The sequence below is a fragment of the Anomaloglossus baeobatrachus genome, chromosome 5 (genome assembly GCF_048569485.1).
Source record: "Anomaloglossus baeobatrachus isolate aAnoBae1 chromosome 5, aAnoBae1.hap1, whole genome shotgun sequence".
NCBI classification, from domain to species: Eukaryota; Metazoa; Chordata; class Amphibia; order Anura; family Aromobatidae; genus Anomaloglossus; species Anomaloglossus baeobatrachus.
Window position 1 is genome coordinate 382,099,407 of NC_134357.1, and position 288,358 is coordinate 382,387,764.

At 48.5% G+C, this 288,358-nt stretch overlaps 1 protein-coding gene and 1 long non-coding RNA gene across 2 annotated transcripts; one reads left to right on the plus strand and one right to left on the minus strand.

Annotated features, from left to right (window-relative positions):
• Positions 1-19,717: 19,717 nt before the first annotated feature.
• On the minus strand, positions 19,718-158,640 carry CALCOCO2 (calcium binding and coiled-coil domain 2). Its single transcript, XM_075350039.1, has 17 exons — positions 158,546-158,640; positions 158,230-158,449; positions 119,488-119,566; positions 118,106-118,248; positions 110,090-110,248; positions 106,608-106,693; positions 105,582-105,672; positions 96,932-96,996; positions 87,513-87,603; positions 87,001-87,096; positions 72,650-72,718; positions 69,884-69,991; positions 67,610-67,705; positions 51,734-51,829; positions 51,050-51,145; positions 39,011-39,116; positions 19,718-22,874 (listed from the first exon to the last, which is right to left on the minus strand). The coding sequence occupies exons 2-17, from the start codon at positions 158,407-158,409 to the stop codon at positions 22,816-22,818; spliced, it is 1,620 nt and encodes a 539-aa protein (XP_075206154.1). The 5' UTR covers positions 158,410-158,449; positions 158,546-158,640; the 3' UTR covers positions 19,718-22,815.
• Positions 134,416-140,070, plus strand: LOC142310158 (uncharacterized). Its single transcript, XR_012754095.1, has 3 exons — positions 134,416-135,530; positions 137,844-137,972; positions 138,978-140,070. It is a non-coding gene; the product is annotated as an uncharacterized LOC142310158 (long non-coding RNA).
• Positions 158,641-288,358: the final 129,718 nt, after the last annotated feature.

The following is a 288,358-nucleotide window of genomic DNA, read 5'->3' on the forward strand; positions in this document are numbered from 1 at the left end:
ACACGTTATATTAATCTTCCATGTTTTTCATTAGTTCTGCGTAGATATTAGTGATGTCCATATCTGTATGGTAGAAGGAGCACAGATTGTGCCACAGACCCTGCTCTTCTGGGGTCCTCTGTTCCCTAGGCTCAGCCACCATTACACAAAACGCTGAATGAGTCCTGTTAACCCCTTCTTCTGCTGACACTTTTTAATTTCTTTATTTTTATTAAAGATAACCTTTGTCCTTTTCTGTGAGCAGGAACGTGTGAGGATTGTATAGGACGAGCTGCCTTTTAATAACGACGCCTTATCATTTCCTAAGAAACAGAAGCAAGTCTTTGGTGTTGGGATGGCAAAGATGGCTCATCCTTTCCAGCATTTGTTTGGGGGTATCCGCTGTCTGCAGACTCGCACTCCAAATTCTCTATCAGTGTGACATGGGGGTGCCCCGCTCTGGGGAGTGTGGGACCAGAAGATCACAACACCTTATTGTACACAGGTCTATATTTTTGTATTTGAGTGAATCTACTTTCCTTCAGTGCTGTAGGGGGTTAAGGACTCTTTCCTGACTGTCCTTTGTAGCCTTAATCTCAGGTGCAGCTCTTTTGTGACTACTCCCCTGCTCTATAAAAAGTCTTACCGTCTGATGCCAGTTATAGAATCTCATTCTTATGCTGACCACTTCTGGAAGACGCTGAGGAGTTGTGACTATTGCAGCTGTGGTGTTTAGCTGCATTGGAAGAGCTTGGAGTGTTTTTTTCTTTTTGTGTCTATCTTCCCTCTGTCTCCCTTACCACATGTTGTATTATAGCAGTGGTGAGACTAGTGCTCTTGCCGGCCTTCTGACTAGCCAGGGTAAGTTCAGGGCAAGTGATGGCTTAGACCTGTGACGTCTGTGGAGGGATAGACCGATATAGGGATGTTAGAGAGTGCAGGGATGAGCCACAGGTGAGTTGCAGGAGGTCTCCCCTCTCCCTATTGCCAGGTCTTTCCTTGTATACATTTCCCGTTGTTACATTTTGTGTTGTGCTGCATGTTGAGCGTCGGTATGCTCCGGTGTGACACAGTGTGTCTCTGGATAGGATAGGTCATTAATAAGAGATCCCTGGGGGCCCTACACCGAACACCCCCGCCAACGATCTGCAGTCTACTCCAGCAGCAGCATGTGATGGAGCTGTGGTTTTCTGCAGCAGTGCTTGAGCAGAAAGGACATCAAAATGTTTTTCCTGGAAAACTCCTGTAAACTTTTATATTTTGATGGGGGTTTTTATGTTTCCGTAAAAAAAATGTAACATTGTTATTTCTTTTAGTCCCACTAAAACCCTTGAACCTGGGTATTGCCCGGTCAGTATTCTATTCACCATTGGATGTAGCAGCACCTAATAGAAGAAGGTGACGGGAATGTGCTACTCAGTAGGGTGCGATACAAATTATCATGGAGGTCACAAATATATAGCTTATCCCTCCAATTGGGCCATCAATATTACAGAGAACCCCTCTAAATTGCTATTTGCTCTGTTTTCAGACCATGAAAACTTTTTTCCAATTCTTACTTAAGAATGTAACTGTCTGTTGTAATCCGTCTTTTCTAGTGAGCCATCTTATGTAATCTTCCTGAGTCGACATTAAGAAGGTCGGTGTTCACATTCTGGACCTTTATCCTTCCACAGCCTGGATGACATCTAGAGCTTTCTGCAGAGAAGATGGCCAGCAGCTCCGGGGAAGACCACAAGTCCCAAGCTCAGAGTATCGACCCTAATGTGGACAGTGATAAACCTGATGAGCACATGGATCATACGTATTCAGTGACCTGTAACCTCCGAGACAGTGATATCCCTTACTCTGCTCTCAGCCCAGACACCATTGAGCTTAGAAAGAAAATCCGACGCTTACATCGACGGGCGCAAAGGCAGAAGCATAAAATTAAATGCATGAAACAACTAATTAAACAGCTAAGGGCCTGCACGTAAAGGGCCCCATGTACAGATTAGTAAGATATTGTAGTGTTCAGTTTTCTGAACTTCTTGCTTGTAATCCCATTGGGGAACGCTACCCTCAGCCTCTTCATGCTCTGAGTGTTTACAGGGAAAAACAGATGACCATAAACTGCTCTGCTTATTAAAATAAAATAGGTTAATGTCCCTTTACATTGACATTTATATTGCAAGAGTGTGATTGATTATAGGCGTTTAAACTTTGTTATACCTTTTTACATTTAGGATTAAATATAATAGACATAGATTTTGGAATTATTTACTTATTGATCTTTGCCAGGGCCGTAACTCCAATAGGTGCAGGGGTTGCAATGGCACCCGGGCTCCAGAGCCTAAGGGGCCCAAAAAGTCAATTTGACCTATATGGAAAGAGCAATGCTAATAAAGATATGCGATAATTGGGAGTCCCATTGAAGCGTTTGCATTGGTGCCACTGAGCTTCAAGTTTCCCCACTGTTCTTTGCTGACCTTATTCTTTATAGATATGAGTGTTGGGATCAGTCAATGATGCTCACATTACTGTCGGGGATAGGTTTATACCCCATTGCCAGAATTGGTTCCTGTGAGGAACAAGCGTAAAGGTGCATTTACAGTGCAAGATTTTATATATTTATTTACACCGTCTTTTTCACCATAACACGCACCCTGGTTTTAGAGGAGGAAAATAAAATTTTAAGCAAAAAATGTGGTCATTACACTGTTATGGGGCGAGGATCTGCTGCTGACACTGTTATGGGGTAATGTCCCGAAATTCTCTACTAAGGTACCCCATCCTGGTAATGATCCTCCTGCCTTGTATACGATCCCCATCCTTGTATATATGTACCCCATCCTGCTTCTATATTGCCATCCTGGTATAGCCCTCATCCTGCTATATACTGCCATCCTGCTATATACCCTCATCATGCTATATACCCCCATCCTGTTATATACTGCCATGCTGGAATATGCCTCCATCCTGCTATATACTCCCATCCTGCTATATACCCCCATCCATCCTGCTATATGACCCTCTACATGTGGCACACAAAAAAAAATAAACGTTTATACTCCCCTTTCCTCGCTCCATGCAGCATCGCTCTTCCTCCCGTCTGTGCCAGCAGCAATGCTGCTGACCTGTGTGGAGCTGTCCACGTTTCTCTACAGCATCACTCGTCCTCCTGTCTACCTGTCAGCTGACCTGTGTGGAGACTAGCGGTGCGAACAGCGATGACGACATCGCTGTGCTCACCGCTCTCTACACAGATCAGCTGGCCGGCAGACAGGAGGAGATCGCGATGCTGCAGGCAACGGTGACGGGTGAGTATACTTATTCACTGCCCCCCTGCACTGATGATGATGATGATGATGCGCGGGGGGCAGTGAATACAGCTGCACATGATCACTCCAGGCTGCAGTTGCCAGGGGTGATCATGCGGGCTGGCTGTTTACTATGCGCGCACCCCCACCCATCATCCCGCCCACCTGTCAGTGCCGGCTTCAGCGCTGACAGACGTTGGGCGGGAGGATCGGCATGCATATGAAATGAGCGGGCCCACGTGGTCACGGGAGGCTGCTACAGCCTGCTCATACCCCCGATGACCCGCTCCACCGCAGCACCCTCATTCCGCGCAGCCACATTCAGAGTATAAGACGCACCCCCCACTTTCCCCCAACATTTCCCCCCAAAAAAGTGCGTCTTATAGTCCAAAAAGTACGGTATATATATGTGTGTGTGTGTATGTATATATGTGTGTATATGTGTGTGTGTGTGTATATATCACAGTGGGTACAGAAAGTATTCAGATCCCTTTAAATTTTTCACACTTTGTTTCATTGCAGCCATTTGGGAAATTCAAAAAAGTTCTTTTTTTTTCTCATTAATGTATACTCTGCACCTCATCTTGACAGAAAAAAGCAAATGTAGAAATGTCTGCAAATTTATTAAACAAGAAAAACTGAAATATCCCATGGTCATAAGTATTTAGACCCTTTTCTCAGTATTGAGTAGAAACACCTTTTGAGCTAGTACAGCCATCAGTCTTGGGAATGATGCAACAAGTTTTTCACACCTGGATTTGGGGATTTTCTGCCATTCTTCCTTGCAGATCCTCTCCAGTTCCGTCAGGTTGGATGGTGAACGCTGGTGGACAGCCATTTTCAGGTCTCTCTAGAGATGCTCAATTGGGTTTAGGTGAGGGCTCTGGCTGTGCCAGTCAAGAATGGTCACAGAGATGTTCTGAAGCCACTCCTTTGTTATTTTAGCTGTTTGCTTAGGGTCATTGTCTTGTTGGAAGGTGAACCATCGGACATATCTGAGGTCCAGAGCACTCTGGAAGAGGTTGTCTACCAGGATATCCCTGTACTTGGCCACATTCATCTTTCCTTCAATTGTAACACCCCCATAGCATGATGCTGCCACCACCATGTTTCACTGTTGGGATTGTATTGGGTAGGTGATGAGCAGTGACAGGTTTTCTCTACACATACAGCTTAGAATTATCACCAAAAAGTTCTATCTTCGTCTCATCAGACCAGAGAATCTTATTTCTCATAGTCTGGGAGTCCTTCATGTGTTTTTTTTTGGAAACTCTATGCCGGCTTTCATATGTCTTGCACTGAGGAGAGGCTTCCTTTGGGCCACTCTGTCATAAGCCCCGACTGGTGGAGGGCTGCAGTGATAATTGACTTTGTGGAACTTTCTCCCATTTAACCAACTGCATCTCTGGAGCTCAGCCACACTGATCTTGGGGTTCTTCTTTACCTCTCTCACCAAGGCTCTTCTACAATTGCTCAGTTTGGCTGGACGGCTAGGGCTAGGAAGAGTTCTGGTGGTCCCAAACTTCTTCCATTTAAGGATTATGGAGGCCACTGTGCTCTTAGGAACCTTGAGTACTGCAAAAAATTCTTCTGTAACCTTGGCCAGGTCTGTGCTTTGCCACAATTCTGTCTCTGAGCTCCTTGGGCAGTTCTTTTGACCTCATGATTCTCATTTGGTCTGACATGCACTGTGAGCTGTGAGGTCTTATATAGACAGGTGTGTCCTTTCCAAATCAAATCCTATCAGTTTAATTAAACACAGCTGGATTCCAATGAAGGAGTAGAACCATCTGAAGGAGAATCACAAGGAAATGAACAGCATGAGACTTAAATATGGGTGTCTGAGCAAAGGGTCTGAATACTTATGACCATGTGATATTTCAGTTTTTCTTGTTTAATAAATTTCCAAAAAATTCTACATTTCTGTTTTTTTCAGTCAAGATGTGGAGCAGAGTGTATATTAATGAGAAAAAATGAACTTTTTTGAATTTACGAAATGGCTGCAATCAAACTGAAAAATTTTAGAGGGGTCTGAATACTTTCCAAACTCACTGTATATCCATCACGATAATCTCGCAGTCTAAAGAGGCTGCTGATCAGACGATGAATGAGACAAAGGCTCATGCATCGGGTAAAATGATCTTTTTGCTTACATAAAAGATCATTGTTCTCAGCAGCACATTGTCCTCTGTAGACAGCACTTCCACTGCCAAGAACAATGGCAGCCAATGTGGAGTGAACGATCTAGTACAGATCACTCAGTGCACATTGTAGTCCAGTCTAATTGTGGAAACAGGGCATTACCGTATTTTTCGGACTATAAGACGCACCGGACTATAAGATGCACCCTGGTTTTAGAGGAGGAAAATAGGAAAATAAAACTTTAAGCAAAAAAATGTGGTCATGACACACTGTTATGGGGCGAGGATCTGCTGCTGACACTGTTATGGGGGTAATGTCCCCAAATTCTCAACTAAGGTACCCCATCCTGGTAATGATCCTCCTGCCTTGTATATGATCCTGCTATAAACCCCCATCCTGCTCATATACCAGCATCCTGCTCATATTCCCCCATCCTATTCATATACCCCATCCTGTTCATATACCCCCATCTTGTTCATATACCCCCATCCTGTTCATATACCCCCATCCTGTTCATATACCCCCATCTTGTTCATATACCCCCATCCTGTTCATATAGCCCCCATCCATCCTGTTCATATAGCCCCCATCCTGTTCATATACCCCCATCCTGTTCATATACCCCCCATCCTGTTCATATACCCCCCATCCTGTTCATATACCCCCCATCCTGTTCATATACCCCCCATCCGGTTCATATACCCCCCATCCTGTTCACATACCCCCCATCCTGTTCACATACCCCCCATCCTGTTCATATACCCCCCATCCGTCCTGCTCATATACTCCCATCCTGTTCATATACCCCCATCCTGTTCATATACCCCCCATCCATCCTGCTCATATACTCCCATCCTGTTCATATACCCCCATCCTGTTCATATACCCCCATCCTGTTCATATACCCCCCATCCATCCTGTTCATATACTTCCATCCTGTTCATATACCCCCCATCCCTCCTGCTCATATACTCCCATCCTGCTATATGCCCCCATCGTGCTCATATACCATCCTGGTATATGGCCTGTATCCTATAGCACAGAGAAAAAAAACAAACGTTTATACTCACCTTTTCCTCACTCCCTCCAGCACCGATCATCTTCCTCTCTGCGCCGCTGACCTGCGTGTGTGGAGCCGTTCCCCTGCAGCACGCGATGTCTTCCTGTCTGTGCCGATCAGCTGATCAGCACAGATCAGCTGACCGGCACAGACAGGAAGACATCGCGTGCTGCGGGGGAACGGCTCCACACACGGGGACGGGTGAGTGTACTGATTCACTGCACCCCGCGCTGATAATGATGTGTGGGGGGCAGTGAATACAGCCGCACATGATCACTCCAGGCTGTAATTGCCAGGGGTGATCATGTGGACCGGCTCTTTACTATGCGCGCGTCCCCGCTCGTCCTCCCGCCCACCTGTCAGCGCCGGCTTCTGCGCTGAGAAATGGGCGGGAGGATGGGCGTGCATATGTAATGAGCGGGCACACGTGGTCACGGCAGGCTGCTATAGTAGCCTGCTTGTGCCCCCGATGACCCGCTCCACCGCAGCACCCTCATTCCCCGCAGCCACAGTCAGACCATAAGACGCACCCCCAACTTTCCCCCAACATTTGGGGGAAAAAAAGTGCGTCTTATGGTCCGAAAAATACGGTATTTACTGATCAGCAGTTGTTTAACAGTGTCAAATCGGGTAATGTAAACCCCCCCCTCTAAATATGTTCCAATCCAGTATGCCCCCCAACCTCTGCCTTCTGAGTATATTGGGCTGCCCTCTTACTTTATAATCTCAGTTTGCCTTTACAAATAATTGTGGAAGAATGGCTCGTCATAAGTATTGATCAAGGTACTGTCATAGGGCGTCAACAGTGTAATAAATTTATTACATTTCTTCCCTCTTAAATATTCCACCATCACCCATGAACAATATTATGTTGAAAAGGGGAAGCATTTAAGAACCTCAGCAACTCAATGATGAAGTGAAGACCACGTAAAGTTACAGACCGGGGTCACCGACTGCCGAGTATAGTGCATAAAAGTCACCAACGCTTTGCTGCCTCCATATCTGCAGAGTCCAATTCTCCATCAGCAGAAATCTGTGCACTGGAAGCTTCACATGATGGGTTTCCATACCCGAGCAGCTGCATGCACGCCTTACATCACCAAGCACAATGCCAATCATCGGATGGAGAGTGAAGCACGTCACCACTGGACTCTGGAGCAATATGAGCCAGATCAATTTGCCCTACAGACTTGACTAATGCTCTGGATGAATGGGCAAAAATTCCCACAGATGCCTCCAAAATCTTATAGAAAGTCTATCCAGAAGAGTGGAAGCTATTATAGCTGCAAAGAGGGGACCAACACTATATTACAGTGCTGGCCAAAAGTATTGGCACCCCTGCAATTCTGTCAGATAATACTCAGTTTATTCTTGAAAATGATTGCAATCACAAATTCTTTGGTATTTATTATCTTCATTTATTTTGCTTGCAATGAAAAAACACCAAAAGAGAATGAAACAAAAATCAAATCCTTGATCATTTCACACAAAACTCAAAAAATGGGCCAGACAAAAGTATTGGCACCCTTAGCCTAATACTTGGTTACACAACCTTTAGCCAAAATAACTGCGAACAACCGCTTCTGGTAACCATCAATGAGTTTCTTACAATGCTCTCCTGGAATTTTAGGCCATACACTGGGCCCTACATTATGCTGCAAAATTTGTTGGTAGTCTTCAGACTTCATAATGCCATGCACACGGTCAAGCAGTTCAGTGCCAGAGGCAGCAAAGCAACCCCAAAATATCAAGGAACCTCCGCCATGTTTGACTGTAGGGACCGTGTTCTTTTCTTTGAATGTCTATTTTTTTTTTCCTGTAAACTCTATGTTGATGGCTTTTCCCAAAAAGCTCTACTTTTGTCTCATCTGACCAGAGAACATTGTTCCAAAATGTTTTAGGCTTTCTCAGGTAAGTTTTGGCAAACTCCAGCCTGGCTTTTTTATGTCTCTGGGAAAGAAGTGGGGTCTTCCTGGGTATCCTACCATACAGTCTCTTTTCATTCAGACGCCGACGGATAGTACGGGTTGACACTGTTGTACCCTCGGCCTGCATGGCAGCTTGAACTTGTTTGGATGTTAGTCGAGGTTCTTTATCCACCATCCGCACAATCTTGCGTTGAAATCTCTCGTCAATTTTTCTTTTCCTTCCACATCTAGGGAGGTTAGCCACAGTGCCATGGGCTTTAAACTTATTGATGACACTGCGCACCGTACACACAGGAACTTTCAGGTCTTTGGAGATGGACTTGTAGCCTCGAGATTGCTCATGCTTCCTCAATTTGGATTCTCAAGTCCTCAGACAGTTCTTTGGTCTTCTTTCTTTTCTCCATGCTCAATGTGGTACACACAAGGACACAGGACAGAGGTTGAGTCAACTTTAATCCATGTCAACTGGCTGCAATTGTGATTTAGTTATTGCCAACACATGTTAGGTGCCACAGGTAAGTTACAGGTGCTGTTAATTACACAAATAGGAGAAGCATCACATGATTTTTCAAACAGTGCCAATACTTTTGTCCACCCCCTTTTTTATGTTTGGTGTGGAATTATATCCAATTTGGCTTTGACAATTTTTTTTATTTTTTTTCATTGAAGACAAATTAAATGAAGATAATAATACCAAAGAATTTGTGATTGCAATCATTTTCAAGAAGAAACTGAGTATTCTCTGACAGAATTGCAGGGGTGCCAATACTTTTGACCAGCACTGTATATCTAAGGATTTTGAATGGGACGTTATCAGGTGTATGTGTAGGGGACAATACTGTTGTCTGTATACTGATTGTAGGATCATCTTAATTTACTGTGTCTTAACTTCAAAGAATCTCTAAAGGTGGTGTCACACACAGCGACAACGACGTCGCTGCTACGTCACCATTTTCTGTGACGTTGCAGCGACGTCCCGTCGCTGTGTGTGACATCCAGCAACGAGCTGGCCCCTGCTGTGAGGTCGCCGCTCGTTGCTGAATGTCCAGCTTCATTTTTTGGTCGTCGCTCTCCCGCTGTGACGCACAGATCGCTGTGTGTGACAGCGAGAGAGCGACGAAATGAAGCGAGCAGGAGCCGGCGTCTGGCAGCTGTGGTAAGCTGTAACCAAGGTAAATATCGGGTAACCAAGGTGGTTACCCGATATTTACCTTCGTTACCAGCCTCCGCCGCTCTTGCTGCCAGCGCCGGCTCCTGCTCTCTTCACATATAGCTGCAGTACACATCGTGTAATTAACCCGATGTGTACTGTAGCTAGGAGAGCAAGGAGCCAGCGCTAAGCAGTGTGTGCGGCTCCCTGCTCTCTGCACTGTGACATGTAGCTGCAGTACACATCGGGTTAATTAACCCGATGTGTACTGTAGCTAGGAGAGCAAGGAGCCAGCGCTCAGTGTGCGCGGCTCCCTGCTCTCTGCACATGTAGCGACGTTATGATCGCTGCTTCGGCTGCTGTGTTTGACAGCTAAGCAGCGATCATAACAGCGACTTACAAGGTCGCTGCTACGTCACAGAAAATGGTGACGTAACAGCAACGTCGTTGTCGCTGTCGTTTAGTGTGACCCCAGCTTAAATCGGTGTAGGAAAAATGTATCTTTGTACTGTGATAGCCAGTAGATAGAAAAATAATACCTTTATAAATGTCTATTGTCATCTTTGCAGTTCGCCATTGGAAAGTATCAATCTTTGGGGAATCTTGATTTTTATTTTTTAAAGCTGCATACACAGGAAACAACCAGCAGGGGTCACACATATACAGAGGATTGTGCTTGAAAACCTTCCCATCTGGGCACTGTGTACTCATGAACTGGGTCACACGATGTTACATCATTGTTGAAAGGACAATTGAAAATGTCTTCTCCTAAAAAAAAAAAAGTGTAACTCTAGGAAAAAAACGTGAGTGGGGTCACAGCTCCCTGCCTTTCCAGAGGAGCTCCTGCATTATTTTTTATCACACATCATTGTTGGGTTAGGATATTGCTTCAGAGTGGAGTTCTCAGGAGGGACTGGATATATGCAATGCTTGTTTTATGTTTTTACCGGCAGATTTCCAATCAATGCTTGAACTTGTGAAATTAGAGCAATTCCAATGACAGCCTCTTAAAGTGTCAAACTCACGCAAAGAAAACCCCTCCTGCGGAGTCACATGATCCCTCTGAGCCAGTTAGCAGCTCTGATTATTAGGCGTTTGTTCTGTAGAACTTCTTTATATAATATCACACATCCAAGCCGTCTTCACCTCCTGCCGACTACAACTCAAAAATATCTCCTGGATTCGTGCATTCTTTAACCAAGAATCAGCAGAAACACTAGTGTATGCCCTCATCATCTCCCATCTCAACTACTGCAACCTCCTGCTCTGTGGCCTCCTTTCTAACACTCTTGCACCGCTCCAATATATCCTAAACTTTGTGGCCCAATTAATCCACTTCTCTCCTCGCTATTCCCTGGTCGCACCACTCTCCCAATCCCTTCACTGGTTTTCCATTGCCCAAAGACTCCAGTTCAAAACACTAACCATGACATACGTACAAAACCTTCCACAACCTGACTCCTCTGTATATATATGACCTAGTCTCCCGATACCTACCTGCACGCAACCTCAGATCCCCACTTATCTCCTCTTCCCACAATCGCATACAAGATTTCTCCCGTGCTTCCCCCATACACTGGAACACTCTTCCCCAACATATCAGACTCTCGTCTACCATGGAAAGCTTCAAAAGGAACCTGAAGACCCACCTCTTCCGATAAGCCTACAATAACCCTTAGAACAATACACCATGGTGCAACCAGCTGCCCTCACCTAATGTATCCTCACCCTTCACCTGTAGACTATGAGCCCTCGAGGGCAGGGTCCTTTCTCCTCCTGTACCAGTCTGTTTTTGTATTGTTATGATTATTGTACTTGTTTTGTATGTATACCCTTATCACTTGTAAAGCACCACGGAATACATAGCGCTATAATAAATATAATTACCAGTGTGTGCTCATTTGTAACATTACAATAACCTATAGTGCAAACAAATGAAAAACCTTTCACCTTGAATTTGTATGTATCTTCCAATATTGGATTTATAACACTGACAAAAAGTACCCCAGATTCTGTTTCGAAATGTGTTGCTTTTTCCCCCCTTTAGTCTTTAAGTGGAATTTTTTAATAATGCTTAAATAACGTTTGGAACATATTTATTCAAGAGTTGAAACATTTTTGCATTTTACAAACGTCTGGTTATTTCTGGAGAACTGGTTTCTTTTTTTTCCCTCAATTTCTCGCATATACAGTTGAAACTAAAAGTTTACATACACTATCTTATAAGGCACATATGAATGTTTTTCTCACTATCTGACTTGAAATCACAATAAACCTTTCCCGTTTTAGGTCAATTAGGAACCAAAATTATTTATATTTACCAAATGTCAGAATAATGAGAAGGGGAGAATGTTTTAAGGCAATTTTACTCCAAAACATTGACTTTGTTATCCTGATACTTTGTAACCAGTTTGGCAGTATGTGTTGGGTCCATTTGGAAGACCCATTTCCGCCCAAGCTTTAAGTTTCTGTTACGTCACCGCCAGAGTCTGCTCCAGCGACTTCTGCTCCGATCGCCAGGCGACGCCATGTTCCTGCCGTGGATGGTGCTGGTGATGGGAGAGGAGTCGATGCCAGCGGCACCGGTGGGCGCAGGCTCCGATCATCCACTGGGCTGGGTTATCTTGGGATCTGCAGTACTGCTGGCTGACTGTGGATGGCATGTGTCTTCCAGCTGAAGTTGCCAGTGTTCAGCTACAGCCAATGGGAAGACACCACACCCTTCTTATTCCCCCTCCTGTCACATGACCACTGCCAGAGATAGTTCTGTACTCCTGGCTCATGTGCTGTTTGTATTTTGATTCTTGTGATTTCTGCGTGTTTCCTGACTACCCTTCTGCTTGCTGTTTTTGTACCTCGCTGCCCGACCGGGATCTGACCAATGCTACGTTTTCTGTTTACGTCTTTGCCTGCCGATTCTGTCCCTGTTCTGCTATTCCTGGTTTGACCCTGCCTGACGACTACTCTCTCGGACTGCAGCCTTCCACATGTAGAAATCTCCAGTACCCTGTGTAATTCCAAATCCCTGTATAGGGGTTAAAGGGTTTCAGGGTTCTGGGGGTCCTGCTTGGTGAGTGGCTTCCCCCTAGTCTGTCCATTACAGCCTGTCTGAGTCTGTTGATCCAGGCAGGTGTTACAGTTTCTGGCTGATGTCTTGAGATGTTGCTTCAGTATTGGCACATAGTCTTCTTTCCTCATGATGCCGTCTATATTGTGAAGTGCACCAGTCCCTCCTGCAGAAAAACAACCTCACAACATGATGCTACCACCCCCGTGTTTCACAATTTGGATAGTGTTCTTAGGCTTCAAAGCTTCTCCCTTTTTCCACCAAATGTAACAATGGTCATTATGGCCAAACAGTTCAATTTTAGTTTTGTCAGACCATAGGGCAGGTCTCTAAAAATTAAGGTCTTTGTTCCTGTGTGCACTTGCTAACATTAATCTGGATTTTTTTTATATTTCTTTTGGACATTCATCTTTGGTACACAGAACCCATCTCCTTCCTGAGCGGCATGATTGTTGGACATTCCCATCTTATTTGTGCTTGCATATACTTGTTTGTATAGATGAATGAGGCACCTTCAGGTATCTGGAAATAGCGCCCAAGGATGAATCAGACTTGTGCAAGTCCACAATTCTCTTCCTGAGATCTTGACTGATTATTTTTTTTACTTTCCCATGATGCTATGCTAAGAAGCAGTGTGTTTCAGGTGTGCATTAAATTACATCCAGAGGTGTGTCTCTAATTAACTCAGATGTTGCCAATAAACCTATCAGAAACTTCCAAAGACATAACATCATCATATGGGCTGTCCTATATTGTTTAAAGGCATAGTACTCTTTGTGTTTGTAAACTTTTGACTTTGCAGAAAGTAATAAAAATGCCTTAAAACATTTTCTCTCTCTCATTATTCTGGCATTTGGCAAATATAAATAATTTTGGTAATCCGAATTGACCTAATACGAGAAATGTTTATTCTGAGTTCATGTCAGAAAAAAACATGCGTATGTGTCTTTTTAGATGGTGTATATAAACTTCTGGTTACGAGTGTATAATATTAACCTGGTATCCCTTAAAATAAGAATTACCAAGAAAATAAGCCCTAGTAGGATTTCTGGGTGTCATGGTTCGCCTCCCCGTCCACATGGCTAGGGGGCGGAGCCTTCTCCCGGGCCTCACTTCCGGAGCATGGATGCCTGAAAAGCTGACATTTCCAGTGAACCAGCGCTGGCTATAAGCTTAGCACTGCTTTGCCTGTGATTGCTGGTCCTGTGAGTGATATCCTGATCCGTCTGTTCCTGTGCCCCCGTGCCCTTGTCTGTGTTCCGTTCCCTGGTCGTCCCTCCAGTCCTCTGTCCCCTCCCCTACCTCCCCACTCAGTTACTTCCTCTGGTACTGACCTCGGCCTGACTTTGACTCCGCTTCTGCTTGTTCCTCCGGTCCTGCTTCTGCCCGTACTGTGTTTGACCCAGCCTGCCTGACTATTCCTCACACGCTCCGCAGCTCTGCTTCCCAGCTGTGCTGTGAGGCAGTGTACGAAAACACTGTATTTACTTCCTGGTTCTTGTTACTCTGTGTAGTGTCTTCTGCTGCAGAGCTCCGGCTCCCCCTGGTGGCAGCTTGACACTGGGTTTTTTTTTTGAGTATGCTTAAAATATAAGCCCTACTTCAAAAATAAGAGCTAGTTGCAGTTCCATAAAAAAGGTTAAAAGAAAATATAATCTGTCCACTGAAAAAAGCCCTAGCGCATCTTTCAGAGTAAAAAGCAATATAAGACCCTGTCTTATTTTTGGGGAAACACGGTATACAATGCCATATGATATGATATAGTAGAAAATGACAACAAGGAAGGAGGAAGACAATCATATTGAACCCAAAGGTCACTTCATTAGTGATATGGAATAATTAAGTCACGGAGAGTAAAAAAGATGAATGAAGAAATCACTAACACATGCAGGCAACAAACAAGATCTGTACATCAGTATTAATATTTGGTTCTATTTATTAAGATATGTATAATTAAGATAATCACTTTATTAACTTGAATACAATTTTGTAAATATAATGTCAAATCATATTACTTCCACATATTAGCAACTGATCTGTATGTAGTGTACAATAACCAGCGGGACATTAAGGGGTACTTTGCACGTTGCGACATCGCTACTGCGATGTCGTCGGGGTCAAATCGAAAGTGATGTACATCCGGCGCCAGTAACGACGTCGCAACGTGTAAAGCCTAGATGCACCGATAAACGATCGCAAAAGCGTCGTAAATCGGTGATCTGTGTAGTGTCGGTCATTTTCATAATTTCGCTGCAGCGACAGGTACGATGTTGTTCCTCGTTCCTGCGGCAGCACACATCGCTGTGTGTGAAGCCGCAGGAGCGAGGAACTTCTCCTTACCTGCCTCCACCGGCTATGCGGAAGTAAGAAGGTGGGCGGGATGTTTACGTCCCGCTCATCTCCTCTGCTATTGGCCGCCTGCCGTGTGACGTCGCTGTGACACTGCACGACCCGCCCCCTTAGGAAGGAGGCGGGTCGCATGTGCGACGGGGGCGGGTACTATCGCGCTCAGCATCGCTACCATCGGCTAGCGATGTCGCAGCGTGTAAAGTACCCCTAACACTTCGAGGGCATAATTTCTAGATTCTGGAAATTGTCTCATGTACTCCATCCTATTGCACCTAAACGATAGGGCATCCACATAGGTGCATGTACCTTAACTGTAAATTTGTGTGTCTGCAGTTTAATACAGATATGTACCTATGCCTTTATATCTGATCCTGTGTGAATTTGGAGCAAAAAAATCTCTTTGCACTGTTTATAACCGAAAAAAGCTTCATTTTAGGAATGCACAGGAGTCTGCCATGTACATGAGGCCTTAGAAAGTATATTGAAAACAAGGTCTTAGAGGACCTGTCAGCACTATTGGTTTGTTTTATTAAATACTTCTGTTCCGTATGAAATGTGCCGTCCCTAAGTTATTCTTCCTAGACATGTATAAATAAAATTACTTTGTTTCCCCAAAAAATATGTCCTACCCCGAAAATAAGTCCTAGCATGACTTATTGAAGTATGCTTGAAATATAAGCGCTATTTCAACAATAAGCTCTAGTTAGGCAGGGCCGACATTAGGGTAGTCAAACTGGGCAAATTCTCAGGGCCCCCACTCTTAGGAGCTCCCAGCATTGCTATTCTGAGGTTAACACTGCTTAAGGACCTGTGGTGACTTCACAGCCATGTGCCCATGATGTCACCAAAGGTCTCTTAACTGCAGGAGCCTAGAGCTGAAGTGGAGACAGACTTGTATGTATGTGCAGCATGTGTATATAAATGTGTGTGTGTGTATACAGTGTGTCCACCCATATCCTGTCCACCTCCATTAACTTGAGAACGGCGTCAGCTATAGGCATTGAAGTGGTGTCTAGGTATAGTAAAGTAGCCATGCGCTACGCAATGAAACCACCTATAGCGCCACCTGGTGGTAAACAATGGAGTTAAAAAAAAATTCTCGAAAACGGAAAGAGATACAGAAAAAAAGTGAATTCCAAAGTTGTAGGGCATCATCAATTCAATATGAATCGACACCTTGCATACAGAAATGCTATGATTAGAACGTGTAAAACTCACAAGGCGGCGGACGTGAAGCGACACCTCATGGAGACCTTCCTACAAGACATTGGGTATGGTGGCTGCGTGGAGTGGCCTCCACGCTCACCTGACCTGACCCCATTGGACTTCTTTCTGTGAGGTCACATCAAACAGCAGGTGTATGCGACCTCTCCACCAACATTGCAGGACCTACGACGACGTATCACAGATGTTTGTGCAAACGTGTCACCTACCATATTGCACAACGTGTAGCAACATACAGTATGCTGTCCAGAGTCCAGATGTGCATTGCAGCTGACGGTGGCCACTTTGAGCATCAAAGTTAAATGAGCACTTTATGCGTGACCAGCATTCAATGTTTTGGGGGGGTCATGGGTTCATATCATAGCATTTCTGTATGCAAGGTGTCGATTTGTATTGAATTGATGATGCCCTACAATTTTTTAATTCACTTTTTTTCTCTATCTCGTTCCGTTTTCGAGATAAAAACGCTAACTCTGTTGTTTTCCATCAGGTGACGCTATAGGTGGTTTCATTGAGTAGCGCATGGCTACTTTACTATACCTAGACACCACTTCTATTCCTATAGCTGCCGCCGTTCTCAAGTTAATAGCGGTGGACAGGATATGGGTGGGCACACTGTATAATGGCTCACTGGTGGTGGACGCAGCTTATAGTCACTAAATCTGGTGATTTAAATGCACCGTTGAATTAAAAGGACACTCCTGCAAGATTGATTACACTTTGTAATGCCGAGTGCAAGACGTGTGGAGTGGAACATAACACAGACACTATCATTTTGTTGTTTACAGGATATGGGTGGACACATTGTATACACAGTATATATAGCAATCAAAGAAAAAAAGACACTCCAGCACTACTGCTTAAAGCCTTGCCTAGCTCCACTAATCCACTATTAGGGTATGTGCGCACTAGGCGTTTTTTTCACGCTGCGTTTTTATGTGCGTTTTTGTCTAAAAAACGCACCCGCGGCTAAAAAAAACGCGGCAAAAACGCATGCGTTTTTGCCGCGATTTGGTGCGTTTTTTGCTGCGTTTTTGCTCACTGCGTTTTTAATCAGTGCACAATGCCATTAAAGATTGTTGATGAAAAAAAAAAAAAAAAAAAGGTCTGATGTCATTTCCTTCTTCAAAATGTTCATTGTATGCAGGAGAGCAGACAGCTGCAGAACTAGTGTATGCAGGAGAGCAGACAGCAGCTGCAGAACTACAAGTCTCAGCATCCTCCATTCACTAGTGTATGGAGGAGAGCAGACAGCAGCTGCAGAACTACAAGTCTCAGCATCCTCCATTCACTAGTGTATGCAGGAGAGCAGACAGCAGCTGCAGAACTACAAGTCTCAGCATCCTCCATTCACTAGTGTATGCAGGAGAGCAGACAGCAGCTGCAGAACTACAAGTCTCAGCATCCTCCATTCACTAGTGTATGGAGGAGAGCAGACAGCAGCTGCAGAACTACAAGTCTCAGCATCCTCCATTCACTAGTGTATGCAGGAGAGCAGACAGCAGCTGCAGAACTACAAGTCTCAGCATCCTCCATTCACTAGTGTATGCAGGAGAGCAGACAGCAGCTGCAGAACTACAAGGCTCAGCATCCTCCATCCAGGACTGTATGCAGTTTTTTGCCCAAAAAGAAAAAAAAAATGACGTGGGCTTCGCCATATTTTTGTATGCTAGCCGGGTACAGCAGGCAGGTACGGGCTGCCCCCAACCCCCAGCTGCCTATTTGTACCCGGCTGGGAACCAAAAATATAGAGAAGCCCTTTTTTTTAATTATTTCATGAAATAATTAAAAAAAAAAAATGACGTGGGCTTCGCCTAATTTTTGAGTCCAGCCGGGTACAACTAGACAGCTGTGGATTGGAATCCACAGTGCAGGGTGCCCATGCTTTCTGGGCACCCCCACTGCGAATTGCAGTCCGCAGCCACCCCAGAAAATGGCGCTTTCATAGAAGCGCCATCTTCTGGCGCTGTATCCAACTCTTCCAGCTGCCCTGAAGCCGGGTGGCTAGCTAGGTAATAATGGAGTTAGGGCTAGCTGTATATTATCAGCTGGCCCTAAGCCAGAAATTCATGGTGTCACGCCAATATTAGACATGGCCACCATGAATTTCTAGTAATGATAAAAAAAAAACACAACACAGAGAAAAATATTTTTATTAGAAATAAAACACAACACAATTAGTGACTCCATCTTTATTGAAATAACCCCCCCTCCGCAGTAATCCTGGGTCAGGGTCCCGCGCCGTCCAATCCGGATCCAATATCATCTGATCGGTTTGCTGGAAGGCAAAGCGATCAGATGATCTGTCAGGATCAAGTGCCTGAATCACATCACACATCAGCTGATTGTATAAAAGCCGATTATACAATCAGCTGATGCATCAGTGCAAAAAAAATAAATAAATAATACTCACTTATGTGCTGTGCTGATTACCGGCAGCTCCTGGAGCGATCGATTGGACAGGAGTCTGATCCCGTCCGATCGCTGCAGCAGCTGCCGGTAATCAGCTGATGAAGTCCCCTGACGGCAGGATCAGCTGATAGCCGGCCGGGCGCGAAAAAGCCGGCGACACCGCGATCAGCTGATGCGTCAGGTGACTGCATCAGGTGATCCACCGCCAGGTCCTGAAAGCAAGGTCCTGCCCAGGGGAGACTGCACACCGCCAGAGCGGCGGGACCGGGAGGAGATGGGAGCGGGCATGGCATCGGGACCCTGCAGACAGGTGAGTATATGACATTTTTTTTTTCTACTGTTCACTTTGTTTTTCGCCGCTGCCTCCACCTCCTGCCTGTACATGGCGCCGCACGGAGCTGACATGCACAGGACGGGAGGTGGACGCAGCGGTGACGGTACCGGGAGGATTCCTGCTTCTGTGTTTACCAACAGAAGGAATCCTCTTCCTGTACACGTCACTGTAGTGCCCACCCCTTGCGTTTATAGCTGCGTTTTTAGTCATAGAAACGCGGCTATATGCGTTTTTCATTGCGTTTTTAACATCTCATTGAATTCAATGAGTGAAAAACGCAGTGGAAAACGCAGAAATAATTGACATGCTGCGTTTTTGTGGTCACCACAAAAACGCAGCTAAAAAAAAACGCTGTGTGAGGACAGCACTTCTGAAAACCCATTGACATTGCTGGGGAAGCAATGTCACTGCGTTTTCAGCACAAAAACGCGGTAAAAAACGCCGCTAAAAACGCGGCAAAAACGCCTAGTGCGCATCAGGCCTTACAGACACCTGTTGCTGGTTCCTGGTGGTGCTCAGCCCGTCAAATGAAGAAACTTCACAGCATAGAAGGAAAGAACTGAGAGGCACTCACTGGAGAGAATTTAAACCTTTATTCTTTATTCTATCCAAAGATTCAAAATAGACCAGGAAAGGGTAGCAGGGAACGACTAGACGACGGTCATTTCGCAAGTGTCGCAGAGCTTCAATACCTCCTGCTGAAGAGCTACTACACGCGCAAAACGGCCATCGTCCAGTCGTTCCTCGCTCCCCTTCTTGTCCTGTTTTGCATCTGTGGATGGAATAAAGGTTCAAATGCTCTCCAGCGAGTGCAGCTCAGTTCTTTCTTTCTATATTTGAGATATATATGCACACACATGTGCCCTATTCAGTGTGCATAGGGACCCCCAACTGGTGACATCCACTGGTCCATTTAATCATAACATTTCTAGGAGGAATAACAGAGGAACTAAATAATGTACTGTTATAATAAAAGGTGCTCCAGAATACTAATTCCCCTGCCAACGATTGCAATATGCTGGCTGGGAACGGTGTAGAAGAGCACCACAAGTTCACCCTCAAGTCAGTACAACGAGAAGAAATTTACCTTCAAGAATTATAGAATGAATATAAACTGTTAGCAACTAAAGAGAAATGATCAACTTGTCACCACACATATACGGAGCCAAATAAGTCACAGAAAGGAGTTTGGAGAGCCACTATAAAAAGATTGTCCCCTTTCAGAAAACATTGGGCTTTAAAGAATACCTCACCCGTCTCTGTGATTTTTCATATTTAGCAGGCACTTGCATTGCTTATGCTTTCTATTGGATCCAATTGTGTATGCTTACACAGGTGCGCTCCTGTCTACTGAGCGGCACATTTCTCGAGCGGGGGATTCTCGTGCAATCAGTGGGGGTATCAACTATAGGCAATTCAAGTGCCTGCTCAACATGAAAAATCACAAAGTTTAGATATTAGACATTAGTTAGATGTTTAAGCTAGGTTAGTTCTAAGAGATGGAGTATGACTTACCTCGTGTCCAGTGCCAGCTCTCCACCACGGCTCCAGCCTTTGTTGTTTGTAGCACTGACGTTATATCGACAGTGTTGCAGCCAATCCGAGTTCAGTGAAGCAGCACTGGATATGTATATGGCGCTGGCCTTTACGCTCACTGATTAGCTAGAATGCTGTTGACTTAACGAGCTGGAGGGCCAGCGCTGGATCAGGGGAGGTTAGAAGATACTCAGTTTGTGTTTTTTGGTTTTTTTTTTATAAATATCACAACTAAAAGCAAAGTTTTCTGAAAGGGGACTACACCTTTATGGAAAACGTATAGGCCTTACAGTTTTATTTAATGTGAACTAGATATCTAACAATCTATTTTAGGGATTGAGAAAGCAGCGCTGTGTTCAAAACATTCATTCCTGCAGATGTTTAGAAACTGTTTCCACCCCTCTCTTTTAATTAACATGTTTCCCATCTGGCCATTAACTAGCTGCAGCGGTCATACACCAATCAACCCAGAAGAGTAGAGATCGGTTGGGAATGCATCCAACAACAACATAGGAGCACTGGGGGATCGGATCCATCCAACAGGGCAGATGACCTCTGGGGGATTGGATTTATCGAGCAGGGCAGAGGAAAACCGGGGATCCATCCAGCAGGGCAGAGGAGCATCGGGGAATCCATGCAGCAGGGTAGAGGAGCACCGGGGGATCCATCCAGCAAGGCAGAGGAGCACAAGGAGATCCATCCAGCAGGGCAGAGAATCATTGGGGGATCCATCCATGAGGACAGAGTAGCACCGGGTGATCCATCCATCAGGGCACGGGATCCATCTATGAGGGCAGAGGAGCACCAGGGATCCATCCAGCAGGGCAGAGGAGCATCAGGGGATCCATCCAGCAAGGCAGAGGAGCACCGAGTGATCCATTCAGCAAGGCAAAAGAGCATCAGGGAATCCATCCAGCAGGGCAGAGGAGCATTGGGGATCCATCCAGCAGAGCAGAGGAGCATAGGAGATACATCCAGCAGGGCAAAGGAGCACCGGGGGATCCATGCAGCAGGGTAGAGAAGCACAGAGGGATCCATGCAGCAGGGTAGAGGAGCACCGGGGAATCCATGCAGCAGGGTAGAGGAGCACCAGGGATCCATCCAGCAAGGCAGAGGAGCACAAGGGGATCCATCCAGCAGGTCAGAGAAGCATTGGGGGATCCATCCATGAGGGCAGAGGAGCACCAGAGATCCATCCAGCAGGGTAGAGGAGCATCGGAGAATCCATCCAGCAGGGCAGAGGCGCACCGGGGAATACATCCAGCAGGGCAGAGGAGCACTGAGGGATCCATCCAGTAGGGCAGAGGAGCACTGAGGGATCCATCCAGCAGGGCAGAGGAGCACTGGGGGATCCATCCAGCAGGGCAGAGGTGCAACGGGGATTCATCCAGCAGGGCAGAGGTGCAACGGGGATCCATCCAGCAGGGCAGAGTAGCACCGGGGGATACATTCAGCAGATCAGAGGAGCACCGGGGGATACATTCAGCAGATCAGAGGAGCACCGGGGGATACATTCAACAGGGCAGAGGAGCACCGGGGGATACATTCAGCAGGGCAGAGGAGCACCGGGGGATACATTCAGCAGGGCAGAGGAGCACCGGGGGATACATTCAGCAGGGCAGAGGAGCACCGGGGGATACATTCAGCAGGGCAGAGGAGCACCGGGGGATACATCCAGCAGGGCAGAGGAGCACCGGGGGATACATCCAGCAGGGCAGAGGAGCACCGGGAGATACATCCAGCAGGGCAGAGGAGCACCGGGGGATACATCCAGCAGGGCAGAGGAGCATCGGAAAATATATGGGAAATGTATGTGCCATTTTTTAATAACACAAAGAAAAGGGGTGGAAAATTCGCACCATTTCTGTAACAAAATCATCAGCAGTATTTACAGCTGAGTATTTCTTTGTGGATATTCCACAGTGGCAAGTCCACAGGAAAAGGACCTGTGTGTACATAACCTTCCCATAAATTGCTGTTTTGCGATGTGGTACCTGGCTGCATTGATTTAAAAGGTAAACCTTCATGTGAAATCACAAACTTCCTGAACTTGGTTATACACAGCAGAAGAAATCTCTACAATATTTCATACATGTTACATGCTTTCAAGGTCAAAATCATTGAGGACACAAATTTATACAGAGAGGATCATCTCAAATCTCGCATGTTTTATATTTTATCTTTTTTTACCGAAAATCAGAATATTTCTAGAACTGAAGTTATTCTATAGGTCAGTGCTCATCCGGAGATGACAGTATGATACGATCCGGCTTCACACTAATTAAAGTGGCATTCTACATGATCATTCAATATTTGTTCAGATGAAAATGTCTGATCACATAAGGGACAAGAGAAAGAAATCGATTGCCCTCCGCTTCCCGAGCTTGCTCCATGCTGTCAATGAAACGAGAAGACATGACGAGTTATTTACATGTGTCATCGACCACATTACAGTGTATGGCACAGAAGATGTGACTGTACCCATGCATTCACAATAAGGAATGGAGGTCTTGTAAATGAATCAGCATTGAAGAAATGAATCCCATGTGGATATTATTTTAATGATTTATTGCATGCATTACATGATTGATAAGGCAAACTTGTTTGATTTCATGATGTGTGCAAAATCCATGCCAGCATGCCAAGCTATTTTTTGTTCCTTTTGTCCTGCAAGATATGTCAGTGTAGGCTTTTTCATTATCATAGTACAGCACAGTAGAGTTAGACAATGTTGTTTTATGTAGAAACATACATGACCTGCGGGCAACATATGGCTCTATATGCTTCTGTTGTGGCATTGGAAGTAATTCACAACATATTTTCACTGTGTTTTGCAAATGCACATGCCAAAAATTCTTAAAGGGAACCTACGAGCAGGATTTTCATATAGAAAATAAAACCAGTGCCACACTGGCGCTAGGATGGTGAATCAAATCACACTTTCAGTTGAGAGATCGGATGTTTCATTGCAGAAAATAATATTCTCAAAGGTTCAGAAATGAGATTGGTTGAGTGGCGTGTGCATTGGGGAAGGACTATGTGGGTCGGGTCTTCAGCAATGATTCCTCCCCTGGCTGCCTGCCTCCACTCGATTTAAATTTCTCACCTCTGCCACCTTGATTAAAGGGGGCTTTACACGCTACGACATCGCTAATGCGAACTCGTTGGGGTCACGAAATTGGTGACGCACATCCGGCCGCATTAGCGATGCCGTTGCGTGTGACACCTATGAGCGATTTTGCATCGTCGCAAAAACGTGCAAAATCGCTCATCGGTGACATGGGGGTCCATTCTTAAAAATCGTTACTGCAGCAGTAATGAGGTTGTTCCTTCGCTCCGTGTGACGCCGCAGGAACGAGGAACCTCTCCATACCTGCCTCCCGGGCGGTATGCGGAAGGAAGGAGGTGGGCGGGATGTTACGTCCCGCTCATTTCCGCCCCTCAGCTTCTATTGGGCGGCGGTTCAGTGACGCAGCTGTGACGTCGCTGTGACGCTGAACGAACCGCCCCCTTAGAAAGGAGGTGGTTCGCCGGTCACAGCGACGTCGCCGAACAGGTAAGTCCGTGTGATGGGTCTGGGTGATGTTGTGCGGCACGGGCAGCGATTTGCCCGTGTCGCACAACAGATGGGGGCGGGTACGCAAGCTGGCGATATCGGCACCGATATCGCAGCGTGTAAAGCGGCTTTAACACTACGGTCGGTAAGTGCACAGTATTATTTGTTACGTTTTTATCCAACTGTTCAATAAAATGGCGTTGGAATCTGCGCATGTGCATACCGTGATCTCTAGCGGCATTTTACTTGGGACATTGTGGCGATGACTATGAATGGCGGCGCATGCGCTGACAAAAAAATAAATAAATTTGCACATGCGCTGCTGCCACTCATTTATATTAACAGTGTCTTCAATAACATGGCGCTGGAGATCGCGGTGCACGTATGTGCTAATTCACCATTTTATTGAAGTTGGATAAAAACTTGAAAATAGTGCCATGCATGCGCCGGCCATAGTGATAATTGCAGCAGAGAGGAGAACTTAAAACATGGAGGCAGCCAGGAGAGGAATCATTAATGAAGTCCCGACCCACATTTTCCCACTCCGATGCACATGCCAGTCAACCAATGCACTAATTTTTGGACCTTTGATAATGTTTTTTTCTGCAATCAAAGATCCAATCTCTAAACTGAAGGTATGATTTGATTCACCATCCTAGCGCCAATGTGGCACTGCCTTTACTTTATATGGGAAAATCTGGCTGGTTGGTTCCCTTTAAGCATTGACTTAAGGGCACTTTACACGCTGCGATATCGGTACCGATATCGCTAACGAGCGTACCCGCCCCCATCGGTTGTGCGTCACGGGCAAATCGCTGCCCGTGGCGCACAACATCGCTAACACCCGTCACACGAACTTTCCTTCCCTGCGACGTCGCTCTGGCCGGCGATCCGCCTCCTTTCTAAGGGGGCAGTTCGTGCGGCGTCACAGCGACGTCACACGGCAACCGTCCAATAGCAGAGGAGGGGCGGAGATGAGCGGCCGGAACATGCCACCCACCTCCTTCCTTCCTCATTACCGGTAGACGCAGGTAAGGAGATGTTCGTCGCTCCTGCGGTGTCACACATGGCGATATGTGCTGCCGCAGGAACAACTAACAACATCGTACCTGCAGCAGCAACGATATTTGGAAAAGGAGCGACGTGTCAACGAGTCGTTAATCGTCGCTCCTTGGTGTCACTAACGACGTGACCCCGACGATATATCCTTAGCGATGTCGCAGCGTGTAAAGCACCCTTTAGTCATGTCAGAATAGTTTGAAAGTGATTGTATACTACATTTTCATTATTTACACTAAGGAAAATCGGTGAGACTTTTTAGGAATGCACAATGCACTGAGAGCAGCATAATCTAGAAACCGAGAACCTGATTCCACAATTTGTCACTTACTGGGCTGCTTTGTGTACTTTTGATAAAATTAGTATTTTATCAGTAGGAGACCATCACTAAAAGGACTAGTAAACCTGCTGCAATGTTGTCCAGCTCCGCCCCCACCACTGATTGGCAGCTTTCTGCCTATGCATAGTGTACAAATAAAGCAGTCAATAAGTGGTCTGGGCAGTGTTAGACAGAGCTCAGCATTCAGAGAACTGGTAGATCTGCTGCAGAGAAAACAGGGATGTCATCAAACTGCAACACACAGTAACGTAAGTGATCCATCACTGGAATCAGGGTCTCTACCCATGCATGATGCTGCTCTCGGATGGGGTAGAAACAAAATTGCAACAGATTCCCTTTAAGGGAAATTCCCATCCTATAAAGTGATCGCCCATCAGAATGCTGATTGTATGCCATCACTTTACAAAAAGGGAATGACCTGTTATGTTTCATTATATTATATTATAATATTATTATATTTATGCTGTCCCAACAAAGAGCAGCATAAGGGAGAGGCAGAGATCCTGATTCTTGTGGGGCCCTTCACTGGGCTTCTTACTGTACTTTTGCTAAAACATTGTTACATCTGCTGCAGCTCTGCTAGTCCTCTCAGTGATGAGCGTCTGCTATAGTAAGCTCAAAATTCATGCACTCCAGTTATCCCGGCTTCCGACACGGATTGCCACCTTTATGTTTATAGACAGTGTAACCATAAAGCTGTCAATCAGTGGGTAAGGTTAGCTGGGGCTTATCATTGAGAAGCCTAGGAAATAAAATGGTGATTATCAAAACTACAGCATGGAACCCAGTAAGAGATCCAACCCTATTTTATTCTGGCTTCAGATCAAGAAGCATAAACCTAATAACAGATTTTCTATAAACATGTTATCTCATCATATACTCTCTGGGGGCATATGTGCATCACAGAAAAGCCCCCCCTGGTAAAGGACCCCGATTATTATTATTATTATTATTATTAATAAGAGTTATTTACAATATTGCATATTATATCTCTAATATTAGTAAAATTGGCTTTGTCTGAAAATTAGTATAAATTATATAGTATATATTGTCATATTTAACTTAAAGAGAGTCTATTAGCGCAAGCTGACAGTATAAACTAAGCTCATAGCCTTGCAGGGGGTATAGCCTATGTAAACATTGTGCTTTTAGTGATCTAATCATGGCTTCTAATCTTCAAAAACTAAAATGTAATCAAATATACTAATTGGGGAGCTCGGTGCACCCTTGGTGTGGCCAAGAAGCTCAGTACATTGTTCCACCTATAGGTTTTGCATATCCAGCCTCTGTCACTTGTGATTGACAGAATTTGCCTGAGCCTTCTCTGCAGACAGTGATCACTCCAGGCAAGCCAGTGCTGTCAATCATCAGTGAGTGAGGCGGGGCATGCCAATCCGGTGGGCGGAGCTGTGCACTGAGCCTCTTGGCCAATCACAAGTGCACTACTCTGTTTCTGCAGACCAGAGGCATGGATTAGAATGCTAAAGGCATTGCTGATGGGTTTGTGCCGCAATATATAAGAAATGGGTTCTTTCCCTTTAGGCTATGTGCACACCATGCGTTTTTCGGGTGCGTTTTTGGGCTCAAAACTGCATGACTTTGCTTCCCCAACAAAGTCTATGAGTGTTCATTTTTGCTGTTCGCACACAACTTTTTTTTTAAGCTGCGTTTTTGAGCTTAAAAAAAATGGACATGTCAATTCTTTCCTGCGTTTTCCCCCAATGCAATGCATTGGAAAAACGCAAAGATCAAAAATGCAGCAAAACGCAGCCAAAAATGCACCAAAACACAGTAAAAATGCATGCGTTTTTACCAATGTATTTTTTACGCGTTTTTGCCGCGGGTGCGTTTTGGGGCTTTTTTAGCGGCCAAAAACGCAACGTCAAAAAAACGCAGAGTGCGCACATAGCCTTACCCTTCCCCCTTCTTCTTTTCTTTATCTTCTTTTCTTTACTGAGGGGATTTCTTTTTGATATCTCCTTTTTTTCTTGGAGGAGTATAGTGCTTTAATAGCTCGATCATCTGATTCATTTCCCAGAATTGTTGGCTTTTTGATGATCATTTATTTGAAGCTGATTATTTGGGTTGTGCATGCCCATTGATATAACTGTGCACTTTACCAATGTTGTTTTGCATTACTGTACAATAACTTGTTGTTTTCTTCAATAAGAATAGATTGCACATAGAACACGACAGGTATAATATGTATAGGGACTATATCCTTTACTTAGTTTATACTGTAAGTTTGGGCGGACAAATTCCCGTTTATGATTTTCTATGAAGTATTTTCTGTACTCACCACTGTAGGTAAGGTTTCAGAGAAATGGGACATAAAAAAGATCAATGACAGTTAGTTAACAAAATGTGTAATTATAAAATAAGTAATCTGTAATCAAATACTGAAGAAATGGAGATATCGAAGGGTACCGTCACACTTCAGCGACTCTCCAGCGATCCCACCAGCTATCTGACCTGGTCAGGATCGCTGGTGCGTCACTACATGGTCGCTGGTGAGCTGTCAATCAGGCAGATCTCACCAGCGACAAGTGACCAGCCCCCAGCCACCAGTGGAAGCGACGCTGCTCTTGGTAACTAAAATAAATATCGGGTAACCAAGCAAAGCACTTCGCTTGGTTACCCGATATTTACCTTGGTTACCAGCGCACACCACTTAGCGCTGGCTCCCTGCACTCCTAGCCAGAGTACACATCGGGTTAATAAGCAAACCGCTTTGCTTATTTACCCGATGTGTACTCCGGCTACGTGTGCAGGGAGCCGGCACTGGCAGCCTGAGAGCGGCGGACGCTAGTAACCAAGGTAAATATCGGGTAACCAAGCAAAGCGCTTCGCTTGGTTACCCGATATTTACCTTGGTTACAGCTTACCGCAGGCTGTCAGAAGCCGGCTCACTGCTTCCTGCACATTCAGATCATTGCTCTCTCGCTGTCAAACACAGCGATGTGTGCTTCACAGCGGGAGAGCAACGTCCAAAAAATGAACCAGCACTGTGTGTAACGAGCAGCGATCTCACAGCAGGGGCCAGATCACTGCTCAGTGTCACACACAGCGAGATCGCTAATGAGGTCACTGGTGCGTCACAAAAAACGTGACTCAGCAGCGATCTCGCTATGTGAGAAGTACCCCTTAGGGTATGTGCACACTCAGTGTTTGTAAGAAACAGGAAGTGGACTAAAGCCACCAACATATTGTACACTTGCACGCTTTAACGTCTTACATGTAGCAATAAAGGGTGTTTTAGCCTTGTTTAACATAATCTATATATATAATTGCCTTATTCTGTCTGTCTGTCTGTCTGTCTGTCTGTCTGTCTGTCATGCTCCAAAATTGTGTCCTTACGGTGACACAAAGCTGATTGGCCGCTGGGCTCGCCATGCCCCCCCCCCCACACGGATTGGCCTCTCGCCCCGGCTCTCTGCAGGCCCCGCCCCCCTCACGCAATGCACGCTCGCTCTTGCCCAACTGACACGTAGCTCCGACTCCCAGGTAAGTACACACACACACATCAGATCACACTCACTCTCACACACACCTCACACATCACATCCACACACTCACAACATCCTGGGATATCGCTTGCTTCTACACCGGCTCCGTCAGGATCCCAGCAGCGCCAGACATAACCTTGCGATGCTGGGATCTTCACGGAGCCCGTGAACGCTGTTAACCATTATACACATCGGGTAACTAAGGTCCCTTGGTTACCCGATGTGTATCATAGTTAACAGTGTACACCGGCTCACACTCACTCTCACACACACCTCACACATACATCACATCGCATCCACACACTCACAGCATCCGGCGATATCGCTTGCTTCTCGGCCTCGATACTGTGCTGTTGTGACCTTCCAGGACCTGTCGGAGGATCACATGGCCAGAAGCATGTGGTATCTCCGGATGTTGTGAGTATGAGCGCGTATGTGCAATATCGTCAATGTGTGTCTGCGTGAGTGTATGCGATCGGGTGTGTGTGAGTGTCGGCAGAGGAGCATGGCGTGCTGGGGAAGGCTGGGATGGAGAGGCTGATGCTGGGGACAGAGAGGCTGATGCTGGGATGAGAGAGGCTGATGCTGGGGACAGAGAGGCTGATGCTGGGGACAGAGAGGCTGATGCTGGGATGAGAGAGGCTGATGCTGGGGACAGAGAGGCTGATGCTGGGGACAGAGAGGCTGATGCTGGGGACAGAGAGGCTGATGCTGGGATGAGAGAGGCTGATGCTGGGATGAGAGAGGCTGATGCTGGGATGAGAGAGGCTGATGCTGGGGACAGAGAGGCTGATGCTGGGAGGAGAGAGGCTGATGCTGGGGACAGAGAGGCTGATGCTGGGGACAGAGAGGCTGATGCTGGGGACAGAGAGGCTGATGCTGGGGACAGAGAGGCTGATGCTGGGAGGAGAGAGGCTGATGCTGGGAGGAGAGAGGCTGATGCTAGGGACAGAGAGGCTGATGCTGGGGACAGAGAGGCTGATGCTGGGGACAGAGAGGCTGATGCTGAGGACAGAGAGGCTGATGCTGGGGACAGAGAGGCTGATGCTGGGGACAGAGAGGCTGATGCTGGGGACAGAGAGGCTGATGCTGGGGACAGAGAGGCTGATGCTGGGGACAGAGAGGCTGATGCTGGGGACAGAGAGGCTGATGCTGGGGACAGAGAGGCTGATGCTGGGGATAGAGAGGCTGATGCTGGGGACAGAGAGGCTGATGCTGGGGACAGAGAGGCTGATGCTGCGGGGAGAGAGGCTGATGTTGGGAGGAGAGAGGCTGATGCTGCGAGCAGAGAGGCTGATGCTGCGGGTAGAGAGGCTGATGCTGGCGCAGCATGGCGGATGGAGCACGATGGGGAGTGCGCAGCATGGCGGATGGAGCACGTTTGGGAGTGCGCAGCATGGCGGATGGAGCACGTTTCGGAGTGCGCAGCATGGGGGATGCAGCACGATGGGGAGTGCGGAGTATGGCGGATGGAGCATGTTTGGGAGTGCGCAGCATGGCGGATGGACCACGTTTGGGAGTGCGCAGCATGGCGGATGGAGCACGTTTGGGAGTGCGCAGCATGGGAGATGGAGCACGATGGGGGGTGCGCAGCATAGGGGATAGAGCACGATGGGGAGTGCGCTGCATGGGGGATGGAGCACGATGGGGAGTGGGGAGTATGGCGGATGGAGCACGTTTGGGAGTGCGCAGCATGGTGGATGTAGCACGTTTGGGAGTGCGCAGCATGGCGGATGGAGCACGTTTGGGAGTGCGCAGCATGGGAGATGGAGCACGATGGGGAGTGCGCAGCGTGGCGGATGGAGCACGTTTGGGAGTGCGCAGCATGGGGGATGGAGCACGATGGGGAGTGCGCAGCATGGCGGATGGAGCACGTTTGGGAGTGCGCAGCATGGCGGATGGAGCACGTTTGGGAGTGCGCAGCATGGCGGATGGAGCACGTTTGGGAGTGCGCAGGATGGGAGATGTAGCACGATGGGGGGTGCGCAGCATAGGGGATGGAGCACGATGGGGAGTGCACACCTCCCCCCAACACACACACACACGCGCGCGCGCACTGCACAACACACCACACACACACACACACACACACACTGGGAACCACAAACAACTGCCCTACACAGACACCCACACACAGACAACGCTGCACACACAAATATACGCACATACCGCACAACACACACATTGTACAAAACATACCTCCCCCCAAAACACACCACATACACACAAACCGCGCAACACACACACAACGCTACAGACACACAGCGCTCCACAAACAACGCAACACACACAACACACATACAACACCGCTCTCACCCCCCGCCACACCCAGACAACACCCAGAACATGTACAGCGCCCTACACAAACACTTGGTAACTACACACAACAACATCTATATATATATATATATATATATATATATATATATATATATATATATATATATATAGCAAAAATCATACATGAACTACACAATACGTAAATTCTAGAATACCCGATGCGTAGAATCGGGCCACCTTCTAGTACATAAATAAATAAGCTAGAACAATGACATGGGTTCCCCCATTTTTGCTTACCAGCCATGGTAAAGCAGACAGCTGTGGGCTGATATTATCAGGCTGGGAAGGTTTATGGTTATTGGGCCCTTCCTAGCCTTAAATACCAGCCCACAGCTGCCTCAGAAGTGGTGCATCACATTAGATGCTCCAATTCTGCTGCTTCACCTGGTCTCTTCCCGATTGCCCTGGTGCAACCTATGTATTTTTATGTCTTTCATGTTTTAATTTATGGACTACGTTGGATTTGGTGGACTATTTCGAATCTCATATTTTTTTTTGTAAAATGGTGAACCAAGGCATGAGTTGGGGGGGGGGGGGTTTGTCGTCGTTTTTTCTTTTAATTTACTGGGTTAGTAATGGGGGTGTCTGATAGACGCCTCTCCATTACTAACACCAGGACTTGACGCCAGATGTCACTATATAGCTGATATCAACCCTATAAACCATTACCCCGATTAAAACTGCACCAGGGCAATCGAGAAGATCCAAGGCAAAGCGCCAGCCCGCGGCACTTCTGGGGTGGTTGCGGGCTGGTATTTTTAGGCTGGGAAAGGCCCAATAACCATGGACCTTCCCGGCCTGATAATATCAGTGTTACGAACCGGCGCCGCCATAGCCGCAAGCAGCCTGCCGCGGTTCCTGTTGCGCCCAGGCGCCGGCTGCCGTTCTTGGTCGTGCCTCGGGTCATCCAGTTGCGTCTGCCTCTGCGTCATCCATTAGGGTGACGTTTCCCGCGTCCATTTACTTTAAGGGGTCAACATGGTCCACAAGGGCAAGTGTGGACACAGGTGCTGGGGATAGTTTCATCTCCTCCTCTTTTGCCCGGCGGCATGCCATCCCGCTGGTGCAAATGCCAAGGCCAGTGAAAGTCCGTGTGGTGGATGGGTCCTTGTTGCCCAAGGTAATTCACCAGCGGACAGTGCCCATTACCCTTGCCATGTCATCTGGGCATAGGGAGACCATTTCATTTCTGGTTCTCCCTAAGGGTGCAGATGATATTCTGCTGGGTATTCCTTGGTTGAAGCGGCATTCCCCACATGTCGACTGGTCGTCTGGGGTGATTACGCGGTGGAGCGAGTCTTGTAGCTCCCACTGCATGTCTCCATCTTCCGCCCGTCGCTCAGTGGTATCTGTGGCGACTATAGACCATTCGAGTGGGAGGGCCGCTAGAGGGGGGGGGTACTGTTACGAACCGGCGCCGCCATAGCCGCAAGCAGCCTGCTGCGGTTCCTGTTGCGCCCAGGCGCCGGCTGCCGTTCTTGGCCGTGCCTCGGGTCATCCAGTTGGCTGTTCCTTCCACCACGTCTAAGTGTGGAGAGGCGGCTAGTGCGCATGCGTGCGCCGATTTACCCCAGCCAGAGTTTAAGCCCGGTGTTTTGCCTAGTGAGCATGCTCAGCCTGTTTGTGTTATGTCTGAGACTAAGTCCTCAGTTCAGGCTACTGAGCATGCTCCCACAATTAACCCTAACAGCCTCTTTGCACAGGTACTTGGACTTCGTGCTGTGTCTAAGTTCTGGGATGTGCCTACTGAGCATGCTCAAACTGATAGTCTGCTTTCTAAGCCTGTGGCTCAGGCTACTGAGCATGCTCAGGCACTTAGTGCATCAGAGGCTAGGTCCGGTAAGGACCTCACTGAGCATGTCCGTGAGGTGGCAGGCCCTGATAGGGCAGAGGGTGTCAGGTGTCCTGATGACGTGGCAACTCCGGACTGGCTCGCAGAGGCCCGCCCCTATGATCTGGCACCTCAGTATTGGTCGTCAGACGATGACTGGTGAAGTGTTTGGGGCGTGGCTGCCATGAGGTCATCAATGACGTGGCGGTTCCGGATAGGTCGCATGTGACGTCACTGATGACATGGCACTCTGCTATTGGACCTTGGTGGTTCCACCCTGGGTTTGAGGCGGACCCAGGTTATATAAGGGGCTGGAGACAACATGGAGGTGCGCAGTCTTCACTTTTGCTCAGTCAGAGCACACCTCCATGTTAGAGCCTCATTGCGGCATAAGCCTATGTTGGGAAGCGGTAGGTAGGGTTAGGCGAACGGTGCCTGTCACGCCAAGATTCGTGGCTCGGCACATCAGGGTCAGGCGCCGTGCTTCCCTCCTGCTGTTACAGTCTTGCTATAGCAGCCCAGTGGCGTTAACTGGGCTGCGGCTGCTGTGCTTCCTGTCCGATTGTGCCTCCTACGCACACGGACAACGCACCTGCTGCGCCACCTGTCCGATTGTGCCCCCTACGCACACGGACAATGCACCTGCTGCGCCACCTGTCCGGTTGTGCCCCCTACGCGCACGGACAGCGTACCCCAGGACCCCTGTGGAGTTAACAGGGTGTTCCTTATCCTCCTCGGCTTCCCGGTCAACGCTACTGGTGTACCCATCTGGCCTGACGTGTCCTACACACACGTGGCCAGGCGAGAGGTGGCCAGAAACGGTAATCGGAGGACCGCTCGGCCTGACGTGTCCTACACACGTGGCCGACAGGGCGCTTTCGTGGCGGTCTTCCGGTCAACGCTACCTGGTTACCACCCGGCCTGACGTGTTTCCTGCACACGTGGTTGGTGTAGCGCTAGGTGCACCAAAACGCTAATCGGGTTGTTGTCCGGTCTGACGTGTCCCAACACACGTGACCGGTTCCCAGAGTTCCTGGGTTATCTCAGAGCCATCCAGCTCTATAGTCTCCGCCTAACCCTCAGGTGCCAGCAGCTCCTTTGTCATCTGGAGCACGGTGGGCCCCGACTGGCGATTAGGATATATACCCCCTGGTCCTAATCTGCTGGTCCCCCCGTAACAATCAGCCTGCAGCTATCTGCTTTATCTTAGCTGGTTATCAAAAATAGGGGGACCCCACATAGTTTAAGTTATTTATTAAATAGGTTAAACAAGGCTAAAAACCTTTTAATGCCACAAGTTCACAATACATAGGGGGGGGGCATTACTTTGCTTTTATCAACCTCCATTTTCGTCTGCTTCCTATATTTCAACCAACTTTATTGATACCTCAAATGCGTAAACCCACTTAACAACACGTGCTTTTGTTTAACTGCGGATTGACCACATCTAATGCAAGTGTTTAGGGAAAATCCACACAGACGACTCGCAGTCTCCGCAAGAGAGAAAACTTACACATTAGGTGAGTTTACACAGCATAAAAAAGAAGCACATTGGGCATGGAAATTCTATTAATCCCACCCACTGTGCTTGTAGTGTTCAATGCAGCATTTTGGATTCAGTGAAAATACGTGGCGTCCAGAACATTAGTAATCCAGATCATGGACATGCAGCCTAAATGTTCTCTATTCGAGCTCCTCTTACTGTGGTAACTAACAAGACAATGGTGAAATTCTTATAAACACTATCGCCTACAACTATGGTCTACAGTGCTGGCCAAACGTATTGGCACCCCTGCAATTCTGTCAGATAATACTCCGTTTCTACTTGAAAATGATTGCAATCACAAATTCTTTGGTATTATTATCTTCATTTATTTTGCTTGCAATGAAAAAACACAAAAGAGAATGAAACAAAAATCTAATCATTGATCATTTCACACAAAACCTCAAAAATGGTCCAGACCAAAGTATTGGCACCCTAAGGCGGGCTTTGCACACTACGACATCGCAGGTGCGATGTCGGTGGGGTCAAATCGAAAGTGACGCACATCCGGCGTCACTTGCGATGTCGTAGTGTGTAAATCCTAGATGATACGATGAACGAGCGCAAAATCGTCGTCATCGTATCATCGCTGCAGCCTCCGACATTTCCATAATGCCGGGGGAGCGACAGGTACGATGTAGTTCCTCGTTCCTGCGGCAGCACACATCGCTGTGTGTGAAGCCGCAGGAGCGAGGAACTTCACCTTACCTGCCTCCCGGCTGCAATGAGAAGGACGGAGGTGGGCGGGATGTTTACATCCTGCTCATCTCCGCCCCTCCACTTCAATTGGCCGCCTGCCGTGTGACGTCACTGTGACGCCGCACGACCCGCCCCCTAAGGAAGGAGGCGGGTCGCCGGCCAGAGGGACGTCGCACGGCAGGTATGTGCGTGTAAAGCTGCCGTAGCGATAATAATCGCTACGGCAGCTTTCACTATATATCGAACGTGCGACGGGGGCGGAACTATCGCTGCAGCATCGGTAACACATTGTTACCGATGTTGCAACGTGCAAAGCCCGCCTTAGCCTAATACTTGGTTGCACAACCTTTAGCCAAAATAACTACAAACAACCGCTTCTGGTAACCATCAATGAGTTTCTTACAATGCTCTGCTTGAATTTTACACCATTCTTCTTTGGCAAACTGCTCCAGGTCCCTGAGATTTGAAGGGTGCCTTCTCCAAACTGCCATTTTGAGATCTCTCCACAGTTGTTCTATGGGATTCAGGTCTGGACTCATTGCTGGCCACTTTAGTAGTCTCCAGTGCTTTCTATCAAACCATTTTCTAGTGCTTTTTGAAGTGTGTTTTGGGTCATTGTCCTGCTGGAAGACCCATGACCTCTGAGGAAGACCCAGCTTTCTCACAATGGGCCTAAATTATGCTGCAAAATTTGTTGGTTGTCTTCAGACTTCATAATTCCATGCACACGGTCAAGCAGTCCAGTGCCAGAGGCAGCAAAGCAACCCCAAAACATCAGGGAACTTCCACCATGTTTGACTGTAGGGACCGTGTACTTTTCTTTGAATGCCTCTTTTTTTTCCTGTAAACTCTATGTTGAAGGATTTTCCCAAAAAGCTCTACTTTTGTCTCATCTGACCGGAGAACATTCTTCCAAAACGTTTTAGGCTTTCTCAGGTAAGTTTAGGCAAACTCCAGCCTGGCTTTTTATGTCTCGGGGTAAGAAGTGGGGTCTTCCTGGGTTTCATACCATACAGTCCCTTTTCATTCAGACGTCGACGGATAGTACGGGTTGACACTGTTGTACCCTCGGACTGTAGGGCAGCTTGAACTTGTTTGGATGTTAGTCGAGGTTCTTTATCCACCATCCGCACAATCTTGCGTTGAAATCTCTCGTCAATTTTTCTTTTCCTTCCACATCTAGGGAGGTTAGCCACAGTGCCATGGGCTTTAAACTTCTTGATGACACTGCGGACCGTAGACACAGGAACTTTCAGGTCTTTGGAGATGGACTTGTAGCCTTGAGATTGCTCATGCTTCCTCACAATTTGGATTCTCAAGTCCTCAGACAGTTCTTTGCTCTTCTTTCTTTTCTCCATGCTCAATGTGATACACACAAGGACACAGGACAGAGGTTGAGTCAACTTTAATCCATGTCAACTGGCTGCAAGTGTGATTTAGTTATTGCCAACACCTGTTAGGTGCCACAGGTAAGTTACAGGTGCTGTTAATTACACAAATTAGAGAAGCATCACATGATTTTTCCAACCGTGCCAATACTTTTGTCCACCCCCTTTTTATGTTTGGTGTGGAATTATATCCAATTTGGCTTTATGACAATTTTTTTTATTTTTTTTCATTGAAGACAAATTAAATGAAGATAATAATACCAAAGAATTTGTGATTGCAATCATTTTCAAGAAGAAAGTGAGTATTATCTGACAGAATTGCAGGGGTGCCAATACTTTTGGCCAGCACTGTATGCACCTCTCACTTGCCATAAATATGTATTTTTTTACCGGGTGTTAATGCTACTGTTCTCCTGAATTTGGCTTGGTTTTTCTTTTGTTTCAATACCTTTCCTCTTCTAAGATATCACCCTTTCTTCCATGTATGTAAATCTAGTCTCCATAGCCAAGTGATCATCAACCCTCATCTGTGGAGGTTTCCTTCAGGGCCACATCCAGTTGACTACAAATACTAGTTTTCTATATTGGTTGTATCTTAGGAATGGTAAAGGACCGGCATAAAACAAAAACAACCCCAGATTCAGGTGAACAGTTTAAAAAAATAAAATGTATAGCTTGTGGCAGGTCATCTGTAAGCCAGAGTTTTGGTACCATAGCTAATAGGCTCATTGTAGTAAATCACCGTGCATAATGAGGATAAAACATTAAATGTCAGCACTCACATTGAAAAGACACAGTTAAATTTAAAGGTAATCTGTCACCTACTCACCTCAGGAGTGGTCCGATGGGCGTCGCTGTTCTCATGTCCGATGCCTCCTCTATTCTTGCTGTTCTCGGTCTGGCGCCTCCTCTCTTCTATCCATCTCCGTCCTACTTGCTTTGTGTAGATAACGTGTCCTACGTCATCCCCAGAGTGTTCTTAAATGCGCTCTAGCGCACGCGCACTTTGCTCTGCCCTGCTGAGGGTAGAGCAAAGTACTGTAAAGTGCTGGCGTTCTTAAACTTTTCCTTAAAGGGAACCTGTCATCAGAAATTTCGCCCAAAAGCTAAAAGATTCCCCCTCTGCAGCTCCTGGGCTGCATTCTAGGAAGGTCCCTGTTATTATTGTGCCCCATGTGAGACCAAAATAAAGCCTTTATAAAGTTCTACCTTTTTGTATGCAGCTTCTGTAAATCTGACACGGGGGCGGGCTCTCTGCCGTCCGTTATTCTGCCTCCTGGTCCTGTATGCCGCCCCCATCGCTCCTTTCCATATCTGATGCACCGCCCACTGCTCCAGCCATCCCCGCGCATGCCCAGTGCCAGTCTCACGGGACTGAGCAGTGTGACCGCTGGTGACGTGTGCGCAGGCAAGTGATTATGGGCGGGACTGTGACTGTTATCAGCAAGTACCCGCCCATAATCTCGTGAGCGCGCAAACCTCTCCAGCGGTCACACTGAGCTCAGTGTAGATGCTAGACTGTATGGGCTGCTTCCAGGGATGACGTCCCTTTGTCATGTGATAGTATTTTGAACACGCCCCTATCACATGACAAAGGGACATCATCCCTGGAAGCAGCCCATACAGTCTAGCATCTACTCTGAGCACAGTGTGACCGCTGGAGAGGTTTGCGCGCTCACGAGATTATGGGCGGGTACTTGCTGATAACAGTCACAGTCCCGCCCATCATCACTTGCCTGCGCACACGTCACCAGCGGTCACACTGCTCAGTCCCGTGAGACTGGCACTGGGCATGCGCGGGGATGGCTGGAGCAGTGGGCGGTGCATCAGATATGGAAAGGAGCGATGGGGGCGGCATACAGGACCAGGGGGCAAAATAACGGACGGCAGAGAGCCCGCCCCCGTGTCAGATTTACAGAAGCTGCATACAAAAAGGTAGAACTTTATAAAGGCTTTATTTTGGTCTCACATGGGGCACAATAATAACAGGGACCTTCCTAGAATGCAGCCCAGGAGCCGCAGAGGGGGAATATTTTAGCTTTTGTCGAAATTTCTGATGACAGGTTCCCTTTAAGCCGGCCTGTGTGGATGACATACAACAGTTCAACCACAAGAAGCAAGGAGGATGCCAATCGCAAAGTTAGAGGAAGCACCAGACCCGAGAGCAGTGACTCCCATCGGACCTTACTGTATCGGATTGCCCCACAGGTGAGTAGGTGACAGGTTCCTATAATGATGAAATAATCTGGAAAGCAAAAAATTGGATACCTTCATATGGATTCCCAAAAGCCAAGCCTTGCTGCTGAGTCATGAAAGAGGAAGGTGCTCTGCCTAACAAATGGCTGTGGAGTTCATCTATTGTATTACGATCGCTCTAGAAATAAATATACACATGAATTAAAGGAGTATACATGTTAGGCCTTGGAGGTTCCTAATAGAACGTTAACCTTACCACTTCTCTCCAAAAAGAATATTGCTGCCCATCTGCTAATGATTACCTGGACCAGCCAGAAGGCTATTGGAACAAGGATTTGTGGACAAATTAGACCAAAATAGGGGTCTTTTGATTTAAATGAGGAGTGTTATGCCTGTGAGACATGGAGGTGGTGGTTGTATCATTGTTCGGGCCTGTTTTTCTGCACCTGGGTCAGGACAGTTTGCCATCATTGGTAGAATAAGGCCCTGTGCGCAATGGAAAACGGAATTTTCTTAAGAAAATTCGTCAGGGTCTGAAAGATTACCGCACCCGGTTTTACCGCGGTATTGTTCGCGGTATTGCCGCGGTTTTGCCGCATGCGGGTTGGTACATGTGCTTTAATGCATTCAATGCAATAAAGCACATTTAAAAAAAAAAGAGAATTTTGTTTACTTACCGTAAATTCTTTTTCTTATAGTTCTGACATGGGAGACCCAGACCATGGGTGTATAGCTTCTGCCTCCGGAGGACACAAAGTACTACACTAAAAAGTGTAGCTCCTCCCTCCGAGCATATACACCCCCTGGATGACCAAATCTAGCCAGTTTAGTGCAAAAGCTGAAGGAGGACATCCACCCACAAGTAGAGATAGAGTAAAACCCGGAATAACCGGAACCTCTGTCTACAACAACAGCCGGTGAAAACACACGGAACAAGAACTGCCAACAGGCAACAGGGAGGGTGCTGGGTCTCCCATGTCGGAACTATAAGAAAAAGAATTTACGGTAAGTAAACAAAATTCTCTTTTTCTTCATCGTTCCTTATGGGAGACCCAGACCATGGGACGTCTCAAAGCAGTCCATGGGTGGGAAATAAACAGAAAACTGAGAAGTAGGCAAAACCTAACTTCACAAATGGGCGACAGCCGCCTGAAGGATGCGTCTGCCCAAGCTCGCATCTGCCGAAGCATGAGCATGCACTTGGTAGTGCTTCGAAAAGGTGTGCAGACTAGACCAAGTGGCAGCCTGACAGACCTGCTGAGCCGTAGCCTGGTGCCTGAAAGCCCAAGAGGCACCGACAGCTCTGGTCGAGTGCGCCCTAATCCCCGGCGGGGGAGGCACCTGAGTACATTGGTAGGCATCGGATATGGCCGACCTAATCAAACGAGCTAGGGTCGGTTTAGAAGCCGAGAGACCCTTGCGCTGACCTGTGGTCAGCACAAAAAGAGAGGTGCACCGCCTAAGAGCAGCGGTGCGTGACACATAGATCCGGAGCGCCTGCACCAAATCTAAAGTATGCAACGCTTTCTCAAAGCGATGCACAGGGGCCGGACAAAGGGAAGGCAATGAAATGTCCTGGTTAAGGTGGAAAGGAGACACCACCTTAGGGAGAAAGTCCGGAGTCGGACGGAGAACCACCTTGTCTTGGTGAAAAACCAAAAAGGGTGACTCCGAAGAGAGCGCAGCCAAATCAGAGACTCTCCTGAGAGAAGTTATGGCCACCAGAAAAACCACTTTCTGTGAAAGTCGAAACAAAGAAACCTCCCTAAGAGGCTCAAAGGGGGGTTTCTGTAAGGCCGTGAGGACCAGATTAAGGTCCCAGGGATCCAAGGGCCGCCGATAAGGAGGAATGATGTGAGATGCGCCCTGCATGAAGGTGCGCACCTGGGCCAGTCGGGCGATACGCCGCTGGAACAACACTGACAGAGCCGAGACCTGTCCCTTGAGGGAATTGAGGGATAGTCCTAGCTGCAGACCGGACTGTAGAAAGGACAGAATGGTCGGCAAGGAAAAAGGCCAAGGAGCATGGCCGGAAGAGCGACACCAGGACAGGAAAATTCTCCAAGTCCTGTGGTAAATCTTGGCCGAGGAAGACTTCCGAGCCTGAGTCATAGTGGAGATGACCTCCGAAGGAATGCCTGAAGCCGTCAGGATCCAGGACTCAAGAGCCACGCCGTCAATCTGAGAGCCGCAGAATTCTGGTGGAAAAACGGACCTTGTGAGAGAAGGTCTGGGCGGTCCGAGAGATGCCACGGCACCTCTACGGACAGACGGAGCAGGTCTGGGTACCAAGCTCGCCTGGGCCAGTCTGGAGCAATGATTATGACCCGACGGCCCTCCATTCTGATCTTGCGCAGGACTCTGGGCAAGAGAGCTAGAGGGGGAAACACGTAGGCCAGACGGAACTGGGACCAATCCTGAACCAGCGCGTCCGCTGCCAAGGCCTGAGGATCGTGGGAGCGAGCCACGTAAACCGGGACCTTATTGTTGTGCCGGGATGCCATGAGATCCACTTCCGGAGTGCCCCACTTGCGGCAGATTGACCGGAACACTGCCGGATGCAGGGCCCACTCGCCGCTGTCCACGGTTTGACGGCTGAGATAATCTGCCTCCCAGTTTTCTACGCCTGGGATGTGGACTGCGGATATGGTGGACTTGGAGTCCTCCGTCCACTGAAGGATACGTTGAACCTCCAACATTGCTAGGCGGCTGCGAGTCCCGCCCTGGTGATTGATGTAGGCAACTGCTGTCGCGTTGTCTGACTGGACTCGAATGTGCTTGCCCGCCAACAGGTGGTGAAAGGCTACGAGAGCTAGGAGCACAGCTCTGATTTCCAGCACATTGATCGAGAGGGCTAATTCGGACGGAGTCCAAGTGCCCTGTGCTCGGTGGTGGAGAAACACTGCTCCCCAGCCGGATAGACTGGCATCCGTGGTGAGAATCACCCAGGACGGGATCAGGAAGGAGCGTCCCTGGGATATAGAGAGGGGCCGAAGCCACCACTGAAGAGAGCTCCTGGTCTGTGGCGACAGAGCCACTAGCCTGTGCAAGGAAGAGGTCCGCTTGTCCCAACAGCGGAGAATGTCCAGCTGCAGGGGACGCAGATGGAACTGGGCAAAGGGAACCGCTTCCATTGACGCCACCATCTGACCCAGCACCTGCATGAGGTGCCTGATGGAATGACGGCGGGGCCTCAACAGAGAGCGCACCGCCAGATGAAGGGACTGCTGTTTGACTAAGGGCAGCTTCACAAGTGCCGGCAGAGTCTCGAATTGCATCCCTAGGTACGTAAGTTTCTGGGTCGGGGTCAGAGTGGACTTGGGCAGATTGACAAGCCACCCGAATTGAACAAGCGTGGCGAGAGTGAGCGAGACACTCCGCTGACAGTCTGCACTGGATGAAGCCTTGACTAGAAGGTCGTCCAGGTAAGGAATCACTGCCAACCCCTGGAGGTGCAGAACCGCAACCACTGCTGCCATGACCTTGGTGAATACTCGAGGGGCCGTGGCTAACCCGAAGGGGAGAGCCACGAATTGGAAATGTTCCTCTCCGATTGCAAAACGTAGCCAACGCTGATGTGAAACTGCAATTGGCACATGCAAATAGGCATCTCTGATGTCGATGGATGCTAGAAAATCTCCTTGGGTCATTGAGGCAATGACTGATCGCAGAGATTCCATGCGAAAGTGCCGCACCTGAACATGCTTGTTGAGAAGCTTGAGATCTAGGATGGGCCAGAAGGAACCGTCCTTCTTGGGGACTAGGAAGAGGTTTGAGTAGAAACCTCTGAACCGTTCCCAGGCGGGAACCGGTACAATTACTCCGTTGGCCTGCAAGGATGCCACGGCCTGAGAGAAGGCGGCGGCTTTGGAGCAGGGGGGAGTGGACAGAAAAAATCTGTTTGGCGCGCTGGAAGAGAATTCTATCCTGTAGCCGTGGGAGATGATATCCCGCACCCACTGATCGGAGACGTGTTGAAACCACACGTCGCCAAAGTGGAAGAGCCTGCCACCGACCAAGGACGTTGCTGGCGCGGCCAGATAGTCAAGAGGAGGCTGCCTTAGTGGCAGCGGCTCCTCCGTTCTTCTGAGGACGCGGCTTCGTGCGCCAGCTGGGTTTTCGATCCTTGGCTGAGTTAGTGGACGAGGCTGAGGGCTTAGAGGATGACCAGTTAGAGGAACGAAAGGAACGAAACCTCGACTGGTTCCTGCCCTGGACAGGTTTCCTGGTTTTAGTTTGTGGCAAGGAAGTACTCTTCCCGCCAGTAGCTTCCTTAATAATTTCATCCAGTTGTTCAGCGAACAGCCGGGACCCAGCAAAAGGGAGCCCAGCATGGTACTTCTTGGAAGAAGCGTCTGCTTTCCACTCTCGAAGCCACAAGATCCTGCGGATCGCGAGGGAATTAGCGGAAGCCACTGCCGTGCGGTGAGAAGCCTCCAGAATGGCAGACATAGCATAGGATGAAAAAGCTGAAGCCTGGGAAGTTAAGGCAACCATTTCGGGCATAGAGTCCCTGGTGAGGGAATGCATCTCCGCCAGAGAAGCAGAGACGGCCTTAAGAGCCCACACTGCTGCAAAAGACGGGGAGAACGAGGCCCCTGCCGCTTCATATACAGATTTGGCCAGAAGGTCAACCTGGCGGTCAGTGGAATCCTTAAGTGAGGTGCCATCCGCCACAGACACAACTGTCCGGGCTGAGATTCTAGACACCGGAGGATCTACCTTTGGTGAATGAGCCCACTCCTTGACCACCTCTGGTGGAAAAGGAAAACGGTCATCAGAACTACGCTTTGGAAAGCGTTTGTCAGGACAGGCCCTGGGTTTGGTCACAGTGGCCTGAAAACTGGAGTGGTTAAAAAACATACTCCTTGCTCTCTTAGGTGAGGTAAACTGGTGTTTTTCTACCAGAGAAGCTTGTTCCTCTGACACTGGTGGATTGAGGTCCAGTACGGAATTAATGGACGCAATCAAATCACTAACATCTGCATCACCTTCGGTTAGATCAATGGGGTACATAGAGGTAGCGTCTGAGCCCACAGTAAAGGCATCCTCCTCGCCCTGCGATTCAACTCGTGAATCAGAGCCGTGGGACGAGGAAGGAGAAGAGTCCCTGCGTCTCCGTTTAGGAGGACGGGGTCTGGGAACAGATGAAAAATCCTCTGTGAGCTCTGCAGAGCGAGTCGGAGCAGCAGAGGCGCCCTGAGAAGGGGGCTGATGCATGGTCAGCAGAGTCCGGGACAGCTGTCCCATGGAGTCGGCAAAGGACTGGGAGATAGCTTTAGAAAACGATGCTACCCAAGCCGGGGGTTCAGCCACCGGGGCTGGAGCAGCCGGAGGGACCCCTGGGGAGACTCCAGGCTGAGGCACCACCATGTTAGAGCAGGCATCACAATGTGGATATGTGCTCGGTTCAGGCAGTATGAGCTTACATGCAGTGCATATAGAGTAAAGCCTTGCAGCCTTGCTCCTAGTGAGAGACATGCTGCTGAGGTGGAGGCTCTGCAGTAAAGAACACACTCCTTCAGAATGACCCCCAGAGAGTGTATAAGAAAGTCCACAACCAGAGGTTGTGGCTTACCAGACCGTTTTGTGTGCCCTCCGGATTCCCAGCTTGGACCCCCAGACAGATTGCAGAGCTGCAGCAGCCAGCGCCGATCAGTGTGTGAACGCTGATAAAATGGCGATGGAGTGAGGAGGGGGGGCGGGGTTTAGTCCAAGAGCGGGAACCGGAGGGCCAAGGAGAAATACAGGGGAGGGAAACATCTCCTCAGAGAGGAGTGTCCTCCCCTGTGCTGAACGGCCGGTGGGCGGCGCCGCACTGTCCCCCTGCATGACTGACATGCAGGGACAGTGAAAACGAAAGTAGGCCGCAGCCGAAGCCGGGGCCTAAATTTTTCCATGCGGCCGACGAGCAGGCACCCTCGGCGCAGTTCTCAGGAAAAAACCAGAGAACCGGCCGGAAATTACAGCAAAGTTAAATAACACACTCTCCCCACAATAAATGTACAAGGGACCCCTCAATAACGTCTCAATACTTAGCTTATGAGACGCAGGGCCAGTTCTCTGAGGGATGAGCGCTCTGTCCGGCAGGGTCCTGAAAGGGCTGCGGATGGAGACCGGTCTCCTGCAAAGCAGTGAGAACCGTGATGGCTCCCACTTCAAGCCAGAGCCCGAGGGATGGTGAAGGAGCGCGGCATGTAAGGCTCCAGCCTTGTAAAATCAACCTTAACAGCACCGCCGACACAGTGGGGTGAGAAGGGACATGCCGGGAGTCCAGGTTGCACCCGCTTTTCTTCCAACTCTTTAAAATCAAAAATCAAAAGAGAATGCATGTGTGTGTGACCTCCTGAACACAAAGCATTGAACTGGCTAGATTTGGTCATCCAGGGGGTGTATATGCTCGGAGGGAGGAGCTACACTTTTTAGTGTAGTACTTTGTGTGTCCTCCGGAGGCAGAAGCTATACACCCATGGTCTGGGTCTCCCATAAGGAACGATGAAGAAAAAGTAATTTCCTTTTGAGATAGATAGCAGACAACTAGACAGATAGAAGAATAGAAGACAGATAGAAGAATAGATCGAAGAATAGATAGAGGGATAGATAGATAGATAGACAGAGTCCCTGTGAGCACACGCTGCATTTCTCCCGAGCGGTAATGTGAGTTCACATTACCGGCCGTGAGAAATGACCGATAATTACCTCTGCTGTCTCGCTGCGAGGCTGCATTCAGCAGTGTGTCAGTGTCAATCGCGGCTGGATGCAAGCATCGCAGGACGTGGATTACGCCGGAGCTTTGTTTTGGGAGGGGTTAATAAAAGGGTGAACCAGGGGCTTTTTTGTGTTTTATTTAAAATAAAGGATTTTTTGGTGTGTGTGTGTTTATTCACTTTACTTACGGGTTGATCATGTCAGCTGTCTCATAGACGCTGCCATGATCAAGCCTGGACTTCGTGGCGGCGATCCGCCGCAATAAACTCCTTATATTACCCTGATTTGCCACCGCATCACGGTAACAGGAAGAGCCGGGGACACTCCGGTACTGCCGCATAATGGATGTGACAGTCCCGGGGCAGCTGCGGGCTGATATTCTCGGCTGCAGGAGGAGGGGGCATTAACCCTGGCCCTCGCCCTCCTCAGCCTGAGAATACCGGGCCGCCGCTGTGTGCTTACCTTGGCTGGATGGTAAAAATACGGAGCCCACGTGTTTTTTTTTCTATATGTCCGTTTGCTTTCTATGTGTATTCTATATGTCTGTGTCTGTGTATGAGTGTGATCTGTGTGTGTTCTATATGTCTGTGTCTGGTATGTGTGTGTTTACTCTCTGCTCCGCTTCCTCTTCCTGTCATAATGACATCACTTCCCTGCAAACCGCAGGGCAGTGATGTACATTACCGCAGGTAACCCGTGAAATACCGGAGGGAATAACGCAGGAAAACGCAATAAACCGCACAGAATTTGCTGCCTGCGTTATTCCCTGCAGGATTTCACGATTACATGACAGTCAATGGAGTGAAATGCAGCAGCGACGTGCGGAAAAGAAGTGACATGCAATTGTTTTCGCTGCGGGAATCCCGCAGCAAAACATGCAGCTGTCAAAATCCGCATAGTGTGCACAGCATTTTTTTTTCCCATAGGTTTTGCTGGTGAATCACTGCAGAGATGTTATGACCATAACATGCAGCGAACATGCAGCAAAACCACAGGAAATCCGCAGCAAAAACCGGCAAGTGCGCACAGGGCCTAAGACAGGAAATATTAAAAAAAAATCAGGACATCTGTCCATGAACTAAATCTCAATGGAACAAGTGTTCTGCAGCAAGACAATGACCCAAAAAACACAAGACATTCTACACAATAATGGTTAACCCCTTCAACACTCGTCTGTTTTCACTTTCCTGGACAGGCCAATTTTTACAATTCTGACAAGTGTCACTTTAGGATGTAATAACTCTGGAACGATTCAACAAATCCCAGTGATTCTGAGACACATTATACTTCATGTTAGCTGTAAATGTTGGTCAATATGATTTGCGTAAATTTAGGAAAATATCAAAAATTTGACAAAAATATTGAAAATTTTGCAATTTTCACACTTTGAATTTTGATCCCTTTAAACAAGATATGTATATAGTACAAAATAGTTAATAAATAACATATCCCACATTCCTACTTTACATCAGCAACATTTCTTTATCAATTTATTTTTTTTTGTTTGGATGTTATAAGGGATACAATTCCTCTAAGTCAATGTGCAGGACTAATCAGTGATTACCAAAATGTTTAGATGCAGTTATTGCTGTCTAAGGGGCGCACACCAAATACTGAAAATAAGGGTTCACAAATATTTGCAACTCATAGGATGGGTTATTGGATCATTTTCTTTATTAAAAAAATTACTAAGTCTAATACTTTTGACTCATTTGTTTCATTTGGTTCTCTTTATCTACTTTTATGACTTGTGTGCAAATGTGAAGCAGATTTAGGTCAAATTTATGCAGAAATATGGAAAATGTGGAAGGGTTCACAGACTTTCAATCATCACTGTATCTATGTATGTGTATATACATATACTGTATGTACAGTGTATATACAGTGGGTACGGAAAGTATTCAGACCCCTTTAAATTTTTCACTCTTTGTTTCATTGCAGCCGTTTGGTAAATTCAAAAAAGTTCTTTTTTTTCTCATTAATGTACTCTCTGCACCCCATCTTGACTGAAAAAAATAGTAATGTAGAAATTTTTGCAAATTTATTAAACAAGAAAAATGGTCATAAGTATTCAGACCCTTTAGAAGCACCCTTTTCAACTAGTATAGCCATAAGTCTTCATGGGAATCATGCAACAAGTTTTTCACCTGTGGATTTGGGGATCATCTGCCATTCTATCTTGCAGATCTTCTCCAGTTCCGTCAGGTTGGATGGTGAACATTGTTGAACAACCATTTTCAGGTCTCTCCAGAGATGCTCAATTAGGTTTAGGTCATGGCTCTGGCTGGGCCAGTCAAGAATGGTCACAGAGTTGTTCTGAAGCCACTCCTTTGTTATTTTAGCTGTGTGCTTAGGGTCATTGTCTTGTTGGAAGGTGAACCTTTGCTCAAGTCTGCGGTCCAAAGCACTCTGGAAGAGGTTTACTTTCAGGTTATCTCTGTACTTGTCCGCATTCATCTTTCCTTCAATTGCAACAAGTCATCCTGTCCCTGCAGATGAAAAAGACCCCCATAGCATGATGCTGCCACCACCATGTTTCACTGTTGGGATTGTATTGGGCAGGTGATGGGCAATGCCTGGTTTTCTCCACACATACTGCTTAGAATTATCACCAAAAAGTTCTATCTTCGTCTCGTCAGACCAGAAAATCTTATTTCTCATAGTCTGGGAGTCGTTCATGTGTTTTTTTGCAAACTCTATGCCGGCTTTCATATGTCTTGCACTGAGGAAAGGCTTCCGATGGGCCCCTCTGCCATAAAGGCTTGACTGGTGGAGGGCTGCAGTGATAGTTGACTTTGTGGATTTTTCTCCCATGTCCCTACTGCATCTCTGGAGCTCAGCCACAGTGATCCTGGGGTTCTTCTTTACCTCTCTCACCAAGGCTCTTCTCCCACGATTGCTCAGTTTGGCTGAACGGCCAGGTCTAGAAAGAGTTCTTGTGGTCCAAAACTTCTTCCACTTAAGGATTATGGAGGCCACTGTGCTCTTAGGAACTTTGAGTACTGCAGAAATTCTTTTGTAACCTTGGCCAGATCTGTGCCTTGCCACAATTCTGTCTCTGAGCTCCTTGGGCAGTTCCTTTGACCTCATGATTCTCATTTGGTCTGACATGCACTGTGAGCTGTGAGGACTTATATAGACAGGTGTGTGCCTTTCCAAATCAATGCCTATCAGTTTCATTAACACTAGAACTACTGAGGTAGTCATTTTGACTACTTTGCACCATGTATTTCTATATAGGTGTCACGAGTCCAGTAGTTCTAGTGTTAAACACAGCTGGACTCCAATGAAGGAGTAGAACCATCTCAAAGAGGATCACAAGGAATATGAGTGCCTGAGCAAAGGATCTGAATACTTATGACCATGTGATATTTCAGTTTTTCCTGTTTGCTAAATTTGAAAAAAAATTCTACATTTCTGTTTTTTTTCCTGACAAGATGGGGTGCAGAGTGTACATTAATGAGCAAAGGAAATAACTTTTTTGAATTTACCAAATAGCTGCAATGAAACAAGGAGCAAAAAAATGTAAAGGGGTGTGAATACTTTCCGTACCAACCGTTTGTGTGTGTGTGTGTATATATATATATATATATATATATATATATATATATATATATATATATATATATGTGTGTGTGTGTGTGTGTGTGTGTGTATATACATACAAGCACACACATACAGTGCCTACAAGTAGTATTCAACCCCCTGCAGATTTAGCAGGTTTACACATTCGGAATTAACTTGGCATTGTGACATTTGGACTGTAGATCAGCCTGGAAGTGTGAAATGCACTGCAGTAAAAAAGAATGTTATTTCTTTTTTTATTTTTTTTTTTTTAAATTGTGAAAAGTTTATTCAGAGGGTCATTTATTATTCAACCCCTCAAACCACAAGAATTCTGTTTGGTTCCCCTAAAGTATTAAGAAGTATTTCAGGCACAAAGAACAATGAGCTTCACATGTTTGGATTAATTATCTCTTTTTCCAGCCTTTTCTGACTAATTAAGACCCTCCCCAAACTTGTGAACAGCACTCATACTTGGTCAACATGGGAAAGACAAAGGAGCATTCCAAGGCCATCAGAGACAAGATCGTGGAGGGTCACAAGGCTGGCAAGGGGTACAAAACCCTTTCCAAGGAGTTGGGCCTACCTGTCTCCACTGTTGGGAGCATCATCCAGAAGTGGAAGGCTTATGGAACTACTGTTAGCCTTCCACGGCCTGGACAGCCTTTGAAAGTTTCCACCTGTGCCGAGGCCAGGCTTGTCCGAAGAGTCAAGGCTAACCCAAGGACAACAAGGAAGGAGCTCCGGGAAGATCTCATGGCAGTGGGGACATTGGTTTCAGTCAATACCATAAGTAACGTACTCCACCGCAATGGTCTCCGTTCCAGACGAGCCCGTAAGGTACCTTTACTTTCAAAGCGTCATGTCAAGGCTCGTCTACAGTTTGCTCATGATCACTTGGAGGACTCTGAGACAGACTGGTTCAAGGTTCTCTGGTCTGATGAGACCAAGATCGAGATCTTTGGTGCCAACCACACACGTGACGTTTGGAGACTGGATGGCACTGCATACGACCCCAAGAATACCATCCCTACAGTCAAGCATGGTGGTGGCAGCATCATGCTGTGGGGCTGTTTCTCAGCCAAGGGGCCTGGCAATATGGTCCGCATCCATGGGAAGATGGATAGCACGGCCTACCTGGAGATTTTGGCCAAGAACCTCCGCTCCTCCATCAAGGATCTTAAGATGGGTCGTCATTTCATCTTCCAACAAGACAACGACCCAAAGCACACAGCCAAGAAAACCAAGGCCTGGTTCAAAAGGGAAAAAATCAAGGTGTTGCAGTGGCCTAGTCAGTCTCCTGACCTTAACCCAATTGAAAACTTGTGGAAGGAGCTCAAGATTAAAGTCCACATGAGACACCCAAAGAACCTAGATAACTTGGAGAAGATCTGCATGGAGGAGTGGGCCAAGATAACTCCAGAGACCTGTGCCGGCCTGATCAGGTCTTATAAAAGACGATTATTAGCTGTAATTGCAAATAAGGGTTATTCCACAAAATATTAAACCTAGGGGTTGAATAATAATTGACCCACACTTTTATGTTTGAAATTTATTAAAATTTAACTGAGCAACATAACTTGTTGGTTTGTAAGATTTCTGCATCTGTTAATAAATCCTGCTCTTGTTTGAAGTTTGCAGGCTCTAACTTATTTGCATCTTATCAAACCTGCTAAATCTGCAGGGGGTTGAATACTACTTGTAGGCACTGTATACACAAAAGACAGAGATGCAGGAGGAAGAAATAAATAAGCTGACATGGAATAAAATATCGGATCCTTATACAGTCACATACTATCAGAACCCACTATATAAACTATACATCTATAACTATATTACCCTATGTGTTTCCTTCAAGTTCTCTACTTCCATATTGCGGACATCCAGAGTACTTCTTAACACAACTAATTCTTCCCCCTGTTGTCTGCTTGCGTCCTGTATACAACACGAAGAACAAGTATTGTTACCGAGCTCAATGATGTACCCCAGCAGTCCTTTCTGAAACAATGTAAATCCACATGGTCCAGCTGACGCTTACATTACAAGTCCCATACAGTTTTACGTCTTTATCACCATAACAGTGCTAAGTTTCATCATTGAAATGGCATCTAAATTGCACGACATAGTCACATATTACTGTCATTTTACTTTCCCCAAAAATAAGAAAAATGAGTCTCTGGTGCCATATTTTGGAAGCAGCTACTCTGTAAATGAGTGTCAGACCGTGGCAGTTGGTAAAAGCTGGGAGCAAATGTGGGGTTTCCCTTAGATTTGGCAAAGGGTGGTCTATCCCCTGACCCTTGTTTTTTGCCTTCTGGTCCTAAGGGATGTGAAAATATTTGTTGGAGGCCCTTTTTCCCATGGAGAGGGCTCGCACAATATCTTATGCTTTTCCAGTTTTTTTGCACGGCACACTACATTTGCACTTGAATGAAGAGCGCTTGACCTCGGGCTTTACAAATTATATATAAGTACACCCTATACCTATCCTTCTGATGTGAACCCCATATAACAGACATTCACCTGCTGCTCGGCCAGTTGCAGTTCCAAGCCCAGCATCCTATCTTCAGAAGACGCGAGTTGTTCTCTCAGATCTTTCTCTGCTTTTTCGGCTGCCATCTTTCTCCGAAGAAATAATGAAATCAATAAGTAAACATTGACATGAAGCTCATATTTTCTGCTGTGTTAAACTCAGATTACCGTTAATGACAGCTAAACCTCTACCTGGGATGACTACGTGACATCATCAGCTACACAGGGGCTATCAGTCCAAGGATGGATGAATATTAGTAACTGCGGATTTTGGATTATTTCTATTGATGTCTATAAAATGTATTGTTAAGCAGTAAAAATTAGTTTCTGTACTAGATTATTCAATCTGTAGATTCTTCAATATTGTACCATAAAATGGTCCTCCATGTTCTCATGGTTTAGACCTCCTCTTCCATGTTATGCACACGGAAAATTCTATTTCTTGTTAAAGCAACACTTGTAGCATAAAATACCTGCAATAATTAAACCAGGCCGCAGCCAATGAGAAAGGGGAGGGAGTCAGAGAAACCAAAGAATAATCCCCATTAAAAAATAGCTTTTAATATTACCATTAAAAGGTAAAAAAACCCACAATAACAAAACACACAATATGGTATATGCAAGGTGTATAATAACAAGGGCTAGGAGGGAGAAGGGAATATACTATCCCTATGTATCCCTAAATAAGCTCTCCCTACCTAGCAATGGAGGGTATGACGCCCTAGGGTTGTAGCGCCCCCATTCACCGACGGGAGACCCTGAATGACCCTATAAAACCCTGCACAGGTCAAACAAACACCAAATAATTACAAAAAAGCCTCATCAATATAAGATGGAGACATCAAAAACGTATCTGGAAAAGTCCACAACAGAGTCCCGATGTGTTTCCTCCCAGAGATGTCAGGGAATCTTCAGGGGACAGGTCCCAAGGAGGCGCTTGCATTGGTAGGTATTTTACCTCCTGGGCCTTTCCGCTGATGATTCCCTGGCATCTCTGGGATGAAACGCGTCGGGACTCTGTCGTGGACTTTTCCAGATAAGTTTTTGATGTCTCCATATTATCTTGATGAGGCTTTTTTGTAATTATTTGGTGTTTGTTTGACCTGTTCAGGGTTTTATAGGGTCATTCAGGGTATCCCGTTGGTGAATGGGGGTGCCACAACCCTAGGGCGTCATACCCTCCATTGCTAGGTAGGGAGAGCTTATTTAGGGATATATAGGGATAGTATATTCCCTTCTCCCTCCCGTCTCTTGTTATTGTACACCCTGCATATACCATATTGTGTGTTTTATTATTGTATTTTTTTGACCTTTTAATGGTAATATTAAAAGTTATTTTTTAATGGGGATTATTCTTTGGTTTCTCTAGCATAAAATAAAGAGAATTTTGTTTACTTACCGTAAATTCTTTTTCTTATAGTTCCGTCATGGGAGACCCAGACCATGGGTGTATAGCTACTGCCCCCGGAGGACACACAAAGTTACTACACTCAAAACGTGTAGCTCCTCCCTCCTAGCATATACACCCCCTGCTAGCCAGTTCTAGCCAGTTTAGTGCAAAAGCTGAAGGAGGACATCCACCCACAAGAAGAGAGAGTAAAATCCGGAAGAGCCGGAACCTCTGTCTACAACAATAACAGCCGGTGAAGACACACGGAACAAGAAACCTGCCAACAGGCAATAGGGAGGGTGCTGGGTCTCCCATGACGGAACTATAAGAAAAATAATTTACGGTAAGTAAACAAAATTCTCTTTTTCTTTATCGTTCCTATGGGAGACCCAGACCATGGGACGTTCAAAAGCAGTCCATGGGTGGGAATAAACAGACAACTGAGAAGCAGGCAAACCTAACTTCACAAATGGGCGACAGACGCCGGAAAGATGCGTCTGCCCAAGCCCGCGTCTGCCAAAGCATGAGCATGCCTTGGGTAGTGCTTCGAAAAAGTATGCAGACTAATTCGAGCTGCAGTCTGACAGACCTACTGAGCCGTAACCTGGTGCCTGAAAGCCCAAAAAGGCGCCGACAGGTCTGATCAAATGTGCTCTGATCCCCGGCGGGGAAGGCACTTGAGTACACTTGTAGGTCTCCGAAATGGCCGACCTAAGCCAACGAACCAGGGTCGGCTTAGATGCCGAGAGACCGCTACGCTGACTAGCAGTCAGCACCAGAGAGAGGTGCACCGCCTAATAACGGCGGTGCGAGACACATAGATCCGGAGCGCCCGCACCAGATCCAGGATATGCAACGCTTCCTCAAGCGATGAACAGGAGCCGGACAAAAGGAAGGCAGGAAAATTGCCCCGGATAAGGTGGAAGCAGTAACCACCTTAGGGAAAAAAGTCCGGAGTCGGACGGAGACCACCTTGTCTTGATGCAAAGACCAAAAAAAGGGGGTGACTCCGAGAGAGTGCAGCCAGAACTCTCTGGCGGGAAAATATAGCCACTAGAAAGACTACTTTCTGTGAAAGATGAAACAAAGAAACCTCCCCAAGAGGCGCAAAGGGAGGTTTCCGGGAACCGGGAGGACCGGATTAAGGTCCCAGGGCTCCATAGGCCGCCGGAAAGGCGGAATGATGTGAGATGCGCCCTTAAAGGAGCGCACCGGAGCCAGCCGGACGATACGCCGCTGGCACATACTGACAGAGCCGAGACCTGTCCCTTAATGAGGGATAGTCCTAGCTGTAGACCGGACTGTGGAAGGGACAGGAGGGTCGGCAAGGCCAAAAAGGTCAAAGGACACTTTGGAGCTCGAGTCATAGCGGAGATGACTTCAGGAAGGATACCAGAAGTCGCCAAGATCCGGGACTCAAGAGCTACGCCGTCAATCTGAGAATCCAGAATTCTGACGGAAAAAACGGACCTTTTGAGAAAAGGTCTGGACGGTCCGGAAGATGCCATGGCAACCCAACGGACAGAAGGAGCAGGTCAGAGTACCAAGCCTGCCTGGGTCAGTCTGGAGTATGAGAATGACCCGACGGCCCTCTTTACTGATCTTGCGCAGGACTCTGGACAAGAGGTAGAGGGTAAAATACGTAAAGAGACGAAGCTGGGGTCAAACATGAACCAGTGTGTCTACCGCAAAACCTGAGGATTGTGGACCACGGTTGGACAGCTGAAATAGTCTGCCTCGCAGTTTTCACATCTAGGATGTGGGCTGCGGATACGGTGGACTAGGAGTCCCTTGTCCACTGAAGAATGTTGAGCCGCCAAGATTGCCAGGCGGCTGAGTGTCCCGCCCTGGAAGCTGATGTAGGAAAAACGCTGTCACGGTGTCCGACTGGACTCGAATGTGCCTAGCCGCCAACAGATGGTGAAGGCTTAGAGAGCTAGAATACAGCTCTGATTTCCAGCACATTGATCCAGAGGGCTGATTCGGACAGAGTCCAAGCGCCCTGCGCTCCACGGTGGAGATATACTGCTCCCAAGGCGGATAGACTAGCATCCTGGTGAGGCTCACCCGGGACGGGGCCAGGAAGGAGCGCTCCTGAGACAGAGTGGCCGAAGCCACCACTGAAACGAGCCTCTGGTCAGTGGCGAAGCCACCACCCCGTGGGAGGAGGGAGTTCGCTTGTACAGCGGAAAACATCCAATCTCAGAGGACGCAGGAGAAACTGGGCAAGGAATCGCTTCCATTGATGCCACCGTCTGACCAGCACCTGTATATGGTGTCTGATAGAACGACGCCGACCGCCAGCGGAGGGACTACTGATCGACTAAGAGCAGCTTCACAAGTGCCGATAGAGACTCGAATTGCGTCCCTGAAAACCTCTGGTTCGAAGTCAGAGTGGACTTGGGCAGAAAGACAAGCCACCCGAATAGGTTAGAGTGGCGAGAGTGAGCGAAGCACTCTGCTAAGAGTCAGCACTGGATGAAGCCCCGACAAGAAGGCCGTCCAGGGCAAAAGATCACTGCCAATCCCTAGGGGTGCAGGACCCTATTCACAGCTGCCCCAATGAGAATACTCGAGGGGCCGTGGCTAACTCCAAGGGAAGAGCCACGAATTGGACCACTCCGATTGTCAAAACGTAGTCAACGCTGGTGTGAAACTGCGATTGACCCCTGCAGATAGGCATCTCTGATGCCGATGGCTGCTAGGGAATCTCCTTGGGTTCTTGATTGATCCGGTGAAAAACACACGGAACAAGACCGAGACTCCATGTGAAAACGCCACACCTGACTATGCTTGAAAAGCTAAAGATCCAGGTCGGAAGGCACCGCCCTCTTCGGGGACTAGGAATAGATTTAAGCAAAAATCTCAGAACCGTTCCCAGTCGGGAACCGGTACAATTACTCCATTGGTCTGCAAGAAATGCCACGGCCTGTGAGAAGGCGGCGGCCTTGGAGCCGGGAGGAGTTGACAGAAAAAATCTGTTTGGCGGGTGGACAGAATTCCATCCTGTAGCCATGGGAGATATAATCCCGCCCCCACTGAACGGAGACGTGTTAGAACCATACGTCGCCAAGTGGAGAGAGCCTGCCACCGACCAAGGAGGTTGTTGGCGTGGCTAGATAGCTCGGAGGAAGCTGGCTCAGTGGCAGCATCTCCTGCGGTCTTCTGAAGACGCAGCTTCGAGCCATTTGGTTCTATGAACCTAGGCCGAGCTAGAGGACGATCAGATGGAGGAACGGAAACCACCGAAACCTCAACTGATTCCTGCCCTGGACAGGTTCCCTGGTTTAGGATTGTGGCGAGGAAGCACACTCCCCGCCAAGAGCTTCCTTAATTTCACCCAGCTTGGTTCCGGGGAAACTGGGCCCACCAAGGGGGAGCCCAGCCAGGAACCTCCATAGAGGCATCTGCCTTCCAATTTCGAAGCCACAGGAGCCTGCGGATAGCGAGGAAGGTAGCCCAGACCACCGCCGTGCGGCGTCTAGCATGGCAGACCTGGCAGAGGATGAAAAGACTGAAGTCTGGAGTTCAGGCAACCGTTTTGGGCATAGAGTCCCTGTGAGAGAATGCATCTCCTCCAGAGAAGCAGAGAAGTTACAAAAAACCGCACTGCTGTAAGCTGAGGAGAACAAGCTCCTGCCGTTCCCATACCGACTTGGCCCAAAGGACAACCGGGCGGACCGCAGAACCTTAAGTGAGGAGCCATCAGCCACTGACATAACGGTCCGGGCTGAGCCACCTGAAGTGAATGAGCCCACTTCTTGACCACCATGGGTGGACAGGGGAAACACAGTCCTCAGAAACACGCTTCATCTCAGAGCGGAGTGAGGTCCAGTACAAAATTAATGTACGGTAGAATCCTATAGAGGTGCCGTCAGCCACTGATACAACTAACCGGGCAGTCTAGACCGGAGTGGCTACCCTCTCTGAAGGGAGGGGGAGACAGGCAGCAGAACCCCGCTGTGGGGTCTGCAGGATAGGCTGTGGGCTTGGACGCAGCGGCCTGAAAACTGGAGTGGTTAAGTAACACACTCCTTGACCTGCTAAAGGTAAACTGTGCCTTTCTGCCAGCGGGGAATACTCCCCTGATCAGGCGGACACAAGAATAATGGACGCAAGCCAATCATTCGCATCTGCGTCACCTACGGACGGATCAATGTAAATAAAGTAGCGTCCGTGTCCGCGGTAGAGACATCTTCCTCGTCCGGTGAATCAGCTCGTAATCGGAGCTGCGGGACGGGGAGGACAGGGGACCCTGCGTCTCCCTGTCAGGAGAACGGGGTCTGAGCCCAGAAGGAGAGTCCCTTGTGAGCTTGGCCGAGCGAGCAGAAAACGCCCTGAGAGGGGAACTGCATGCTCAGCAGATGCCGGGACAGCCGACCCCTGGAAATAGGAATCCTATGGGGGTCAGCCACCAAAACCGGAGCAGCTGGAGGGACCATTAATGAGCCCCCATGCTGAGGGGCCACAGTGGTTAGGAGCTCGGTATAGCCATACGAGACTACCTGCAGTGGATAATAAAGAAACAGCCTGCAGCCTCGCTCTGTGAGACATGCTGCAGAGGTGGGGGCTCTGTCCAGCATGGGTAGAATACCCAAGACAGGGGTTCAGCCTGGGGGGACTCCCACCTAAGAACCATTACAGTGTGCCGGTTCAGGCAATATGAGGTTACATGCAGCACATGTAGAACCTTGTAGCTTAGCTGCTAGAGTGAGACATGCTGCTGAGGGGGAGATTCTATGATAAAGAATTAACTCCTTCAGAATGCCTGAGAGTGTATAAAAAGTGCACAACCAGGGGTTGTGACTTATCAGGCCATATTATGAGTGCCCTCCGGATTCCAAGCCTGGACCCTCAGCCAGTATTCCCTCCCTGTGCTGCAGGGCAGCCAGCGCCGACCAGTGTACTAAGACGCTGGAAAATGGCGCCAGAGTGAGGGGGGGAGGCGGGGGTTAACCCAGGAGCGGGAATCGGAGGGCGAAGGAGATGTACAGGGGAGGGAATCATCACCTCAAAACGGAGCGTCCTCCCCTGTGCAGAGCGGCCGGCGGGCGGCTCTGCAGCGTCCCCCTGCATGCCTGACATGCAGGGGAACGAAACGAAACTAGGCCGCGGCTGAAGCCGGGGCCTAAAGTTATGCATGCGGCCGAAAATCAGGCCTCATCGGCGCGGTTCTCAGTAAAAACTGTGGAACCGGCCGGAAACACAGTAAACAAAGCAGCATTATTCAGCAATCACTGTCCCCCCCCAATAAAAGTGCCCCACATGCAGAAAGACCCTCTGAATAAACGTCTCTATACTTAGCTTTGAGACGCAGGGTCCAGTCCCTGTGGGGTGGGGGTCAGTGCTCCGTCCAGCAGGGTCCTGCACAAGGGCTGCGGATGGAGGCCGGTCTCCTGCAAGGCAGTGAGAACCGTGTTGGCTCCCACTTCAAATCAGAGCCCCTAAGGGATGTTGAAGGAGCGCGGCATGAAGGGCTCCTGCCCTGAAGTCAACCTTAACAGCACTGCCGCCAGGGGAGTGTGAAGGGACATGCCGGGGGTCCAGTGGACCCGCTTTTCTTCCAAATCTTTGTAAAAAATGAAAAATCAAAAAGGGATGCATGTGTGTGTGTGGATCCTCCTGACACAAAGCAAGAAACTGGCTAGAACTGGCTAGCAGGGGGTGTATATGCTAGGAGGGAGGAGCTACACGTTTTGAGTGTAGTAACTTTGTGTGTCCTCCGGGGGCAGTAGCTATACACCCATGGTCTGGGTCTCCCATAGGAACGATAAAGAAAACTGCCAATTTCTCACAAATTCTGTATGACACCCATTGCAGTCTGTCCTGAGTAAAAAGTCAGAACTAGGCTGGTACCATAATATTTTGATTTGTACTAAATCTAATGACCCACTTAAAGAGCTTTAATAGACTATATAAGTTTATGGACATTAGTCTACTGCTCTGTTTACACAGGCCAACAAAATCTGATGGAAACAGAACCATTATTACAATCATGTTGTTCCTCATTTATGTCAGGCGATATGCTGCCCATAACAATTATTTTTATACCGTCATAATCTAACCTGTTTCCCTTAGTAGCATTTTGGGGCTTTTTTGAGGATGGTTTAAATAGAATCCCTACTCCAAAAAGAAGCCCTAGTTGCAGTTCCATAATGAACTGTCCAAGCAGCTAAAAAGAAGGGAATTTTGTTTACTTACTGTAAATTCCTTTTCTTCTAGCTCCTATTGGGAGACCCAGACAATTGGGTGTATAGCTTCTGCCTCCGGAGGCCACACAAAGTATTACACTTAAAAAGTGTAACCCCTCCCCTCTGCCTATACACCCTCCCGTGGATCACGGGCTCCTCAGTTTTGGTGCAAAAGCAGGAAGGAGAAAACTTATAAATTGGTCTAGGGTAAATTCAATCCGAAGGATGTTCGGAGAACTGAAAACCATGAACCAAAAGAACAATTCAACATGAACAACATGTGTACACAAAAGAACAACCAGCCCGAAGGGAACAGGGGCGGGTGCTGGGTCTCCCAATAGGAGCTAGAAGAAAAGGAATTTACGGTAAGTAAACAAAATTCCCTTCTTCTTTGTCGCTCCATTGGGAGACCCAGACAATTGGGACGTCCAAAAGCAGTCCCTGGGTGGGTAAAAGAATACCTCAATAAAAGAGAGCCGAAAACGGCCCCTTCCTACAGGTGGGCCACCGCCGCCTGAAGGACTCGCCTACCTAGACTGGCGTCTGCCGAAGCATAGGTATGCACTTGATAGTGTTTTGTGAAAGTGTGCAGACTAGACCAGGTAGCTGCCTGACACACCTGCTGAGCCGTAGCCCGGTGTCGCAATGCCCAGGACGCACCCACGGCTCTGGTAGAATGGGCTTTCAGCCCCGAAGGAAGCGGAAGCCCCGAAGAACGGTAGGCTTCAAGAATCGGTTCCTTGATCCACCGAGCCAAGGTTGACTTGGAAGCCTGCGAACCCTTACGCTGGCCAGCGACAAGGACAAGAGCGCATCTGAACGGCGCAGGGGCGCCGTGCGAGACACGTAGAGCCGGAGTGCTCTCACTAGATCTAATGAATGCAAATCCTTTTCACATTGGTGAACTGGATGAGGGCAAAATGAAGGTAAGGAGATATCCTGATTGAGATGAAAAGGAGATACAACCTTAGGGAGAAATTCCGGTACAGGACGCAGAACCACCTTATCCTGGTGAAAAACCAGGAAGGGGGCTTTGCATGACAGCGCTGCAAGCCCCGACACTCTTCGGAGTGAGGTAACTGCCACTAGAAATGCCACCTTCTGCGAAAGACGTGATAAAGAGACATCCCTCAGCGGCTCGAAAGGTGGCTTCTGAAGAGCCGTTAGCACCCTGTTAAGGTCCCAGGGTTCCAGCGGACGCTTGTAGGGTGGAACTATGTGGCAAACTCCCTGCAGGAACGTGCGGACCTGCGGAAGCCTTGCCAGGCGCTTTTGAAAAAATACTGAGAGCGCCGATACTTGTCCCTTGAGAGAGCCCAGTGACAAACCCTTGTCCATTCCGGATTGAAGGAATGAAAGAAAAATGGGTAAGGCAAAAGGCCAGGGAGTAAAACCATTATCAGAGCACCAGGACAAGAAGATCCGCCAAGACCTGTAATAGATCTTGGCGGACGTTGGTTTCCTGGCCTGTCTCATAGTGGCAATGACATTCTGAGATAACCCTGAAGACGCTAGGAGCCAGGACTCAATGGCCACACAGTCAGGTTGAGGGCCGCAGAATTCAGATGGAAAAACGGCCCTTGTGACAGCAGGTCTGGGCGGTCTGGAAGCGCACACGGCTGACCCACCGTGAGATGCCACAGATCCGGGTACCACGACCGCCTCGGCCAATCTGGAGCGACGAGAATGGCGCGACGACAGTCGGATCTGATCTTGCGTAACACTCTGGGCAACATCGCCAGAGGAGGAAATACATAAGGGAGTCGAAACTGCGACCAATCCTGAACTAACGCGTCCGCCGCCAGAGCTCTGTGATCTTGACACCGTGCCATGAAGGCCGGGACCTTGTTGTTGTGCCGTGACGCCATGAGATCGACGTCCGGCGTTCCCCAGCGGCGACAGATCTCTCGAAACACGTCTGGGTGAAGAGACCATTCCCCCGCGTCCATGCCCTGACGACTGAGAAAATCTGCTTCCCAGTTTTCTACGCCCGGGATGTGAACTGCGGAGATCGTGGAAGCTGTTGCTTCCACCCACAGCAGAATCCGCCGGACTTCCTGGAAGGCATGACGACTGCGCGTGCCGCCCTGGTGGTTGATGTACGCGACCGCCGTGGTGTTGTCCGACTGTATACGGATCTGCCTGCCCTCCAGCCACCGATGGAAAGCCAATAGGGCTAGATACACTGCCCTTATCTCCAGAACATTGATCTGAAGGGAAGACTCTATCGGAGTCCAGGTTCCCTGAGCCCTGTGGTGGAGAAAAACCGCTCCCCACCCTGACAGGCTCGCGTCCGTCGTGACCACAGCCCAGGTTGGGGGCAGGAAGGATTTTCCCTGCGATAGAGAAGTGGGAAGAAGCCACCACTGAAAAGAGGTTTTGGCTGCAAGGGAAAGAGAGACGTTCCTGTCGAGGGAAGTCGACCTCCTGTCCCATTTGCGGAGAATGTCCCATTGGAGTGGGCGCAGATGGAACTGCGCGAAGGGCACTGCCTCCATTGCTGCCACCATCTTCCCCAGGAAGTGCATGAGGCGCCTCAAGGGGTGTGACTGACCCCGAAGAAGAGATTGCACCCCTGCCTGCAGAGAAAGCTGTTTGTCCAGCGGTAGCTTGACTACCGCTGACTGTGTATGAAACTCCATCCCGAGGTAAGTCAGTGATTGGGTCGGTGTCAACTTGGATTTTGGGAAGTTGATGATCCACCCGAACTGCTGGAGAGTCGCCAGAGCGACGGTCAGGCTGTGTTGATACGCCACCCGGGAGGGTGCCCTGACTAGGAGATCGTCTAAGTAAGGGATCACCGAGTGGCCCTGAGAGTGTAGGACCGCCACAACAGATGCCATGACTTTGGTGAAAACCCGTGGGGCTGTCGCCAGGCCGAAAGGCAGTGCCACAAACTGAAGGTGTTCGTCCCCGATGGCGAAACGCAGGAAGCGTTGATGTTCGGGTGCGATCAGCACATGGAGATAAGCATCCTTGATGTCGATCGATGCTAGGAAGTCTCCTTGTGACATCGAAGCGATGACCGAGCGGAGAGATTCCATCCGAAACCTTCTGGTGCTCACATGCCTGTTGAGCAGTTTGAGGTCCAGAACGGGACGGAATGATCCGTCCTTCTTTGGCACCACGAACAAGTTGGAGTAGAAGCCGTGACCTTGTTCCTGAGGGGGAACGGGAATCACAACTCCTTCTGTCTTCAGAACGCCCACTGCCTGAAAAAGTGCGTCGGCCCGAGAGGGGGGCGGAGATGTTCTGAAGAAACGAGTCGGAGGACGAGAGTTGAACTCTATCCTGTATCCGTGAGACAGAATGTCTCTCACCCATCGGTCTTGAACATGTGGCCACCAGGCGTCGCAAAAGCGGGAGAGCCTGCCACCGATCGAGGATGCGGTTCGGGGAAGCCGAAAGTCATGAGGAGGCCGCCTTGGAGGCAGTGCCTCCGGCGGCTTTTTGGGGGCGTGACTTAGACCGCCACGCATAGGAGTTCCTCTGGCCTTTCTCCGGCCTGTTGGACGAAGAGGATTGGGACTTGGCTGAGGGCCGAAAGGACCGAAACCTCGGTTGTATTTTCCGTTGCTGAGGTCTCTTCGGTTTGGACTGGGGTAAGGAAGAGTCCTTTCCCTTGGATTCCTTAATAATTTCATCCAATCGTTCGCCAAACAATCGGTCGCCAGAAAACGGCAAACCGGTTAAGAACTTCTTGGAAGCAGAGTCTGCCTTCCATTCGCGCAGCCACATGGCCCTGCGGACTGCCACAGAATTAGCGGATGCCACCGCTGTACGGCTAGCAGAGTCCAGGACGGCGTTCATGGCGTAGGACGAAAAAGCCGACGCCTGAGAAGTCAAAGACGCAACTTGCGGAGCAGAGGTACGTGTGACCGCATTAATCTCAGACAGACAAGCTGAGATAGCTTGGAGTGCCCACATGGCTGCAAAAGCCGGGGCAAAAGACGCGCCTGTGGCTTCATAGATGGATTTCACCAGGAGCTCTATCTGCCTGTCAGTGGCATCCTTGAGCGATGAGCCATCTGCAACTGATACTACAGATCTAGCCGCCAATCTAGAGACTAGAGGATCCACCTTGGGACATTGAGCCCAACCCTTAACTACGTCAGAGGGGAAGGGGTAACGTGTGTCATTAAGGCGCTTAGTAAAGCGCTTGTCCGGAAATGCTCTGTGCTTCTGGACAGCATCTCTGAAGTTAGAGTGATCGAAAAACGCACTCCGTGTACGTTTGGGAAACCTAAACTGGTGTTTCTCCTGCTGAGAAGCCGACTCCTCTATAGGTGGAGGCGGGGGAGATAGATCTAGCACCTGGTTGATGGACGATATAAGATCATTTACTAAGGCGTCCCCCTCAGGTGTATCAAGATTGAGGGCAACGTCAGGGTCAGAGCCCTGAGCTGCGACGTCCGCCTCGTCCTCCAGAGAGTCCTCAAGCTGGGAACCCGAGCAGCGTGAGGAAGTCGGGGAAGATTCCCAGCGAGCCCGCTTAGCCGGTCTGGGACTGTGGTCCGTGCAGGAGTCCTCCACGTGAGACCTAGGGGCCACCCGGGAGCGCGCTGCGGCGCGGACCGAGAGGGACCTGGAGGCGATGATCCAACAGGGCCCGGGGCCTGTGTAAGGACCGGTCTGGACTGCAAGGCTTCTAGTAGCTTGGCAGACCATTTGTCCATAGACTGAGCCATGGATTGTGAAAGTGACTCAGAGAGTTTCTCAGCAAAAACTGCAAACTCTGTCCCTGCCGCCTGGACAGTGGAAGCAGGGGGGTCTGCCTGAGCCGAGGGGCCCACTAGTGACCGAGGCTCCGGCTGAGCAAGTGAAACAGGGGTCGAGCATTGCTCACAGTGAGGGTAGGTGGAACCCGCAGGTAACATAGCCCCACAAGAGGTACAGGTTGCAAAAAAAACCCTGTGCCTTAGCGCCCTTGCTCCTTGTGGACGACATGCTGTTGTCTCCTAGGAGGGTGATCACTGAGGGTATATGGGAAAGGGTAAACAACCCGGCCGAACAGAAAATATATATATCTATATATATATATATATTCCGGCACCCTAGGGGGACCAGCACCGGGTGACCGGTGTGGCTTACCGACCGCCCAAAGCGGAGTGTGTGTCCTCCAGATTCCCTGCCTTAGGTCTCCCAGAGCTGCAGAGCTCGTTCCTGAAAATCCTCCACCGGCAGAATGTGTAGTAAAAATGGCTGCCGGAGCTCTCAGGGGAGGAGGGAGCCGTGGGCGGCGCTATTAAAGTGCGGGAATCTGGGGCCCCACAGTGATCAGTGAGGGGGGAGGAAACATACAGGATGCTCCAGCCCTCACCACCGACGTCAGGTCGGCCGTCCCGCCCTTACCCCTGACTGGCAGGCCCGGGGGCGGGAGTTATGCTACTAGGCCGCAATGAAGCCGGGGACTAAATTTAAGACCGCGGCCGACAAACAGGCTCGGTCGGCGCGGAAGTCCCGGTCTTCACAAACCAGCAGCTGCTGCAGCGTCCGGGAAACAAGCGCTCCATGCACAGTCCCCATGGGGACACAGAGTACCTTATAGATGCAGGGCCCGGTCCCTGAGGATACATAGACTCCTGTCCGGCAGATTCCCACAGGGGCTGCGGAGGGAGCCCGGTCCCAGTAAATGGATGACCGGTCAGGATCCCACTTCTCCCAGAGCCGCTAAGGGATGGTGAAGGAAAACGGCATGTGGCTCCAGCCTCTGTACCCGCAATGGGTACCTCAACCTTAACAGCACCGCCGACGTAGTGGGGTGAGAAGGGAGCATGCCGGGGGCCCCGTGGGGGCCCTCTTTTCTTCCAACCGATAAAATCAGCAGCTGCTGCTGACTAAAATGGGAATGCATGAGTGGATGTGTGCCTCCTTCCACACAAAGCATAAAACTGAGGAGCCCGTGATCCACGGGAGGGTGTATAGGCAGAGGGGAGGGGTTACACTTTTTAAGTGTAATACTTTGTGTGGCCTCCGGAGGCAGAAGCTATACACCCAATTGTCTGGGTCTCCCAATGGAGCGACAAAGAAAAGATAAAGAATACAGTAGGACTTTTCATCAATGAAAGCAGACACCCCTAAAAGAAAGCACACACCATTAAAACAAAGCAGACCACCCACCACCCCTAAAAATAAATCACACTCACCAAACCCCAAACAATTACATTTAGCAAGCACCGATGGTGGATGGGCGCTCACACAGAGATGTGTTTCATTGTCAGGTCCCTTGTCGTTCCAGCTACATTGCACTGCAGCTCTCACAAACAGATCGGTACCAGTATCACTTTGCATGAGTGATGCGATTTTGCTGTAGAATACAAGGGGACTTGACACAGACGCAGATTTGTATGTGAGAGCCCATTCACTTGCCAACTCCAATTGTTTGGGGTCTAGTAAATGCGATTCTTTTAGGGGGTGTCTGCTTTCTTTTGGGGGTAAACTTAGCAGTACATACAGAATAATAACTGTAAGCAGGTAATTTAAACCTTTGTAAATATGATATATATCCACCACCGTAGGACTGGTTCTGCACCACAAGAATAGCAGATCGGATAAGAAAATGTGCATCTGAAACAGTAATAGGATTAACACAAAATGTTGATGTTTCAGAATGTGATGACTTCTGAATAAATGTTAATTTTGTTGTTCAAGAATAAATGTGGATTATTGTTTATGGGAAAATATAAGACACCCCTTGATTATAAGACCTAGCGCAACTTTCAGAGAAAAAAAATAATATAAGACCTTGTCTTATTTTTGAGGAAACATGGTATCTAATCACCCGACAATCAAGCGTTTGTTGGGTGATCGCTGACGGCAGGTTTACATGGGCTGATAAATGTGAAGGATCATTCTTATAAAAGCTGGTTAGAGGATTATGGACTGGACTAATATCTGAAACATTGCTGGTTGTGTTTATGAATAAAACAAGTAAGTTTGGGACATACAGATATTTAAACCCAAGCCTGTATTCATGAGATCTACTGATGGTCAGATAAAACAATCAGCATTTCAAGGTGCTCATGGATTTAATAAAACTTGGTCTAACACACTGATTTTAGTCTGATGTCAGCGGTCGGGAAAAAAGTAATTTGGCATGTTGGATTTCTACATGCATGATCGTTGGTTCTCAATGGAGATAAGACATGTTACTGTAGATATTTACATTCCCATTTGCACATTTCATTTGTCACTTCAGACTAGAGGGACAGACAAATGGGATTCTTGTGATAAACAGAGCCAATGTATAAGTGATGTGAACTAAACCTGAGCGAACCTATTGGATATTATGGGGTCCATCTGAGTCCTGTTTTGTGTCAGTTTCTAAAAAGTTCTGCTTGTTCCTATTTTTCTCCATTTTGAAAACTAACAAATAGGAACCCAGACGAACCCTATAGTAATCAACAGTTTATGCATTGGATCCTTTTTTACACAAAATTGCATTTATCTGTCCCACTAAATGGAAATGTGAATGTAGTCTAATGGCCACTTTACACGCTGCGATCTTGCTAGCGCGATCGCTAGCGTGCGTAACTGCCCCCATCGTTTGTGCGTCACGGGCATATCGCTGCCGTGGCGCACAACATCACGCGGACCCGTCACACGTACTTACCTGCATAACGACGTCGCTGTGACCGGCAAACTGCCTACTTTCTAAGGGGGGCGGTTTGTTCACAGCGACGTCACTAAGCGGCCGCCCAATTAAAGCAGAGGGGTGGAGATGAGCAGGACGAACATCCCGCCCACCTCCTTCCTTCCTCATTGCGGGCGGGACTTAGGTAAGGAGAGGTTCCTCGTTCCTGCGGTGTCACACATAGCGATGTGTGCTGCCGCAGGAACGACGAACAACATCGTTACTGCAGCAGCAACGATAATTGAGATTGGGGGGGGATTTCACCGATTAGCAATTTTGAACGTTTTTACAACGTTTCAAAATCGCTAATAGGAGTCACACACAACGACATCGCTAAAGCGGCCGGATGTGCGTCACAAATTCCGTGACCCCAACGAGATCACTTTAGTGATGTCGTAGCGTGTAAAGCCACCTTAACAGTTATTTAGTGTCCGTATCACCTTAAAGCGATGATTCATGGACACTTATGGTCTCCAACAAATTATTTAATGACCAATTTACCCACACTGAAAGTAAATATAAAGCCAAACCACACTGAATGCCGACAATGTCTAGCTACTGTAATGCTAGATATTATGGCTCTTCTCTTCCAATTATGTTTCTTCATTCACAAGAAGCTCTGTAATAATTTATCATTATACAAATGGACGTACCTTGGCCGCATCTTTCATTTGTTTCACCTCACCCTCCAAATTACCAATAGTTTTATGGAAAGTTTCTATCTGTATGCTTTTATTTTTATTGTCACCCTGGAAAAAAAAATAATAGAGATGTTTTCATTATTTCTAGTCAATCAGTAGTATAAGTGTGCGACGTAGCGTCGTCTGTGTACACACTGCACCCACTGTCCGCCTGCGTGTAGTGCGATCAGAGATGAGAGTACAAGACGTATTGCTCACCATAGAAATACACTGCAAATATGAACGGGCTTCATGGGCTCTTCTGTACTGTTAAATCAACCATATACAGATCCAGACCTTCAGGACAGAGGCCAAAAAGCTGCAATGTGATTGACTACACCGGGCCAAGTGTGCAGACAGTGTGCGATTCTCATAGTCTGACTGTTGATTACACTTCTCGTCTCTAAGAAGGGCTTAGAATTGAGTTTGTCCCACCGCTGGATGTTCAATGCACTTGCAGCACAGAAAATAAAGCAGTAGGTAGTGGCCATTGATACCACTGCACAGATGTGCCAAGTCCTCTAGAGAAAGAAATTCACGGGCAGCATGAATCAGGCACTAGTATTATTATTACAGCCAGGTATGTTTTACTCTGAAACAGTGCGGCGTTTCAGAGGGAACATACTTTTAAATGTTTGTTAATAACGATGCATACTGATGACTAGTCCAATCCCCGGTGGTTTGAACCTGCTCTGCACCCCTGATCTGACTGATCTTTCCCTATTTGAGTATATAAGAGGAGACATGCCGCAACGTATCAGAGTAAAACATTCACAATATGTCGGTCTATGAGTCATGCTGCCATGGTTCTAGCATGAATTCATGAATCTGTTGTCGGGCTCACTTTAAAGGGGTTGCACACTACTAGGACAACCCGTTCTGAAACCACATGTTTCCCACAGGTAAAATAATAAAGCCTAAAGCCTATACAAACCTCCCGTACTGGTGCCCTCCCAGCATGGTTGTGACCTCACGTGAGCCCAGCGTCCACACGAGCAATCAAAAGGAAGTGAGCATGTGGCACCCCTGAAGCCATCAGGAGCTACAAGGTACTGCATCCTGTCAAAGATGCAGGGCCTACCCTCAGTAACCCAGAAGACCAGTGCTGGTAACACCAAAACACATGTATAATCCCTGTTTTTCCCTTCTCAAGGACTGGTGACAGACTAGGGTTGGACCCAATGGATGGCCACCTAGGGGCGGAGCCGATCCAATCCACTAGACGACAACCAGGGAGGAAGGGTCAGACAGTCAGTAAGTGGAAGGGAAAGGAGACGGACGTAACCGTACTGAAGGGAGTGTGTAACAGTGACCAGTCAGGCACAGGCGTGTGGTTGCCGAAGGAGTACGGTGGAGTACTCTCGGAACCATAGCACCAACAGGGTACAGAGCCCTAGGTCAGGCAAACGCTCCAGGCAGACCTGGGGCGAGTCAAGCACAGCCGAAGTACTCACTTCCTGTTGATTAACTTGTTTGGTCTGAAGGCGGGGAGATAGAAGCCGGCGCTTATGGTACGCAGTAATTGCGTGACGTCACAACCCTACATGAGCCTGGACACCGCTGGAAAATAGCCGGTACGGGAGGTGAATATAGACTTTATTATTTTACGTGGGGGAAACGTTGAATCAAAAGGGCTGTCTCCGCAAATTCAACCCAAATGAGTTAACAGGAAATGAGCACTTTGGCTGCCACTCACTTCCTGTTGATTGCTCGTTTGGTCCAAAGGCTGGGAGAAGGAAGCCGGCACTGATTGGATGTGGGTCTCGCATGATGTCACAACCACGCTGGAAGGGCACAGGTACAGGTGAGTATAGGCTTTATTATTTTTTTTCTATTTAACATTTTTATTGATTTTAACAAAGCCATATCATAGAAACAATAAGTTGGAAAATTGATACATCACAGGATCATGGTAGGTTTTATTATTTAACCTGGGGGAAACTTGTGGAATCAGAAAGGGTTGTCCTAGTAGTGGACAACTCCTTTAAGTTTCTAAGAGAAGACCTTCTTCTAGTAACTAATATGCAGGATTTGAAAATGAGTTTCCTAAGCCAGACATCCCAATGACAGAATCATTACCATAGACAATTCCAGTTTTTACCATCCATGGCGCTGTGTTTCACATCGTACACAGATCCTACTAAGTTGTATTATCAGAGCAGCTTCAAGAGGTTGAATGAAAAATACTTAATGTTTCTGACAGAAATGTACTGTTTTATTGGGTCTGCTACATATCACATTATTTACCTCCAAAACATCCACCTCCTTGATCAATGTAGCCATTGTTTCTTCTGCAGATCGAAGCTCTTCATTCTTCTGCTTCAACATACGCTCTACACTCAAAACCTTATTGAACTGGTAAAAGATTAAAGATACCTTAAAAATATCTCCGATATGTCCTGCATTACAATCAGCATTAAGGCAATTATTTCTAAATATACTTATTAAAAGAGAGCTATACGGGCACGTTCCCACGATCAGTGTTACTTGTGTTTTTGACGCTGCGTATTTTTGCCAAATCCAAAACACAATACAAGCACAGTGGATGGGATTTATAGTAATCTCATGCACACTGTGCTTCTTTTTTACACTGCATAAACTGACCTGCGGTGAGTTTTTCTAAGCCGCAGCATGGCAATTTATCCTGTGGGAACGCTCAGTTTTCTGTGCGGATTTTCCCCATAGACTTGCATTAGATGAGGAACATTCGCAGGTAAAATACACACATGAGTTTTTGGTGCATTAACAAGGCGGAAATACACCAAAAAGGCATGTAATCCACACCTAATAATATCAGTATCAGGAAGTTTAACAAACAAAACAGACATAAAAAATGCAATAAAAATGCAGGTAAGAAAATAAAAGTAATTAAGGTGCGGAGCTGGTGCAGAAATTCTGCAGCATCAAAATCTCAACTGATCATGATAGTGGGAACGTAGCCTAACTGGTTGTGATTGGCATCACCAATGGTTTTATTGAGAAATACGGTTATATATGTATATACTGTAACTATCGTACTAATGTCACTGCCAGATTCTTTTTATAGGGAAACTGTCACCCGGTTGTTGCTACCCCCATTTAAAAATAGCATGATGTAGGGATAGAGATCCTGATTTCAACTCTGTTGTAGAGCCGGTACCCCTACAGAGACGCCAACTTACTCACCTCCGGGTTGCGTTCTCCCAAGCTGCCCTGCGGCCGTCCACATGTGCTCCTGCTTCCTTCCTTCTCCTGCAGCCTATGCACACAGCTCAGGTCTGCCGGGAGTGTGCTTAGGGCAAGCGCGCGCACATCATCCCTCCTGTTAAAGGGCTGCTATTTCCACTAAATGCCTCTCAACCTATGGCTGAGAGGCAATATGTATTTAAGGCATCCTCCCATTAGGGGAGTTGCCTGCGCAACGTCCTTAGTTAGTTTGTTTACCAGTCTGCTAGCTAATTGACAGGTCCCATTATCCTTGTGTCAGTCACCTGTACCTGCCTTCCCATACCTATCTCTCCCTGCTGTGCTCACCAACCCTGCTGTACTCGCCTGCCTGTCTGCCCCAGCCATCCCGCGTGTAGTTGCCTGCACCTGTGCCTACACCTGACTCAGTCTCCTGTCCTGGGGTCAGCTGACACAGTCTTGGTCACTGCCCTGGTAGTGATACTTGGCATCTGCCTCGCGATAGGCACTTAATTAAGCCCCTTCCACTAAAGGGTAAGCACAGGTCCCTCCTGTGGTGCAGTTGGTCCGCTACTCCCGGTCACCGGCTGTGAGCATTACAGTTATATGACTTACTGGGCTACTTTCTGCATCTTTTTTTTTTTTTTTTTTATAAAATCACGGTTTTACCTGCAGCAGACCTACTAATTCTCTGAATGTTGAGCTCTGTATACTCCATATCACTCCGCCCACACCCCTGATTGGCAGCTTTCTATGTACACTGTACATAGGCAGACAGCTGCCAATCAGTGTTGGGGGCAGGGTTATATAGAGCTCATGAATATGCTGGAGTACCAGGCAGCAGGATTACTAGTCCTCTAGTGATAATCTCATGCTGATAAAACAGTGATTCTATCAAAACTATAGCAAGCAACCCAGTAGGTGACACATTACTGGAATCAAGGCCTCTGTACCTACATCATAATAATCTCAGATTACCTGGTGACAAATTCACATTTCTTATTCTTTATGTTGCTTTTACTGTATTTCATTTTATGTATGTTTTTATATCTGCTATGAGATGCGACTGATCTTGCACTACAACCCCAGTCCCCTGAATGAAAGTAATCTGCAACATCACTGACAAAACTGAAGGTAAATCTTGGCCAAATGCTTCAAATTACATGTCTCATCATATCCATTTTATAAACTGATAAAAAAATGGAAGGCTAGTTTTTATATATTTTTATGTTTTTCACGTCACCATTATAACAACTGGTTGAGAAGTGCCCTTAATTACAATGGGCAGTCCAGATCCCAAGATCCTATCCTAATATGTAGTAGGTGTAACAATAACCTTAGATATCTAAGGTCCTGCAATGCCCTGAACATGAAGTAAGTGACATAGTAAATCAGGAGAACTATACTACATTTCTAACATTGTTATTATTACACCTACTACATATTAGGATAAGATCTTGCAGATGGGAATACCCCTTTAATTCCTTCGCCATTGTATATTTATAGAGGACACCCACATCTATCAGACATTTTGCCACATTGAGTGGATATGCCATAAATGACTACAGGATAAATATGTGTATTAATGCACGTCTATATGTGTACCTGGGCAGGTTATTATAATGTGTCCGTGTACACGGTACTCCAGCAAGTCCCCAAATAACTGGCTTTACTATTTCATGGGTTCTGAGTGTACCAGACGTAATTTCTTTATTATGGCTTATATTTGCTTCTATCTCATAGATCATCATGGAGTAAAGTGGTAACAGACACATATAACTGATCTGCCATAGCGACGTCTCGTCCTCACAGGGTGACTATGTGCGTATACCATGTGCAGAGCGTTACCTCTTTATGCAGCGATTGCTTCAGATTCTCGTTCGCACTCTTCTCTTTTTCCAGCATACTCGTCTGCAACTTAAGAATCAGTGTTAGCGCTGCCGGATCTTTTCTTACTAAGACTCTAAAGGGTGCTTTACATGCTGCGACATCGCTACCGATATATCATCGGGGTCACGTCGTTACTGACGCACATCCGACGCCGGTAGCGACATCACAGCATGTGACACCAAGGAGCGACGATCAACGATCGCAAAATCGTTCAAAAACGGTGATCGTTGACATGTCGCTCCTTTCCTTAATATCACAGGTACGATGTTGTTTGTCATTCCTGCGGCATCACACATCGCTATGTGTGACACCGCAGGAACGACGAACATCTCCTTACCTGCACCCACCGGCAATGAGGAAGGAAGGAGGTGGGCGGGCTGTTACGTCCCGCTCATCTCTGCCCCTTCGCTTCTATTGGCCGGCCGCTTAGTGACGTCGCGGTGACGTCGCTGTGATGCTGAACGCACCTCCCCTTTGAAGGAGGGATTGTTCGGCGGTCACAGAGACGTCGCTGCACAGGTATGTGCGTGTGACGCTACCGTAGCGATAATGTTCGCTACGGCAGCGATCTCCAAATGTCGCACGTACGACGAGGGTGGGTGCTATCGCGCACAACATCGCTAGCAATCGCTAGCGATGTCGCAGAGTGTAAAGCACCCTTAAGATGGCAATCTGCTTTATAAGATAGTCATGCAAGAAGTCTGTGTGATCGGGACTTAGAAAATATCTAGGCAACATTTTGGAAAATCATAAAGGCTTATTCATTTGTTAAGTACTTGCAGTGTTTTTTCAATATTTTTTTTTCGTGCATGAATAACGTTGCCGTTTAGGGTATGTTCACACGTGGCATGTTACAGTGCCAGCAAAATCAATTACGTTTCTGAAATCTCATGCACACATTGCGTATTTTTTTCTGCTCGTATTTTTAGCCTTGCTGCGTTTTCGCAAAAATGCAGCAGGGCTCAAAGTACGCACGGAAAAAACTTTCAACGTTTTTGCAGTGCTTGTCACTTATTAAAATAGATGGATGAAAAATGCAAAGAAAAAACGCATCCCAAAAAAAGAGAATTTTGTTTACTTACCGTAAATTCTTTTTCTTATAGTTCCGACATGGGAGACCCAGACCATGGGTGTATAGCTTCTGCCTCCGGAGGACACACAAAGTACTACACTAAAAAGTGTAGCTCCTCCCTCCGAGCATATACACCCCCTGGATGACCAAATCTAGCCAGTTTAGTGCAAAAGCTGAAGGAGGACATCCACCCACAAGTAGCGATAGAGTAAAACCCTGAATAACCGGAACCTCTGTCTACAACAACAGCCGGTGAAAACACACGGAACAAGAACTGCCAACAGGCAACAGGGAGGGTGCTGGGTCTCCCATGTCGGAACTATAAGAAAAAGAATTTACGGTAAGTAAACAAAATTTTCTTTTTCTTCATCGTTCCTTATGGGAGACCCAGACCATGGGACGTCTCAAAGCAGTCCATGGGTGGGAAATAAACAGAAAACTGAGAAGTAGGCAAAACCTAACTTCACAAATGGGCGACAGCCGCCTGAAGGATGCGTCTGCCCAAGCTCGCATCTGCCGAAGCATGAGCATGCACTTGGTAGTGCTTCGAAAAGGTGTGCAGACTAGACCAAGTGGCAGCCTGACAGACCTGCTGAGCCGTAGCCTGGTGCCTGAAAGCCCAAGAGGCACCGACAGCTCTGGTCGAGTGCGCCTTAATCCCCGGCGGGGGAGGCACCTGAGAACATTGGTAGGCATCGGATATGGCCGACCTAATCCAACGAGCTAGGGTCGGTTTAGAAGCCGAGAGACCCTTGCACTGACCTGTGGTCAGCACAAAAAGAGAGGTGCACCGCCTAAGAGCAGCGGTGCGTGACACATAGATCCGGAGCGCCTGCACCAAATCTAAAGTATGGAACGCCTTCTCAAAGCGATGCACAGGGGCCGGACAAAGGGAAGGCAACGAAATGTCCTGGTTAAGGTGGAAAGGAGACACCACCTTAGGGAGAAAGTCCGGAGTCGGACGTAGAACCACCTTGTCTTGGTGAAAAACCAAAAAGGGTGACTCCGAAGAGAGCGCAGCCAAATCAGAGACTCTCCTGAGAGAAGTTATGGCCACCAGAAAGACCACTTTCTGTGAAAGTCGAAACAAAGAAACCTCCCTAAGAGGCTCAAAGGGGGGTTTCTGTAAGGCCGTGAGGACCAGATTAAGGTCCCAGGGATCCAGAGGCCGCCAGTAAGGCGGAATGATGTGAGATGCGCCCTGCATGAAGGTGCGCACCTGGGCCAGTCGGGCGATACGCCGCTGGAACAACACTGACAGAGCCGAAACCTGTCCCTTGAGGGAATTGAGGGATAGTCCTAGCTGCAGACCGGACTGTAGAAAGGACAGGATGGTCGGCAAGGAAAACGGCCAAGGAGCATGGCCGGAAGAGCGACACCAGAACAGGAAAATTCTCCAAGTCCTGTGGTAAATCCTGGCCGAGGAAGACTTCCGAGCCTGAGTCATAGTGGAGATGATCTCGGAAGGAATGCCTGAAGCCGTCAGGATCCAGGACTCAAGAGCCACGCCGTCAATCTGAGAGCCGCAGAATTCTGGCGGAAAAACGGACCTTGTGAGAGAAGGTCTGGGCGGTCCGGGAGATGCCACGGCACCTCTACGGACAGACGGAGCAGGTCTGGGTACCAAGCTCGCCTGGGCCAGTCTGGAGCAATGATTATGACCCGACGGCCCTCCATTCTGATCTTGCGCAGGACTCTGGGCAAGAGAGCTAGAGGGGGAAACACGTAGGCCAGACGGAACTGGGACCAATCCTGAACCAGCGCGTCCGCCGCCAAGGCCTGAGGATCGTGGGAGCGAGCCACGTAAACCGGGACCTTGTTGTTGTGCCGGGATGCCATTAGATCCACTTCCGGAGTGCCCCACTTGCGGGAGATTGACCGGAACACTGCCGGATGCAGGGCCCACTCGCCGCTGTCCACGGTTTGACGGCTGAGATAATCTGCCTCCCAGTTTTCTACGCCTGGGATGTGGACTGCGGATATGGTGGACTTGGAGTCCTCCGTCCACTGAAGGATACGTTGAACTTCCAACATTGCTAGGCGGCTGCGAGTCCCGCCCTGGTGATTGATGTAGGCAACTGCTGTCGCATTGTCTGACTGGACTCGAATGTGCTTGCCCGCCAACAGGTGGTGAAAGGCTACGAGAGCTAGGAGCACAGCACTGATTTCCAGCACATTGATCGAGAGGGCTGATTCGGACGAAGTCCAAGTGCCCTGTGCTCGGTGGTGGAGAAACACTGCTCCCCAGCCGGATAGACTGGCATCCGTGGTGAGAATCACCCAGGACGGGGCCAGAAAGGAGCGTCCCTGGGACAGAGAGAGGGGCCGAAGCCACCACTGAAGAGAGCTCCTGGTCTGTGGCGACAGAGCCACTAGCCTGTGCAAGGAAGAGGTCCGCTTGTCCCAACAGCGGAGAATGTCCAGCTGCAGAGGACGCAGATGGAACTGGGCAAAGGGAACCGCTTCAATTGACGCCACCATCTGACCCAGCACCTGCATGAGGTGCCTGATGGAATGACGGCGGGGCTTCAACAGAGAGCGCACCGCCAGATGAAGGGACTGCTGTTTGACTAAGGGCAGCTTCACAAGTGCCGGCAGAGTCTCGAATTGCATCCCTAGGTACGTAAGTTTCTGGGTCGGGGTCAGAGTGGACTTGGGCAGATTGACAAGCCACCCGAATTGAACAAGCGTGGCGAGAGTGAGCGAGACACTCCGCTGACAGTATGCACTGGATGTAGCCTTGACTAGAAGGTCGTCCAGGTAAGGAATCACTGCCAACCCCTGGAGGTGCAGAACCGCAACCACTGCTGCCATGACCTTGGTGAATACACGAGGGGCCGTGGCTAACCCGAAGGGGAGAGCCACGAATTGGAAATGTTCCTCTCCGATTGCAAAACGTAGCCAACGCTGGTGTGAAACTGCAATTGGCACATGCAGATAGGCATCTCTGATGTCGATGGATGCTAGAAAATCTCCTTGGGTCATTGAGGCAATGACCGATCGCAGAGATTCCATGCGAAAGTGCCGCACCTGAACATGCTTGTTGAGAAGCTTGAGATCCAGGATGGGCCGGAAGGAACCGTCCTTCTTGGGGACTAGGAAGAGGTTTGAGTAGAAACCTCTGAACCGTTCCCGGGCGGGAACCGGTACAATTACTCCGTTGGCCTGCAAGGATGCCACGGCCTTGGGAGAAGGCGGCGGCTTTGGAGCAGGGGGGAGTGGACAGAAAAAATCTGTTTGGCGGGCTGGAAGAAAATTCTATCCTGTAGCCGTGGGAGATGATATCCCGCACCCACTGATCGGAGACGTGTTGAAACCACACGTCGCCAAAGTGGGAGAACCTGCCACCGACCAAGGACGTTGCTGGCGCAGCCAGATAGTCAAGAGGAGGCTGCCTTAGTGGCAGCGGCTCCTCCGTTCTTCTGAGGACGCGGCTTCGTGCGCCAGCTGGGTTTTCGATCCTTGGCTGAGTTAGTGGACGAGGCTGAGGGCTTAGAGGATGACCAGTTAGAGGAACGAAAGGAACGAAACCTCGACTGGTTCCTGCCCTGGACAGGTTTCCTGGTTTTAGTTTGTGGCAAGGAAGTACTCTTCCCTTAGTCTTATACTAGGCATTGCCCCCACTAGCCAGATTCCTACTCCACACTGATGAGGGGCAAATACCCCGAAACGGCTGTCTGTGGATGGATACCATGTTTGGTATAGGTGGTCTCCTTGACTGGAGACTGCCCTTCCCGTGGTTGTTCCTTCCCGGTGAAAGACCTGGCTAGTTTCCTGCCAGCGTTGAGAAACACGTGATGGTGTCTCCGCGGCTTTCTTATTTGCATACTTCCCAGGGGGCAATGCTCTAGAATCACTGCGTTGAGAAACACGTGATGGTGTCTCCGCAGTGGATATGTTGATCTCCCTAAGGTCAACAATGCTTGCTTAAGTAGTCTTATACTAGGCATTGCCCCCACTAGCCAGATTCCTACTCCACACTGATGAGGGGCAAATACCCCGAAACGGCTGTCTGTGGATGGATACCATGTTTGGTATAGGTGGTCTCCTTGACTGGAGACTGCCCTTCCCGTGGTTGTTCCTTCCCGGTGAAAGACCTGGCTAGTTTCCTGCCAGCGTTGAGAAACACGTGATGGTGTCTCCGCGGCTTTCTTATTTGCATACTTCCCAGGGGGCAATGCTCTAGAATCACTGCGTTGAGAAACACGTGATGGTGTCTCCGCAGTGGATATGTTGATCTCCCTAAGGTCAACAATGCTTGCTTAAGTAGTCTTATACTAGGCATTGCCCCCACTAGCCAGATTCCTACTCCACACTGATGAGGGGCAAATACCCCGAAACGGCTGTCTGTGGATGGATACCATGTTTGGTATAGGTGGTCTCCTTGACTGGAGACTGCCCTTCCCGTGGTTGTTCCTTCCCGGTGAAAGACCTGGCTAGTTTCCTGCCAGCGTTGAGAAACACGTGATGGTGTCTCCGCGGCTTTCTTATTTGCATACTTCCCAGGGGGCAATGCTCTAGAATCACTGCGTTGAGAAACACGTGATGGTGTCTCCGCAGTGGATATGTTGATCTCCCTAAGGTCAACAATGCTTGCTTAAGTAGTCTTATACTAGGCATTGCCCCCACTAGCCAGATTCCTACTCCACACTGATGAGGGGCAAATACCCCGAAACGGCTGTCTGTGGATGGATACCATGTTTGGTATAGGTGGTCTCCTTGACTGGAGACTGCCCTTCCCGTGGTTGTTCCTTCCCGGTGAAAGACCTGGCTAGTTTCCTGCCAGCGTTGAGAAACACGTGATGGTGTCTCCGCGGCTTTCTTATTTGGGTTTTCGATCCTTGGCTGAGTTAGTGGACAAGGCTGAGGGCTTAGAGGATGACCAGTTAGAGGAACGAAAGGAACGAAACCTCGACTGGTTCCTGCCCTGGACAGGTCTCCTGGTTTTAGTTTGTGGCAAGGAAGTACTCTTCCCGCCAGTAGCCTCCTTAATTATTTCATCCAGTTTTTCACCGAACAGCCGGGACCCAGCAAAGGGGAGCCCAGCAAGGTACTTCTTGGAAGAAGCGTCTGCTTTCCACTCTCGAAGCCACAAGATCCTGCGGATCGCGAGGGACTTAGCGGAAGCCACCGCCGTGCGGTGAGAAGCCTCCAGAATGGCAGACATGGCATAGGATGAAAAGGCTGAAGCCTGGGAAGTTAAGGCAACCATTTCGGGCATAGAGTCCCTGGTGAGGGAATGCATCTCCGCCAGAGAAGCAGAGACGGCCTTAAGAGCCCACACTGCTGCAAAAGACGGGGAGAACGAGGCCCCTGCCGCTTCATATACAGATTTGGCCAGAAGGTCAACCTGGCGGTCAGTGGGATCCTTAAGTGAGGTGCCATCGGCCACAGATACAACTGTCCGGGCTGAGATTCTAGACACCGGAGGATCTACCTTTGGTGAATGAGCCCACTCCTTGACCACCTCTGGTGGAAAGGGAAAACGGTCATCAGAACTACGCTTTGGGAAGCGTTTGTCAGGACAGGCCCTGGGCTTGGTCACAGTGGCCTGAAAACTGGAGTGGTTAAAAAACATACTCCTTGCTCTCTTAGGTGAGGTAAACTGGTGTTTTTCTACCAGAGAGGCTTGTTCCTCTGACACTGGTGGATTGAGGTCCAGTACGGAATTAATGGACGCAATCAAGTCACTAACATCGGCATCACCTTCAGTTAGATTAATGGGGTATATAGAGGTAGCGTCCGAGCCCACAGTAAAGGCATCCTCCTCGCCCTGCGATTCAGCTCGTGAATCAGAGCCGTGGGACGAGGAAGGAGAAGAGTCCCTGCGTCTCCGTTTAGGAGGACGGGGTCTGGGAACAGATGAAAAATCCTCTGTGAGCTCTGCAGAGAGAGTCGGAGCAGCAGAAGCGCCCTGAGAAGGGGGCTGATGCATGCTCAGCAGAGTCCGGGACAGCTGTCCCATGGAGTCGGCAAAGGACTGGGATATAACTTTAGAAAACGAAGTTACCCAAGCCGGGGGATCAGCCACCGGGGCTGGAGCAGCCGGAGGGACCCCTGGGGAGACTCCAGGCTGAGGCACCACCATGTTAGAGCAGGCATCACAATGTGGATATGTGCTCGGTTCAGGCAGTACGAGCTTACATGCAGTGCATATAGAGTAAAGCCTTGCAGCCTTGCTCCTAGTGAGAGACATGCTGCTGAGGTGGAGGCTCTGCAGTAAAGAACACACTCCTTCAGAATGACCCCCAGAGAGTGTACAAGAAAGTCCACAACGAGAGGTTGTGGCTTACCAGACCGTTTTGTGTGCCCTCCGGATTCCACAGCTCGGACCCCCAGCCAGATGCAGAGCTGCAGCAGCCAGCGCCGATCAGTGTGTGAACGCTGATAAAATGGCGCCGGAATGAGGAGGGGGGGCGGGGTTTAGTCCAAGAGCGGGAACCGGAGGGCCAAGGAGAAATACAGGGGAGGGAAACATCTCCTCAGAGAGGAGTGTCCTCCCCTGAGCTGAACGGCCGGTGGGCGGCGCCGCACTGTCCCTCTGCATGACTGACATGCAGGGGCAGTGAAACCGAAAGTAGGCCGCAGCCGAAGACGGGGCCTAAATTTTTCCATGCGGCCGACAAGCAGGCACCCTCGGCGCGGTTCTCAGGTGAAAACCAGAGAACCGGCCGGAAATCACAGCAAAGTTAAATAACACACTCTCCCCACAATAAATGTACAAGGGACCCCTCAATAACGTCTCAATACTTAGCTTATGAGACGCAGGGCCAGGTCCCTGAGGGGTGAGCGCTCCGTCCGGCAGGGTCCTGAAAGGGCTGTGGATGGAGACCGGTCTCCTGCAAAGCAGTGAGAACCGTGATGGCTCCCACTTCAAGCCAGAGCCCGAGGGATGGTGAAGGAGCGCGGCATGTAAGGCTCCAGCCTTGTAAAATCAACCTTAACAGCACCGCCGACACAGTGGGGTGAGAAGGGACATGCCGGGAGTCCAGCTTGGACCCGCTTTTCTTCCAACTCTTTGAAATCAAAAATCAAAAATCAGATGAGAATGCATGTGTGTGTGACCTCCTGAACACAAAGCATTGAACTGGCTAGATTTGGTCATCCAGGGGGTGTATATGCTCGGAGGGAGGAGCTACACTTTTTAGTGTAGTACTTTGTGTGTCCTCCGGAGGCAGAAGCTATACACCCATGGTCTGGGTCTCCCATAAGGAACGATGAAGAAAGTGCGCATTGTATGCAGCGTATTTTTTGCCACCACTCTGGTATTTCCTGCAGAAAAACCACTGCAAAAATGCAACTTGTGAACATACACTAACAAAAGCAAAATTAATGTGTTTTGTGAATTCTCATGCCCATGCTGCTTTTTTTCCCTTGCGTTTTTAACCATCAACGCGTTTTTTTAAATCTGCAGAATATCCATTTTTTTTTCAGCGTTTTTACCGCAACAAAAATACTCGAATCCCGCAGCAATGGATAGCTGCGGATTCCGGGCAGCAGCTGCGGGAAACCTGCGGACAAACCTGCGGCAATATCCGCAGGTATGTTGTCCCATGGGCACAGAGCTTAAGGCTATGTCCACACTTTGCGTCGAGCTAGTTGCAGTTCTAAACGCATCCTCTGGCAGAAATGGTATTTGCCAAAGTTGCTTTTGACTTCAAAAACGCTATAAATACGCTTGCGTTTTTACTGCGTTTTTACTACGTTTTACATGCTTTTCCATTGCTTAAAATCAGATGCGTTTTGACTAAAAATACAATGCTAAATAAAGCTTAAACATACAAATACTATGAAAAAAATGATAACAAATATCAAGATTATTATCATTTAAAAAATGGCTTATTTTATTAAAATGATAACTTTATGATAATAATTATGCATAAAATTACATTTATTTATGAATTCTCTTAAATTTAATTGTCGGATTATGTGTGTGTGTAAAGGGACATATCATGCCATTATTAACATTTTGCATGCAATTAATTGATCCAAAACGCATGTTTTCTGCATCAAAAAAGCAGGTAAATTGCTAGAATTATGATGTTGCTTGCTTTTTTCAACTTCTCATTGACTCTAATGTTAGGAAAACGCAGCCCAAATGGCAAAAACAATTGACATGCTGCTTCTTTAAACGCTGAGTTTTTGCCCAAAAATATGCAAACTAAAAGCTGCGTTTTTTAACAGCAAAGTGCGCACAAGAAATCCCCATTTCCCATAGACTTTGCTTGAAAAGCAAAACGCATGCATTTTGGCATGAAAACGCTGCAGTTCAAAACGCTGCAGAAACGCAGGTAAAAACGCAAAGTGCGGACATAGCCTAAAGGTTTTACATTCTCCATTGTACCAACCATGGTTTATGCAGTCATACAGTGTATATAGATCATTGTCCCTTTGTCAGCTGAGCTGAAAAATAATTTTGATGTCCGCACCTTTGGCATGTAGTCATCAGGGTGGTGCTATAGCATGGTGGAGTCTTTTAGTCATGGCTCTTATAATGTTCCTTTTTTCATTAACAACCTCTGGACCTTTAACATCAATACTAGCTGTGTCGAAAAACTGCACATGCTCTGTTTTTCTCTTTCCACTAGTACACACCGAGCATGTGCATTGATTTAAGATGTTCCTAGTAGTTGAAGTACAGAGCATGTGCAGGATTTCAATGCAACTAGTGCTGACGTCAAACGCTTAGGGGTGTCATTTCAAAATTAAAGGGGTTTAGTAGGGGCCAACTCAGAAGCATGCTACAGCATTGACCTGATGCTTCATGTTCTGCACCACCATAACTGTTTCTTTTTCTACTACCCTAGCAAATGGCATTTGTCATAAGCTGTGTACAAGCGCTACAGTGCTCATTACAGGTGCTCTTTAAGGCTATGTGCCCACACTGCGGAAAATGCGCGGATTTTGCCGCGGATTTCTCGCGGAAAAGCCACAGATTTTCCAGAAATCTGCAGCACAGCAACTCCCCAGCCATTTCTATGGCATTTGGGAAATGCTGTGCCCACGCTGCGGATTTTTCCGCAGCGGAAATCGTGCGGAAAAATCTGCAGCATGTCAATTATTGTTGCGGATTTCTCCGCAGGGTCCCATATACTTACCTGCTTTGATAGAGACCCGAGTCACTTTCTCCGTCTGGTGTAGCGGCAGCAGCAGCAGCGCGGTGGATCCAGCCAGGTACAGGAAGGAAGAGGTGGGCGGGGCCTGCATGAGCTCCGGTCATGTGACAGCCGGAGCTAGTTCAGGCCCGCCCACCTCCAGCGCAGTGCACCAGACCAGACACTGACAGTGACCCGGCCGCCGGAAAGCGAAGTGCTGCATGATGGAGGTAAGTATGAGCACCCCGATCACTGCAGCACTTCTTCTGCATTGAGGATGCAGTGCCGAAGCCATGGTACTGTATCCTCAATGCAGAATGTCCGCACCATATCCGCACGACATTCCGCTGTATATCCGCAGCATTGAAACAGAGAAAGTTCTGTTGCGGATTTCTGGGAGCACCTGCGGAATGTCTTGCGGATATAACCACAGGACACTGTCCCCGTGGGCACATAGCCTAAAGGGCAAATTTTGGGAAGATGGCTCTGTTAGGTCTCCACTCAAAGGATTTTTTACTATATTAAACGCACAGCCGGTATGTCTACATTTTGCATGCTGTTAATATACTTGATACTGTAGTTATTGTCTGCATAATATAAAGAAAAATAGAAGCAATGCCAAGTGTTTCTGGTCTTTTTCAGAAGGTTGTGGGAACCATCAATATTTCTAACCCTTAGCTCAGAAAGATGTGCATTGGGCTAGAAATGCTCAGAAAGTTCTACTTTAACAGGTCACTGTTTGCATAAATCAATAGTATCAATAGTACTAAAGAATAAGACATTTTCTAATCGTAATCTTATTGGAGAATTATGCTTCTTTCTCCACTTATAAGCCACTTCTTCCTACCCCCCTGTCTCCTGGACTCCCCAACCCATCTGAAAAACAGCTCAAACCCATTTTAGCCGAAGTAAGAAGGACTGCTAGGATAATGGGGTGTCAGGATACAGCTCCTATTATACTCTATAGCAGGGGTCCCCAACCTCTGGCTCTGGAGCCACATGTGGTTCTTGGGTAAGTGAAGTGTGGCTCGCGACTGTCCTCTAGCTTGGTGCATCAGCACCAAATCTAGCTATGAAGAGCAGGACTCCAGATGGAGACTTTTAGGAGTAGCCCTACACAGAAGAGCAGATCTAGATGGGGTACAGTAGAAACCCCTGAATCTTGGTATATTGCCTCGGTGATATGTCTGTGGAAAAGCTTTGGCTGTCACTATACCGGTAATGGGCGCTCTAGGTGCCACTACTGTGAGGGGGGTAGGGAATTGAATGTGGCTCTCGACCATCTCTGAGCTGAATGTGGCTCTCAAAGTCAGAAAGATTGGGGACCTCTGCTTTATGAGAAGGGCTGGGAAGAAGAAATGAGGAACCCTCAGCACAACGAAAAACTCAGCAGAGACGGACTGATTGTACTGCAGCTTCTAGCAAAATTTAACTTCAGCTCAATGCTGCTATATAATGCCCTCCATGCTGCTACAGTTTGTAATGTCCTCCATGCTGCTACAGTATATAATGTCCTCCATGCTGCTACAGTATGTAATGTTCTCCATTCTGCTACAGTATGTAATGTCCTCCATGCAGCTACAGTATATAATGTCCTCCATGCTGCTACAGTATGTAATGTTCTCCATTCTGCTACAGTATGTAATGTCCTCCATGCAGCTACAGTATGTAATGTCCTCCATGCAGCTACAGTATGTAATGTCCTCCATGCTGCTACAGTATGTAATGTCCAACATGCTGCTACAATCTACAATGTCCTCCGAGCTGCTACAGTCTATAATGTCCTCCATGCTGCTACAGTATATAATGTCCTCCATGCTGCTACAGTATGTAATGTTCTCCATTCTGCTACAGTATGTAATGTCCTCCATGCAGCTACAGTATGTAATGTCCTCCATGCTGCTACAGTTTATAATGTCCAACATGCTGCTACAATCTACAATGTCCTCCGAGCTGCTACAGTCTTTAATGTCCTCCGAGCTGCTACAGTTTATAATGTACTACATGCTGCTACGATCTACAACGTCCTCCGAGCTGCTACAGTCTATAATGTCCTCGATGCTGCTAAAGTTTATAATGTCCTACATGCTGCTACAGTTTATAATGTCCTCCATGCTGCTACAGTATATAATGTCCTCTATGCTGCTACAGTCTATAATGTCCTCCATGCTGCTACAGTATATAATGTCTTCATGCTGCTACAGTATATAATGTCCTCCATGCTGCTACAGTATGTAATGTCCTCCATTCTGCTACAGTATGTAATGTCCTCCATTCTTCTACAGTATGTAATGTCCTCCATGCTGCTACAGTATGTAATGTCCTCCATGCTGCTCCAGTATATAATGTTCTCCATGCTGCTCCAGTATGTAATGTCCTCCATTCTGCTACAGTATGTAATGTCCTCCATGCTGCTACAGTATATCATGTCCTCCATGCTGCTACAGTATGTAATGTTCTCCATTCTGCTACAGTATGTAATGTCCTCCACGCAGCTACAGTATATAATGTCCTCCATGCTGCTACAGTATGTAATGTTCTCCATTCTGCTACAGTATGTAATGTCCTCCATGCAGCTACAGTATGTAATGTCCTCCATGCAGCTACAGTATGTAATGTTGTCACGCTCCCGATGCCTCAGCACCGCTCCATACCCACTGATCCGGCCTCACCGTCATTGCACTGCTCCTTAACCACTGATCCAGTCCACGTGTCCACCGGTCATGGCTGCCGCTCCCGCTCGTGCTCTCCTGTGTTCTATTCCTGGTCTCAGGAGTCTGACTCTGACTAGTGCCTCTGTATAGGACCAGGCCGCGCCCATTCTCCTGGTCTTATAGGCCCAGCACACCTGAAGCAGGAAATGACATAGGGCTGTGCTGGGTATATAAGACTTGCCTTGCCATGTGGGTGGGGCCTGATCAACGTGTCTTGAAGCCTTGTCTTTTGAGCTAGGTCCTCAGGTCCCCTTGTACTGTGTCCTGTTACCTGTTACCTGTACCAGCATTCTGTACTGTCTGAAAGAACTCCGTGACCCTGGTGACCTGGTTATACCTGTCCTTGACACGCAAGGATTCCGGCTGCCGTGTACCCTGCCCTCCGGTGGGGTGCATGGTCCAGTGGATCCACCTCCTGGGCCTACCAGTCCTCCCTGCCCTGACAAATGTCCTCCATGCTGCTCCAGTATATAATGTCCTCCATGCTGCTACAGTATATAATGTCCTCCATGCTGCTCCAGTATGTAATGTCCTCAATTCTGCTCCAGTATGTAATGTCCTCAATTCTGCTACAGTACGTAATGTCCGCCATGCTGCTACAGTATATAATGTCCTCCATGCTGCTACAGTATGTAATGTCCTCCATGCTGCTACAGTCTATAATGTACTCCATTCTGCTACAGTATATAATCTCCTTCATGCTGCTACAGTATGTAATGTCCTCCATGCTGCTACAGTATGTAATGTCCGCAATGCTGCTACAGTCTATAATGTCCGCAATGCTGCTACAGTATATAATGTCCTCCATGCTGCTACAGTATATAATTTCCTTCATGCTGCTCCAGTACATAATGTCCTCCATGTTGCTACAGTATATAATGTCCTCCATGCTGCTGCTGCCTGTTTGTGTGTTACAGAGATAGAAGAGCAATCCTCTGTATACTGTGTATGGAAGAGATCATAGCAGCTTGTCTACACCAAGTCATAATGACCATAAACAGTGTAATTTCTTATCTACACACCTGACATCTTATTCTAAGAAGATACCTGAAACACCAAATAGTGCTGCACTAATCCTATTTTTTCAGTATGTGTGTAGCAATTCCTTGGTATTTCATTTGGTCATACTATACTATCATTTGTTCTTCATACCTTCTAGTAAAATAAACTATCTTGTACACAGCTACCAATCTGAACAAGCAGAGCTGCAGTGTAAAGTATGGAATAAGATTAAGCAGTTGCTAGACCATATAATGACACAGGGTGATGATCTTTTATCATTGTGGCCAAGGTGCAATCACTTATCACAGGTGCATCCTAACAAAGCAGAACAGAAAAGCAACCCCAATAACAAAAATAAATTGCGTGTAAGACATGCCCCAATGTTGTGGGTTACAGATAGTATAGCTCGGAGAGTATAATGCTTACTTCAAGCTCTGCTGTCAGTTTAACATTCTCTTCTCTACACTGAGTAAGTGTACAAGTCACGTCCTCCACCAACTTCTGCTTGGCCATGTCTTCACTCTGAAAGATGAATGAAGAATAAAGATGCTGACTGACATCATTGGTATTGTCCAAGCAGAACATTTGTAGGGATCCAACCATAAAGGGGTTACCCAGTGAAAATAAGATATCACTGATCCACAGGATAGGTGGTAACTTATTGATCGGTACATACTTAAAGGGAACCTGTCACCCGATTCTTGCTGCCCAAATCACAGGCAGCATGAATCAATGGCATGTGTGCCTCCAAAATGCTGCAATCAGAAATAATAGTCAAACAGAGTACAAAGTTGCAAGTTTTGGACTCGGTTGATGGCATGTCTGAATCTACATTTTTATTTTTATTTTTTTTAGGGGGGGGGTGGATCAGTAGGAACCCCTGATAGAGTAATGCACATGTGGATGAAATGTGACGGCGCTCGGCCTACATCCTATACCTGTAAGTGATGCTTTTCAGCCGCGGATTTTTCTAGAGCTTGTTTTAACTCTTCCCTTTCCGCAATCAATTTTTGCTCTTTTCCTTTGTACCTATAGAGGATAAATAGAAGAATAGTTATGGCATCTGGTCAGACTTATGGTGCATTATGAGTGACAGTATGGGCCATCAATGTACAATTAACAAGCGCCGGTCCATTATATAAGGTCTTTAGTCGGTCATTTACTGGCCTGTTTACACAGCTGATGAGCAATGCTGAGGACAGAACAATCACTAATACAATCGTCCAGCCCCATATAGCATCATGTTCAGGACGGTACATCCTCTGCTGCCAATAACAATGTTTTTTTGCAGGTGTCTGGCTTGTTCATCAGATGAAACCCGGAGTGACTATCTGGAGCAAGCGTTCCTACAAACACTCATTTATTGATTATCTCCTCATCTACATGAACCTCTACAGCAGGGGTCTCAAACTCGCTTGGGTGTATAGGCTGCACATAGAAAAAAAAAAATTTAGGGGGCCGCATTGATTGCAGGACAATGTGACATTTTTATTGCTGCCATTTTTTTTTCCCTACACCTTTGGATCACTGTTTTTAAACATTTTTTGCTTGTGTATATATACTCATATATGCTTTATATATATATATATATATATATATATATATATATATATATATATATATATATACATATACATATGCACACTGTATATATAACATTTTTGATGGTAAAAAAAATTCATGCTTTATTTATTTTTTTTGTTTTCACTTTATCCCTTTCTTGTAATATAGTTTTACTATTAGCATCATATAGTAATTTTGGCTAACATCTTTTAGTAATGTCCCCCATCTTGTTCCCCTTCTTGAAGTAATGTTCCCATTCTGGTTACCATTCTGTAGTAATGTGCCCATCCTTGTTCCCATCCTGTAGTAATGTGCCCATCCTTGTCTCCTTTTACTAATGTGCCCCACCTTTGTCCCCATCCTGTAGTCATGTGCCCATCCTTATCCCCTTTTACTAATGTGCCCATGCAGGTCCTCTTTTTGTAGTAATGTCCCCTCTACTGATCCTCTTCTTGTAGCAGTGTCCCATCCTGGTCCCCTAGTGTGCCATGATACACGCTAGCAATGTCCCATCTTGGTCCCCTATTTTACCATTCTACACACACACACACATACTGTTACGGTTGCTGCGAGCACTGGAGACTATGTCCAGATTTCTTGCTACTGCACATGTGCGAGCGCTGGAGACTAAGTCCAGATTTCTTGCTACTGCACATGTGCGAGCGCTGGAGACTAAGTCCAGATTTCTTGCTACTGCACATGTGCGAGCGCTGGAGACTAAGTCCAGATTTCTTGCTACTGCACATGTGCGAGCGCCGGAGACTAAGTCCAATCTTGGAGCCATTGCACATGTGCGGGTGACATCATCGCTGACACGAGGTCACATGTCTCTGACACCTTCTATGCCGATTGGTCGCTGGTCATGTGCTTGTGACGTCTTGCTCGGTGATAGGCCAGCATGACGTCACTCCTGTCGTTCTGGCAGCGGATTGGCTCTGGTGTCCTCCATCTTGGATGAGGCACAGAGTCTATATAAGACCCTGACACACGCCGCATGGTGCTCAGTCCTCTTGGTTCATGCATATGAGTAGACGCTCTGTGCGCGTTCCTCTAGGCATTCCTCTGTCTATGCTAGGTGAGCGCTACCGGCAGGGTAGCGTTCTTATACCTTACAGCTTCGGCTGCTGTCCGTATCCTTACCTCTTAGGGGAGCGGACATAGGCAGGTGCCTGAGGCACATGGTCTGGCTGGGCCTTGTGATTCTACTCGTAGGTGGACGTTGCCGCTAGGGTAACGTTCCTTATACTGCGTCTGGCAGTTGTTCGTATCCTCGCACACTAGGGGAGCGAACAGAGGTAGGAGCTTTGTGCGGCTTACGCTGCTGTTCGTCTCTTTTGCACCACTAGAAGAGCGGACCTAGGCAGGTGCCATATCTAGTGGTTCGTGTCCTCGCACACTAGTGGAGCGAACGCAGGTAGGAGCTTTGTGCGGCTTACGCTGCTGTTCGTCTCTTTTGCACCACTAGAAGAGCGGACCTAGGTAGGTGCCATTTCGCACACATTGCCTTTGTCTCTGTGATTGTTAACAGAGATCATTCCACACACCCTCCAAGTAAGGGAGGAATTGCTTTACTTACTTATTATATTCTTCTGTGAGTTAACAGACGTATTGCACTCTGCCATAGTCTGCAGCAAAGTCTTTGCACGGTGGACCCTGACTGTCTGATACTCCTTTCAGTTATTATCAGACAGCCCCCCGTAACATTAGGACTGAGCCAAGGGTCTGGCAGTTATGGCAGAATATCAGCAGTTACACCGTTACATACAAGTACTTGAGTCACGGCTCAAGAGTATAGAGGATAAACCTCAGACCATGGTGACATCTGCACATGATCCTCGACTTGCTCTGCCAAACAGATATTCTGGCGATGCCAGATCATGTCGTGGTTTCATTAGTCAGTGTCAGATACACCTAGAGGTCAACTCTTCTCGCTTCTCTACGGAGAGGTCCAGAGTAGGCTTTATCATCTCCTTACTTCAGGACAAAGCCTTAGAATGGGCGACTCCCCTATGGGAGCGCTCTGATGTGGTTACTCTGAGACATCAAGACTTTCTTGATGCTCTTAAGGCGGTATTCATGGGTCCGCAGGTTACCCATGATGCGGCCCTGAGACTGTTAGATCTATCTCAGGGTTCGTTATCCACTAGTTCTTATGCCATTGCTTTTAGAACTCTGGTGGCAGAACTAGATTGGCCAGAGAAGGTGTTGATTCCTATCTTCTGGAGAGGGTTGGCAGGCTATGTCAAGGATGCCCTTGCTACTCGTGAGGTCCCTGCTTCTCTGGAGGACTTGATCACAGTAGCAACGAGGATCGATGTACGCCATAAGGAACGTAGACTCGAGGTCTCTTCCTCACGCCCTAAGCATCGGGCTATTCCAGTTGTTGAGGGTCCACTACCATCTTCCTCAGCATCTGAAACATATCCCACTCCTATGGAGTTAGGTCATACGTCCTCCAGACTACGCAAGTCTGGTCCTCCTATATGTTACGTATGTCGTCAGGCTGGGCACTATGCCAACAAGTGTTCTAGTCGTCAGGGAAACTTCCTGGCCTAGTAACCATTAGAGGGGGGTTACTAGAGACGTCTTCTGCACCCTCTAAGTGTTGTATCCCAGGTCAGCTCTCGTTATCTGAGAATACATGGCCTATTATGGCTTTTGTGGATTCCGGGGCTGACGGGATTTTTGTGTCCTCAGGATTTGTAAAGGGACACAATATTCCCTCTATCATGTTAGAGGCGCCTATTCCTGTCCGTGTTGTTAATGGAACTATGTTGTCTGACTCCATTACATTGAGGACAGTTCCCTTGCGCCTTTCCCTGTCTCAGGGTCACATAGAGGAGATTTCTTTTCTTGTTTTGCCTGAGGGTATAGACGACGTCCTTCTGGGTCTTCCATGGCTTCGGACTCATGCTCCTCACATTGACTGGGAGTCTGACAGCATTATTAGTTGGGGTTCGAAATGTCAGTCCCGATGTCTTCCCTTACCACCTAAGGTCGTTGCGGTTGCATCAACTGATCTCTCTCCCATACCTACACCCTATTTGGATTTCGCTGACGTGTTCTCCAAACAGGGTGCTGAGGTTCTTCCACCCCATAGGCCGTATGACTGTGCCATAGACCTTATCCCAGGTTCGGTTCCACCTAAAGGCAGGGTTTACCCCCTGTCGATACCTGAGTCGGAGGCCATGTCGACCTATATAAGAGAGAGTTTAGAGAAGGGGTTCATTCGTAAGTCTGTCTCTCCCGCGGGAGCTGGGTTTTTCTTTGTTCGGAAGAAAGAGGGTGATTTGCGTCCCTGCATAGATTACAGGGGTCTCAACGCAATCACAATAAAGAACAAATACCCATTACCTTTAATTTCGGAGCTCTTTGACAGACTGAGAGGAGCTCAAGTTTTTACGAAGTTGGATCTGCGGGGTGCGTATAACTTGGTACGAATTCGAAAGGGTGACGAATGGAAGACCGCTTTTAACACCCGAGACGGTCACTATGAATACCTCGTCATGCCTTTTGGGTTATGTAATGCACCCGCAGTATTTCAGGACTTCGTAAACGATGTGTTCAGGGATTTACTGTTATCCTCAGTAGTGGTGTATCTGGACGACATCCTGATTTTTTCTCCTGATCTGGAGACTCATCGTCAGGATGTCGTTCGTGTCCTTTCCCGTTTAAGGGAGCACTCATTGTTTGCTAAACTCGAGAAATGTGTATTCGAGCAGTCCTCATTGCCTTTTTTGGGTTACATTAGCTCACAAGAGGGTCTGGCTATGGATCCTGCGAAGCTCTCTGCTGTCCTGCAATGGTCCGAACCTCATTCCTTGAAGGCGGTGCAACGCTTCTTAGGATTCATAAATTATTACAGGCAGTTCATACCCCATTTTTCTACTTTGGTGGCCCCTTTGGTGGTCTTGACTAAGAAAGGTGCTAATCCCAAAGCCTGGTCTACTGAGACATCTCAGGCTTTTGAGGCAGTAAAAAGACACTTTTCAACTGCTCCCGTTCTTCAAAGACCCGATGAGAATAAGCCCTTCCTCTTAGAGGTTGATGCCTCTTCAGTGGGTGCTGGTGCGGTCTTGTATCAAAAGAACGGTGCAGGTAGAAAAAGGCCGTGTTTCTTCTTTGCTAAAACCTTTTCACCGGCAGAGAGAAACTATACCATTGGGGATAGGGAACTGCTCGCCTTGAGATTAGCCTTGGAGGAGTGGCGTCACTTGCTGGAAGGAGCGAAACATCCTTTCCAGGTCTATACAGACCATAAGAATCTGACGTACTTACAAACCGCTCAGCGTCTGAATCCTCGCCAAGCCCGCTGGTCCTTGTTTTTCTCCCGCTTTCACTTCTCCATCAACTATCTGTCTGGGAGTAAGAATAACAAGGCAGACGCCCTGTCTCGCTCTATGCTTTCTACCCAGGAAGAGATTGACGAACCTCGTCTTATCCTTCCCTCCAGGGTTTTTCATACGCTCTCCCCTGTGACGTTAGACCAAATCCCACCGGGCAAGACCTTTGTTCCGCCTGATCGACAGAATGATATACTGTCATGGGCCCACACCTCAAAGGTGGGTGGGCATTTTGGTATTAGGCGGACACGAGAGTTACTGGAGAGGTGGTATTGGTGGCCACACTTAGCCAGCCACGTCAAGAGATATGTCGGTTCCTGCTACTCGTGTGCTCGCAACCGTCCATTACGGCAGAGACCGGCTGGGCTCTTGCATCCTTTACCAGTGCCAGATAGACCATGGGAGGTGGTAGGCATGGACTTTGTGGGTGATCTTCCATGTTCACAGGGACATAGATTTGTGTGGGTCATTACGGACCATTTCTCCCGGATGGTTCATCTCGTACCGTTATCGAGAATCCCATCTTCCAGGGTACTAGCCAAACTATTCCTCAAGCATGTCTTTAGGCTTCACGGGATGCCAGATCGTATCATTTGTGATAGAGGCCCGCAATTTACTTCCCGTTTCTGGCGAGATCTTTGTAGCCTTCTGCAAATTGAGTTGAATCTCTCTTCGGCATACCATCCGGAGACTAATGGTTTGGTTGAACGTACCAATCAATCTATGATTATATACCTTCGACACTTTGTTGCTGAGAACCACGATAACTGGTCCTCCCTCCTACCCTGGGCAGAATTTGCCCTTAACAATTCGCTGGCTGAGGCCACTGGGCAGACACCGTTCGTACTCAATAATGGGCAACACCCTAGGGTACCAGTACCGTTTCCCGCTGCTGCACCTCCTCCTCTTGTGGCCGACTGGGCAACTAATGCCAGAGAGGTTTGGGATCGGACTCAAGAGTCGATCCAAGCAGCTAAGGACCGTATGAAGACGGTGTCCGATCGGTTTCGTCGCCCGGCTCCTGTCTTTTCTCCAGGGGACTTTGTGTGGCTCTCTGCAAAACACGTGAAACTTAGAGTGAGCTCTGTCAAATTTGCTCCTCGCTTCCTGGGTCCTTATGAGGTTCTTCGACAGGTAAATCCTGTAGTCTATCAATTGAAGTTACCTGTCCATCTTAGGATTCATGACAAATTCCATGTCTCACTGCTAAAGCCGGCTATTTTACCTCACGCTCGTGAAGTGCACTCTCCTGCCTCTGATTCCTCTCGCTCTAGCTATGAGGTACGAGCCATAGTTGGTTCTAAGATGGTTAGAGGGCGCAGGTTCTTCTTGATAGATTGGGAGGGCTATGGCCCGGAACATCGCTCTTGGGAGCCTGAGGAGGCTGTCCATGCTCCCGACTTAGTTGCCGATTACCTGCGTCGCCGGGAGGGGGGCCCTTGAGGGGGAGGTACTGTTACGGTTGCTGCGAGCACTGGAGACTATGTCCAGATTTCTTGCTACTGCACATGTGCGAGCGCTGGAGACTAAGTCCAGATTTCTTGCTACTGCACATGTGCGAGCGCTGGAGACTAAGTCCAGATTTCTTGCTACTGCACATGTGCGAGCGCTGGAGACTAAGTCCAGATTTCTTGCTACTGCACATGTGCGAGCGCCGGAGACTAAGTCCAATCTTGGAGCCATTGCACATGTGTGGGTGACATCATCGCTGACACGAGGTCACATGTCTCTGACACCTTCTATGCCGATTGGTCGCTGGTCATGTGCTTGTGACGTCTTGCTCGGTGATAGGCCAGCATGACTTCACTCCTGTCGTTCTGGCAGCGGATTGGCTCTGGTGTCCTCCATCTTGGATGAGGCACAGAGTCTATATAAGACCCTGACACACGCCGCATGGTGCTCAGTCCTCTTGGTTCATGCATATGAGTAGACGCTCTGTGCGCGTTCCTCTAGGCATTCCTCTGTCTATGCTAGGTGAGCGCTACCGGCAGGGTAGCGTTCTTATACCTTACAGCTTCGGCTGCTGTCCGTATCCTTACCTCTTAGGGGAGCGGACATAGGCAGGTGCCTGAGGCACATGGTCTGGCTGGGCCTTGTGATTCTACTCGTAGGTGGACGTTGCCGCTAGGGTAACGTTCCTTATACTGCGTCTGGCAGTTGTTCGTATCCTCGCACACTAGGGGAGCGAACAGAGGTAGGAGCTTTGTGCGGCTTACGCTGCTGTTCGTCTCTTTTGCACCACTAGAAGAGAGGACCTAGGCAGGTGCCATATCTAGTGGTTCGTGTCCTCGCACACTAGTGGAGCGAACGCAGGTAGGAGCTTTGTGCGGCTTACGCTGCTGTTCGTCTCTTTTGCACCACTAGAAGAGCGGACCTAGGTAGGTGCCATTTCGCACACATTGCCTTTGTCTCTGTGATTGTTAACAGAGATCATTCCACACACCCTCCAAGTAAGGGAGGAATTGCTTTACTTACTTATTATATTCTTCTGTGAGTTAACAGAGGTATTGCACTCTGCCATAGTCTGCAGCAAAGTCTTTGCACGGTGGACCCTGACTGTCTGATACTCCTTTCAGTTATTATCAGACAGCCCCCCGTAACACATACGCACACACACACAAACTAGCAATGTCCCATCATGGTCCCCTATTGTGCCATTCTATACACACAAACTAGCAATGTCCCATTCTGGTCTGCTATTGCGCCGCTCCACACACACACACACACACACACACACACACACACACACACACACACTAGCAATGTCCCATCCTGGTCCCCTATTGTGCCATTCTATACACACACATACTAGCAATGTCCCATCCTGGTCCTCTATTCTGCCATTAAACACACACACACACACTCTTCTCACCTGTCCTCCGTTCTCTCGGCGTTCTCTACCCTGCTTCTTGCGGCCCGCAGGTACGAGCCCGCCTTGACGATCACTGCCGCTGTCAGCGCTTCATCTAAAATTCAGATGAATGCTTTGCCACCGTGTAGAGTCACAGTCTTCTAATGGCAGCTGTTGGCCAATCAGAGGCAAGCAGGTGACATCATACGCATCAGCTGCTTGCTTCTGATTGGCCAGCGGCTGCACTGGACTAGTGCAGAGAGAGTTTGACTCTGTGCAGTGCCATTCATCTGAAATAAAGCAGTGATGGCTGCGGCCCCTGCACTGGCCGCGATCGTCAAGGGGAACATGTGCCTGTAGACCGCAAGAAGCAGCCTGATGGGCCACATGTGTCCCGCGGGCCGCGTGTTTGAGACCTCTGTTCTATGGTTATACACATGTCATACGAATCTTATAACATGAACACATGCAAAGTGATCGGTTTCACAGTTTTAAGGTTGAAGGTAGACACAAGTCCATCGCGTTTACCCTATACCCTAGCAAGTTGATCTAGAGAAAGGTAAAGAGGCTACTAATAGCTCCACATTAGGGGAAAATTCCCTTCCCGACTCCACATACAGCAATCAGACTAGTTACCTTGATAAACATCCCATCGCAGAATCTACTGCCCATAACCAGCAATATATTTTTGCAGAAAGGAATCCAGGCCCTCCTTCATAAGGTCAATTCATTTATTTGCACATGGTCCCTGGTGCCAAAGGGGTGAGGAGGTGGTGGGTAGAGGCCCCTCTACCACATAGAAAGTTAAAAGGGAATCCGTCACCAGGTTTTTGCTACTTCATCTGAGAGCAGCATGATATAAGCAAAGAGATCCTGAATCCAACGATGTATCACATAGATTACTGGGTGCAGCAGTTCTGAGGCAATCAGCATTTTTAGATTTAACTATGTAGCAAAGCTGAGAGTTGTCCCGCCCACCAGGCTCTCAATAGGGATTGTACATTGACAGTGAGATGTCAATCAGAGCAGGGAGCGTGCCAGATGGCCTTGCCTTGACATTGTATGAGCAATGAGAAGTCCTGCCGCTTAAACAAACATTCCAGGAAAACAACAGATCAGACCTTGACAAGACAGGCATCCCTGAATTCTCTGTGTTAACCTTTGCGGCACGCTCTCTTCAGCTTACATAGCAAAAACCTATTGACAGATTCCCTTTAAGTAATAAGTAGTACACCACGAATAGTGATTTTGCATTCCCCAATGTGAAAATACCATGATTCAGGTGATATATTTGTTTTATTTAATATTTGGGTTTTTTTTTTTAATTGCTAGGTGAATTTGTTATGGTATGATATTGTTATAATCCTTATAGACTTTAGATTTGATATATGGAGACATTAATATGTCCACAAATGTTACAATATAAAGCTTCAAAGTTTTTTCAGGAAAGTTAAGATGCAAGTTTAGCCATGAGGATACTTGGGATAATACTCATGAATTGTCTTCTGGCTATTATATCAGGCTCGGAATAATATGAAGATAGACACTGCTGGAGAATGTGAGAGCAATGGTAGAAAACGTATATCCAGCGTATACGTACAGCGTCAGCTCCGACTCTAGCTTTAGCTTCCCCTTTTCAGTCTCCTGTATGTGGATTTGCAGAGTCTGTAAATATAAGAAATGTGAGTTCTTACTAGAAATCTTATTATGTGCAATAATGTTTTTCTTGGAATAGGTGTTTACATGTACATATTGAAAGGAAACAAAGCACTCTTCTTGTTTTCCACAAATAAAGAGTATTCGTCGTGTAGTTGTGCAATTTCCTCATAGCTTTTCAGGATCTCTGCTTGCTGTCAGTAATTTAAAAACTTCACTATTTACTTCCAGAGAAGGAAAATGTGTCCTGGTCCATGTGACGCTCAGACAGGAGGGGAGGCATCATAGGAGGGATGCTCTGATAACGCTGCTATAATTAAAGGGGTATTCCTATCTCAGACATTTACGGCATATCCAAAGGAGACTCATCTCACAGATGCTACTGATGGAGTTCCCAAAATAATGGCATACATTTATCTTATGGATATGCCATAAGTATCTAAAATAGGAAAGCCTTTCAATATGCCATCAATATCAGGTTGGTGGATCTTTGACTCCCGGCATCACCGCTGATCAGTTGAAGTGGTTGCAATGCTACAATGAGGACCACGTCTTATTCAATGGCTACCAAGGACCGCTTAAAACAACCTGCAATAGCTGTGGTGGGTATTGTTGGCTACTACAAATCAGTAAATGGTACTAAGCCGCAATGCCAGGCACAGACACTATGCAATGTACTGAGAAGTCCCAGGTAAATACTGACGGAGGAGGAGTGTTCACGTCTCTGTACCTTGGATGATCGGTGGTGGTCCTAGAAGTCAGATACCCACCTATCTGACATACATGGCCTAATCTAAGTAATATCTCTTTAAACTACCATGTTTCTCTGAAAATAAGACAGGGTCTTATATTAATTTTGTATGTTTTTGGAGTGTGGGAGGAAACCAGAGCACCTGGAGGAAACCCACGCAAACACGGGGAGAACATACAAACTTCTTGCAGATGGTGTCCTTGGTGAGATGTGAACCCAGGACCCCAGTGCTGCAAGACTGAAGTGCTAACCACCGAGCCACCCAATGCCATTTTCTTTTGAGAAAAAATATCCAGCCCTTTTTTAAATGCTGCTATACTATCTGCCATTACTACCTTTTGCAGTTGAGCATTTCACAGTCCGACTACTCTAACTGTAAAGAACCCTTTGCTATTTGCTAGAATCTCCTTCCCTCTACACATAATGACCCCTGGTCCTTTGTAAGGTCCTTGGAATGAAGACGTCATGTGCCAGTCCTTTGTACTGACCACACATGTATTTTTACATATAAATTAGATCACCCCTGAGGCTTTTTCCTAAACTAAACAAACCCCATTTTTCTAGCCTATTAATATAGGAGAGACCTTCCATCCCATGTAATCATTTAGTTGCCCGCCTTTGAACTGACTAGCTGTGGAGCCCAAAGCTGGATTCCATATTCTGGATGTGACTTTTATGAGTGATGTAGGGTGGCTTTGCACGTTGCAACATCGCAGGTGCGATGGGGTCAAATCGAAAGTGACGCACATCCGGCGTCACTCTCGACATCGTAGTGTGTAAAGCCTAGATGATACGATTAACGAGCGCAAAAAAGAGAATTTTGTTTACTTACCGTAAATTCTTTTTCTTATAGTTCCGTATTGGGAGACCCAGACAATGGGTGTATAGCTTCTGCCTCCGGAGGACACACAAAATACTACACTCAAAAGTGTAGCTCCTCCCTCTGAGCTTATACACCCCCTGGAGAACCAGATCTAGCCAGTTTAGTGCAAAAGCTGAAGGAGAATAGCCACCCACAAGTAAAAACAGAGCAAGAACCGGAACAACCGGAAACTCTGTCCACGACAACAGCCGGTGATAACACGCGGAACAAGAAATTGCCAACAGGCAACAGGGAGGGTGCTGGGTCTCCCAATACGGAACTATAAGAAAAAGAATTTACGGTAAGTAAACAAAATTCTCTTTTTCTTTATCATTCCTATGGGAGACCCAGACAATGGGACGTCTCAAAGCAGTCCATGGGTGGGAATAAACAGAAAAACTAAGAAGTAGGCGGAGCCTAACTTCACAAATGGGCGACAGCCGCCTGAAGGATGCGTCTGCCCAAGCTCGCATCTGCCGAAGCATGAGCATGCACTTGGTAGTGCTTTGAAAAGGTATGCAGGCTAGTCCAAGTGGCAGCCTGACAGACTTGCTGAGCTGTAGCCTGGTGCCTGAAAGCCCAAGAGGCACCGACAGCTCTGGACGAGTGTGCCTTGATCCCCGGCGGGGGAGGCACCTGAGAACACTGGTAGGCATCCGAAATGGTCGACCTAATCCAACGGGCTAAGGTCGGCTTAGAAGCAGAGAGGCCCTTACGCCGACCTGTGGTTAGCACAAAAAGAGAGGTGCACCGCCTAAGAGCAGCGGTGCGAGACACATAGATCCGGAGAGCACGCACCAGATCCAGAGTATGCAACGCTTTTTCAAAGCGATGAACAGGAGCCGGACAAAAGGAAGGTAGGGTAATGTCCTGGTTAAGGTGGAAAGGAGAGACCACCTTAGGAAGAAAGTCCGAGTCGGATGGAGAACCACCTTGTCTTGATGAAAAACCAAGAAAGGTGACTCCGAAGAGAGCGCAGCCAAATCAGAGACTCTCCTGAGGGAAGTTATGGCCACTAGAAAGACCACTTTCTGTGAAAGACGAAACAAAGAAACCTCCCTAAGAGGCTCAAAGGGGGGTTTCTGCAAAACCGTGAGAACCAAATTGAGGTCCCAGGGATCCAAGGGCCGCCGGTAAGGCGGAATGATGTGAGACGCGCCCTGCAAGAAGGTGCGGACCTGAGCCAGCCGGGCGATACGCCGCTGGAACAGCACTGACAGAGCCGAGACTTGTCCCTTGAGAGAGTTGAGGGACAGTCCCAGCTGCAGACCAGACTGTAGAAAGGACAGAAGGGTCGGCAAGGAAGAAGGCCAAGGAGGATGGCCGGAAGAGCGACACCAGGACAGGAACATTTTCCAAGTCCTGTGATAGATCTTGGCAGAGGAAGACTTACGGGCCCGAGTCATAGTGGAGATGACCTCAGGGGGGATACCAGAAGCCGTCAAGATCCAGGACTCAAGAGCCACGCCGTCAATCTGAGAGCCGCAGAATTCTGGTGGAAAAACGGACCTTGTGAGAGAAGGTCTGGACGGTCCGGAAGATGCCACGGCACCTCTACGGACAGATGGAGCAGCTCTGGGTACCAAGCTCGCCTGGGCCAGTCCGGAGCAATGAGGATGACTCGACGGCCCTCCATTCTGATCTTGCGCAGAACTCTGGGCAAGAGAGCTAGAGGGGGAAACACGTAGGACAGACGAAACTGGGACCAGTCTTGAACCAGAGCGTCCGCGGCGAATGCCTGAGGATAGTGGGAGCGAGCCACGTAAACCGGAACCTTGTTGTTGTGACGGGATGCCATTAGGTCCACGTCCGGAGTGCCCCACTTGCGGCAGATTGACTGAAACACTGCCGGATGCAGGGACCACTCGCAACTGTCCACGGTTTGACGGCTGAGATAATCTGCCTCCCAGTTTTCCACGCCTGGGATGTGGACTGCGGATATGGTGGACTTGGAGTCCTCCGCCCATTGAAGGATGCGTTGTACCTCCAACATTGCCAGGCGGCTGCGTGTCCCGCCTTGGTGATTGATGTAGGCAACCGTTGTCGCGTTGTCTGACTGGACTCGGATGTGCTTGCCCGCCAATAGGTGGTGAAAAGCTAGGAGAGCCAGAAGCACGGCTCTGGTTTCCAGCACATTGATCGAGAGGGCTGACTCGGACGGAGTCCAAGTGCCCTGCGCTCGGTGGTGGAGACATACCGCTCCCCAGCCGGATAGACTGGCATCCGTGGTGAGGATCACCCAGGACGGGGCCAGGAAGGAGCACCCCTGAGACAGAGAGAGGGGCCGAAGCCACCACTGAAGAGAGCTCCTGGTCTGTGGCGACAGAGCCACTAACCTGTGCAAGGAGGAAGGCCGCTTGTCCCAACAGCGGAGAATGTCCAGCTGCAGTGGACGCAGATGGAACTGGGCAAAGGGAACAGCCTCCATTGACGCCACCATCTGACCCAGCACCTGCATCAGGTGCCTGATGGAATAACGGCGGGGCCTCAGCAGAGAGCGCACCGCCAGTTGGAGGGACTGCTGTTTGATTAAGGGCAACTTCACAAGTGCCGGCAGAGTCTCGAACTGCATCCCTAGGTGAGCCTCTGGGTCGGAGTCAGAGTGGATTTGGGCAGATTGACAAGCCACCCGAATTGGGCTAGAGTGGCGAGAGTGAGCGAGACACTCCGCTGACAGTCTGCGCTGGATGAAGCCTTGACTAGAAGGTCGTCCAGGTAAGGAATCACTGCCAACCCCTGGAGGTGCAGAACCGCAACCACTGCTGCCATGACCTTGGTGAATACCCGAGGGGCCGTGGCTAACCCGAAGGGGAAAGCCACGAATTGGAAATGTTCCTCTCCGATTGCAAAACATAGCCAACGCTGATGTGAAACTGCAATTGGCACATGCAGATAGGCATCTCTGATGTCGATGGATGTCAGGAAATCCCCTTGGGTCATTGAGGCAATGACTGACCGCAGAGACTCCATGCGAAAATGCCGCACCTGAACATTCTTGTTGAGAAGCTTGAGATTCAGGATGGGCCGGAAGGAACCGTCCTTTTTGGGGACTAGGAAGAGATTTGAGTAGAAACCTCTGAACCGTTCCCGGGCGGGAACCGGTACAATTACTCCGTTGGCCTGCAAGGATGCCACGGCCTGAGAGAAGGCGGCGGCCTTGGAGCAGGGGGGAGTTGACAGAAAAAATCTGTCTGGCGGGCTGGAAGAGAATTCTATCCTGTAGCCGTGGGAGATGATATCCCGCACCCACTGATCGGAGACGTGTTGAAACCACGCGTCGCCACAGTGGGAGAGCCTGCCACCGACTAAGGACGTTGCTGGCGCGGACAGATAGTCAAGAGGAGGCTGCCTTAGTGGCAGCAGCTCCTGCAGTCTTCTGTGGACGCGCTTTTGTGCGCCAGTTGGATTTTTGGTCCTTGGCTGAGTTAGTGGACGAGGCCGAGGGCTTCGAGGACGATCAGTTGGAGGAACGAAAGGAACTAAACCTCGACTGATTCCTATCCTGGACAGGTTTCCTGGTTTTGGTTTGTGGCATGGAAGTACTCTTCCCGCCAGTAGCTTCCTTAATAATTTCATCCAGCTGTTCACCGAACAGCCGGGACCCAGCAAAAGGGAGTCCAGCAAGGTACTTCTTTGAAGAAGCATCTGCCTTCCACTCTCGAAGCCACAAGATCCTGCGGATAGCGAGGGAATTAGCCGAAGCCACCGCAGTGCGGTGAGAAGCCTCCAGCATGGCAGACATGGCATAGGATGAAAAAGCTGAAGCTTGGGAAGTTAAGGTAACCATTTCGGGCATAGATTCCCTGGCGAGGGAATGCATCTCCTCTAGAGAAGCAGAGATGGCTTTGAGAGCCCACACTGCTGCAAAAGTCGGGGAGAACGAGGCCCCTGCCGCCTCATATACAGATTTGGCCAGAAGGTCAACCTGGCGGTCAGTGGAATCCTTAAGAGAGGTGCCATCAGCCACTGATACAACGGTCCGGGCTGAGAGTCTAGACACCGGGGGGTCTACCTTTGGTGAATGAGCCCACTCCTTGACCACCTCAGGTGGAAAGGGAAAACGGTCATCAGAACCACGCTTTGGGAAGCGTTTGTCAGGACAGGCCCTAGGCTTGGTCACAGCGGCCTGAAAACTGGAGTGGTTAAAGAACACACTCTTTGTCCTCTTAGGCGAGGTAAACTGGTGCTTTTCTGCCAGAGAGGGTTGTTCCTCTGATACTGGCGGATTGAAATCCAGTACAGAATTAATGGACGCAATGAAATCACTAACATCTGAGTCACTTTCGGACAGATCAATGGGGCACATGGAGTTAGCCTCCGAGCCCCCTGTAAAGGCATCCTCCTCGTCCTGCGAGTCAGCTTCTGAAACAGAGCCGCGGGACGAGGAATGAGAGGGAGCCCTGCGTCTCCTCTTAGAAGGACGGGGTCTGGGACCAGATGATGAATCCTCTGTGAGCTCCGGTCCTGAGAGAGGCCTAGCAGCAGAGGCACCCTGTGAAGGGGGCTGATGCATGTTCAGCAAAGTCCTGGACAGATGTCCCATGGAGTCGGCAAAAGACTGGGAGATAGACCTAGATAAGGATTCTACCCAAGCCGGGGGTTCAGCCACAGGAGCCGGAGCAGCCTGAGAGACCACTGGGGGTGCGATTCCAGGCTGAGGCATCGTCAGGTTAGAGGAGGCATCACAATGTGGATAGGTGCTCGGTTCAGGCAGTAGGAGCTTACATGCAGTGCATACTGAATACAGCTTTGGAGCCTTGCTCCTCGTGTGAGACATGCTGCTGGAGTGGGGGCTCTGCCAGAATGACCCCCAGAGAGTATATACAGAGGTCCACAACCAGAGGTTGTGGCTTACCAGACCGCTGGAGCGGTGTTGTGTGCCCTCCAGATCCCGAAGCCCGGACCCCCAAGCATCTCAGCAGGGATGCTGCAGACCAGTGCTGATTGCAGGGAAACGCTGAGAAAATGGCCGCCGGAGCGAAGAGAGGGGGCGGGACTTACTCTGGGAGCGGGATCTGGAGGGCCATAGAGACTTACAGGGGAGGAGACATGTACTCAGTGAGGAGTGTCCCTCCCCTGTGCAGAACGGCCGCTGGGCGGAGCCGCGCTGTCCCTCTGCATGAATGACATGCGAGGGCAGTGAAACCGAAACTAGGCCTCCAGCAAAGCCGGGGCCTAAATTTGAGCGGTGCGGCGGGCGCGCAGGCACCATCGGCGCGGTTCTCAGGCGACAGCCAGAGAACCCGCCGGAAATGTCATAAAACACACTCAGCACACTCTCCCACAACAATAAAGTACAGGGACCCCCAATATATAAACGTCTCAGGTACTTAGCTTGCTGAGACGCAGGGTTCCAAGTCCCTGGGGATAAGTGCTCCGTCCAGCAGGATCCTGAAGGGCTGCGGATGGAGACCGGTCTCCTGCCAAGCATGGAGAACCGTGCTGGCTCCCACTTCAAGCCAGAGCCCCAGGGGGATGGTGAAGGAGCATGGCATGTAAGGCTCCAGCCTTGGAATCAACCTTAACAGCACCGCCGACACAGTGGAGTGAGAAGGGACATGCCGGGGGTCCAGACTTGGACCCGCTTTTCTTCAAACTCTTTCCAAAAATCAAAAATCAGATGAGAATGCATGTGTGGATGTATGCCTCCTGAACACAAAGCGATAAACTGGCTAGATCTGGTTCTCCAGGGGGTGTATAAGCTCAGAGGGAGGAGCTACACTTTTGAGTGTAGTACTTTGTGTGTCCTCCGGAGGCAGAAGCTATACACCCATTGTCTGGGTCTCCCATAGGAACGATAAAGAAAGCGTCGTTATCGTATCATCGGTGCAGGCTCCGACTTTTTCATAATTATGCTGCCGCGACAGGTACGATGTTGTTCCTCGTTCCGCGGCAGCACACATCGCTGTGTGTGAAGCTGCAAGAGCGAGGAACATCTTACCTGCCTCCCGGCTGCAATGAGAAGGAAGGAGGTGGGCGGGATGTTTACATCCTGCTCATCTCCGCCCCTCCACTCCTATTGGCCGCCTGCCGTGTGACGTCGCTATGACGCCGCATGACCCGCCCCCTTAGGAAGGAGGCGGGTCGCCGGCCAGAGCGAAAGTCGCAGGGCAGGTGAGTGCATGTGAAGCTGGCGTAGCGATAATGTTTGCTACGCCAGCTATCACAAGATATCATACCTGCGAAAGGGCGGGGACTATCGCGTGCGACATCGCGGCATCGGCTTGCGATGTCGCAACGTGCAAAGCCCGCCTTAGAGGGGCAATAATACATTGGGATCATGGCATTTTATCTCTTTTTTATGCAACGTAAAATCTTGCTTTCTTTTGCAGCTGCTGCCTGACCTGAGACCCGCTGCCTAGCTTACTTGTAACTAGAATATACAAGTCCTCAAACTCCTCAAGATGTGATGATGTTGAAGTAAGCAAGAAGAGTTCTGTTTTAATGACAGCAGAGATCTTGAAAACCATGAGAAATTGAGATATCATGGAGTTTTGTTATAGAATAAAGCGAAAAAAAAAAAAACAAAGAGGGAGTCAACTCAATTTGATAATATAAACTAAGCACATAGCTGTATATGGGATTTCCCCTATTAAAATTTTAAGCTATTCTTTACATATTATCTATTTTTCTTTTATTTACAGCTTGCTGCCTTGGAGGAAGACCACCACTGCTAGACAGAAGAGCATACGCTTACAAGCTCCTTTCTAGTGCGCTTGAGCACATTTTTAGGAAGCTGGCCTGTATTGCTGGAGTGCACGGTTACCTCCTAATCCCGGCCAGCTATAGCATGGTGCTTACAAGAGAGACAGCAGTGGTCTATTTCCTAGGCAACAAGGTGTAAACAAAAGTCTTAATATCTAAAGAATGACTACATATCCATCTATGAAAATGGGACGTCAAATGTCCATCACTGGAAGTGATTAATTAAACATTATGTAAATGTGAAATAGTTTAGATATTTGATTTTTTTTTCCCGACCTCAGAATTCTTGTTTACTTCCTTAAAATTATCCAGTAATTTCTCTATTTCCTTCATTTCTGAGAGCAATTTTTGCTCTTGGTTCCTTTGCCTGCAAAAATGGATACGATTATATATGGGAATTGTACATCCATGTCATGTAATGCATTATATTACACGTCGCAGCATATCTGTAGCGCTTGGTCCCAATACAAGCGCAGCATCCCTGCATGCCCCCGCTCCCAGGCTTCGGAGGGGGTGCACTTCCTTTCACCTGCCCGGTCCCAGAGCGGTATGCCCGCACACTCCCAGGCTCCGGCGGGGGCGCTCTCTCTCTCGCTTTCCCGGCGGCTCCACTTGCTCCTCCCCTGCCCCGGGGTCTACCGCGGCCTCCTCCTGCTTCTAGACCGTGTGCAGCCCATCTATGCATGCCCGTAAGGTGCGCGCGGCCACGCCCCCTTTCTTAAAGGGCTATCATCCCATTACCTGGAATCGATCCCTGAGGTCACCTGTTACCTTAAAGGTATTTAAGACTGCCTCCCCTTACAGGAGGCATCTGAGCAACATTGCCTATCAGCTACATTGCTAGTTGTCTGGTCCCTGTGTGCTATTGTGTCTAGTTCTGCTATTGTGTCCTAATACTAGTCTCATGTTCCTTACCTGTGTCTCGTCCTAGAGCTTGCTCTCTACTACTACCTCCGTGCTGCCACGTATGAGCCATCACCTCTGTCTTACCACATTTGTGCCACCACTTCCATGCTGTCACATCTAAGCCCCACCTCCGTGCCGCCACGTAAGAGGCGACCACCACTGGTTCCTGGCAGTCGTGCATTTAGGCCCCCTGTTGCTGCGCCAGTCCTTGTATAGGGGTTCACTGCTAGTTAGCTCCTTCAGGGGAGTCCAGTGTACGGCCCAGTGGGTCCACTCCCGGACGCTCGCCGCCCCTTGTCAACCGTAACAATATCCTTATACACAGCTCATCTCTGTATTGCCATTCATTTGTTTGGGATCTCATCACTAAATAAGGGACAATTGGTATACACTTACATCTGCAGGTCAATGTTCAGTGACTGAATGGTTTTGTTCATAGTTTCAAGTTCATCCTCATGATTCTTGGCATGGATTGTCAGCTCCTTTAGTATATAAAGCAATAATTAATGATGTTCTCCTAAATTCCAGGAAGGTAAATATATTATTGTACTTAATTCTGCTAAAAAAAAAAAAAAAATAGTGTGTAATGATTATTTTACTTCAAACTAATAATTGCTGAAATACAATATGTGGAAAATAAATCACCCACTTCCCTTATAAAATCTTCACCATATGCACGTGACAGGAGTAATGTAAAGAATAAACCTACTTATTTGACTCATTAATAAAAAATATAAATTTTTTCAATATTTTTTGCAGTGTATTTTGGTCTCTGATTTTATCCATATAGTTACTCATTTGAATTAGTATCTCCCTAGTTGGTATTTTATGAATTTTAAATATTTTTTTATTCATTATTGAGTACACAATACTAAATTTATTAAAAAAATGTTATATGTCACATAAGACATTTAGGCTAAGTTCACACTTTACATATTCTGTGGAGATTTATATGCAGTAATTCTGCAAAATAATACAGTACCAGCTAAGATGAAATTTCAGCAAACCCCATCTAAACATTGTGGATATTTTCAGTGGAAAAATTGAAATCTGCAACAAATCCACAAAAACATAAAAATCCACATGTTATGTATGTGGATTTTGTATCAATAAAGTTGGAAATACACTGAGGGGAAGAAAATAAGCAACAAATATGTAAGTGATTTGATTAGTCGTCGTGTGACTTCTCATATCCATACTTACAGTTATGTGCAGACTACCTTCTCTTCCTAGTTCTCTCAATGTTAGGTGAAATACTACAGCCCCTGCTTCATTGAGTGCTGCAAATAATGATCTTGGGCACACACCCTAAGGCTAAGGGGCACTTTGCACACTACGACATCGCAGGTGCGATGTCGGTGGGGTCAAATTGAATGTGACGCACATCCGGCGTCGCAGGCGATATCGTAGTGTGTAAAGTCTTTTTGATACGATTAACGAGCGCAAAATCGTCGTAATCGTATCATCGGTGTAGCGTCTGTCATTTCCATAATTTGTAAATGACCGATGTTACGATGTTGTTCCTCGTTCCAGCGGCAGCACACATCGCTGTGTATGAAGCCGCAGGAGTGAGGAACATCTCCTACCTGCGTCCTGCGGCTCACGCCAGCTATGCGGAAGGAAGGAGGTGGGCGGGATGTTTACGTCCCGCTCATCTCCGCCCCTCCACTTCTATTGTCCGCCTGCCGTGTGACGTCGCTATGACGCCGCACGACCCGCCCCCTTAATAAGGAGGCGGGTCGCCGGCCAGAGCAACGTCGCAGGACAGGTGAGTGCATGTGAAGCTGCCGTAGTGATAATGTTCACTACGCCAGCTATCACTAGATATCGCAGCTGCAACGGGGGCGGGGACTATCGCACTCGGCATCGCAGCATCGGCTTGCGATGTCGTAGTGTGCAAAGTGCCCCGAAGACCGCACTTTGCGTTCACCTACTTGCAGTTCACGTTTTGGGCTTCATTGATTTGACCAAAGTTGCCTTTTTCAGAACTTTAGCGCTGAAAATGCAAGCGTATTTACCGCGTTTAAGATGCGTTTTCAGCGCTTTTTACATGCTTTTTCACCTGCGTTTTGACAGATGCGTTTTGAACATAAAGACACTGCTAAATAAAGATTAAATAGTCAAACATAATGAAAAAAGAGAAAAAAAAGGAAAACATAATTTTCGAATTAATAAAGAAAATATTTATATTTCATGAAATTATAGCGGTTTTAAAATATTTAATGTTAAAATAGCAATAAAATCAAAATTTTCTTTAATTTCATTGTCGGACTGTGTGTGTGTGTGTAAAGGGACATATTATTCCATTATTTTAATGTCAGAAAAGCATGCGTTTTTGAAGTCAAAAACGCATGTTTTCAGCACCTAAAAAGCAGGTAAAACGCTGGAAATTTGAAGTTTCTTGGTTTTTGCCATTTCTCGTAGACTTCAATGTTAGCAAAACGCACCCAAAATGGCAAAAACAATTGACATGCTGCTTCTTTGAACGCATGGTTTTTGCCACAAAATATGCAAATTGAACGCAGCGTTTTAAAACGCAAAGTGCGGTCTAGAAATCAACCTTTTCCATAGACTTTGCTGGGAAATCAAAACGCATGCCTTTTGGCATGAAAAAGGTGTATCTCAAAACGGACCTAAAAAGCACCTGACACGCAGGTGGAAACGCAAAGTGCGGTCTTAGCCTAAGGCTATGTGCGCACGTTGTGTACTAGCCCTGCAGAAATTTCTGCAGCGATCTGAAGAGCACACGTGCGCTTCAAATCGCTGCAGAAAATGTCCGTAGTGGAAAAAAAAAAAGCTGATTCCATGCGCTCTGCCTGCAGCTCCTCCCATAGACAGAGCAGGGGCTGCAGGCAAAGCGCACGGAAGAAGTGACATGTCACTTCTTAGAACGCGCGCCGAAGCGCTGCGCTCTAAGTCGCCACGTGCGCACGGCTCCTGCATAATCTTCATAGATTATGCAGGGGACGCAGGACGCATGCAGTTACGCTGCGCTACAAAGCGCAGCGTAACTGCATGTAATTACGCAACGTGAGCACATAGCCTAAGGCCCGTTTCACACGTCAGTGAAAAACACAGACGTTTTTCACTGGCGTGTAAAACACGCACATGTCCCTGCGTGTGCCGAAAATCACGGCACACGTGGGTTGTCTAAGTGCAATCCGGGCTCCATTCTCCGTGGCCCGTGATTGCACTTAGAGATTCACTCACCTGTGCGCGCTCCCGCTCTCCATGGTGCTGATCGCTCCCGCGACGCAGCATCCGGCCGGCGGTGACCCCCGCAGCAGCTGCTTCCGGGTCGGCTGTGTCGCGCATAATGAATATGCACCGACAATAATGAGCCGGCTCAGAAGGAGCAGGGAGAACGGGCTGCAGAGGACATCGCTGGACGCCGGGTGAGTTAAAATGTTTTTTATTTTAAAAGTACGTTTTTTTCTGGCACGTGTTTCACGGACCACACCACTGCGTGGTCCGTGGCACATCAGTGATGCCAGAAAAAAATGGACATGTCTCCGTACAGCAATCACGGACACGCGGGTACGCTGCACGGAGACACATGCAGTGACAAATCACTGACGTGTGAGCAGACCCATTCATTATAATGGGTCTGCGTATGTCAGTGATTCTGGTACGTTTAAAAAAAAGCACACACGTCCCAGAATCACTGACGTGTGAATGGGGCCTTAGGGTGGCAAAATGCTGCCTAGTAGAAACCTTGGGCCATCGCATCAAGCAGCTCAACGATGCCCACCTGCTGGCTGCACCTGGACAGCAAATGTTCTGCCTGCCCCCATGGATAGGCGACTTTAAATAAAATTGATTATCCAGAGTTGGCAACTCTTTTTAGATATTTAGTGCACTGCTATATGAAATGTTACCATATTTTCTTTTTCCAGCCTCTGTATTTTCTCTGTAGCACTCAGTAAATCATCCTGAAGATTCTGGATCTTCCCAGCCTGGGTCTGGTTTTCAGCTTCCAGAGAGGATACTTGTCCTTGCAAAACTGATTTTTCCTCTGTCAACTTCTCCACTTCTCTCTACAAGAAACATTGTAAGCTAATTTATTGGTTGAATTTCTAGTAGATGTCATGATTTTGCAAAATTACGATTTGGATAATAATGGGGAAAAATGGAGTTTTAGAAGAAAATAATCCTATGGCCTGATAGCAAGTGGCACTTGTGATGCGGTGTGCTTGCTCTGGCCTTTACTAACATATTTTTGAATAACAACAAGTCTAGAATTCATGTAGACTTAGGCAGGCTTTACACGTTGCGGCATCGCTAGCATTTGCTAGCGATGTCCCGCGCGATAGCACCCGCCCCCGTCGCACATGCGATATGTGGTGCTTGCTGCCGTAGCGAACATTATCGCTACGGCAGCATCACACGCACATACCTGCTCTGCGACGTCGCTGTGACTGCCGAACAATCCCTCCTTCAAGGGGGAGGTGCGTTCAGCGTCACAGCAACGTCACCGCGACGTCACTAATCGGCCGGCCAATAGAAGCGGAGGGGCGGAGATAAGCGGGACTTAACATCCCGCCCACCTTCTCCCTTCCGCATTGCCGTCGGGACGCAGGTAAGGAGATGTTTGTCACTCCTGCGGGTTTACACACAGCGATGTGTTGAGCTGCAGGAACGACAAACAACAGCGTACCCACAGTCGAACCGACATTATGGAAATGAACGACGTTACACAGATCAGCGATTTTTTTACGCTTCTGTGCTCGTTCATCGTCACACCTAGGATTTACAAGTTGCGATGTCGCTACCGGCGCCGGATGTGCGTCACTAACGGCGTGACCCCGACGATATATCGGTAGCGATGTCGCAACGTGTAAAGCCCCCCTTAGGGTAGGGCTACTCGGCGACATGAGACTGAAATTGCAGTGATACAATTCAACATTTCATGTAATAACTTCCTATGATGTCACACTACGACTAGGAACTGTGACATAGAGATGCATGTGTTTCCAGATGAGTTGGCTTCTCTGTCGCTGGTGGCAAGTTGCTCGCAACACACTTGCCATGCACTTTCAACATGCAACTTGTATTGTGACTAGAGTTGAGCGAGTACCTAACTATTCATACTCGCTATACTCATAATGAGTACTGTCTAATACTCTCTTATTCGTTACGAATACCGTGTGCAATGCAAGTCAATGAGGAAAAACTCGCAAAGTAACGAGTAATCCGAATACTGTACTATTTGTGCGAGTAGCAAATAGTATGGAATTCGGGTTACTCGTTAATTTGTGATTTTTTCCCTATTGACTTGCATTGCACACGGTATTCGTAACGAATAAGAGAGTATTAGACAGTACTCGTTATGAGTATAGCGAGTACGAATAGTTAGGTACCCGCTCAACTCTAATTGTGACTTCTGTTTTATTTACAGCATAATCAGAACTCTAAGGGGTACTTTACACGCTGCGATATAGTTACCGATATCGCTAGCGAGCGTACCCGCCCTCTTCAGTTGTGTGTCACGGGCAAATTGCTGCCCGTGTCGCACAACCTTGCTTACACCCGTCACACGTACTTACCTGGTCGTTGTTGCCGGCGACCCGCCTCTTTTCTAAGGGGGCGGTTCGCGCGGCGTCACAGCGACGTCACACGGCAGCCGTCCAATAACAGAGGAGGGGCGGAGATAAGCGGCTGGAACATGCCGCCCACCTCCTTCCTTCCTCATTGCCGGTGGACGGGAGGTAAGGAGATGTTCGTCGCTCCTGCGGTGTCACACATAGCGATGTGTGATGCTGCAGGAACGAGGATAATAATGCAGCCACTGGTATGGTATATATTATGAAGATTCTGAATTACAGCAATAATACCTAAAATATAACCTTTAATAATTCCTCTAAAAATAGGGAAGGATCACCTTGCCTATGCATAAAATTCAATAGGTTGCGAGACCCTCCATACAACTCGGGGGACTAGCATACCCTGTAAACACGCAATGACACCTACATATAATTGGTGCTGGCAAAATCAACAAATTTAACCAATATGGTCAAGATTATATGCAGACGCTCACTTAGATCCCATTCACAAATCAACAGTGGCGTTAATCACTAGAGTGACCATGATACCCACAGGTGTGTGACTAATATGCTTCACATTCGGTTAAACAAATCAGCATTAACCAAGGATTCAAATAGCCAAGTTGTTAACCTGGTTGTGTCTGATAGGGAACAATCTCACCCAATTTGCTGGTGTCTTGTCTCCCAAATACGTTCAGTTAGTCCTCATATTCGGCGTTTCCAAAACAGACCCTCACCACACAGGTCCTGGACCCCTTATGAAGGGACTAACTGTCCTCTCCCAGAATCTCCTTCTCCCTTCTCCCGACGCGTTTCCTATATATCATTCATCAGGGGAGTTAATGAGGAGACGACCTCTTACTGGGTTAATCTAGAAAAAATGAGAACATGGGGAGAATAAACGGGGGTTCTTTTTTTTTTATATATATACAGTGGCCCCCAATAGATCTCTCCCTATATAGAAGAAACAAAGAGATTACAACGACTTACCAGACGGTGACAGCATACATCTTATTAGCTGTACACCGCTGCCCAGTCAGAGCACTTTTTAAGTAGTCGCCGCTCTCCTGCCGGCGTCTGACGTCACTTCCATGACTGCGCCCATCGCTTCCGTTCTATGCGGTGGAGCGCATCAGTGGAACGCACAGCGTCCCACAGTAAGTGACGTCAATTCATATCCGGCGCGCTCCTAACACCACATTCGTGATGTAAGAGCGAGACGCATCTGCGCCCGGCAGTCCGCTCCACCGCATAGAACGGAAGCGATGGGCACAGTCATGGAAGTGACGTCAGACGCCGGCAGGAGAGCGGCGACTACTTAAAAAGTGCTCTGACTGGGCAGCGGTGTACAGCTAATAAGATGTATGCTGTCACCGTCTGGTAAGTTGTTGTAATCTCTTTGTTTCTTCTATATAGGGAGAGATCTATTGGGGGAACCTGTTTATATATAAAAAAAAAAGAACCCCCGTTTATTCTCCCCATGTTCTCATTTTTTCTAGATTAACCCAGTAAGAGGTCGTTTCCTCATTAACTCCCCTGATGAATGATATATAGGAAACGCGTCGGGAGAAGGGAGAAGGAGATTCTGGGAGAGGACAGTTAGTCCCTTCATAAGGGGTCCAGGACCTGTGTGGTGAGGGTCTGTTTTGGAAACGCCGAATATGAGGACTAACTGAACGTATTTGGGAGACAAGACACCAGCAAATTGGGTGAGATTGTTCCCTATCAGACACAACCAGGTTAACAACTTGGCTATTTGAATACCTGGTTAATGCTGATTTGTTTAACCGAATGTGAAGCATATTAGTCACACACCTGTGGGTATCATGGTCACTCTAGTGATTAACGCCACTGTTGATTTGTGAATGGGATCTAAGTGAGCGTCTGCATTAATAATCTTGACCATATCGGTTAAATTTGTTGATTTTGCCAGCACCAATTATATGTAGGTGTCATTGCGTGTTTACAGGGTATGCTAGTCCCCCGAGTTGTATGGAGGGTCTCGCAACCTATTGAATTTTATGCATAGGCAAGGTGATCCTTCCCTATTTTTAGAGGAATTATTAAAGGTTATATTTTAGGTATTATTGCTGTAATGCAGGAACGAGGAACAACATCGCTACTCACCAGACAACGATATTTAGTGTTTGTACGACCTCTCCAACAGCAACGATTTTTACCACTTTTGCGATCGTTGTAGGTTGGTCGTACGTGTCACATGCTGCGATGTCGCTAACGACGCCGGATGTGCGTCACAAACACCGTGACCCCAACGATAAATAGTTAGCGATGTTGCAGCGTGTTAAGTACCCCTAAAATTGTCGCATGACAAGTCACACAAATGTTTGTGCCACGCGACTTTTCAGAGAATTGCTGTGTGGCGACACATCTAGCCCTGGCCTTGTATTATATGTTTTGTTTAAAACAACAATAGAATATCAACAATAGCAATGTTTCAAACCCTTCTTTAGGTCAGTAGACTTCAGAATGGTCATATGGTAGAAGCTGATACATCTCATTGGTGATGACGGTGGGGAGACGGAAAGAGACAGACAGAGAGACAGTGAAAGAGACAGAGGCAGACAGACAGGGAAAGAGACAGGCACAGATAGACAGGGAAGGAGACAGACAGGCAGGGAAAGAAACAGAGACAGGGAAAGAGACAGGGAGAGAGACAGACAGGGAAAGAGAGAGAGCGATACAGACAGACAGAGAGATAGACAAAGACAGATAGAGACAGACGGGGAAAGAGGCAAACAGAGAGACAGACAAAAACAAACAGGGAAAGAGACAGGGTAAGAAACAGACAGGGAAAGAGACAGGCCTGGAAAGAGACAGGCCTGAACAGAGACAGGCCTGAACAGTGACAGACCTGAACAGAGACAGGCCTGGACAGAGACAGGCATGGACAGAGACAGGCCTGGACAGAGACAGGCCTGGACAGAGACAGGCCTGGACAGAGACAGGCCTGGACAGAGACAGGCCTGGACAGAGACAGGCCTGAACAGAGACAGGCCTGAACAGAGACAGGCCTGGAAAGAGACAGGCCTGGAAAGAGACAGGACTGGAAAGAGACAGGACTGGAAAGAGACACAGAGATAGAGACAGACAGAGACAGGCAGACAGGGAAAGAGACAGACAACAAAAGAGACAGACAGAGATACAGACAAAGACAGACAGGTAAAAAGAAAGGGAAAGAGACAGACGGGGAAAGAGACAGACGGGGAAAGAGACAGACGGGGAAAGAGACAGACGGGGAAAGAGACAGACGGGGAAAGAGACAGACGGGGAAAGAGACAGACGGGGAAAGATACAGACAGGGAAAGAGACAGACAGGGAAAGAGACAGACAGGGAAAGAGACAGACAGAAAGGGACAGAGACAGGCAGACAAAGAAACACACAGACAAAGACAGACACGGAAAGAGACAGACGGGGAAAGAGACAGACCTGGGAAAAGAGACAGACCTGGGAAAAGAGACAGACCTGGGAAAAGAGACAGACCTGGGAAAAGAGACAGACCTGGGGAAAGAAACAGACCTGGGAAAAGAGACAGAGAGAGACAGACAGACACAGAGATAGAGAGAGACAGACAGACACAGACAGACACAGAGATAGAGAGAGACTGATACAGAGACAGACAGAGAGATAGACACAGAGACAGACACAGACAGATACACAGAGACAGACAGACAGAGACTGGGAGAGAGACAGAGACAGTTACTATCCCGGGCTAAAACATTTTTTCCATCTTCTATACATCAGGCCTCATTCTCATTAAGACATCCATGTGGCACATACTTCTTGTATCCAGTTTTTCACGGATAAAGCATATACATATTATAACCTATGGTCCTATTCGCATGTCTGTGTTTTTATACAGATATACAGACTATATCTGTGCAAAACAGGCAGAAACATGTCTGTTTATATCCGGCAGCACAGATGACAAACTCCAATACAATCTTATGTGTCTGTGAAATACTCCATATAGCCATACAGCATATGGATGACATCCGAGTGCCATCCATGTTTAACATGACAAAGTGTAGGAGAAGCTTTGTAATTACTTTACTTATACATATGTGAAAAACACTGCTGACTGATGGTAAAAATGGACACGGATGACACACTGATGCAAAGCCCTGATGACACCAGCACCATTGTTTCATGTACATGAAATGCGTTTACATACAAACGTGTGAATGAGCTCTCCGTCAGTGAAAAATGGACAGAAATGGATGGCTTCCAAGTGTTGTCGGATTTTTTCACGAACCCATAGACTTTCATTGTCAAGATTGATCCAAAACACTGAGATCATTATTGGACATATCGCTGCAATTTTGCACAGACTACTTGGTGAGCAAAAAAAATCACTGACATGTGAACAGCCCCATAGACAGGTACCAGTGCTATATGTGAAAAAAACGGATAGCACGCGAATGCGAAAAAATGTACTTGTGAATGAACCCTTAGACTGATGGCAGCAGGAGAGCTCACCCAAATATGAAGGCAGTCACTAACTACAAATGCAACTAAATTGCCCAGCACTTCTTGACAAAAGTATACAAATGTGAACAGGTACAAGCTGCTGTGTCTGGAAAATATACATGCCATTGAATACAGCTGCATGCAAGATGCACCAAGATAGTGTACATATAATCAATGAATATATGAATTTTAAACTGCATTACTGCTATGTGGACTATACTTATAAAATTAAGGTACCGTATTTTTCGGTTTATAAGACGCACCAGCTTATAAGACACATCCCAAATTTAGATGAAAAAAAGGATGAAAAAAATGGAGTCCATCTTATAATCCGGTGGTGTCTTACCAGAGGGGGGCGGCAGCAGTGGTAGAGCGTGGTCACAGGAGGCAGGGGCTGTGGTAGAGTAGGGCAATGCTGTGGGCAGTGCAGCTGGCAGGTGTGCCAGAAACTGTTGGTGGTGGCGGCTGTGCTGGGGATGCAGCAGCGGCGGCTGGGCTGGGGCGGTGAGGGCTTCAAATAATGGCGCCTGGAGCTGGCATGTGCAGAGATTGAGTTCTTGGCTCATTGACAAGCTGAGATATCATCTGTGCAAGTGCCACCCCCGGGCGCCATTTTCCTTAAGTCCGCTGCTGGGAGATCAATGGGCTGGAGGTGGTGTGTGCGCAGATAACATCTTGAGCCGAGAGCTCCATCTGCGCACGCGCCGGCTCCGGGCGCCATTATTTGAAGCCCTCACCGCCCGCAGCCAATGCTGCAGCCCGTGCACAGCCACCACAGCTTGTGCACAGCTACCATAGACCCTGCACAGCCGCCGTAAACCCCGAATAGCCAATTGCCACTGCCTCCTGCGACCCCTCTACACCACCCCCCAGTAAGATACATTTAAATTTTAAGACGCACCCCTCACTTTCCTCCCAAATTTTTGGGAGAAAAAGTGTGTCTTATAATCCGAAAAATACGGTACTTAGTTTACAAATTAGCCAGTTTGTGTGTGCTCACTAGCCACACCAAGTCATACATACTGTATATTGATGGCTGAACACTCTTGTAATTCGTGCTGGTGATTCCATCTGCATTATTATAGTCAGTGCATGTGCTCTGATCCCATTTTGTGGAAGTTTGGATGAAAACCCCGAAGGAGCCCCTGACCATAGTTGTAAACACGTTGTGAACCAAGCCTAATAAGTCTTAGGGCGGCTTTGCACACTACGACATCGCAGGTGCGATGTCGGTGGGGTCAAATTGAAAGTGACGCACTTCCGGCATCGCATGCGACATCGTAGTGTGTAAAGCCTAGATTATACGATTTACGAGCGCAAAATCGTCGTAATCGTATCATCGCTGCAGCGTCGGCGTAATCCATAATTACGCTGACGCGACGGTCCGATGTGGTTCCTCGTTCCTGCGGCAGCACACATCGCTGTGTGTGAAGCCGCAGGAGCGAGGAACATCTCCTACCGGCGTCACCGCGGCTTCCGTAGGATATGCGGAAGGAAGGAGGTGGGCAGGATGTTTACATCCTGCTCATCTCCGCCCCTCCGCCGCTATTGGTCGCCTGCCGTGTGACGTCGCTATGACGCCGCACGACCCGCCCCCTTAGGAAGGAGGCGGGGCGACGGCCAGAGCGACGGTCGCAGGGCGGGTGAGTGCGTGTGAAGCTGGCGTAGCGATAATTTTCGCTACGCCAGCTATCACACGATATCGTACCTGCGACGGGGGCGGGGACTATCGCGTGCGACATCGCAGCATCGGCTTGCGATGTCGCAACGTGCAAAGCCCGCCTTTGTTTACTTTTCTTCAGATTTCACTCAGTTCATCTATTTGTAATACAGTACTTGGGAAAGGACAGACAATATCAGACCTCAGGTGCCACCATCAAGATGTCTTCATCTTCACTTTCAGGGTTGTAAGTGAACTGAAAAGGAATACTGGCTCCTCGTACTTCTCCATTGAGATCCACGTAACAGAACTGGTAATAGTCATCATCGCTGGGAAGATAGTAGACTGGAAAAAAAGATAAGACATGTTACTCCTGGGGCTAATTCAGAGGACAGGCAGACTCTGATATGGTCCTTAATTCAAAACTTTCTATAATTGTAAAATCTAGGTTATTTTTAATGTTTTGGGTTGAAGTGATACTGAGGTTGTATTTTAGAAGTAATGATCGCATGGTCCAGTACTTGTGGTGATATAGTCTGCCTTACTACTGTATATGTAACATAGTTCAGGTCTGAAAAGTGCACCTTAAAGCACCAGAACTGGTTCAGGGCCATCCCATTCCATATATCGCCACCACGGACGCTTGTGGATCCATGGAAAATATCACCGACATTCACTTGACTGTGTCCAGCTAAATGAGCAAAATCTAAGCTGCTCATAGTACGGATGACGCACTGTACAGTCCTATAAAATGAAAGTGGCAGACTGAAATGTACTAGTCTTTGTGTCTGTGTATTTGATCACTCAGTATTATGCTGATATGTGTTAGAGGTTATCCCTATACCTTATATCGCCTTAATAAACCAATGACAGTGATACTTCCAGCAAAGTCCTTCTATCCACCCATACCTTTTATCTATCTTCTATCTACCCCTATGTTATTTCATGTTTTCTGGATACAGGACTCATTCACAGCATAACCTTAAAGAGGTGGTTCACTACTTATTTTTCCAAGCAACATTGATATAATGTTGAGAAACAAGGCTTCTCTTAAATACCTTGTGTTGCCAATAGTGCCTGTGAGTGGCGCTATTGTGGTCTGCTCATCCCCATTGCGTGACCTCTGATGTCCGGAGATGTCACCTCAACTTCCAGTTGACCTGACATCACCGCAGTCAGCCCCAGTCTCCGTGAGTCATTGGGTTGTGGTTTGCGTTTCACCACTCATCATAGCCCAGCATCACTCCTGCTTGCGGCGCTCTGCAGTGAAGGAGAGAGCAGGGCGATGCTGGGCTGTGATGAGCGGTGAAACGTCGCCCACAGCCCAGTCACTCAGGAAGACTTGGGCCGACTGCAGCAATGTCAGGTCAACTGAAAGTTGACGTGACATCACCAGACATCAGAGGTCATGGAACCCGGGGGGATCAGGAGAAGGGGATGAGCAGACCACGATAGCGCCGCTCAGAGGCACTATTGGCAACACAAGCTATTTAAGAGAAGCCTTGTTTCTCAATATTATATTGCTGTGGCTTGGAAAAATAAGTAGTGAACTACCTCTTCAATAAACTCATAGACATCGTCTACCTGTGAACAGAACAGTGTTGTCCACGCTGGTCCGGGCGGAAATCCAGGTGTAATAGTCTCTAGTAGTTTTCCAACCAACCTTCAGAGCAAAAGAAACACAAATCAGACCGTGTAAGAGAAGACTGGATTAGCAGGAGGTTTAAGGGTCATTTCCAACATTTTATCATGTGTTCACTTACGTATTATTGCGGAATTTATTTAAAGGGAATCTGTCACCAGGTTTTTGCCACCTAATCTGAAAGCAGCATAATGTAGAGACAGAGTCCGATTCCAGTGATATGTCACTCACTGGGCTGTTTGCTGTAGCTTTGCTAAATCACTGCCTGCATTGAGAAAATTGGTAGATCTGCAGCAAGTAAACTTTCATCCAAACTGCAGAAAGCCGTCTAGTAAGTGACACAGTGCTAGAATCAGGCTACTACATCATACTCCTCTCAAATAGGGTAGCAAAAACCCGGTGACATATACCCTTTACGCTTTGGAATCAATGATTATATAGATGCAAAATTGGATTTTAATCTGAGTGCAAGTTTGTGTAAAGCCGGCCATACACATTAGATTGAAAAGTGAGAAAGCCATCGCCAGACATGTCTGGCAGTGGCTTTTATCACGAATACAATGCGATCAGCAATCCGACATCAGTCATGTCCATTCAACATCTCACCCTACGATCATACGGCCAGATGCCCATATACATTAGACTGTCAGCCAAACATGTTGATATCGTCAGGTGCGGCTGATATTAATCTAATGTGTATGGGAGCCTTAAGGCACCATGCTCACCACATATGGAAGATCTGTTCTCCTGTACAATTTCTAAATAAAAAAAAAAAAAAAGGAACAGAATTCATGGTAGGAAGCATTAAACTTATTTTATATTTGACAACCACAGTGTTCTTCTGCAGTGTTCTCAAACCTGGAGCTTTCCTGCTGGAAAACCAAAACTCAACATACCAGGAGAGCTGCATGGCATTCGCGATCTGTAGTATTGCAGCAGCTGGAAAGCCCCAGGCTACTTCCAGAGATCTTAATAAATCAATGACAATGATATTTTCAACAAACTCCTTCTATTGTTCCAGATAGATAGAACATAGTCTGATAGAACTTTGTCTGCACCAAGATAAGTATGCACCATATAAGTATGATGCATTGAATTAGGCCAGAAATATCATTATGATGCACTTGGTTATCTATCATCACTAAAGCTGATCGAACACCCAAAAAAACGGGGCCAGCGGATCACTGACAGACTTAAAAATAAGTCCGATCCGCTCAGGAATCCGGTGCCCATATAAGTCAATGGGGACCAGAATTCGGAGAGTAAAAACGTTTGTGGAGGGGATGGGGGGTTGGAGCGCGCGCGGTGTGCTCACTGACATGGCGGCACACTTCTTCCGGGTCACGTTTTTCTCTTCCAGAGCTGACAATTCAATATTCATTGTTTTGTCGGCCCACCGGCGCATGTCATTGGTTGCAGTTAGACATGCGCCCCACCCTGAGTGGCAGCGTGTCAGCTCACTGCAACCAATCACAGGCGTCAGGACGGCCGGTGGGCGGTGAAAGCAGTGTATCCGTCGCAAGTGTGACTCCGGCTTTTTTTTTATTTAAATAAATAATTAAAAAACCCGATGTGCGGTCCCCCCTAATTTTCATCCCCAGCCATGATAATGCCGGCTTGGGGCTGGTATTTCAGCCCGCAGCCGCCCGGTATTGCCGCATCTATTAGATGCGGCAATCCCGATACATTACCAGCTGTTACCGGAGGCGTGATGCGGTGCCAGTCGGGGTAATAGGTTTGTGATCGTACGGGCGTCTGTGAGATACCCGCATCACAAACCTGCAAACGAATGTAAATAAACACACACTAAGAAAAATCCTTTATTTGGAATAAATTACAAATGCCCCCTCCTTCACCATTTTATTACCCAACACCTTGCACCTCCGACGTAATCCACACGTTCCACGACGACACATCCGGCTCTGCTACATGTCACAGCTAGCAGCCGCGTAGAGCATGGCTGCCAGCTCTGAGTGTAGACACTGACTGAGCAGAGGCTGTGACAGGCTGGGCTGTGACATTCTCTCCTCCGCAGCTCCAGCCCCTCCCCTCCTCAGTGCCGGCTCGCCCCCCCGCAGCAGAGGTCCGCTCTCACTGACCTCTAGCAGGGACACTCGCGTGACACTCGGCTCTGCTGTACTGCCAGCGTGAGCCGTGTGTCATGCGAGGGAATTGCACCAGTGCACGCGGAGACAGACAGCGGAGGATATGGGGAGAAAGTGCTCCCTCTATCTTCTCCGCTCCTGTGATGCGATTGCAAGATCGCATCACAGTCGCATGACCCTCTGCTGACACCCGCAGCAGAGGGTCATTTGCATATCGCTTCACATGCTGTCACATCGGAAGCGGTACGCAAGTGTACAAGAGCCCTCAGAAGTGTGCGGGTGATGATATGTCAGACTCGTGTGGGTCTGACATGGCATCACCCGTCACAGCCTGCCACTTTCTGAACATGAGCGTGCATGTACCTAGAAACACATGCACGCTCCTGTCAGAAGTGTGCGCGGGTGATGCAATGTCAGACTTGTGCGGGTCTGACATGACATCACAAGACACAGTCTGCCACTGTCTGAACATGAGCGTGCATGTACCTAGAAACACATGCACGCTCCTGTCAGGTTTGTGTGCAGCTGTGCTGCGATGTCAGACTTGTGGGAGTCCCTCGCAAGTGTGAATGCTGCCTAAGATAAACCGCATGCCTTTTTTTTTTGTTTGTTTTTTTTAAGTGAAATAAATAACTAAAAAAAAAAACGACGTGCGCCCCCCCCCCCCAATTTTCATCCCCAGCCGGCATTTTATATATATATATATATATATATATATATATATATATTCTCAGCCCGCAGCTACCCTGTATTACCGCATCTATTAGATGTGACAATTCCGGTGCGACATCGGCTCACCTTGATTGCCCTGATGCGGTGGCAATCAAGGTAATAGCAGGTGTTAATAACAGCGCACGGCTGCTACTACACCCTAGGTTTGTGATCGCACGGGCGTCTGTGAGATACCCGCATCACAAACCTGTAAATTACAGTAAACAAACAAGACACAGAGAAATCCTTTATTTGGAATAAAGTACAAACGCAGCCTCCTCCTTCACCACTTTATTACCCCAACACACCCCTCCAGCTCCGGCGTAATCCACACGACGTCCCACGGAGACACATCCAGCTCTGCTACATGTCAGAGCGAGCAGCTACAGAGCACGGGTGCCCGCTCTGAGTGCAGCCTATTACTAAGCCACGATAAGCGATGACTGCACGGAAGAGCTGTCACAGGCTGGGTGGCGCGTCAGCCAGGAACCAATCACAGATGAGAGGACGGCCGGTGGGCGGGGAAAACACGGAAAGCTGTGTATGTGATGGACAATACAGGAAGTGAAAGCGCGACCCGGAAGCAGTGTGCCGCCATGACACAGAGTCTCGGTAAGTATGAAACGCTAATTTATTTCTGATTTTATTCTTTTATTAATTGCCTAATCCGGATCGTGCACCCGGAATCCCGCGGCCGGGTGCGGCACAGATAAAGCGCTGAAACCGCGTGGATCTGTACTTTTACAGTCCGGATTCGCTCAGCACTAATCATCACTTTTCTGCCATCATCTAATCATCATGTCTATCTTCCCACAGGTATGTTAAATCATCCACCCTGCTTTCCCATGAACTGAACTGATCTCCCCTTTTCTCTGCTAAGTGTGCTAATATCTGGTATGTTTAATCATCCACCCTACTTTACCAATATATCTGACCTGTTCTCTCTTTGCTTCAATATCTCCCTGGCATGCTCCAGCATCTCACTGTGACCTCTCCCCCCCTGTTCCCCACCTTCCTTTTATGACCTTTGTTTACTCTGCCTATGTGATGCTGCATCTGGTTTCTTTGATTGAGTGATCAAGAGGTTCTTGTTGCACCCCACCCCTTCACAGCTGATTGCACTTGTATATGTATATATTGGGGCAACTAAAAGTCTGCACAAGACTTTGTCTGCACCAAGTTAAGTATGCACCATATAAGTATGATGCATTGAAGTAGGCCAGAACTGGGCCGGAAGTAACCAGAAGGTAACTGGAAACATAGACTCTGTAAACAATGTTTGTGTTTTTCTTCTCTTTCACCCCTATAATACTTCACTTTCTACTGCCCCCTCTGATCCCTAAACCCAGTAATGAACTTTTCATCTCTCCCTCCATCCTCCCCACCCATCTCACCCTCCTCTCAGATATTTTCCTTCACATTTCACCCAGTGTCCCCAGACACACACGACCATCTCATGGCCTCTCCTGCTCCCACTTACTAACACTCTCACTGCTTCTCCTCACTGCTGGAGATATCTCTCCTAATCCTAGTCCTCCTCACCACATCCCTATTGTCACTTCAAACCCTCATCCGCAACCTATCACAAATTTCCGCAACCTCTCTAACCTCATACCCATCCACCCAGCCCCCGCTCTCCCAGTCCCATTAACAGGAGCTCTATGGAATGCTCGCTCCGTATGCAACAAACTTTCCTACATTCATGATCTTTTGATCACTAAGAAACTATCCTACCTCGCCTTCACAGAAACCTGGCTCACCCCCTCTGACACTGCCTCTCCTGCTGCACTTTCTTATGGCGGTCTCCAACTCTCTCACACCCCCGCCCCAGGAACAAGCATGGTGGAGGAGTTGGTTTGCTCCTGTCCGACCAATGCTCCTTTACACCAATTCCACTGCCACCCTCTGTTACTCTCCCCTCTTTTGAGGTGCACTCCATACGCATCTACACCCCCTCCAACCTTCAACTGGCTGTCATTTACCGCCATCCAGGGCCAGCCACTGCCTTTTTTGATCATTTCACCACCTGGCTACTACATTTCCTTTCCACCGACATCCCCACCATCATCATGGGTGATTTCAACATCCCCATTGAAACTTTCCACTCATCTGTCTCAAATCTTCTAACACTCACTTCCTCCTTCGGCCTCACCCAGTGGTCTTCTGCAGCTACTCACAAAGATGGCCACACGCTGGACCTCACCTTCACTCGCCTCTGTTCCCTATCTAACCTCTCTAACTCACCTCTCCCCCTGTCTGACCACAACCTACTCACATTCTCTCCCCTCTCTTCTCCAAGTACGCAACCCCCACTCCACAAACTTTCACACCCTCACAGAAATATCAAACACCTTGATTTACACGCACTTTCTCAGTCCCTTCTCCCTCTCACAGATATTGCTTTTTTACACAATGCAGATGCTGCTGCAACTTTATACAACACTACAATCTCTGCAGCTATCGAATCAGCTGCCCCCCTCACACACACCAAAACCCGCACAATCAACAGGCAACCCTGGTACACGAGTCAGACTAAAGAACTGAGACGGGCTTCCAGAATTGCTGAGCGCAGATGGAAGAAGTCTCATTCCACTGAGCACTTCATTGCATATAAAGTGTCTCTCACCACCTTCAAGTCCACACTCACTGCTGCAAAACAAGCCTACTTCTCATCCCTCATATCCTCTCTCTCACAACACTAAACAGCTATTCAACACATTCAATTCTTTCCTCCTTCCTCCAGCACCACCTCCCTCTCCTCTCATCTCAGCTGAAGACTTTGCCTCTTTCTTCAAGCAGAAGATTGACAACATCAGAGCAAGCTTTGGCCCACAATCACCACAGCCCCTCATCATAGCTACTCAGCCCTCTTCCTCCAAATCCAGCTTCTCCACCATGACAGAAAACAATCTTTCCACTCTACTCTCAAGATCACATCTAACCACCTGTGCATTTGACCCGCTCCCATCGCACCTCATCCCCAACATCACCGCAGTCCTCAATCCAGCCCTAATCCATCTCTTCAACCTATCACTAACAAGTGGTGTATTCCCTTCATGCTTTAAACATGCCTCCATTACACTCATCCTCAAAAAGCCCTCCCTTGGCCCATCCTCTGTGTCAAACTATCGCCCCATATCCCTTCTCCCCTATGCATCAAAACTACTGGAACAACATGTCCACCTTGAATTTTCCTCATACCTTTCTTCCTGCTCCCTCTTTGACCGGTTACAATCTGGCTTCCGACCACATCACTCTAATGAAACTGCCCTAACCAAAGTCACCAATGACCTACTAACCGCCAAAGCCAAGCGACACTACTTTGTCCTCCTCCTCCTGGACCTGTCCTCTGCCTTCGACACAGTAGACCACTCCCTCCCACTAAAGATTCTCTCATCTCTGAGCATCACAGACTTGGCCCTATCTTGGATCTCCTCCTCCTCCTCCTACCTAACCGACCGAACTTTCAGCGTCTCCCATTCTCACACCACTTCCTCATCTCGCCCCCTATCTGTCGGTGTCCCCCAAGGCTCAGTTCTTGGACCCCTGCTGTTTTCCATCTACACCTTCGGCTTGGGACAGCTCATAGAGTCCCACAGTTTTCAGTATCATCTATATGCCGATGACACACGATCTACCTCTCTGAACCTGACATTACATCTCTACTAACCAAAATTCCACAATGTCTGTCTGCTATTTCATCCTTCTTCTCTGCGCGATTCCTAAAGCTTAACATGGACAAAACAGAGTTCATTGTCTTTCCTCCTCCTCACTCATCTCCTCCAACAAGCCTTTCCATCAAACTTGATGGTTGCTAGTTCATTGTCTTTCCTCCTCCTCACTCATCTCCTCCAACAAGCCTTTCCATCAAACTTGATGGTTGCTCACTCACCCCAGTCTCACAAGCTCGTTGTCTTGGAGTAACCCTCGACTCTGCTTTATCCTTCAAGCCACACATCCAAGCCCTCTTCACCTCATGCAGACTTCAACTCAAAAATATCTCCCGGATCCGTGCTTTCCTTAACCAAGAACTAGCAAAAACATTAGTGCATGCCCTTATCATCTCCCGCATCGACTACTGCAACCTCCTGCTCTCTGGCCTCCCTTCCAACACTCTTGCACCCCTCCAATCTATCCTAAACTCTGCGGCCCGCTTAATCCACCTCTCCCCTCACTATTCCCCAGTCTCGCCACTCTGCCAATCCCTTCACTGGCTTCCCATCGCCCAACGACTGCAATTCAAAACATTAACCATGACATACAAAGCCATCCACAACCTGTCTCCTCCTCCTTACATCTGTGACCTAGTCTCCCGGTACCTACCTGCACACAACCTCAGATCCTCACAAGATCTCCTTCTCTACTCCTCTCTTATCTCCTCTTCCCACAATCGCATACAAGATTTCTCCCGTGCCTCCCCCATACTCTGGAATGCTCTACCTCAGCATATCAGACTCTCCCCTACCATGGAAAACTTCAAGAGGAACCTCAAGACCCATCTCTTCCAACAAGCCTACAACCTACAATAACCCTCAGTCCAGTACACCACTGCGCAACCAGCTCTGTCCTCACCTATTGTACCATCACCCATTCCCTGTAGACTGTGAGGCCTCGCGGGCAGGTTCTTCTCTCCTCCTATACCAGTCTGTTTTGTACTGTTAATGATTGTTGTACGTATACCCTCTTTCACTTGTAAAGCACCATGGAATCAATGGTGCTAAGATAATAAATAATAATAATAACCCCTAAATAAAATCCTATGTCCAATTGCCTCCAGAAATCACTTAATTAGTAAATGGAGTCCACCTGTGCGTAATTTATTCTCAGTATAACTACAGCTGTTCTGTGAAGACCTCAGAGCTTTGTTTGAGAATAGCAGGGATCAAACAGCATCATGAAAACCTAGGAACACACCAGACAGGTCAGGGATAATGCTGTGCAGAAGAGTAAAGCAAAGTTATGTTATAAAAAAAATATCCATAGCTCTGAACATCTCAGGGAGCACTGTTCAATCCATCATCCAAAAATGAAAGGAGTATGGCAAAAGTGCAAACCTGCCAAGACATGGCCATCCAACTAAACTGACATCCCAAGCAAGGAGAGCACTAATTGGAGAAGCAGCCAAGAGGCTCATGGTTACTCTATTGGAGTTGAAGAGATCCACAGCTCAGGTGGGAGAATCTGTCCACAGGATAACTATTAGGTCATATATGCCACAAACCTGGCCTTAATGTAAGAGTGGCAAGAAAAAAGACATTTTTGATAACAAGCCATAAGAAATCCTGTTTGATGTTCGCAAAAAGCAAAGTAGAGGACACCACTAGTGTACCGCCCCGCTCTCAGCAGCCGAGCTGCTCGGATCTGGCCCTTCTGTGGGTGGCTCGAGGGTCTGCGGACTCGGGGGCCTCACGGTCAATTCAAATGAAAAGGGGTAGTGATGGGATGGTGGATTTAGGACGTATATGTACGGGCTGAGCCGTACGGAGTTCGTGACGCCACCCACGGTGTGTGGTGATATTGGACACCACCGCTGCAGTTACGGGGCACCCGGGGGAGATGTTGTGCAGCAAGTTGTTAACCCCTCCGTGGGCAGGGATGGTGGCCCCGGAACACGCTGGGGAGGCTGGCGATGCATGGAGATGGGCGACCGCAGGGTGCTGGTGTACTCACTATTAGAAACACAGTCTCTAGTAAACCAAGGTGATGGTGGTCGGTGCCCGCAGCCGGCTGCGTTTGGGTTCCCCCACCCGGCTGGTGGTCTCTGTCTTTCTCCTGCACCTGTGTAAGATGGTGGACTGCCTGTGCTTGCAACTTCAGGAGTCCGCTCCCGGCTTGTGGTTGCCTAAGAAGCCCTTTGCCCGCAGACGCTGGCCCATGGGATCTCTGAGCCGTGGCGATGGCCTTTTATCCCCCTCGGTGGGCTGTTGCCTTCAGTCGGGACTTTGGGTGGGACAAGACCTCTAGTCCTGGCCACAATCAGTTAATTAGCTAGCCCCCAGTCGCTTCTGGACCTAGCTTCAGGGTCTGAGTACCCCCCTTTGTGCTCCGGTTTCCGAGTCGATTCCCCGGGTCGGTACCGGCGGACCACTACCCTGTCCCGGTCCACCTTGGTTCCACAGAGCCGTCTTCCCGGTTCCTGCAGACGGAGACCGCTATCAAGCCCTGAGGGGGGTGACTAGGGTTTTAAGGTTGGCTGTGTGTTACCTGTGAGGGAAGGGTGTAATGCGGGGCCCTATTTGTGACTACCTGGCCCGGCCAGGGCGTCACACTAGCATGTGGAAGAAGGAGCTCTGATTAGGTAAGACTAGACTAGAACTTTTTGAGCTAAATGCAAAATGCTTGTGGCAGAGAGCTACCAAACCTGTCATGAGTCGGGGTTCGGACCCTTGACCTTGAGGCTGTACTTTGTGGTCTTCTTATCTGTCCACCGAGTCTTATCATCTGTTAACATTGCTTTGGTCTTTTAGGTTAACAGGTGTTTTCATTTACTTATTTGTCTGTCCAGTCATCTTTCACGTGCGGCTATAAAACCCTTCCCCCGCTGGCATTTCTTGCTGGTGATATTTTCATTTGGTTGTCCAGCCATACTGTTTTATGCCAGTCGGTGAAAGACCAGCTAAGGGTTTATCTCTCTGCTGTTTATGCTTTTCACCCTGCTCCTATCTTCAGTTACTTAGTAGGAAGTAGGCCGCATACTGTCTAGCAGTATTTACTTTATCCTTTCTTTTAAATTTTGTGGTTTGTTATTACTCACTCTGGGAATGTTTTCTATTTCATCACCGCTTCCTTTCTGTCGGCATATTGCACTCTGCTCTGCCTTAGGAGGGACGTGAAGCACTTGATGGCCTTTTGGGCAGTATAGGTCCAAGTTGCCACCATTTAGTCTGGGGTTAAGGGTATTCAACTCCACACAGGAACCAGTAGTGACTGCGGGGCCCAAATCTCTAGTCTGTACAGGAACCGGCTGGGTCAGTTGCAGTATTTTCATTGTAATAAGTATTGCAAAGTTCAAAAGGACATAAAAATATAGGACAAGAGGCGATACTATAACATGCAGGGACAGGTTTCAGTGTTGGTGGTTTACACTAGGTTCTCTACAAGCGCCACAGAAACAAACGCAAGACTGAAATAGAGTCAGCAATACTTGTCTATCCTGAAACCTGCAAGTTAAGAGACTGGAGTGGAATCCCAAAGGGTATATCCGGGACTTTAACAAAAAAAAACTGTGCCTTAGCACTAACAGGAAGGTAGTTGCTACATTACTACCTACCTGCATGTTGTTCCTCATGCCGTTCAGAACAGAAGAGTCACAGACCATTCCTGCCGGCGATACAGTGGCATCATCAACAGAACGGAGGCTTCTTTTCTGCTCTGTAAATGGGGCAGGAGAGCCGATGCTGGCTATCATCTGTCCCACCATGTCTACAGAGCAGAGCGGATGGGAAGCCGCCGCTCTGTTGTTGTAATATCAGTAGAAGCAGCTGAATCGCTGGCAGGAGTGGTCTGTGACCACTATGTGTTGGCAAGGAATGACGTCAGGCACAAAAGGCAGGTAGGTAACAACTGTTAGTGCTTAAGCACATTTAAAAAAATGTCCTAGATAAACCCTTTAAATATTGAGAGGCATGCAATACAAGCTCTTTGTGATATATTTTTTCACTTTGACTAATAATTCTAATCTTTAAAAGTTTTATATAGCAGCTTACAGTTATTTTTTTTTTTGTAAGCAATGTATATTGCCTCTCTGGAGAGGAACAGGACTAGAACTCTAGAATCACCTACTGAAGGTAGCAATCTGAAAAGTCAATATTGACCCTTTAACAAGCCTTGCGATAAGGCATGAGAAAAGAATCGCAGCGAGTTTCGGCTCACACATACCCATACAAGTCTATGGGTGCGTGTGATACATCGGACTGCACTCGGATGTCATCTGGCCGCAGTGCGATGTACACAGACAGCCCGCTGAAGAGGGGGAGAAAGTGCTCTCTTCCTCTTCTTCGAGGCTGTGATCCGATCGCAAGATTGGATCACAGTCGTTTGACACTCGGCTGACGCTTGCAGCAGAGGGTCATTAGAAAATCGCATCCGATGCTCTTGCATCAGCAGCGATACTCAAGTAAAGCTAAGGTCTTACAGTGTAGCTGGGCTCCCATATTGCTATTGAATGGTTAGCCCCCTTCTTCAAATCAGAAAATTATCTGAGCTCTAAATCCAGAGCACAAATCTCTCGAGTTTGTTCTGTGCAGACATTATACAAGCAAGGAATATTCAGAGATGTCTGCTCTGAAGCTTGCATTATTATTAATGCAGCCCTGGAGAGTCTAATAATATATACTTAAAAGTAATCAGACCTTTCCGTAGTGTTGCTGATGTGTTATATTCCCATATTCACTGTTGCACTATGGTTTCTATGGTTAGTGTAGCATATTTTTTCCAACACTGGAAAATATATCAACCATATGACAAATACCCTTCTCTACACCGATCCCAATTCATATGAGCATACAAATATGTGCGGTATAAGAAAGCGGCAACTCACTCCATCAAATGCACAGCGTTTCTTTATTCTGCGATTGCAGACATATGCAGGAACAATGGGGAGAGAGGGGAGAGCGGTGAACGGACGACAGCCTGTTTCGCGCTGAGACTCGACAAAGCGCTACTCAGCGCGAAACAGGCTGTCGTCCATTCACCGCTCCCTGCTCTCCCCTCTCTCCCCATTGTTCCTGCATATGTCTGCAATCGCAGAATAAAGAAACGCTGTGCATTTGATGGAGTGAGTTGCCGCTTTCTTATACCGGATTATTGAACTCTGTTTCATGTTGCCGCTGAGCACCACCCCGCTAAGCATCTTACATGCAGGCGCATAAGAGATCCAGGAACAGCTGATTCTGCGAAATTGTGAGTACGGCTCCACTGTCTGGCAGTACCCGCTCTGCAGTGCCCAATTCTGCTTCTGTTCCATATACAAATATGTGCCAGCACTTCCCCGATTTCAATATTAAAAAACATCATATTATCATAGTAATCAATATCATTATCAATATCATAGTAATAAAAATGTATAGAAGCCTATCGGTCTGTTCTACAAGTTTCTAGCCTAATCATTACTGGTTTTCTATAGAGATCGTATTATGGATATTTTGCGGAATTTTAAGAAACTTGACCAAGAATAAAGGAAAGTTATCAAATAAATACATCATCACTGCAAGATCAGCGGGAGCACAGCTTGAAAATGATGTTAAAATAGCAAGATTTACTAATTTACTTCAATTAAGAAAGGGACCTTCATCTTCATCTGGAGAGATCAGACCTAGGTCCAACCTCGACTTATGTTTGATACAAGAGAGTTTACTTTGTGAGGGATGTGAATTGCTGACTGTTTCATTTCTGTAGGTAAGCTAGTCAGGGTGCACCACCACATTATGGGTGTAAGGTCCGAGCATTCCTACATGAACAGTGTCCTGGAAAGTGGATTGGTCATTGTGGGCCAGTTGACTGGCCACCAAAGTCTCCCGATCTGACCCCCTTAGACTTTTATGTTTGGGGTCATCTGAAGGCAATTGTCTATGCTGTGAAGATACAAGCTGTGCAGCATCTGAAACAACGGATACTGGATACCTGTGCTAGCATTTCTTCTGCGGTATTCCTATCAGTGTGTCAAGTGTGGGAGAAGAAGTTTGCATCGACAATCCAACTCAATGGGCAGCACTTTGTACACATTTTATAAGTGGTCATAAAATTGCAAATAACTAATGAGCAAATAAAGTTACGTTAAAACCAAGCAAACCATTGTTTTTCTTGTGAAATTCTCAATACGTTTGATGTGTTACATGACCCTCTTCCCATTGGAAAAAATAAAGTTGGATCCAAAATGCCGACTTCAAAATAGCCACCATTGTCACCACCCATCTTGAAACGTTTCCCCCGTCCCATATACTAATGAGCCACAAACAGGAAGTTGATATCACCAACCATTCCTATTTTATTTAGGTGTGTCCATATAAATGTCCCATCCTGTACTATACCGAAAGCAATGTGGGGCCCATTATGCTATCTGGACGACTATGGGGGGGTGCATGGAGTACTATGTAGGGCCTATTAGACTATATTGAGGACAATGATGGGTGCATTACACTACATGGAAGGCTATGTGGGGGTAATTATAATATTTGTAGGGCTAAGTGGAGGCCCAAATACTTTTTGGAGCGCTATGTGGAGGCCATTATAATATTTGGAGGGCTATGAGGGAGCTTTTATACTTTATTGAGAGCTATTTGAGGGCCATTATACTGTCTACAAGCAATTTTACAGTGTGAAGGTTTCTGTGGGGTCCCTCATACTGTGCAGAGGCCATTATACTGTTTGATTTGAGGGCTAGTGGGGGCCATTATACGGTGTGAAGAGTTGTGGGGGCCATTATACTGTATGTAGGACCATTATACTGAATAGAGGGCTGTGGGGGGGGGGGTCACAGTTCGGGATTATATTGTTTTTGGGTCACCATATTTTGCCAGGGTAGTTGAACTGTGTATAGTAGGATCATCATATTGTGCATGAGGGGTAATTCACTGTGGGGTGTCGTACAGTGTAAATAGGGCATCATAATTTATGGGTGCAATGAAAGGGAATGTAGGGGCTTCAATAGGAGGAAAGTTAGTTTGTAAAAGCTGCAAAGTTGTGAGATACGCACTTCTGTGACCCAGCCAAATTATTTTTTGTGGGGGGGTGAAGCAATTAGAATTTCTGCTATGGAGCCCCATGAATTTAGTGTACACCCCTGGATCGCATTGTAAAATATAAACATAAACAGTAAATGTTAGGCCAGGGCCACACGGGGGACAATATCGATCCTCGCATGGCACTCGGCTCACGCTGGCAGCACAGCGGGAGCAGAGTGTCATGCGAGTGTCACTGCGACTGAGGTCCGATCATGTGATCGGTCCGATCATGTGATCGGTCCACAGCTGCGGGGGCGGGCCGGCTCTGAGGAGGGGATGGCCGGCTCTGAGGAGGGGATGGCCGGCTCTGAGGAGGGGCGGGCCGGCTCTGAGGAGGGGAGGACCAGCGCTTAGGAGGGGAGGGCCGTCTCTGAGGAGGGACGGGCAGGATTTATCTCCCTCTCTCCTACGTAGCTGGCTATTGCTATTCTCGCCCTGCACTCGCGGTACACCGGTGTACTGCGATTTTTATCTCGCCCCATAGACTTGAATGGGTGCAAGAGAAACAAGGATCACATTGCACCCGCAGCATGCTGCGATTGTTTTCTCGGTCCGATTAGGGATGAGAAAATAATCGCTCATGGGTGCTGACACACAGGCTAATATTAGTTTGCGTGGAATGCGATGTTTTATCGCATTCCACTCGCTACGATTTTCATGCCGTGCGTCTTAGGCGTTATTTCTCTTTACATTTTTTTAATGTATTTTTAGAGGGTAATCAGCTTGTCAGTCACTATTTATAGCAAAGGAGTAAAGCCAACAAACGCTTCCATGCAGATGATATCCAAATACTGTTGCTATTGACAGATATGTCTGGCACCAGGGTTCCTCCCTGTCTTGCAGCTGACTCATTTTGCAGCCAGAGGGGGATAAGCCCATGCCAGGCCAGGGAAGGGACATTCTATTCTTATAAGCTATTACGTAGTTTATATTTTAACCCTTTAGGGTTATCATGTGGATTTGGATGTAGACTTGTCATATACTAACTTTCAGTGACTAGAGTGAAATTTGTTGCAAATATGCTGCAAAAGCCTATTTAAATCAACGTCAAAATTATCACGTAGCCCATGAATTTTCTGTAAAGAATTCACGCCTGCCAAATTCCCAGTGGAATGTAGGGCACTGCAGCCCGAATGTGGATGCTGCCCCCTGACTGCTGGCCCCTTCCTGTGAAAATAGGTGATCCCCCTTTAAGAGACCTCTCGACTCTGTCACTCCTCCCATTAAAACGTCATTGGTTCCTCCCTCCGCAGCTTGCTGCACAGGATCAAGGGAGTTTTCCTGGCCACTCTCTCTGAGGACCCGGACCAGTTTGGACTGCCGGTATGATGGACCCGCTCATGGAGGCGGTGAGAGAGCGCATCGGCAGGGAGGGGAGCGGATGGCTCACAGGGCTGTTACCTGTGGGCAGCTTCCTCTCTGCCGAGGTTCAAGCGAGCGGTGCCGGCGAGCGGAGGTCTAAGAGACATACCCGCCCGCCGGCCCGCTTGAGCCCGCCACAGAATTCAAAAAGGAGCGCGAAGAAAAGCTCTTCGCGCTCCCAGCGCTTACCCCCGCCCACCATCCTTAGCTCGGCTGCCGGCGCCATTGTGAGGGACGCTCCAGGGGACAGGGAGTCAGCGCAGGTCCACGGCCCCTCGTTACAAGCAGCAGGCAGCTGCACGGGGTTAAGGGGAGCCGATTTACATCAGATTGCCCTGAGCAGCATTGCTCCAAACGTCCTCCCCTTAGTTGCAATGGGAGGAAACAATACATGCCAGAGTTCCTCTGGTTCTAGCGGTGCTTCTGCTGATATGAGAGCACCGCTTGAGTCGGCACCTCTAGCCCAAAGGGAGGGGGGAAATGGGCCCATAAATATTCCACAGGTGGATGGACAGTTGGTCCTGTGGCCCCCACCTGATCAGACGCCGCCACCATCACAGTTGAGCCAGCCTTTACTTATTGCCCCACTAGGTACTGGTTTAGTCTCACAGCTTAATCCTCCCAGTGTAATTGTACCTCACCAACTGGCTCCCTATGTAAGGGGGGAGGGGGCCAGTTCGCCACTTGGCCTGCAGAATAGCCTCCTACAGATGAGGGCGGGGGTGAGTAGCGGAGGGTATCAGAGCATTTCACGGTCACGTGCTGGGACCCCGGCCACGACTATTGCGGGTGGTGCGGGCAGCCAACGTGGGCGTGCTTCCTCATCATCATCTGACGAGCAGCGCGCGCGTAGGCGCAGCAGGCGACGTATCAGCAGCCGTCGCCGTGGCAGATCTAGGTCTAGGCGGCGTAGTCGGCGTTCCAGGTCCTCGCGCTGGCGCTCCCCCTCTTCCTCAGACGAATCCTCAGAGAGGTCACGCAGAAGAAGGAGGACACCAACCGCTACAACTGTGCAGCGTGGCGATGTGGGTCCAACATCCGTGGACCAGTTCCAGGATATGGGAAACACAATTTCTTCGACGCACGGTGAGTACCCTTACGTGGGGGTCTGGAGTGGGGTTGGGTCTACCGGGGCTGCGCCTAGGGACCCGGCTCAGGTTCAAAAAGTATTCGTGAACCCCAAATTGTTACAGGTGCCAGAGGGGTCAAAAGTAACCCCTCCTGGCCCGGACCTTTACAAAGGTGGTCTGTTTTGTGGGGTCCCTCCCTTGGGTTCCCACCTTGACGTGCAGGTGAAAGAGTTAATCTGGGCCAACAGTTACGTCGACATCTGGTCATTAATATCGACAGACCAGCATTCGGTTGATCGGGAACGGCGGCCGGGCGAGAAGTTTTATGACCGTAAGCCTAAGGTTGCCAAGACCATAAATAATTGGTTGCAGGCGTTCGCCGTTCTGGGATGTGTTATGGGTCAACGGCACCCGGAAAGGTGCTCAGAATTGTTTATTTACCTGGACAGCATCTACAGCTCGTACAAGGCCCATGGAGGTTCGGCGTGGTGGAAGTACGATGAGGACTTCCGTCGCCGTTTGGACCTTCAGCCCCACCTGGGTTGGGGAGTCAAGGCCACTGACTCTTGGCTCCGCCTGATGATGGCTCAGAGGGTTATACAGCCTTTTCCCGGGGGGGCTGCCGTGCCCGGATCTCACACGGGCGCGGTGGCCATCCGCCGCCCGGGAACATGTTGGTTATTTAACGACGGATTCTGTAAATACCACACCCTGTGCAAGTACAAGCACGAGTGCTCGGTGTGCGGGGGGCCTCACACTGCCTCCAAATGCAACAAGCCCGCTCAAAAAGCCCACGGGGCTAAACCCGGGACTCAGGAAAACCGTGACCCCAGTGAGCGTCACCATGATGGAGCCGTGGCTAAGCAGGTACCCCAATAGACGGGCTGCAGCCCAAATTAGATTCGGTTTTTCGTTCGGTTTTTTCATACCTTTCCTTTTTTCTAGGCTCCCCTCATCATCCCCCAATTTGAAATCAGCAAGGGAAAACCCGGAAGTCATCCGTTCCAAACTGGTTAAGGAAGTGGCCTTAGGGCGTTTTCAAGGTCCGTTTAAGGCCCCACCTTTCAGTAACCTGCGGGTGTCACCCTTGGGGGTGGTTCCCAAAAAGGAACATGGACAATTCCGGCTCATTCATCACCTGTCCTATCCCAAGGGTAGATCGGTGAATGACGGTATACCTGAGGAAGACTCGTCGGTTCATTATGTGTCTTTCGATAGGGCAGTTGAATTGGTCAGGCTTGCTGGTAGGGGTGCTCTCTTGGCAAAATCCGACATAGAGTCGGCCTTCCGCCTCTTGCCGGTACATCCGGACTGTCATCACCTGCTGGGTGCAATGCTGGACGGTGAGTATTATTTCGACACCTGTCTCCCCATGGGTTGTTCCATTTCTTGCCAGTATTTTGAAATGTTCAGCTCCTTTTTAGAATGGGTTGCCCGCCGGGAGACAGGTTCCGAGGGGATAACTCACTATTTGGACGATTTCTTATTCGTCGGCCCCGCTGCCTCTCCGTTGTGCCAATCCGTATTGGACTGTTTTCAGTCCCTCATGGGACGGTTTGGTGTCCCCCTTTCAAAAGAAAAAACCATTGGCCCTGTCACGGTCTTGTCTTTCCTGGGTATAATCATTGATACCGAAGCTATGGAGTTCAGGCTTCCCCCGGAAAAAATCCGAGGCCTGCTTGACCTTATTTCGGCGGTCATTTCCGTGGGAAAAGTCACCTTGTTCCAAATGCAGTCACTATTGGGTTCACTCAATTTTGCCTGCAAGGTCATGCCCATGGGCAGGATTTTTTCCAGGCGCCTGTCATTGGCTACTTGTGGGGTACGGCTTCCACACCATCGAATTCGTATAACAACATCCCTAAAGAACGACTTGTTTGTGTGGCAAAAATTTTTGAGTACATACAACGGCCGCACTTGCTTTCAAGAGGCGGACCGGACAAACTCGGAGGTAGAACTTTTTTCGGACGCTGCAGGAGCCATTGGATTCGGGGTCATTTTTGGCACGCAGTGGTGTGCCGAAAAATGGCCGGAAACCTGGGTACAGTGGGCGTGGACCGGGAACCTTACCCTGCTTGAACTTTTCCCTATAGCGGTCGCGGTCGAAATTTGGGGGGAGGCGTTGAGGAATAAGCGGATCATTTTTTGGTGCGATAATGCCAGCGTGGTGCATGCCATCAACCACTTGTCCGCCTCTTCCCCCCCAGTCATCAGCCTGATCAGATTTTTAGTTTTAAAATGCTTATCAATAAACGTTTGTTTTAAAGCGAAGCATGTTCCTGGTTGCAAAAATAACATGGCGGACGCCCTGTCGCGTTTTCAATTTCAGAGATTCCGGGATTTGCATCCATCAGCAGAGGTTCAAGGTTTGGTGTGCCCAGCAGGGATGTGGGATGTCCCGCTCAGCTGATCCCGATGATCCATTCCTCAGTGGCCCCGTCGACTTGGAGAGCCTACGGTAAGGCATGGAACGATTGGTGCGAGTCGGTGGGGGAAATTTCTGGTGCGCCTTCGGGCGACACTTTATTACAGCTTACACTGAAGTATTTGGTGTCCCTGCACAACCGGCGGGCATCCGGGGCGGTTACACGTAACCGGCTATCGGGCATAGCGTTTAACTTTAAACTCAGGAACTGGCCAGATGTTACAAAGTCCTTTTTGGTGCACCAAGTTCTGAAGGGCTGGAGGAGAAGTGACATTAGGATTGACCGTAGAAGGCCCATCTCTTTTCATCTGTTGGCTGAATTAATCGATGGGGCAAAGGTTTTATGTAATTCTTCATACGAATTCACTTTGTTTGCAGCGGCTTTTGGAACCGCATTTTTCGGGGCCCTTCGGGTCGGGGAACTTGTACCGAAGGCACGGGGAGACATAGGTGGCTTACAACGGGACGATGTTTTAGTATGTGGCGACGGGTTGCGAGTACGCTTGCGTAAATCTAAGATGGATCAGGAAAGCAGGGGAACATGGTTTCCCCTGTTTTCTATCCCAGGCCCAGTGTGCCCTGGAGCTCTTGTTAGGTCTTTTCTAGCGATCAGAACCGATGGGCCGCAATTTTTTACACATGAGGACGGTTCCCCCCTATTAGCGGGGCAGTTTTTAAATTTTTTGCGGCGCATTCTTACCCATCTTGGCCTGCCAGCGTCTGAATTCGGGACTCATTCTTTCCGTATCGGGGCTGCCACGGAGGCTTCACGGGCAGGTATGCAAGATTCGGAAATCCAGCGGGTTGGAAGATGGCGTTCCAGGTGCTTCATGAGATACATTCGCCCTGAGCTGGTCTTAAACGCAGGCACTGCAGAGCAGGCCTTCGACTTGGATTAGGTGTTGTAACTGGAGCACGCCGGTGTGGTTTGGGAGCTCATGAGTCGTTCTTGCGGTATGTGGTTAGCGGGAGCATTGGAAGGGTGAAGGTACCTGTTCATCTGTTTTTGTCTGTGGTTTGACATTGTTTTCTTTTCAGATACAAGCCGTCCGAGTGTGTGGATCCTAGGTCATTCGTTTGTGTACTGGGCGGCTCGGAGAGCGGACTCCCGACCTGGTGGCCGGTCCTTGGGATTACTTGACACCGACGTTAACTGGAGAGGTATCAGGGGCCTGTCCTGGCCGCAGGTTTTACCAGAAGTGGTCAAGATAGCAAGGATGGTCTCCTCCCCAGTGGTTTTGGTGATACACGCCGGGGGTAACGACCTAGTTTCGTTTCCGTTGGCTGAGTTACTGACCCTTATGCGGTCTGATATGGACAAATTCCCCTGTTTCTTCCCTCAAATGAAGCTGGTTTGGTCCGAGGTGATTCCGCGGCTTGTTTGGCATGGCGCTAAGGAAGGTTTCGCCATGGAACGAACCCGGCGTACGCTGAATCAGCGTATCTCAAAATTTATACGGTTCAAAAACGGGGTGGTCGTCCGCCATCACCAGCTGGAGGGTGATAATACGGCTTACCTGCGGGCGGATGGAGTGCATCTGAATGATAGTGGTCAGGAGTTGTTCTTGGCAGGAATCCGTGAGGGTGTCGTGCAAGCACTCCAGTCCATGGTGGGTGGGGTCGCAGCTCGTTGATTTGCTGCTCCTTGGCGGAAGGGGTCGGAATTAAGGAGAAATGGAGGTGAAACACCCGCACCGGACGGCCGAGTGGCGGTACTTTACCTAAACCCCTGGTATATTTGGCTGGTTTTAACGCCTGTTTTGGAGAGCTGTGACCATAATTTTATCCCAAAAGATGAGAGCATTGTTTTCCTTTGACTCTCCAAAGAAAAAGTTAAATAAAAAGTTTTGTTTTCAAAGAAAATTGTGTCGTGGTGTCTCTTAAAGGGGAGGGGGAGGATTTGTTGGGGTCCTGGCAGTCTGTAGGGCACTGCAGCCCGAATGTGGATGCTGCCCCCTGACTGCTGGCCCCTTCCTGTGAAAATAGGTGATCCCCCTTTAAGAGACCTCTCGACTCTGTCACTCCTCCCATTAAAACGTCATTGGTTCCTCCCTCCGCAGCTTGCTGCACAGGATCAAGGGAGTTTTCCTGGCCACTCTCTCTGAGGACCCGGACCAGTTTCCCGCCCACCCTCCCCTCTTTTTAAGGTTTTTGGTTGAAAGGAGATGTGAGTTTTTTCGGTTGTTTGGTATTATCAAGTCACAGCAGCGGAAGGGGTCGGAATTAAGGAGAAATGGAGGTGAAACACCCGCACCGGACGGCCGAGTGGCGGTACTTTACCTAAACCCCTGGTATATTTGGCTGGTTTTAACGCCTGTTTTGGAGAGCTGTGACCATAATTTTATCCCAAAAGATGAGAGCATTGTTTTCCTTTGACTCTCCAAAGAAAAAGTTAAATAAAAAGTTTTGTTTTCAAAGAAAATTGTGTCGTGGTGTCTCTTAAAGGGGAGGGGGAGGATTTGTTGGGGTCCTGGCAGTCTACTACACTTGTATTGAGCGAGGCCGTGCCCATCTAGTAGGATTCTGGCCGGGAGTCTGCATATCGCATCCTCGCGGCCATGTGACCGTGTTCCAGGCTCTGAACGCGAACAGTGTGTGCAATGTGAGGATGTCTGCAGTCACATGGAGTGACACATAGAGCGACTGAAGGCTCGTGGATTTAGACCGGAAAACCCCTTTCACAAACAAGAAAATACATCTAAGGACTGTAAAATTTGACACCTTCATTTCTTGAGACTTTGGACTGCTTATTTATCTAGTTGGTTTCCTGAGAAACTGATAAGGTTTTCACTTATATTTGCTGTGTGCATTAATGATTTTAATGGCATATATGCATTTTTAGACATTGGCTCCCCCAAAACATTAAAAACATCTATCACAAAATATTCAAAGTTGTTAATATTTACTGATGTAAACTGTAATTTGTTTTGACAAATGACATAACAACAGTCACTGGAAATCAACATTATCAACCAATAGAGGCTGGATTCCAAATCAATTCACTGAAAAAGGACATCAAATTGCCCCCACCTTCAAAAAAACAGTATTACAGAAAAATAAATAAAAATTAAAGTAGCAGGGAGAGGTAGCAGAGGTACATAATACTAATAAAACAACCTCTCACACACCTATCAGTCATGTGGGATGGTTTCATAGTATTCTAAATGCACACGGATAAAGCTTGTATAGAGAGCCGGTCACACACATATTTGTAGTGCACTATGCTGGCTTTCCGCCTATTGGTCATGCCCACTGTCATGGCGGCATTGGACTCTGTTCAGATTGCAGATTCTGACACTCCACCCAATGGTTTCTCTGGTGTTTAGGATTAACACAGGAAGACTAAGGCGGGCTTTGTACATTACGACATTGCAAGCCGATGCTGCGATGTCGAGTGCGATAGTCCCCGCCCCCGTCGCAGGTACGATATCTTGTGATAGCTGGCGTAGCGAACATTATCGCTACGCCAGCTTCACATGCACTCACCTGCCCTGCGACCGTCGCTCTGGCCGGTGACCCGCCTCCTTCCTAAGGGGGCGGGTTGTGTGGCGTCATAGCGACGTCACACGGCAGGCGGCCAATAGCGGCGGAGGGGCGGAGATGAGCAGGATGTAAACATCCCGCCCACCTCCTTCCTTCTCATTGCAGCCGGGAGGCAGGTAAGGAGATGTTCCTCGCTCCTGCGGCTTCATACACAGCGATGTGTGCTGCCGCAGGAACGAGGAACTACATCATACCTGTCTCTGCACCGGCATTATGGAAATGTCGGAGAATACACCGATGATACGATAACGACGCTTTTGCGCTCGTTCATCATATCAAAAAAGGTTTTACACACTACGACATCGCAAGTGACGCCGGATGTGCGTCACTTTCGATTTGACCCTACCGACATCGCACCTGCGATGTCGTAGTGTGCAAAGCCGCCCTAAGGCATTGACCTTCTTCGTGCTGATTTGCTGATTCATAGGCAGGCTAGCAAGAGTTAATCTCTGCTACTCTGCTTGCTCTCTTAATCACATGTTGTGCGAAGATCTGTCACATCTGCTTCCCTCCTATTTATACTGTTGGAATCCTTCTACCCATGCCAGCTATAGTTTATTCTATGTTGGTCTGTGTGGTCGGTGTCCCAGACTCTCTCTGGTGAAAGTTGTGTTTAGTGGTGCTTTTTGCTTGATGTGGTTGTGGAGTGTACCCTTGTTGTTTTGAACTTACTTCCGGCTCTTGTTTTTTCTCCTGAATCTCTTATTATCTTTACTTTTGTGTTTGCTTCCTGTGTAACAGACAGAGTTTTGGTGTTTCCCTTGTCTGTCTTTTTTTGTGGTTTCAACACACTCCAGTCCCATCCCTCCGTGGGGAGGGAAAGAGGGAATTAGATCAGTGCTGGTCAGGAGCAGGGCCAGGAAGGAGACTCAGGCATCTCCACCATTAGGAGTATCCCTGCGAACAGGGATAGCATAGGGCCTACTAGCTTGAGGGACAGCTTAGGAGCCCCAGATTCCCGCTGTCCCAAAGTCATCATTACAGCTACATCCTGTAGTGCATTAGCGTTGTAGCCAGGTATTGTTAAGTGTGGCTGCTTTTTTTTCTGTGATAGATTCAAATTCTCCCCAAAATCAATGTAAGTAATTGAAATTACAAGCAAATCAAATCTGCATGAATTTCATCAACGAAACTCAGTGTGACTCAGTAGTGTCTCACACCTGAATGCACTCCCGACAACATCTGAGCATGCTCCTGATAAAAAGCAAATTATGTCCTGGAAATCAGCTCCCAGACCTGGATCCAGGACTTTATTGGGCTCCTGAACAGTCTATGGCACTACTTGTTGGTGTTAGATGCACTGATAGATAATGTCTAGGAGGTTCTCAATTGGATTCAGGTCTGGAAAACATGAAGGCCATCAATGCCTTCATCATCCAGAAACAGCTAACACACTCTGGCCATGGTAGTCCTGGCATTCCCCTGCACCAAGAAAAAAACAAGGACCACTGCAGCAGTGTAAGGTCTAGCGGTAGTTCTGTGGACTTCATTCTAATACCTAACTTTATTTAGGGCACTGTTCGTTATCGCGTGTGATACTCCATCTTATGACTGCCCAGCCCATCATAAATTGGACTGGATGATGTTGCAGGCAGCATAACATTCACCACAGCATCTCTAGATTCTTCACATCTGCTGTATGTGAGCGTCCCATCATCTGTACAGAAAACAGGGCAGCAATGGTGGACCTGTCAATTCTGGTGTTAATTGGCAAATACCAAACAAACTGCACAATGCTGGACTGTGAGCACAATGTATAGTACAGGATTTCAGGCCTTCACACCACCCTGACATTTTGGTCAGAAACATGCACACTAGTAGTTTGTAGGGCTCGGGTAGTGTTCCCCCTATTCTTTGCAAAAGGAGCAGATATCGGTGCTACTGCTCAGCCGATCAGCTTCTATGTATTGGTTCACCTTCTATATCTGCCTGTGTCCTGGTATCTGTTCCATACTCTTGAGAGTAAAGCAAAGGAAGATACAGAAAACCTTTCACAATGTCAGATTTAGATTTGCCGTCCTGCAGGAGATGAATGGGCTCCACACACCATCCTACTAGTAGTGACAAAGATACCACCAAAACACGAAACTAGAGAACAATGATTCAGGAAGATTAAGGAGAATGATAATATCTGTGGCCACCATCTGCCAAACCTTTCCTCCTTTTTAGTGGGGTTGTCTAGCTGTTGCTTCTCCAGTGCAACTGTTCTCACTCCCACATGCAACAAGGCAAATGAAAGGATCCACAATCGCTTCAGCTTCCTAAGGCTACTTTCACACATCCGGTTTTTGCTCTGCGGCACAATATGGCGCTCTGCAGAAAAACCGCAACCGATTTTTTTTGCCGCCGGTTGCGTTTTTTTTTGCATAGACTTACATTAGTGCCGTATTGTGCCGCAATGGGCGTGCGTTCGGTCCGGTTTTTGCCGCATGCGGCAGATTTAGCCGATGCCGCGGCCGGATGGAACGTTGCCTGCAACGTTTTTTGCTCCGGCAAAAAAACCGCATCGCGCCGCATCCGGCCGCTGCGGCACATTTTTCAATGCATGCCTATGGACGCCGGATGCGGCGCGATGCGGAAAAAAACGCATCCGGCCGCCGCATGCGGTTTCTTCCACTGCACATGCTCAGTAGCATGCCGCAACCGGAAAAAAACCGGACCGGCCGCATGTAAAAACTTATGCAAAGGATGCAGTGTTTTCGCCGCATCCGTTGCATAGGTTTCACAGCCGGATTGAGCCGCACGGCTCAAACCAGATGTGTGAAAGTAGCCTCACTGGACCAATTGACCCTGAAGGACCTCTAGTTCCCTCTGTCTTCTCCTTGAGAAGGTCAGTAATAGGGGCGGAGGGGGGTATCAGTCACTGCGGACATAGTATTATCCTAGCTAGGTTTAGGTTCAGTATGGTGCTTGCTAGGGCATAGAGTTTTGTGATTTCGATGTGCTACATAAAAAAGACTAAAACAAACCGTTAATTTGAGGAGGTTTGGCACCATTTGGTGAACTGTGCAGTTTGTACAAGGTGATTCACTTTCTACTATAATCTGATAAATTGCTATGAATTCTAAAGGAGACGATCTATCGTACTGAAATGTGGTTCATGAGAAATTGATGTTTTAAAGCAGATGTTGAAAATGTTCACTGTTGGGCTCCATGCATGCCTGCACACACCTTTCCATAATGCTAAATGTATTCCATGGGACATCTGGGATCATAGCCTGAATTTTTCACTGTATTTCCCTCAAACTGCCTGTAGTGTGCGAAAAGTCACAGTTTCACATCTTGAATAGTCTCCTCAGACATTTTCGGACGTCTTCCATCACGCCTATCCAATAATGTTCCTGTATGTTCCAGCTTATTCACCAACCGAATACACGGTTTGGACGGCAGATTTCGACTTCCAAACTTCTTTAGAAACTCACTTTGGACCTTTTTCAGGACTCAGTTTTCTAATAGGTTTTCATCCAAATTGTATCTGTACATTGTTAACAAATGAAGCAGGAATTCGGCTGGAGTAAAATGCAACCACGACACCTAACAACTGACGTGCAGAAATGCTGCAGCAAGTCTATCTTTTAGTAAAGATGGCCTTGAGGCGACTAGTCGACAAGACCACTTGGGGCGAGGATGTTTCCCGTCTCAATTTCTGAGCTTCATTGCGCTCTCACTTCTCATGAACCAAAGTATGTACAAGGCAAATTTCAGTAAAATTGACCTTATATTTTAGAAGTCACAGCAATGTTTAGGGATAAAGTAGTAGTGAGTGAATCACTCACTCTGTAGTATAAGGTACTAGGCTGGGGTGCAGTTGAATTGAACTATTTTGTTGGCGGACACCATTAGGCTGTGTGCGCACGTTGCATTTTTTCCTGCGTTTCCGCAGCGTTTTGAGCTGCAGCGTTTTCATGCCAAATTGCATGCGTTTTGATTTCCAGGCATAGTCTATGGAAATTAGGGCTTTCTTGTGCGCACAATGCTTTTAAAAATGCAGCGTTTTAGGTGCGTAAAATTTGTCAAAATCTCTGCGTTTGAAGAAGCAACATGTGAATTTTTTTTGCCATTTTGGCTGCGTTCTACACCCATTCAAATCGTTGTAGAAAAACACTGCAAAAATGTTAAGCAGTGCGTTCGCACTGCATTATTGTTGCGATCCGCATATTTTTTTAACATAACAATGCAGGTCTTTCGTCTTTCTCTCTCTGGATGGGGGATGATCAAAAGAAATCGGGTTAAATGCTGCGCTTAAAACCACAATCCAAAGATATATCGTGATTTCCTTTTCTTTATTTTCACAGGTCAACGCGTTTCAAAGGCATCTCCACCTTCTTCATCAGGACAAAAGTCAGAAAGGAACAGCATAACACATGCTGCATGCAGAGGATATATATATATACAACTGAAGTAGCCACGTTTACAGAGATGACGTCAGCTGGCTGATGACTAAGAGTCACATGGGGAGGGCAGGAACATACAGACAAAAAGAGAACAAAGAGAAAAAAAAACAACAAAAAAAAAACAAAACACCTATGGGGGAAGTGTTATTTGTGAAAATGAAAAATCATGGTAGAACATTATAATCGTCCTTTGAAAATAATGTTATAAGGGGCAATAAACTGACTGGTGCCAGAAAAACCATATAGGGTTATAAAGAGGGATTTATGAAAATCATATTTAAAAATTGATTATTTATTTTTATTATTCACCAAGAAGGGGATTGTATGGAGAAAAAGGTGAGTGTAAAAGGGAACAATAATAGTTTCAAAGAATGTAAATGGGTCCTCACAAACCATTTGTACTAGTCTTGGAGGGCCAGAAAAAGGCAAAAATCACTAGATGGAAAGGTAATAAAAAAAAAACAAAACACTTTTTTTTTTTTTTCTGTCTGTCGAACGCGAGGATACTGTAGTGAGTTCATGGTGTAAAAGAGGGGGGAAAAAAAGGGGGGAGGGGATGGGGAGAATTTTTTTCCCCCCTCTTTTACACCATGAACTCACTACAACCTATTTTAGGATGGCTCCTTCGTAGACTGAGTCCCGCACACGCGCAAATAGTTTTGTGGTTTGTTTTTTTTTTGGTTTTTTTTCCCACGCTATGAACTTATTTCACCTTTCCCCGCGGGTTCTCGCTGCAGCGGTGCTTCATGCGCAGTACATTTTTTCTCACGCTGTTGAACTCTCGTCACCTCCCTCACAGCACAGGTCTTTTTCCCTATCACTCTGCTACAGTATCCTCGCGTTCGACAGAGAGGAAAAAAAAAAAGTTTTTTTGTTTTTTTTTTATTACCTTTCCATCTAGTGATTTTTGCCTTTTTCTGGCCCTCCAAGACTATTACAAATGTTTTGTGAGGACCCATTTACATTCTTTGAAACTATTATTGTTCCCTTTTACACTCACCTTTTTCTCCATACAATCCCCTTCTTGGTGAATAATAAAAATAAATAATCAATTTTTAAATATGATTTTCATAAATCCCTCTTTATAACCCTATATGGTTTTTCTGGCACCAGTCAGTTTATTGCCCCTTATATCATTATTTTCAAAGGACGATTATAATGTTCTACCATGATTTTTCATTTTCACAAATAACACTTCCCCCATAGGTGTGTTTTGTTTTTTTTTGTTGTTTTTTTTTCTCTTTGTTCTCTTTTTGTCTGTATGTTCCTGCCCTCCCCATGTGACTCTTAGTCATCAGCCAGCTGACGTCATCTCTGTAAACGTGGCTACTTCAGTTGTATATATATATATCCTCTGCATGCAGCATGTGTTATGCTGTTCCTTTCTGACTTTTGTCCTGATGAAGAAGGTGGAGATGCCTTTGAAACGCGTTGACCTGTGAAAATAAAGAAAAGGAATTCACGATATATCTTTGGATTGTGGTTTTAAGCGCAGCATTTAACCCGATTTCTTTTGATCATCCCCCATCCTGTTGCAATATCGGGGCTGCAGCTGACCACTTTTGTATTCATTTATTCCATGCTGACAAGGAGTTGTGCCTGTCACAACTGAAGCAGGTGAGTACCTGTCCTATTCCCTGCACCTATATCTATCGGTTAAAACCCTATGTGCGCTTTCTTTCCACAGTTTTTGCTGTCTTTCTCTCTCTGTCAGTCGGTCTGTCGGTCGGTCTCCATCTCTCTCTCTCTATGTCTCTATCTCTCTCTCTGTCCATGTCGGTCTCTCCCTCCCACCCCCTCTCTTATACTCACCGATCCACGATCACCGTCGCTGCGCTGCACGGCGTTCACACTGTGGCGGCTTCTCCTGTTTTGAAAATGCCGGCCGCTCATTAATCCATCACATATTCCCTGCTTTCCCCGCCCACCGGCGCCTATGATTGGTTGCAGTTAGACACACCCCCACGCTGAGTGACAGCTGTCTCACTGCAACCAATCAAAGCCGCCGGTTGGCGTGTCTATATCGAGCAGTAAAAACATTAAATAAATAATTGGAAAAAAAATGACGTGCAGTGCCCCCCAATTTTGATACCAGCCAGAGTAAAGCCACGCGGCTGAAGGCTGGTATTCTCAGGATGGGGAGTTCCACGTTATGGGGAGCCCCCCAGCCTAACAATATCAGCCAGCAGCCGTCCGGAATTGCCGCATCCATTAGATGCAACAGTCCCGGGACTTTACCCGGCTTATCCTGAGTTGCCCTGGTGCGGTGGCAAACGGGGTAATAAGGAGTTAATGGCAGCACCCCATAGCTGCCACTAAGTCCTAGGTTAATCATGGCAGGCGTCTCCCCGAGATACCTTCCATGATTAACCTGTAAGTTAAAGAAAATAAACACACACATCCAAAAAATCCTTTATTTGTAATGAAAGACAAAAAAACACCCTCTTTCACCACTTTACACCACTTTATTAAACCCTCAAAAACAACTCCAGGTCCGACGTAATCCACACAAGGTCCCACAACGCTTTCAGCTCTGCTACATCGGAAGCTGACAGGAGCAGCAGTAGAACACTGCCGCTCCTGTGAGCTCCATGCAGCAACTGAAGTGAGTTGCGCGATCAGCTGTGCTGTCACTGAGGTTACTCGTGGCCACTGCTCTCAAGTGGAGGACTGCAGCTGTGGCTGCGAGTAACCTGAATGAAAGCACAGCTGATCGCGCGGCTCACTGCAGTCACTCAGGGGATTTGCGATCACAGGTGAGTGTGATTGCAAATCAAGCCGCAGCACACGCACAGAGCGACGCAATCACAATGAAGTCAGGTGAAGTTTATCCGAGTTCATTCTGATCACGCGGCACTGTCTCGCAGCCAGCCATGCTCTTTTTGACAGTGCGGTCCCACTCGGCTCTGCTGCAATTCTATGGGGATGCTGCAGAGCCGAGTGGGACCGCACTTTGAAAAATGTGCGTTCTGGATGCTTTTCCCACTCTGTCTATGGCAGAGAAAGCATCCAGAACACATGAATTCTCCAGGAATGTGCGCATGTTGCGTTCTGCCGAATGCGTCTCAGAATGCAGCTTTTTCAACTGCGTTCTGAGACGCACAGCCAGTGACTTACACGCTGCGGAATTGAACGCAACGTGCGCACACAGCCTAACAGAAGCCAAACTGATTTAATTGGGTCCATCAGGTCCTGTTAGCATCCTGAATGCAGGGGATCTGGCAGTTCTGTCATTTCTGTATTTTGTTTTTACCATAGAAAAGAAATATGGAACTCAGAAATGCAGGTGTGAACTGTACCACCTTATATATCAACCTGGAAAGGGCATACTCTTTACTCTATTTTCAGAATGTAAACTTATAGATAAAAAGAAAGGACATGGTTCATGTCAAAAGCATTTTTCAGAAAATGACTTCCCCACTACAGGTGGAAAATCCAGTTTTAGCTACACCTTGTTCAAATTGCTGAAATGTTGCTATTCAAAATACAGGGGCGTAACGATCGACCACGACCAGGCATGTGCTGAAGGAGAGCCAACCAACAGTGGTGGCTTTTATAGCTGGATGTGCGTATGAGGATGCAAATTTAGCTGAAATGCATTGTGGCACAGAGACTCCCTGCACTGCAACATACGCCACCGGCCAAACAGAGGCCAACAGCTGGCATTGGCATTCTACTTACTGGCGGTGCATTGAAGTGAAGTTATGTGCTGTCCATCACTTGCACGCCAAAGTCATTTGCCGGCTTCTGCGCCGACTGTAGACGGCGCACATCAAGAATTGTTTAGGTTTTTTTTAGATTTGTTAGAGAAGAGCCGTAGAAGAGAGACATTATTACTGACAGGAGCCCAGGATGGGGGACATTTTTCCAGAAAAGGAGACATTATACCATGAATGGGCCTAGGATGGCAGAAATCTGGACATTATCACATTATCGGGAAGGGGCCCAGAAACTACTTACTGTATTTTTCGGATCATAAGACGCACTTTTACTCCCAAAAATTTGGCAGGAAAATGAGGGGTGCCTCTTAAAATCTGAATGTAGCTTACCGGCAGGTGGAGAATTGTCGCGGGTGGCTGTCTGTGCGGGCGGCTTTCTATGCGGGTGGCTGTCTGTGCCAGAGGCTGTCTCTTTATGCAGGCAGGCAGCCGGCTGCCTCTCTGTGCGGACAGGCAGCCGGCTGCCTGGAGCAATCTGGTGTGTCAAGTGTCCCAGATGCTGGGTTCAAATGATGGTGCCCGGGGTCAGCGCGTCTGCAGATGGTGCTCTTCGCTGAGAGCTCCATCTGCGCATGCGACGCTCCAGGCGCCATTTCTTTGAAGCCAAGACCGTCGACAGAGCATCTGGGACACCTGCCGCACAGGCCTGCTCCACACAGCCACCACAGCTTCCGCTGCCAACACAGCTTCCGCTGCCAGGCCAGCACAGACTCACCCCTTCCAGGACAGACCCCACCACTGCCAGGACAGACTCCATTGCTGCCAGAAATAATCCAAGACAAGGGGACTACCAGCTCACCCAGAGGAGATAATCGAGGACGGTGCACAGAAGGAAGGCCACTCCTAGATCCAATCACAAAAACAGATCCAGCATCCAGTCCAGTAGGTAGAATAAAAAAACTTCACTCTTTATTGAATTTCCATTAAAATAGCCATTAGTATGGCTTGGTGCGTACCATACACAAGACGCGTTTCAGACGTCGCAGCATCCTTGATCACAATTGATTAAGGACCCTGCGACGTCCGAAACGCGTCTTGTGTATGGTACGCACCAAGTCATACTAATGGCTATTTTAATGGAAATTCAATAAAGAGTGATGTTTTTATTCTACCTACTGGACTGGATGCTGGCTCTGTTTTTGTGATTGGATCCATTGCTGCCAGGACAGACCCCACCAGCACCACCCCTGGCTCCTGTGACTTCACTCCACCACCGCGGTTGACCCCCTCCGGTAAGACAACACCAGAGTATAAGACCGACCCCATTTTTTTTTTACTTTTTTTATCTCTAAATTTGTGGTGCGTCCTATAATCCGATGCGTCTTATAAAACGAAAAATACGGTATATCATTCCAGCTCTTAGGACCAACAAAGGGACCAGCCCAGGAGGCTATTGTAAAACTGCCCCCTTGGCCAGCCTGCCACTGCTTAGAAGGATTGATCCTACTGACAGATGCCCTTTAACCCCTTCACCACCCAGCTTGTTTTCACCTTCATGACCAGGCCAATTTTGTCAATTCTGATCAGTATCACTTTATGTTGTAATAACTCTGAAACGCTTCAACATATTAGAATTTTTTTTGTGACATATTGTACTTCATGATAGTGATATATTTATGATGATATTTTTTGTGTTTATTTATTAAAATATTAGAAATTTGGCAAAAATGTTAGCAATGTTGCAATTATCAAATTCATAATTTTTATGCCCTTAAACCAGAAAGTTCTGTCACACAAAATCTAGTATATAAAGCTAGTATATGTCCACTAAAGGAATCCGCACTGTGGCATTTACAATCACGAAATTTTGCACAGTCACTTCATTTCACTCAAGGATTGTCATAGACTATGTTTTGAGGGAAAATTTAACCTGACACTTTACAGTTATTCAACAGAAAACCTGCTTCCATTAAAGTCAATGGAGCTGGGAGCTACAGACAGGTCATTTATAGGAGCTTTGATTGGTTGCTATAGGCAACGAAGGACATTCTTAGTATAAGACAGCTTGTGTGAGGTAATATGATATCGGTGAGAGACGGATAGAGAGACAGACAGAGAGACTGAGACAGAAACAGAGCGAGAGACAGACAGAGACGGAGAGAGAGAGAAAGAGAGAGACGGAGAGATAGAGAGACAGAGAGAGAAAGACACAGGCAGAGAGAAACAGAGAGAGAGAAACAGACAGAGAGAAAAAGACAGAGAGAGAGACAGACCGAGAGAGACACGGACAGAGAGAGACAGATAGAGAGAGACAGATAGAGAGAGAGAGACAGAAATAGAGAGACAGACAGAAATAGAGAGACAGAGACAGACAGAGAGAGATATAGAGAGATGGTTAGAGAGAGAGACAGGGAGAGAGAGAGAGAGACTTAGAGACAGAGAGAGAGAGAGAAAGACAGACATAGAGGGAGTGTGGGAGACAGACAGACAGAGAGACACTTAGTTACTATCCCGGGCAACGCCAGGTACTATAGCTAGTAATTAATAAATAACATTTCCCACATGTCTACTTTACATCAGCACAATTTTTGAAATGTCATTTTTTTTGTTGTTAGGAAGTTAGAAGGGTTCAAAATTCATCAGCAATTTCTAATTTTTCCAACAAAATTTACAAAACCATTGTTTTTAGGGACCACATCACATTTGAAGTGACTTTGAGGGGTCGATATGACACAAAATACCAAAAAGGATGACCCCATTCTAAAATCTGCACCCCTCAAACTGCTCAAAACCACATCCAAGAAGTTTATTGACTCTTTAGCTGTTTCACATGAACTAAAGCGATGTGGAAGCAAAAAAGGAAAATTTTACTTTTGCCCACAAAAATGTTACTTTAACCCCAAATTTTGCATTTCCAGAATGGTAATGAGAAAATGCACCACAGAATTTGGTGAAAGTGGAGTACACCGATACCCCATCTGTGATGTAAATCTACTGTTTGGGTGCACAGTAAAGCTCGGAAAGAAGGAGCACATTTGATTTTTTGAACGCAAAATTGGGTGTAAACATTAGCGGATGCCATGTTGCATTTGGAGTGCTGCTGATGTGCCTAAATAGTGGAACCCACTAGCTGATGGTTTGCAGCAGTGAAAAAAACAAAACTAAGTGTCCCCATTTTGGAAACTGCACCCCTCAAGGAATGTACAGTCGTACATTGTGCCCAGCTTGTGCTTCTGGAGACACACATCCCGTAAATTAAGTAAGCTCTCTTCACTACAATAATGACAAACATGTGGACGTTAACTGTGGTTTAGGCACATTGTGGTGTTTGGTGATCAGAAGGGAGGGTGCATTTTGATTTGGGAGCGCAGATTTTGCGGAATTTGGCACAGTATCATATGGTTTCATGCTCACTACACCTCTATCAAATCCTCCAGATCCCCTAATGAGTCATATGGTGATGAAACCCGTAGGGAACGAGAGATGTGAGTGATGACAGGTAGTCTGGCATTTTGAGGAATTGTGTTGCGGAGGTATGCGGCCCCCCCGTTACTTCCATTGCCAGTGAATACCCTTCAGGACACTTAATCGGTGAGGCTGTTCCATTTCTGTCATCTCTATGTGTACTCCACATTTCTGCTGACAAATCTTCTGTGTATGGGCAGCACGGTGGCTCAGTGGTTAGCAGTGCAGTCTTGCAGCGCTGAGGTCCTGGGTTCAAATCCCACTAAGGACAACATCTGCAAGGAGTTTGTATGCTCTCCCCGTGTTTGCATGGGTTTCCTCCCACACTCTAAAGACATACTTGATAGTTCTTCACAATAATTCTTAGGACTGTATCTAACACACCCACTCAGCACTCCTCCCTGCCGTCTTTGCTGTGTTGAAGCACTGAGAGAAATCAAAATAGTGACAGCAGAAGCTCCCAGCTCTGCACAACCAGTGGAAAAAAGCCTCTATCTTCTGCTTGTTCTCATATAATTCATAGTGTGTATACAGAAATTATGATTAGGATGCTTTCACACATCGGTTTATTGGCATCAGGCACAATCCGGTGTAAAAACCGATGCAACGGGTCAGGCGAAAAAACGGATCAGTTGCATCCGTTTTTTCCATCAGTTCCTTCAGTTTTTGGACGGATCCGTTGTGCTACTGAGCATGCTCAGTAGAAAAAAACGTAATCAGTCGCTGTAATGCGTTGTATGCCACATTACGACGGATCCGGCACCCATTGCTTTTTTCCCTCTTGCCTAGTCTCTATGTGTTGTCCGTATCATCAGTGTGGCATGCATTTTGCAGGCTACTTTCACATCAGCGTTTTTTTGCCAGTAGGCAAAAAAAACCGCAAACCGCATATGACCAGATCCTGCGGATTAAATGTGCAACGCATGCAACCGCAATTGTTATTTTATCGGATCCTTCTGCAGCGGGACACAGAATTTATCGTCCGGCACTGGAGTCAGCTGAACTCCTGATCTCACAGCCCGCACACGCTACGATGGATGCAGGTTAACAGCAGTCACTGCCTGCTGCCGATTACGTGTGACCGTGTGCAGGCTGTGTGGTCAGGAGTTTAGCTGAGTTCACATCAGCTGACTCCAGTGCCGGCCGATTACTTGTTCTGTGTCCCGCTGCATGCATAGCAGCGTGTGCGGGCTGTGAGGTCAGCTGAGTTTGGCCGGCACCGGAGTGAGCTGATCTGAACTCAGCTGAACTCCTGACCTCATAGCCAGCAGAACAAGTAATCAGATCAGCTGACTCCAGTGTCGGACGATTACTTGTTCTGTGTCCCACTGCATCCATTGCAGCGTGTGCGGGTTAGAGTTCAGCTCAGTTCAGATCAGCTGACTCCAGTGCCGGACTGAACTTAGCTGACCTCACAGCCCACACACGCTGCGATGGATGCAGGGGGACACAGAACAAGTAATCGACTGACACTGGAGTAATCGGATTACTTGTTCTGCTGGCTGTGTGGTCAGGAGTAGGGATGAGTAAGCAGTAAAATGCTCTGGTGCTCGATGGGCGAAGCCCATGTCAATATTTTTTTTTTTTTAAATTCATTACAAAATTTAAAAAAAAACAAACAAACACATAACCCTAACCCTATCCGCAGGGTGGCCCAAGCTTTTTGCCCCCCCCTTACCTTCCTGCGAATTGCAGTCCACAGCCGCCCCAGAAAATGGCGCTATCATAGAAGCGCCATCTTCTGGCGCTGTATCCAACTCTTCCAGTGGCAATGGTGCCAGGTGGCACGCTCGGTAATAAGGGGTTAATACCAGCTTTGTTTTACCAGCTGGTATAAAGCCCGAGATTCTTAATGTCAGGTAAAGTTTGACCCGGCCATTAAGAATCTCCAATAAAGAGTTAAAAAAAAGACATCACACAGAGAAAAATACTTTATTAGAAATAAATACACAGACACATTAGGGACTCCATTTTTATTACTCCTTCTCACCCCTCCACGATAGAGAGATTTCTGTACTGACCATGCCAGGAGAGAGAGAGGGAAAAGAGAGAAGAGAGGGAAAAGAGAGAAGAGAGGGAAAAGAGAGAAGAGAGGGAAAAGAGAGAAGAGAGGGAAAAGAGAGAAGAGAGGAAAAAGAGAGGAGAGAGGAAAAAGAGAGGAGAGAGGGAAAAGAGAGAAGAGAGGAAAAAGAGAGGGGAGAGGGAAAAGAGAGAGGGAAAAGACAGAGAAGGAAAAGAGAGAGAAAAGAGAGAGGGAAGAGAGGTGCTCTGACACATGCTGTGCTACATGTCACCAACTTGCTCCACTCTGACTTGTTGTGCAGGTTACAGAGTGGAGAAAGTTGGTCCCATGCAGCACAAGTCCCAGTCTGCAGTTAACTTGGTGACATGTGTGACGACATGGACTTTATCAGTGCCTAGCAAGGGTTAAAGTTTCTTAACATTCAGCCGGACATGAAGATAATTTGTTTATAAACGGGGGATAAGCCCTCATTGTTTCGTTTCATTGAGTCTAGTGTTAGGGCCCCTTTACACACTGCAACATCGCTAGCGATATCGCTGTAACGTCACCGGTTTTGTGACGTAATAGCGACCTCCCCAGCGACATTGCAGTATGTGACACGCATCAGCAACCTGGCCCCCGCTGTGAAGTTGCTGATCGCTACAAGTCGTTCAGGACCATTCTTTGGTCCTTTGTGTCCCGCTGCCCAGCTTGTATCGGCGTGTTTGACACCGTTATAACGACATCGTTAGCGACCCAGCCCATAGGCGTGCTAGCGTTCCCTTTACAGCGATTTCGTTCTGCAGGTCCGTATCGCTGCTGCGTCGTTGGCCAGGTCTGCATGTTTGACAGCTCACCAGCGGCTGTTAGAGACTTTCCAGCGATCCCGGCCAGGTCGAGATCGCTGGTGGGATCGCTAGAAAGTCTCAGTGTGTAAAGGGGCCTTTAAAGTTCTTGTTGACTCATGTAATTACCTTGACCAGAGAGAATTAGATGCCCAGACAAATCAATTATGTGAACCTTCATTGTATTGTTGGATGCGATGTGGTTGGGCTGTCTCCCTTGTTAGGCTGGAATCACACTTGCGAGTGTAAAATCGGTCCGATTCTCATGCTAGAAAGTCGGACGATTTTAGTTCACTTTTCATCAGTGTGCTGTCAGTATGCTGTCAGTGTGCAATCAGTTTTTACCCTCAGCAGCTGCTATTCATGTACTGTTATGTACAGGAGCATTTCCAGTGTTCTCTGCTACATGCATGAAATGTATTGAGAAAAACGGATGTAACTAGGATGGTTTATGTACCGTCCGTGAGACATCCTTTTTTTTCACGCACCCATAGACTTTCATTGAAGAGACTCATGCGAGAAACTCACCAACACGCAGCATGCTGCGATTTTTTTCTCAGTCCGATTTGCACTGAGAAAAAAATAGCAGATGGGAGCTGCCTCATTGATTAACATTGGTCCGAGTGCAATGTGAGATTTTCTCGCAGTGCACTTGTGCGAGTTAATCGCAAGTGTGAAGCCGGCCTTACTGTCAGAAACCATTACTAATAGAGATATTTTATATGTGGCTTGAGATCTAGCCAATAAGAGCCCATTGTTATCCACAAATCGTGAAGACCCCAGTGGTCTGAATGGAGAGCTCAGGGGTATAAGAAGGAGGACTGTCCATTGCCCAGGTAGACTCTTGCTACATGATACCAATCTAGGACCTGCGAATCCGGTTGGCAAGCCATAGCTGATACTGGATTATAACACTACATGGACTTCAGCATCGAATGCAAGAATTCAGCTGTGATATCAAGGACTACCTAAGGAAGGAATCCAGCTTGGGACAATACAGCCACCGGACTACAGACTTTGCGGACCTCAGCCAGCTTCCTAAATCTGGCGTTATTCCATTCTTGGTGGGTGCCCGCCGAAAGCGGGGTGCTGCTGGTTTGGAGTAAGTAGCCCTGGAAGGTCTGAGGCATTGACATTCTAAATCCCTGGTGAGCCAGCGGAAGGGTGAGAAACTGTTGCCGGTTATATTCTGTGGCTTTGCTGGTTATGTGCCATATGCCGTTAATTGTTTGGGGATCCAATAAAGTCTTAATATTGTGATTCCCTCACCCTGTGTTGTCTGAGTAGTGTTCTGCCCACAGTTAAGGAGGTTGGGCGTTCAGTTGGGATGAGCCCTGGATCATGCTGTCTTTCTAAAGGCGGCCGGGCCAACGGACGAGAGCACCCACTGACCCCAGTGTCTCCACAACATGCAGCACGACAGGTGACAGAGCAGAGCAAGTTGGTGACATGCAGCAGGACAGATGACAGAGCAGAGCAAGTTGGTGACGTGCTCTGCTCTGACACATGCTGTGCTGCATGTCACCAACTTGTCAGTCTCCAGCTGCGTCCGGTCACCTGTACTGCTGGTGGGAGTACAGTATCACACTGCCCGACACCGCACGGTCTCCTGACAGCTGAGCAGAGCAGGCGGCTGGATAGTGAGATCAGATACTTACGTGACAGGGGGGTTTCAGCTGAAGAAACCCCCCTGTACTCCACACTGGCGCCCTGTACTTCACAAATCTGCCGGATGGTAAGCGCTCTTCACGGCTCCACACTGGCGTCCTCCGGATCCTCCCCTCGATGTTGGGCTGTGACGTGTGGTAGTCACCGCTCACAGCCCAATCAATCAGTGTGTGTGGCGCTAGCAAAACCCTGATGTAACGTCAAGTCTGAGAGCCCGGAACTTGACGTAATGTCAGAGGATACCAGCGGCCACAGCACCAGGGGGTCATGTGACCGCCACTGAGCGTGCAGGATAGCGCCGCTTAGTGCCAGAACTGCAAATAGAAGCCAATGAAGAAAACACCTAAAATAGTAAGTTGCACTCATATACAAAAACAAATCAGTGAACCACCCCTTTAAGGTGTTTGTGACCAATTGGGTCATTTTAATCTTATCCAGTAAAGGAACTCTTAAAAATGCAGTCACATAGAGTGACTGCAGATTTATCATTTCAGACCCGACAACCCCTTTAAATGTTGCCTAATATTTCTTGCAGCCGCGTATCTAGCTTCCCATATATATATATATATATATATATATATATATATATATATATATATATATATATATATATAGCAATTAACATACATCCTAGCTGTGAAACCACAAAAAAAAATTTGGGTTCATGGTATGAGCGTTACAATAATCCACAGAATATGAAATATTCAGACTTACCTTAAAGATCCCAATCCAATCTTTAGGGCTCGAGTTAAAGTTTCCTTCTATGTGGAATTTGCAATGCAAGTCGGTTTTTGGAGGGTAGAATTTCTGCACATTTGTGAAGATAACCTGTGAAAAGCTGTTATCTGCAGGGGGATTTATAGAAGTGGGTGGTTTCTCTATTTCACAGTCCATGATCAGCTGAGCCACAAGGCCTGGAGTCTGTCACTAGGCCCTATGTTAGAGGGAAAAAAGACAAATGCTGGATATAGACAAGTTGTTGTAGTTTATATATAGATAGTTCTCACTGACACAACTACAGACAGCTTACCGAACTCAATATCTGTGCATACAGAAGCGAAGAGAAATCAGCAGCAAAGTCAGAGGCGCTTCAGAACTACAGCGTGAGTCTGAAATGAAAGTGAAAGAGGTGTCACTGTTCATGCAGAAATTCCCCAACACTGATTCTGCTTGTACCAGGAAGCATAAACACTCCACTAGGCAGGGCATTGTTTGTTCCTGTGTTAAAGGGAACCTGTGAGCTGCAATACACACTCAGAACCACGAGCAGTTCTGGGTGCGTATTTCTAATCCCTGCCTAACCGTCCCAGGCTATAGTAACATACATAAAGAGATTTTTAGAAAAAGTATTTCTAAAGATCCTTTATGATATGCTAATAAGCACAGGGACTAGTCGCAAGGACGTTAGTTACCGCAGCTAGTCCGCCCTCTTAGCATGTTAGCCCGCTCACAGGGGCATGGTAACATGCTATTCAATGACTATTGCCTAACGTCATCACAAGCCTACCTGTGTCCGCTGTCACCGCTTCAGAAAGCCGGGATTAAGGTCAGTGCCGGGTGTATGTGTCCCGGTTTCAGAGAGGTCTAGTGTACATGACCGAAAGTGTTGGGACTTCTGATCATGCACACTGACTCTAACCCGTTCTTAAGTGGTGACAACAGACACAGGTACACACTGGGCAATGGGCACTGAATAGCACGTTAGCACGCTAAGAGGGCAGTAATCCCTGCGACTAGTCCCTGCGCTAATTAGCATATCATGAAGAATCTTTAGAAATACTTTTTCTAAAGATATCCTTATGTATGCTAGTAGATGCTGGGACAGTTAGGCAGGGATTAGTAACATGCACCCAGAACTACTCGTGGCTCTGGGTGCATATTGCATCTGACCAGGTCACTTTAGAGCTATATACGGTAGGTGCATTCAAGGCCCAAAGAAGTTATTTTGGTGCCCCAGGCAGGGGGCCCTTGACCAAACTTACCACTGATCCCTGGGGTCCCTCACCATCTTAAATAGGTTCCACACCTTTGCGCCGAGCCGGATACCTGACCCTAGGATAACCACAGAACTGGGCCTTAGATAAGGAATGGGTGGGATGAGCTCTTCATCAACCCCACTAAACGCTAAAGAAGTTACAGGGAGCACACACATAGGGATAGCATGAACAATAACAAGCAAGAGGTCATGGCGTCCCCCTAAGCCTCCAACACCTCCCCCTCCAGGTCTGGGCACAAGGCTCAGACGGCCACCCCCTTCTGCAAAATGAGTACTGGGTTCACATTATCACTACCACCAGGGAAGCTCCGTGATAATGCATATGCTTTGATGTTTTTAATTTCTGTACGGTAAGTAACCGTAAATTTAAACCTGGTAAAAAACAAAGACCATCTAGCCCCCCTGTGAATGAAACATTTGGCAGACTCGAGATATGACAGGTTTTTATGGTCTGTGATTACTGTAATGGGAGGAATTGCCCTCTTCAGCCAATGGCGCCATTCCTCAAAAGCTAACTTAATTGCCAAAATCTTTCTATTGCCAACATCATAATTTCTCTTGGCCAAGGACAATATCTTGGAAAAGAAAGCACATGGATGCCATTTACCAGGAGATGGCCCTTGTGACAATACAGCTCCAACCCCCACTTCATATACATCGACCTCCACGATAAAAGGCTGCGAAACATAAGGCTGACTGAGTATACGTGCTGTGGAAAAACATCTTTTAAAGAGGAAATAGCCTGCTGGGTGGAGTCTGACCATTTTGAGAAATCCGACCCTTTCTTTGTCATGTCAGTGAGAGGCTTTACAATTACCGAATAGTTCTGAAAACATTTCCGGCAAAAATTGGTAAACCCAAGAAAGCGCTGTAACACTTTCAGGTTTTCTGGACGATCCCAGTCAAGTACCGCATGCAGGGCCTTAACCTGAATGGCGCCCTGTGCAAAACTGCCATTGGTGCCCCCCCTACTGATTTTTGACCCAGTTTCCCAGGAAACAAACGAGGACAGGAGGCCATCTTTTTTTATATCCTAAGAAAATTGATCTCTTCAAATGTACAATAAATTACAAATCTGTGCTGGAGAATCTGCACCAAAAATCCACATTAATGTCACCACGTCTGATTTCGTTTTTTTAGAGGTCTTCCGATTTCAACCATTTATGCCGAATCCATGGATATTACACCCCACCCCAGCTCCGACTCCACCCCTCAAGCCCTCCACACTCACCACCATTCTTGGAAAAACGTGTGTGTGGTGTATGATATATATATATATATATATATATATATATATATATATACACACACACACACACACAGTCATGGCCAAAAGTGTTAGCACCTTTGAAGTTGTTCCAGAAAATAAAGCATTTCCCTTAGAAAATTAATAATACACCCCGTACACCTCCTCTCTCCATAATATACTCTCTACACCACCCCTTTCCATAATCTCTCTCCCACACTGCCCCTATTTATAATATTCCCCCACACACTGCCCCTCAGTGTACCCCCACACGATATCCCTGTGTATAATATCCCCACACACTGCCCCTCTGTAAAGTATCTCTCACACACACACACACACACACACACACTGCTCCTCTGTATAATATCTCTCCCACACACACTGCTCCTCTGTATAATATCTCTCCCACACACACTGCTCCTCTGTATAATATCTCTCCCACACACACTGCTCCTCTGTATAATATCTCTCCCACACACACTGCTCCTCTGTATAATATCTCTCACACACACACTGCTCCTCTGTATAATATCCCCCACACACTGCACCTCTGTATAATATCCCCCTATACATCAGTACACTATCTCCCACACACACACTGCACCTCAGTATACTATCCCCCCACACACTGCTCCTCAGTATAATATCCCCACACACACTGCTCCTCAGTTTAATATCCCCCCACACACTGCTTCTCTTTATAATATCCCCCACACACAATGCGCCTCTGCATAATACCCCCCACACACTGGTCTTCTGTATAATATCCCCACATATACACTGCTCCTCGGTATCATATCCCCACACACACTGCTACTCTGTTTAGTATCCCCCACACACACAGTTTATTAATATAATATCCCACACACACATACACTGTTCCTGTGTATAATATCCTCCCACCCACACTGCTCCTCTGTATAATATCCTCCCACACACACTGCTCCTCTGTATAATATCCTCCCACACACTCCTCCTCTGTATAATATCTCCCCACAAACACTGCTCCTCAATATATCCCCTCCACACACTGCTCCTCTGTATAATGTCCCACACGTACACTGCTCCTCTGTAAATACCAACACACACTGCACATTTGTATAATATCCCACACACTGCTCCTCTGTGTAGCATCCTCCACACACACACACACACTGCCCCTTTATATACCCCCCACACACTGCATCTCTGTATTATATCCACACACACAATGACCCTCTGTGTAATATCCCTCATGTACGCTGCCCCTTTGTACACTATCCCCCACAAAAGCTGCCCCTCTTTATATATATCCTCACACACACACACAATGCTCCTCTGTATAATATCTCTCCCACACACACTGCTCCTCTGTATAATATCTCTCCCACACACACTGCTCCTCTGTATAACTCTCCCACACACACTGCTCCTCTGTATAATATCTCTCACACACACACTGCTCCTCTGTATAATATCCCCCACACACTGCGCCTCTGTATAATATCCCCCTACACATCAGTACACTATCTCCCCCACACACACTGCAGCTCAGTATACTATCCCCCCACACACTGCTCCTCAGTATAATATCCCCCCACACACTGCTTCTCTTTATAATATCCCCCACACACAATGCGCCTCTGCATAATACCCCCCACACACTGGTCTTCTGTATAATATCCCCACATACACACTGCTCCTCGGTATAATATCCCCACACACACTGCTACTCTGTTTAGTATCCCCCACACACAGTTTATTAATATAATATCCCACACACACATACACTGTTCCTGTGTATAATATCCTCCCACCCACACTGCTCCTCTGTATAATATCCTCCCACACACACTGCTCCTCTGTATAATATCCTCCCACACACTCCTCCTCTGTATAATATCTCCCCACAAATACTGCTCCTCAATATATCCCCTCCACACACTGCTCCTCTGTATAATGTCCCACACGTACACTGCTCCTCTGTAAATACCAACACACACTGCCCATTTGTATAATATCCCACACACTGCTCCTCTGTGTAGCATCCTCCACACACACACACACACTGCCCCTTTATATACCCCCACACACTGCATCTCTGTATTATATGCACACACACAATGACCGTCTGTGTAATATCCCTCATGTACGCTACCCCTTTGTACACTATCCCCCACAAAAGCTGCCCCTCTTTATATATATCCTCTCACACACACACACACACAATGCTCCTCTGTATATCACCCCACACACACACTACCCCTCTGTATACTATCCCCCCACACACATTTTCTCTCTGCATAATATCCTCCTGGTATATATGTCCAAGTCCTGGTATATATGTCTGCATCCTGGGTCCTTCCTGGTATGCATGTCCCCATCCTGGTTTATTTGTCCCTATACTGGTATATATGTCCAATCCTGGGCACCTCCTGGTATGTATATCCCACTCCTGGGCACATTCTGGTATATATATCCGTATCCTTGTTTCTGTCCCCTTCTTGGTATATATGTCCTCCCGGTATATATGTTCCCATCCTGGTTTATTTGTCCCTTCCCAGCAAATATATATATATATATATATATATATATATACACATCCTAGGCTCCTCCTGATGTATATATATTCCCCTTCTGGGCACATTCTGGTATATATGTCCCCATCCTTGTTTTTGTCCCCTTCCTGGTATATATCTCAACCTTCTTGTGTATATGTGCCTTTCCTGGGTTTCTCCTCGTATATTTGTCTACTGCAAAAAGAAAAAAAACAAACATTTTACTCACCCTCCCCGGCTCCCACATCATGCAGCGTCCTCTCTGAGCAGCGATGCATTTCAGCTGGATGTGTGCCCTCCAAGGCAGTGGCTGCAGTCTGCGGGCACCCCCACAACCCGGGGCTGGAACAGCGCCCCCCCCCCCCCGCGGCTGTAGTCAGCTCCCCCCCTCGCAGCTGGAGTCAACGCCCCCCCGCCCCTGGAGTCAGCACCCCCCGCCCCTGGAGTCAGCGCCTCTCCCCTGCCCCCCGCGGCTGGAGTCAGTGCCCCCCACCCCTCCCCCCGCGGTTGTAGTCAGCAGCCCCCCCGCCACCCGTGGCTGTAGTCAGCGCCCCCCCCCGCGGCTGTAGTCAGCGCCCCCCCCGCCCCCTACGGCTGTAGTCAGCGCCCCCCCCGTCCCCCGCGGCTGTAGTCAGTGGCCCCCCTCGCCCCCCGCAGCTGTAGTCAGTGCCCCCCACGGCTGTAGTCAGCGGCCCCCCCGCCCCCTGCGGCTGTAGTTAGCGCCCCCCACCCTGCCCCCCGCAGCTGGAGTCAGCGGCTCCCCCACCACCCCCGGCAATCTTCAGCTCATAGAGCGCCCACCTCTCCCTGCCGGATGCCGCGCGCTCGCCAGCTCCGCGTTGCCCGCAGCACTGTAATGAGGTGCAGAGTGATGACCTCATCACATTGGGCTGCGGGATGACACGCCACCTTTCTGCTCTGCTCCACTCACAGTGCCTCCCCCACCACATGGCTAATTTGCATGCGATGCCCTAGAAGGACGTAGCATGCACCTTAAGGGGGCTTTACACGCTACGATATCGTTAATGTTTTATTGCCGGGGTCACGTTGTTAGTGACGCACATCAGGCGGCATTAACGTTATCGCAGCGTGTGACACTTATGAGTGATTTTGAATCGTTGCAAAAACGTTCAAAATCGCTCATCGGTGACATGGCCCCCTATTCTCAAAAATCGCTGCTGCTGCAGCTAGCGATGTAGTTCCTCGTTGCTGCGGCAGCACACATCGCTGTGTGTGACACCGCAGGAACGAGGAACCTCTCCTACCTGCCGCCGGCCGCAATGCGGAAAGAAGGAGGTGGGCGGGATGTTACGTCCCGCTCATCTCCGCCCCTCAGCTTCTATTGGGCAGCCGCTCAGTGACGTCGCTGTGACGCCGCATGGACCGCCCCCTTAGAAAAGAGGCGGTTCACCGGTCACAGCGACGTCGCAGGGCAGGTAAGTAGTGTGATGGGTCTGGGCGATGTTGTGCGGCACGGGCAGCGATTTGCCCATGTTGCACAACTGATGGGGGCGGGAACGCACGCTAGCGATATCGGTACCGATATCGCAGCGTGTAAAGCGGCCTTTAGTCATGTGCAGACTGCAGTAGTGGCTGAAGCGACACCGCCGGGCCCCTCTGCTGTAGCTGTGACTGGGGCTCGGTGAAGGTGGTGGGCCCGGCTGGCCAGCACTACATAAAGCTAAGTAAGTAACCGGCGGCGGTTACAATAAAAACGCTGTGCTGGGAAATTTACAACTTCTTACCTCTCTGCTGCGCCCCCCCTGAAGCATGGCCGTCGGCGCCCTGTGCAACCGCACAAGTCGCACATGCCTAAAGCCGGCCATGACCGCACGGACTTTCTCTGGATCCATCCAAAAACCCAAAGCAGACAACAGATATTCCAAAAATTCCACCTCTTGGATAGCGAAAACACACTTCTCCAGTTTGGCATACAGTTTGTTAACTCTCAAAATCTGTAATACCTGTTTAATATGTATCTGATGTGTCTCTATAATGGGTGAGTAGATCAAGATATTGTCCAAATAAAACATCACAAACCTACCGACTAAATGGTGAAAAATATCACTTACAAAATGCTGGAAAAGCGACAGGGGCATTATTGAGACCAAATTGCATGACCAGGCTTTCAAAGTGACTTTCAGGTGTATTGAAAGCCGTTTTCCATTCATTCCCATTTCTGAATCTAACCAGATTGTAAGCCCCCCTTGAGTCCAACTTGGGGAGCCATTCAGCTCCCACAATATGGTTGAATAGATCCGGAATCAGAGGGAGAGGATAAGAGTCTTGGACGGCAATCTGATTCAATTCCCGACAATCCAAACAAGGGCAGAGACCCACATATTTCTTTTTAACAAAGAACCGTGCTGCCACAGGAGAAGAGGAGGGTCTGATATGTCAATTCTCCAGACTTTCAGCAATGTAATCTTTCATGGCCTGTTTCTCTGGGCCAGAAAGTTTATACAGTCTGGACTTGGGAAGTTTTACTCCAGGAAGCAGATAAATGGGACAGTCATATACACGATGGGGAGGCAAATCCTGACTTTCCCTTTATGAAAATGTAGCGCCCCTGAAGCCATCAGGGTGCTATAAGGTTCTGCATCCCCACCAGGATGCAGGGCCTACCCCCTCAGGGACCCAGAACCCCAGTGCCGGTAACACCAAAAACCCAGGTAATCCCAGTTTTGCTCAACAAATCTACCATACAATGGTACTTAGCTAGGGTGGGACCAATGGATGACCACCTAGAGGTGGGGCCACTCCAGTTCACTAGTTGACCAGGTGGGAGGGGCAGACTGTGGAGAGTAGTGAGAACAGAGTTGACAGCAGGAGTGTGAAGGTGTGTCTGAGCAACATCCCGACTCAGGTTGACGGTGACCTGGTACCCAGGAGAAGTGGTTGCCGGTGGAGTACGGTGTAGTACTCCCGGAACTACGCACCGACGGGGTACAGGACCCTAGGACAGGAAAGAGCTTCAAGCCGACCTGTTAACACCTGCACAGCAAAGGGGACCATCAAGGACCTTGCTGACCCTAAATAATCCAAAGATTCAGTAGCAAAGGGAGAACCGGGGACAGGACCAGAGACTCCAACCCCACAGGGTTCACGCTACCGTCAGGCGGATAGAAGTGGACAAACCACAGAACGGGGACTCCCAGTGTTCTATACCATGGGGACCCACTTACCAGAGACAGGTGCAGGGGAGGAAGGTACCTGAGAACCAGACTGGCACTGGGACAAAGGGTACCTGGAGGCGAAACCAGCCGGCCTCGGGCAACCAGTTAACATCTCAAGTGAGAAAACCAGTTACACTGAATACCTGTCTGGACTCCCTTCTTCCGATGCCCACTGCACCATACACCCGCTGGGGCAATACCCTACTTGCGGAGGGATTACCATACTAGCAGCTAATATCACCAGCGCCAGTAGAGACATTCTGCAGCGGCGGCTCCCTACACTTAGCCGCAACACCGCAAGTGACGTCACGAATAAACTTTATTCACAAATCCCCTGTAAATATCCCCACTACAAAAAGGGCCCAGGGCACGGAACCGGGTAACGGCCACCACCGTTATACTCCCAAGACGTACACTGCCTGAAACCAAGTACCCCATATCCCTGGGTGCTACAACCCTTTTTCCTGGCATCACGAACAGGATTGAACTGGACCCGGTCAAACCGGGTGACATCTGCCTTAAAAACTGTGTGTTATGGACTGTACTTTATTTCTTGAAAAACCACCACCATTTTCGTGTGAAAAATAACTGCACCACAGCAGAGCAAAAGGCGTGAAAAGAAAGCCCTGTCCCCTGGGAGTATCTGGAATGTAAAGTGAAACCGGACGCAAGTAGCCCGGAGGCCCTGCACCAGAATGCCTCCAGGACTGTTACTGACAACATATCTGCTCCAGGAGATCGTGCCAGTGTCCTAGTTCAACCAGGGACCTGGACCATGGAGAGGCTAGAGGCGGAGGTCCAGCGGCTGTGCTGGACTCTGCGGGCGCAACACTTGCAGCGAGTCAAGGAGTGGAAGGCGGAAATGATGGCGGTGATGGCAGCCATGCAGGCCCAAGAGAGAGGAGTGCCGCTTGACCAGGCTGCACCGACCCAGCTACCAGGATCCATCCTCGATCAGGCCATGTCACCGCCAGAGAGACCAGAAGCGGTCACATCACCTTCTCCGCTGGAGAAGGGCACAGTGGTACCAGCTTCCCCTGCCAGAGCAGAAGCAGTCGCATCACCTTCTCCACTGGAGAAGGAGCAAGCTTCATCCTCTGATCCAGTGACGGCAGCCCAGGCGATGACATCATCAAGAGCCACGGAGGAGGCCGCCAACAGTGCTGACGACTGTCCCCAGGTACTGTGCCTAGTCGCTGTTGGGGCTCCAGCAGCAAGCTAACCTGAACCAGGTAGCGGGAAGTCAGCAGTCGTCACCGGAGAGCGGGCACGGATTGAGGAGGACACCCGTGGAGGCTGCCAGGCCATCATCACCCAGTTGGCCTGAGAACTGGGGCGACAGGAGGCGCGGCGGGCGGCGGAGGCCAGAGACCTCCAGGAAAAGCAGCGCCTGTGGCTTCCCATCTACCGTGCCCGGGGCCTGATGTACCAGGGTGTTGTTGAACGGTTCAGCATCAAAAGGGGATGGGGGTTCATTGCAGAACCTGGCCTGTAGGAGGGAGTGTTCATCTCCAGCCGAGGATGTGAGACCCCCATCTCCGCAGAGGACACCCTGATCGGGACTTACATGTGGGTGACAAGGTTGCTTACACCCGGCACTATGGAGAGCGGGGCTGGTATGCCCTTGATGTGGAAGTTCTTGCTGAAAAGCCAGTCCCTGCTCCCACTTCAGCACCAACTTCAGCACCAGTCCCTCAGCTGCCACCAGGAGGCAGTGCAGGTGCACGGGACCAGTGCACGCAGACTCTAAGTGCTGATCCCAGGAGGCCAAGTGAACCTGATGGCCCCTACCCAGCACCCTGGTAGCCAAGACCTGATATGCTACCAGTACTGTTGACTGTTCCAGTTAATGTTGTGTGATGAAAATGTTGATTTAACTTGCCTTTTGAATATGGTTTGTTGTTTGAACATTGGACTGTTCCAGATTGAAAAGTTATCAGTTGATGTGTTGATATAAAAATAGACCAGGCTGCAGGACTGGCAGCAGCCAACACAAACTTAAGTATTGTAAATAATTGCACTAGTTGTGCCCAACCAGGGTACACCGATCCAGCGGACATTGCTGTGAGCACCGCCACCAGGAGAAGCTGGGTGCAGGAAAGGTCTGCGGCAGAGGCGGCCGAGACCTGGTCACTAATGAAACCAGTTACCTGCCTCCTTAGAAGGGTTCTGGGACCAGGATCTTTGGGTGGTGGGTGCAGGGAGGGATACCCCAGGTTTGAAATGTTTAAAGTGATGAACCTCCCCTGCGTGGGATGACCAATTATGTTTACTTGAAAATAAAATAAAAAATGTGTAACCAGTTTTACCTTGTAGCCCGAGGACGTGCTGGAATTAACCAAGGGGGAATGTAGCATCCCTGAAGCCATTAGGGTGGTATAAAGTTCGGCATCCCCACCAGGATGCAGGGCCTACCCCCTCAGGGACCCAGAACCCCAGTGCCGGTAACACGAAAAACCCAGGTAATCCCAGTTTTCACCAACAAATCTACCATACAATGGTACTTAGCTAGGGTGGGACCAATGGATGACCACCTAGAGGTGAAGCCACTCCAGTTCACTAGTTGAACAGTTGGGAGGGGCAGACTGTGGAGAGTAGTGAGAACAGAGTTGACAGCAGGAGTGTAAGGTGTGTCTGAGCAACGTCCTGACTCAGGTTGACGGTGACCTGGTACCCAGGAGAATTGGTTGCTGGTGAGGTACGGTTGAGTACTCCCGGAACTACGTACCGATGGGGTACAGGACCCTAGGACAGGAAAGAGCTTCAATCCGACCTGTTAACACCTGCACAGCAAAGGGGACCATCAAGGATGTGCCATTTCCAGGGGCGGCGACGGGCTGCCAAAAATCCCAGCCCCCAGCTTCCTGGCTTTACTTGACTGGTGATCAAAATACGGTGGGAGCCCACACATTTTTTTTTTTATTTTTTTTTAAATTAAAAAAAAAATGAATGGGCTTCCCTGTATTTTGATTCCCAGCCAAGGTAACGCTAGGCAGATGGGGGTGGCAGCCCGTAGCTGTCTACTTTATCTGCGCTGAAAATAAAAAATACTATAATAAAATAATAAATGGAGCACTACGTCATTTTTTTAATGATTTATTTATTTTTACAGTACTGTGATGTCAGGCAATCAAACTACATGGAAGCCCTTTTTTTTACGTTATTTGTATACATTTTTTGTATTGCTAACTAAGAGAAATCCAAGCAGCTACTGGCTGCTAACCCCCACTGCTTGGTGTTACCATCACTGGCAATGGAAAATACAAAGAAGCCTTTTTTTTGCCAAAAAAAAAAAGATGACGTGGGCTTCGCCATATTTTTGTATGTTAGCCAGATACAGCAGGCAGGTACGGGCTGCCCCCAACCCCCAGCTGCCTATTTGTACCCGGCTGGGAACCAAAAATATAGGGAAGCCCTTTTTTTAATTATTTCTTGAATTTCATGAAATAATTTAAAAAAAAACAACATGGGCTTTGCCCCATTTTTGTGTCCAGCCATGTAAAACTAGACAGCTGGGAATTGGAATCCGCAGAGCAGGCTGGGCCAAGCTTTCTGGGCCCTCCCCTCTGCAAATTGCAGTCTGCAGTCGCCCCAGAAAATGGTGCGTTCATAGAAGCGCCATGTTCTGGCACTGTATCCAACTCTGGACACTCTGGTGGCACGCTGATAAGGGGTTAATACCAGCTTTTTTTACCAGCTAGTATTAAGCCAGAGATTCTTAATGTCAGGCAAGTTTGATCCTGCCATTAAGAATCTCAAATAAAGGGTTAAAAAACAAAAGATAGATACCACACAGAGAAAAAACACTTTATTAGAAATAACTACACAGACACAATCAGGGACTCCATGTTTATTACTCCCTCTCACCCCTCCACGATCCTGGTCTTCTGTCTTCTTTCTTCTTCAACCCATGCAGCTCTGCTATATCAGATAGCACAGGGGAGGAAGAATGCTTCTTCTCCCCTGTGCTGTGTAAGCAGTGAGCAGAAGCTGCATTTTGGCAAGCGGTGACGTCACCACTGCCACCGTTGCCATAGTAACCTGACGGGCGGGTTACTATAGCAACGGTGATCTCCGATCACCTGATAATCGGGGCCGCGATTCACCGGCTGTGGCAGCCAATCCCTGAATGTGCGCTGACTCTGTAAAGAGCGACATGCAGGGACGGGGAGCCGAGCATGTGCCCAAGCATCTCGCTGGTACACAGCGCTCGCCGAGTATAACGAGTACTGAGATGCTTGAGCGAGCACCGCATACTGGCGAGATGCACTGACAGGACCTAGCATGACGGCATAGCCATGTGACCAGTCTGTAGCCAATGAGATAATATACATGTGACTGGTCACATGCTATGACGTCACGGAACGTCCTTTGGTTACCAGGCGGCACAGCGATGATCATACTTGGAAGGAGAAGTGGCGGGAGACAGAGTCTGCAGGACGGGTCGCGGGACCTGTAAGTATAATGACAATGTTTATTATTAACTGTATTCTTTATTTTACAGCCCACCGCCCCATTCCATAACTGTAAAGCCCAAGTTCGGGGTTTGGACGCAAGTTCGCGTTATATCAGGACCCGAACGCGAACTTTACAAAACGTTCGGGCGAGTCTCCCGAACACCAAACATTAGGGGGTTCGCCCATTCCTACAGGCAGATAGTAGTAGTGAGTGAAAGTAGTAAGAGGTGCCTGAGAGCTGGGTCATGTATTGGTGGCCCGGGGGCACAGGAGAGTGGTCGCTAGGGCGGGTACACCCGAGTACTGCTGGGACCAGAGCACGCACAGGGCACAGGGCCCTAGGTCAGACGACAGTTTCAGACGGCCTGGAAAATACCTGAACAGTGAGGGGACCTTCATGGACCTCACTGACCCACAGATCCGGGGGCATCAACAGTAAGGCAAGAATCAGGGTTCGGGACACAGACCAGCCCTACAGGGTCCACACTGCCCGCCGTACGGACAAGGAGACTGCCACTAAAAAGGGACAGTTGGGCCCCAAACGCTCTATGCTACGGGGACTTAACCACACTGAGAGTGTCAGGGGCAGAGCAACCGAGTCATCAACTGTCACTGGAAATACAGGGACCTGAACCAGCCGTCCATAGGTCAAGAGTGAGTAGAGACTGTTAATTACAATCCACAGTGTGGTCTCCCTTATTACTCCATCACACATCTCCCAGGCTCAGCCCTACCTGCGGAGGGCCTACCACCACAGCTGCCATTACCACCAGCCCTGGGGATAATCAACTCAGCAGCGGCGGTTCCACCATAATAACCGCAACCCGCAGGTGGCGTCACACAAATGACTTTAATCTCCCCTGTAAATACTCCCTTTAAAAAGCACCCAGGGCACGGGACCGGGCAACAGCCACCAAAGTGACATTCCCTAGTGATACACTGCCCGGGACCCAGTACCCCATTTCCTGGGCGACACAGCTTATTCCTGGTGTCACGAACAGGATATGGACTAGGCCCGTTAACTCAGGTGATGTGCGCCTTATGGACTGTTTTGTGCAAAAACTACCGCCATCTTTATTTTTGTGAAAAACGGGCTGCGCAATCACTGTGCCCAAAAGCGCACGAAAAGACAACTCCACTCCTTGGACTGTACAGCATGCAAAAGCGAAACTAACTACAGGAAGCCGGAAGAGGCGCCAGCAGAATGCACCCAGGCATGCTGAAGCAACCACAGCTCTGCAGCACAAGACCAGTAAACCTGAAGAGGAGAGACTGTCTGCCCCTCGAGCCCGCGGAACCTTACCATGGCTCGAAGAGGAGCTGGGGTGGATGTCCCTCCGGATGCGGCTGCAAATGATCCAGCAAATTGAGGACTGGCGCTCGGAGATAATGGGGATGGTGGTGGCTGTGCGAGCCCAGGATGCACGGGCTCTGCACGAGGAGCGGCACCAGGAGCCGGTAAGCGTGGGAACCTCCTTAGCCCCACTAGTCCCCATGGCAACGGAACCTGTACCATCTCCCATGTAAATACTCCCTTTAAAAAGCACCCAGGGCACGGGACCGGGCAACGGCCACCTAAGTAACATTCCCCAGTGATACACTGCCCGGGACTGAGTAACCCATTCCCTGGGCTACACATTGCCATTGCCTGTGCCTAAGAGACCTTGGACTCATATCGCCATGGATTTTATTTCGGATCTTCCTGTATCTTATCTCAGAAGATGACGGTTATTTGGGTTATTTGTGATAGATTCTCTAAAATGGTCCATTTGGTGCCATTGCTGAAGTTGCCATCTTCTTCAGAGTTGGTGCTCTTGTTTTTTCAACAGGTAGTTCAATTACATGGTAATTCTGAGGATATTGTGTCAGACTGAAGAGTGCAGTTTGTGTCCAGATTTTGGAGAGTATTTTGTTCTAAATTAGGAATTGAGCTGTCTTTTTCTTCTGCTTTTCATCCTCAGACCAATGGTCAGACTGAGAGAGCAAATCAGACCTTGGAAACCTATTTCAGATGTTTTGTATCTGCGGATCAGGACAACTGATTTCCTTTTTTGCCATTAGCAGAGTTTGCTCTCAATAATAGGGCTAGCTCTGCTACTTTGATGTCTCCTTTTTTCTGCAATTTTGAGTTTCATCCTAGGATCTCTTCAGGGCAGGTTAAGGCTTCGGCCTGCCCGGGAGTTGATTCTGTGGTGGAGAGAATGCAGCAGATTTGAGGGCAAGTAGTGGACAAATTGTTTCAGTCACAGGAGAATGCTCAAAGGTTTGCCAACCGGTGTAGGACTGTTGGTCTCCGATTTAAAGTGGGGGACATGGTTTGGTTGTCCTCCAGGAATGTCCCTATGAGAGTTTTTTCTCCTCAATTTAAGCCAAGATTTATTGAACCCTATAAGATTATAGAGATCATTAATCCCAAATCTTTTCGTTTGGCTCTTCCTGAGTCATTTAAAATTCACAATGTTTTTCATAAGTTTTTGTTGAAGAAGCATGTGGAGCCAGTAGTTCCAACGGCGGCGCCCCTGGGCCCTGTGTTGGAGAGGAGGAGATCTGGAGTATGAAGTTGAGAAAATTTTGGATTCCCATCTTAATAGACAAAAGCTTCAGTACCTTATTAAGTGGAAGGGTTATGGTCAGGAGGACAATTCTTGGGTTTTTGCTTCTGACATTCATGCTGACAGATTGGTTCGTGCCTTCCATCATGCCCATCCAGACAGACCCGGTGGTTCTGGTGAGGATTCGATGACCCCTCCTCGAGGGGGGGTACTGTTGTGAATGCCATCCAAGGGGGTGATAGCTTGGAGCTCCATCTGGTGGTCAGGACTGGGGGTGAAACTGACTGTGCCTCAACAGGTGTGGGAGTTAATTGGGAGTTTGGAAAGCCCAATTGCAGATCAGCCTGGGTTATATAGTAGAGCAGTGTCTGCTGGCTGGGGTCGGTAATTGTTGTTGTTTCTCAGTCTCTGAATTGGCTTGGAGTTGTACTTACATTTTTCCTGTGCCTGTCCCATTCCAGATAAGTTGCAAGTTATTTGCTTTATTGCCTGAGCCACACCTAAGGGTGTTTATTTTTCTTTTTGTTTTGCTTAAAGTCTATTTTCTTGCAGGAGAGGATTTGTCTTTGTGTTTTGATGAGCATAAGGGTTCCCCCTTTGCAGATCCCACTGCAAGAAAAGGGAGATTCTCCCTGTTCTATTTGATTATTTGCACTTTTGTATTTCTTGTGGGTTTTTTTGGTATTTTGTTTCTTCCATTATTTACAAGAGTACCTGATATAGTGGGGAAGAGACCCAGTGGTCTCAGTATTTTTCTTATCAGGAGATTGGTATTTTTTTTTGCCGGGTTTTTGCACTGACTGCAATCAGTTATCTGTCATGTTCTATCTAGGACGTCGGGCCTCGCCTTTGCTAATCTATATTTCCTATTTGTGTATTGTGTTGCCTTTATATGTCGGGGGCTTGCTATTCATTTGGGGACTACTCTGAGGCAAGATAGGTTTCCTCATTTCTATCTGTGAGGTGTAGTTAGTTTCTCCAGCTGTAACGTGGCGTCTAGGTGTGTTTAGGAACGCTCCATGGCTACTTCTAGTGTGATCTGACAGATAGTGGATTGCGGTCAGCTCAGGTTCCAACTACTCTTGTGTTGTTTTTCTGCTGATGGGATTTTTATGATCATCCACGGTGGGAGACAACATCTTTCAGTCATTGTCATGCAGGTATGCCTGAAGCAATCACAGCAAGAGAGAAAACCAAACTACTCTTAATTCAAAGAAAAAGTTCAAGTGTTTATTTCAGTTACATCAGCAGGTCAAGCCTGCATATGGTATTTAATAAATGCTGAGATTTATTTTTTGAATTTGGAGTCCCTTTATTTTCTCTCTAGATCTGACTGACAGCCGGCTCTGCCCTGATGCATTGTAAATTACATGTCATGTTTTGCATTGATGTGGGACAAACACCTGAAAACATGTGACTGCAAATGGAGTTTCTGGTCAGCTGGCAAGGCCCTTTAAAAGGTTGATATTGACTTTTGGGATTGCTAGTAACTAGTGATGGTCGAACCCACAGATATCTGGAATCGTCGGATAAAACTGGATTTAAAATTTTTTCATTAAAATTAATGAAAAAGTCGCTGTGACGCTGAACGAACCGCCCCCTTAGAAAGGAGGCGGTTCGCCGGTCACAGCGACGTCGCCGGGCAGGTAAGTACGTGTGACGGGTCTCGGTGATATTGTGCGGCACGGGCAGCAATTTGCCCGTGTTGCACAACAGATGGGGGCGGGTACGCACGCTAGCGATATCGGGACTGATATCGCAGCGTGTAAAGCGGCCTTAAGGCTACGTTTACACCATGAACTTTTGGTAAGTTGTTTTTTTCTTATGTTGCAGCATTTCTGCTCCTATCATATAAATTAGGTAACGGGTTTTTTTTACATGCTTTTTATCACGTTTCTGATACTGCAGCTTTCATCTCTTGTTGATATGTCATGTTTTAAACAAAGCTGCTTTGTTTTTGATATTTTCTGCTTATTGGCTTTGAGAAAACTTTGATACACTTACTGTATGTGTGGATTGTACACGTTTTTTCTGCAGCGGAATGACACTAAAAATGCATGTGCATTTTTTTTACCTGCATCTAGTGCAAGTCTATGATATAAATCTGCACATAAAACTCAGCATAACTACAAGAGAAATTAACGTTGCGGACTTGAAAGACGCAACGCAGGTCAATTTAAACTGAGTATAGAAGAAACACAGTGGCAGGAGATGTCTATAAGGGTATGCTCACACGAGCGACAAAAACGGACGAGAGCAATGCGAGAAATTCTCGCATTGCACTAGACCAATACTAGTCAATGAGGGAGAGCTGTTGGTCAGCTTTTCTTGCATCCAGATTCTGGATGCGAGAAAAGCGGCAGCATGCTGCGATTTGATCCAGAATACGTCTGAGGCTCGCCAATACAAGTCATTGGGTGCGAGGAAAAATCGGATGTCACACGGACGGCACACGGACCATCCTAGTGACATCCGTTTTTCTAAATACAATCCTATCATGTAGCACAGAACACTGTAAATTCTCCTGTACATGACTGTAAATGAGTAACAGCTGCTGTGCAAAAAAAATGGATTGTATACTGACAGCATACTGACAGCACACTGAGTGCACACTGATGACAAGTGAGAAAAATTCGTCCGACTCTCGCAAACGAGAATGGGACCGTTTTTTAATACGTTCGTGTGAGTCCAGCCTAAATCCCATTTACTGCACTGGAACTGTAAGACGCTGTGTTTGTAACTCAGCAAAAATATGTAATGTCAAAAAATTCACCAAAATCTCATCGTGGGCGCACAGTCTTTATGTTTCAGTGCTGAAATATGAACCTCTAACACCTAATTCTCTCACATTCATGCATCGATTTTATGCATTTGGCACACAAGCTGTCAGCACAATGACACTTTTTTAAAAAATGTTCTTAAACTCTTTTTACCCCAATTTTTCTATGTATTTTTTGAAACCTCATCATTTCTGCATTAATTCCTACGAGAGTCCACAATGACAAATATTTTCCCATTCTAAGGGGTACTTTGCACGCTGCAACACCGCTAGCCGATGCTTGCGATACCGAGCACGATAGTACCCGACCCCGTCGCACATGCGATATCTTGTGATAGCTGCCGTAGCGAACATTATCACTACGGCGGCTTCACACGCACTTACCTACCCTGCGACGTCGCTCTGGCCGGCGACCCACCTCCTTCCTAAGGGGGCGGGTCGTGCGGCGTCACAGCGACGTCACACGGCAGGCGGCCAATAGAAGCGGAGGGGCGGAGATGAGCGGGACGTAAACATCCCGCCCACCTCCTTCCTTCCGCATAGCCGGTGGAGGCAGGTAGGAGATGTTCCTCGCTGCTGCGGCTTCATACACAGCGATGTGTGCTGCCTCAGGAACGAGGAACAACATCGTATCTCCTATTGGTGCGACATTATGAAAATGACCTACGCTACACAGATCACCGATTTTCGACGCTTTTGCGATCATTTATCGGTGCATCTAGGCTTTACACGTTGCAACGTCGTTACCGGCGCCGGATGTGCGTCACTTTCGATTTGACCCCGACGATATCACAGTAGCGATGTCGCAGCGTGCAAAGTACCCCTAAGAGTTGGAAGTAAATCAGATATTTTTGCTGGCTTCATAGTTGAGTAAAATCCTAAAGAAAGTTAATAACTGTGATATTTTTTACTTGGCTGCCTCTGGTATATCTTTTGTGCTATTTTGAAATGCAGACTGGTTAAGGTTGATATTAGCAATATTCCTCACAGCAGGCATTAGGTTGTATGGAGATTAGTTACTTAGGACAGGGCTGGGACTTGCGATCACAATATCCCATGGGAAATTTATCATGGTTTAACAAATTATATTAATTAAATGAAGCGTGGCAAGGAGCGTACAGTGACGTGCCACTGAAATCAAAGTGAAAGCTACAGACTGTATTTTCCTGGATTTTCCTGAATTTGTTAACAAATTGGTGAATGACTGAAAACTGAAAAAAAAAAAAAATTTCCACCAGATCAGAACTAGATTAATGCTCCTTACAATTGGATACTTAGCTATGTCTATAGCAGTGCTTTTTTTACTACAGTCAAGGTCAGATCTCACACTTGTGTGAATAGGTAGCCATTAACTAAAGTCTGTTTTTCTGTAATGTTTTTTAAGGGCTTATTATTGCTTTTTTTTTTTTTTTTTTTTTTTTTATTCTTAGTGGCATATTTTCTGAACTGAGAAAGCATTTAATCCCTTTACCACCCAGCCTGTTTTCTCGATCATGACCAGGCCAAATTTTCTATCTATTTTGACAAGTGACTTTGACAGGTTATAACTAGTGATTGGCAGACCGAGACTATAAAAGTCCAGATTCGTGTGGATTGAAAGGAACCCGAGCACCAACCACAGGCCCTGAGCTCTCAGGTAACGATCCGGTAACTCAGGTAATAAAAAAACAAAAAAATGGAAAAAAGGAAATGCAGGAGCTTTATACTTACCAGTCTCCCATGTGGCTGTAGCTTTACTTCCGCACGGCTCACACTACTTCCAGGGCCACTCATTACCCTCATGCATATGCACTGCTTCCCCCGCCCACCGACAGTCTCTGATTGGTTGCAGTCAGACAGCACCCTCTGCGTATATGACACTGTGTCTGACTGGTTTCAATCACAAACACTGTATGTGTGTCTAAATTGGTGTAAGAATAAATAAAAGGATTTTTTAAAAAATTGGCGTAAGGGTCCCCCCATATAGTGATACCCAACACAGATTAAGCATGCGGCTGAAGGCTGCAGCCCCCAGCTGTGTGCGTTATCTTGTCTGTGGATCAAAATAAGAGTGACCACATGCGACTTTTTAAAAAAAAATATTTATATAAATAATTAAGAAACTCGGCATGCAGCGACTCTCAATTTTGATACCCAGCCATGATAAAGCAAACAGCTGGGAGTTGGCATTCTCAGGCTGGGCAGGCCCATGGTTATTGGCCCCCCAGGCTTAAAATAGCAGCCTGAGAATACCATCCTCCAGCTGTTGGCTTTATCATTCCTGGGTATCAGAATTGGGCAAAAAATGACAAATAAAAACAGTCACACACTAGAATGCTAAAGCATGCAAATTATGAATGTAAAAATATAGACATGCATTACTGGTTAAGATAATTTAAGAATAAATTTAGTTATTTAGCATACAAAAATGGCCATTCTATATCTGCCCAGTAGCCATGTCAAGGCAATCTCATATTACTGGGAACCTACACTGAACTGAAACCTCTCTCTGAGATAAAAACCTCCATCTCTATGGGCGAGTAGGAAACTGCTATAATGAATAAAGTCACCTGTGGCTAATGGCGAGAGGGGTGCACAGTCAGAAGGTATGACCCCACAATCTGGACATAAAAGACTGACAGCACTCTCAAATTTGCAGTGTGAACATAACTGAACATGACCTATAATGACAAAAAAAAAACAGCTGCACTCTGAAATGCTAACGCATGCAAACCATGAATGTAATACTATAGACATGCATTACTGCCTAAGGAAATATAAGAAAAAATTGAGATATTTAGCATAAAAAAGTGACAATTTCTATATCTGCCCAGTATATGGGTATCAACATTGAGGGGGGACCGCATACCAGTTTTTCAAAGTATTTATTTAAATAAATTAAAAAAGCCACATGGTGTCTCTCTTATTTTGCTACACAGCCAAGATAACGTGCACGACTGGGGGCTGAATCCCGTAGCTGTGTGCTTTATCTATGCTGAATATTACAATATGAGGGAACCTGACACCAATTTTTTTATTTATTTATTTTTACAACAATCTAGACACACAGCATCTGTGTTTGAAAGCAGTGAGAGACGCTATCACATAGGGTAGGGGCGCAGTCTGACTGCAACCAATCACAGACACCAAGACTGCTGGTGGGCGGGGGAAGCAGTACATATGCATGAGGATAATGAGTGGACCCGGAGGTAGCGTTACAGCCGTGTGAGAGACTGGTAAGTATAATCCGCTTGCTCCAATCCCCCTATCCCTTCTACCACCATTTTAAGGCGCCAAATTCTTGTTCCCATAAATTTACATGGGGACCAGCATCTGGCCAGATATCTGAAATCAATTCCGGCCCTGAATTAGGATTTTTTTTTTAAAACCCAGTTGGACCTGCTGATCTCTAGTGCAGGGCCGCCATCAGGGCATTACTACTGTGCCTGGTGTACTGGGCCCGGTGAAGCGGGAGGGGGGGGGAGCCCGGGACAATTACTTAGTTTTATTAAGCCCCAGGCCAGCCAGGCCCTCCCCCCTCTTCACCGGGCCCCAGTAACAGTCACAGCAGAGAGGCCTGGCAGTGCTGATTTTGCCACTATACACGTGGCTAATTTGCATCGCATGCAAATTAGCCACATGTGCTGGAGATACCGCTTATGCAGCTGCACTGGGTCCCGAGGTTCAGAGGGACTTTTCCTGACCTGTCAGGAATGAGGGCAATCTGACCTGTAGCTGCTCAAGGCTCTGGGAGCTCCTGGCCAGATTGCCCTCATGCAGCGTGCCGGGCAGGGAGCGATCCGCAGCTCTGTACAGTGTAGAGAGCGGAACTCAGGAGTCCGTCCTCTGCTCCCTGCCCTGCACTTTTCTGTGTGACACAGGCGCGCACTCCTTGATGAAGTCATCATGCTGCGCGCACCAGGGCCGGATTATAGGCGGGGCAAGCGGGGCTCCAGCCCAGGGGCCCCCACCAAAAGAGCTTCTAAGGGGGCCCCCACCACCAGGGCCAGCTGTGTTTTCGGAGGGGGGGGGGAGCGGTGCACCGGCATTTATTTGTATCTGCGTCTTTAAGACGCAAAAACAAACTGCGGGCACAGGACGCTGAATGACTCCAGAAGTACCAGCGATTGTACTTCCGGGGTCAGAGGTGTGCCAATGAGCTCCCTGCTATGTGCTGCGGCCGTCATGGGCGTGCCCAGCGAGGGGCGGGGGGGCACATGCCCCCCCCCTAGAAGCAGGGGCACGGTGTAATGGGCCGCTGTATGTGCAGCCACGCTCCTCCGCAGTGTGTGCATGCAGGCCCGACACACTAGCTGCAGCAGGAGCAGGAGGCAGCGCTGTGCTGTGCCGGCTCTGCTGTGTGCTGTGTGCCCGGCATGCACACAATGCAGAGGAGCGCAGCGGAGCCGCAGCCGGTGCTCGCAGCTTCCTACTTCTTCCTATTCAAATGTATTTGCGTCTTTCAGATGTAAATACATTTGAACAGCGCGCCGGGACTGGGCCCCGCCCCCGACGTGCAGCAACGTGATGAGATCAGCACCTTGCTGACGTCATCACAGTGCTGCGGGCACCGGCACACAGGGGAGATCAGATGGTAAGCGCTCCATGAAGGAGCCGAAGAGACAGGTTTAATTAATGATGATGAGTGGGGAGGGGCTGAGGACACATAACGGGGAACATCTGTGAAGGAAGTGGAACACAGCTTTGTGACAGGCAGAGGGGGAGTACTGTATTCCGAGGGGGGGAGGCAGGAGTGTGTAGGGATGGGGCAGTGTGATTTGTGTGTGTAGGGGGTGATGAGGGTTGCATTGTATTGTGTGTGGGAGGAGGGGTAATGGGGGGGTGCATTGTGTGTGTGTGTGTGTGTGTATAGAGGTGATGGGGGGGTGCATTGTGTGTGTGTGTGTGTGGGGGGGTGATGGGGGATGCATTGTGTGTGTAGGGGGTGATGGGGAGATGCATTTGTTGCGGGCGGGGAGGAGGGTGTCAGCACACTACGCTCACCCCTTCTGCTCGGGTCCGGCGGCTGCTGCTCAGTGGTGGCTCGAGCTGTGGGCCGGATCCCAGGGGTTCTCGAGCGGCACTCCTCGCCCGTGAGTGAAAGGGGGGTTGTTGGGTGTGGGGATAGTTTATTGTCCGTGACGCCACCCACGGTTGTGGTGATTTCACCACCGCTGCTCAATATGGGGATCCCGGGGATGGTGATGCGGAGCAGCCAGGTGTTGTGTTGCCCCTCCGTGGGTAGGGGTTGGTGATCCCGGGGCCCGGTGTTGGGGAGGGAGGTGCAGGGCCTGGTGGGCGCAGGGACGTGGGGGCAGCGCTGTGCCTTGCGGCACTGTGGTACTCACTCAGCCTGAGACGTTGACACAGTTTTACGCTAAACCACACGGCTGGAAAGTCGGTTCCCACGGACGGCTGCACTTGCTCTCCCAGTAGGTAACAGTGATGTCCCTCTGACCTGCACCTGATGTTTCTAAGTTGGTAGCGATGGGTCCCCACCGGTAACCCGCTCCCCGGCTTCAAGCTGGACCAGAGGAGCTCTACTTTGCCCGCAGACGCTGGCCCTGAGGAACTGGTGCCTTGGCGGTGGCGGTGTTCCTCCTTAATGGTTGGACTGTTGCCTTCAATCGGGACTTGGTTGTTGGGGGATCGACGTCCCCTTCACTGACGGATTCGGCAAATTATGGCGACTCCTAGCCTTGCCGGGGTCCGAGAGGCCCCTGCCCTGGTGCTGACTGTCCTTTGCACGCTGCTCCAGACCGCCGGGTCACTACCCGTCCGCGGTCCTTCCAGGAACTCCCGAACAGTCACCCCTCTGGACAGCCACCGTCGTTGCTGACCTTGCTGACCCGGTCCTGCACACAGCTGGACCAACTTCAGGCTTTTCACTCTCTTTCTTTCCTGTCACCACTCTTGCTTTCCTCCTTTACCACTTTACTTCCTTCCACTTCTTGTTTACTCCTCCACTTAGCTCCTCACTCAAGCTTCCCCTGAGCTAATCTTGCTGTTTACTCAAGCTCGTCCCTGAGCTGACTGCCTGGTTTCTCCCGCCTCCAGAGCTGTGAACTCCTCGGTGGGCGGAGCCAACCGCCTGGCCCACCCCCTGGTGTGAATCATCAGCCTCTGGAGGAAGGCAACAAGGATTTTTGGTTAGCTTTGATGTTCCTAACTGGGATGTAGGGTGTGTTGGTGTGTGACCTGTGACCCCTGGCTTGCCCAGGGCGTCACATTCCCCCTTAGCAAAATGCAGACCGTCCGCGGGCTGCCGTCCAACACCGGTTTTATTTTTCTGCAAAATATAACATGGTAAAACAATAACATGTATATACATTTTTAATGAATCTTCCCATAACGGGAGGCACATTTCTTAAACGTTGCAAACGGTTTACGGTTACGGTTTCCGCTCTCTCCCACCTAAGCAACCTGGCCCTGATGCTGCCCCTAAAGCCCAGGCAGCACCCCTTGACCCACAGTCCAGCACAAGTTACCCGAGCGGGATCTGTCCTTTCCCTCCAGAGGGTAGCCACCGGTTCCTTTGGTGGCTGGGCCCCAGCCTGCTCTGCTGAGGGCCCTCCCTCCAACCTGCCTCTCCGGAGGCGGCATTGCGGAAAACGGTAACGGCAAACAACTTATTTACAAGCCACTTAACGTTTGTGGTTGCCCTGCAAGTTCACGGGCTTGTCCATGGATAGTTCCCATGCAAACTTTTTAAACGGTCCCCACGGGGACAATGGTGCCGGCTCCGGCCGGTTGCAAATCAAGCAGACAATCAGGTGAAGTACTCGGTAATCATCATTTTCTTATCATTTTCAACTTTTTCAAACTTTTAAACACAATGGTGGTCCCAACGGGGACGGTGCAACGGGCATCCACTGCCCTACTGGGTATTTTCTTCCTCCTCACCCGGCTCGGGGTGGAAGGACACGGGCACCAGCCCCTCCAGTGCATAGCAAGCACGGCGTGGAAGGGCCGACCGATACCCGTTGCCCCCGGTTCGGGGAACATAAGTGGCCTCCATGCCAGGCAGGGCAACGACCCCCTCCTCTTCTTCTGACACAGGCTCAGTGTCAGGCCCGGAATCGCTATCTTCTGCCCCCGCCGCAGTCACAGAGAGAGGCACACCCGACGGGCCAGGTGCGGTGCAGCACGCGAGTGAGTAGGACGGAGGTAACACAGGAGCCAGGGGCAGACCGGGTCCTTCAGCCGCAGCGGCCGGTCCCTCGGGGACACAGGGGCGTGGGTCACTCTCCAGCTCCTCCATCACGGCCTCCACTCCATACACTCGTGCCACAGCAACTAGCGCCTCCACCTCCGCAGCCCACTGCTCCATCAGCCCGCCGATCTGACTCCGATAGTGACGGCAGATCGCCGCCGCCCGGGCCCTCAGCCATGCCGCTGTTCCAGACACCAACTCGGTAGTCTCTGCAGAACTAGGTGGGGCGGACATTTCCCGTTAGGGTCGGTGGACCGGGGGGGTCCCAGTGTGTTTGCTGCACCGCCACACTCACATGCGTCCAGCCGCCATCGCGTCCCCCTTAGCTCTTTCCGGCCCCTCCTCTCTCGGGGCGGGGTTTTGGCCTTCGCGCCTCTGCTACTCGAGAAGACGCTCGAGCGGGAACTTTTCGCGCCAAAGATGGCGACTTCTGAAATTTTTCAGCCGGATACCTCCGGCGGTAACAAGGCGCACCTCTACCAAACGGCAGAGCAGTAAGATCCTGTTCGTGACGCCAAGTTGTCGCGGGCGGGGAGGAGGGTGTCAGCACACTACGCTCACCCCTTCTGCTCGGGTCCGGCGGCTTCTGCTCAGTGGTGGCTCGAGCTGTGGGCCGGATCCCGGGGGTTCTCGAGTGGCACTCCTCGCCCGTGAGTGAAAGGGGGGTTGTTGGGTGTGGGGATAGTTTATTGTCCGTGACGCCACCCACGGTTGTGGTGATTTCACCACCGCTGCTCAATATGGGGATCCCGGGGATGGTGATGCGGAGCAGCCAGGTGTTGTGTTGCCCCTCCGTGGGTAGGGGTTGGTGATCCCGGGGCCCGGTGATGAGATGGAAGATGCAGGGCCTGGTGGGCGCAGGGCCGCGGGGGCAGCGCTGTGCCTTGCGGCACTGTGGTACTCACTCAGCCTGAGACGTTGACACAGTTTTACGCTAAACCACACGGCTGGAAAGACGGTTCCCACGGACGGCTGCACTTGCTCTCCCAGTAGGTAACGGTGATGTCCCTCTGACCTGCACCTGATGTTTCTAAGTTGGTAGCGATGGGTCCCCACCGGTAACCCGCTCCCCGGCTTCAAGCTGGACCGGAGGAGCTCTACTTTGCCCGCAGACGCTGGCCCTGAGGAACTGGTGCCTTGGCGGTGGCGGTGTTCCTCCTTAATGGTTGGACTGTTGCCTTCAATCGGGACTTGGTTGTTGGGGGATCGACGTCCCCTTCACTGACGGATTCGGCAAATTATGGCGACTCCTAGCCTTGCCGGGGTCCGAGAGGCCCCTGCCCTGGTGCTGACTGTCCTTTGCACGCTGCTCCAGACCGCCGGGTCACTACCCGTCCGCGGTCCTTCCAGGAACTTCCGAACAGTCACCCCTCTGGACAGCCACCGTCGTTGCTGACCTTGCTGACCCGGTCCTGCACACAGCTGGACCAACTTCAGGCTTTTCACTCTCTTTCTTTCCTGTCACCACTCTTGCTTTCCTCCTTTACCACTTTACTTCCTTCCACTTCTTGTTTACTCCTCCACTTAGCTCCTCACTCAAGCTTCCCCTGAGCTAATCTTGCTGTTTACTCAAGCTCGTCCCTGAGCTGACTGCCTGGTTTCTCCCGCCTCCAGAGCTGTGAACTCCTCGGTGGGCGGAGCCAACCGCCTGGCCCACCCCCTGGTGTGAATCATCAGCCTCTGGAGGATTGCCCGGGGCGTCACACATTGTGTGTGTAGGGGGTGATGGGGAGATGCATTGTGTGTGTGTGTGTGTGTAGGGGGTGATGGGTGGGTGCCTTGTGTGTGTGTTTTGTGTGGGGGGAGTAATGGGGGGTGCATTGTATTTGTGTGTGTAGGGAGGAATGGTGGGTGCATTGTATTTGAGTGTGTGTGTGTGTGTAGGGGGTGATGGGGAGATGCATTGTGTGTGTGTGTGTGTAGGGGGTGATTGGTGGGTGCATTGTGTGTGTGTGTGTGTGTGTGTGTGTGTGTAGGGGGTGATGGGTGGGTGCATTGTATGTGTGTTTTGTGTGGGGGGAGTAATGGGGGGTGCATTGTATTTGTGTGTGTAGGGAGGAATGGTGGGTGCATTGTATTTGTGTGTGTGTGTGTGTGTGTGTGTAGGGGGTGATGGGGGGTGCATTGTGTTTGTAGGGGGTGATGGGTGCATTGTGTGTGTAGGGGGTGATGGGGGGTGCATTTTGTGTGTGTGTGTGTGTGTGTGTAGGGGGGATGCATTGTGTGTGTTTGTGTGTGTGGGGGGGGGTGATGGGGGGTGCATTGTGTGTGTGTGTGTGTGTAGAAGTAAAGGGGGGTGCATTGTGTGTGTGTAGGGGGTGATGGGGGGTGCATTGTGTGGGTGTGTGTATGTGTGTGTAGGGGTAAAGGGGGGTGCATTGTGTGTGTGTAGGGGGTGATGGGGGGTGCATTGTGTGTGTGTGTGTGTAGGCGGTAAAGGGGGGTGCATTGTGTGTGTGTGTGTGTAGGCAGTAAAGGGAGATGCATTGTGTGTGTGTGTAGGGGGTGATGGGTGGGTGCATTGTGTGTGTGTTTTGTGTGGGGGGAGTAATGGGGGGTGCATTGTATTTGTGTGTGTAGGGAGGAATGGTGGGTGCATTGTATTTGAGTGTGGGTGTGTGTGTGTGTGTGGGGTGATGGGGAGATGCATTGTGTGTGTGTATGTAGGGGGTGATGGGTGGGTGCATTGTGTGTGTGTGTGTGTGTGTGTGTGTGTAGGGGGTGATGGGTGGGTGCATTGTATGTGTGTTTTGCGTGGGGGGAGTAATGAGGGGTGCATTGTATTTGTGTGTGTGTATGGAGGAAAGATGGGTGCATTGTATTTGAGTGTGTGTGTGTGTGTGTGTAGGGGGTGATGGGGGGTGCATTGTATTTGAGTGCGTGTGTGTGTGTGTGTGTGTGTGTGTGTGTGTTTGTAGGGGGTGATGGGTGCATTGTGTGTGTAGGGGGTGATGGGGGGTGCATTGTGTGTGTGTGTAGGGGGTGATGGGGGATGCATTGTGTGTGTTTGTGTGTGTGTGTAGGGGGTGATGGGGGGTGCATTGTATTTGAGTGCGTGTGTGTGTGTGTGTGTGTGTGTGTTTGTAGGGGGTGATGGGTGCATTGTGTGTGTAGGGGGTGATGGGGGGTGCATTGTGTGTGTGTGTAGGGGGTGATGGGGGATGCATTGTGTGTGTTTGTGTGTGTGTGTAGGGGGTGATGGGGGGTGCATTGTGTGTGTGCGTGTGTGTGTGTGTGTGTGTGTGTGTGTGTAGGGGTAAAGGGGGTGCATTGTATGTGTGTGTGTGTGTAGGGGGTGATGGGTGGGTGCATTGTGTGTGTCAGAGCTGTGTGTGTCAGAGCTGTGTGTGTCAGAGCTGTGTGTGTGTCAGAGCTGTGTGTGTGTCAGAGCTGTGTGTGTCAGAGCTGTGTGTGTGTGTCAGCGCTGTGTGTGTGTGTGTCAGAGCTGTGTGTGTGTGTGTCAGAGCTGTGTGTGTGTCAGAGCTGTGTGTGTGTCAGAGCTGTGTGTGTGTGTGTCAGAGCTGTGTGTGTGTGTGTGTCAGAGCTGTGTGTGTGTGTCAGAGCTGTGTGTGTAAGAAGCAGTCTGTGCAGCCCCCCACAACTATATGGGTCCCCCAGAGCGCTATGTCACCCATCCCAGTAATGAGTACACCACCAGAGCTGTTTGCCACTCCAGTAACGTCTATGCCCCCTGCCCCTCTTGTAATGTATATATTGTAGCCCCCAGCCCCTCCTGTGATGTATATACAGCAGTGCTGTCAGTGTGCAAGTCATGTCTGTTAGTGACAGCCATCGTGAAACACAGCCACATGTCCTGAAGGAGCTGGACGGAAACAAGCGGGAGAGGTGAGTGAGGCTGCTGGCGATTTCCCCATATTAATACCTGTAAGGGATCATGCGCACGTAACTACTGAATATTCTGCAGCAATTTGACAGCACATGTGCGCGTCAAATCGCTGCAGAAACACTGCATAATGGATGCAGTTTTTCTTTACAAAAAATGCCGATTTCATGCGCTCTGGCTGCTTCCCCCACCATAGACAGAGCGGGAGCTGCATCCATAGCGCACGGAATAATTGACATGCTCATTTTATGAACTCACAGATTTGGGTCAACATTTTAGCACCCAAATCGCTGCGTTCATAAAAGCAACGTGCGCACGTATCATGCACAATCTACATAGCTTGTATAGGGGACGCAGGACGCATGCATTTACACTGCAGTGCTATACGCAGCGTAAATGCATGGAATTACGCAACGTGCGCACGAGCCCTAATGCGTCTGTGTCTGCATGTGTGTCAGTGTATATGACTGTGCATATATTTGTCTGTTTATATGTATTTTTCTGAATTTGTCTTCAAATATGTATATATACGTATGCCTGTATGTGTGTGTGCGTGTCTGTGTGTGGATGGGGTCCACTGAGACTCTTTCACCCGGAGGCCACAAAGACCTGGAGCCGGCCCTGGCTGCCTTAACATTGGGATCAATAAAAAATATGTGAGTAAGGTTCTGTACGCACGTTGTGTATTTGCATGCAGTTACGCTGCGCTTTGTAGCGCAGCGTAACTGCATGTTTCCTGCGTCCCCAGCACAATCTATGAAGATTATGCAGGAGCCGTGCGCACGTGGCGTATTAGAGTGTAGCGATTCGGCTGCTGCCTGAAGTGCTGCGTTCTAAGAAGTGACGTGTCACTTCTTTCATGTGCTTTGGATGCAGCCCCTGCTCTGTCTATGGGAGGGGCTGCACTCAGAGCGCATGAAATTGCTTTTCATTACGGACTCTTTCTGTAGCGATTTGAAGCGCACGTGTGCTGTTCAAATTGCTGCAGAAATTTCTGCAGAGACAAACGCAACGTGCGCACATAGCCTAACTCTACTTTCTGTGTATAAGTGACGGATGTGAGTGATCCTGGACTGTGTCTGTATTGTAGTACTGGAAATCTGAATGTGGCAGAACAGGATCAGATAAATGTTCATTGGATTTATATCTAAATGCTACGGTTCGCGCTCTACTGTTATAGCTAAAAATGTTAACGTTATGGGGCCCCCACCAGATTTTCTGCCCAGGGGCCCCCACCAACCTTAATCTGGCCCTGCGCGTGCCTGTGTCATTTGAAAAGTACCCGGGAGCGGGGAGGTGAAGAGACAGAGCGGCGCGGGTCCTACAGCCGGTACAGGAGAGGTAAGGGTTAATTTCGTTTTGTTTTTTTTTGTTTTTGTTTTTTTTGTTTACTTTTAAATAGACTGAGGAGGGGATAATAAGTAGGGGGAGGATTGGGATTAGTAAAGGGTATTCAGGGAGTTATGGTGATCGCGAGGGAGGGGAACATCATATGTGAATTTACAGGCATCCTGTCAGGTTCTCTCTGCCCTCCAGCAGCATTCACACACATTTTATATATATATATATATATATATATATATATATATATATATATATATATATATATACACAATATATAATATATATTCACACTGTGAAAAAAGCAAAATTAATTCTACCTTATAACATAAATGGAGGTATTTAGAGTACTATAATGGCCATTGTAATACCAGCCCAGCGCCCCTTCATGGCACCCTCCTTTGCTGGGTCCTACACTACACTGCATCTTTTCTGGGTTTTAAAAACCTACAAGATCAGTTGTGAACAAAAAGGAGGCTAATGAAGCAGCCAGGAGCTGGGGTGCAAATGCAGCAAACAGAGCACCACTCACTGTTATATGCATTATACAATAGAAAAAAACAGAATGAAACGGGGGTTCCCTTGCTGGTTTCCCACGCTGGTACTAACCTGACTTCAAACCGTACTGGCAGCACCTTTAGGGCTGCTTCTCACTTGCGAGTTTCTCGCAGTAGAGCAATGCGAGAAAATCTCGCATTGGAATCGGACACATGTTAGTGAATGATTCAGCTCTCATCTGCGATTTTTTTCTCAGTCCAAATCGGACTGAGAAAAAAATCGCAGCATGCTGCTTTTTTGCGAGTTTCTACTGCGAGTCTCTCCAATGCAAGTCTATGGGAGCGTGTAAAAAATCGGATGTCACGGGACGGCACTCACACCATCCTAGTGTCATCCGAGTTTCTAAATACATTTCTCGCATGTTTCCTAAAACACTGGAAACGAGCGATGTCTCACAATGTCTGTCAATCACTATTCTCTGTCAGTCGGTCTCTCCCTCTCGGTCTCCATTCTCTCTCTGTCGGTCCATCACTATCTCTGTCCCTCTCTCACAGTCTGTCGGTCATTTTCCCCTCCTCTCTCATACTCACCGTTCCCCGATCCCCGGCGCGGCGATGCACGGCTTTTTCACTGCTGCGGCGGCTTTTACTATTTTGAAAAAGCCGGCCGCTCATTAAACAATCTCGTATTCCCTGCTTTCCCCGCCCACAGGCGCCTATGATTGGTTGCAGTGAGACACGCCCCCCACGCTGAGTGGCAGGTGTCTCACTGCACCCAATCACAGCAGCCGATGGGCGTGTCTATACTGTGCAGTGAAATAAATAAATAACTAATTAAAAAAAAAGGCGTGCGGTCCCCCCCAATTTTAATACCAGCCAGATAAAGCCACACGGCTGAAGGCTGGTATTCTCAGGATGGGGAGCTCCACGTTATGGGGAGCCCCCCAGCCTAACAATATCAGCCAGCAGCCGCCCAGAATTGCCGCATACATTAGATGCGACAGTTCTGGGACTGTACCCGGCTCTTCCCGATTTACCCTGGTGCGTTGGCAAATCGGGGTAATAAGGAGTTAATGGCAGCCCATAGCTGCCACTAAATCCTAGATTAATCATGTCAGGCGTCTCCCCGAGATACCTTCCATGATTAATCTGTAAGTGACAGTAAATAAATACACACACACGAAAAAAATCATTTATTAGAAATAAAAAACACAAACAAATTCCCTCATTACCAATTTAATAAGCCCGAAAAAGCCTTCCATGTCCGGCGTAATCCACTGACCTCCAGCGTCGCTTCCAGCATGAAGGTAACAGGAGCTGCAGCAGACACCGCCGCTCCGGTCACCTCCACGCAGCAACTGAGGTGAGTAGCGCGATCTGCTGAGGTGTCACTGAGGTTAATCGCGGCCACCGCTGGATCCAGTGACAGCGGCTCTGCATGCCACCACATTGGATTTGAAATGAAACCTCTACAACAGAATTCAAGTGCAGATTCTAACGTTTAATTTGAAGGTTTGATCAAAAATATCTGATAGAAATTGTAGGAATTGTACACATTTCTTTACAAACACTCCACATTTTAGGAGGCCAAAAGTAATTGGACAAATAAACCAAACCCAAACAAAATATTTTTATTTTCAATATTTTGTTGCGAATCCTTTGGAGGCAATCACTGCCTTAAGTCTGGAACCCATGGACATCACCAAACGCTGGGTTTCCTCCTTCTTAATGCTTTGCCAGGCCTTTACAGCCGCACCCTTCAGGTCTTGCTTTTTTGTGAGTCTTTCCGTCTTAAGTCTGGATTTGAGCAAGTGAAATGCATGCTCAATTGGGTTAAGATCTGGTGATTGACTTGGCCATTGCAGAATGTTCCACTTTTTTGCACTCATGAACTCCTGGGTAGCTTTGGCTGTATGCTTGGGGTCATTGTCCATCTGTACTATGAAGCGCCGTCCGATCAACTTTGCGGCATTTGGCTGAATCTGGGCTGAAAGTATATCCCGGTACACTTCAGATTTCATCCGGCTACTCTTGTGTGCTGTTATGTCATCAATAAACACAAGTGACCCAGTGCCATTAAAAGCCATGCATGCCCATGCCATCACGTTGCCTCCACCATGTTTTACAGAGGATGTGGTGTGCCTTGGATCATGTGCCGTTCCCTTTCTTCTCAAAACTTTTTTCTTCCCATCATTCTGGTACAGGTTGATCTTTGTCTCATCTGTCCATAGAATACTTTTCCAGAACTGAGCTGGCTTCATGAGGTGTTTTTCAGCAAATTTAACTCTGGCCTGTCTATTTTTGGAATTGATGAATGGTTTGCATCTAGATGTGAACCCTTTGTATTTACTTTCATGGAGTCTTCTCTTTACAGTTGACTTAGAGACAGATACACCTACTTCACTGAGAGTATTCTGGACTTCAGTTGATGTTGTGAATGGGTTCTTCTTCACCAAAGAAAGTATGCGGCGATCATCCACCACTGTTGTCATCCGTGGACGCCCAGGCCTTTTTGAGTTCCCAAGCTCACCAGTCAATTCCTTTTTTCTCAGAATGTACCCGACTGTTGATTTTGCTACTCCAAGCATGTCTGCTATCTCTCTGATGGATTTTTTCTTTTTTTTTCAGCCTCAGGATGTTCTTCTTCACCTCAATTGAGAGTTCCTTAGACCGCATGTTGTCTGGTCACAGCAACAGCTTCCAAATGCAAAACCACACACCTGTAATCAACCCCAGACCTTTTAACTACTTCATTGATTACAGGTTAACGAGGGAGACGCCTTCAGAGTTAATTGCAGCCCTTAGAGTCCCTTGTCCAATTACTTTTGGTCCCTTGAAAAAGAGGAGGCTATGCATTACAGAGCTATGATTCCTAAACCCTTTCTCCGATTTGGATGTGAAAACTCTCATATTTCAGCTGGGAGTGTGCACGTTCAGCCCATGTTATATATATATAGTTGTATTTCTGAACATGTTTTTGTAAACAGCTAAAATAACAAAACTTGTGTCACTGTCCAAATATTTCTGGCCCTGACTGTATATATAATGTTTTTCCAAGAGTAGTAGCAGACTGTGGAAAGTTTGGAGCCTGGGCGGAGTCTCAAGGGGGCCACATAATTTTGCCAGTATGGGGCCCTGAAATTCATAGTGGCGGCCCTGCTCTAGTGATAACTCTGGTACACATCAACGTATCCCAGTAATTCTCAGACTGTTTTTTCATGCATATTGTGTTTCATGTTGGTAGTAACGTTTGGTCGATATTTGCATTTATTTATTTTATATATATAAAAAAATTGACAATGAATTAGAAAATGTTGCAATTTTCAAACTTTAAATTGTTATGCCTTTTAAGCAGATAGTTATATCACACAAAATAGTTAATAAATAATATTTGCCACATGTCTACTTTACATCAGCACCATTTTTCAAACATTTTTTTTGTTAGGAAGTTAGAGTTAAAAGTTGATCAAAAATTTCGAATTTTTCAAACAAAATTTACAAAACCAATTTTTTTAAGGGACACATCACATTTGAAGTAACTTTGAGAGGCATAGGTGACAGAAAATACTCAAATGTGACATAATTTTGAAAACTGCGCCCCTCAAAGTGCTCAAAACCACATTCAAGAAATGTGTTAAAGCTTTAGGTGCTTCACAGTAACTAAAGCAATGTGTAAGGAAAATATTAACATTTTACTTTTTCATACAAAATATTGCTTTAACTCTAATTTGTTTTCACTTTCTCAAGGGTAACAGGAAAAAATGGACCATGCAATTTGTTGTGCAATTTCTTCTGAGTACATCAATTCCCTATATGTGGTGGAAAACTCATGTTTAGGCGCACGGCAGGGCTTGGAAGGAAAGGCGCGCTATTTGAATTTTGGAGCATAAAATTGGTTGAGACAGATACCGGATGCCTTGTCGCATTTGTATAGCCGCTGATGGGCCTAAATAGTAAAAGCCCCTTACAAGTGACCTGATTTTTGAACTACAACCCTTAAGGAATTTATCTAGAGGTGGGATGAGCATCTTCAATCCACATGTGCTTCACAAAGTTTTATATCGTTAAGCCAAGTAAGTGAAAAAATACATTTCTATCACAAACCTGTTGCTTAAACCACAAAATTGTTTCATTTTCACAAGGGAAACAGGAGAACGTGGACCATTTAATTTGTTGTGCAATATTTCCAGAGTATAAGGATACCCGATATGTTTTAGAAAACTACTTTTTGGGTGCACGGCTGGGCTTGGTAGGATAGGAACACTATTTGAATTTTGGAGTGCAATTTTGATCACTTGACATGCCAAGACAGCAGAAACCCCCAACATGTCAACACATTCTGGAAACTACACCTCTCAAGAAATTCATCTAGGGGTGTAATTAGCAATTTCACCCATCAGCTGATTCAAGTAATTATATAACATTGGGCTGTGAAAATAAAAAAAATACTATTTTTCCACTAAAATGTAGATTTGGCCACAGAGTTTTAATTTTCAAAAAGGATAATAGGAGATAATGGACCATACAATTTGTTACACCATTTCTCCTCGCCAATAGCCTGTATCCGGTCAAAAATTACTTTTGAGGGACAGTGCAAAGCTCGGAATTGAAGTAGCGCCATTTTGAAATTCAGATTCAGTTGAAATGGTTTAGGGCTGCCATGTCACATTGGCAGAGCCCCTGATATGCAAAAAAGAAAACCCCCATAAGTGACCCCCATTTACAAAATACACCCCCAATTAATTCTTCTATGGGTGCAATGAGTATATTAACACAGGTGTGCCACAGATTTTTATACCCTTGGCTGGAGAAGAAAGAATAATTACATATTTTTTTTTCACTAAAATGTTGTTTTAGCCCCAAGTTTTTCATTTTTATACTGACTAATAAGAAAAAAAATGGTCCACACAGTTTGTTGTATACTTTTTCCTGAGTGCGCCAATACTCTCCATGTAATCTACTACTTTTGAGAGGTAGTGCAAAGCTGAGAAGGAAACGAGCCCCATATTGGAATTCTGAATTTGCTGGAATGTTTTGCGGCTTCTATGTCATATTGGCAGAGCCCCAGAGGTGCCAGAACAGCATAAATTCCCCAGAAGTGACCCCACTTTAACAACTTTACCCCTCAACAAATTCATCTAGGGGTGCAATGAGCTTATTGACACCACAGCTGTTTCATAAAATGTTATACTATTGGTTGGTGAAGTAAAATAATTACATTTTTACCACAAAAATATTTTAGCCTCAGATTTTGAATTTTCACAAGGATGAATATGTAAAAAAGGCCCCATAATGTGTTACACAATTTCTCCTAAAGGTGGCAGTACCCCACATGTGACTATACAGTAATGTTTGGCAAAACAGAGGTACTTGAGTGGGAAGAAGTACTTTGAAGAACAGATTTTCCTACAGTACGAGTAGTTTGCAAACTATATTTGCTGAGTGAGTGTCATAAGTGCCAGAACAGCATAAACCCCCTTAAGTGACCACATTTTGGAAATTCTGGAAATTCATCTATGGGTGTAGTTATGATTTTGTCTCTGGGAAATACTTATGGAGTGCAATTGTCACAGGGTGACAAACGGGATTTTGCCAGATACCAGAAAAATCCCCAGCAGGTGCTGCAACACACAGAGTACATAGGGGTCACAATACAATGGAGGGCCCTTGAACTAGAAAGAGAGGAGTGTGATCACCACCTGCACGCACCTGAGGCAGTACCTTGCACTCCCTGACATCCTTATATGGGTTCTTTTACCCTGTCACCGATCATGTGCCTAAGCCCTTGCTTGCCCTAAACTCTCCCTGGCTAGTGAGTAGAGATGAGTAAACCTGTGGTTCGATGTTCGGAGCTCGGATTCAGAAACTAACTTCAAAAAAGTTTGGGTTTGAAGTTCAAGTGAGTTATGAGTGCAAACCATTCAAGCGAACAGTGCTGTACTTGGGTATGAGTGATGCTCAGCCTTGTACGAGCAGCTTGCAGTGTTTAAACTGGTTATACCTGGGGTAAAATTAGCGTGATCAGATGCAGTGTGCACACACAAACAAAATAAAATAAAAAAAAAAATTGAAAAACCCCACCCATCCTCCTCTGGAAGTGTTCTGCCTTATGGCTGGCAGCTTGTGGGTGGAGCCACGAAATGCCCATTTACTGACTTACATTGAGGTTTGGATTAAGTAAAAAAACAAGGTTCTTAAGGTTCAAATGTGCCTGGCGAACCGAACTTCCAAACGTTCACTCATCTCTACTAGGGAGTAGGCCAGTGAGAGCACTAGTCTCACCTCTGCAATAAAGAAACACAAGGGTAGGGTAACAGACAGGGGAAATGGACACAAAAAGGAAAAACACTCCAAGCAGCATCAATGCAGCTAACACTACACTACAGCTGCAAATGACACGAAACTAAGCTTTTTCCAGAGCTTGGCTCCTTCCAAAGTGGACCACATAGAAATAATGAGGAATCAGATTCTTTCCCCAGCGTCAGATGATAGCACGCGTGGCTTTATGTAACAAAGAAGAGTGATAGCAAAGAGCTGCACCTGGGATTAAAGCTACAGATAGCAGCCAGACAAGAAAAAGTGCTTACCCTTACAGCACTACAAGCAAGTAGATGTTATTGAAATACCAGTAGTGAATCTGCAAACACTAAGGCTGGTTTCACACTACGTCTTTTTAACATCCGTTGAAAACGTTATTTTAGCGGAAGTACGGATCCTGCTTTTACAGCAAATAACGTATGCAAACGCATCTGTTATTTTGCAGGATCCTGCACTGGATGTTTAGGGGCGGGCATTGGAGTCATGTGATCGGGAGTGAGGGGAACTAGACTGGGAGGAGGCTTCTGACAGCTGCAGACACTGGTAACCAAGGTAAACATCGGCCTTGGATACCCGATATTTATCTTGGTTACGAGTGTCTGCAGCTGCTAGGAGCCGGGCTGCCTGCACGCGTAACCAACGTAAACATCGGGTAACTAAGAGAAGTGGTTACGCGATATTTACCTTGGTTACGAGTGTCCGCAGCTCTCAGGTGGGGGAGAGAGGGAGGGGAGGAAGGGGGAAAGACAGAGATAGAGAGAGAGAGGGTGAGGGAGGGAAGAGGAGAGAGAGACAGATCACGCGAGACTGGTTCTGGGCATGCTCAGTACTTTCTGGGCATGCTCAGTACAAAAGCAGGAACCTGTCTATCAGCACGCCAGCGTTCACCTGCGTTTGCATGCTGTTTAGTCAGGATCCGGTGACTTGCAGTATTTTGACGCAGCTCAAAAACGCTACAAGTAGCGTTTTTGAACATGTTAAAAAACTGCAAGTCACCGGATCCGCACTATAACGCAGGCAAACGCAGGTGAACGGATGTTAACGCGAGTCCATTGCAAATGCATTGAAATGAAAACGCATTTGCACTGGATCCGTACTTCCGCTAAAATAACGTTTTCAACGGATGTTAAAAAGACGTAGTGTGAAACCAGCCTAAGGTGTTGTGATCTTCTGATTCCGGGCTCGCTCGAGATCTCCCCCGGATGATATACACTCATGACACCAACACAGTGAATGTTGCAGAATTTAAAATTACAAATAAGCCCCTTTAGTGCCTAGTACATTGTAGCGTCCATACATTGTGCATAGCTCGTGTTTCTGGAGTCACACACCATGTAAATTTAAGTGGGTCTCCTCACTACAACAATGCCAAACACATACCTCCCAACCGTCCCAGATTCTGCGGGACTGCCACGATTTTAGAGGGCTGTCCCGCACTCCCGCGGCTCACAGCTGATGTCCCGGCTCCTCCCCTCAGTGGAGTGAATACATTAAATTAAATTATCATCAGCTCTGGATTTTCGGGGCGGCCGGGATTCGAACTCGTGGAACTGTGAGTTCATTGTTTCAAAGGCAGCAGCTTTACCACTGTGCTACTGCCTGTATTGAAAGCAATAGGAAGATTTTGTTATCTTGACCTCTATACTGCAGGTGAGACACCAGAAGCAGATTATTCAGCTGCAAAGATGGATGGAGGGATGGATGAATGGAGGGATGAATGGAGGGATAGAGGGAGGGATGGATGATAGAGGGATGAATGGAGGGATAGAGGGAGGAATGAATGGAGGGATAGAGGCAGGGAAGGATGGATGGATGATAGAGGGATGAATGGAGGGATAGAGGGAGGGATGGATGGATGATAGAGGGATGAATGGAGGGATAGAAGGAGGGATGAATGGAGGGATAGAGGGATGAATGGAGGGATAGAGGGAGGGATGAATGGAGGGATAGAGGGAGGGATGGATGGATGATAGAGGGATGAATGGAGGGATGAATGGAGGGATAGAGGGAGGGATGGATGGATGATAGAGGGATGAATGGAGGGATAGAAGGAGGGATGAATGGAGGGATAGAGGGATGAATGGAGGGATAGAGGGAGGGATGGATGATAGAGGGATAAATGGAGGGATGAATGGAGGGATAGAGGGATGGATGAATGGAGGGATAGAGGGATGAATGGAGGGATAGAGGCAGGGATGGATGGATAATAGAGGGATGAATGGAGGGATGAATGGAGGGATAGAGGGAGGGATGGATGGATGGATGGATGATAGAGGCAGGGATGGATGGATGATAGAGGGATAAATGGAAGGATGAATGGAGGGATAGAGGGAGGGATGGATGGATGATAGAGGGATGAATGGAGGGATAGAAGGAGGGATGAATGGAGGGATAGAGGGATGAATGGAGGGATAGAGGCAGGGATGGATGGATGATAGAGGGATAAATGGAGGGATGAATGGAGGGATAGAGGGAGGGATGGATGGATGATAGAGGGATGAATGGAGGGATAGAAGGAGGGATGAATGGAGGGATAGAGGGATGAATGGAGGGATAGAGGGAGGGATGGATGATAGAATGATAAATGGAGGGATGAATGGAGGGATAGAGGGATGGATGAATGGAGGGATAGAGGGATGAATGGAGGGATAGAGGCAGGGATGGATGGATAATAGAGGGATGAATGGAGGGATGAATGGAGGGATAGAGGGAGGGATGGATGGATGGATGATAGAGGGATGAATGGAGGGATAGAAGGAGGGATGAATGGAGGGATAGAGGGATGAATGGAGGGTTAGAGGGAGGGATGGATGGATGATAGAGGGATGAATGGAGGGATGAATGGAGGGATGAATGGAGGGATAGAGGGAGGGATAGAGGGAGGGATGGATAGATGATAGAGGGATGAATGGAGGGATGAATGGAGGGATAGAGGGAGGGATAGAGGGAGGGATGGATGGATGGATGATAGAGGGATGAATGGAGGGATAGAGGGAGGGATGGCTGGATGATAGAGGGATGAATGGAGGTATAGAGGGAGGGATGAATGGAGGGATAGAGGGATGAATGGAGGGATAGAGGCAGGGATGGATGGATGATAGAGGGATAAATTGAGGGATGAATGGAGGGATAGAGGGAGGGATGGATGATAGAGGGATAAATGGAGGGATAAATGGAGGGATAGAAGGAGGGATGAATGGAGGGATAGAGGGATGAAAGGAGGGATAGAGGCAGGGATGGATGGATGGATAATAGAGGGATGAATGGAGGGATAGAGGGAGGGATGGATGGATGATAGAGGGATGAATGGAGGGATAGAAGGAGGGATGAATGGAGGGATAGAGGGATGAATGGAGGGATAGAGGGAGGGATGGATGGATGATAGAAGGATGAATGGAGGGTTGAATGGAGGGATAGAGGGAGGGATGGAGGGATAGAGGGAGGGATAGAGGGAGGGATGGATGGATGGATGATAGAGGGATGAATGGAGGGATAGAGGGATGAATGGAGGGATGAATGGAGGGATGAATGGAGGGATGAATGGAGAGATAGAGGGAGGGATGGATGATAGAGGGATGAATGGAGGGATAGAGGGAGGGATGGATGATAGAGGGATGAATGGGGGGATGAATGGAGGGATAGAGGGAGGGATGGATGCATTGATGATAGAGGGATGAATGGAGGGATAGAGGGAGGGATGGATGGATGATAGAGGGATGAATGGAGGGATAGAGGGAGGGATGGATGGATGATAGAGGGATGAATGGAGGGATAGAGGGAGGGATGAATGGAGGGATAGAGGGATGAATGGAGGGATAGAGGCAGGGATGGATGGATGATAGAGGGATGAATGGAGGGATGAATGGAGGGATAGAAGGAGGTATGAATGGAGGGATAGAGGGATGAAAGGAGGGATAGAGGGAGGGATGGATGGATGATAGAGGGATGAATGGAGGGATGAATGGAGGGATAGAGGGAGGGATGGATGGATGATAGAGGGATGAATGGAGAGATGAATGGAGGGATAGAAGGAGGGATGAATGGAGGGATAGAGGGATGAAAGGAGGGATAGAGGGAGGGATGGATGGATGATAGAGGGATGAATGGAGGGATGAATGGAGGGATGAATGGAGGGATAGAGGGAGGGATGGATGCATGGATGATACAGGGATGAATGGAGGGATAGAGGGATGGATGGATGGATGATAGAGGGATGAATGGAAGGATAGAGGAAGGTATAGAGGGAGGGATAGAGGGAGGGATGGATGGATGATAGGGGGATGAATGGAGGGATGAATGGAGGGATAGAGGGAGGGATGGATGGATGAATGGAGGGATGAATGGAGGGATAGAGGGAGGGATAGAGGGATGAATGGAGGGATGAATGGAGAGATAGAGGGAGGGATAGAGGGAGGGATGGATGATAGTGGGATGGATGGATGATAGAGGGATGGATGATAGAGGGATATATAGATACACGACAGATAATAGATAGATAGAGATAGAATCATAGATAGATAGAGGGATAGAGTCATAGATAGCTAGAATCATAGATAGATAGAGAGATAGAATCATAGATAGATAGAGGGATAGAGATAGATAGATAAATACTGTATCTCAATGTTGGTGAAAGAGTCAGATTCATTTGTTCCCATAAAACTACTATAAAGAAATGAGGAAAAAAATACAAATGCAATTTTTTATTTTTTTTTTTATCTTCACCACCTTGGATTCCAACTAGCAACGTTCAAAACTTGTGTCCAGCAGCCTCCTAGCTTTCCTAGCTGCCCTAGCTGTTGAGCCACTAGGATTGATGATGTCAGAGGGAGGATTTCACATATATGAACCTACAATGCAGCCTCTTAGACAGCAGATTACACAGGACACAGCTCCATTGTACAGAGCAGCGTCTCTGTGTCCTGTATTCTAGAGGGAGAGGAAAAGAGGATTTTTTTTTTCTTCTAATAAAGTTACTAAAAATAATAAAAAAAATAGAATAATGTAATTTTATTGCACTTTTTTATAAAATAATAAACATCACAAATCAGCAAATAACATGGACATATTTGGTGTCCCTGTAATCGTAATGACCTGAACAATACAACGATCAGATTATTTATGGGGATCGGTAAATGGCGGGAAAAAAGGCGCAATTTATTATTTTTCTTTATTAAAACCCATAAAAAATGTAATAAAAATGGATCCCTGAGGCCGTGTTCACACATAGCGTAAATGCGGCATTTTTTCTGCAGGTGTCCGCGCCACGAGTGCAATAACAATGTTCTCTGATTATTGCGTGTTTGCGGTATTTTTTATACATTGTCCCCCTTATTTGATACATGTTTGTTGCTGATGTGAATCCTGAAGCTTATAAAGAAAGAAACACCAAATGCGCACAGTTCAGCGGCGTCTTTCCACGCACCAGGAGCGGAGATTTCAGGACGTCTCATCCACTTTGCTTGGACAATTAGTCCATATTCACATGTAGTGTAAATGCTGCATTTTTTTCTGCTGTTTCTTTGCACATTTATTCTGCTGTGTTTAATTGTCCAAGTAAAGTGGATGGGATTCCATGAAAAGACGCCGCTGAATTCTGCGGTTTTCGGGGGGGGGGTTCTCTGGAAGTTTCTATGTGGAGCTTAAAAAAATGCAGGAAAAAGCTTCTCTGTACAATAAAAACACTTAAAAACGCAGATTCACATCTGAACCAAAAACGCATTAAATAATGGAGAAAAGGCAGAAAAAATGCAGCAAAAATGGAAAAAACAGAGAAGATTGTTATTGTGTAGTTTGGTGCAGACAGAAACAAAAAGAAACAGAATTTATGCAACGTGTGAACACAGATTGATAGGCACAAATAAGCAACATGTCATATAGTGACACAGAAATATGAAAAAATTCTGACTGCTATAAATATGAATGAACAGTCCGGGGCATCTGCTGAATGACCCTTACTTCCAAATGGGTGTGGCTAGGGGTGTGGCTAGGGGCGTGGTCAAAATTTGCCGCATACTTTGTCCCTCTTTCCTTTCTTGAAAAGTTGGGAGGTATGCAAACATGTGAGCATTAACGGGTTTAAGCTCATTGTGGTGCTTAGAAGGGAAGGGGCATTTTTAAGCACAGATTTTGCTAGATTTGTTTTGTGGGGAAGCCATAGCGCTTTTCCAGAGCCTTTGTGCTACCAGTAACGTGGAAGCCCCCTATATTTCCGTTAACAGATGAGACCGGAGTGGGTCTTGATTTTTTGTGTTCAGTTGAATACTATTGGTGGCAATATGGGGTAAAGAGCATTTTGGAACAGTTCACATTTATCCTGTGCTCTGTGCTGAGCACTGTTTCAGGTGAAACCCACAACAGATCCATTCACTAATGAGGCAGCAGAGTTAAGGCCCAGTCACACTAAACAACTTACAAGCGATCCCAACAACGATACAACCTAATAGGGATCGCTGGTAAGTTGCTAGGAGGTCGCTGGTGAGATGTCACACTAAGCGACGCTCCAGCGATCCCACCAGCAACCTGACCTGGCAGGGATCGCTGGAGCGTCGTGGAAGCATGCTGCGCTTGGTAACTAAGGTAAATATCGGGTAACCAACCCGATATTTACCTTGGTTACCAGCGCACACCGCTTAGCGCTGGCTCCCTGCACACCTAGCCACAGTACACATCGGTTTAATTACCCAATGTGTACTGCAGCTACATGTGCAGAGAGCAGGGAGCTGCGCACACTGCTTAGCACTGGCTCCCTGCTCTCCTAGCTACAGTACACACGGGGTTAAGTACCCCATGTGTACTGCAGCTACATGTGCAGAGAGCAGGGAGCCGCGCACACTGCTTAGCGCTGGCTTCCTGCACTCGTAGCTACAGTACACATGGGGTTAATTACCCGATGTGTACTGCAGCTACATGTGCAGAGAGCAGGAGCTGGCACTGACAGCTGAGAGCGGCGGATGCTGGTAACGAAGGTAAATATCGGGTAACCAAGGTAAGGGCTTCTTGGTTACCCGCTGTTTACCGTGGTTACCAGCGTCCGCAGAAGCCGGCTCCTGCTGCCTGCACATTTAGTTGTTGCTCTGTCGCTGTCACACACAGCGATGTGCGCTTCACAGCGGGGGAGCAACAACTAAAAAATGGCCCAGGACATTCAGCAACAACCAGCGACCTCACAGCAGGGGCCAGGTTGTTGCTGGATGTCACACTAAGCAACATCGCTAGCAAGTTGTGCATCAGCAGCGATGTTGCTAGCGATGTTGCTTAGTGTGACAGTACCTTTACTTCGAAATACATTTGGCCCCTGCTCATCGGTGTCCTTCTTTTGAAAGGTGCACAAACCTGTTGCTGATCGCACATTTGTGCATGCCTAAAAAGACGTGTAAAAACAGAGACACCGATGCACCACAGGCCAGGCGGGAATTCATTGTCTCATTATCTGCCTCATCACAGTGAATTTTTTCATTGTGAATTTTGTCTGAATCACATTTTTCAGAGACTTACACATAATCCCAGGTGTAAGCACTCAGCACATAGCACAGGATAAATGTGAGCTGAGCCTTGCTGCACTCTTTTGGAGGCAGAAAAAACAAATCAACATCAATTGAAGAATTGGCTTTATTTATTTTTTAATCTGTTCACAGTGTGGTATAAGTGAATAGGCGGATTTATTGCTCAGGTCAGTACGATTACAGTGAAACCAGATTTATACTTTTTTTAGGTTTGGCTACTATCACATTAAAAACCGCTCTTTTACAAAATAAAGGATTTCTCATATTTTTACAGGATAAGTTGAAGTTTTTAATGATACCATTTTTTAGATGGATAATAATTTTTGATGGCTTTCTATTCTACGGGAGGCAAAATTTAAAAAAAAAAAGCAGCAATTCAGGATTTTTTGTGTTTTGTTTGTTTGTTTTTAAGCCATTTACCATGTCATAAAAATGAGAAGACAGCTTTATTCTTCAGATCAGTATGATTGTAATCAATACTATAATATTTATGTTGTTTTTTAATGTTTTGCAGTTTTTACACAATAAAAAAAACAACTTTATCGAAAAAAAACGTTATATATAATTATATAATTTTCTTTTTATTTAGCATTTTTTATTGTTTAATTTATTTTGATGATGGCACTGTGTGGCAACTTGTTTTTTTTGTGGGACAAAATGACGTTTTCAGTTATACCATTTTTATTTACATATGACTTTTTGATACTTTTAATTTCACTTTTTTGAGCTGTATGATGAAAAGACAGTTTTTTTGTTGTTTTTTATTAGGGTGTCCATTGAAGGGGTTAACTAGTGTGACAGTTTTATACATCGGGTTGTTTCAGACACAGTGCCAAATATGTGTACTTTTTTTGTTTTTTTTTTTATATAAATATATTTATTGGTATAATATATTTTCCTTTATTTTTGTTTTCTGGGGGGGGTTTCAATATATTTTCACTTTTTTTCATTTTTTTACTTACTTCTTATATGGGACTTTAATTTGTATTACTCTGATTGCTGGTATAATCTATTGCAATTCACCTACATTGCAATGGATTATACCTGTCAGTGCTGCACTGTCAGAATGCTTGTTAGACCTTGCTACTGGCATGGTCTAACAGGCTTGCCATAGGCAAGTAACCCATATGTTGTCATTTGATCTCAGGTTACCATGGCAACAGTCGGGAACCTGTGATCACTAAATGCTGCGATCGCTATTGATAGCTGCATTTAATAGCCTGTGACAGCCAAAGCTCAGCTATCACTTACACCGAGCTTCTACCAGCGATTGGACAGGCACAGTTCCTATGTACACGCAATCGCCATGACATAAGTTTACGTAATATGTCATGTGTCGCGGGCGGGGAGGGGACGCTGCGCTCACCACGCTCGGGTCCGGCGCTGCTGCTGCTTTGCCTGCTGCTCGGTGGCTCGAGCGGTGGGCCGGATCCGGGGACTCGAGCGGCGCTCCTCGCCCGTGAGTGAAAAGGGGAATGGTGTTGGGGATTTATTGTCTGTGACGCCACCCACGGTTGTGGTGAGGTTGTGACACCACCGCTGCTCTGGACGGGGATCCCGGGAGCGATGACAGGGAGCAGCTTGGATGTTGTTCTTCCCCTCCGTGGGTAGGGGGATTGGTTGTCCCGGGGTCCGGTGAGGGAGGGAAGGCAGGCGGGTTACGGGGCCTGGTGAGGTGCAGGGTCGCGGGGGCAGCGTGGTGCCGCACGGCACGGTGGTACTCACTCAGCCAATGACGAATGCAAAGTCTCCGGTAAAAAAAACGGCTGGATGGACGGGTCCCACAGACGGCTGCGGTGGTTCTTCTCCCGGTAGGTTGGTGGTGACTGCCTTTCCCTGCACCTGTGTTATGTTCTCGGTTCCGGTGGCTTCCCACCGGTAACCCGCTCCCCAGCTTGGATGGAGGCTGAGGGAGCCCCTTTTGCCCGCAGGCTCTGGCCCTGGGAACTGTAGCCTTGGCGGTGACTGTATTTCCCTTCACGGTTTGAGCTGTTGCCTTCAATCGGGTCTTGACTGCTGGGAAACCCCGGAGGTTCCCTTCGCTAACGGATTTGACCGGTTTTATGGTGACTCCTAGCCTGGTCGGGGTCCGTAAGCCCTGCCGAATGGTGCTGGCCTCTCTTCGCTCCCCGATCCGGTACCGGCAGGCCACCGCCCGTCCCCGGTCCTTACGGTTCACGTCAATCAGCCCCTCCTGCAGACGGTCACCACCGTCTGCCAACCTTGCTGTATGTGCCCGGGCCACGCACCCGGACACAGTCAGTGTCCTCCACTCCCACTTCACTCCTCAAACTCAAAACTCCTCTCTTTCCTTTTCCTGCCTCCAGGACTGTGAACTCCTCGGTGGGTGGGGCCAACCGCCTGGCTCCACCCCCTGGTGGCCCCTGGAGGGAGGCAACAAGGATTTTTGTTTGACCTAGATGTGCCTAGCCGGGGTGTGGGGTGTGTTGTTGTAGTACCTGTGACGTCCTGGCTTGTCCAGGGCGCCACACATTCCCCCTTAGTAAAATTCAGACCGTCCGCGGGCTGCCCGTCCATCACTGGTTTTATTTTTGTTAACTGTAAAAGGTAGAAAACGGTAAAACATGTAAAAATCACAAACATTTTACAACGGTACGGCTTCCGCTCTTCTCCCACCCAAACAACCTGGCCCTGATGCTGCCCCTAAGAAGTGGGCAGCACCCCTTGACCCCAGTCCAGAACCAAGTTGCCCGAGTGGGTACAGTCTCTTTCAGGGGACCCGCGTCCATGGGGACCCCTGATTTCCCAGAGGATCGCCACCGGTTACGGTAGTGGCAGGCCTGGGCCATCCCTTTCCTCCAGGCCCATCCTCCCAAATCAGCCTCTCCGGAGGCGGTACGGATTAAGCCAACATTTATTTACATTCCACTAGTTTGTGGTTGCCCTGCAAGTTCTCGGGCTTGTCCATAAGAAGTTCCTTACGCAACGGTTGCAAAGTCCCTACGGGGACTAATTGCCGGCAACAGCCGGTTTAATCACAGTTCCAATCAGATAAACTTTGGTTGATCAATCTTATCATTCAAAACTTCTATTTGTACTCTCAACACACAAAACCCCCTTTTAAAGAGTAGTTTCCCTGTACCTAAGTGGGGGTCTACCTAGGTTGAGACGCGTGGACCTTCGGGGCCCAGTGTCAGTGGTGGCAGGCAGTGGGGCAGAGGGAACAACTAGTTCCTCCTCCCTGCTATCGTGTGGGGCAGGCGGAGGTGTAAGTGAGCTGGGTACAGGTACATCCCTGGGCACTGGCTCATGGTTTCTCACTTCCATCACTCCTTCATCCACGGGTTGTGGGAACAGTATCACTGGAAGAATCACCGCGACATTCTGCGTAGGCCAGTCTGCTGGGAAATCACCCATCACGGTATGGATTACCTCTTTTTCTTTCTCCGCCGGTTTGGGAATTGGAGCTTCAGCTGCTACCCTCAATGGTGGTGGGCATCTCTTTAGATGGTCCCGGGAAACCGTGGCCAAAGTCCTCCCCTGGTCACGGCTGATCTGGTAGGCCTTCCCATTCTCCCATTCAGTGGACTGTACTACATACGGGGTCTTTTCCCATTCATCATCTAGCTTGTGGGTCCTTCTTTTTCGCTTCAGCACTACATCCCCTGGCTGGAAGAGACCGTCAGGCGCCTTCTTGTTGAAGCACTGCTCCTGCTGTGCCCGACTCCGGCACAAGTTCTTTTCAACATATTCCTGGACCTGTCGGTACTGTGCTCTCCGCCGAGTGTCCCATTCAGCTGTCGAAGGGAGTGCTTCTGGGGCTTCCAACCCCATCTCTAGATCAACTGGTAGACGGCCGGGGCGAGCCCTCATCAGGTATGCTGGAGTGCATTTCGTAGAGCTGGAAGGGATGTTGTTATACATATCGACCAGGTCAGGTAGCTTCTCCGGCCACAGGTTCCGCTCTTCCAGCGGTAACGTCTTGAGGAGGCCCAGGACCGAGTGGTTCATTTCTTCACACATGCCATTGGTTTGGGCATGGTAAGGCGTGGTCCGGATTTTCTTGCAGCCGTACAACTGGAAGAATTCTTGGAATACCTCTGCTTCAAAGGCCGGACACTGGTCGGTAAGCACCCTCTCGGGGTACCCATGCGGTCGACAGAAATAAGCCTGGAACGCTCTAGCGGCGGTACGGCCGGTTAGGTCCTTAACTGGGACAACCACCATGAACCTTGAGTAGTGGTCTACAATGGTCAAAGCGTCGGTGTACCCACTTCGCCTGGGGGTGAGCTTCACATGGTCGAGGGCAACCAGCTCCTGCGGTTGATGCGTAATGATCGGGTGTAGGGGTGCCTTCTGGCTGGCCTCGTCCTTCCTTCTCAATGCGCAGGGGCTGCATTCTCGGCACCAAGCCTCCACAGATTCCCGCATTCCACTCCAATAGAACCGCTCTCTCAACAACATTTCTAGCTTCTTCCACCCAAAGTGCCCAGCACCATCATGGTATGCTTGCAAGACGGTGGGCACGTTAGCCTGGGGAATCACTAGCTGGTGAACCTTCTCGTGGGTCTTCGGGTTAATCAGCTCACGATACAACTTCCCCTGGTGCAGGTACAGCCGGGTCCATTCTCGCCACAGACGTTGGGCTTCGGCAGGGGCAGCAGGGTCTATCCCAGCAGAACCCTGTTCCACCAGGGTCTTGACCAGGCGGACAGTAGGTGCCTGGTCCTGAGCTTCTTGCCACTCCTGACTGGGCAGCGGGTCTAGGTTCACCCGTTGTTGATGGACATGCACCTTCTTAGTTAGCGGCCGGTGAAACGCAGGCAACTCGATCTCTTCGAGGTCGTCATCCTCTGGTCCCTCTTCCGACAGGTGGGGCCTCCGGGAGAGTGCATCGGCATTAACGTTGGTACTGCCGGCCCGGTACTTGATGGTGAAATCGTAGTTGGCTAACCTGGCCACCCACCGCTGCTCCAACGCGCCCAACTTGGCTGTATCTAGATGGGTCAGCAGGTTATTGTCCGTGTAAGCGGTGAACTTGGCTCCTGCCAGGTAATGGCGGAACCGCTCGGTGGTAGCCCACACCAGTGCTAAGAGCTCAAGCTTGAAAGAGCTGTAGTTCTCAGGATTCCTCTCAGTCGGTCGGAGTTTTCGGCTAGCATAAGCAATCACCTTCTCCCTTCCGTCTTGGACCTGGGATAGAACAGCCCCCAAGCCCACATTGCTGGCATCGGTGTAGAGGATGAATGGGTGGCTGTAGTCGGGGTACGCTAGGATTTCTTCCCCGGTCAGAGCCGCTCTCAGCTGACGGAAGGATTCTTCATGCTTTTCTTCCCACACCAATGGGGCTCCTAGGGGTCTACCACCCTTGGTCTGTCCCACGAGGAGGTCTTGCATGGGGGCATCCATCTTCGTGTACCCCTTAATGAAGCGACGGTAATATCCCACCAGGCCCAGGAACTGCCTCACTTCCCTCACTGTGGTCGGTCTCGGCCAGTCTTGGATGGCAATGATCTTCTCGGGGTCGGGGGCGACACCTTCCGCACCCACCACATGTCCAAGGTACTGCACTCTGGGCTTCAGCAGATGACACTTTGCGGTTTTAACTTCATCCCATACTTAGCAAGGGACGCGAACACCTCAGCTAGGTGCTCCAGGTGGGCTTCATACATCTGTGAGTACACAATCACATCATCTAAGTACAGCAAGATGGTCTCAAAATTTAGGTGCCCCAGGCAGCACTCCATCAGCCGTTGGAAGGTTCCGGGGGCATTGCACAGCCCGAACGGTATGCTGTTGAACTCACAGAGTCCCATAGGAGTGGCGAAAGCAGTCTTCTCTCGGTCTTCAGGCGCCACGGCCACCTGCCAGTACCCACTGGTGAGGTCAAGGGTGGAGAAGTAGTTAGCGGTTCTCAGCGCGGCCAGGGACTCTTCAATACGGGGCAGAGGGTAAGCATCCTTATGCGTTATCTGGTTACTCTTCCGGTAATCCACACACATCCGCATAGTGCCATCCTTCTTCTTAACCAGCACCAACGGAGCGCCCCAGGGACTACAGCTGTCCCTAATTACCCCCGCCTCCTTCAAGTTCCTCAACAAGTCTTTGGCGCATTGGTAGTGTGCGGGGGGAATAGGCCTGTATCTCTCTTTAATAGGGGGGTGTTCACCGGTAGGGATGTGGTGTTGGACCCCCCTAATCTGCCCAAAATCTAGAGGATATTTGCTAAAAACTTGCTCATACTCCTCTACCACCCGGTATACCCCTTCCTTGTGATGTGTGGGGGTATCATCAGTGCCGACGTGTAGCTCCCGACACCACTCGTCTAACTCCCCCAGGGATGGGTGAGGACTGGCAGTAGGCGGTGAGATCGGGGGAACGGCCTCATGGTTGGTGTGTGGATCTAGAGTGAGCAACTTGGCAAGGGTAGTGTACCGGGGAAGCCTAACCTCTTCGTCCCCACAGTTCAACACCCTTACGGGCACTCTCCCTTTCTTGACGTCTACCACCCCTCGGGCGGCCATTACTGTGGGCCAGTGTTCGGAGGGCATGGGCTCTTTCATGGCAGCGTAGTCTCGCCCTTGGGGCCCTACCGCTGCCCTAAACCAAATCATCATCTCACTCCTGGGAGGCACAATCAAAGGGGCCGCATCCATCACTCTCACTCCTCCAATCTCTCCTCCTGTCGAGTTCACATGCTGGCGATACATCAGGGCCCGGATCTCACGCTGCACAGCTCTCTGTCGGCTCCCCGCCGCTGTGGTGGCCAGCTGCTGCAGTAGGGTCAGCACATCACTCATATAGTGCTGCATCACATTAGTCCCTAGCACTACCTTCGGGTTATGATCACTGGGTTCATTCATTATCACAATCAAACCCTGGTGTTGCAGTTCAGCTCGTCCCACAGTCATGGCCACTTGATTGTACCCTACTTGGTTCAATGGGAGTCTATCACGGCAATCAGTGTCATACTGCCATCTGGGGGGGCTAGTTCGTCCTTTCCCCAATACCGCTGATACAGTGTGTATGGTATTGTGGTTACCTGAGATCCAGTGTCCAGGAGAGCCATCAGCGGGATGCCGTCCACTGCCAGGGGGATGATGGGCCGGGCTCTGATGTACCGGTCCCGCCAGTCGGGGGGGCCACTGGGTTCTACTCCTGAGGATTGGCTGTGGCCCCAGGGGTTGCTCGTTTAACGGACACCGTCGGGAGTAGTGGCCGGGCTTGCTGCACCTGTAACAAATCAGAGGTCCATACCGTGAGTCATTGGCCCTTCTCAACTGCATCCAGGGGACGTCCTTGGGGCTGTCGGCAAGCTGCATCTTCCCCGGGGGCTGGGACCTGGTCGGAGGCTGAAGTGCGGCGAGGATCTTGGCGAGGTCCCCATCCATGCGGCGGACTTGGGCAGCCAGTTCCTCCATCATTCCGCTTGGGGCGGCAGGTACCAGAGGCATTGGGAGGGCAGGGGCCACCACGACGGGAGCCGTCTCAGCTGGCCATGGGGCGGCCTCAGGGACAACCGATGCTGGAGGCTGCAGAGCTTTAATGGCCCGTTCCTTTAACATGGCAAAGTCCACATCAGGGTGTTCTAGGGCCCACAGCCGGAGTTGTTTGCGGTCCTCCGAGGACCTCATCCCCTGTACAAACTGCTCCACTAACATTTTGTTGCTGTCCGCATCGTTGATGGTGTCTACCCGCTTCAGTGTGCGGAGGGCGGTTTGCAGACGCAAGGCGTAGTCCCGAATGCTATCCGCGGGCCGTTGCCGGCATTGATAAAACTGCATCCGCAGCTCGGCTTCGGTACGGGTCTCGAAGGCAATCTGTAGCTTCTCAAAGATGGTGGCTACAGAGGACCGGTCCCCCTCGGCCCAGGTCGCCGCCTCCTGCTCAGCCGCGCCAGTTAGCTGCCCCAGCACTACCGCTGCACGTTGCTTATCAGTTAGGGGGTACAGTTCTAGTAGCGGGCTAAGCTTCTTCCGGAAGACCTGCAACGCGTCAGGTTTCCCATCGTACTGCGGCAGCCAGGTAGTTCCGGGCACATAGGGCAAGGAGAACGGCATCACCTGAGCGAGAGCTGGGGCCATGGCGCCCCCACGCCAGTGCGGCCGGGACCTGGGCGGGCCCATTCCCATCCACGGGTGCCACTGCGGCTGCGACCGCCGCTCCTCCAGCGGCTCCGTCGGGCGCAGACATCTTGTTTCCGTCCCCCTTAGTCTTTTTCCGGCTCCTCCTCTACAGGGGCGGGGTTTCGGCTTTCGTGCCTCCACTGCTCGGGAAGACGCTCGAGCGGGGATTTTTCGCGCCCAAAATGGCGGCTTCTCAAAATTTCCAGCCGGACACCTCCGGTGGTCACAAGGCGCACCTCTACCAGACGGCACAGCGGTAAGATCCTGTTCGTGACGCCAAGTTGTCGCGGGCGGGGAGGGGACGCTGCGCTCACCACGCTCGGGTCCGGCGCTGCTGCTGCTTTGCCTGCTGCTCGGTGGCTCGAGCGGTGGTCCGGATCCGGGGACTCGAGCGGCGCTCTTCACTCGTGAGTGAAAAGGGGAATGGTGTTGGGGATTTATTGTCCATGACGCCACCCACGGTTGTGGTGAGGTTGTGACACCACCGCTGCTCTGGACGGGGATCCCGGGAGCGATGACAGGGAGCAGCTTGGATGTTGTTCTTCCCCTCCGTGGGTAGGGGGATTGGTTGTCCCGGGGTCCGGTGAGGGAGGGAAGGCAGGCGGGTTACAAGGCCTGGTGAGGTGCAGGGTCGCGGGGGCAGCGCGGTGCCGCACGGCATGGTGGTACTCACTCAGCCAATGACGAATGCAAAGTCTCCGGTAAAACAAACGGCTGGATGGACGGGTCCCACTGACGGCTGCGGTGGTTCTTCTCCCAATAGGTTGGTGGTGACTGCCTTTCCCTGCACCTGTGTTATGTTCTCGGTTCCGGTGGCTTCCCACCGGTAACCTGCTCCCCAGTTTGGATGGAGGCTGAGGGAGCCCATTTTGCCCGCAGGCTCTGGCCCTGGGAACTGTAGCCTTAGCGGTGACTGTATTTCCCTTCACGGTTTGAGCTGTTGCCTTCAATCGGGTCTTGACTGCAGGGAAACCCCGGAGGTTCCCTTCGCTAACGGATTTGACCGGTTTTACGGCGACTCCTAGCCTGGTCAGGGTCCGTAAGCCCTGCCGAATGGTGCTGGCCTCTCTTCGCTCCCCGATCCGGTACCGGCGGGCCACTGCCCGTCCCCGGTCCTTACGGTTCACGTCAATCAGCCCCTCCTGCAGACGGTCACCACCGTCTGCCAACCTTGCTGTATGTGCCCGGGCCACGCACCCGGACACGGTCAGTCTCCTCCACTCCCATTTCACTCCTCAAACTCAAAACTCCTCTCTTTCCTTTTCCCGCCTCCAGGACTGTGAACTCCTCGGTGGGTGGGGCCAACCGCCTGGCTCCACCCCCTGGTGTGGACATCAGCCCCTGGAGGGAGGCAACAAGGATTTTTGTTTGACCTAGATGTGCCTAGCCGGGGTGTGGGGTGTGTTGTTGTAGTACCTGTGACGTCCTGGCTTGTCCAGGGCGCCACACATGCACCCCTATCCGACCATGATGTAAACTTACATCAAAGGTTATGAAGGGGTTAAGTTAAAAGGAATGTGTTAACAGAAAATGGCGAATTGTTTAAATCAGGTTTTTGTGTTAACTGTATTTTTTTATATAAATGTTGGCGCAAAGTTTGTTTTTCCATATGAGAACCTGAAAATAAAAATGTGGAATCTTGCAATTTTCTAAGCCAAAGTCACCCCTGCTATCTCTCAACTCAGTGCCCCTGTATTGTTTCACCACCAGTGACTTGCAGCATACTGAAACTAACAGGAGACTATACCTGTAGGTGTAAGGCCTCATTCAGATATCTACACCGTGTGCAGAATTATTAGGCAAGTTGTATTTTAGAGGAATTTTTTTATTATTGTTCAACAACTATGTTATCAATCAACCCAAAAGACTCATAAATAACGAAGCTTAATATTTTTGGAAGATGGAGTGGGGTTTTTTTTAGATTTGGCAAGCTTAGGAGCATATCTGTTTTTGCAGGTAACTATTACTGTGCAGAATTATTAGGCAACTTAATAAAAACCAAATATATTCCCATCTCACTTGTTTATTTTCACCAGGTAAACCAATATAACTGCACAAAATTTAGAAATAAACACTTCTAACATGCAAAAACAAACCCCCAAAAATTAGTGACCAATATAGCTACCTTTTTTTATGATGACACTCAACAGCCTACCATCCATAGATTCTGTCAGTTGCTTGATCTGTTTACGATCGACATTGAGTGCAGCAGCCACCACAGCCTCTCAGACATTGTTCCGAGAGGTGTACTGTTTTCCCTCCCTGTAGATCTTACATTTTATGAGGGACCACAGGTTCTTTATGGGTTCAGATCAGGTGAACAACAGGGCCATGTCATTATTTTTTCATCTTTTAGACCTTTACTGGCCAGCCACGCTGTGGAGTAGTTGGATGCATGTGATAGAGCATTGTCCTGCATGAAAATCACGTTATTTTTGAACGTTACCGACTTCTTCCTGTACCACTGCTTGAAGAAGTTATCTTCCAGAAACTGGCAGTAGGTCTGGGAGTTGAGCTTCACTCCTTCCTCAACCCGAAAAGGTCCCACAAGTTCATCTTTGATGATACCAGCCAATACCAGTACCCCACCTCCATCTTGCTGGAGTCTGAGTCGGACTCTCAATTCATCAGTCCATAAAACCTTTGAAAAATCAGTCTCAAGATATTTCTTGGCCCATTCTTGACATTTTATCTTTTGTTTCTTGTTCAAAAGGTGGTCGTTTTCAGCCTTCCTTACCTTGGCCATGTCCCTGAGTATGGCACACCTTGTGCTTTTTGATACTCCAGTAATATTGTGTGGGGCCCCTGACCTGGTCAGGCACCACTGAGTACCGCACCCATGCTGGGTGAGTACAAACAGGTAATCCCAAAGGCTGAGTAGGGTGTGTACGCACAGACACATTGTAACCAGGTCTCACACGCACATTAGAGGGGACCCCTGGGTAGACCCAGGAGGGGGCATGGCCTCCACATCTCAGCTAGTGGTGCTGTAGAGAAGCTGGAAACAAGTAGTTGCAGTGGCAGTGAAGGGAACAGGAGTTGGAGGCAGCCGAGTCTGAAGTGCAGACGCAAGAGAGCAAACACACTAGTCAGACCCTGCACGTGTAGTGGCTGCTGGCGGGGGAGTACATTGCCACACAGTCAGACTGAAAGACTCCTGCAGAAGAGAAAGGACAGGCAGTTGAGTACGTGGACTCCTGGTAATGAAGCACGCACGGGGAACAGGTCCCTAGAGCCAGACATCCATTTAGTGGTCTGCTAAATCCCGCAGGTGGTGGGATTAGAGATCCCACACCAACCATCACAGAGCCCGAGCATCAGCAGCAATGAGGGGGCCGATAAGGAGGATCGAGCCTGGAGCCATCTTTTCCTTGATCCACGTTGCCAGAAAATGGGTCAGAAAGGGGAGAAAAGGCAGTTGCGACTTCCCTGGATGAATCCCACTGTAGTTTAAGTCAGGGGTTGTCCGAAACAAGAAGTGCTAGGAAGGCGAGTCAGCAGTCACCCCTATACCAGCCTGAAGGATACCTGGTTCATCTCAGTATCGCCCGGATTGCCTCACTCTACCACCAAAAAGTGAGTAAACAGTTGAAAGACATTTCTGGACTCAGACTGAGTTCTTCTGCGACCTGTTGTTCCCCACACATACACCCGAGCCCCTGGGGCCAGCCTCACTCTCAGGAGGCCACACCATCTAGCTGCAGATACCATCAGCCCCAGACGCTCGTTAAACTGCAGGGTGGTCGCCCATCACCCTGACCACAAAACCGAGAGTGGCGTCACGACACAAAAGTAAGCAACCTGACCTACCTGTCGCCAGAGGGGTCCCTAAAGAGAAGTCCCCGCAGTGTCCCGGAAGCGACTGCTGCAGCACTGTGGTGGGCGTCTCACAAAAACACCACATAGTCCCCCTTTATAAATTATACCCACCACACCTTCCTCAATTATGATTCATGATCTGCACACTGTCCTCACAATTTTCCAAGCATGCTGCCCCTCTCCATACTGAACCTCCCATGCTGCCCCTTCTCCATAATGAGTTCCCAATGCTGCCTGCTTCTTTTCCATAATGAGACCTCCATGCTGCTCCACTTATCATACTGAGACCATCAAGCTACCTCATGCCTAATGCTGAGACCCCTCCACACTATCCTATTTTTCATACTGAGTACCTTGCTCCACTCCATACCGAGCCCACCCATGCTGCCCCCTTTCCATACTGAGTCTTTACACTGTCCCTCCCCATATTGAATCATCATGCTGTCCCTTCTCCATAATGAGTTCCCCATGTTGCCCCCCTCTCCATACTGAATCCTTACTTTTCCCCATCGATTTTGGCCCTTACACTTTCTCACTCTGTAAACCCTAAACCCCCTACTACACCTTATAGGTCCCCTAACACCCCCTCTACAGCAATAGGCCCCAACACCCCCTCTACAGATTTTTCTCTGCTACTAGAATACTGTAAAAGAACCCTTAAAGGTGATGGCTGTACTTTCTATCGTTAAAACTAAATACAGGTTCCATTTAAGGATGGTCTGCTACTCATGGGCCACTCCTGTGTGCTTGCCACCCAGGCCAAAACTTGACAGCTGACCCCTGGCCAGAATGCATACCCATTACAGTCTACAGAACAATTTACATGGCCTTGTTTTTTGCAGACTGTGGTGGCGATTCATTAAAGGGAATCTGTAAGCAGGTTTTGCTATGTAATCTGAGGACAGCATGATATAGAGGTTAAAACCCTGATTTCAGGGATGTGCCACTTATTAAGCTGTGTGCTGTTTACTTACAATGAAGGTGATATCACCAGGTGCCCAGATTACAGCTCATGCTCCTGCTAGACTGACAACCCCCTCTCCTCAGATAAGCAGCTCACTCTCAATAGACAATGTACATATAAAACTGTGGTGTGGATGGGGTTAGCTCTCTGTGCTCTGCTACATGCTACATCAAAGTAGTCTGATTGGGTCACAACTGGTGATGAGCAGACTCTCAGATAACCGGGATCGGCGGGTCTAAACTGGTTAAAAAAAAACGGTTCCGGTCCGGAATTGATCCCAGATATCTGGTCGGACACCGGTCCACGTATAAGTCTATGGGGGCTAGAATCCTGCGCTTAAAAATGGTGGTAGAAGGGATAGGAGATTGGAGCAAGCACGCTATACTTATCAGTCTCCAGCACAGCTGTAACTGCTTCAAGGCTGCTCATTCTACTTCCGGGGCTGCTCACTATCGCTCATGCATATACACTGCTTTCTTCGCCCACAGATGATCCTGGTGTCTCGGATTGGTTGCAGTCAGATGCACCTCCAGCCTGTGTGACAGTGTGTCTGACTGCTTGCAATCAGAGACCCTGCCTGCGGATCTATATCGTGGTGTAAAAATAAATAAATTAAAAAAAAATTGGCATGGAGTCCCCCCATATGATAACGTATAAGGCTACAGGCTGCAGCCCCTAGCCATGGGTTTATCTTGGCTAGGTATCAAAATAAGAGGAATCGTGTGCAGCTTTTTTTTTTTATATTTAAATAAATAATTTTAAAAAACAGCAGGCCGCCCCCCCCAATTTTGATACCCAGCCATGAGCAAGCCCGACAGCTGAGAGCCAGCATTCTCAGGTTGAGGATACTGTAACGCCTGCCTGGAGCCACAGACTCAGACTGGCTGTAAGGGGAGTCTACAGAAAAGCCGCTCACAAAGCAGGACCCGAGAACTCTGCAACCCTTTAACCCCCTATACTGGGATTTGGAATTACACAGAGCCCCAGAGATCACTACCTGTGGTAGACTGTAGTCCGTGGTGGTCAGGCAGGGTCAAAAACCAGGAAATGCTAAAAAGGAACAGAATCTGCAGGCAAGGGTGGAGTGAGGAGACAAAGCAGGGTTCAAATCCGGAACTGGCAGCAAGGTACAAAAACGACAGGCAGGAGGGTAGTCAAAAAACAAGCAAAGGTCAGCGCACAGGACTCAAAATACAAAGAGCACATGAACCAGGAGTACAGAACTATCTCTGGCAGTGGTCACATGACAGGAGGGGGAATAAGAATTGTGTGGTGTCTTCCCATTTGCTGCAGGTGAATGATGGCAACTTCAGCTGGAAGACGCACGCCTCCTACAGTCAGCCAGTGGTACTGCAGGTTCTAGGGAAACCCAGCCTAGGATGAGCGGAGCCTGTTCTCAGCAGAGCCACGGGCACCGACTCCTCTCCCATCGCCAGCACCATCCATGGTGTGAACACGGCGTTGCCTGGCGATCGGAGCAGAAGTAGCAGGAGCGGACTCCGGTGGGGACATGACAGTACCCCCCCCCCCTTCATGAGGGGCCACCGGACCTTCAAAACCCGGCTTGTCAGGGAACTGAAGGTGAAATCGCCTGACAAGACCTGTAACATGGACCTCACTTACTGGGACCCATGATCGCTGCTCAGGGCCATAACCCTTCCAATGTACAAGATACTGCACCGCCCCTCTAACAATACGGGAGTCAAGGATTCTCTGTACTTCATGCTCCAGGTTACCCTTGACCAAAACAGGAGAAGGGGGGGCTGACTGGGTGAATGGGGAAACGATACAACTTGAGGAGGGATTTGTGGAACACGTTCGATATTTTGAAGGAATGAGGGAGATTCAGGCGGAAAGCTGTGGAATTGATAACCTCGACTATCTCGTAAAGTCCAATAAATCTGGGACCCAGCTTAGCATAAGGGACCTTGAGTTTAATATGGCGGGTGGACAACCATACCTTATCCCCAACTCCAAGGCTTGGGCCCTTGGAACGCCTCTTATTAGCAACTGAGGCTTGATCACCCTGTGCCCTCTTCAAGTTCTCTTTCCCCTCAGACCAGATAGCTTTCAGTTTGTTCACAGTGCTTTTAGCCTCAGGAGTATCTGCCGTAGCAGAAGAAAAGAACCCAAAACGTGGATGCAACCCGAAATTGCAGAAAAAAGGGGTAGTTTGGATAGACTCCTGATACTGATTATTGATGGCAAACTCAGCTAGTGGTAGATATTCCACCCAGTCAGACTGATGATCGGACACATAACACCGGAGATATTGTTTTAAGATCTGATTAGAACATTCAGTCTGACCATTGGCTTCTGGGTGGTAGGCGGAAGAAAAAGATAACGCTATATTAATCCTTTTACAAAGAGCCCTCCGGAATTTTGAGATGAACTGTGTTCCTCTGTCAGAAACAATATTCTCGGGAACCCCGTGTAACCACACAATATGCCTACTGAACAACCTGCTAAGAGTTTCAGAGTTAGGTAATCCGGACAATGGAACAAAATGACACTGCTTACTGAATCTATCTACTACTACCCAGATACAAGTCTTCCCTTCCGAGGGTGGGAGGTCAGTGATTAAGTCCATGGAGAGCTGGGTCCAAAGACTTTCTGGAATAGGTAGGGACTGGAGAAATCCAGCGGGACTGGTACGGGGTGTCTTGGCTTGACCACAAGTTTCACAGGCCAGTACGTATTCCTTACAGTCCTTTGCTACGGTTGGCCACTAAAAGTTCCTAGTTACAAGTCTGAGGGTATTGCCTATACCAGGGTGACCTGCGAGGACAGAATTATGGGACTCCTGAAGTACCCGTAGACGAAGTGGGGGAGCGACAAAAAGTTTACGGTCAGGAGTGGTTTCAGGGGCCTGGTCTTGGGCATCAAGGATTTGTTCTATCAAATCTATGGATACCGATGATACAACAATGCCCTTAGCTAAAATAGGGACTGGTTCGATGTTTTCTGACTGAGAGGCACATAAGCTACGGGAAAGTGCATCAGCTCTTGTGTTCTTGGTACCGGGCCGGAACGTTACCACAAAATCAAATCTGGAGAAGAACAATGCCCACCTAGCTTGCCTAGGATTGAGTCTCTTAGCAGATTCCAGATAAGTGAGGTTCTTCTGGTCTGTTATGACTGTGACCTTATGTTTGGCGACCTCGATGAAGTGGCGCCATTCCTCGAAGGCCCATTTAATAGCCAACAGCTCACGATTACCAATATCATAGTTTCTCTCGGTGGGAGAAAATTTGCGGGAAAAGAAGGCACAAGGACGAAGTTGAGTGAGATACGGAGTACCTTGTGATAGCACCGCCCCCACTCCAACCTCAGATGCATCGACTTCCACAATAAATGGACGCGTCAGGTCAGGCTGAACCAGAATAGGGTCTGAGGAAAAACATTGTTTTAATTTAGAGAAGGCATGGATTGCCTCTGGCTTCCAAGTAACCACATCAGGCCCCTTTTTAGTCAAATCGGTGAGGAGTTTGGCAATCTTGGAAAAATCCCTAATAAATTTGCAATAATAATTTGCAAACCCAAGGAAACGCTGCAAAGCTTTCAGGGACTTGGGTTGCACCCACTCCTTAATCGGCTGTAGCTTAGAGGGATCCATGCGGAAGCCTTCTGCAGCCAATATATAACCCAGGAAATTAACTTCATCAACAAAAAAAACACATTTTTCATACTTAGCAAACAGGGTGTTCTCCCTGAGTCTGTGGAGTACAGTGTGGACTTGTTTGACATGTGACTTAGCATCAGGAGAATAAATCAGGATGTCATCCAGATAGACCACCACATACTGACCACAGATATCTCTGAAAATGTCATTAACAAAGTTCTGAAAGACAGCTGGCACATTTCTTAACCCAAAAGGCATTACCAGGTACTCATAGTGTCCCTCTGGGGTGTTAAATGCCGTTTTCCACTCATCTCCTTCTCTGATGCGGATTAGGTTATATGCACCCCTGAGATCCAGCTTTGTGAAGCACTGGGCTCCTGTTAGCTGGTTAAAGAGATCGGGGATGAGTGGCAAAGGGTACTGATTCTTTACAGTAATAGCGTTAAGTTCATGGTAGTCAATACAAGGTCTGAGGCCACCATCTTTTTTTCTCCACAAAAAAGAATCCAGCGCAGACTGGTGACCTGGATGGTCTGATAAACCCTCTCTGCAGACTGTCTGCTATATAATCTTTCATGGCCTGACGTTCTGGACAAGAAAGATTATAACTCCTACCCTTGGGGAGTCGGGAATTGGGGACCAAATCTATGGGGCAGTCATAATCTCTGTGTGTAGGTAATTTTTCGGAGTCAGAAACAGAAAACACGTCAGCAAAATCTCTGAATGCATGAGGTATGAGGACAGGTTCAGCTCTAGTCAGGTTAACAGATAAAGACATACATGTCTCCTGACACTCAGGGCTCCAGCGTACTATCTCACCCTGGTGCCAGTCTATGACCGGGTTATGTTTGCGCAGCCATGGCATACCCAATAGCACTGCTGACATCAGGTTCTCAATAAAAAAAATGACACTGATTCTACATGGAAAGCTCCAACAAGCATGGAGATCTCTGGGGTTACAAAATTAACCACACCCTGAGTAAGAGGAGGATTATCAAATGCAGAGATTTTAATGGGAGAGTTCAGTCTCAGCAAAGGCAAACCAGAACCACAATCAACAAAGGCCTGCAGCCACACAGATTTTCCCTGGTAAGACAATGAGACAGGTAACATTAACTTTATAGGGTCTGCAGGGAGTACCTGGGCACCTGAGGGAGTATCCTGGGGCTCACTCAGGTGCTGTTGCTGCTCTGGAAGCGATTGTCTCTGAGATACAGGCTCTCCATGATGGGCTCCACAAGGTGATCTGCTCCCTTGACGTCGACGGGACTCTGGATATGATGAGGAAGGTGCTGCAGGAGCTTGAACTTGGGCAGACTGGAGCTCTCACACTTGCTGTGCAAGTCTTTGAACCAAGCCAGACAGGGTCAGTACCTGGTCTATCACAGTTTGGAGAGGATCCATTTTTTTTTTTTGTTAGTAGGCCAGAGATAATGTAACACCTGCGTGGAGCCACAGACTCAGACTGGCTGTAAGGGGAGGCTAGAGAAAAGCCGCTCGCAAAGCAGGACCCCGAGAACTCCGCAACCTATACAGGGATTTGGAATTACACAGAGCCCCAGAGATCACTACCTGTGGTAGACTGTAGTCTGTGGTGGTCAGACAGGGTCAAAAACCAGGAAATGCTAAACAGGAACAGAATCGGCAGGCAAAGGCGTAGTGACAAAGCAGAGGTTAAATCCGAAATTGCAGCAAGGTACAAAAATGACAGGCAGGAGGGTGATCAAAAAACAAGCAAAGGTCAGCGCACAGGACTCAAAATAAAAACAGCACATGAACCAGGAGTACAGAACTATCTCTGGCAGTGGTCACATTACAGGAGGGGGAATAAGAAGGGTGTGGTGTCTTCCCATTTGCTGCAGGCAAATTATGACAACTTCAGCTGGAAGACACACGCCACCTACAGTCAGCCAGTGATTCTGCAGGTTCTAGGGAAACCCAGCCTAGTGGATGAGCGGAGCCTGTGCTCAGCAGAGCCACGGGCACCGACTCTTCTCCCATTGCCAGCACTATCCATGGTGGGAACACGGCGTTGCCTGGCGATCGGAGCAGAAGTCGCAGGAGCGGACTCCGGTGGGCACATGACAGATACCCATGCTTTTTGGGCCCTCCACAGCCTAAAAATTGCAGCCATCTTGAATTGTCACATCTATTAGATGCAATAATCCTGGCACTTTACCTGGCTCTTCCCGATTGCCCTGGTGCGGTGGCAATCGGGGTAGTAAGGGGTTAATAACAGCTCACAGATGCCACTAAGCCCTAGATTAGTAATGAGACGCATCTATGAGATTACTAATCTGTAAGATGAAAAGAAATAAACACACAAAAAAATATTTATTTGAAGTAAAGTACAAACAAAAATCCTCTTTCACCTCTTTATTAACCCAAGAAACACCCAGGTCCGACATAATCCACACAAGGTCCCACGGCAATTCTAGGTTTGCTACATCTAAAGTGACAGTGGGCAAGCATAGAACATGACCGTCTGCTGTGAGCTTCAGGCAGAGAAGTTGAGATGAGCAGTGACATCACTCAGGTTATTTGCGGTCACAGCTGAAAGTTCCCATGGTCCTCCACGTGCGATCTCAGGTGATCTCAGAACATCTTGTTCTCTGAAGTGGGCTTGAATAATGAAGCACAAGTGGCTATATTCTGGCAAGGATTGTCTGAAAGGATAAGGAATGAGCTGGCTGATCGAGATGGGCCATCTTCATTGGGCGACCTAGTATCACTTACTATTTGCATCGACCTTCAGTTCAAAGAATGATCCAGAGAGGTGAACTAGGAGAAGAGGTTGTTGCGTCTGGCTTCTTCATTCCACAGACCCATCGTACCACTACCTGTAGCCCATGCTACTCCTTCTGAGCCCAGGGAGGCAGATCGAGTTCAGCAAAGCTCCACTATGAAACCTATAGCACAGGGGATGGGCTCTTCTACTGTGGAAGTCCTACGCACCTGATTCGCTTTTGTCTCAAGAAGCCGGGAAACTGCTCTGAAAGTCCTCTTCATCCCTATATGTGACCATGTCCGTAACTAGTGTCGACAGCCGGTTCCCCAAAACTACCCTACTGGACTCAGGTTCCATTGTAAATTTCATACAGCAGGCCATAGTGGATCAGTATCGGATTCCCGTTCATCAGCTTCAAACTCCTATTGTTGTGACGTCCATGGATGGAATGCCCCTGTCCTTAGCTATCCAGTTTGTCACATTGCCCTTCGGGTGGGAATGCTACAAATGGAAACAATTGCCCTCCACGTATTACTAGGATACTGAATCTGCTGTGGCTTCAGAAGCATGATCCAGTTTTGGACTGGAAATGTGGAGACAGGCTCAGGTGGGGTCATTCCTGCCATGAAAGCTTTATCATTTCCATGCAACCTGCTCAGCTGCTTGTGATGCACTCTAATCTTCCGGGTTTGACGTTCTACTGGGCCTATGCGGACGTCTTTGACAAAACGGAGGCCACCACATAGGCCGTATGACTGCCCCATTGGCCTCCTCCTGGTTTCATTCGTCCCTGTGGTCGTATTTACCTTCTGTCACAGGCTGAGACCCAAGACATGTCCAAGTACTTAAAGAAAAACCTGGAAAGAGTATTCATCCAAAACTCCTCCTTTCCAGCTGGATTCTTCTTTGTGAGGAAAAAGGATGATTCTCTTCGGCCTTGAATCAACTATAGAGGTCTCAATGAAATCACGCTAAAAAATAAATTCCCGCTGCCACTTTTACTGGTATTATTTAACTGACTCTGAGGTTCCAGGTTCTTCTCCAAGCTCGACCTCCATAGTGCATACAACCTCATGCGGATACGGTCGGGTGATGAATGGAAGACTGCCTTGAATACCTGTAATATGCACTATAAGTATCGGGTAATGCCATTCAGACTCAGCAATGCTCCGACTAATTTGTCAACATTATATTCTGAGATCTGCTCTACTCATGTGTGGTTGTATACCTGGAGGACATGCTGGTGTTCTCTCCCGATCTGTCTACACACAGGAAGAATGTTCGTCAGGTGCTGCAGAGACTTAGGGAGAATTGTCTCTACACCAAATTCGAGAAGTGTCTCTTTGAACGGTCTTCCCTGACTTCCCTAAGCTACTGTGAGACTGTGACCGGGGTTATCTATGACGGCCGGTATGTCTCACCCCGGTTGTGCTCACTCCATGATAGAAAGTAAATCCACTCCAGGGTTAATGCTGTTTCCCTACAGGCTGAAGGAAGGGTTAAATAGAATCAGGAACAAGGGCAGGTGTGCCGGGTGTGGGGGAGTGAACAGAACTTCCTGAGCCCTCTGCTGGAGAGGCACATGTATTTTTTTTATGGACTTTTGTTTGGACATTAAAACCGTGTGCTGTGAACCTTAATGCCTGGATCCCGTGTCTTCTGCTGCGCAGCCGACCGTGCTACCTCACATATGGTGGAGAATGCGGGCATGACAGCCGGTGAGGTGTAGCATCCATCCCTGGTGACCCGGTAGCACATGTCCTGGATTCGAGCGGCTATACTACAGCCCAAACCCAGCGACGCCATGGAAGACATACTAAGGCTGCAGCAACAGACTAATGCACAGCTACAAGAGGCTAATGCACAGCAGCAACAGACCAATGCACACCTGCTCCGGGCGTTGGAACGTCAACAGCAATCCTTGCAAGTGCAGGAAAAAAAACTCCAAGAACAGATGGATCAGGCCAATGCACGTCAGCAGCAATCCTTGCAAGTGCAGGACAAAAGGCACCAAGAATAGATGGATCAGGCCAATGCACGTCAGCAGCAAGCCTTGCAATTGCAGGAAAAAAGGCACCAAGAACAGATGGTTCTCCTGGCCAAGTCGATCCGTGCCGGACCGGCAGCAACAACCCCGGGACCGGGTGACGACGGCAGCGTCCGGAAAGCGGTGAGACAAGCGTTGCAAAAGATGACCCCGGGTGATGATGTGGAAGCGTTCCTGGCGGTGTTTGAGCGGGTGGCCGAGCGGGAAAAGCTGCCGACCCCGCAGTGGGCTGAGGTATTGTCGCCCTATCTGACGGGGGAACCCCAAAAAGCGTACCTGGACCTCTGTACCGAGGACGCCATTGACTATGTGACCCTGAAAGCCGAAATACTGGCTCGGTTGGGGGTGAATACCTATGTACGGGCTCAGCGGGTAAATCAGTGGTTCTATGAGGAAGCCAAACCCGTACGCTCCCAGGCCTATGACTTGTTGCATCTTGTAAAAAAGTGGTTGCAGCCTGACACTCTGAGCCCGGCGCAAATGGTGGAAAGGGTAGTAGTGGATCGTTTTGTGCGCACTTTACCCGTCACCATTCAACGGTGGGTAGGACAGGGCGACCCAAGTACCCTGGACCAATTAGTGTCCCTGGTAGAGCGGCATGTGGCTACGCAGGACTTGATACGGGACACTGAGACTTTGCGTACCGCCCGTCGGTCCGGCCCCTCCAAGCCTAGGGCCAAGGACCCACCGCTGACAACGGTGCAGGAGTCCCCTACCGTCCCGTCTGAGGCCATGGCTGCCATTCCTGAGGTCCGGAAGGTTCTGTACCCTAAACGACAACCCGTCAAGGGGGTTTCCGTCCCCATTAGATGTTGGCGGTGCCAGCGGGTGGGACATATGGAAGCCCAGTGTCCACTCACCACGGAGCCCATGGATTGTGGGGTTACCCGGCGGGGTTCAATGTATGCTCAGGTGGTGTGTACCGCTGACCTGGTCTCCCCAGAGACAGAGCCCCACTTGTGCCAAATACAGGTGAATGGATGTCCGGTTACAGGATTGTTGGATTCCGGAAGCTTAGTGACCCTTGTGCGATCCACCTTGAGGGCTAAAGTAAAGGCCACAGGACGCACCGTGGGGGTGGTTTGCATACATGGGGACCGCCGCGACTATCCCACGGGGATTGTCACCATCACAGCACCTTGCGGTCAGGTGCAACATGAGGTGGGACTTCTTAACACTCTTCCTTATGACGTGATCCTAGGAAGGGATCTGCCCTATTTTTGGACTTTATGGAGGGGACCCCCTAAGTCCGAAGGGATCTGCCCTATTTTTGGACTTTATGGAGGGGACCCCCTAAGTCCCCTCAGATATTGGTCGGTCCGGGACCTGAGCCCTACAATCCTGAATCCGGGACACCTGCCGTAGGGGTCACCATGATAGGGACAGAGTGTGAACCCGATAGGTCACCCCTAGAGGTATTGGCAGGAGAGGCTGAGACGGTCGAGCCCATCCCGGAGTTGGAGGCGTCCCCGGATACGTTTGGGACAGCCCAACTGCAGGACCCTACGTTAATACATGCCCGGAGTCGGGTGACAGTAGTTGACGGGGTGACACAGCTGCCCGGTGCCCAGGTAAGGTACCCCCATTTCGCTCTTAAACAGGATTTACTCTACTGGGTAGATGAAATACGGGGCGTGGGGGTAGAACAGTTGTTGGTGCCCCAGCCGCATCGCCGGCGGGCCCTCGACTTGGCTCATAAACACCTGATGAGTGGCCACCTTGGGGTCAAGAAAACGCAGGAGCGAATATTGCAAAGGTTCTATTGGCCCGGGGTCTTTGGGGAGGTAAAACGGTTCTGCGAAACCTGCCCGGAGTGTCAGCTTACCGCACCCCTGACCCATTTTCGCAGTCCGTTGGTACCGTTACCCATTATAGAAGTCCCTTTTGAACGGATAGGGATGGATCTGGTGGGGCCCCTCGTAAAGTCCGCTCGAGGGCACCAACACATCCTAGTGATCGTTGACTATGCCACCCGGTATCCTGAGGCGATACCTCTCAGACATACTGCAGCAAAGCTTATAGCTCGGGAGTTGTTTGCTGTGTTCTGCCGGGTGGGATTGCCCAAGGAGATCCTTACGGATCAGGGGACCCCATTCATGTCTAAAGTGACCAAAGAGCTATGCCGGCTACTCCAGATCAAGCAGTTGCGTACGTCTGTGTATCATCCTCAGACGGACGGTTTAGTCGAGCGTTTCAATAAAACCCTGAAAACCATGCTAAAAAGGGTGATTTCAAAAGACGGGAAAGACTGGGATATGATGCTTCCCTATTTGATGTTTGCCATACGAGAGGTGCCACAGGCATCCACGGGGTTTTCGCCTTTTGAATTGTTATACGGGCGACATCCCCGGGGATTGTTGGACCTGGCAAAGGAAACATGGGAGCAAGAGCCCACCCCCCATAAAAGTGTGATCGAACACATTTTGGGTATGCAGAACCGCATAAGCGCGGTCATGCCAATTGTGAAGGAGCATTTACAGGAGGCTCAGGCCGCGCAAAGCGGCCGCTACAATAGACAAGCCACCGTGCGGACCTTTAAACCCGGGGATCGGGTGTTGGTATTAATCCCCACGGCGGAGAGTAAATTCCTGGCTCAGTGGCAAGGCCCCTACGAGATAAAGGAAAGAGTAGGGGTGGTTAACTATAAAGTATTGCAGCCCGGTAGGCGGAAACCTGAACAAATATACCATGTCAACCTATTAAAACCTTGGCAGGAACGGGAAAGCCTGATGGCTGTTTTTTCCCCACCTCCCTCCTCTTCGGGTCGTTCACATCCGGCTCCAGCGACCTCCGGAGAGGACGAACCGGAAGTAAGGATTGGAGAAGCCCTCACCAAGCAACAGAGGCGAGAGGCCAGACGGTTGGTTCAGCAGAACTCCGATGTCTTCTCCGAGCTGCCCGGTAGGACCAGTCTGATACGACATGATATTGTCACCGAGCCCCACCTGAAGGTACGCCTGAAGTCATACCGGGTACCGGAGGCTCGACGACAAGCCATATCGGAGGAAGTAAAGACAATGTTACGCCTGGGGGTCATCGAAAAATCCCGGAGTGAATGGGCTAGTCCGATTGTCCTAATACCAAAACCCGATGGCTCCTTAAGGTTCTGCAATGACTTTAGGAGATTGAACGAAATATCCAAGTTCGATCTCTACCCCATGCCCCGGGTGGATGAGCTGATTGATAGGCTGGGACAGGTGCGATATTTTACCACGCTCACCCTGACCAAGGGGTACTGGCAGGTGCCACTAACGGAGTCCGCCAAGGAGAAAACCGCTTTTGTTACGCCGGAGGGTCTCTTCCACTATGTTGTCTTGCCTTTTGGGTTACATGGCGCTCCGGCCACGTTCCAGAGGTTGATGGACTTAGTGCTGGAACCCCACCAGGCGTATGCATCAGCGTACCTGGATGACATCATTATTTACAGCTCCGATTGGCAGACCCACTTGGAACAGGTACAAGCGGTGGTGTACGCGCTTCGAACAGCCGGATTGACAGCCAATCCCAAGAAATGTGCATTGGGACTCACGGAAGCCCGCTACTTGGGCTACGTGATAGGCCAAGGAGTGATTAAGCCCCAAATTAACAAGGTTGAGGCGATCCAGAAATGGCCTAGACCCCTGACCACGAAGCAGGTTAGGGCCTTGCTGGGTATCGTGGGGTACTACAGGAGGTTTGTAAAGGATTTTGCGGGACTATCAGCCCCCTTGGCGGACCTTCTCAAAGGCAAGAAGTCCGTCATGGTGCGCTGGACTCCGCAGGCCGAGGACTCCTTCCGGGCCCTGAAGGAGGTCCTGTGCGGACAGCCCGTTCTTGTACACCCTGATTTCCGGAAGGAGTTCATAGTACAGACTGACGCCTCAGAGGTCGGCCTGGGGGCAGTGCTGTCTCAGGTGGTTCAGGGGGAGGAAGACCCCGTCACCTTCTTAAGTAGGAAGCTCACCCCTCCCGAGCGGAATTATAGCGTAGTGGAGAAGGAGTGCCTGGCGATCAAGTGGGCCTTGGAGTCCCTACGCTATTACCTGCTGGGACGGCAGTTTCGCTTGGTGACGGATCACTCTCCACTGGTCTGGATGAGGTCCGCCAAGGAACGGAATGCCCGGGTTACCCGGTGGTTCCTTTCTCTGCAAAACTTCCGGTTTACGGTTGAACACCGGGCCGGTAGGTTGCAGGGCAACGCCGATGCCTTGTCCCGCGGCCCGTGTTTGATGGCGGGAGTTCAACCCCGCACGCTTGAACTGAGGGGGGGTATGTGAGACTGTGACCGGGGTTATCTATGACGGCCGGTATGTCTCGCCCCGGTTGTGCTCACTCCATGATAGAAAGTAAATCCACTCTAGGGTTAATGCTGTTTCCCTACAGGCTGAAGGAAGGGTTAAATAGAATCAGGAACAAGGGCAGGTGTGCCGGGTGTGGGGGAGTGAACAGAACTTCCTGAGCCCTCTGCTGGAGAGGCACATGTATTTTTGTTATGGACTTTTGTTTGGACATTAAAACCGTGTGCTGTGAACCTTAATGCCTGGATCCCGTGTCTTCTGCTGCGCAGCCGACCGTGCTACCTCACACTACATAATCTCGGACATTGGCTTGAGAATGGATCCAGACAAAATATCAGTGGCACTGAAGTGACTTCGACACGACAGATTAAAAGCAATCCAGCAGTTCCTCAGTTTCGCCAACTCAGTTCATCCCGCAATTCTCGTCGAAGATTCCTCCCTTCTTGACCCTGACCTACAAGAGGGCGAACCCTAAAGTGTAGACTCCAGAAGCAGAGAGTGCATTTATCGCCCTTAAGCAGCCCTTCTCTTCGGTCCCGACGCTGTATAGACCAGAAAATAGTAGGCAGTTCTAACTGGGAGTGGATGCATCCTTCTCTAGTACAGATTCGGTGCTAATGCAGAAGTCGGATGCTGATACAGTCAGGGCCAGAAATATTTGGACAGTGTTGGACAAATTGCATGGTCCATTTTTTCCTGTTACCCTTGAGAAAGTGAAAACAAATTAGGGTTAAAGCAATATTTTGTATGAAAAAGTAAAATGTTAATATTTTCCTTACACATTGCTTTAGTTCCTGTGAAGCACCTAAAGCTTTAACACATTTCTTGAATGTGGTTTTGAGAACTTTGAGGGGCGCAGTTTTCAAAATTATGTCACATTTGAGTATTTTCTGTCACCTATGCCTCTCAAAGTTACTTCAAATGTGATGTGTCCCTTAAAAAAATTGGTTTTGTAAATTTTGTTTGAAAAATTCGAAATTTTTGATAAACTTTTAACTCTAGCTTCCTAACAAAAAAAAATGTTTGAAAAATGGTGCTGATGTAAAGTAGACATGTGGCAAATATTATTTATTAACTATTTTGTGTGATATAACTATCTGCTTAAAAGGCATAACAATTTAAAGTTTGAAAATTGCAACATTTTCTAATTCGTTGTCAATTTTTTATATATATATAAAATAAATAAATGCAAATATCGACCAAACGTTACTACCAACATGAAATACAATATGCATGAAAAAACAGTCTGAGAATTACTGGGATACGTTGATGTGTACCAGAGTTATCACTAGAGCAGGGCCGCCACTATGAATTTCAGGGCCCCATACTGGCAAAATTATGTGGCCCCCTTGAGACTCCACCCAGGCTCCAAACTTTCCACAGTCTGCTACTACTCTTGGAAAAACATTATATATACAGTCAGGGCCAGAAATATTTGGACAGTGACACAAGTTTTGTTATTTTAGCTGTTTACAAAAACATGTTCAGAAATACAACTATATATATAATATGGGCTGAACGTGCACACTCCCAGCTGCAATATGAGAGTTTTCACATCCAAATCGGAGAAAGGGTTTAGGAATCATAGCTCTGTAATGCATAGCCTCCTCTTTTTCAAGGGACCAAAAGTAATTGGACAAGGGACTCTAAGGGCTGCAATTAACTCTGAAGGCATCTCCCTCGTTAACCTGTAATCAATGAAGTAGTTAAAAGGTCTGGGGTTGATTACAGGTGTGTGGTTTTGCATTTGGAAGCTGTTGCTGTGACCAGACAACATGCGGTCTAAGGAACTCTCAATTGAGGTGAAGCAGAACATCCTGAGGCTGAAAAAAAAGAAAAAATCCATCAGAGAGATAGCAGACATGCTTGGAGTAGCAAAATCAACAGTCGGGTACATTCTGAGAAAAAAGGAATTGACTGGTGAGCTTGGGAACTCAAAAAGGCCTGGGATGACAACAGTGGTGGATGATCGCCGCATACTTTCTTTGGTGAAGAAGAACCCGTTCACAACATCAACTGAAGTCCAGAACACTCTCAGTGAAGTAGGTGTATCTGTCTCTAAGTCAACAGTAAAGAGAAGACTCCATGAAAGTAAATACAAAGGGTTCACATCTAGATGCAAACCATTCATCAATTCCAAAAATAGACAGGCCAGAGTTAAATTTGCTGAAAAACACCTCATGAAGCCAGCTCAGTTCTGGAAAAGTATTCTATGGACAGATGAGACAAAGATCAACCTGTACCAGAATGATGGGAAGAAAAAAGTTTGGAGAAGAAAGGGAACGGCACATGATCCAAGGCACACCACATCCTCTGTTAAACATGGTGGAGGCAACGTGATGGCATGGGCATGCATGGCTTTCAATGGCACTGGGTCACTTGTGTTTATTGATGACATAACAGCAGACAAGAGTAGCCGAATGAATTCTGAAGTGTCCCGGGATATACTTTCAGCCCAGATTCAGCCAAATGCCGCAAAGTTGATCGGACGGCGCTTCATAGTACAGATGGACAATGACCCCAAGCATACAGCCAAAGCTACCCAGGAGTTAATGAGTGCAAAAAGTGGAACATTCTGCAATGGCCAAGTCAATCACCAGATCTTAACCCAATTGAGCATGCATGTCACTTGCTCAAATCCAGACTTAAGACGGAAAGACCCACAAACAAGCAAGACCTGAAGGCTGCGGCTGTAAAGGCCTGGAAAAGCATTAAGAAGGAGGAAACCCAGCGTTTGGTGATGTCCATGGGTTCCAGACTTAAGGCAGTGATTGCCTCCAAAGGATTCACAACAAAATATTGAAAATAAAAATATTTTGTTTGGGTTTGGTTTATTTGTCCAATTACTTTTGACCTCCTAAAATGTGGAGTGTTTATAAAGAAATGTGTACAATTCCTACAATTTCTATCAGATATTTTTGTTCAAACCTTCAAATTAAACGTTACAATCTGCACTTAAATTCTGTTGTAGAGGTTTCATTTCAAATCCAATGTGGTGGCATGCAGAGCCCAACTCGCGAAAATTGTGTCACTGTCTAAATATTTCTGGACCTAACTGTAAGTCAATAACTTTTGTTTTCGTTCCAGGGCTTTCTCTCCAGCTGAGCGTAACTACTCAATTGGTGACCGAGAATTGTTGGAAATCAAGATGGCTCTGGAAGAGTGGTGATACCTACTATAAGGAGCAGTCATCATCTATATCAACTACAAAAACCTGGCCTACTTATAGTCAGCTCAGAGGCTGAATCTACTCCAAGCCCGGCCAGGACCTGACCTACCTGAACTGTCATTATTCTTCGCCCACTTCAATTTCATCTTGCACTTCCAGTTGGCTGAGAAGAACGTCAAGGCAGATGCACCCACCGGGTCCTTTCTGTTGGCTAATCAAGAGGAGGAGCCTAAGCACATTATCAATCCCTCCAAGATGCTCACATTGGCTCCAGTTGACATGTCTTGAGTTCCTCCCAGTGAGATGTTGATCTCTGAAATAGACAGGAAACATGCTCTTCGGTGCAGTCATTCCTACACTGGTTAGCCTTTGCACCAGTACTCACTGAGCACTTTGTCGAGCACATCTTCCGGCTTCATGGACTTCCGCTTCACATCGTTAAGCCAATATAAAATATAGCACCCTATTCCACAAATCAACATCCTATAAACTGGAGTCCCTAATGCATAGTTACATAGTTACATAGTTACTAAGGTTGAAAAAAGACCTAGGTCCATCTAGTTCAACCTTCCTCCACCAGTTCTACATTTGGTCACTAAGTCATTTATAACCAACAATGTTGTGTGTAGTGAGGAAATCATCCAGCCCTTTTTTGAAAGCTGTTATAGTATCTGCCATTACTACCTCTTGTGGTAGGGTATTCCACAGTCTGACTGCTCTAACTGTAAAGAACCCTTTCCTATTTAGCTGTCGGAATCGCTTTTCTTCCACTCGCAGTGAGTGCCCCCTGGTCCTTAGTATTGTCTTCGGAAGAAATAAGTCATGTGCCAGTCCTTTATATTGACCACACATATATTTATACATATAAATGAGATCTCCTCTGAGACGTCTTTTTTCTAAGCTAAACATATCTAACTTTTTCAACCTGTCATCATATGGGAGGCCTTCCATTCCTTGTAATAATCTAGTTGCCTGCCTTTGAACTGACTCTAACTTCTGAATGTCCTTTTTAAAATGTGGAGTCCAAAACTGGATCCCATATTCCAGATGTGGCCTTACAAGTGATTTATAGAGGGGTAATAATACGTTGGGATCGCGGGATCTAATCTCTCTTTTTATACACCCTAGAATCTTGTTTGCTTTTGCAGCTGCTGCTTGACATTGAGTGCTGCTGCTCAGCTTATTTGTAATGAGAATACCCAAGTCCTTCTCCTGTTCTGTAGTCCGGAGTTTACTTCCATTTAATGTATACGCAGTTATAGGATTACTCCGTCCTAGGTGCATTACTTTACATTTATCAACATTAAATCTCATTTGCCAAGTATCTGCCCATTCTGACATCTTATCCAGATCTTTTTGTAATATTATACTATCAAGGTCAGTTTTTAATATCCTACATAGTTTGGTGTCATCAGCAAAGACTGACACTTTACTATCAATCCCATCCACAAGGTCATTAATAAAGAGATTAAAAAGAATTGGTCCTAGCACAGATCCCTGCGGCACCCCACTGCTGACTATGGCCCATTTAGAGAATTTTCCATTTATGACTACTCTTTGTTTCCTATCTTTTAGCCAATTCCTTACCCAGTTGCATATAGTTTCCCCCGGTCCTTGCTTCTGGAGCTTTAGTATAAGCCTATTATGTGGTACAGTATCAAATGCCTTTGCAAAGTCCAAATAAATCACATCAGCTGCATTACCAATATCCAGGTTTGCACTTACCCCCTCATAGAACCCCAACAGGTTGGTTAGACCCGACTTATCTTTCATGAATCCATGCTGTCTGTCAGTTATTATATTATTTTCTGCAACATATTTTTGCATGTCATCCCTTAAAATGCCCTCAAAAACTTTGCATACTACTGATGTCAGGCTTACTGGACGGTAGTTGCCTGGATCTACCCTCTTACCTTTCTTAAATATCGGTACCACATCAGCAATCCTCCAATCCTGAGGCACCAACCCTGTTATAAGCGAGTCTAAAAAGATGAGATACAGTGGTCTGTCAATTACGGAGCTCAATTCCCTCAATATTCGTGGATGAATGCCATCTGGCCCTGGGGATTTGTCAATTTTTAATTTACTCAGACGTAGGCGTACTTCTTCTTGTGTTAAATTAATTATATCGGGTGGTGAACTTTGATTTTTCACTTGTTGAAGGATGCCTGGTACAGTCAGTTCCTTGGTGAACACAGATGAGAAATGCCTATTTAATATCTCAGTCTTTTGTTTGTCCTCTATAACTAACTTGTTATATTTTAAGGGGCCAATACTATCCTTTGTTTTCCTTTTGGCATTAATGTATTTATAAAAGATTTTGGGATTTATTTTAATGTCATTGGCGATTTTTGTTTCAGTAGCTAGTTTTGCTTGTTTGATTTCTTTTTTGCATTGCCTATTGATATCTTTATACTCCTGCAATGCTATTTCTGTATTCTCAGCCTTCAAGATTTTAAACGCCCTTTGTTTTTGTTTTATTATACTTTGTACAGTCTTATTTATCCATAGTGGTTTCTTTTTATTCCGGGACGTTTTATTAGCAGAGGGTATAAGTTTTTTACAGGACTCTAGCAATATATCCTTAAACTTTCCCCATTTATGTTCAGTATCCCCAGTTACCATGACTTTGTCCCAATCTACACATTTAAGCTCTTCCCTTAATTTGTTGAAATCAGCTTTCCTAAAATTCCAGGTTTTAGCATTCCCCCTTTGAAATGTTTTATTGAATATTACGTTGAAGCTTACCATATTATGATCGCTGGTGCCCAAGTGCTCCCGGACCTGTAGATCTGAAATTGTATCCGGTCTATTTGACAGGACCAAATCTAGCAAATTATCTCCCCTCGTCGGTTCATCTACCATCTGAGAGAGGAAATGGTCTTGAATGGTAGATAAGAATTTACAGCTTTTAGCACAACCAGAAGATTCTATGTCCCACTGTATGTCTGGATAGTTGAAATCCCCCATAATAAGAACCCGATTATTATTATTAGCTGCCTTTTCAATTTGTTCCAGCATTTCACCCTCTATTTGTTCAAGTATGTTAGGTGGCTTATAGCAAACTCCAATTAGCATTTTTCCATTATTCTCCTCCCCATGTACATTTAACCATACTGACTCTACATTGTTGCAGTTCCCCCCAATGTCATCATTCAATGCAAGTAATTATAGAAAGATAGACTTCCAGTAAATCCAATTCTGGATAACTAAATGAATGCAAATAATTTTTATGAATTCATTATTCAAACATTATACAAACTGCCAAAATATCCCATAAAATCAACCCATAAAACAGAGGCAGTGTGGTCACCGCCAGCAAATAAAATGATGGCATCAACAGGAATTATGCAGATTACAGGTTATCACGGGTACATTAATATAAAACATCAAATAAGGAAATCTCCCAGACAATAGAGAGCATAACCACAACACTAAACACTAAATAATGCATTGAAGAAATATCATAGCCAAAAAGACTGAGGAGAATCCCTATTAAAGTGCAAAATTGCATTGCAGACCTGTAGAAAACTAACCTAATGGTGCCATACTACATGTGCTGTGAAGAACCACACTGCACATCATATCTGACATAGGTGTCCAGTTCATATCTCGGTTCTGGAGGACCACCTGTAAGTTGCTGGATCTCACCTTGGACTTTTCATCGGCCTACCATCCACAGTCCAATGACCAAGTAGAACGGGTCAACCAGATCCTTATGATCTTCTTGCAGCAATTCATCAATAAGCCCAAGAGCGACTGGATCAAGTTCCTTCTATGGGCGGAGCTCTCATACATTAACCATGTGAGCGAATCCTCTGCCAAGTCTCCATTTCATATGTATGGACAGCAGCCCAAAATCCCGTTCCCAGTAGCGGACGCCTCCGGCAACCCAGCAGTCGATGCTTTCATCAAGACTCTGCAAAATCTGGGCAGAACAAGTCTTCCCATGGCGGCTCCCATGCGGCGCTGGATACCGCGCCTGTCAAATCTCGCTGACTTCCACCACACTAATATGCTACTGAGGAAGGTCCATGTAGGACCGAAAACGTTCTTTTGCACATTTTTGCACATTGATTTTGCACGTTGAACAAAAATACATATTGCAGTCATTTTTGGGAGTGCCTTTTTTTTACCTTTTTTATACATTGCTGGTTGACAGGTCCCAAGTGCAGCTGTTACTGTACCATGTGCTGTATTGCTGATGCTTATCTGTGTTCCGGTGCATTATGTATCCATTGCTGCTGCATCCATCCATCCATCCTGGCTGCACTTATGATGCCAATGCCTGCCATTGCTGCTGCAGCATCCTTTCATCCCGGCTGCACCTACAATAATGGGTCCACAATCCCCTTGCTCGTCTCATCATGCCTAAGGCCCTGTGCGCACTTGCCGGGTTTTGCCGCGGTTTTCCTGCGGTTTTGCTGCATGTTTCACTGCATGTTATGTTCATAACATCTCTGCAGTGATTCACCAGCAAAACCTATGGGAAAAAAAATGCTGTGCGCACTATGCGGATTTTGACAGCTGCATGTTTTGCTGTGGGATTCCCGCAGCAAAAACAATTGCATATCACATCTTTTCCACACGTCGCTGCGGAATTTCCCTCCATTGACTGCAATATAATCGTGAAATCCCGCAGGGAATAACGCAGGCAGAAAATTCTGTGCGGTTCATTGCGTTTTCCTGCATTATTCCCTCCGGTATTTCGCAGTTTCGGGACATAATGTTCATCGCTGCCCTGCGTTTTGCAGGGTAGTTATGTCATTGTGACAGGACGAGGAAGCGGAGCAGAGTAAACACACACAGATCACAGACACAGACATAGAATACACACACATCACACTCACACACAGACACAGACACATGGAATACACATGCAAATCAAACGGACATATAGAAAAAAAAACACGTGGGCTCCGTTGTATTTTTACCTTCCAGCCGAGTTAAAGACACAGCGGCAGCCCGGTATTCTCAGTCTGGGGAAGGCGAGGGCCAGGGTTAATGCCCCCCCTCCCGCAGCCGAGAATATCACCCCTTAGCTGCCCCGGGACTGTCGCATCCATTATATATACATATGTCCATACCTTTAATCCCGCTCCTCTGAGGCATTCCATAAGTCACTCGCGGTCAGCTGCAGGTATCGAAATTCCTTGCCTGCCACTCACCAGGAGTGACCCTTTATGCCTCGTTCTGAGAACATTCAAAAGCCAGCTTTACACCTTACAATTAGGTGTGCGATCTCGTATGCGATGTGACACGCCCAGGTCGCATATGCGATTTAATGAGATTGCACGTAGGTCGTTCATTTGCTGTCACACGAGCGTTAGTAGTCTATGTTAAATTGATCAATTTTGTGTGCGATCCTTTAGATCATGTGTTCTGTGACGTATGCATTGGGCACCTTTTTTTTTTTTATTTACTGACTTGCCAAGCATGTGTAATGTGTAGGGATGCGTTTTTACTATGTCATCTGCCATTCAGCTCTGCTACATGGCCGCTGACAGCAGTAATAGACAGCCATGTAGCAGCGGTGAATGTTAGTTCACAGCAGACACAGACAGAGCCGCACTGTCAGAATGAACTCGGGTGAACCTCACCCGACTTCATGGTCATGCTGCGGCTCTGTCTGTGTCGCGTCCCGATTAGCGGTCACCTGTGAAGGACTCACCGGTGACCGCTAATCTCCTGAGTGACTGAATTGAGCAGCCCTCTCTCATACTCACCGATCCCCGATCCCCGGCGCTGCACGGCATTCACACTGCTGCGGCGGCTTTTACTATTTTTTTTTTAAACTTTGAATTTTTATTGAGATTTTCAATTTACGTTTTTCATACATAAAATAAAACATAAAATTCACAATTCTTATCGAACCTAGACAAACAATGACAGGACAGGTGAGGAGGGTTAGGAGGGGAGAGGAGAAATAGGAGGGAAGAGGGAAGGGTTTCAAGAGTCCATGCTCCTTCCATAGGACCCATAGGCCTCAGTCTCACAGATCCTCCTGTCCCGCAAAGTAGTCCCATGGTGCCCACACGGCCTGGAAGCGGTCAACTGTGTCATGCAATAGTGCCGTGAGATGTTCCATGCGTCTAACGTCCAGTAATCTATACTTGAGGCTCTGGAGTGAGGGTGTCCCTGGCTGCCTCCAATTCTTTGCAATTAAGCATCTGGCCGCCGTAAGGATGTGGGACAAAAGCTTAGAGGCCGTTTTTCCCAATCCCCCATTCCCAAGACCCAGAACATAGATCAGGGGATCAAGATCAACCTCTATATATAGTACTTTATGGATCAACCCTCTAACCCGCTCCCAGAAGGGGACTATCCCTGGACAGGACCAGAATATGTGCAGAATGGTGCCCCTGCCTCCCCCGCATCTCCAGCAACAAGCCGGTATGGAGGGGTCTATGCCATGAAGGAAATCTGGAGTGTGGTACCAAAATAGCAAAATTTTATAGATATTTTCCTTATATAGTGTGCATATTGACGTCTTGGCGGCGTTTCCCCAGATTGCTGCCCATTCCTGAGGAAGTATCTGCCTTCCCAATAGAGACTCCCATTTCCGCATGTATGGAAAAGACCCCTCGGGCCCCTCCCGTGAATCAGAAAGCAAAATGTAAATTTCCGAAATCAGCCCCTTAGTATCAGTGCCCCTTCTGCAAATTTTCTCAAAATCTGTGGGAATCGAGGCCCCTGCCCTGCCAAACAAGGAGCCAGCCAAGTCTCTGATCTGCAGATATTGGAAAAACTCTCGATTAGAGAGAGAGAATTTATCTCTAAGGTACTCAAAGGAATGGATCTGCATTGTACTTCCATCTATAATGTCTGCAAATCTGAATAGACCTGCCTTGAGCCAGGGGTGCACCATGTCCGACTCCAGACTGCTTGGGAGCAAGGGTTGGTATATGAAGGACACCAGAGGGGAGCAGGGGGATGCCAAAGGAAATCTTCTAATGCAAAATGCCCAGAGGTCCTTAGTGAACTGCATCGGTCCAAGAAGAGGGGGGGGCGAATCACACCGGGCCGGGGGCCACAGGAGCGCGTTTGGATGTATAGGCGCCAGCCAAAGTTTTTCAATCTCAGTCCACCTGTTGTATGCCCAAAGGGACACCCAACAGGGGATCCTCCTAAGATGGGCCGCCCAATAGTATTTTAGGATGTCCGGGACAGAAAGCACCCCCCTGTTTCTCCGAGCCATCAACACCTCCCTGGCCACCCTATGACGTTTGTTACACCAAATAAATCTAAGGATAGCCGCCTGAAGGGACTTCAGCTCCTTTATTGGTACCTTAACTGGGAGGGTTTCAAAGAAATATAATAATTTTGGGAGCAAGCTCATTTTAACCGCCGCAATGCGCCCCATCCACGAAAGAGGGAGGGGCAACCACTTGCTCAAAAGAGTTCTCAGCTCTCGGAAAAGGGGGGGGAAGTTAAGGTTATAGAGGGAATCATAAGTAGATGTGAGGTTAACCCCCAGGTACTTGACCGCATCTGTCTTGCAACGAAACTTAAAATTCAAACGCAGGTAATCCAGGGCCACCGGGTCGAGATTCAAGGGCATTGCCTCCGTTTTGCTAGAGTTGATCTTATACCCCGAAAGGCTCCCGTACCTACCCAAGGTGCACATTAAAATTGGAAGGGACACATGGATGTTAGTAAGTGTAATGAGCACATCGTCGGCAAAAAGTGAGATTTTAAACGGTTTATTCCTGACCAGGACCCCCGAGATGTCTGGGTTGCTCCTGACCGAGGCCGCGAGGGGCTCTATGCATAGCGCAAAAAGGAGGGGGGACAGGGGGCACCCCTGCCTGGTGCCATTGGAGATGAGAAAAGGCTTAGAGATGTGGAGGGGGAGTTTGATAGAGGCCATAGGAGCGCTATACAGGGACTTCAAGGCCCGCATAAAGCCACCCGAGATCCCAAAGACCTCCATTGTCTTGAAGAGAAAAGGCCACGCAAGGCGGTCAAAAGCCTTCTCTGCATCTAGACTCAACACCAACGCCTGTTGCTTCGTCCGATTTGCCACATCCACCAGGTCTATGACCTTCCTGGTGTTGTCCCCCCCCTGACGGCAAGGGACAAAACCCACCTGGTCTTTATACACGAGTTGGGGCAACCATCGATTAAGCCTGGCCGCCAAGAGCTTGGTGAACATCTTCAAATCGGAGTTCAAAAGGGCTATTGGTCTATAATTAGCACAGTCCAATGGGTCCCTGGGTGGCTTCGGCAGGAGGATTAAATGGGAGTGTAGCATGGATGGAGGGATAGGGTCACCCTGAAGGAAAGAGTTAAACAAGGCGGCCATGTGTGGGAGGAGCTCCGCCGCAAACACCTTGTAATAAAAATAAGTAAAGCCGTCCGGGCCCGGTGACTTCCCGCCAGGCAGGGCTTCCAGAACTTGCTCCAGTTCCTCTGTAGTAATCTCTTCATTCAAAGCCGCGGCTGCTCCGCAAGGCAGTGAAGGGAGCTCAAGGGCCGAAAAATAGTCCCCAAGTGCCCCAGCCCCGCGCGAAGCCATGCCCGGGGGAACCGGAAGGTTATAAAGCTTGTTGTAGTAATTGAAAAAAATGTCAGCTATTGAAGCGGGGTGATAGTGGATAGTGCCCTTTTCGTCGCGCAGAGCCTGAGGGCATGAGGATGTAGCGCGCTCCTTAAGCTGTCTGGCGAGTAAGGTATGAGCCTTATTACTCCTTTCATAGTATCTTTGTTTGGAAAAGGTTAGCAATTTTTCTGCTCTGCCAATTGCCAAGTCTCTCAACTTTTCCCTAAGGCTGATGACTCTCCTAAGAATAGTCAGTGATGGGGCAGCCGCCAGTCTCCCCTCCTGTAGCTTAAGATGGGCCGTTATAGAGTCCCGCTGGCTTGTGGCATTCTTTTTAGCCCTGGCGCCCTCTCTAATGCATAGTCCCCTCATCACTGCCTTGTGAGCTTCCCAGAGTGTTGCCGGCGACGTGACCGTGCCCATGTTCAACTGAAAGAATTCGACCAGTTGCTTATTTAAAAAGGCCCTAGTGTCGGGATTTTTGATCAGAGATTCATTAAGGCGCCAATGCTGAGGCCTAGGTCGAGGACCATCTTTCTTGAAGTCCATTATGAGTGGGGAATGGTCTGACCACGTAATGGATCCCATTTCCACCCTCTCAAGACGCCCCAGCAGCTGTGAGTCAATGAAAAAATAGTCTATTCTGGTGTGCGTCTGATGCGGATGCGAGTAGAAGGGAAAAGGCCTTCTCTCCCGGGTGGTCCACCCTCCAAGCGTCGTATAAAGCCCCTGATCTAATGAGCCTACGAAAGTCCCGGGACAAATTTTTCAAAGCACCCGATGGAGGGTGTCCACCCACAGAGAGTCTGTCGGCCACCTCCGAAAAAGGGATGTTAAAGTCTCCCCCCAACACCGTAGAGGCCGGTGCCAGTCCGCCTATCAGATCGAGTATTTTCTTAAGAAAGCGTATCTGCCCTTCATTAGGTGCATAAATGTTGGCCAGTATGTGCGGGGATCCCCCCAGTTGGCCCTCCAGAATAACATATCTACCCTCTGGATCGCAGTGAGAACCCGTAATTTGTAGAGGACAACTGGAGGATATTAAAATAGCAACTCCCCCCCTCTTGGAGCCCGAGTAAGCCGAGTAATGGATGGGAAAGCGGTGGGACGCAAATTTGAAAGTGTTTGATTCCACAAAATGTGTTTCTTGGATAAAGGCTATGTCTGCACCTGATGTTTTCAGTTCCTGTAGCAGCAATTTCCTCTTACGGGGTGAATTCAGACCTTTTACGTTAAGAGAGATAATGCGGGTCATATGTAAAACTTAGAAGTAAGAAAAAGCTAATGGCACACCTATACCGTCGGGGGCATGACTTCCCCTGTGAAGCCGGCCAGAGGAGATGGTCCATACGACAAAGGGCCGCAGCTCCCAGGGACTCTAGAAGGGGTGGTACCTGAAAGGACACATAAGGAAAAAACATCGGGGAGGGGGGAAGACAAGGACAAACATAGAAATGAACATGAATTAAGAACATTAACCAAAATGCATAAACCTTAGGCATAGATTCCCGGGGGGTCAACCCGGAAGGGAGAGACCTAGAGGGAGGTTCCCCAACCCGTCTGAGCTAAGAGAGCCACCCACCTCACTCCCCAGTAGCCCTCCCACGGGGGTCAGTCCAGTGGGCACGGGCCCGTGCCAAAAGGAAACAAGGGAAAAAAAAACAAAACAAAAAACCTCAACCACTAACTCCAAGTAAGGGGACCGGGCTCCCGCCAACCCCCCTACCACCCACGGCATCATTGTGACTACAGCCCCCCCCCCCATGCAGCTCAACAGACCCAGAGGGCCGCAGATGACACAATGGACAGTCAGAGGCTTGCTGTAGAGAGAGTCACAGTATCACAAAGCATGCTCAGCCACTGGAACTCAGAGGGTATAAGAAATAGGCACCAACCAGGTTAAGAAGTGTCCTCAACGGTGAGCCGGGGAGGGGGGCGACCCGCGGCCCCTACCTCCTCTCCCCCCCAAAGCCCCACGCCCTCCACCCCTCACCTTGGACCACACGGGAGGGGGCGGCCCTTCTAACCTTTGCAAGTCCCAATCTGGGATACAGACCGCTGGAATGTCCAGTGCTTCACAGAACAGAGTGGTATCTGCTGGAGTGCGAAGGGTCGCCGATTTACCCCCTCTGCGCGCTGTTAGTGCAAACGGGTAACCCCAGCGGTATGGAACCTGGTGCTCCTTCAGGCTCGTGAGGAGGGGTTTGAGGTGCCGCCTTTTCTGGAGTGTGATGCGAGAAAGATCCGGGAAAAGCTGGATTTCCTTGCCATTGAACACAGGTGCCGTGCGCCTCATTCTAGCCTTAGCCATGATCAGTTCTTTGGTGGAGAAGTCGTGAATGCAACAAATGATGTCCCGGGGTTGGGTGGATAAATTCTTCGGCTGTAAAGCCCTGTGTGCCCTGTCCAGCTTGATGATGTTAGAAGGGGGAGCGTCCAACACTTCATTAAAGATGGATTGTAGTATGGAGTTTGTGTCCTCGGGCCCATCTGACTCTGGGACCCCCCTCACACGGACATTGCAACGGCGTCCTCTGTTGTCGAGATCCTCTATGTGAGACTGCATATCCTCCATTATTTTTTGTTGCGATGTTGCCAGTTTGTGTAATTCTGATACATGGGATCTGGTGATGTCATGCTCTTCCTCCAGGGATTCAATTCTGCCAGACAATTGCTGCAAATCTCTCCTCACTTCAGCTATTTCTGACCTGCAAGTTGCTTTAACCTCACGTATGAGGCATTGAAAGTCCTCTTTAGAAGGAAGTTTACTTATGAAATCATGCATGTCCTTATAGAAGGTGTCTGGCCCTTTAAGGTGAGCACCTGCAGTAATAGACGCTGGAGTTTTAGTCTGGTGCTGGGGAAGCTGGGGAGGTTGATCTCCACACCGAGGCCCAGAGGGGGGAAGCAGGCTGCTCTGTTCCCTGATATTACCAGCTGTAGCTGCAGTCCCTTCTTCTCCTGGCAGTGGGGAGGGCTGCCCCCCGACCTCCACCTTATCTCCCACCGCCACTATGTGCTCCTGGGCCTGCTGCTGCTGTGCCTGAGGATCCGATGCAGTGCAGGGCTGCTGAGCCAAGGCATCCCCTGTTGGATCTGCTGCAGGGACTCCTCCACTCCCCCCTGTGTCCCCGCTCACCCACTCCTCCTTCTCTTGCTGCTTAGCAGGCCGGGCCGGTGCCTCCATTTCCCCTCCATGCTCCTGGAAAGATGGCGTCTGGGCCTCCCCTGGACCCTGTTCCAGGCCCAAGAAAGTATCCAGCGCCGTGGTGTGCAGCGGGGGGGCCACCGATGCCTGCTGCGACGGTTTAATCCTCCGTGGTCCCATCCTGAGAGCCGGTGAGTAGGTTTGTGCTTATGATAAGTGCTGATTTAGCTGAGGGTCAACAGGAGCTCCTCTTCCCCACGTCCACTCAGCTCAGCATCCTGGACACGCCCGGCTTTTACTATTTTGAAAAAGCCGGCCGCCCATTAAACAATCTCATATTCCCTGCTTTCCCCGCCCACCGGCGCCTATGATTGGTTACAGTGAGACACGCCCCCACGCTGAGTGACAGCTGTCACACTGCACCCAATCACAGCAGCCGGTGGGCGTGTCTATACTGTGCAGTGAAATAAATAATTAAATAATTAAAAAAACGGCGTGCGGTCCCCCCCAATTTTAAAACCAGCCAGATAAAGCCATACGGCTGAAGGCTGGTATTCTCAGGATGGGGAGCTCCACGTTATGGGGAGCCCCCCAGCCTAACAATATCAGCCAACAGCCGCCCAGAATTGCCGCATACATTAGATGCGACAGTTCTGGGACTGTACCCGGCTCTTCCCGATTTGCCCTGGTGCATTGGCAAATCGGGGTAATAAGGAGTTATTGGCAGCCCATAGCTGCCAATAAGTCCTAGATTAATCATGTCAGGCGTCTATGAGACACCCTCCATGATTAACCTGTAAATTACAGTAAATAAACACACACACCCGAAAAAATCGTTTATTAGAAATAAAAAACACAAACACCCCGGCATCATAAGCACACTACGCAAACCCAGGGAGGCAGTGGTAACATAGTAGTCAGCCATCCATTGTACAGCCATACTCACGGTTTACTACAAGTTGTCAGAGAGGCATAGACGTGCAAAGAACCAGTGACAATATTAATTGTGTTACTGACCCAATAATTAGCATATCGTCAGTACAGCTATGAAACTTTTTTTGCCATATGCAAATAAAAAGACCTTGTTCAGGAAGGTACTAACACTGCAATAAATTTATGGTGGTCTTTATAGGGACCTGGACAAACGGTCAGGTTCCCTTTAAAGGGTGCTAACATCACACATTTATTGTAGCTCGCTCCTACTAACTAACATTAACCAGACTTTCCTTACATGTGAGACACATATGATATATGCAAGATATCAGGAAAGGTTGATGCTAGCATTTGTAATTACTTTTGCGCATCCCCCTGATATCTTATGTATTTAATATACCATGGTTTATAACAGATTGTATATATGTTTAGATAGTTAATTTGAAACCTCTGAAACATTATAACTTTACTTTGAGGTAACTTTTCAGAATAAGCTGCCTGGCGTGAGTGCTTGAGGAATAACGCTGTATCTGGCCATTGTATGTCTTGCATCCTGCATTTTCACCAGTTTTCCGCTCTGCAGGCTCTATTTCTAATTTGCAATTCACTGGAAATAGGAGGGAGGAGATGAACTGCAGTGATTTCTCCCAGACACAGCACCGAGAGGGGGGGAAGGGTTGACAACCGTCCAGAAATTCCAGGACAGTCCATAAAAATAAGGCACTTTTTTGCCTTATCTGTAAAAAATTGTAAGACGTCCGTGATTCATTTGAAGCTGAAAAAGTTTATACAGATCATTTTGATAGTATTTCTTATCACTTTATGGTTTACACTGAATGCAGCTTATGTCTTCATACCAGAATTATGGCCTATAGTCATGTACCACCCATGATTATATTGATTTATTATGGTTTTCCAATGTGTTTGTAAAAAAATATTATCTGTTGGTGATTTTTTTGTTTGTTTTTTTTCTTGGGGGGGGGGTGCCTGCTCTTCATTCAATTTTTAGCATACATAGATGAGTAATTACATTGATCAGTGTAAATATATTTCCAGCACTGGAGTGTGGTAAAAGACTTGTTAGAAACCTCAGCTCATTCTTTCTTGTTTCCTCACTCTCTTGCTTACTTCTCTACTCCCCTTCTCCTCTCCATACAGTATAATGGGTTGCCTCATATGACACCTGCAGTCTGTCTTGTCTGACCAAGGTGGAGTTCAGCTGTTTTTTAAGAGTCAATGGTGAGTTCAGGAGGCAAAAGGAGGAGGGGAAATGGTTGACAAGTAGGGAAGTAAGCTGAATTATTTTATTAGCAATGTAAAAAACATATCCTATATCTGTCTGTGCTACTGGTTATGCAAAGGTTATACAGCAGAGTTCTATATTAACCCCTTAACAGCACGACTTACTATGTACATCATGAGTTGTCTCCGTGCCTTGAATGCAGGATCACACGCCGAGCCCTCTCATCTTTCCCTGCAAATGTTGGCTGATTTAACTCCTTCCTGAACTTGGATGGACTGGGTATATCCTCCTTGTCAGGGACTTCCTAACAATGGACATGTGACGCCCTGGCATATCAGGTCCTCACAGGGCATTGTGCAATCTGCCCTCCTGCACAGTATCCACCCTCCTTGGTTATGGGTCCTGGTCATTTGGTGTTGCTAACAGCTTAGAAAATCAAAATCCTAGGAACACTTTACACTGTACCCACCAGACACACCATTGGGGGTCCTGAAGGGAATAGGGCTGCCCATATGGGGGGTTCATAGGGGAAAGTGGAAAAATTGACAGTTGAGCTTGAGAGCGTGTGAAGTGAGCCAGGAGCGGAAGGAGGCTGAGCTGACTCTCTGTGAGGGAGAGGTCACCGGCCTGGAGCAGGGCTCCTGTAGATACTAGGTGGCAGATTGTCTCAAGGGGCACAGACTGCCGAGGAGGGCGGCCGGCGGCCTTGAGCTATCACCGGGCAGGGGCCAGGGTACGGGGTACGTGGACCCTAGGCTGGAAAGTAGCTTCACGCATTCCGATAATTTACCCGACGGGGGTGAAGACGTCAAGATTCATCCCCAACCCACTACAAAATCGGGGTACTAGCGCACCGATGGGATAGGACTTTCCCAATACAGTCCAAAGAAATCCTACACGTGAACCCTGAGAGCAAGCTCACTCCGTTAGCCATATGGGTGAGCTGGACCCAAAGAGTTCCATACTTTAGGGTTCAGATAGAGATAAAGGTGCCAAAGAAAGGGCCACAGGCTAACAGCAACACCAAGGGCACGGACCCAAGTGTGCTCCCTACAAGCTGCAGTGGTGCTCAGAACTCTGGTTTACAAGCTGTCGGTGTTGTTATTCCTGGACTGAGTGAGTACACTGAAAAACCTATTCCTATCCCCAACGGCACCCCATTCACCAACCATCCAACGGGCCCCGGGACACAAACCCTCTAGCCACGGAGGGGTTAAACACCCTGCTGCTACAACATCTTCACCGGGCTCCCCCAACAGCAGCGGTGGTCTCTCACATTACCATGCACTGTGGGTGGCATCACGAACTTTCTATCTCCCTTGAACATATCCCCCCTCTTCTTTTAATTCGAGTCTCCGTCTGACCCCCCGGATCCGGAGACCCCTCGAGCCACCGCAGCTCCCCATCCAAGCGGCTCGGCTGCTGACGTGGGGGCAGTACAGACATACTAAGTACATCCTGACGATCATGGGGACATAGGAGATGTAAGCACACGATTGCCGCTGATGACTCAACTTCCCCTATCCAAACCCTAACTCTCACAGCCAGGGACATGCTGTTTAATCTTTCTTCTGGCTGTTTAACCCCCTAAATACCATGATTGATATCAATCGTAGTATTTAGGAGTCTGGGAAACAGATTGAAATTCTCTGATGGGTAAACCTGCGATATGATCACCGAGGTTACCGAAGTACGGAAAGCCTCTTGGATCAGGCCAGCAGCATAATCTCAGAGGCTTCTCTCAGTACTGCACTGACAGTATAATGTATTGAAATGCTGATGCACTGCAATACATCATACCTGCGATCAGATCAATAAAAGGTAATGTCCCATATAGGGACTAAGTAAAAAAAGTAAACAAATAAATACATTTGAAAAACTATTTTTAAAAAATCTGAAAATAAAGATCAAAAAAATGCTTGACACATGCTTGATATTGCTGTTTCTATAACAACCCGATCTATAAAACTGTCACACTAGTAAACCCCTTCCGTGAACACCGTAAAAAAGTAGCAAAAACTATGTCTTTTTATTATACAGCTGATAAAAAAGTGGAATAATACGCGATGAAAAAGTCTTAAATAAATAAAAAATGGTACCACTGAAAATGTCATCTTGTCTCACAAAAAAAAACTGCCATAGAGCTCCATCAGTGAACAAGTAAAAAAGCTATCGCTCTCAGAAAAAAAATCTATAAAATAGTTTTTATTTTGTAAAAGTGTCAAAACATAAAAAAAAAATAAATGTGGTATCACTGTATTCGTACTGACCTTAATAAATACTGTCATCACTTTTATGATATGGTGAACGGCAAAAGAAAATTCTCATCAAAAGCAGAGTAAAAAGAAATAAAAAAATATTATATGGCCCAAAATGGACCCAATAAAAATTCCAACTTATCCTGCAAAAAAAAAAGTCCTCACATAACTCTGTTGACAGAAAAAAAAAACTATAGCTCTATAGCCTTCAAATTTTGGTGATTCAAAAATCCTTTATTTTATTAAAAAAAAAAAAATGTAGTGTGATAGTAGCCAAACCTCATAAAACTATATAAATCTGTTATCACTGAAATCACACTAACTTGATGAAATCATTAATACCCTTCAAAATGCTGTCCGTTAGGTGATATGCACTTGTCCCAATGTTTTTTCCATTGTTCGAAGCATTTTTTTTTACATTTTTCTAAAGAAATGCTGCTCAGTGCCTGCAGCTATTTTTTCTGTGCCAGGCATTGCACTGGTTACCTATCCATTACAGAATCCAACATAAATTTATCACTCTCACTCACAAAGCTCTCCACGTTCCGCACCACCCTACATCTCCTCCCTTATCTGTGTCTATCACACCACCCGTGCCCTCCGCTCTGTTAATGACCTAAGGCTATGTGCCCACGGGAGATTAAACCTGCGGATTTATCTGCAGAAAATCTGCGGATTTTCTGGATTTTCCAGATAAATCCGCAGGTTTCAGCATGTACAGACACTCCCCATGTTATCCTATGGGACATGGGGAGTGCTGTGTCCATGCTGCGGATACGTGCGGCTGCAGAACATGCTGCGGATGTCCCACAGCTGCACATAATGGCATGTCAATTATTTCTGCAGAATTACCTGTGGAAATCCCGGCCCTCCACTATGGAGATAGAGGCCACAGGTAAGCCGAACGAATGCCCGCAGGTTTACCGCAGCTATTTCGTTGTACTACCGCAGCTAAAAATAGCTGCGGATTCCATAAAGCAGCTGCGGGAAACCTGCGAATGTACCTGCGGATATATCCGCAGGTACAAACTTCCGTGGGCACATAGCCTAAAGGTGGCTTTACACGCTACGAGATCGCTAAAGCGATCTCGTTGGGGTCATGGAATTTGTGACGCATATCCGGCCACTTTAGCGATGTCGTTGTGTGTGACACCTATGAGCAATTTTGAATCGTCGCAAAAACGTTCAAAATCGCTCATCGGTGACATCACCCCCTCTTCCCAATTATCGTTGCTGCTGCTTGGACGATGTAGTTCGTCGTTCCTGCGGCAGCACACATCGCTACGTGTGACACCGCAGGAACGAGAAACCTCACCTTATCTGCGGCCGCCGCCAATGAGGAAGGAAGGAGGTGGGCGGGATGTTACGTCCCGCTCATCTCCACCCCTCCGCTTTGATTGGGCGGCCGCTTAGTGACGTCGCTGTGACGCTGAACGAACCGGCCCCTTAGAAAGGAGGCGGTTCGCCGGTCACAGTGACGTCGCTAGGCAGGTAAGTAGTGTGACGGGTCCGCGCAATTTTGTGCGCCACGGGCAATGATTTTCCTGTGTCGTACAAACGATGGGGGCGGGTACGCTCGCTAGCGATCTCGCTAGCAAGATTGCAGCGTGTAAAGCCACCCTAAGACTGACATGCTCAACAATTCGAACCTCCTACTCCCGTCTTCAGGATTTCTCACGTGTTGCGCCTATGCTCTGGAACACACTACCAAGAACAATCCGATTAATTCCCAACATCCACACCTTTAAGGCCGGTTTCACACATCCGGCTTTTTGCCGTTTTGCCGGATGCGGCGCTCTCCCGTACAGTTAATACAGTACAATGACAGCGCAACAAGCGCCGGTCACATGCTGTCATGTGACCGGCGCATGTGACCCGGAAGTTACAGCGCTGTCATTGTACTGTATTAACTGTACGTGAGAGCGCCGCATCCGGCAAAACGGCAAAAAGCCGGATGTGTGAAACCGGCCTAAGCGGGCCGTAAAAAAGCATTTCTTTGGACTTGTCTATCACCTCACCACCCTGATCTAATCTAGTCCCATTCTGCCCTTCTTAAAATATACTTCCAATTCTTGTCTCCTGTATCTTCTGATTCCATTCCTGTCCATGTACATTTTTACACTCTATGCCGACCAGTCCACGCAGCTGGTTTTGCATCCCCTATTAAATCGATGGCTGGACCATGAATGACAAGCTTTTCTCTCCTCCCCCGCCCCCTCCCCCATTCATCTTTTGTGCCTCCCCTATTCCCTCATAGACTGTAAGCTTACGAGCAGGGTCCTCACTCCTCTTGGTATATTAACTTTGTTATTTTGTATTGTCTCATATTGTCTGTACATGTGCCCTCTGAATTGTAAATCGCTGCAGAATATGTTGGTGCTATAGAAATAAAAATTATTATTATTATTTCTTAACGTGAAAATGCTTTCCCTTTAAGTTTTTCTTAATTCTTGGAAATTAGAAGACATTGCAGAGTACTAGCTCGGGTGAGAAACCGTTGGCAGGATGTTTTTCCCCAAAAACTGGTTGATTTTCAGCGCTGTATGGGCAAACGCATTGTCATGATGAAGCAGCCAGTCCCTTGATTGCCACAATTCAGATAGCTTTTTTTTCTCACTGCCTCACGCAATGGCTTCAGCACTTGTACATAGTTATATTAGTTCACTGTGGAGCCCTGAGGAACAAATTCAACATGTACTACTCCTTTGATGTCAAAAAACAAACCATCATGGACTTGAAATTTGATTTCATTTTTTTTTAGTCTGGGCGGTGAAGCTGTCTTCCACTGGTTGGACTGCTGCTTTGTTATAGTCGTAACACCAACATTCATCCCCTGTGATGTCTTTTGGCAAAAAAATCAGGGTCAGTTTGTGCCTGTTCTTTCAATTCCTGAAAAACTCTCAGAGGGTTTTCCCTTTGACGCTATATTCTTTAACAGGAAACCGGATTTGATGTTGGCGCATTGCTCTTTAAAGTTTGCCATCACAAAATAGCCCAGAACGTTGGGAGGGGCTTAAGAAAACAATCCATCTGTCCGCCGCGATGGTTTCTCATAAACGTTGCTTGGCCAACTGAGCAGGGAGAGTGTCTAGTAAGCATACCTAACAGGACAGGGAAGCACTGCCAACGCACTTGCCTACAGAAAATAATTCTAATTTTTTGGGGTACCCTCGTATTGTCATGAGTGTGTCCTACTGGCGAGTCTGGGACCAGAAGTTCACAATGCCTTATTGTTCACAGGTCTACATTTGATTGAATCTACTTTCTTTTAGTGCTGTAAGGGTTAATGACTCTTTCCTATCTGACTGCTCTTTGTAGCCTAAAGCGGGCTTTTCACGCTGCGACATCGCTAGCAATTGCTAGCGATGTCGAGCGCAATAACACCCGCCCCCGTCGTACAGCCGATATGTGGTGATCACTGCCGTAGCGAACATTATCGCTATGGCAGCGTCACACGCACATACCTGCTCTGCGACCTTTTTAAGGGGGCGGGTCGTGCGGCGTCACAGCGACGTCACACGGCAGCCGTCCAATAGAAGCGGAGGGGCGGAGATGAGCGGGACGTAAACAACCCGCCCACCTCCTTCCTTCGCATTGCCGGTAGAGGCAGGTAAGGAGATGTTTGTCGCTCCTGCGGTGTCACACACAGCTTTGTGTGGTGCCGCAGGAACAACAAACAACATCGCTAAAAAGCAGAAAACGATTTTTTTTTTCAGGACGACCTCTCCGCGGCAAACGATTTTGCCCTCTTTTGCGATCGTTTCAGATCGCTCTTAAGTTTTACACATTGCGATATCGTTAATGACGCCGGATGTGCGTCACAAACAACGTGACCCCGACGAGAATTAATTACCGATATTGTAGGGTGTAAAACCCGCTTTAATCTAATGTGCAGCTCTTTTGTGACCACTCCCCTTGGCTATAAAAAGTCATAACACTGGTTATAGATTCTCATTTTATGCTGTCCACTTTGGAAGCTGAATGTCTCTGGAAGAAGCTGAGGAGTTGTGACTATTGCAGCTGTGGTGTTTTGCTGCATTGGAGGAGTTTGGAGTGTTTTCCTTTTTGTGTCTATTTTCCCCTTTGTCTGTCTCACACTGGTGAGACATTCACAGGTTTACCCACATACCGATAAATTCTGTATATGGCATATAACTCAACACGAATATACTAACAAAAAAAGCCTAAATGAGTAAATTATGCTGATTAAAATTATTTTATTATTACAACTTGTTAAAAATTAAATAGTATAAAAACTGTGTTATTGAAGCTTGCTGACAAAAACAAGGACACCTCATCATTACACATTGGATGCAAATAGTATACAGAAAGTACAAAAAGTGCATAAATAATGCTAAAAAAAAAAATATGATACGTAGTGAATTGATCCTCGATGCATATATTATATTCAGGATTATAAATAATTGATAATATTACATATAATTAGTTACCTGCAATGTATACCTAGCAATCCCATATGACAAGATGCATATAGTCAGAGAGAGTTATGTCCTGTGGTGGTAAGGACTTATACAATACTTAACCTAGAAGCTTTTTTTTACTAATTGTGATGTTCCCTGACTAAAAGCTGAGTAGAAAAGCCTCCTAGTAGTGATACTCCAGAATAATAGAAATGTCTGATAATGGAGAAGCTGTAAATCAATAAATGACAGGATGAATGCATCTGAATTATTAAACAACAGCCATAATTAAATAGACCTGTCATATCTGTATTACTGGAGAGGAATGGTGAGGTTGGATTCCAGTTGCAGTATTTGTAAGAGGAGCTATTACTTGTGAAATCATACTGGTATAGATTCCTGACAATGATTATATTTTATGTTATAATAAGTATTTTTATTACTTGGCAAATTACCTTGCCTTCTTTTTTTCCTAATTTTGTGCTAAGCACGCTGACTTTTCTTCACTTGAAGAAAAAGACTGATGGCACATCCTATCTTTCTAATGTGAACAGGTACAAACTGAATATGAAACATAGTAACAAAAAGGAGACAGTTGTGTAGCGCCCCACAGGGCCTCAGGGGTTACTCGTCACTGGGCCAGTGGTTTTGTGGGGTTGCTGTCACTGGCCTGACCCAGCTACGTGGCCCCATAGGCTACATTTAAGGGACATATGAACGGGAGTCCGGTGTAAAGAGGGATGGAAGGAAGGTGAAGGGTCCCTGGCATGTCACCGGTTGCAGTGGTGACGGGGGTCTTGGCCTCCTCCGCTGCGGGCCCTACCTGCGAATTTTCCTATTCCATGAGCGGTGTTGGATGGGAATGGTGGATGCTTTGCAGCGCCACCTGTGGTGCGCGGCCAGGAATTGGTCACCGTTGCAAGATGTCACTCTCCTCCGGGGATGATGTTAACGCAGCCCAGATAGTCCAGCCCCCCACAGGTGGAGCGAGCCCCAGGGTGGATGAGGGCGATGGGGATGGCTGATGGTGCTGAAGCGCGGGGCCGGCCATGACAAGGACAACACTGGGGCTGCGGTTCAAATTTCTTTTTACTCATAGTTCTTAAAGGAGCCGCTCCCGGGTGAATTGGAGGCAATCACCAGTGTCTGTGGAAATGTGTGAGAACTTCCTCCTTGCGCTGACTCGCGGCTCCCTGTGGTCTGAAGCAACTTGGGGATTCCGCTGTCCGTGTTAAGTGTCCCATCCTGTATGCAGGTGACACGGGTCCTCGCCGTGGGGACTGGCTGTAAACCCAACCCCGGATCCTATACGTCACTGTGCTCCAGGAAAGTGGGTGGTGGGCGATGGAACATGAAATCCCCAACCCCTGCAGATTTCTTAGAGTCCGTTAAGGTGTCCCCAACCGAGGGTTCTGCACTCTGACTGTGCTGGCACTGTGGAAGCGGTTAAGCTCCCCCCCAGCTGCCATGTCTCGCCTGTCTCACTATCTCCACCAGTCACCTCTGTCCCTCGCCCTCTTCCAGTCTGCCCAGTCATAGCTATAGAAGTTCCGTGAAGCACTCTCTATAGTAGCCGTGGCACTACAAGTCCCATGATGTTCTGGCACTCTCTCCTCTGAGATAGCTCCTAAGCACACATCCCGGGCGGTCCCCCTGAGGGGAGCTGAGTGTAGCACTCCCCCCAGGGGACCTTCACTGTCTCAGACTGTTCTGAAGTCAAAACTGTTTGTGTCTCTCTACCTCACTCAGTGCCCCCACCCATGGGATGACTCTTAGTGGCTGTTGCCCGGGTAACCTGGAATTCCCCAGACTGTCCAACTTCCTGTGTAAGTGGTGACTCATAGCTAGATGTTTTGTAAGTGGAAAACTACACCAGTGATTAACTCTTTCATCACCCGGGTCCAAGCATTGCATCTTAAAGGGGTGGTTCACCCATTTTTTTTATTTTCTGTAAGAGTTATACTTACCATTCTAGGCGTCTTCTCCATTGGCTTGTGTTTCCATTTCTGGCACTGAGCGGCGCTATGCTGCACGCTCAGTGCCTGTCACATGACCCCCTGGAGCTGTGGCCGCCGGCATCCTCTGACGTCCCGGCATTTCCGGGCTCTCAAACAAGACGGGTACGTCACAGGATGCCGGCGCCACTCAGATTGAGTGACAGGGCTGTGGGCGGTGACTACCGCACGTCACAGCCCAGCATCGAGGGGAGGAGCCGGAGGACGTCAGTGTGGAGCCGGAAGCGTCCTGCAGATGGTGAGGCACGGGGCGCCAGTGTGCAGTACAGGGGGATGGTTCTTCAGCTGAATCCCCCCCTGCACGTAAGTATGTGATCACACTGTCCACCCGCCCGCTCTGCTGCGATGTCAGGAGAGCGGCCGGTGTCGGGCAGTGTGATCATCTGCTCCTCCCAGCAGCAAGACACTGACAGGCATGTCACCGCTGTGCTCTGCCATCTGTCTTGCTGCATGGGACCAACTGTCTGCACTCTGTCACCTGCACCACAAGTCACAGAGTGGAGACAGTTGGTGACAGAGCACCTCTGCCCCCCCCCCCTCTTCTTTCCCCACTCTCTTCTCTCCCCCCACTCTTCCCCCCCCTCTCTCTCTTCTCCCCTCTCTCTCTTCTCCCCCCCTCTCTCTCTTCTCCCCCCCTCTCTCTTCTCCCCACCTCTCTCTTCTCCCCCCTCTCTCTTCTCCCCCCTTCTCTCTCTTCTCCCCCCCTCTCTCTCTTCTCCCCCCCGCTCGCTCTCTTCTCCCCCCCCTCTCTCTCTTCCCCCCCCTCTCTCTCTTCTCCCCCCCCGCTCGCTCTCTTCTCCCCCCCTCTCTCTTCTCCCCTCCGCTCGCTCTCTTCTCCCCCCCACTCGCTCTCTTCTCCCCCCCGCTTGCTCTCTTCTCCCCCCCCGCTCGCTCTCTTCCCCCCCGCTCGCTCTCTTCTCCCCCCCTCGCTCTCTTCTCCCCCCCGCTCGCTCTCTTCTCCCCCCCCTTGCTCTCTTCTCCCCCCCTCGCTCTCTTCTCCCCCCTTCGCTCTCTTCTTCCCCCCCTCGCTCTCTTCTCCCCCCTCTCTCTCTTCCCCCCCCTCTCTCTCTTCTCCCCCCCTCTCTCTCTTCTCCCCCCTCTCTCTCTTCTCCCCCCCTCTCTCTCTTCTCCCCCCCTCGCTCTCTTCTCCCCACCCTCGCTCTCTTCTCCCCCCTCTCTCTCTTCTCCCCCCCTCGCTCTCTTCCCCCCTCTCTCTCTTCTCCCCCCCTCTCTCTCTTCTCCCCCCCTCTCTCTCTTCTCCCCCCCCCCGCTCGCTCTCTTCTCCCCCCTCTCTCTTCTCCCCCCCCGCTCGCTCTCTTCTCCCCCCCGCTCGCTCTCTTCTCCCCCCCGCTCGCTCTCTTCTCCCCCCCCCGCTCGCTCTCTTCTCCCCCCCGCTCGCTCTCTTCTCCCCCCCGCTCGCTCTCTTCTCCCCCCCACTCGCTCTCTTCTCCCCCCCGCTCGCTCTCTTCTCCCCCCCGCTCGCTCTCTTCTCCCCCCCGCTCGCTCTCTTCTCCCCCCCGCTCGCTCTCTTTTCCTCGCTCTCTCCTGGCATGGTCAGTACAGAAATCTCTCCATCGTGGAGGGGTGAGAGGGAGTAATAAACATGGAGTCCCTACTGTGTCTGTGTATATTTATTTCTAATAAAGTATTTTTCTCTGTGTGATGTCTTTTTTTTTTTTTTAAAACCCTTTGTTGGAGATTCTTAATGGCCAGGTTAAACTTGGCCTGACATTAAGAATCTCGGGCTTTATACCAGCTGGTAAAACATAGCTGGTATTAACCCCTTATTACCCAGCGTGCCACCTGCCACTAGGGCCACTGGAAGAGTTGGATACAGCGCCTGAAGATGGCGCTTCTATGAAAGCGCCATTTTCTGGGGCAGCTGTGGACTGCAATTCGCAGTGGGGGGCCCAGAAAGTTTGGGCACCCTGCACTGTGGATTCCAATCCCCAGCTGCCTAGTTGTACCTGGCTGGACTCAAAAATTTGGTGAAGCCCACATCATTTTTTTTTTTTTTTTTTTTTAATTATTTCATGAAATTCATGAAAAAAAAGGGCTTCTCTATATTTTTGGTTCCCAGCCGGGTACAACTAGGCAGCTGGGGGTTGAGGGCAGCCCGTAGCTGCCTGCTGTACCTGGCTAGCATACAAAAATATGGCGAAGCCCACGTCATTTTCTTAAAAACGTTTTCAGGGAAAAACCTTTATAAAAAAAAATGCTTCCCTGCATTTCTATTGCCAGTGAAAGTAACACCAAGCAGCGGGGGCTAGCAGCCAGTAGCTGCTTTGGTTACCCTTAGCAATAGAAAATGCAGCGGGAGCCCACAAACAATGTGATTTTTTTTGTTTTTTTATTTTTAATGAATTTTTTTTAAAAAAAAAATCGGCATGGGCTTCGCCCATCGAGCACCAGAGCATTTTACTTCTCATTCATCCCAAGTAATCAGATGACTCCAGTGTCGGCCGATTACTTGTTCTGTGTCCCCCTGCATCCATCGCAGCGTGTACGGGCTGTGAGGTGAGCGGAGTGGAGACAGTGACATGCTCTGCTCTGACACATAGTGTGCTGCATGTCACTATCTTTCTCCACTCTGGTACTTGTTGTGCAGGTGACCGGATGCTACATGTCACTAACTGTCTCCACTATGGGACTTGTTGTGCAGGTGAGAGTGTATACAGTTGGTACTATGCAGCAGAAATCACAGAGTGGGGCAGTTAGTGACATGTATCATCCGGTCACCTGCACAACAAGTCCCAGAGTGGATACAGTGACATGCAGCACACTATGTGTCAGAGCAGAGCATGTCACCAACTTGCTCTGCTCTGTCACCTGCGGTGCTGCATGTCACGTTTTTGCCGCGATTTGGTGCCTTTTTTGCTGCGTTTTTGCTCACTGCGTTTTTAATCAGTGCACAATGCCATTAAAGATTGTTGATGAAAAAAAAAAAAGGTCTGATGTCATTTCCTTATTCAAAATGTTCATTGTATGCAGGAGAGCAGACAGCAGCTGCAGAACTACAAGAACTACAAGGCTCAGCATCCTCCATTCACTAGTGTATGCAGGAGAGCAGACAGCAGCTGCAGAACTACAAGGCTCAGCATCCTCCATTCACTAGTGTATCAGGAGAGCAGACAGCAGCTGCAGAACTACAAGGCTCAGCATCCTCCATCCAGGACTGTATGCAGTTTTTTACCCAAAAAGAAAAAAAAAAATGACATGGGCTTCGCCATATTTTTGTATGCTAGCCGGGTACAGCAGGCAGGTACGGGCTGCCCCCAACCCCCAGCTGCCTATTTGTACCCGGCTGGGAACCAAAAATATAGAGAAGCCCTTTTTTTTTAATTATTTCATGAATTTCATGAAATAATTTTAAAAAAAAATTACGTGAGCTTCGCCTAATTTTAGTGTCCAGCCGGGTACAACTAGGCAGCTGGGGATTGGAATCCACAGTGAAGGGTGCCCAAGCTTTCTGGGCACCCCCACTGCGAATTGCAGTCTGCAGCCACCCCAGAAAATGGCGCTTTCATAGAAGCGCCATCTTCTGGAGCTGTATCCAACTCTTCCAGCTGCCCTGATGCCGGGTGGCTAGCTAGGTAATAATGGAGTTAGGGCTAGCTGTATATTATCAGCTAGCCCTAAGCCCGAAATTCATGGTGTCACGCCAATATTAGACATGGCCACCATGAATTTCTAGTAATGATAAAAAAAAACACAACACACAGAAAAAATTTTTTATTAGAAATAAAACACAACACAATTAGTGACTCCATCTTTATTGAAATAAACCCCCCTCCGCAGTAATCCTGGGTTAGGGTCCCGCGCCGTCCAATCAGGATCCAATATCATCTGATCGGTTTGCTGGAAGGCAAAGCGATCAGATGATGTGTCAGGTTAAACTACGTGAATCACATCATACATCAGCTGATTGTATAAAAGCCGATTATACAATCAGCTGATGCATCGGTGCAAAAAAAAAAAAAATACTCACGTCTGTGCTGATTACCGGCAGCGCCTGGAGCGGAGTCTGATCCTGGCCCATCACTGCAGGAGCTGCCGGTAATCAGCTGATGAAGTCCCCTGACGGCAGGATCAGCTGATAGCCGGCCGAGCGCGAAGAAGCCGGCGAGACTACGATCAGCTGATGCGTCAGGTGACTGCATCAGGTGATCCACGGCCAGGTCCTGCAAGCTTCGTGCGTGCCCCGGGGAGACTGCACACAGCCAGAGCGGCGGTACCGAGACAGGGGCTGGAAGCAGGCATGGCACCGGGACCCTGCAGACAGGTGAGTATGACATACACACACACATACACACTGTATATATACACACACACACTGTATATGCGCACACACACTGTATATACACACATACACTGTATATACACACACACTGTATATACGCACACACTGTATATACACATACACTGTATATACGCGCACACACTGTATATACACACACACTATATATACGCGCACACATACACACACACTGTATATACGCGCGCGCACACTTTCTTCCCCTGGCTGTGTAGAGCTGCTGCTGTCTCTGTATGATTGATCTCAGTGCATCCACAGGGAAGAGGCAGGGAGGAGGGTTTGGGTGGAGAGCAGAGTGGGTGTATTAGACACAATGGGTGTGTTAGATAAGCCAGACACCGCCCTAGAGCCACAAAGAATTCTGGGACTTGTAGGAACTGAACACAGGAAGTCAGAGGAGAGATTAACCCCATCAGAGCTGGAGCCAGCAATGACCGTGTGCTGCTAGTGCACACTAAAAGGTAATTTTGCTGAAAAAACATAATAGATGTGTTGAGGGGCACATATTAGCAAGATTTATCAGAAAAAAAAAAAAACAGTTTTGGTAACTGGACAACTTCTTTAAGTCAGATACAATTCCCTGTAGCAACTGAGCCTCAAGGGGGCCACAGTTGCACTCTGTAGTGCTAAGATATGTGGAACAATGAATATGTGAATATAGACATGCATTACTGCTATGAAAAAAAATGTAAAAATTTAGATACTTAGCACACAAAATTAGCCAGATTTTATGTGAGCCAAACAGCACTGGCATGGCGACCTCATTTTTGTTGGGTACCTATCAAACTAATGCCTCTGTTTGGGTTAAAAAAAAACAACAACAATTTATGAGCGGACAGGAACCTGCAAATGGAGAATTAAAATCGCCTGAGGCTGAAGAGTAGGAGTGCTCAATCAGAAGGCATAACCCTGTAATCTAAGAAAAAGACTGATGGCACATAATACCTTTCTAAGGTCTCCTTCACACATCCGTGTTTCTGGTACATGTGATGTCCACTTTCACACGTACCGAGGACATGGACATACGTAGATCTATTAAAATAAATGGGTTCACACACGCGTGCGTCTGTTCACAGGGAGTGTGTGTCCGTTTGGAACATACGTGTGTCCGTGTGCTCCACACGTAGACATGTTCGTTTTTTCTCCTGTACCACAGATGTCACATGGCCCACACACTGATGTGCTCCGTGTGATATCAGAGTGACATGTACCAGAGAAAACATGTGCCTGTGAAATAAAATTATTTTCTATACTCATGTTCTCCAGTCTGCTGTCTCTGCCTCTGCTGTCTGTTGCTTCTAGGCCGACTAATTATGCTCATGAATATTCACTGCACCGCAGACCTGGAAGTAACAGCAGCAGGGAGTCAGCAGGGCCGGAGACCGCAGAGAGGAAGACATCAGCACCACGGACAGCAGCGACCAGGACAGGTAAGCATACTTTCCTGTTCTTCTTGTGCTTTCATGGATAGCAGATGGAGAACACTCGTGTGCCAAAATCATGCCACACAGAGGGCCAAAAGCACCTTTAACACGTCCGTGGAAAAACGTGTGTTTTTCACGGACTTGTGAAAGATGCCTAATGTGAACAGGCGCAAACTGAATGTGAAACATAGTAACAAAAAGGAGAAAGTTGCACACTGCAGTGCTAAGACATGTGGAACAATGAATATGGGAATATAGACATGCAATACTGCTATGAAAAAACATGTAAAAATTGAGATACTTAGCACACAAAATTGGCCAGATTTTATGTGAGCCCAACATTCAGCAGCAAGGTGACCTCATTTTTGTTATATACTGGCTCTGATAGCCTCCCTAACTGGCTATGCTACACCATGTGATCAGATAACTGAAGGACATTATTGGAAAGCCCATGCTGGCGCATCTGATGCCATTAGCCCTCTCACTGAGTGTGCAGCATGAGTGAAATAGTGTTGGGCATTTATAGGAGACATCAGAGTTTTACAAATGTCTTTTAAGGGCAAACTTGCTATTCACAGCAAATCGACTCACTGCAAACCAAGTTCTTTGCAAAAATGTGTTGCTCTTGACAAATCTGAATTTCAAAAGGTTACATCTTCACCAGCATACATTGTATATATACTATGTAAGTTGTATAACTCAGAGTTAAAGTAAGAAGTCCTAATTTAAAGAGGTGGTTCTCTACTCAGCATTAGTGGCCACATCGTAGTAAAACTCATAGGGAAGGCTTTTATCAAATACCTTGGGTAGCACATTCTGCCTCTGACCGGCACTATTGCGGTCCCTCATTCCCATCAAGTGACCCCCCCCCCAGGCTCTGTGACCTCTGAGATCCAGTGTCACATCAACTTCCAATTGACCCGACATCACCATCTTCCTGAGTGACTGGGCTGTGGGTGGAGTTTTACCACTCAAAACACCTCAGCATCGCTCCTTTTTGCATAGTCAGAGACAAACCCATAATTTAATTCCTTGAGGGTTGTAGTTTCCAAAATGGTGTCACTTGAGGGGTGGGGGGGGGGGTTCCACCGTTTAGGCACATCAGAGGTTTTCTATACATGATATGGTGCCCACAGACCATTCCATAAAAGTCTGCCCTCCAAAATGTCACTCCTTCCTTTTCGGCTTGTCAAAGTGTTCAAACAGTAGTTTCCCACCACATGTGAGGCATCAGCATACTGAGAGGACACTGCAAAACACATTCATTTTGGGGTCCATTCTCTCTTACTACCCTTGTAAAAATGAAATATATTGGGCCTCAAGCAACATATTTGTGGGGGGGGAAACTATTTGTTTCATTTTCACAGTTCAATGTTGTAAAATTCTTTAAAGCACTTGAAAATGAAAAATGTGGGGCCAAAAGAAAAACATTTTGGGATTGTTTATATTCACAGATTAACAACTTAAAAGTCTGTGCTCCAAAATGTCAGTCCTTCATTTTGGAGCCCAGCAGTATGTCCATACAGTAGTTTTCCACCACATATTCATAGCTTATCACCTTAAACTTCTGTGAAGTACCTGGGAGTTCAAAGTGCTCACAACATCTAGATATGCTCCTTGAGAGGTTTAGTTTCCAAAATGAGGTCACTTGTGGAGGTTTCCATTGTTTAGGAGCATCAGGGGCTCTATAAACACAACATAGTGTACGCTAACTATTTCTGCCCATTATGAGATCCAAAAGTCAAATGGTGCTCGTTCCCTTCCAAGCTCTGCTGTGCACTAATGCATTAGTTTTCCACCACATATGGGGTGTGAAGATCTGAGATTGTGGGTTGTGTTAATCACCTAGGCAGGTTAACCATGCAAGAATTTTAATTTATAATAGTCCTTTTGCTCCTCCAGGCAACAAACATCAACTATATTCCTTAGAATAGTTCCTCAAATCCAGACAGATATCATAGCACTTGTAACAAGCTCCAATCTGTATAGTCTATTCATGACCATCAGGATCTGGCTACAGCAACAGACCTTCCCCCACCACATCACAATGCCAACTCATCCAAACATGTGTCGCCTTACTTTTCTACATCATTTGGGATCAGCCCCCTGGATGAGGAGAGGTGATCACATCCCACCAGCTTAAACATTTGTTTCATGTAATTCCGAGTATGAAGGAAGGTAGTCTCTGGCTGGTCTGCAGGATTGTGTATTGCTGATGACACATCAGGCCATGGGGTGATTTGTTACTAGGCCGCCGTTTCGGTGGTTTGGGACTTGATTGCGCAGCGGAGAGGCCCGGTTCCATGACCCCGGCGATGTCATCAAATAGGGGTAGGTGTAGGGGATGATGTTAGGTTCATGACTACGCCACCTGTGGTGTGCGGCCAGGTATTAGACGCCGCTGCAGAAAGTCTCTCTCTTCTGGGGCAGATAGTGGAAAGATTAGATGACACAGGGGTTGCAGTTAAAGTTCTTTACTCACTGGGTTGTCGCCACCTTTGGACCGCTGGACCTCGCTGTCATGGGCTCCAGCCAATCCCGGATAGTTCAGAGGCCAAAACCGGTGGGTTTCTCTGTGAGTCCTTCCTCCCTGTGCTGTGTTGTGTGAGTCCCTGCAGCCTGAAGCTTCGTTGGGACCCGAGTTCTGGGAATAGTTCCGTTCCCGTCCCGTATATAGCAGGCAGCGCGAGTCCATCGCTGGTGCCATCCGTTGGTTACGACTCCTGTCTCTATATGCTTCTTTGCCCCGGGCACTTTAGGTAGGCCTGGAGACTTGCAATCCCCTGTCCGGCGGATTCTGTTGGCAGGCCATGAAGTGCCCACGAGCCTAGGGCTCCGCACTCTAAGGTGTGCACTGGTCCTGAGGGAGCTATGAGCTCTCCCCTCAGCGACTGTAGTCTCCTGCGTCGCACATGATTCCTGTCCCTTGCTCTTCTCAGTGTGAGTGTCTCGCTCTCCCCCTCTTCTGGTTCTGGGACAAGTTCCACCAGCCGTCCGTCCCCAGGACCAGTCTTCTGCAACTCTCCTTCTTCCTTCTCTCTCCTCAGACTGTCACTTCCTGTGTCCTGTGAGAAACTGCTCACTGGCTGTGTGTGTGTGTGTGTGTCGCCTTACTCATTGTGTCCAGCCCCTCCCCCCTGGTTTCTGACTAGTGAGCAGAGGGTCCACTACATTAGTGATGGCCACCCTCCAATGTCTCTATTCCAGCGCAGTCCTGGTGAGAGGGCAACTAACTGTGTATGGTGGTGAATTGTGGTAGTTTACCGGTAATGACCTCCTCCGTATCTGAGATGAATACTGCACCTCGGCTGAGGTGCAGTACCCTGTGGCGCCTGAAGACACAGGGGAGCCACACTGAAGCCCCCTGCAGAGGAGAACAATATTCGCACAACCCTCCCAGATGCAGAACAATGATTATATTAGAGTCCATGGAGGCCAACTAAGATACACACATTGACAACGCCTTCGCCCTTAAAATAATGTACTCAAACTCATGAGCAAGCAATCTCCAGTAAAATACAAGAATAGGATTGATGTAACCATTGCCCCATGCTGTAAAAGTCCAAATCCCTTAGCCGTGTGGTCCACTTTACGTCCATTAGTCCAATAGTCTTTAATCCACAGCCAGCTGCTTACATGGGGTATCAGCATATTCAGGAGAAATTGCACAACAAATTCTATGGTGCATTTTACTCCTGTTACTTTTGTGAAAATAAAAAATTTGAGGCAACAACAACAATTTTGTGAGAAAAATTAGATTTTTTTTATTTTCACTACTCAACGTTAAAAAATAATTCTGTGAAGCACCTGGGGGTTCAAGGTGCTCACCAGACAGCTAGATAAAAATCCTTGCAGGATGTAGTTTCCAAAATGGGGTCACTTTTGGGGAATTAGTCACATCTTCACTGATTAGTCACATCAAGGGCTCTCTAAACGTGACATGGCGCCCACTAACTATTACAGCCAATTTTGCACTCCAAAAGTCAAATGGCGCTTCTCCCCTTCTGAGCCCTGCCATGCGCCTAAACAATAGATTCCCACCATATATGGGTTATTGGCATACTCAGGAGAAATTGCACAAGTTGTATGGTGCATTTTCTCCTGTTACCCCTCTGAAGATGCAAAATTTGAGGCTAAAACAACATTTTTGTGGGAAAAATATGATTTTTTTATTTTTACGGCTCAACATTATTTTTGGGGGGAAAAAGGATAATTTTAAATTTTTACTTCCACATTGCTTTTAGTTCAGTGAAGCACCTGAAGGGTTAATAAATTGCTTGCATGTGGTTTTTCAGTAGTTTGAGGGGCGCAGTTTTTAGAATGGTGTCACTTCTGGGTATTTTCTGTCACTAAGGATTTTCAAAGTCACTTCAAATGTGTCGTGGTCCCTAAAAAATGGTTTTCTAAATTTTGTTTGAAAAGGAGAAATTGTTGATAAACTTTTAAAGCCTCCTAACTTCCTAACAAGAAATAACAATGTTTCAAAATTTGTGCTGATGTGAAGTAGAGATGTGGGAAATGTTATTTATTAACTATTGTGTAACCCTATGGTTTAAAGGCATAAAATTTCAAAGTTTTAAAATTTCAACATTTTCAGCATATTTTTGATATTTTCACAAACAAATGCAAAAAATATTGACCACAATATGAAGTGAAATATGTCACAAATAAATCTATCTCAGAATCACCAGGATCCATTGAAGCGTTCCACAGTTATTAGCTCATAAAGTGACACTGGTCAGAATTGAAAAAATTGGCCTGGAAGATGAAAACAGGCTTCAGGCCAAAGGGGTTAAAGAGAATGTATTATAAAAAATAAAGTGTTAATGTTTTAATTAAAAACAAACAAACTTTTCATCTTTTAAAATGATATAAAATATTAAACATGATTTTAAAAAGTTTGATATATTCCACTTTTAAACACTAGGAGGAGCAGCTGCTGAAATTTGCCATGAAAGTGTATTGCCAGTTCACATTATGGCGCGCCCACGGGGTCTGAGGTTAACCGTCACCAGGCCGCGGTTCTTCTCCTGGATTGCCGCGGTGGCCTTGCCCGATTCCGTGATCCCGGTGGTGTCAATAAAGATGAAGAGATGGGGATGATGGGAGTAATTGTTCTTGACGCCACCTGTGGTGTGCGTCCAGTATTAACCACCGCTGCAGGAAGTATCGCTCTCTTCTGGGGCAGATGGTAACACAGCTCAGATGTTGCAGCTCTCCACAGGCAGAGCTAGGCCCCAGGGAGGATGATGGTGGTAGTAGTCTATGGCGCTGGCGCGCAGGGGCGACGGCGCTGGTAGAAATGGGACGACACAGAGGCTGCAGTTCAAGGTCTTTACTCACTCTAAGGTTGTCACCCTTGTAGTGCCGGTCCCCGCTGTGATGGGCTTCAACCGGATAGGTCAGAGGCCAGAACCGGTGCTGTGGATTGTGAGCCCCTTCTCATTGCGCTGTGTTTCATGGATCCCTGTGACTTGCAGACACTCGTGTCTTGGGTTTTGTTTCTGTCCCATATAGCAGGCAGCGCGAGTCTGTTATGGGCTGGATCGTGATCACAACTCCTGGCTCTATGTGCTGCTTTGCTCCGGGCACTTGTGGTGGGCCAGGAGACTTGGAATCCGCTGCCCAGCGGATTTGTTAGGGGGACATAAAGTTCCCCCCAACCTAGGGCTCCGCACCCCATCTGCGCCGGTCCTGAGGGAGCTATCAGCTCTCCCCTCAGAGACCGTGTAACTCGTGTCTCTCACATCTTCCCTGTCTGTGTCCATTCTCACGAAGTGTGTGTCTGTAACCTTACTCCCCGGTGTGTAGCTCGACCCCCAGGTGCTGACCAGTGAGTGGAAAGTTCCATTTCCATGATGGCCATCTCTAGCTCAGTCCCAGTGGTTGGCAACTAAGCTGTATGTGGTATGCAATGTGATAAACACCAGTGAATAACCTCCTCCTTACCCGGAATGAATACTGTCCCTTAAATGAGGTGCAGTACCCTGTGGGGACTGAAGCCTCAGGGGCGCCACAATTACAACTGTGGTAAAAGTGAGCGGGGTCTGTTTGAATGTGTCTGACCTCACTTCTCTCCTCCCCTTCTGGACGTTTGCAAATGGATAAGAGAGGATGAAGTTTAGGATCACTGTGCAGATACATATTGTTGGTGACTGCACAGTGATACCGAGATGTGGATAATGTCACGGAGGACAGCAGGCAGTGCTGATTCTGTTAGTTGACACTCTGGGATTAATTTTAGATATGTGCACTATATCATGCATTGGGATTAGATGTGCAGAGTGTATTACATGCTGAGATTAGATTTGAACACTGTATCCTGCCCCAAGATCATATACAGAGACTATATTATGTGCTGGGATTAGATACAAGGAGCAAATCACATGTTCAGATTAGACACAGAATGAATCATGCACTGGGATTAAATACGTGGACTGTATCACTTGCTGAGATGTTCACAGTGTATTACACATAAGAGTAGATTTGTGCACTGTATCCTGTGCCAAGATGAGATACACAGATTATATTACATGAAGGGATTTGATACACGAACTGTTGAGATTAGATATGTGTAGGGTAGCGCCCTGGAAAACCAGGTAGTTTTACATGTAGGCCCCCGCATAACACCCATCCCACGAAGGGTTAAATCAGCCGACCTGAAACCCTAGTCACCCCCCTCAGGGAAGAACAGACACACCAGTGGGCGGGACCAGGCGGATAGGGAACGCCCACCTAGGGGTCTGGAGAGCCCGGGGCGGGAAAAAGAGTCAGATTAGTTGAAGGTGAAGTTTGGAGTGGAGGTGCCAGCTGACAGGTGCCAGGGTCGGAGCCCTGACACCTTGGCTAGGTGGCAGACGGTAGTCAGAGTCTGCAGGAGACGGGAAGTCAGGACCGGCACCGACGGCCTGACTAATTAACCAATTGAGGGCAGGATTTTAGGTCCTGTCCCAACCTAAGTCCCGAAAAGTAGACAACCACCCACAGAGAGGGATAGGGCCACCTCCAGGGCCCGTAGATCCCAAGGGTCAGCGTCAGACGAGCACGGCTCCCAACCAAAGGACCGGGAGCGGACTCCCGTGTTTCAGACCGGGAAGTCTTACAACACACTGAGTGCAGAGGAGAGAGTCTTTGACTACCAACCCGGGTGTGGGATCAGATACACCCGTCTGCGGCAGCCGGCCACCATCACCGTGGTTTACCACAGGACTTGTTTGCTTTATTTGACCGTGAGTAACATCCCCGGCCTAGCCGGGTGCGCCGGCCCTCACTCACCATCCTCAACATAGAGACACGGGGCCCCAGGACATCCATCCCTGCCCACGGAGGGGTTAACATCCAGCTGCCAGCCCAACGTCTCCGGGAGCCCCGCAACGGCAGCGGTGGTGCTACATCTCACCACACACTGTGGTGGCGTCACAGACATTTTACAACCAATCCCGTATAAATACGCCCCCCCTTTCATTCGGAGTGTCCACGCGACCCCCGGGTCCGGAGAACCCCTCGGGCCATACTGTAGATCCGGATCCGAGCAGCACCGGCTGCTGGCACGGGGGCGGCACACCCCGAAACCTGGCGTCACGAACAGGATTTTTACCCATTCACTTACCCGGTGAAAGTGCGCCTTGTTCTGGACTGTCAGCTGTGCTCCGCTGCAAAATTTTTGAAAACCGCCATCTTTGCCGCAATGTTTGGGCACGAAAACAACAACAACCCAGCGTCTTCATTCCTGAGAAAGGGGGCAAAGCTGAAGTCCCGCCCCCTGGGAACAAGGCCAAAATCGAAACCAGCAAGCCGCATCAGAGGACTGCTCCCGAAAAACCAAGGGGGAGCAGCGGGGAGATGTCCGCCCCAAACGTCGTCGCTGACGGAGTAGCGCCCGCCGCCGAAGTGGCGGCGCCCGCGAACGAAGCAGCAGGTGAAGGTGCAGCGGCTCCCACTCTGGTCGCATGAGCGGTGGAGCCTGCGGACTCAGCAGTGATGGCGTCGGCTCGGCAGCCTGCCCGGCCACGGCGGGGACGACACCCACTCCAGAGGGCCCTGTGGCCGCGAAATCGGAATCGGAGGAGATGAACGAGAGTAGCTCCAGCACCCACACCCCGACCACCGAGTACATTCCCCGGAACGGTGGGAATGGATACTGGATGGCTTTATCATCCCGGACAAACCATGCATTGGAGGTATACGAGAAGGAGGCAGGGTCCACCTCCGAAGATGAAGCCCCGTCTGTGTTTGGGTATTGTGATAGTGCCAGTCTGCCGGCACTGCGAACTGCTTGAGGACTTTGCCAGTGCGTGCCCCGGGAATGCCCGGCCTTAAAGGTCTACCCATGAAAAGTTACAAGTTTAAAGTTGAAAGTCAACTGTTTAAAGAACCCGTCACCCCTGTTGAACGTCCTCATGTTCCCCGGAGGAGGCCATCTGCACCGCAGGTGGGGGGGTGGCAGGGCAGTTGGAAAAAGTTGACTGTTACAGCGCTCCGTTCTTGTTGAACGTCTTCACCCCTGCAAGTTCAAAAGTGAAGAGGCCATCAGGGGTCGGAGCCCCTGGTGGAGGATGGAGCCCGGTCTGGAGGAGCAACCGCACCCGCACCGCAAGCAGCAAGGAGACGGAGTCTTTTTGGCAGTGCCGCCCGTGAGTGAAGGTGGCATTGGGGACCCGTGCTGTCCAGTGGTGGTCTTGTGGGAAAGCTGCAGGAGGAGGCTGTCCCGGCAGCGGTGTTAAAGGCTTTAAAAATAGACTGGCTACCTTTCTTGCTCACGCCAGCCACTGGAGAGGCAGATTGGAGGAAGGGCCTGCAGTAGAGTCAGCTGAGGCCCAGTCATTACCAAAACCGGTGACTAACCTCCAGGCCAGGGGTCTCCGGACTTGGGAACCTGTGACAAGGGCTGCCGGGTAAGGAACTTTTTACTCGGCCCGTGTGGGCGTCACCCAGACCTGTTCCTGGACTTGGGAAAAGGGGTGCCAACCAGTTCTTAGACGTGGCACCAGGGTCAGGTTTGTTTGGGTGGGAGTAACAAGAAGGTGGCCTGATCCGTCTCGTTCCGTTTAAATGTGCAACGTTTAAGATTTGTGCCTCCCGTAAGGGAAGATATTGTAAATATGTTATTATAATTGTAAATTTGTTTTTCTACTTTCACAGTTCCCGTTAAAAATAAATGGTGGCGGTCGGACAGTCCGCGGACGGTCTGTATTCAACCAAGGGAGATGTAGCGCCCTGGAAAACCAGGTAGTTCTACATGTAGGCCCCCACATAACATCCATCCCACGAAGGGTTAAATCAGCCGACCTGAAACCCTAGTCACCCCCCTCAGGGAAGGACGGACACACCAGTGCGAGGGATCAGGCAGATAGGGAACGCCCACCTAGGGGTCTGGAGAGCCCGGGGCGGGAAAAAGAGTCAGATTAGTTGAAGGTGAAGTTGGGAGGGGAGGTGCCAGCTGACAGGTGCCAGGGTCGGAGGCCTGACACCTTGGCTAGGCGGCAGACGGTAGCCAGAGTCTGCAGGAGACAGGAAGACGGCTGCCGGAGATCCGAGGTGGACCGGGACAGGGTTGGAGCCCGCCGGTACCGACACGGGAGAACCGACCCAGAAACCGTGTGCACAGAGTGGGTACTTGGACCCTGAAGCCAGGACCGGCACCGACGGCCTGACTAATTAACCAATTGAGGGCAGGATTTTAGGTCCTGTCCCAACCTAAGTCCCGAAAAGTAGACAACCACCCAGAGAGAGGGATAGGGCCACCGCCAGGGCCCGTAGATCCCAAGGGTCAGCGTCAGACGAGCACGGCTCCTAACCAAGGGAGCGGACTCCCGTGTTTCACACCGGGAAGTCCTATCTACAACACACTGAGTGCAGATGAGAGAGACTTTGACTACCAACCCGGGTGTGGGATCAGATAAACCCATCTGCGGCAGCCGGCCACCATCACCTTGGTTTACCACAGGACTTGTGTGCTTTATTCGACCGTGAGTTACATCCCCGGCCTAGCCGGGTGTGCCGGCCCCTGCACTCACCATCCTCAACATAGAGACACGGGGCCCTGGGACATCCATCCCTGCCCACGGAGGGGTTAAAATCCAGCTGCCAGCCCAACGTCCCCGGGAGCCCCGCAACGGCAGCGGTGGTGCTACATCTCACCACACACCGTGGGTGGCGTCACAGACATTTTACAACCAATCCCGTATAATTACGTCCCCTTTTCATTCGGAGTATCTGCGCGACCCTCGGGTCCAGAGAACCCCTCGAGCCATATCGTAGATCCAGATCCGAGCAGCACTAGCTGCTGGCACGGGGGCGGCAGAGTAGTGTATCATGCAATGAGATTTGTTACAGAGTATATCATGATCTGGGATTAGATATGCAGAGTATTATGTACTGGGATTAGATATGTGAACTGTATCACATGCTGGGATTAGATGCGTGGACTGTATCATGATCTGGGATTGGATGCATGGAGTGTATCACACACTAGGATTAGATATGCGACTGTATCATGCAATAAGATTAGATAAACAGATTCTAATACTCGCTGGGAATAGATACATGGACTATATTTTATATCACGCATGCACTGGGATTAGGCAGCGCTCACATCAGTGGTATTTTGCCCCAAACCGGATCCGTCACAAATGCATTTCAGTTCAATTCATTTCCAATGCAATCGCGGCAAGATGCGGTTACATGCGGTTGTGTATGACGCTTGCAACCACATGTGACCACATCTTGCCGCGATTCCATTGGAAATTAATGGAACTGAAACGCATTTGTGACGGGTCCGGTTTTGCGTCAAAATACCGCTGATGTGAGCACTGCCTTAGATATCCTGACTGTATCACACTCTGGTATTAGATATGCGGAGTGTATCATACTCTGGAATTAGAGACATGTGGACTATCTCATGCTGGGTTTAGATGCACGGAGTGTATCATATGCTGGGATTTCATACACAGAATGTATCACACAGGATGGAATTAGATGCATGGCTCAGCAGACTGTATCACACAGAATGGAATTAGGTATATGGCTCTCCGATGTCATTGTAAAACCTGCAGTATAGACATCTGAATGAGGCTTTAGGAGGACATAGTAGACCCAAGACAGTGGTCACGGCACAGCAATGTGATGATTACATTGCTGTGCTCTGATTATGGCAGCCCTAATAGTGGAGGTGAGCGCAGGTCAGGCAGCCTGGTATTGTACTACTAATCATACCAATCTGTTCTCACAGCTGAGTTGTCGTGGGCAGAGGAGACGAGCTCGTCACGCTCGGGTCCGGGGCTTCTGCTGCTCGGTGGCTCGAGCGGTGGACCGGACCCGGGGAATCGAGCAGCGTTCCTCACCCATGAGTGAAAAGGGGGTGGTATGTTTAGGGAGATTGCTCGTGACGCCACCCACGGGACGTGGTGATGATGGCACCACCGCTGCTGGTAACGGGGATCCCGGGAGAGATGGTAGGGTGCAGCTGGGATGTTGTCCCCTCCGTGGGTAGGGGGGATGGTGATCCCGGGGCCCGGTGATGTAACGGGGAGGCTAGATGGTGGGGTGCAGGGACTGCGCGGCGTGGTGCCGGACGGCACTCGTGTACTCACTCAGACAATCCCTGACAGAGTCGTAGGTAAACCAAAACGGCCGGATGGACGGGTCCCGCAGCCGGCTGCAGTGTTGTTGTTGTGCTCTCCCTGGACGGCTGATGGTGGCTGTCTTTCCCTGCACCTTTGAGAATGTTCTTGACTCCTGTGGTTGCCCACCAGTAGTCCGCTCCCCGGAGTATAGGTGCCGTAGGAGCCCATTTTGCCCGCAGGCGCTGGCCCTTGGATCTCTAGCCTGTGGCGGTGGCTGTATATCCTCTCTGGGTGGACGGTTGCCTTCAATCGGGACTTGGTTGTTAGGAAACCCCTGGGGTTCCTGTCACATTCGGATTTGACTATTGACGGTGGCTCCAAGCCTGGTCGGGGTCCGATGGCCCTGCCTGTGGGCTTAGCTTCACTCCATTCCCTGGTCTGGTACCGGCGGGCCGACGCCCGACCCTGGTCCTTACGGCTCTGCGGAGTTCCACCATCTCCTGCAGATGGCCACCACCGTCTGCCAACCGTGCTCTCAGTGCCTGGGCTCCAACCCAGACACTCGCAGTACGTGACCTCTCACTTTCACCTCCTGAACTGATCTACTGCTTTTCCCACCTCCAGGCCTGTGAACTCCTCGGTGGGTGGGGACAACCGCCTGGCTCCGCCCCACCTGGTTTGGACATCAGACTCTGGAGGGAGGCAACAAGGGTTTTTGATTGACTGTTGTAACTGCCTAGGGTGGGGGTGTGTGTGTTGGTATGTATGTGACTACCTGGCTAGTCCAGGGCGTCACACTCCCTCTTGGTAAAATGCAGACCGTCCGCGGGCTGCCCATCCATCACCGGTTTTATTTTTCAAACTGTAAAAAGATAAATAACATATTAAAACATTCAACATATGCATCTTTAGAAATCTTCCCTTACGGGAGGCACAGTACTTTAATGTTTCTAACATTTTTATTAAACGGACGGGTTCACAGTCATCCGCTCTCCCACCCAAATAACCTGATCCTTGATGCTGCCCCTAAGAAACGGGCAGCACCCCTTTTCCCCAGTCCAGGTCCAGGTTACCCGAGCGGGAACGGGTACGGTGTCTCGCACCCGGCTGTCACTTCAGGGGACCCCACGTCCAGGGGGACCCCTGACCCCCGGAGGATGGCCACCGGTCCTGGTGGTGGCCAGGCCCCAGCCTCCTCTGCTGCGGGCCCTTCCTCCAATCTGCCTCTCCGGAGGCGGCATGAAGGGAAACCAGCCCACCAAACTATTTACAGGTGGCCTGCCAGTTCTCGGCCATGTTCATGAGCAGTTTCTCATGTGCGTGGTAAACACATAGAGTCCCTCCGGGGACAACTTGCCGTCAACGGCCGGTAAAATCACTGACGACAATCAGCTGAAAACTGCGGTTGATTTGGATTCATTCATTCAGCTGAGGGTCCCAACGGGGACAACTTGGTTGCAACGGAGGACCGCTGCCACTATTTGAGGTCGCACTCATCCAGGACCTCTTCCAGCTCGATATCCGGACGGCTCGGTGAAGGAGGGGGCTAGGGCCGCATCTGCACACTGCGGCTTTCCCTCTGTTTAACGTCCAGGGCAAACCAGCCCCTCTCTCCGCAGTGTCGGGTGTAGGTTACCAGGTCGCCTGGCAACAGCTCGCGACCTGGGTGGCCCGTTGGGAGGTGCGAGTTCACGTCGCGGTGAGCCACAAACACTTTGGCCTCCAGACCCGGTTCATAAATAAAGCCGAATCCCCTCTGCGGGTCAAACTGCCGGACTTGGCCTTCATACACCGGGCCCGCACCCGAAAGGTTGCATTACAGAGAGCGTCTTTCTCCTTGATAACTCGCGCTATCACTTCGGCCCTCTGCTGCTCCCTGGCGGCAATTTCTTGGCCCAACTGGCTTGGCTCCCTGTCCCAGTAAGGGGTGTTGGCATACCCCTGCGCTCGGGTCGGGCCCCGCTGGACCGCGCCCACACCGGCCACAACCGGTACTCTCTTGTGGGAGTCCTGCGGTGACGTGGCCTGAACTGCTGCGTTGCAGTGGCGGCCCGGCGCAGCCTCAGCTGAGGCGTGGGACTCAGGGACAGCTGGCCTCACCGGCTGGGCCTTCGGGCCCGCAGCGGCCGTTTCTTCCACGGCCAGGCGGACTGCCGGGGCCGGGACGGTCTCGGATGCGGCCACTTCCGGGGCCGATGGCTTCTCGTCGCGGACAGGCACTTCCCTCGGGATCCTCCATGGCAGCGGGAGGGATACTGGTCGTTCCCGGACAACGCCCCCAGGCCGGTCCTCTAGGGTGGACGGGCTAGATTCCGCTACCGATGTTGGGGGTAGCGGACTGAGTGGAGGGGCCACAGCAACCGGTACGGATGGCGGGGGAGGCAGGAGGGTGAGCGGACGCAGGCCGGGCCCCTCAGCCGCAGCGGCCGGTCCTTCTCGGACACAGGGGCGTGAGTCGCTTACCCGCTCCTCCAACACTGCCTCCACCTCGCATCTCCGCACGGCCGCCACCACTTCCTCAATCTCGGCCACCCAGCGCTCCATCAAGAACCAGACCTGGGTTTGGAGGCGACAGCACATTTGTGCGGTCCGGGCTTCCACCCACGCCGCCGTTCCTGGCGTGGGCTCGGGAATTTCGGCATCACAGGACAGGACAGACATGCTTGCTGGCAGGCTTCCAGGAACCGGATATGTTGCAGAGTCCTGGCGTCCCCGCTTTTTATGCCCTCAGCTACATTAGGCAGGCTTTCACCCGCCCCCCTTTGGTTCTTTCTAGCACTTCCGCTTGTTGGGGGCGGGGCTTTGCTTTCGCGCCTTCTCCGCTCGGGGAAGACACTCGAGCGGGAAATCTTCGCGCCAAAGATGGCGGCACTTCAAATTTTTCGGCCGGACACCGCCAGCAGGGACTGCAAGGCGCACCTCTACCGGTAGGTAGATCGGTTCTATCCTGTTCGTGATGCCAAGTTGTCGCGGGCGGAGGGGACGCACTCGCCACGCTCGGGTCCGGGGCTTCTGCTGCTGCTGCTCGGTGGCTCGATCGGTGGACCGGACCTGGGGACTCGAGCAGCGTTCCTCACCCGTGAGTGAAAAGGGGGTGGTATGTTTAGGGAGATTGTTCGTGACGCCACCCACGGGACATGGTGATGATGGCACCACCGCTGCTGGTAACGGGAATCCCGGCAGAGATGGTAGGGTGCAGCTGGGATGTTGTCCCCTCCGTGGGTAGGGGGGTTGGTGATCCCGGGGCCCGGTGATGTAGCGGGGAAGCTGGATGGCTGGGGTGCAGGGACTGCGCGGCGCGGTGCCGGACGGCACTCGTGTACTCACTCAGACAATCACTGACAGAGTCGTAGGTAAACCAAAACGGCCGGATGGACGGGTCCCGCAGCCGGCTACAATGTTGTTGTTGTGCTCTCCCCGGACGGCTGATGGTGGCTGTCTTTCCCTGCACCTTTGAGAATGTTCTTGACTCCTGTGGTTGCCCACCGGTAGTCCGCTCCCCGGCGTATAGGTGCCGTAGGAGCCCGTTTTGCCCGCAGGCGCTGGCCCTTGGATCTCTAGCCTGTGGCGGTGGCTGTATATCCTCTCTGGGTGGATGGTTGCCTTCAATCGGGACTTGGTTGTCAGGAAACCCCTGGGGTCCCTGTCACATTCGGATTTGACTATTGACGACGGCTCCAAGTTTGGTCGGGGTCCAATGGCCCTGCCTGTGTGCTTAGCTTCACTCCATTCTCCGGTCTGGTACCGGCGGGCCGACGCCCGACCCGGTTCTTACGGCTCTGCGGAGTTCCACCAACTCCTGCAGATGGCCACCACCGTCTGCCAAACTTTCACCTCCTGAACTGATCTACTGCTTTTCCCGCCTCCAGGCCTGTGAACTCCTCGGTGGGTGGGGACAACCGCCTGGCTCCGCCCCACCTGGTGTGGAGATCAGACTATGGAGGGAGGCAACAAGGGTTTTTGATTGACTGTTGTAACTGCCTAGGGTGGGGGTGTGTGTTGGTATGTATGTGTCACGCTCCCCGGGTCCCCTGTCCAGCTCCCCGGCTCCCCTGCCACGCTCCCTGGCTTCCCTGGCTCGCTCCCCGGCTCCTCTGTCCGGCGTCCCCCGCTCCACAGCCTCCAGGCCTCCTCACCTAGGATCCCCAGGCGTCCCGGTCCCCGCTCCCAGCGTCCGCTGTCAGCTTCCTCCAGCCCGGCTCCCCTGCCTCCTGTTCGCCGCTCCCTGCCCTGGCTTTTGGCACCCGGGCCTCGCGCATGCGCACTAGGGTGCGCGCGCGGTCATTGACCCTTTCTTAAAGGGCCAGCGTCCACAGACAGGATATTGAACACACAGGTACAGGGTATAAAGGGGTTTAATGTCCAAGTGGGCGGGGCCTGTTCTTCGTGTTTCCTAAGCTAGTTGTCAGGTCTCCTTGTCTCGGTGATATACTCACCTCTCTCTCTTCTAGAGCCGCTCCTGCCTCGCCATCCGGTCCTGCCGATTCCCGAACCCCGCACGCTGACTATCTGCCATCCCGTCAGTCCGTACCATCTTTGATCCCTGTGATGACCCGTCCTCTCGCTCCATCAGTTCCGGACTCTGCCTGACAACATCTTGGCCTCCGAACCTGAGCTCCGTCACCCGGACTACCATCTGTGACTCCGTGGTCCCAGGGACTTCTACATTCCACTATTTTGCACGGACTATCCTGCTACCTGTAGTGCTCCGGCTACCGGACCCCTTGCCTTCAGTGAGGAGTTTGGCCCAGTGGATCCACCTCCTGGGTCTGCCCGTCCACCTGGCCCTAACAGTAAGAACAGGCCATGGATCCCGCCGAAGCACTAGCGGCCTTGCAGGAGGAACTCACACGCCAGCGTGAGACCCAGACCCGCATGCTGAACTTTATGTCTTCTGTGGACGCCCGCCTGAACACGCTACAAGCGTCGGTTACATCTTCGGCATCTCGAGCTTCCAATGGACAATCCACGGCCCCAGATCCCGTGGCAGCCTCCTCGGATGCTTCCAGGCTTCGTCTGGCCTCACCACACCGGTACGCCGGAGATCCCAAGACCTGCAGGGGATTCATAAACCAATGCTCCCTCCATTTCAAGCAGCTGCCGCATTTGTTTGCCTCCGACCAAGCCAAGGTCGCGTTCATGATGTCCCATCTAGAGGGTGAGGCACTGGCGTGGATGAACCCCTTGTGGGAGAAGGAGGACCCTGTGACCACTAACATCCAGGAGTTCCTGCAGGCATTTCGTGGCACCTTTGATGAGCCCGGACGCGCCTCCGCGTCTGCCTCATCTCTCCTCCGGTTACGTCAGGGGACTCTGACGGTGGGTCAATATGCCATCCGTTTTCGCACCTTGGCTTCGGAACTCGGGTGGAACAATGAGGCTCTAACCGCCGCCTTCTGGGAAGGTCTCTCGGGTCGAAAAAGATGAGCTGGCTGGTCGTGACGTGCCGTCCACCCTGGATGCCCTGATTGCCCTAGCAACTCGAGTGGACATTCGCTTTCAGGAACGATCCAAAGAGGTGTCCCGTGAGAGACGTCCGATACGGCATTCCTCTCCTCCGCAGAAGCCCGCCGTACTTCAGTCAACGGCATCTGGTGTCTCCGTCCACGAGCCCATGCAGATCGACCGTTTGCGGCAGTCTGAACAACGCCGAGCAGAACGGCTCGCCAAGGGCCTCTGCTTCTACTGCGGAGAGGGCACACACCTTCTACGCTCCTGTCCAGAGAGGCCGGGAAACTCCAAAGCCTAGGGTTGGTAGGAGAGGCCACCCTAGGTGCTGGGACTCTCTCAGACCCGGTTACGTGGACTGTTCAAGTGACAACGGGAGAGACGCGGTTCACGGCCGAGGCGTACCTCGATTCCGGGGCAGCAGGCAATTTCATCCAGCAGGCCACGGTGGACAAGTACCAGGTGCCTGTTACTCCACTCGACAAACCCCTCGTGATTGCCTCTATGGATGGGAGACCCCTCTCTTACACCATCTCGTGGATCACCAAGCCGGTGGAACTGCGTATCGGTGCCCTGCACACCGAGAACATCGCTCTCTATGTCCTCCCACACATGTCCCATCAAATCCTGCTGGGACTCCCCTGGTTATGGACACACGAACCGTCAGTCAGCTGGGGCACTGGTGAAATCACCCGATGGGGCTCCTCTTGCCACGAGAACTGTCTGAAGACCATACAACCCATCCGACGACCTCCGGTTCCAGAGTCCCTACCAGGACTGCCCTCGGCCTATTGGTCCTTCGCGGACGTCTTTGACAAAAAGGAATCAGAGGTACTTCCGCCACATCGTCCTTACGATTGTGCCATCGACCTGCTCCCGGGAACTACACCACCTCGAGGTCGGATATATCCTCTGTCTCCTGCCGAAACAAGGGCCATGTCTACCTATATCACAGAGAACCTGGCAAGGGGATTCATTCGGAGATCCTCCTCTCCTGCTGGAGCAGGCTTCTTCTTCGTTAAGAAGAAAGAAGGCGACCTACGCCCATGCATAGACTACCGGGGATTGAACCAAATCACCGTGAAAAATAAGTACCCCCTGCCGCTCATCCCCGAATTGTTTGATCGGCTTAGAGGAGCTCGTGTGTTCACCAAGTTGGATCTTCGGGGTGCCTACAACCTGGTCCGCATCCGCTCAGGGGACGAATGGAAGACCGCGTTCAATACTCGCGATGGGCACTATGAATACTGTGTGATGCCCTTCGGCCTGTGTAACGCACCAGCAGTCTTTCAGGAATTGGTGAACGACGTGTTCCGAGACTTTCTCTACGTCTGTGTGGTGGTGTATCTTGATGACATCCTGGTCTTTTCTCCGGACCTCCAGACCCACAGAGAGAACGTGCAGCTGGTACTACAAAGACTGAGGGAGAATCGTCTGTACGCCAAGTACGAGAAGTGTGTCTTCGAGCAGTCTTCTCTTCCCTTCCTGGGTTACGTAATCTCCGATACCGGCCTGCAGATGGATCCGGAGAAGGTCTCTGCCATTCTCAACTGGCCCCCTCCTTCTGGACTGAAGGCAATCCAACGCTTTCTGGGATTCGCAAACTATTACCGTCAGTTCATCCCTCACTTCTCTGCTCTGACTGCACCTCTCTCCGCCTTGACCAAGAAGGGGGCTAATCCAAAGGACTGGTCACCTGCGGCCGACGCCGCGTTTGGCTCCCTGAAGCGGGCATTTGCTTCCTCCCCTGTGCTCCACCGTCCGGAGTTAAGCCGACAGTTCACCTTGGAGGTGGATGCCTCCTCCTCGGGAGCCGGAGCAGTGCTCATGCAGAAGTCCTCCTCCGGGAAGATGGTTACTTGCGGTTTCTTCTCCAAGAGCTTCTCTGCGCCTGAACGCAACTACACCATCGGTGACCGAGAGCTATTGGCAGTCAAACTGGCTCTGGAGGAATGGCGCTACCTTCTGGAGGGAGCAGTGTACTCCGTGATCATTTACACGGACCACAAGAACCTGGAATACCTGCGGTCTGCTCAGCGACTGAACCCACGGCAAGCCAGGTGGTCCTTGTTCTTTGCCAGGTTCGATTTCCAGCTCCATTTCCGACCCGCGGACAAGAATGTACGCGCAGATGCCTTGTCCAGGTCATTCATGCCCATGGAGCAGGAGGAGGAGACATCCCAGCCCATCATATGCCCAAGTAAAATCATTCCGGTGGCTCCTGTCACCCTGGCCCAGATACCGCCCGGGAAGACCTATGTCTCTGAAACCGACAGACAAAAAGTGTTGCACTGGGGCCATGCCTCGAAAACAGCCGGCCATGCTGGTCAGAAGAGAACATGGAGTACAATTGTACGTCACTACTGGTGGCCATCCCTTCGCACAGAAGTCGCTTCTTTTGTCTCAGTCTGCTCCTCTTGTGCCAGGAATAAGACGCCCAAACATCTGCCATATGGCCGTCTTCTGCCTCTGCCTATACCCTCTGTTCCGTGGCAACACATTGCAATGGACTTTATTACGGACTTACCCCTGTCCTCCGGACACACAGTCATATGGGTCGTGGTGGATCGGTTCTCCAAAATGGCTCATTTCGTCCCTATGGCTGGACTGCCCTCAGCCCAGGAACTCGCTGACGCCTACATACAGCACATCTTCCGGTTGCACGGCTTTCCATCACACATTGTGTCCGACAGAGGAACTCAGTTTACCTCCCGCTTCTGGAGGGCTCTCTGCAAACATCTGGGAGTGACTCTGGACTTTTCTTCAGCCTACCATCCTCAGTCGAATGGCCAAGTGGAACGAGTCAATCAGATCTTGACCTCCTTCTTACGTCACTACGTCAACGCCCATCACGACGACTGGTCCACGCTTCTTCCTTGGGCTGAATTCTCCCATAACCACCACGTCAGTGAGTCCTCCTCCAGCTCTCCCTTCCATGTCGTTTACGGACTTCAGCCTTCCGTCCCATTACCTGTATCCTCTTCCTCGGATGTCCCTGCTGCTGATGCTGTAGCACGTGACTTTGCAACAATTTGGAACTCTGTCAAGACGTCCCTTGGACGTGCTTCCCTTCGGATGAAGAGACACGCAGCCAAGAGGCGTCTGGATCCCCCGTGTTTCTCTCCAGGAGATCTGGTTTGGCTTGTCTCCAAGTATGTCCGATTGAAGATACCATCTTACAAGCTGGGTCCTCGCTACATCGGGCCGTTTAAAGTCCTCAGCAAAATAAATGAGGTCTCCTACAAGCTGCAGCTCCCGGCCATGATGAGGATACCCAACTCCTTCCACGTCTCCCTGCTCAAGCCGGTTGTCCTTGGTCCCTTCTCCGCTGCTGCCAGTTCGGCTCCTCCTCCTATTGCCGATGACGACATCTATGCGGTAAGGGATATCGTGGCCATGAAAACCGTACGGGGCCGGCAGTTCTTCTTGGTGGACTGGGCAGGGTATGGTCCTGAGGATAGGTCCTGGGAACCCCGGGAGAATGTGGGTACTCCTCTGATACGTGCCTTCCTGTCCCGGTTGCGGGGAGGGGGGCGTGGGGGGGGGTACTGTCACGCTCCCCGGGTCCCCTGTCCAGCTCCCCGGCTCCCCTGCCACGCTCCCCGGCTTCCCTGGCTCGCTCCCCGGCTCCTCTGTCCGGCGTGTCCTGCTCCACAGCCTCCAGGCCTCCTCACCTAGGATCCCCAGGCGTCCCGGTCCCCGCTCCCAGCGTCCGCTGTCAGCTTCGCTCCAGCCCGGCTCCCCTGCCTCCTGTTCGCCGCTCCCTGCCCTGGCTTTTGGCACCCGGGCCTCGCGCATGCGCACTAGGGTGCGCGCGCGGTCATTGACCCTTTCTTAAAGGGCCAGCGTCCACAGACAGGATATTGAACACACAGGTACAGGGTATAAAGGGGTTTAATGTCCAAGTGGGCGGGGCCTGTTCTTCGTGTTTCCTAAGCTAGGAGTCAGGTCTCCTTGCTCTGTGATATACTCACCTCTCTCTCTTCTAGAGCCGCTCCTGCCTCGCCATCCGGTCCTGCCGATTCCCGAACCCCGCACGCTGACTATCTGCCATCCCGTCAGTCCGTACCATCTTTGATCCCTGTGATGACCCGTCCTCTCGCTCCATCAGTTCCGGACTCTGCCTGACAACATCTTGGCCTCCGAACCTGAGCTCCGTCACCCGGACTACCATCTGTGACTCCGTGGTCCCAGGGACTTCTACATTCCACTATTTTGCACGGACTATCCTGCTACCTGTAGTGCTCCGGCTACCGGACCCCTTGCCTTCAGTGAGGAGTTCGGCCCAGTGGATCCACCTCCTGGGTCTGCCCGTCCACCTGGCCCTAACAGTATGTGACTACCTGGCTAGTCCAGGGCGTCACACCTCCTCAGAGCTGCTGTCAGCGCTAGAGCAGCCAGAGGTGACTCCTTACAGGGGTGAGAACAGCTTGATAAGGCTGCTTTCACACATCCGGTTTTTGCTGAGCAGCACAATACGGCGCTTTGCAGAAAAAACGCAACCGTTTCTATTTCCGCCGGTTTCGCTTTTTCTGCATAGACTTGCATTAGCGCCGTATTGTGCCGCATGGTCTTGCATTGCGTCTGGTTTTTGCCGGATGCGGCTTATTTAGCCCATGCGTCAGCCGGATGGAACGTTGCCTGGCACCTTTTTTTGTGCGGCAAAAAAAACGCATCATGCCAAATCCGGTGCGATGCGGCGCGATTTACAATGCAAGCCTATGGACGCCAGATGCGGCGTCCTGTGGCAAAAACCGCATCCGGCCACCGGATGCGTTTTTTTGCACTGCGCATGCTCAGTATCAAGCCGCATCCATCAAAAACAAAAAACGGACGGGCCGCATGTAAAAACTTATGCAACGGATCCGTTTTTTTCACCGCATCCGTTGCATAGGTTTTGAGCCGGATTGAGCCGCACTGCAAAAACCGGATGTGTGAAAGCAGCCTAACCAGACATTGCTAATACAACTGACCTGCGCTCCCCCTGCTGCCCTAGACCTCCACTGTAAGGCAACTCCAAAACTGCACAACTCAGAACACTATGGGCATTGACATGGGGAAATTGTAGCTCAGAGCACCGCTCTGGACTACTACAAAATGGCACCTGGCTCCCCTCATAGCTGTGATCTAGACAGTCTAGTGGGCAGCCAGTGTTGGAGATGTGGTCAGACATTGATTGCATCTCTTATGACGTGGAGCTGCCATATCTGCTGTAAGTGTCGTGCTCACACAGTCTCCGGCAAATAAAAATGGCAGCCCCCAATGACAGCATAAAAGATTAATAAACAAATAAATGTAATAATAAATATAAATAATAAACAAATAGAACACTACATTTAATTTTATATTAAAGATAATTGATTAAATAATCAATAAGTATTAATACAAAAATATAAATCACAGCACATTCCTTTTAAATGCCACTGCCAGAGATTAAACAGCAGCAATAGCAGCTAGCTCTATCCCTTACTTTTAGGGTTCACTCACAGTGCTGTATGTTCTCTCATGTGAGAGAATCGGATGTGATATTGTAATGAGACTCCACTAAAACTCTGCTGCGAGCATGAGCCAAGTGTCATTCACTGTGCTCTTGTGACGCCCTGGCTGGGCCAGGTAGTCACAGATAGGCCCCTGCACTACACCTTTCCCTCACAGGTGACATCAGCCAACCTCAAAACCCTAGTCACACCCCTCAGGGCGAGATGGACACACCAGGGGGCGGAACCAGGCGGTTGGAAGACGCCCACCAAGGAGTCTGGACAGCCCGGGGCGGGAAAGTAAACAGTTCTGTTCAGACAAGTGTTATGCGGGTGTCACACGAGATGAGCTATCGTGCGATGCACCGTCGGGGTCACGGTTTTCGCGACACACATCCGGCATCGCTTGCGACGTCGTTTCGTGTGACAACTCCGAGCGACACAGAATCGCTCACAAATCGTGAGTCGTGTACTCGTAGCTTATTTTTAAAAAATTGTTTCTTTTTAATGGCGTCGGTTGTTCATCGTACCCGGGGCAGCACACATCGCTCTGTGTGACACCCCGGGAACGATGAACACAGCTTACCAGCGTCCCGCGGCTCCCGCCAGCTATGCGGAAGGAAGGAGCTGGGTGGGATGTTTACGTCCCGCTCATCTTCGCCCCTCCGCTTCTATTGGCCGGCCGCTGTGTGACATCGCTGTGACGCCGAATGTCCCTCCCCCTTCAGGAAGTGGATGTTCGCCGTCCACAGTGAGGTCGCTCAGCAGATAAGTATGTGTGACGGGGGTTTAACGACTTTGTGCGCCACGGGCAACTAATTGCCCGTGACGCACAAACAACGGGGGCGGGTACGATCGCTTGTGCAATCGCACGATAGATCGTACCGTGTGAAGCCCGCATTAGAGTTCAAGTTGGAGAGGAGTGTGGGCTGGAGCTGTGTGCAGCTCCATCAGAGGTGAATACCCCAAATTGAGCAGCGCCAGGGTGGGAGCCTTGGTGCCATGGGCTAGGAGGCAGACAGCGGTCTCCGTCTGCAGGAGCCGGGAAGATGGCTCGGTGAAACCGAGGTGGACCGGGACAGGGTAGTGGCCCGCCGGTACCGACCCGGTGAACCGACTCGGAAACCGGAGCACACAGTGGGGTACTCGGACCCTGAAGCCGGGACCAGAAGCGACTGGAACCGGTTAATTTACCAATTGAGGCCAGGGCTAGAGGTCCTGTCCCACCCAAAGTCCCTATTAGAAGACAACAGCCCACCGAGGGGGATAGAAGGCCACCGCCAGGGCTCAGAGATCCCACGGGCCAGCGTCTGTGGGCAAGGGCTTCTTAGGCCACATCCAGCCGAGAGCGGACTCCTGAAGTTGCAAGCACAGGCAGTCCACTATTACACAAAGGTGCAGGAGAAAGACGGAGACCTCCAGCCGGGTGGGGGGACCAGAACGCAGCCGGCTGCGGGCACTGACCACCATCACCTTGGTTTACCAGAGACCCATGTGTTTCCTTCAATAGTGAGTATTCCAGCACCCTGCGGTCGCCCATCTCCCTGCACCAAATCCCCAACTGGTCCCGGGGCCACTATCCCTGCCCACGGAGGGGTTAACAACTTGCTGCATAACATCTCCCCCGGGTGTCCCGTCACTGCAGCGGTGGTGTCCAACCTCACCACATACCGTGGGTGGCATCACGAACTTAATAGGGCTCAGCCCGTACATATACGTCCTACATCCACCACTACAAACCCCCCCTTTTTGATCGAAGTGACCGCGAGACCCCCGGGTCCGGAGACCCTCGAGCCAACCACAGAAGGTCCGGATCTGAGCAGCTCGGCTGCTGTGAGCGGGGCGGCACACTCTGATTCTCTCACATGTGAACACAGGTGAGGAGAAGATGGAGAGATTACTTTCTCCAACTTCTCCATTGTCTGTCTCAGTGTATGCCGCCTGCACGCCGATGTCATCCAAGCACAGTCTTATGTTTTACATGCACCCATTGACTTGAACAGTTGGTTGCCATCCAATATACGTTGCCAATCACAGCATGCAGCAATTTTTTTTCTAATACTGTATCAGCATGAGAAAAAAAGTGCTGGTGGGCCCTGCCCCATAGTATAATATTGGAGCTAGTGCTATCCAAGAAAGCATCAGAGAACACTCCTGCGATGTTGACGCCAGTGTGAGTGAGCCCTTAGAGGGAGGTGCTGGGTGGATTACACAGCTGGCGCCTGCCTTACATCAAAAAGCTCGGCTTCGGAGGCCTCCAAACACACCCAGTTGGCTATGTTCTGATTTTTGGCTCTGGTTGCTCTTATTTTCAGATGTGTCTTATGTGTAAATCTTGTCTAAGTGCAATGAATCAAAAGAATGACAGTGCTTTTCCGAAGATATGCTTGATAACACAGCATATGTGGATGTGATATGTTGCGGACCGTTAAAATTTCTAAATTTAAACATATTCGTATCATGGTAGTAATATTCCAATCACGCTGTAGGATAGTTGTATAACACCCTCATATATAGCATGTAAAGGGTCGGTCGGGGGTTCTGCCGGGGCCAGGAGTTGTGATAGCCGTGTCTCCGACCGACGCACTTCATGACACTGGGGTGGTGTATATGGTGGATATGGTGGGGTGCATGTGTGCTACCCCCGTGCCAGCAGCCGGACCGCTGCTCGGATCCGGATCCGCGGTGCCTCGAAGGGTCTCCGGACCCAGGGGTCGCGCGGCAACTCAATGAGAGGGGGGCTATGTACAGGGGGTTTAGAAAGTTCGTGACGCCACCCACGGTGTGTGGTAATGTGAGGAACCACCGCTGCCGTTGAGGAGCCCGGTGACGGTGATGTGGCAGCCTGATGTTTAACCCCTCCGTGGGTAGGGGGTTTGTGTCCCGGGGCCCGTTGGATGGTTGATGATTGGATGCTGTTGGGGATCGGGGCAGGGGTTTTCAGTGTACTCACTCAGTCCAGGAATAACAACACCGACAGCTTGTAAACCAGAATTCTGAGCACCACTGCAGCTTGTGGGGAGCACGCTTAGGTCCGTGCCCTTGGTCTTGCTGTAAGCCTGTGGCCCTGTCCTTGGCACCTTTGTCTCTGTTTGGACCCTAAGTATAAAACTCTTCAGGTCCCGCTCACCCGTATGGCTAACGGAGTGAGCTTACTCTCAGGATTTACGTGTAGGCGTAGGATTTCTTTGGACTATATTGAGAAAGTCCTATCCCATCGGTGCGCTAGTACCCAGATTTTGGAGCGGGTTGGGGATGACACTTGAAGTTTTCACCCCCGTCAGGTAAATAACCGGAACGCGTGAAGCTACTTTCCGGCCTAGGGTCCACGTACCCCAACGTGCCCTGGCACCTACCCGGTGATAGCTCAAGGCCGCCGGCTGCCCTCCTCGGCTGTCCGTGCCCCTCGACACTATCCCCTGCGACCGGGGTTCCAGCTCCTACCAGGCCCAGACCAACGTCTGCCACCTAGTACTCAGGAGCCCTGCTCCGTGACCTCTCCTGACGGGTCATCACTCCACCTCCTCTCCTTTGCTCAACTCTCTCTCAACTCCCCAGCTCAACTGTTACTTTCTTCACTTTCCCCTCACCAACCCACCATGTGGGTGGCCCTATTTCCTTCAGGCCCCCCAATGGTATGTCTGGTGGATAAAGTGTAAAGTGTTCCTAGGATTTTGATTGGCTAAGCTGTTAGCAACAGCAGAGGACCAGGATCTGTAACCAAGGAGGGTGGATACAGTGCAGAAGGGCAGATTGCACAATACACTGTGACGACCTGATAGGCCAGAGCGTCACACATGCTCTCAGGGGCTTTGGCTCCTTTACCTCTAGGGTAGGCTCTAGTCCCAATAAATCAGAGTCGGACAACGGATTTTCTTTCAACGCATCAACTTACTCTATATAATTAATTATTTATAATTATATCATAAGAACCTTCCTCTCTATAGGAGAGGCACCAATTCTTCAGAGGACAGGACACACATTTCCACATCACTTCTCTTAACCCAGCTGCTATAGAGTCCAAACAGTTTCCAGGAGCACCGGCACTTCTCGCTACGGGTTTGGGCATAATGGCCAGGCTGATCCCCACTTCAGCAGTCCTCTCAACACTAAATTCACGGTGGCTGTCCCAAGGAATTGGCCCTATGCTTCGCGTCCGTGTCTGTCACGCCAGCCCACTTGCCGCAGGGGTGTCCTTCTCTTGCTCTAGGAACCAATCACTCTCTCCCACTCTGTCTGAACAGCCTCCTTCTTTCTCTCCTTTCCCACTACTCCCTCCTACTCACCTTCTCCTCCTTTTTCTACCTCAGGGGGTCGGGCTTATTTCCCTCCCCTAGACCGAACTAGGGGGTACTGTGCCATCTTGTGGTAAACGGCAAAACTATTCCACAACCCACGACATTCACATGACTGTTTCTATAACTGGTAACCTGCATATAATCAACTGTATTCTCACAATTCCAGAACATAGGTCTTCAGGGAGGTTTGTGGGGCTCCTGCCACCCCCTACACATGGATTCAGATGAACACATTATAATCAACGTTCTGGGTATTATAGATTTAATGGAGTTGTTTTAAACTGTATAGAGTGAAGACTGTAGCTATAGAAGGTGCGGACGTATATGGCAGGGGCATGACACTGTCTATTCTTTTGTATTGGTCCTCTAAATTTACCTTTGTATGTTTTTATATAATTCTGTTGGCAAGTAATGACGACTGCACTTTTTAATACAGTAGAGGTTGCAAGATTGCTTTGTATCTTGAGTGTCCTTTTGGCACGTTTTCCTAATTAAGTCAATAGGCACATTGGCGCACATGTCAGGAGTTTTTTACGCTGAGCGTACACTACAGATGGAATGGGGATTTAGCCTCAACTCCATTGATTGTGCACTTGAATATAAAGTAATGTTTTCTGTAAGAAGCCGGGCCGTAAAGAGGCTTGATCTTCAATGGTATACCTAAAATATTCACACCTAAGATCACTGCTTTATCTCACAATCTACGATTCTGATATCTTCCATATTTACCGTACTTACATTTCAGTAAATAAAATCAGGGGGGAGATTTAGTAATACTGCACAAGATAACAAGGTATAACAACCCACCAAACAGCTGACAACAAATAAATATATATATAAAAGTTCCACAATTATTTTAATGGGTGGTTGAAGTACTAATAGCAGATCGGGCAGTCCAGACTTTAGATATCCATAACAAAAAAAAACTGCATCTCCAAATATAGCAAGTGTGAACAGATGCTAACTGTTACAACTACATGAAACACAAACAAAGGGATATAGCAGCACTCTGTAAGCACCAAGACATATGCAAACATAGAATATATCAAATTTAAACTGCATTAATGCTATATAAAATATAGAACAATGAATTTAATTAGTGCCAAATCCTATCTACCCATATAGTTGTGAGACTTTTAGTCCAGGAGAGTTATGACACTAGTATAGGGGTCCCATCAAGAAACGGTCAACTTGCCGCGGCTGATGGTCATCATACAAAATTCCATTGGGCTTTGCCTTTGTAGGTTTAAAGGGAATCTATCATCAGGTTTTTGCTACCTCATCCGAGAGCAGCATAATGTAGAGTCAGAGACCCTGATTCCAGCGATGTGTCACTTACGGAGTTGTTGCTGTCATTTTGATAAATCAATGTTTTCTCTGCTGCAGATCTAACATTATTTGAATGTAGAGAAGGGTTATAATGAGCTCATGCAGCACGCCGAGTAGTCCTCTAATGATAATCTTCCGCTAATTAAACAGTGATTTTATAAAAGCTACACTAAACAGCCCAGTAAGTTATACATCGCAGAAATCAGGGTCTCTTTTCCTTCATCATGCTGCTCTCAAAGTAGGTGGCAAAAACCTGGTGAAAGAGTCCCTTTAAC

Bases quoted from the DNA above. Each gene is read 5' to 3' on its own strand.
- CALCOCO2 (XM_075350039.1), bottom strand. From the start codon at position 158,409: ATGGACTGTGAAATAGAGAAACCACCCACTTCTATAAATCCCCCTGCA. The intron at 119,567-158,229 runs GTAAGTCTGAAT...TTTGCTCTGAAG, and splicing joins ATTGGATTGGGATCTTTAAG to GTTGGTTGGAAAACTACTAG. The intron at 106,694-110,089 runs GTAACATTTCAT...TATATACTAAAG, and splicing joins GGCTGGAAAAAGAAAATATG to GAGCTGACAATCCATGCCAA.